General features: G+C 41.0%; 4 protein-coding genes across 4 annotated transcripts; 2 read left to right on the top strand and 2 right to left on the bottom strand.

The window, feature by feature from the left end:
- Window positions 1-49,899: 49,899 nt before the first annotated feature.
- Window positions 49,900-132,043, bottom strand: EIF3H (eukaryotic translation initiation factor 3 subunit H). The gene is made up of 8 exons (XM_087706762.1): window positions 131,879-132,043; window positions 121,781-121,937; window positions 74,555-74,722; window positions 71,399-71,498; window positions 61,369-61,518; window positions 57,902-58,022; window positions 55,272-55,404; window positions 49,900-50,184 (listed from the first exon to the last, which is right to left on the bottom strand). The coding sequence occupies exons 1-8, from the start codon at window positions 131,993-131,995 to the stop codon at window positions 50,087-50,089; spliced, it is 1,044 nt and encodes a 347-aa protein (XP_087562888.1). The 5' UTR covers window positions 131,996-132,043; the 3' UTR covers window positions 49,900-50,086.
- Window positions 132,044-133,508: 1,465 nt separating this feature from the next.
- UTP23 (UTP23 small subunit processome component) lies at window positions 133,509-140,258 on the top strand. The gene is made up of 3 exons (XM_087706761.1): window positions 133,509-133,786; window positions 138,707-138,881; window positions 139,778-140,258. The coding sequence occupies exons 1-3, from the start codon at window positions 133,599-133,601 to the stop codon at window positions 140,156-140,158; spliced, it is 744 nt and encodes a 247-aa protein (XP_087562887.1). The 5' UTR covers window positions 133,509-133,598; the 3' UTR covers window positions 140,159-140,258.
- Window positions 140,259-144,047: 3,789 nt separating this feature from the next.
- On the bottom strand, window positions 144,048-168,090 carry RAD21 (RAD21 cohesin complex component). The gene is made up of 14 exons (XM_087706760.1): window positions 167,941-168,090; window positions 161,372-161,538; window positions 159,835-159,964; window positions 159,331-159,430; window positions 158,716-158,822; window positions 156,840-157,040; window positions 155,833-155,958; window positions 154,485-154,607; window positions 152,367-152,590; window positions 151,542-151,686; window positions 151,188-151,339; window positions 149,971-150,120; window positions 146,832-146,915; window positions 144,048-145,859 (listed from the first exon to the last, which is right to left on the bottom strand). Exons 2-14 carry the CDS (start codon window positions 161,513-161,515, stop codon window positions 145,668-145,670), a joined length of 1,878 nt encoding a protein of 625 aa, XP_087562886.1. The 5' UTR covers window positions 161,516-161,538; window positions 167,941-168,090; the 3' UTR covers window positions 144,048-145,667.
- Window positions 168,091-177,609: 9,519 nt separating this feature from the next.
- Window positions 177,610-180,280, top strand: AARD (alanine and arginine rich domain containing protein). The gene is made up of 2 exons (XM_087703847.1): window positions 177,610-177,831; window positions 179,778-180,280. Exons 1-2 carry the CDS (start codon window positions 177,610-177,612, stop codon window positions 179,916-179,918), a joined length of 363 nt encoding a protein of 120 aa, XP_087559973.1. The 3' UTR covers window positions 179,919-180,280.
- The last annotated feature ends 108,078 nt before the right edge of the window (window positions 180,281-288,358 follow it).

Here is a 288,358-nt window from a genome sequence, read left to right as displayed (position 1 = left end):
TTCCAAAGCCTGCGCTCTTACACTCCATAATACCTCAGCAACCTTAGTTAGACCAAATCTCATATCTGACAACTTCTGGAAAATGTGGTATTCCAGATTATCTATTTATCTGCCCCCATCAGGCATTATCAATAGCAGAGCAAGACAGTGGAGACAAACAGCAGATGCCAGGAACCGAGAAGTAATAATATTGATGGTTATTGCATTTGGACTGATGATAAGACACAAGCGTTTGTCAGATTTGTTTCTTCGGATACCAGAATAATTTATCTAGCCTCAGAAATGATACACCTCAACTATGATGTCATTTCTTTTTCCTCCACTGCAAGTATCAATGTGTCTCAAATCTATTTGACTCGCAATGTTTCTCTGAGTCTGAGATCTGGTGTACATGGGGAGAGGAAGTGCTCTGTCTTTGAATTGCAAATCCTGCTCCTCTAGGAATATGCATATTGCTACATAGGCAGAAGGTTCTTAGTAAGTATCCCCCTCTAGTTTCCCTTGGTCATGCCTCACGTGGACTGTGTTCATCCCAGTTTACTCATCCCAGTTTTTAAAAAAAACATTGATAAACTGGAGCAAGGGATGTGGTGGCTCAGTGGCTGCTGAGCTTGTCAATCAGAAATGCCGTCAGTTCAGCAGTTCGAATCCCTAGTGCCATGTAATGGAGTGGACCCCCATTATTTGTCTTCAGAAAGCACTGGCTCTTCGGCTTTGAAATGGAGATGAGTACCACCCCCTAGAGTCGGGAACGACTAGCACATATGTACAAGGGGAACATTTACCAGTGGTGGGTTCCTACCGGTTCAGACCGGTTCGGGCAAACCAATAATGGTTTGGTGGCCTGGGTCACTGGAACCAGCCACTCCCCTGAACCAGTTCTCTAAGTGGTGCCATAGGTGCTGCCATCTTGTTTTTAGCTTTTGCACATGGGCAGAACAATTTTTATTGTACTGTGCATGTGCGCGCAGCACACCCATGATCGAACCGGCAGTAATGCCTGCCAGAACCCACCCCTGACCTTTACTTTTACTCTTTAAACTGGTGCAAGTTAAAAGAAGGTCTACCAAGATCATGAAAGAATTCAAAATCAAGTCCTAGGGATGCTTAGCTTATAGAAGAGGAGGTTATGAGAGAAATGATAGCTATCTTTAGAAATCTAAAAGATGGTCACATTTTGGAGGGTTCAGACTTATTCTCACTTTCTCCAGAGAGTAAGACTAGATAGAATCAGTGAGATGAAATTTCAAGGATGTAGGTACGAGGAAGTACTTCCTGACCAAAAGAGCTATTAGTCAGAGGAATAGTAGAAACCACAGAGCAGTTTCTTTCCTTTCAGGGAGGTTTTCAAACAAATCCAGTATTCAAACCTACCAGGGCTGGTGTAGTGAATCTTCCAGTGTGCCGGGTATTGGACTTAATGACCTCATAGGTTACTTCCAATTCTACATTTCCATAATTTCTACTGGAAATAACAAAGAGATTTAGGCAGAAAATAAGATCCAGTTTTCCTCAACCTGATAGATGCCAATAAGATCTTAGTATGAGAGAACATAATGTTAATTAGAAATTTTGAGGGTGAATCAGGTTGGAAAAAGCTATTTTTTGTAAACCTACGAGAAATTTGGAGTTACAAATATCTGTGTAAACCCGGGTGGTCTTACAACTTCTCTGAAAACAGCTCCTGGTATTGATGTGCCCCACTAAAAAGAGAAAACTGTGGAATAGAATCATTCAATGTCTATGTTTGCACGGACGTGTGAGTACATATGTGTATATGTGTGTACCCACACACCCAAACAACATCTGAGCCATGGCTTATGACAAAAAGCCCACAGAAGACCATATGTGCACACAGTTTTAATTTAATATAATTTAATCAAGTTAAATATATATTTTTAGAAACAGACTGCCCAATCATTTGGGGACTTTTGACATTTCTCCTTCAAATTCCTTGGCAACACCATACCATCACAATTTACTTCATAAATCCTCATAATCTTTCCCAGGGACGAAATATCTAAGCCTCATGGAATACTGAATATGATAGTTTCAAGTATGACAGCCAATAACCCTTTTTGCCACAGAAAAGGAGGCGAGACAGCTCACATCTTTGGGGGGGGAAATTAAAAGGTGAGGGAAATTTAATAGAAATGTGAACTATATCCCTTTTGTTCTTCTTCGTGAAGATAACGTCAACACTTGGAATTGGACCTAGAAATCTACTAACACCCCATGAAATAATCTCAGCAGAAATAGTTAGATGGTACAGCACATTTCAGTAATCTGAGGACAAGATGATAAAGGCGTGAGTCACCGTCATAAGAGCTTTCTGTCGAAAGCATGCCACAGCTGGTGAAACCACCAAAGCTGGGCAAAGGCTTCCCCAACCACAGTTTCCATCTGCTGCTCAAGCAGAAGCAGCAGCTTCAAGAGAACTTCTAGCAGGAACGACTAGCACATATCTAGCAGGGATGGGCTTCAAAAATTTCAGCAATGGGTTCTCTGCGTGAGTGGGCATAACTATGGTGGGCGTGGCCTAGTCGATCTCCTGCACCATGGCCGTTTTTGCCTTCCCCAGGCCCCAGAGGCTTTCCTTGAGCCTCTAGGAGAGTGAAAACTTCCTCCCCCGGGCTCCGGAGGCCCTCCAGAGGCTTCCAGAAACTTCAAGGAGGCTCATTTTCCCCCCTCCCCGAGCCTCCTCATGGGCCCTGAACTTACATCACATCCAAAATGGGCTGTGTGGAGACTCCTGGGAGGGATGAGGTGGGAGGGGCAGGATTGGGTGGGCAGGGCCAACCAGGTATTGGATTTGGAGGTTCTCCAAACCAGCCATAACATTAGCTATGGGTTCTCCCGAACCCGTAGCAGCCCACCCCTTCTTCTAGGTCTTCAGCCTGCTCCTTCAGGGAAACTGCAGTACTTTTCAGTACCTATTGTTGGGCTGCACTGAAATATGCTACCTGTCTAGTCAAAAAACACAATGGGTATTATATGGGGCTGAGATGTGGGGGGTGGAATGAGAAGGTCATTATTCAAACTGAAAGTACTGCAGAACAGTTTTTAAGGAAGATTATAGCCTCCCATACGGCACTCTTTGCTGATCAGGATAGCAGTGGGGTTATCTCAAGTTCTGTGAGAATTCAGCTTCCATTCCTAGGGAAATTTAAGAACTAAGAAATCCCTCAAGATCATCACTGTTTTTTCTATTATATGAGTGGACATAATTGGAGCAAATTCTATTCTCCTATCCTACTATTATATTCCTTCCTCCACTGGAGAACTTAGCTTTTGCATTGGATTCCTAAAGAGATGTCAGTGTGGTCTATTCTTCTAAGTTATTGTCATGGTATGTCCGATATAAGAAACATTGACGTCTCTCCCAATATCTAGACAAGATCGCTAATTCTTTGTGAAGGAAATTTTTACATCTTTCTACTTCAGCTCACATCTGCTGCATACTTTGCAAATTGCCCAGTGCAATAATGCCTCTAAAGATAAAGGTAAAGTTCCCTGTCGCACATATGTGCTGGTCATTCCTGACTCTAGGGGGCGGTGCTCAAAGCCAAAGAGCCAGTGCTTTCCGAAGATGCATCTGTGGTCATGTGGCCAACATGACTAAACACCAAAGGTGCACAGAATGCTGTTACCTTCCCACCAAAGGAGGTTCCTATTTTTCTACTTGCATTTTTTCATGCTTTCGAACTGCTAGGTTGGCAGAAGTTTTCCCAGTGATTTCATGGATTGAGAGACTGCACAATCCTGAGATAGATGGGAGAATTTAGAAGAGCAAGCAACATTTTGGGACTGAGTTAAATGCATAATCATCTTAGAGTCATTGCATTCCCATAAGCACTTCAAGTCCAACCCCTCCGGAATTCCATTGGCTCTTATCTGGTCCCAATTTAGTATTGCATTTCAGTTGACCAGACTATTACGTATAATTTACCTGAATAAATTTATGCTGCACTCTAACTAGTGGTCCTGATTCTTTGTGTCTGATAGGGAAGGGAAAAGAGATTCAGAGTAAACGTACCCTAAAATCTTTTAGGATACATCAATTAGGTAAGGAAGTTATAGTTTTAGTTTGAAAAGATTCCATTAGATGTAAGCAATAAAGAATTGAACTTTATTGGATCTCACTGTCTCATCTCTGGACTTGGGTCTGATACTCATTTTGTCACTCCTTCTAGCCTTTTAATCATAATTCTGCCACTTTTCCAAGCCCAGTTAATAAATTTAAAGTTTTGCATTGATACTTGCTATTATTTTCCTTTAGATAGAGGAACAATATTATTCCAATCTTTAGGGACTTCACAAACATATTAAACAAATCACATGACCATTTCATAAGCCAATCACATCCATGTTTTAACATTTCTCCAATTACATCATCTATACTTGCATCCTGTTTATTTTCAATATTCTTACCAATTTCTTTTACTTCTTTTATTTTCTTGCTTGTCCATTTATTCCCAAAACCCATCTTTGGCACCATGAAAAAATATTTGCCTTATATTCAGAAGCTTGTATTATATCAGACTTTCATCATAAACAATCAAATCAATCATATTTTTATATTAATAGTCATTCCTTTTCCATGTGCATATATGATTAGACTTATGTTTAACCCAGATATCTGGGGAAAAAATAGACTTTTCTAAACATATATTCACCGGATAGTCACTATGATTCTGAAAATGAATTACTTTTCAGTTCCAATGCATTCATTCATGTCATCTAGAAGAATGATTTTTCTCTAGATTAAATTAATACGGAATGTAGCATACTTTTTCACAAATCTTGCTTATTTCTGTCCAATGGAAAGTAACATGTACTGTATCTACTCTGTTTTCCCCAAAATAAGTCATCCCCAGATAATAAGCCCAATTGGGCTTTTGAGCGCCTGCACTAAAATAATCCTTCCCCCCAAAATAAGCCCTCCCCAAAAATATTGCAACACAGCAGCAGCCATGTGGTGACCACACTCGGTGCCTCCTACACCTCAAAAATAATAAGACTCCCCCAAAAATAAAGCCAAGTGCTTATTTCGGGGGTCAAAAGACCCTGTCTTATTTTCAGAGAAGCATGGTATCAATAAACAATGGATTTCTACTTTCACACATGTTTACAACATGACACCAATTTACCTCTTTCTGACATACATTTTACGTCTTTTATTCATAATTAAACTCACATCTTCACCTCTATGCATTTACTCATGAATTCTGCTCTATAAAATAATCAGATTATCTTCATTTAGACCTATTGCATCCTTCTCCTTTCTCTTATTTTAACAGACACATAATCTTCCTATTTGCATTCCTTCATCCCTTCATTAATATCTTTGTGCATTATTGCAGTTACATTTAGGTCAGCATCTTCATATGCCATGGTCATTACCAGATGGTCATCCATTCCATATAGATATTAATATCTTATGGAGTATAATTTTCCATGTAGAGCATAACTTTTGAATCTCATTGTTCCCAGCCCAAACCATACAAATCCACATTCTAATATGCAACCTGTAATCTGCACATCTTAAATTTCATGCTAACCCTCTGATGCTTGGCCAAAGAAATGTTCCCTTTAGGCAACCAGGCCTTTATCTTTCACTTGAATGAATCTCACTCTCTTCATTCCTTCCTGCAAATAATATCCCCAATTTAAAGCGTTTCTGATTGCTATCAGGAACAATTGACAGTCTGTGTGCAATCTGTACTGTTAGTGAGGCTGCTGGCGTACAGAATTATCCCCATGGCATCTTCAGATTAAGAATAAGTAGAAGATGCTAATTTTTCTCAGATAAGATCAGTAAAGTCTACCCTTGCCCAGTAATGTTTCTATGATGGTTGTATGCCTACCTTCCTACTCTTTCCTAGAAATAAATTCCACCAGTCTCCAAAGGCATATTTATATTATGATCCCGTCCTAACCCAACTTGGTGCCCTCCATGTTGTCTGGACTTGAACTCTCATAATTACTAATTAGTATAAATGCTGCCCATGTTAGAAAGTCTAAGAATTGAAGTGTAGTATATCTTGCCAAGTTGGGGAACTCTGCATTAACTTGGTAAATTATCTCCTCAGTCACCAACACATATAGCCTATCATCCATCCATCCGTCCATCCATCATCTATCTATCATCTATATCAGTGGTCAGAACACTGCTGCTCGTAAGCCACATGTGGCTCTTTAGCCCCTTGAGTGTGGCTCTTCCACCACCGCTGTGCCACCTTGTCTTCCAGCCGTGGCCCCACTCCATGGAAAACATAGGCACGCGCTCGCCCGCACAATTACAGCCCGGAGCAGGACCAAAGCCCCTCTCCCAACTCTCATAATTACTAATTAGTATAAATGCTGTCTGTGTTAGAAATTCTAAGAATTTTAGAGGGAAGGGGTTCAGAGGGAAGCTTCTGCAGAAGCCCGGGCGAGTGAGAACAAGCTGTGCATGTGTGTCTATGTTTTCCATGGCATGGAGCAGCAGCGAGGCTCTGCGCGGCCGGCGATGACTCCGGAGGCCATCCAGGAAGACGAGGAACATGAGGGGGATCCTGCTCCCCCCCCACAGATGGCCTCCAGAGTCATCGCTGGCCGCACAGAGCCTCACCGCTGCTCCAAGAGGTATTTTGTGGACAGAGACAGACAGAGAGAGGCACAGAGAGAGAGAGAGAGAGAGAGAGAGAGAGAGAGGGAGGGAGAGAGAAGGAGGGAGGGAATCAGAGAGAGACTGATAGACACAGAGAGAGAAAGAAAGAGAGGAGGAGGGAGGGAGGGAGAGACAGAGACAGACAGAGACAGAGAGAGAGATACACACACACAGAGTGAATGATTAAGTGAGTGAGTTGGCCACACCCACCCGGTCACATGACCGCTGAGCCACTCCCACAAAACAGGCCACACCTTCTTTTGGCTCTCAAAAGAAATTTCAATTGTTGTACTGTTGATATTTGGCTCTGTTGACTAATGAGTTTGCTGACCACTGATCTATATAATCTATCCTATCTATATAATCTATCCTATCCTATCCTATCCTATCCTATCCTATCCTATCCTATCTATCTATCTATCTATCTATCTATCTATCTATCTATCTATCTATCTATCTATCTATCTCTATCAGCTCTGATTATCTATCTATCTATTTATCAATAGATAGATAGATAGATAGATAGATAGATAGATAGATAGATAGATAGATAGATAGATACATACATACATACATACATACATAGATACATACATAGATACATAGATATCATCTATCTATCTATATCATCTCTCTCTATTTGTGAGAGAGATAGCAATAGCAATAGCAATAGCAGTTAGACTAATATACCGCTTCATAGGGCTTTCAGCCCTCTCTAAGCGGTTTACAGAGTCAGCATATCGCCCCCACAGTCTTGGTCCTCATTTCACCCACCTCGGAAGGATGGAAGGCTGAGTAAACCTTGAGCCGGTGAGATTAGAACCGCTGAACTGCAGATAACAGTCAGCTGAAGTGGCCTGCAGTACTGCACCCTAACCACTGCGCCACCTCGGCTCTAAGATGTATGTATATCTACATATGTTATCTAGTTTGGTAATGAAACATCTGTATGAAAAACCATCAAGTTCAGAGAGCACCAAGACCTAAAGAGTTAGGACTGAATGGGAATTAGCTTTAAGTCTTCAGAGGAATAGTCCCCCTTTGGTTTTTTTTAAAAAAATATATATGTATATTTTAAGGCTAACAGAACAGTTTTCAGGTGCTTCCCTTATTGAGATGGCTTTATCAAGACTTCAAACTTTGTAAAAAGGATGCTTGGGTCCAAGGGGTGTCTACGCTTGTTGTAAATAATATGCCTCAGGAAATGTAATGAATGATGTTCTGCCTCAGAACATCTGACACACATTTGAGTGGTTCTACATTAACATTCTTTTGCCTTCCCTATTCATGGACCTTATCCATAAATTCCTAAGAAGCGTGGTGTTGTTGAGAATTTGGAGAGTAATGTCCACACATCTGGAGGGCAGTTGAGTTTAGGAAGTCTCTTTTTCTATGTCAGTCACTGTGGAAAAACTGATCTAAGATATTTTTTTTCTTTTAACCTGGCACCTCAACCGAGATTGGATCCCCTTCTTCCAACTCCAGATGTAGAAACAAAGTATGTTGGCACTTGAATCTTACCTGAAAGTAGGCAATTTCTTCATAATAGTTTTTAGCAGAAGCATAATAGTATTTTAACAGAAGCACAGAAAAAAATAGAACTTTTTTTGGGGGGGGAATATTACACCGCTTTACCACTTCCTAGCTAACCTAGCTAACTACAGTACAACGTGCTGCCCGTGAGAATTTCAGCAATGTTCTCTGTTCCAGGGAAAGATTTCTCTTTCATCAAGTCGGTAGAAAAAAAATAAATAACAGAAGAACTTCTATGCCAAAAACTAGTTAATGTTGGACCAGGACTAGAGAGATTCAGATTCCAATTCTGGCTAGTTCACGAAGCTCAGTGAGCCAATTTCTTTTCCAAATTTACCTCAGAGAGGTATATGGGTAAATGGAATGAGGGGAAGACTCACATTGACCAGATCAGGGAACCTTACTTCCAGGATAGAAGCAAAAAAAAAAGTTAATTGAGAGAAAGAGCAAAGTGTCCAGTTTTCAGATTTTTTTTTTTATTATTATTATTCTTGGTCACCTAAGAGAAATCCTTATTTGCCTATTTTACAAAGCAAAAGTTCTTTTCAGGTTGAGCTTGGCTCTTGGCAACCACGCTGGCTCATCCATGTTGTTTTCTTGGGAACAATGCAAAGTGCTACTGCCTTCTTTTGGGATGTTTTTCAAGTTCCCAGTCTAGCCAGCAGCCCTGGGATTTCCTGGTCCTCTTTGTTCCAAGTCTTCATTGAATCCAATCCTGCTGAATCTCAAAGCTCGTAGAGGACTGCGTACAAATTCATTCTGTGTCTATGTTTTCAATCTAATTTCATGCAACCTTCCACGGTCAAGGACACCATTGGAAGCAATTCGCAACTAAAACATAAAGTAAACATAATTAAGAACATAAAACAATTATCCATTGTAAATAAAGCAGTCACAGGACAGAACACTATCAGTCCTTTAGTCTGGTTAAAGGAGCTTTAAAAGGGGGCATAGAGCATAGTCACCCTCAGAAAGCCGCCTCTTGTAAATAGAGCATAGCCACCCACAGAAAGTCGCCTCTTCTTTCAGCCAACCTATAGATCTTATTAAGATACCTCTTTCGAGAGCAGTTTCTTAATCTGTTCTTGAGTCTAGGCATCGGCATAGAAGGAACAATGTTTAAGGGAGAATGTGTACAAATGAAGAATAAGCAAATAAAGCAACCAAAATAAGTTTGGATGTGCTTCATTAAACAAAAGAAAAATACTTTAGACAGCAATTTTCAAAGCATTGGGGGGGAAAGCAAATAGATTAGGATCAGAGATGGGCTGCTGGGGATTTGCAGGGGTTCAGGAGAAGCTCTAGCTACGATTCTGTGCATTCAGAGAACCCCCAAATCCCACTCCTGGCTGGCCTAGCCCAGCCTACCATGCCCTGCCCTTCCCAGGAGTCCCCATGTGGCCTGTTTTGGATGCAGGTAAGTTCAGGGCACACACGGAGGCTCAGGGAGGGTGAAAAACAGGCCTACCGGAAGTTTGGGAAGGCTGGAAATTGGCCTGTTTCCAGCCTCCATAGGGCCTCCAGAACTTGGGGAGGCCATTTTCGCCCTCCTGGAGGCTCGAAGAAAGCCTCCATAGCCCGGGGAGGGCAAAAACACCCCCTCCCCTGCCATGGTGCAGGAGGCCAACTAGGCCACGCCTACCAAGGCCACACCCACCCAGCAACCGGGCAAATAACCCATTGCTAAAAAATTTAAAGCCCACTCCTGATTAGAATGCAGGTTGTTTGAGAACAGTTTTTGAATATGAAGTCTTTGTATTTTCTGGTGAATTCCAGTTGAAATATGGCCAAAGGTGGTAGCAGGAGGTACTCATTTGGAAAGCAAAAATCACAATAAAACAATTAAAATGGTTTTACTTTAATTGGATTAAAATAATGCCTTTTTGCAAATCTAGCCTGTTAAGTTCCCTGCCAGTTTTCCGATCATAAAACAAACAGCTCTTTTTAATTTTCACCCGCTGTTAGAATAGCCTTTGGATTTGTTACGATGCCATCCTGAACCTACATTCCCTGTGTATGAAAGAAGAGGCCACTGTCCCCTTATCGGTCAATGGGAAGCTTGGCTTCCTTGTGAGGTCAAAATCACATGGAAGAATTCAGAAAGAAAAAAATAATAATTAAATAGCAATAGCAGTTAGCAATAGCAGTTAGACTTATATACCGCTTCATAGGGCTTTCAGCCCTCTCTAAGCGGTTTACAGAGTCAGCATATTGCCCCCAACAACAATCCGGGTCCTCATTTTACCCACCTCGGAAGGATGGAAGGCTGAGTCAACCCTGAGCCGGTGAGATTTGAACAGCCGAACTGCAGAACTGCAGACAGCTGAAGTAGCCTGCAGTGCTGCATTTAACCACTGCGCCACCTCGGCTCTTAAACTTAAAGAAAAGGTGGTGATGGGCAATGCATAAAATATATCTGGCAATGCAAGAGTATAAAATAGTTTTAATTGGTTTTCGTTTACCCAGGGCCAGAGAGATCCACAAGAATATCAAAAAAGTCAAGATGTCAGTCACAACTATGTATGTTGCATTAAAGGGAAGCTTTAATAAAATGATTAATCCTAGTTTTTTTTTAATTCCCTCCTATTGCCTAAGAGCAAGGTTTACATCAGAACTGTATTGTTGCTTATTTGGGGCTCATAGTGATGTACAAGCCCCAGCCACAATGGCTTGAACAAAATCAAACCAAATCCTAGTTTAGGATACTTGAATTGTACTCACTAAGCCATGATTTATTTAACTTGAATGTATTAGTGACAACTGGTCATTTGAAAACCTTCCAAGTCAAAAGTAAATCACATATGGGCTTAATCTGATACATGAAACCCTGCTAAATTTCTAAATGTGAAACATATTCAGAAATTTAAAGGAAGAATATTGGAAAAAATTTGCCTATGAACATCTTCCAGCCCCAATTCTTGGAGCAAAAGAAAAATTCTGCTACATCTTTTTTCTACAGAACCTTCTTGTCAGATGACATACCAGATGTGATAAATGAATTATACCATAGATGTCACTTGCATGATGATACTATGGTTCCTTTGAAGTCGCTGTGGCTTCCCAATAACTATGCATTTGACAGGCATCAAAGACAAGGACCACATGTGAGGATCTAATTAAACTGATTTATTATTACTCATGCCTATGCAAGGAATCTACTCAGCTAAACATTAGCACTATTTTGACTTTACATGATAAGGGCAGAATTCATTTAATCCATTTGTAGCTTCATAGGGATTCTAGACTAATCCCTCTTTTGACTCTGCCCTCAGGCTCTGGCACCTTTAGTTTCATATCAACATAGAAAAGTGATTGTAAGTAAAGGACAAGAGAAGCTTTGCAAATGAATAAGGCTAACAAAGGGGAGAACCAAAATCTATTCCTTGGAAATGAGACAGTGCGAGCATTCCTCCTAGGAAGAAGCTACTCACAAACTCTCTGTCATATAGATTTCCGTGCAAATATACAGCCGTCATATTGAACTCTTAATCTCAACAGACTTACTGCTAAACAAGGTAATCAATCTGCCTTCATACTGTGTGGATTTAGCCCATCATAGCACAAGCCGATATTGTGGGCATCACTACCAATCCTGAAGTTCTGATAAGCATGCAGTTGTGTTAAGGAACAAGGGCTGACTCGGAAGTAAAGGCACAAGTGGATGGTGAATAGCCCCTCCCATAGGGAATAAAATAGGAGCGAAAGAGGAGGGGTGTTTGCAGGAGACAATTAGTTCATTACTGCATTCTTGCCAAGTATTGTTGCGTCTGAAAAATATCAGCCACTCTCCAAGTCTGATAAAGGTGGGTAATTGTGAACTATCTTGAAAGACTGTGGGAGAGGAAAGACTTTGCTGGAGAGGAACTCACTGTAAATTAAATAAAAGGGGTTTATTGGGACGAGGACTCGGCTTCGTGCTGCTGGGGAAGCCTAGGTCAGAACAGAGGTTTCCAAATTTATTTGGGTCATGAAGGGCCATTTCTTCAGTGGTGGCCGCAAAAAGTCATTGAATCCCCATAAGAGTATTTTCCAATGAGTCAAACATTCAGCTAACTTTGCAGCCTTAGATACTACATTATAATAGATGTGCTCAGCTCGGCAGTATTGCTTAGAGGTTACAGTCATGCTCAGATATGCATAAGTGTAAATCCTGCCCCTCCCAGTTGGTCGATCATAGCTGCATGGAATATGAAACAGCCATGAAGAATCTTCAATGTCCTAATGGCACTGGTGTGGCGGGGAGTACAGAACAGAGAATAATGTCAACCGTGATGCAGAACATATGATCTGCCTGTGGAAAAAGGGGTTTCCTTCAAGGAGGTACAGCAGTAATGCGAAACATGTTCTTCCCCATCCTGATGGCTAATGAACTAACCACAAAAATACTGAGATTTTTGTTTCCCCTTCATTAATATTCTATTAGTTAAATGTACGCCAGAGACAGGCCGCTTTGGAAGATTCCTCTCAACATCCCTGCGGCCTCTTGAAATGAATGCAGTCCTAGAGATACCATAGCCAGTGGCAAGTATACATCTCACACGTACACAAGGTTCTGGCTTTGTATTGTATGCAAAAAGTTGCCATCGCTCCAGTGACAACTGAGTTAGACGGTCCAGAAGTGTTAATGCAACATCCTAAATGGACTTAAATGAGGTAGGCTAGGTCCTGAGAATTCAGCCATTGCCTTAGCATGCTATGTGAATTAGCTTTTTTATGTTTTGCCCTACGTTTATTTGTTTGACAATAGTGTAAAGACACGGCCTGTGTTTTGATAACAAAGGTGTCAGGGTTCCAAATAGTATCCAGAAGTAAATCAGAAGGCAAAGGGTTGCTCAGAGTTCCAATTTATAAAGAGAGCCATGTTGGCACATCTGGGAAAATCCGAATCTGAAAGCTTCCAGGTTTTCCACCTAGTTGAAAGTTCAAGATCTTGCCCCATACCTACAATTCCATCACATGGTCCAATCTCCCACTGCCATGCTGGCAGTTCCACCCACCCAGTTCCAGTCAGGTACAGAGGTGCAGAGACAAAAGGATGACCTTGGCTTTCTAGGAAGAATTTTGTTTTGGCTACACGGGTAGGTAACTCCCTACAATCCCCTCTCCCATTTTCCCACAATAGAAAAGGGACAGTAGAATAATAGAAAGAGTGGCAGGCCAAAGAAAGCTGCAGGCCTGACAAAGGATTTAGAGTATGATGAACCAACTAATATGAGAGAACCTTTCAGGTTCAGACTTGAATAATTTGGTGTTGATGTGTGTTCATTTCATAGCCTTGAAGGTATAAGAATTTGCACATGCCACGTAACCAAACTGGATCACATTTTATTTCATATAGTCAATAATCATACAACCAGCACTAAAAGTCTGTCAAGGGTATCCAGTCAGCAGTGAATATAGAAGCTGTCATTTCTCTAAGTAACATTAAAGCAGGCTAAAGGTAGAGCTCTATTGTAACAGGCAGGTATGCTCAGTAAGTAATTTGCCAGCATGAAAGGTATCTTATTTATATACTGCCACTTTGGGGGGGACTAAAATACATGAAGAGGTATGTTGAGTGTGACACTGTATCAGTCACAAGAGCTTCAACCGCTTTTTTGCAGATGCGTTACACTATTGACTCATGCTAAATTTGTGATCTATCAAGGCCAGTGGTGGGATTCAAATAATTTACCAACCAGTTCTCTGCCCTAATGACCAGCTGGGTAGGTGGGGCTCGGTGGTCATGTGATCATGTGGGCGAGGCCAAGTCAATGTCACTCAGGTCGATGGGCACTTCGCCTTAGTTGTTACAATGGTAATAAGGGTTAACTGGAGAGGCAGTTTCTGGAAGCAGGGCAATAAAGATGAGGCTAGAAACAACACCAGAATGTTTCCTTCCTGCCTTCCTTACAGGACTAGCCCTGTAAAGTGGGAAAAAACAAAATATTTCTTCCAACAACCGGTTCTCCGAACTGCTTAGAAAGTTACCAACTGATTCTCGTGAATAGGTGCGAACTGGCTGAATCCCACCACTGATCAAGGCACACAGGTCCTTTTAACATATACTGCTGTAAGTTTCATCCTTTCTTTCATCCTATGTTCATATTTCAATCTTTCCTAACCATATGTAAATATTTACATTTGTCCCTGTTGAAATTAATCTTGCTAATTTTTGCTCAGTAATTCAGCTTTCAAGATCCACCTGAATCTTGATAATGTGCTCTAAGCCTTTGATATGTCTCCCATCCGTGTGTCATCCGCACATTTATAATTCTATCTTCTAACTTCTCATCCAAGTTCTACCATTAACTTGCAGTAAGCCATTCAGTACTTCAGTCCAGTTTGACCCTGAGCCTCTGAAATTCACTCACTCCAAACAGTCGCTCAAAAGCAACGCCAAATTCATCAAATAGTAGCATTGTCCAATTCACATTTTGCCATCTCGTCAACTAAAACCTCATGGGAAATTTCTCCGAATGCTTTGCTGACATTAAGGAACACTATACTATATTCCCATAGTAAACTAAACTGGTCATTCTGTCAAAAAGATGAAAATAAAAGCAACCAAGTTGGTTTGGCACAATTCATTCCTGATAAATCCATACAAGCTGTTCCTGCCAAGCTGTGCATTCTTTTTTTTTTTAATGCTTACAAACTGACTGCTTAATAATCTGTTCCAGAGTTTTGCGCCCTGTACTAAATGTTAAGCTGACTAGATTACTATTTGAAAATAGGAACAATGTTTGCTCTTTTCTAGGCCTTTGGCACTGCCTATCCTCCACGATTTCTCAATGATCACGAAAGTTTCTCTGAAATCGCATTAGCAAGCTCCTCTAGATTCGTGATGGTGAACCTATGGCATAGTCCTCTCTACGGGCACACCAGCCATCACCCCAACCTAGCTCCACTGCGCATGTGCGCGCCTCTCCCACCAGCCAGCTGGTCTTTGGGTTTTGGCCACGCATTCACAGGGGGCACATGCACGGGGGGGCTCGCATTGCATTTGGGGGCCTCATGCAGCACCACCGCATCCCGTTTTGGCTTCCAGATTGGTGCAGGAAGCTTTCCAGGCCCAAAATGGGGCAGGGGGGGATGTCGCGTGAGCCCCCCCCCCGCATCCTGTTTTGGCCCTGGAAAGCCTCCTGCACCAACCTGGAAGCAAAAAATGGATGAGAGGCACATGCAGGGCAAGTGGGGGAGCAGACACACATTGCATTATGGGTGTGGGCACGTGGGCAGGCATGCACACTTTCGCCATGCAATGACAAAAAGGTTAGCCATGCAATTCATCTTGATTTGGAGGCTTCGACTTATTCATGACAGCAAGGTGCTCCCTGTCCATTTTCGTAATAACCATGGTTTAGAAGACTCTCCTTTCGTCATTCTTTAAAGATGTTTTGCTTCTCATCTAAGAAGCTTCTTCAGGTCTGACTGGACAGCGGGGAATGGAAGGTTTTATATTCCTTGCAAAACAGCTGGTCATTTGCATCCTTTTAGAGCAAGGGTGTCAAACTGACAGCCTACAGGCCGGTTTTCTCATGCAAAAGCCACACCCTCCCCAGCTCCACGAAGAGAAAAAAAATGTTGTGATGGCAATGTGACGGGGTAAGTTTGACACCCATGTTTTAGAGGGTCGTTGTTATGACTCAGCAGATGTCTGCTGTGAGTCTTTTCGGAATGCAAGATTAATGATGCAGCTGGGGCTCATTAGTGAGGCAGGTTTGGAGATAAAAGGATGGATGCTGCCACGCCCTAGTCGCAGGAGTCAACGTCATTCCTTCATACGTTCCTTCGTGCATGCCTTGGTTTATACAACATTGCTTGTTACACTTGGATAAGTGCTTTGGTGTTTCATGTAAACCTGATTTGTGGAGACTGTGGAAGAAGTGCATTGCTTGTAAGAGTTTTTGTTTTGCATTCTTGTCGGAGACTTGTATTTATGTTATTTCTGGGCTCAAAGCCAGTTTGAACTGAGAACTGATAAAGAAAGACTTCCTTTTAATTTGCCTGCCTGCGTTTGTTAAGGGCCATGAAGGGGGGACAGAACAGTCGTTGAGGCCACTTGGACATTTATCTGTGTCCTCAGGGCAGGGGTGGGTTGCTACCGGCATTACAGCCGGTTTGGCGTGCGTGTGTGCATTTACACTTAACAAAGTCTCTCCATGAGCAGAACGTTAGAAAAGGGAGGGGGGAGAATTACATTTCTGCAACGAAGATTGTTCTGCGCATGCGCAGAAGCAAAATCAAGATGGCGCCACCAAGAACAGAACTGGTTTGGGGGCGTGGGCAGCCGAGTTACTACCTACTCAGCTGAATCGGTCCAAACCGGTAGAAACCCATCTCTGCCTCAGGGTCACCTGGATAGTCCTAATGATTCCTGTAGTCTCCAATTTTTCTGGAAATCCATTCATATCTGCCTATTTTCCCTTCAATGACAATCCTGTAAGGTGGGTCAGGCTGAAAGACAGGCAGGCCCAAAGGCATACAAGTGATTTTCATGTGTGAGTAGAAGTCAGTCTCCTGGTTTCTAGCCTGGTGCCTTAGCCCCTCAAAAAAAGTCCTTTTTGTTGCTTTTAAGTTCTCCAAATTTCTTCTATACTTTAGCTCTTTGTGCTTTCCATTTGTATCAGCTCTATTCTTTCTGAAAATTGCATCCTTCTTTAATTTCACATATAATGCATTCCTCTTTTATGTATTAGCTTAGTTAAAATCTTCACATTCCTCACTGAAGGGTGTGCAAACATAGTTCCCTATTTTTCAAAAGTTCCCAAACCACACCTGATCTGCTTTTGATGTAAAGATTTCTATCCATTGAATTCTACTCAGTACTTATTCAAACTTCTTGAAACTGGATTTTCTGAAGTCTAGTGTTTGTACAGGACTATTTTCCAGTCTCTCTTTTTGTAGTATCTTGAAGAAGTTGTTATAGTTACTTTCTTCCATCTTTTATCTCTTCAACCAGCAGTTCTCTGTTAGTTACGATAAGATCTTGGAAAGTTGTTTCCACTATCTCTTCTTTAAATTTCTGGAAACTGAAACAGTCAGCAAGACCATCGAGGAATATTGAGGAAATGGCATCAAGGCTAAACTGATTTTTATCAGATGTCTGGATAGTTAAAGCCTTTGTTATTACTATGTTGTCCTGAAAGTTCTGTAATCTGGTACAGGGAAGCACCATATAGATCTTGGTGATCTTTAACACAACCCTACAACTATTTATTTGTTGTTTCATCTTGTGTTAGAACATAGAATAATAGGGTTGGAAGGTACTTTGGAGGTTTACTAATCTAACCTCTGCTTAAGCTGGAGACCCTGTACTATTCTGGACAAATAGCTATCCAACTCTTCTTAAAAACCTCCATCGAAGGAGCACCCAAAACCTCTTGAGGTAGACCGTTCCATTGATTAATTGTTTTCATTGTCAGGAAATTTCTCCTTAATTCTAGGTTGGATCTCTCTAGGTTCCATCTGTTATTTCTTCTTCTCCCAATGTTCTTAACTGGCCCCTTGAGCTCATATGGGTCTATTCAATGGTTGGACTATTATCATAGCCTCACTCCTATCCTATTTAATTGTAGATATCATGCCTAAATAGTCAATGTAAATGGCTGAACTGTGACTACTAAAATAAACAATGGGAGATCGATGGCTAGCCACAGAAGAGAGGTCATCCCTTAAATTGCCTCTGTTAGTTTGAAAAATTCCCAATATTTACACATCCTTTTCTTGGATCTCATTCACTTCCCTAGTCAAACAGGTGCTGTAGATTTTGCTTGACATGAAGTAAAAAAAAAATGAATGAGTTTAACAGTTATTTTTAAAGGTGTGTGTGTGTGTGTGTGTGTATTGAGAGATGCATGCGTGCACACACACACACACACACACACAGACTCTCACACATAGTGAGCAATTTCATGGTGGGGATGGAGAAAAAATATTCTCTCCTCCAGAGAATCAGGAGGTTGAATATTTCCATTCAAAACAAATGCATTTTAATGAAAAAAAAAACCTCTTATTTCCAACAAGCTCTTCAGCAATTTCACATTGGCGCCAGGCCACGTTTTCGCAAATCATCGTGAAATATTTTTTTAAAATGAAACCTGCTTGCAAGTTTTTTTTCTCCGAGAAAACCCAGTATTCTAGACTAATTCATCAGTATGAAAGGAAAATGAAATGCGGAAACGTAGCTTTGGTCAAGAGGGAAATAACAAAGGGCACAGAGGAAGGGAAAGGAAGAAATGGGACCACAGGCATTCCTCAGCTTATGACCACAATTGAGCTCAAAATTATGTTGCTAAGTGAGACATTTGTTGAGTGAATTTTGCCCCATTTGGTGACTTTTCTTGCCACGTTTGTTAAGTGAATCACTGCCATTGTTAAATTAGTAATATGGTGGCTAAGTGAATCTGGCTTCCTCATTGACTTTGCTTGTCAGAAGGTTGCAAAAGGTGATCACATGACCCCGGGACATGGCAACCTATATATGTGAATCAGTTGTCAAGCATCTGATATGAGGTTTGACGAGAGGTGTTAGATTTTAATGTAATTTGATTCCATATGTATACTGTCTTATTATTTTTTTCTCTTTAAAACTAGGATATGTTAAATATATTGATATGGAAGCAGAAATACACCGATGAGAGAAATAGTGGGAAGCAGAAGGGAGAAGAAAGATGGGAAGAGAGGGATAGGAGAGAGGGTAAGGGGGAAAGATGAGGATGATGATGATAAGGAGGAGTGGAATGTAGAGAGAGAAGGAGAAAGGAAGGGGAAGTAGAGTAGAAAATGATGATGGAGGGAAGATAGGAAGTAGGAGAGAGGTAGAAGAAAGCGGTGTATGGAGAGTAGAAGAGCTAATAATGGGTGTTAACTTTTTGGGGGGCGTTGATGACAAGAGGAACTGATGTAATCATTATTTAATACTATATGATACTGGCTATGTATAGTATACATGTGATTGTATGTTATGAAAATGGAAATAAAAATATGTTTAAAAAAAGAAAAAGAAAAGAAAAAAAGCATCTGAATCATGTGACCATGGGGATGCTGCAACAGTCCTAAGTGTGAAGAATGGTCATAAGTTCCTTTTTTCAGTGTTGTTATAACTTCGAACGGTCCCTAAATCAACTGTAGTAAGTCGAAGTCTACTTTTAATTCTTGAGGTGGTGTTATTCAAACTCTTGTTGCTTGAGCTTTTGTGGGAAGAACTGTTCATCTGGTTCAGTTCCAAGCCGGGAGAAAGACACTGGAAACATGGAGGCTGATTGGAAAGAAGGTTGAATGATGAACAGAACCATCAAGCACATGGTTCTGGTGCAGGTGACAAAATGGAGTTGAGAGTGAGGGTTTTATACCTTCTTTAAGCTTTGCACTTGAGCTTCCTGTTCCTGTGCAAGAACATGCATTCTATTGGCTGTTGTCAGATCCTCATGGGGCCATGTAGGGGTTATAGTTGGCTCTATAGGCAAAGTACAAAACCTAGGTGTTTGTCTGAGGTAAATTTGGTTGATGTTTGGACTGCTCTGAGGGTGATGCAATCATTCCTATTGTTCCTTAATGGCTTTTTCCTGTGTTGGATCTTGAGTGACGGCTGCTTCTAATTCTACCATTCTGCCTTTGTTTCATAATATCCTGTCCTGAATGGATTACCAAACCTGCATTTCTAAAAGCTGGCCTCAGGATCTGCTGGGGCTATTAAGGAAAGTGGGAGTTGCTTTCTGCCTCTTAAAAAATACACCATGTTTCTCCATTTCTCCCTTTGGAGAAATATAATAATCTGCCCTTTTTAATATTCCTCAAAATATTTCATTTTTCTAGGAAGTGGGTGGCTTCCCCCACTTTCAAAGGGTGCCCTCTCAGGATCGTATAATATGCATCTATTATCATATAGTAAAGTTTAATGAGTAAACAAACACATATCATATTTTTCAAAGTATAAAACAGATCTTTTTCTCTCAAAAAAGAGGCTGAAAATCTGTGTGCATCTTATACATTGAATACAGCATTTTGTGCCTCCCAAAACCCCACCTCTTCACCAAAATGGCCATGCATAGCGTTTAGGAGGCTTATAGAGTGCTCCTGGGGGCTGGGGAGGGCAGAAAAGAGCAAAAAACAGGCCTTTTTGCTCAATTTTGCTTCCCCCCATCCAGCCCCCGGGAGCACTCTATAAGCTTCCTAAAGGCTATGCATGCCTTTTTTTGACAAAAAACGGGCCCCTTTTCATGAAAAACAGGCCGTTTTTTGCTCGTTTTTGGCCCTCAACCCCAAGGAGCACTCTACAAGCCTCCTAAAGGCTATTGATGCCCTTTGGGGGGGGGGGAAATAGGCCCATTTTCCCCCAAAATGGGTCATTTTTGGGAGGTCTGCAAAACCTTTTTTTTATTTGCCTCTTTAAAATCTTGGTGCGTCTTATACTCCAGTGTGTCTTATACTCTGAAAAATACGGTACGTACATACATGTTTCCTTCTGGTACCAAACGTCATCCTACTCATGGTCTTAGTACATATGGTTCTACAGTGCTGTACAAGTAGAGTCGGATGAAGGAAATGTTGAGGCCTCTTTGACTCTGGTAATCATCTACTGGCATGAGAAGAAAGGGAACATCCAGGATTAATCCTTGGCATGAAGAGAATCACATCTGGAATGCAACAATCTAAATGTTAGCAGAGCACGAAGTACTGTGGACAAGATAGCTCTATCTGGGAAGAGAAGCAGCATGCACACAGCACTCAGAAGGCCTTGCATGGCCCTCTAGTGACAATCTTGCAAGCCGATTCTTTGTGGACTTTTATTGTGAGTAGTCCTTTATGTAGGGGCCTTCAGAGTGGCCTCTCTGACGGTTCTTAAACAATCATCAGTTCATCCTATCTTTGAAGTAGGACATTTAACATTTAAGGGATGAAGAGACTGCAACTCATCTTCGCAATCTTGCAACAAAGCTTTAAGGGAGTCTTGGTGACATTGTGTGATGTCCCCAGAAGGGTCACAGACAGACATAGTCCTTCCTTCGTCCTTCTTGGGAGCATCATTAAGAGACTAGGATAGAAGCAGTTTGGGATACTGCAAATTTGATCAGTTTCAGCAATGTGCTCTCAATTGCTGAAGTCACAAATAGTGTATTGGGAATATATGTGATACAGGACCGTGGGTGACAAGGAATTTGGTCCCTGTCAATTTTTTTGGATTTCAATTTCCATCAGCTTATATCAAAATGGACAAGGGCAAGGAATTATGAGCTTAGAAGTCCAAATATCTATAGGCGATCAGACAACCTATTTGTCATTTCCCTCCTCTGCTTTAAGGCATTACAAGACGTGTACCCAGACTACATGTCATTTAATGATGAAGAGCCATAAGAAAGAAGAATTAAGCCATGGATTTTTGGAAACAGGGATGAAGGGACCTGGGATCACTACAAGTACTCCTTACAAAAGCTCCCTATGAGGAGACCATAAACCAGTGGTCTAAGAACTAGGTCATCGCCAGCTAATGCTTTAACAGCCGATAGAGCAGACAAACCAGTTACTGATCAGTCTTTTGGGTTGTATATTTTATGCCTATTCATTTTCTTTTGTTTCCATGTATCTGTATAAATTAGCATATGCATTTTTCATGTACTGTCTCTCAAGAGATCCTATGGAATTCTGGTAAACTAACAAAGGGCAATGCAGATTTGATTAGAATCATTTTCAATATGCGCTTTTCCCTTTTGGCACATTCAAATGCATTTTAAAAAAAACTTTACCAAATAGGAAATTAAAAAGGGGTGATATTTGGGATCAGCTATTGCATTGGACCTGGGGCTATTTATAACAAACAAACATTAAATTGAATTATTTAAATTAAATAAATAAAACATAAAATAATCTCTGTATATCATACCTTGCAAGAAAAGAAAAGAAAAGAAAAAAGATTAAAGTCCTTGAACTGTGCCAGGGCACAGTTCCTTCTATCTATAAAAATAAAGACTTGGATTTGCTGTTTAGAGTTATGGAAGATATATCCCAACAGTATATCCAGTTACCTAGGAAGTTCTTTACTTCTGAAAAGAGATAAATAGGAATGTACTGTTAAAAGCTCATGTTTATAGCTTTGTGTCCACCACCATTTCAGCAACGAATACTTCAACCCAAAGAAGAAATGGATGCTTTTTTGTTCCAATATATCTCCGAGGATCAGTTCAACTGCTGCTTAAGTGTGTTAAGAATTGTAGCGCAAAAGCTCAACCAGTGCAACTAATAGCTTAAATTTCCTACTGTAACAGTGGTAACCTTCTCAAGTTCTTTTTCCTTCTGCTCGCCACACGACACCAGGTCTTTTCCTAGAAGAGAAATGAAAAGGGAACAGCAGCCACTTTCCATTGCCTCCCTTCCTTCCCCTTCCCCTTCATGTGTCAGAGAATGCTACGACTATCAAGCTCGATTGAAGCTTTGATGGATGGAAAGAAAAGATCATTTGGTACACACGGGCCCCCGAAACATGAGCTTCACAGAACATAAGGTTATTTTATCAGGAAATAAATCAAAGCTTTCTTTCACTGCTGGAGGGATGGATTCCTCCCCCCCCCCCTTAACTCATCTTTGCCATGATTAGGGTGTGTGTTCAGGCCACAGGAATTTGAGAAATCACCCAGCCTTTCCACCCATGCTTACCAGGCTCAGGATATGGTTGAAATAGTACCATATTCTCCAGAAGACTCCTTTTTCTTCCTTCTTATTTGGCCTGCTGGCGGTGTGCTTGTTTGGATGTTCCCTCATTTTTATAACCGGGGTGATTACAACTTTCTTTAAAAACTTAGAGCCAAGATATCCACGGTTTTCTTCCCAACACTCTGTGTTTCTAAAATGGGCACAACTAGCTTTCTGAGTTTATTTTGTCCCTGTTCCCCAGGGACCAATATATCATACAGAGTTGCCCAAAATTAGCCTTGTTTCTGCTTACTAACTGGTCTTGAGCTTACTATCTGTATTTACTAGGTCTGCTCATTATTATTGATTCCCTTGATTAATTTAATGAAGAGCATCCTATACGATGCTAGGGGGGGGGGAGACAAGATTTACAAAACCTTTGCCAGACCAATCCTCGAATACAGCTCGTCTGCCCAGAATCCACACAGTATATCAGACATTAATACAATCGAGCGGGTCCAGAGGTATTCCATGAGAAGAGTACTCCACTCCTCTACTCACAATAGAATATCTTATGCTTCTAGGCTTGAAATTTTGGGCTTGGACAACCTTGAACTACTCTACCTATGGTCTGATCTAAGCATAGTACACAAAATTGTCTGCTACAACATCCTACCTGTCAACGACTACTTCAGCTTCAACCGCAATAGTACACGGGCAAACAATAGATACAAACTCAAGGTAAATCACTCCAAACCTGATTGCAGAAAATACGACTTCAGCAACAGAATGGTCAACACCTGGAATGCTCTATCTCAGGGGTCTCCAACCTTGAAAACTTTACGACTTGTGGACTTCAACTCCCAGAATTCCTCAGCAAGCATGCGCTGGCTGAGGAATTCTGGGAGTTGAAGTCCACAAGTCGTAACGTTGCCAAGATTGGAGACCCCTGCGAGTCTATCTGACTCCATTGTTACTACCTCAATCCCCCATAGCTTCAACCTTAAACTGTCTACTGTGGACCTCACACCATTCCTAAGAGGTCCATAAAGGGGGCATGCAGCATGTCTTCCATCCCTGTCCTACTGTCCCCATTTATTTGTACTCATTTCATGTGCTCATGTCCATGTTTATGCCTGTTAGGTTGTACATGTTTCACAAACTAACTAACTAAATAAATAAATAAATAAAGATGGCCCTGCGGTTGAAGACACTGAGTTTGTCAGTTGGAAAGGCAGAAACTTTTTAACCACTCATCTTCAAGGCCATGAAGCCAAAATTCTGCTAGTGGTATTGCTAACATGGGCTGAGGAGGAAAACCTAAATTTTCTAAATCCTGGTGCAACTTTGTGTGTGTGTGTGTGTATGTGTGTGTGTGTGTGTGTGTTTGAGAGAGGGGGAAGGGAGGGAAAGAGGGAGGAAGGAGGGGGAGAGAGAAGAAAAAGAAAAAGAAAGAAGGAAACTTATTTAGCAAATAAGTTTAGAAAAACAAATGCTGTCGCTTTAAATCGGAACTGATCATGCCTGGCTGTGGAATTCTGGGAGTTGAAGTCCACAAGTCTAAAAAAAATGCTGCCTCACCAGCCATAAACCTCACCGCACGTCACTGGTGTGTACAGATAATCTTCACCTTATGACCAGTTGCTTAGTCACCATTTGAAGTTACAATTGACTCCAAAAATTTTAGACTGGATTTGAAGTTCCAACATCTTTCCTCCCCTCTTTGGTCACATAATTGCATTTTAGGTACTTACCCACTAACCCCCATTAACAGCCATTTGCAGCACCCAGCAGTCACATGATTGCGATTTGCAACATTTTTGCCAAAAAGGTTAGCTCCAGTTTCCGGAAAAAAAACATTTGATAGCAAACAATGGATTTGCTTAATAACAGCTGCATTTGCTTAATCACTATGTTTGATTAATGATAACCAGAAAAAATGTCCTAAAATTGGGTCAAGTCATGAGATGATCTGCTTTATAACCTGAATAATTTACAATATAATTGTGTGCTCATTTATGGCTGTAAGTGAATTACCCATAGTTTACTCCTTGTTGGCAGGAATGAAACTGTCTGAGAACTGACAGTACTAATGACCAGATGATTGCAAAGAAATATTATCCTTCCAACCCCTCCCAATCTTGTCAGAACTAATCCTTCCATCATCCTCACCATCCAGTCACAAATGGATGAAACTTCTTGGATATGAAGCAAAATGTTAAACTAATGCCACTCTATAAAGCCTTAGTAAGGCCACAGCTAGAATACTGCATTCAGGTCTGGTCACTACACTATAAAATATGTTGAGACTCTAGAAAAAGTGCAGAGAAGAGCAACATAGAAGGTTAGTGGACTGGAGGCTAAAACATAATGAAGAACGGTTACAGGGACTTGACATGGTTAGTCTAGTGAAGAGAAGGACCGGGGGAGACATGATAGCAGTCTTCCAATATTTGAGAGGCTATCACAGAGCGGATGGGGTCAACTTGTTTTCCAAAGTACCTTCCAGTGGCCATACAAGGAATAATGGATGGAAACTGACCAAGGAGAGATTCAATGTAGAAATAAGGAGAAATTTCCTGACAGTGAGATCAATCAACCAATGGAACAGCTTGCCTTCAGAAGTTGTGGGAGCTTCATAATTGGAGGCTTTCAAGAAGAGACTGGACTGCCATCTGTCACAAATGGTATAGGGTCTCCTTCTTGGGCAGGGGCTTGGTACTAGATGACTTACAAGGTCGCTTCCAACTCTGTTTTTCTATTATTCTGTCTTCTTCGTCTTTCTTAGGGAAAAAGCAGTCCAGTTGCCTTTTGAAAAAGCACCGTTGAGACAACATTGACCTGGATGACTGAGAATCTCCACAGACAACTATCTGAGAAGTACATTTGAAATCAGAACTCTGCTTGTTGGGACTAATGGATAGACCATTAGATAAGAATTTTGGAACATTTTTTATATACGATAACAGCTGTGACATTATTACATGCACAGAAATAGATATCTGAAATTCCAGTAGAGGGGCTGCTCGGTGACAATGACAGAATTAGCAGAGATAGCAAAATTGACTTTCCTGATACAGGAAAAAGACAATAACCTCTTTTCTTAGTGACTGAAAAGCCCTTAAGGACTTTTTCTGCTGCAGAAAGAAAAAAATTAACTTATGATTTATGTATTTGCTGATTACAAATGGTAACGTATGGAAAGAAGGAAATTAAGTTGTAATCTTGGAGAAAGAGGGTAAAACAAAAATGCTGTTAAGAAGACTTAAACCATTTATTGTCTTTACTTTTCAATTTTTTGCTCATTTATTATTTCTCATTTTCTTTACATTTCTTTTTCAAAAAAAATGTGCTGCTTTCATTCTTTTAAAAATTATTTTAATAAAAATCATATTTTAAAAAAGGAAGTACACAGGGCACTGATTTCGCACCAGCAGAAATTTCCTGACTGTGAGAACAATTAGTCAGTGGAATGGCTGGTCTTCAGAAGTTGTGGGTGCTCCATTACTGGAAGTTTTTAAGAAGAGATTCATAGGTCATTTTTTTAATGGTGGAGGGTCTCCTCGGTGATGGGATTCAGCCAGTTCGCACCTATTCAGGAGAACCACTTGTTAACTTTCTAAGCAGTTCTGAGAACCGGTTGTTGGAAGAAATCTCATTTTGTTTTGTTTTTTCCACTTTACAGGGCTAATCCTGTAAGGAAGGCAGGAAGGAAACATTCTGGTGTTGTTTCTAGCCTAATCTTTGTTGCCCTGCTTACAGAAACTGCCTCTCCGGTTAACCCTTCTTACTTTGTAAAGCTAAGGCGAAGCACCCATCGACCTGAGTGACATTGAGTTGGCTACGCCCATCCAGTCACATCACCACCTACTCAGCTGGTCATTAGGGCAGAGAACTGGTTGTTAAATTATTTGAATCCCACCACTGGGTCTCCTGCTTGAGCAGAGGGTTGGGTCAGAAGATGTCCAAGGTCCCTTCCAACTTTGTTATTCTGTTCTGCCCAGAGTTCTTCAACAGCAGCCCTGAGTAAAGCAAATTACAGAGACACCTTTGGTTTTTCTGCAATTTGCATCATTTACTTACCTCAAAATAGAATAGTGTGATGAGTATACAATAGCAATAGCAATAGGACTTAGACATATACTGCTTCATAGTGTTTTGCCTCTCTAAGTAATTTACAGAGTCAGCATATTACCTACAACAATCTGGGTCCTCATTTTACCAATCCCTGAAGGATGAAAAGCTGAATCAATCTTGAGCCAGTCAGGATTGAACTGCTGGCAATGGGCAGAGTTAGCCTGCAATACTGCATTCTAACCACTGCACCACCATGGTATGTACATGGGTATTACCTTTCCTAATCTTGGGATCCTGGTTAAATCCAGTACTCATGTCCAGTTAATACTGAGTGTACTTTAAAATGGGTTACGGTAATCAAAATGTATTCATGTTAAAAAGATTGTGGGGAATCCATTGCTAATCAGCCATAAGGTGAATTGTTCCGGTTGGTAGAACTAGGAAGATCATTCAATCTTCAATCATTGGAGCTACAGATGGTGTAGCAACAAGGAGATGCTCCTTATTGCTTGCACTGACAGAAGTCAATCTATTAACGGAAATGTAAATAGCAATTTTATTTTGTTTTCCTACTTACAAGAACATACATAAATTTACCACGGCATAGACAACCTCCTTTCATCTTGAGGTAACAAACCATGGAAAGAAAACACATGAAGACTGTTCACTTTGTTTTTCAAAACAGAGTTTCAATTAGCAGCAGCAGGAAGCAGAGAAGAGGCATAATGCAGCTATTCTGCGCATAATGCTCTGGAAAGAGTGTGTAACTGTCTCCGATTTAGAGTTTTCTCTCCAACACAGAGTTGTTTTTAATCTTCATGCTTGGGAATGCTAAGGAATTAAAAAAAATTAACAGATTTCTTTTTGTCTGCGTTGTATCTATGCACACAGCATTAGTTGAAACCCTGGAATAAATGTGGATGCTACACCTTCAAGAAAAGATACAGCTATTTATGGACTTTCCAGTATTCACTTTGAAGCCATTTCAAACCCATAAGATATAATTTACTTTAGGAGTGAAAAAAATGAAAGCAAATGACAGAACGAGTGGGAGAGAGGGGGAAAAACATACTCACAAACAAGACTAGAGTAATATGATTATATTTGATCACTGAAGCAAATGCCGAAGCCTGTTCTTTCTTAGACACCTCGGTAAATAATTATTCTGCATTTTAAGCTGCAATGCTCTAATGTCTCTGGAAACCCTAAAATAGATTTTGGTGAGCAGATGTCTTTTAGAGGGCTTTCTTTAAAACAAAATAAAACATGGACTTCATTGAGCATTAAGATTTGGAACAGTAGCCGTCTATCTCTGGGCTTTAAGTTATGCTTTAAAGTGCTCTGATTTCTTATGAAAAATTGAAGAGGTTTTCCAAGTCAATGTATTTTAAAGATTTTTTTCTTCACAACCAAGCTAAACATTGAATTAATTCAACATTAAGGTTTGGAACAATAGCTCTGTATCAGCCACCACAGCTCTAGCTTTTCTCCAATGTGTTTGGTCACAACTCATCCACAGCAATGTTTATGCGGTTTGGGAATTATGGGACTTGCAGGTCAAACTAATTGGACAACTAAAGCTGAGCAGCTAATGGAGACACATATCTTTTATCACTAGATGTTTAGGGTTTGATAGCCCAAATGTAACTATTTTGGAAGATGAATAGTATGAAGAAATAGTATCTTTCCAAAAATATATGAGATTTACTTGTCTGTTTCAGGTCACTAAAACTGCATAGATCTTTCATGAAAACGTTTTCCTCAGGCTAAATGGTGTATACTTTAAGTCTACTTTCCAATACAGAGTAAAATGTCTCAACTTTCCAAATCTATTCCAGGAAAAGCACCATCTATTTTAGCAAATGGCACACCAAGAATATTTTTCTTGTCAATTCTCATTCAATGTGATGAATGAAAATGTGTTTTGGAATTTCAGTGAAATTCCCATTAGCAGAACATGGTGTTCTTACATGTCTGTAGTTCCAAAATGGTCAAAGGAGATGTGAGAATATTCTATCTTTCTTTGCCCAAACACCTCTTATGGAAGTGTACAACATCCCTGGCTTCCACACTTCAATTAAATCCCAGAGGAATCCACTATGAGAAAAATCTCTGCATCGTTAGAAAGGTGGCCATTGACATAATGTCAATGATCTAAGACAGGGGTTGGCAACCTAACACTCAAAGGTCCTAACTGGAAGCCCCTGCATTCAATTCTGGAGCCAACTGGAAGACTGTTTCCCCACCATAGAGTCTCCTCCTAGCGTATTCTTTTCCCTCTCTGGCCAGAATTCCGGTTCCCCCACCATAGAGTCTTCTCCTAGCGTGGCATCCTTTTTCCTCTACTTGTCCTAACTGAAAGGCCTATCAATTGTGAAGCTGACTGTGACAGGGAGCCGCAGCAGAGGGATGAAAGAGCCACATGTGGCTCCAGAACTGCGGGCTGCTGACCCCTGCTTTAAAAAAAAGATACAATGAAAGAAAGAGAAATAATGGTCTCTCCTTGCCTTTTTTTCCCCTCCCACACAACTCAATGTATCTCCCACTAAAAAAAGCATGGTTACTTGTGTATTCCCCAAACCTGTTCAACACAATATTAATATTTGTGCCCCTTCCTGGCTATAATCTAGCAAAGTTTTGAAGAGACAACTTATTCTTGTTGTTAACATCTAGATCACCATATCATACACACCGTTCTCTGTAAAATATGTAATGTTGTTTTCTGTTTAGTTCTCTCTCTCTCTCCCCCCCCCCCTCTCTCTCTCTCACACACACACACATATATAGAATTCAGGCCTTTTCTTACTAAGCTATCATATATGAGTTGCAAGAATCCATACCATCACTAGATGACAGCAAAACAGTGTCAGTATCCTACCACTAATATCCAGTGGTTACTTGCAATTTTGGAGCCCAGATATACCATGGGAACTGTAGCCTTCAGATTCTGACCCAGATCTCATAAGAGATGTGGATATGTCTGAAAGAGCTGACATTTCTGGCTATGTAACATTAGAAGGTCCTGGAAATGACAAAGGTTTCTTACTAGAGTATCCAGGTAGAAGCCAATGAGTGATAGCAGTTCAGCTAATGGATGGGGAGAAACACAGTTTACCATTTCTATTAGCCAACGCGGGTTAAACTTGAGTAAAGTTGTAATCTACATATTTGGACATGGGATTGGGTAAAGGTGGCCCCTGGAAAGAGATATTATTGCTTTCAGAGTTACAGACATAGGCAGTGTTGAACAAATAGATTAAATAAATTAAATACTAGCTAATATACACTATATTTTTTTCCTGAAAAGATTTAAACCCAATCAGAGTCTGTGGTAAAAATGCCAAACCAGAGGAAGCTGCTGTAGAAAAACTGGGAGTTAAACTTCTTTTCCCATCTGCAGACAGTATAACAAATAATTCAATATCATACTAAACTTCCATATTTTTCTTAAATTCCTTAAGACTTAAAAAAAAAGTTCAAAAAAGAAAGGAGTGCTGTGGTTAGGAGGTTGTGTTGACAATCAGCAAGCCCACATTTGAGAGCCAAGGGATGCTGCATGATGGGGCAAGCTCCCATCCTTCACTCCAATTCTTGCTGACCCAGTCGTTCAAAAGCAGGGAACTGTGAGTAGATAGATGGGTATAACTTCAGTGGGCAGCTTAATGGTGACATCAGAGGTGGGTTCCTGACAGTTCGCACCAGTTCGGTAGAACCGGTTCGTCAAATCTACCGAACCGGTTAGAAGAGGTTCCACCAGTGGACCCGGAAAGCAGGCCACACCTACAGAAGAGGTTCCAAAAAAATTTGAAACCCACCACTGACACACACACACACAGACTCACACAGAGAGAGAAAGAGAAAGAAAGGAAGAAAGAAAAAAAAGAAAGAAAAAATGAGAGGGAGATGAAAGAAAAAAAGGAAAAAGGGACAGAGAAACAAAAGGAAGGAAGGAAAGAGAGAGAGAGAGAGAAAACACAAGGCCAGCAAGCCACTCCCACCAGGTCACATGGCCAGGAAGCCACTCCCACAAAGGAGGCCACACCCACAGAGTAGGTTCGAAACATTTTTGAAACCCACCACTGGGTCACTAGCTAATCCTTCGACCCAGAAGTGCCTCACTGCTTCTGGGAAAGCGAGCAAGAGAGTCCAAAAGTCAATCAAAACTGGCCTTTTCCACCAAGCCCCAGGAGCAAAGATAAGAGAAAACCATTACTGGTGTGGGCACGCATGCGCACGATTTCGGCCCGCAAGGACAAAAAGGTTAGCCATCACTGCTTTACATGATGCTAGTACAGAGTTATTGCAATTGTGCTAATGCATTTTGCTTTCCTCCTCCTATATACATTAATACCCACGACTACCTAAATAGGACGATTGCCAGTTATTTCCTAGCCATGCTAATTAAGCTAGTGGGGAGACAGATATATTCTGTTGCAAAAGCCTTGTTCTACTATTAGTGAATAAATAATGGATCTAATCATTTTTTGGCTCTGTTCATATAATACATAACCTGATTATGGAATCAACTCTTTTTCTGACTTTGCCCTGTACGCTGAACCAAAACTAATCAGCTGGGCTGGGTTCAATTCACAGAGCGTACAAATCCCTGAACAAACCAAAGGAACAAAACAAGCTTAAAGCGTTGCGTAAATGCCTCTTCTCAATCTTTCTGTGATTTGGTTAAGATGGCAACATTAATCTAACCCGGGCTATTTTACAATACAAACTGTCCCAGGTGTATGAAAGTTACCATAAGGAGTGGTACTTTTGCGCAATTTCTTTTTTTTAAAAAAAAAATCAAAACCACACAAATATTTCTCTTCCACATCAACTTGGGGTATTTAATCATTCTAAGCACTGTGTTTTATTCCCATTAGCTAGAAGCAAGGAAGTGTGAAGCAACCTGTGCCACTACTTTATGGCTCTGTATACATTGGCTGGCAAGTGGGAGGATTAAAACCTGACATGCTGGGAGGAATTAAGAAGTGCTAGTTTTCATAACTGCTATAATTTGTAAAGACCAAAAATGGAGGGGAGAAATCCTAGTGGAATCCATCTATTTCTTATACTCTTTCCAGCTGTACCTAATTTACCCTTGGTTATTTCTCTTTCCTGATCAAGGGCTATTCTCTTACACTGATTTTTTCCCCTTGCTCTGATCCCCCTGTTGAGCTGAGCTTTTAATAATTGCTTTAATATGCAACATTCCAAAGCAAGGGATCCAATAAGCAAGATGGCTCTTTTTATTCTCCCTCTCTTTGGTCTCCGAGTCCAGCTAGTATACACTGTGGTATATTTTATTGTAATGATGAACTGCTTTAAAAAAAAACAAAAACCAGAAACAAAAAACAAATGTTTAATCTTCATGCCTTCTTGCTTAAAAGAAAAAAAAAGGAAAATGGTTCATTATTTTTCACTAGCTTTTTTTTTCTGGCTTGCTAAAAGAATAAAATAGCTTTTCTGTTGATTAATTTGTTTGTTAGCTAGTCAAAGAGGAGAGGCTTTCTTTAGTTAGCTAACAAATTAATCCAACGAAGTTAGTTCTCATTTGCTTGAGCCTTTCCTGCTGCCGGGATGATTGTTTGTTTCTTTGTTTAGTTTGTCACTCATGTACAAGATAACAGGAATAAGAATAAAAATGAATAAGAACACAGGAAATGGGTACAAATAAACGGGGACAGTAGGATAGGGGCTTTAGGCACACAGGTACGCTTATGCACGCCCCTTCTCACCTCTTAGGAATCGGGTGAGGTCAGAGGTGGGTTGCTGTTGGTTTGGCCCAGATTGGGCGAACCAGTAGTAGTGGCAGCAGGGAGGCTCCGCCCATCTGCCCAGACGCTTCAGCCCAAACCGGTAGTAAACAATTTGGCAACCCGCCATTTGGTGAGGTCAACAGTAGACAGTTTAAGATAAAAGTTATGGGGCTTTGAGGATGTAACATTCCAGGCATTGACCACTCTGTTGCTGAAGTTGTATTTTCTGCAATTGAGTTTGGAGTGGTTTACCTTGAGTTTGCATCTATTGTTTGCTTGTATATATATTATTGCGGTTGAAGCTGAAGTAGTCATTGACAGGTAGGACATTGTAGCAGATAATTTTGTGTACTACGCTTAGGTCAAACCGTAAGCAGCATAGTTCTAGGTTGTCCAAGCCTAAAATTTCAAGCCTGGTGGTACAGAATACAGAATAACAGAGTTGGAAGGGACCTTGGAGGTCTTCTATAAGGTATTCTGTTGTGAGCAGAGGAGTGGAGGACTCTTCTTGTGAAATACCGCTGGACTCGCTCTATTGTATTGTATAGTGCGGATTCCAAACAGATGAGCTGTATTTGAGAATTGGTCTAAGAAAGGTTTTGTATGTCCTAGTTTGCAGTACAATATTACTGGAGAAGAAGCTTTGTAATATTCATGTGTAAAAGAGCAAATAGCTTATTCTCTTGAAATGTCTTCCTCTCCAATTTTTCTGCTCAAAGAAGACACTGTCTGCAGAACACTTAAGTTTTCCCCTCCCCTCTCATAGGGGAGAGATTGGAGAGAAAGAGATTTGAAAAGAGTTCTCTAAGCTGTTTATATACCATGCCCAAAGTTCTGGGCTCACAATTCAGTCACATTACTTTTTAATGTGAAACAACAAAAACTAGTGATTGGCTATTGCACCACAATGTGGTCAAAGTCTGATCGCATAATTCCAGTCCAAATAGAGGATCTTGTGACGGTAGCCAAGAATGCAATGAAAATGTTGGTTCAGTGTGTGATTGCACCAAAAAAGCACAAAAACCCTCTTATCTAGGGATTCTTAGAAAAAGGGAAAAACCTAACTATCGATAATGCATTCACAGAACATTGAGGTCAGTCTGTTTTATTGCAAAGAAAACACATTGTGATCGTTCTGTTTTCTTGCAAAGAATATTGCAGAGCAATTTCCATCAATCCTTTAAGTATAGCTAGTCCTCGACTTACAAAAGTTCATTTAGTGACCGTTCAAAGTTGCAAGAGCACTGAAAAAATTACTTATGACCCTTTTTCACAGTTACAAGCTTTGCAGCATCCCCATGGCCCTGTGATACAAATTCAGATGCTGGGCAACTGATATTCATATTTATGAGCGTGGCTGTGTCCCAAGGTCATGTGACACCACCACCCCCTTTTGTGACCTTCTGACAAGCAAAGTCAATGGGGAAGACAGGTTCACTTAACAACCAGGTTACTTAAACTTATCAACTGCAGTGATTCACTTAACAACTGGTTATAAAATGGAGCAATAGCAATAACAGTTAGTCTTATATACCGCTTCATAGGGCTTTCAGCCCTCTCTAAGCGGTTTACAGAGTCAGCATATCACCCCCACAGTCTGGGGCCTCATTTCACCCGCCTCGGAAGGATGGAAGGCTGAGTCAACCTTGAGCCGGTGAGATTTGAACCGCCGAACTGCAGATAGCAGTCAGCTGAAGTGGCCTGCAGTACTGCACCCTAACCACTGCGCCACCTCGGCTCTTTCAAACTCATTTAAAACACATTTAACAAATACCTCGCTTAACAGCAGAATGTTGGTCTCGGTTGTGGTCGTAAGTCGATGGCTTCCTGTAAATGAAATTATAATTAAAACATTCACTGGAGGGAAAGAAACCAACACTGCAAAATTCTACTGCCTGTCCTAGATAGCCAACCACAGCAAAATTGTTCCACCATCTGGCTTTAAGCAGAAAAAACAACAACACCCCACTTTCACCTGAATTAGCATTATAACATCACATGTTTTGGTTTTTTTTTAATGCAACGTCCTTTAAAAAAGAAAAATCTGCAAGAAAGGACAAAACACAAAGTGTCTCTACTTTCCCAGCTTGGACAGGGGTGTCCCCTTCAGCTTGAACTAACAAACAGAGAGCAATGTTGCTTCTGTCACTATGCCGCCCCACCCAATTGCCCATCAATGCCACAATGCCACCACCGGCCGAACGCCGACTTCCCGTCTCCTTTGGCCACAGGTATGTTTCACCACCGTCTGGCTGGCTGGCTGCTATTTATTCCGAGCTGTTCTAAAATTGTCCCGTTGAGATTGTAAGCCAAATCCGCTGCCAGACCCCCTTTTGCTTTATTAAAAGTAACAGCTCGGCCTGATTGAAAAATTACCAGCCGTTTTGGGAAGCCCGCTGAAACCTTTACAGGAGGGGGAAATGATCGCATAGGCGAGCCGTTGTTCCTTTTAAAAGCCTCGATTTTTTTAAGACACCCTGCATGATTCGAGAGCACTTCCTCCTTCTAGAAATCCAGCAGGAATACAGGTGGCCTCTGTTCGCTATCTCTTGTCTGCTGTGAATTTAAACATTCATTTCTGACCAGGCTTAAATGTTACCAAGAACGCCAGTTTATGTCTAGACTATTTTAATCAGCTAAATGTCATCGTAAGGCATATGCTGCTCTTGATGGCTTACATACCCCCAGCTCTGCTCATGAAGTGTAAGAAGCAGGATTTTTGTATTGTGGTTTAAAAAAAGAAAGAAAGAAAAAGAGCTAGTGTTTGCCTAGCCGTGAAAATGGTGCTTTTGCCCTGTGATATCAAATATGTAAGCAGGATTGGGAAGCTCCTTTGTAACGGCTGGCAATCAGCCCAAATTGGAAATGATTCAACCTGTCCCAGTTTTGACTCTGGGGCTCACTCAGGCTATACAAGTGCATAAAGACATAAGGAGCTCTCGGCTAGAGCAGATGGGAGAATTATGTTCAGTTCGACAACTTGTCTCCCAAAAGGGCTAACTAGAAGTTCCAGAAGTCCTGTCTGCCACTGCTATTATTCCCCTGCGCCTGGAAAATATACAGGCATGGCTCCCTTGATACACCAAAGTAGCATATAGCAATTAGAGGTAACCTTTGATAGCTTCTTGTTCCATGGATTTATCTCATCTTTTAAAGCCATTGCAAATTCCGTTTAGACCAACATCTGCCTTATCACAAAGGTGCTTTTTTCAAGAGGCCACTAGACTTCCTGGTTTTTCTTTAAAGATGTTTCACTTCTCATCCAAGAAGCTTCTTCAGCTGTCCTTGGATGAGAAGTGAAACGTCTTCAAAGGTTTTAAATATGTTGTGAGGGAAAGAAGCAGGAGCCATGGAATCAGAGAGTAAGATGTTTATTGCGAGATGACAGCGATTCAAAACGTCCCTGCAACTGTCAGGGTATTTATACTCAAGCCCAAAGCAACTGTCAAATGACCAGCCAATCAGAGAGCTGGTAACAGGGAACATTTGCATATATAACACTCCTTCCCCCCAGTTATTTGCATACTCAACACTCCTCTAACATTTGCATATATAACAAAAGGAAAACCAGAAAGTCCAGGGGCCTCTTGAAAAAGCACCTTTGGGAAAACCATGACCTGGATGACTGAGAATCTCCATAGACATCTGCCTTATCATTTCTCAAAAGCCATCTTCTATTAGACTAGTTTATTGTTAGGGTATTTGAGAGTTTATTTCAATTGATCTTGTTAGTGATTTAACCTTACTTTATGGTAGCACGGTGGTTAGAATGCAGTAGTGCTGTTGTGGCCCACCAGCAGCCAGCAGAGCTGGCAGCAGATTCAGACAGTGAGGAGATTGGGGAGGAACATGGGCCAGTCCTGGAGTCTGGGGAAGGTTCTGATGAGGGCTCTGTATCAGAGGCAGAGAGGGAGCCAGGGCTGTCTGACAGTTATCAGCTGCCTTCAGAGTCAGACATCAGTGAAGCAGACAAAGAGCTGGAGCCTGTTCCCAGTGTGCACATGCGCAGAGTTGCCAGACAAGGGAACAGCTAAAGAACAGGGGTCAACTTTGGAGTAAAGCCACCGGTGGACGATGAATGCCCCCTACCATAGGGAATAAAAGAGAAGAGAAAGGGGTGTGGAGTTTGCAGGAGACAATTAGTTTGCTTAATGGGATCGTGATTCTCCGAGGCTCCTTGCCAAGTTTTGCAGATATCAGCCTGGCACATTCTAGCCAGGGGTGGGTTGGTGCCAGTATTACTGCTGGTTTGGACCGCAAGAAATTTTGTGCACATGCACATTTGCACCTAAAAAGATCTGTGCATGCATACAATGTCAGAAAAGGGGAAAAATTACATTTCCGCAATGAAGATTATTCTGCACATGCGCAGAACCAAAAATCAAGATGGTGCCGCCGCTGATAGAACCAGTTCAGGGGTGTGGCAGGCAGAGTTACCACCTACTCAGCCGAACCAGTCTGAATCTGTAAGAACCCACCTCTGGTTCTAGCTTATGTGCTGAGTACCAAACAGACAATGAGTAATGTGGCATAATTTTCACATCAAAATGCATTGAATACCAAATTTGATGAGTTTCAAAGCAGTTGAGTACCAAGGTTCCACTGTACTTTGTCCTGTCATTTGTAGTCAATCTGCGCAATATTCTTGCAGCAGCTAACCAGATGGTTTATTCTCAAAGGTGCTTTTTCAAGAGGCAACTGGACTTTCTGGTTTTCTTTGAAGATGTTTTGCTTCTCATCCAAGAAGTTTCTTCACGTCTGCCTGGATGGGGGGGTCATGCAAATGACCAGCTATTTGCAAGGAATATAAATCCTTCCATTCCTCACCGTTTGATAAAAACGCCGTTGGTCTGATCGAAATTGCTGATTTTGTTTATATTGGATGATTCGTGCCTCATATCTTTCAATTTTTCTAGCTGTTGCTGTTATCTGCTGTTTTACAATCTCTACAGCTTCATTGATGTTTCTTGTATCTAATCTATATCTTCTGATTAGCCGATCTATGATTTTGTTGTTTTTAAGCCGTTGCTCATGCATGTTCTTTAAGTTACTAGCATCTGCCCTTAATTTTTTGATTTTTTGTTCTAAACGGATTTTCCACTTTGGCTTTGTTGCTTTTTCTGTTGTGTGACTAGGTACTTTAATTTTAATGCCTAGTTCATTAGTGACTGTTACAGCTGCGCTGTACATTAACTGGTTTGTTTCCAAGATGGATCCCGGTTCAATTGTTGAAAACACTGCATTAACCATTTTCATGATAGGGGCCAAAATTTTCTTAGGCACAGTTTTTAGTGATGGTAAACGTTGCCTTTCCTCATTAAGCAGAAAATGCTCCATGATCTTATCCTTCAATTCTTTTTGTTTTTGAGTTAGTTCATCAGTTGGTTCAGTGATAACTGGTTCTAGTGGTGGTGATGTTATTTCCTCCCCGAGAGCTTCTTCTGGGAGTTCTACTATAATGTCTTTAGTTGTGTCTTGAATATCAGTTATTTCCGCTTGTGATATTGTTTTTGGGGTTTTGCAATTTGCCTGAATTTCCTCATGTTCAACTTCACTAAACACTTTATTCCGTATAATAAATCGCCTTTGATCTGCTAGTCGTTGTTCACTAACTTTTGAATCTGGATATTGTTGTTTCCATAATTCATACATTCGCTTTAAATAGCCTCTTTTTTCTGGCTCTGAGTTGTAGTAACAGGCCATTATGGCACGGTTTTCATCTGCACTATATTTTTGTCATTTTGTTGGCTGGTCCACTTGTAGCCCACTTGTTGACGGATGTCCAGGGACCCCAACATCTGCCGCGGCCCTTGTTAACCCGCGCGATGACCGATGCGGTATGGAATTCTTATTTGTTTTTTTCACCATATTGTATGGGTTGGCGGGGGGTTTTTTACGGGACCAGATGCCAACCTGACCCCAACCCTCCTCCTTTCTCATCCGGGCTTGGGACCGGCAACGGCGGAGTAGTAGTAGTAGTTGTTGTTGTTGTTATTATTATTATTATTACATTTATTTTTCACACATCTCATGATTTGATTGTTGGAGAACATAAACATTTCTAACAATAATAGTGGTTTTTGTTGCACATCTTTCCATTGGAAGCCTCTCTAATTTCTCCTCTTCTTCCTGTTCTTGATATTGGTATACTTTGGAATGTCACAATAACATTACAATAATTACAATATTTTTTGAGGATGGGATGATTGAAAACGTTTGGTTGCCCATCTTCCTAATTTAAAGATTTAAGAAGATTCTCTCCTGCGACTTTTCCTAGGTTTTTTTTTCTTAAGTATGGGATGCTTAACTATAATCTTTTTTCTTGTATGACAAACATAAAGATAACAAACCCAGGTTTCTGTGCCTATGTGCCTTTGGATTGATAGAAGCTAGAATTCAACACAAGTGAAGGTTACAGATAAGGGAAAGCTGCATCAAACCATAATTTATTTGACATACAGTAATAAGAATGAATCAAGGGATGCGGTGGCTCAGTGGCTAAGATGCTGAGCATGTCAATCAGAAAGGTCGGCAGTTTGGCAGTTTGAATCTCTAGCGCTGCATAATGGAGTGAGTTCCCATTACTTGTCGCAGCTTCTGCCAACCTAGCAGTTCGAAAGCATGTAAAAATACAAGTAGAAAAATAGGAACCATCTTTGGTGGGAAGGTAACAGCATTCCATGTGCCTTTGATGTTTAATCATGCCACATGACCACGGAGACGTCTTCGGACAGCACTGGCTCTTCAGCTTTGAAACGGAGATGAGCCTAGAGTCAGGAACAACTAGCACATATGTGAGAGGGAACCTTTACCTTTGCCTAATAAGAACAACCAAACAACCTCAACCAGCCTCAAGATGATGCATTCTGCTTCCCTCTCTTTTTCTAACGGCACTAATAGGAATTAGTGATTGTGGTTTCCATTTTATATCTACAGCCCTATATGATATCATCCAAAACCAATAAAATATGGTTTTGCTAGAAACAAGCCAACATCAAATCATGAGATCAGAAGCTGGCGTGGTAAAAGTAACATACCATCAATATGCGGACGATACACAGTTGTATCTGTCCGCCCCGTGCCAACTCAATGAAGCGATGGACGTGATGAGCCAGGGTCTTGAGGCTGTTAGAGACTGGATGGGGGTTAACAAGCTTGTGCTCAATCCAGAAAAGACCAAGTGGCTGTTGTGCTTCCCTCCCACGAATTGGCCAAGTGTTCCATCTCTCAGGCTGGGGGGTCAAATTCTACGCCCCTCAGATAGGGTTCGCAACTTGGGAGTCCTCCTGGATCCTCAGCTGACTTTTGAACACCATTTGTCAGCTGTAACCAGGGGGGCATTTGCCCAGGTTCGCCTGGTGCACCAGTTGCGTCCCTACCTGAACCGGGAGGCCCTCACAACAGTCACTCGTGCCCTTGTGACCTCTAGGCTGGAGTACTGCAATGTGCTCTACATGGGGCTGCCCTTGAAGAGTATTCAGCGACTTCAGCTGGTCCAGAATGCAGCCGCGCGAGCGATCGTGGGTGCACCCCGATTCACCCACGTAACACCTATCCTCCACGAGCTGCACTGGCTGCCTGTTGATCTCTGGGTGCGCTTCAAGGTGCTACTTGTCACCTACAAAGCCCTTCATGGTATTGGATCTGGGTACTTGAGAGACCGCCTACTGCCAATTACCTCCACTCGACCGATAAGATCGCATAGATTAGGCCTCCTCCGAATTCCATTAGCCAGCCAGTGTAGACTGGCAACTACCCGGAGGAGAGCCTTCTCAGTGGCTGCTCCGACCCTCTGGAACGAACTCCCCATGGAGATCTGGACCCTCACCACCCTCCAGACCTTCCGCGCCGCACTTAAAATCTGGCTATCCCGGCTGGCCTGGGGTTAAAGACTCTAACCCCTACTCGAATTGTATGACTGTTGAGTTCTTAAATGGTGTAGTGCTTTTATGTTGTAAATTGTTTGTCCTTCCCCACCCCCTTTTTGAACTGTGAGCCGCCCTGAGTCCCCCCAGGGAAAAGGGCGGCATACAAATAAAGTAAAGTGAAGTAAAGTGAAGGGAAGTGAAACATAGATGGCATTAAACACTGTTCAAAAACTGAACAATTTGCAGAAATGTATGGGTTTTTAAAAGGGGGGTCATCGCAAAACACTGTCAAATTACCCACTAAGACTGTATTACTATTATTCTTCTCTTCCTTCCTAGTTCCTATCTCTTCCCACTTATGACTATAACCATGTTGCTTGTATCCTTAAAATTTATATTGTTTTTTTTCTTATATAATTTGATTGCTTATTAGTAACCTATGACTATCAATAAGTGTTGTATCTTATGATACTTGGTCAATGTATTCTATTTTATTTTTCTTTATGTACACTGAGAGCACATGCACCAAAGACAAATTCCTTGTGTGTCTAATCACACTTGGCCAATAAAGAATTCTATTCTATTCTATTCTATCTGAAATTTTACTTGGAAGTAAAAAGAGGAAGAGAAGAAAGGTTTCACAGAGATCCCAGTTTGATCTCCATTTGTGAGCCCAGGTCACAATATTCATCAATAAGACAAAACTTCAAAGTACTAAGAACAGAATCATTATAGTCCTTTCATTCCTTTTGCAAAGAAGTTGAATTTTGGCTAACATCATTTAGCTAAATATATCTACCCATAAACCTTGATAAGATTTTACATAATTTGTTCCTCTTCTTAAACAAATATAATACCATACGGTATTCTCATTTAAACGGAAGAATGTAAAGGCTGGAATTTCAGTCTTGACTCTGAAATTAGATGCCCTTATTAGTTTAAAACACCGCTAATATAATCTGCCACAAATGTTAAATATATATTTAAGAACTTATAAATCCCTCTGGTTTCCTGTTTCATAAGAATGAAATTTCTAATATTGCTAAAAGGAGCTAATTTTATGCACTAGAGTCCTCATTTTCTACTGCATCATTTGTATATCAGAAGTTAGTGTTCTTCAGAGATTGCAATGCAATATCCAAAGTTATATAACATTTAATATTTTAGTATTCTGTTTCCCTTGCAGCTGGTACTTTTTTGGCAGGATAGTAACAGTGGAGGGATAAACTAGTTGGCCTTACTAAGTACTGATGGAAAAATTGAATACAAAATACTTATGAACAGAGCATTATACTCTTTGCACATTCTATATTTAAATTAAACATAAAGATGGGATTAAAATATCTAATAATAATAATAATACATATAGTTTTATATTCCTAGGCTCTTCCAAGTACTTGCAGATACTTTGTTTGGTAGCACCAACCTTCTTCACCCCACAGGACATTTTACACTTTTTAAAAATGTGTGTGTCTGTGTCTGTGTCTGTGTCTCTGTGTGTAAAACATATGTATTTACATATTATCAACAAAAATACACAAGAGAATTTGTTGAGTTCAAAGCACAGAAGACTGCATTATTGCTACCTATACACAATAATCTAGTCAACTAATGGGCAAAGCTAAATTGGTGCTAGATAAGGGTCAACAGAATTCAGGAGGACTGGACATGCCACCTTACACCTCACCTGCTCTTTTCTTACACATTTGCTTTTGTAAATAATAAAAAATTATGGATTTATCTCCTCAGAACTTTCTTATCAAAGCACGTGTTCCGGTAAATCAGTACGTTGTAATATGTTATGTCTCTTTGACATATCATGATTAGACAAAACCCCATCCAATGGTCATTTGGTTAGAGTGCTCACATGTTCCAAAAATTCCAAATATGGTACCCATTTTTCCAAATATATACAATTTTGCAAGACCTTTTTCCTAACATGAGTTTTCTTCTTCTTCTTTACTTTCTCAAAGATGCACACTATTGTCCATTAGATCTACTCTAATGGACAATATTTCTGTAATATATTTTCTTTCTATAGACTGTTTTGCTGCAGATAATTTTCAGTATTTTGAGTCCGTTTTTCAAAATTGTACCTAACAGGTACTTGTTATTTTATTTTATTTTATCACAAACAAATTTATTTTTTTAATTACAAACTATTTTGCAGAATCAGGAAAGTACGTTCAGTTATTCCATATTTCTATATCTTTGCATTCTGTTTGAGATGTAACAGGATATCCTTGCATGTTCACAGTAATATATAAACCATATAACAGCCCAGTTTTATCCCGGTTTGTTTTTAAAAGACAAAAAAATCCCATGCAGTCATATACATTTTGGTGTACATTTCTCCTAAAGAGTCCATTTGATGCACATACTTTATCCAGTATGTGAATTTTGGTACGGAATTTTGATTTTAAATTCTTTACATAATTCGTAAAATGCTGGATTTCATGGCATCGATGGATTCTGATTTATATAAGAAACCCAAGACTTACAAACTAGGAAAATCTCCCTTCATTACCTCCTCAGTTTCTTAGCATCACAACAAAAGCTGATAACACTTCACAACTTCATATCTGGCGTGTTTTGCACGATGTTCAGCTGAGCTGGCCATTAGAGTTGTTTGAGGTTCAATTGTTTCTTGTCCCAAGGGATAAATTCTCATCTCTTGCACTGCATGTAGGACTTTAATTGTGCACATCCTATTAGAGATAATGGAACTTATGCACCTAAAAGTCCTCTGTGTGAAATGAGTCTAATAAATCCAGGGTTACAACCTCATTAAAGACTGATGACTTGCTTCATGGGGAGAGGGCCTTCAGCCTCCATGATCTGGTAATTCATGATTCCATTTGTGCCTAAGCTAGAATTCTTCACTAATAAGTATGTGTGTGTTTTCCCCTCCCTTCTCAATTCTCACCAAATGCGGTCAATCTTATCTCATCGTAGCTTGACCAGCTAACATAAATGGCTTCCATTAGTTCAGCCCCCAATTTGCAGTACCAGGGCTGAAAGACAGCTGAGCATCAAGCATCACCAACTTCTAATTTCCCCTTTGAAATGAGCGGGAAGCCACCAAATCGTTAAAATACAATTGACAGAGGAGTATCATTCTCCTGCTTCTTCTCCCCTCCCTCTTAATCTAAGTACTATTAATTACAACCCTTGAAAAGGTTCGGCATTTCACTACATTGCAGAGAAGTTGAAATACACCACCATCTTCTTGCGGAAGGAATGGATTAAAGTCATCACTTGGACTATTGCAATGATGGCGAACCTTTTCGGCACCAAGTGCCCAAACTGGAATATGTGTGCATGTGCCGAGGTGGCGCAGTGGGTAGAGTGCAGTACTGCAGGCCACTGCAGGCCACTTCAGCTGACTGTTATCTGCAGTTCAGCGGTTCAAATCTCACCGGCTGAAGGTTGACTCAACCTTCCATCCTTCCGAGGTGGGTAAAATGAGGACCCAGATTGTGGGGGCGATATGCTGACTCTGTAAACCGCTTAGAGAGGGCTGAAAACCCTATGAAGTGGTATATAAGTCTAACTGCTATTGCTATTGCATGCGTGCACGCCAGAGCACCAGAAACCCAAAGCCCAGCTGGCTGGCCCATGCATGCCTGCTTTTGGGGCATTTGGGGCTGTTTTTCCGGCTGGCCTATTTTTTGTGTGTCTTTCAGACCATTTTCCGGTGCACCTGCACCCGCAAAGATCAGTGGGCCAGTGTGCATGTGTGCGCTGGAGACCAGATGAGCAGCTGGTGATGGTGCGCATGCCCACAGAAAGGGCTGTGCATGCCACCTCTGGCACACGTGCCGTAGGTTCTCCATCATGGAACTATTGCATCTAATTTGGATTGCCACAATATAAAAATAGATGTTGATACTTTGGAAAAAGCACAGAGAAGAGCAACAAAGATGAGTAAGGGGCTGGAGTTTAAAACGTATGATGAATGATTGAGGGAACTAGGTATATTTAGTCTAACGAAGAGAAGAACCAAGGTTGACATGATAGCAGCGTTCCAATATTTGAGGGGCTTCCACAAAGAGGGAGTCAACCTATTTATCAAAGTAATGGAAGGCAGGGAAAGAAACAATAGGTGGTATCTCGCCCAATAGTAATAACTATGAGAGAGATCTTGGATGGGCAATTGTTTAAATATGAGCCAGTGGTGTGCTGCCACTTCCAAAAAAGCCAATACAGTTCTATTCTGCATAAACAGAAGGATAGAATCAGGATCACGTGAAGTATTAATCCCACTTCATAATGCCTTGGTAAGGCCACACTTGGAATACTACATCCAGTTTTGGTTGCCACGATATAAAAAAGATGTTGAGACTCTAGAAAGAGTGCAAAGAAGAGCAACAAAGATGATTAGGGGACTGGAGACTAAAACACATGAAGAACGGTTGCAGGAACTGGGTATGTCTAGTTTAATGAAAAGAAGGACTAGGGGAGACATGATAGCAGTGTTCCTATATCTCCGGGGCTGCTACAAAGAAGAGGGAGTCAAGCTATTCTCCAATATATATTTCAGAAAAAAAAAAGATGAAGATCAAGATTTATGGCTACCTGGCATAGTACCAGTCAAAATAGAAAACCTTAGCAGAAGACACCGAGCAATAAAGTGATTTTTTTAAGGCTGGCCAAGCAATTACCGAAGTTAAATGTGGAAAAAATAATCCAATAGGTTCTTTGTGATGGTGTTAAAGGCGCATGATTGTGTCAAGTAAAACAAACAAAAGATTAAAACATAGTGGTTGACTAAAACAATGTGAAAGGATGTTAGTTTGCAATTTGCCATCTAAAGGCAAATGTTTGAACTAAATAAAGATGTGTATTTTGATATTTCAACAGGCTTCACTTCCAAGTTCCTTATTAATGCACAACCACTCAAACTCCATCTGATGCATTAGACCTTCAAATTAAAGTTTCCCTCCCAAAAAGAAATGTGGGTCTGTTAATGTTGGACTGAAGTGCTTAAGGTTTCCAGAAATCAATGGGTGAGATTTCTTTTCTCAAACATCTATAAAGCCGACAAGAATGAAATTAATTGCCCTAACACCGAAAACCAAGTTAGTACTTTCACCTTTGGAAAGACTAGGCATGCCTACCCTTCCATTCTCACTTGTCTGCAGCCACATGGCTAGGCAACCCAGTGTTCTTGGTATTTGGCAACTCTATAAGTATTGGCATAACAGGAGTGGTATGGTGGCCTAGAGGTGGAGCTCTTGCCTCACAATCAGGAGGCTGTGAGTTCGATCCCAGGTAGAGGCAGATATTTCTCTCTCTGGGCACACTGAGAATATACTGTATCTGCTGAACAAAACTCCACATTGGTGTATAGGAAGTTAGTACCTATTCCTCTCCTAGGAAAATGAGATACTTTAGGAAATATTAAAAGGACAGAATATTTCCCCTAAAAAGGAGTCAGAAACTCATCCCACTCCCACCTTTGTCAATTAAGGCCTGAGCCAGTCTATTCTGCATAACAAAGATATATCTCTTTCAGGCAGAGCCATAATAGGAATCCCAAAGCCCTTTCATTACATCATCGGCCAGCAAGGCTAAACAAGCCTGGGACTCAGGACAGCCTACAGATTTGCCCCTGCATGACCTCATGAGAGTCTGACAACCAATCAGAATACACGCTCAAATTCAAGAGCCCAGCGAGGGCATAAAACCAGGGCATTCTCAGCAGCTCTTCCCTTGCGTCCCAGCCTCTCGAGCCATATGATCCTGTTGATCAATAAACCTTTCCAAGAAACTTCCATTAATTCAGTGTCTTTTTCCCCACTTGGAACTGAACCCAGAAGGATATTTCTTCCAACAGGCGACAGGAAGGGTATCCAGCCATTAAAACAGGGGTGAAATCCAGCAGGTTCTGGAGAACCGGTAACAGAAATTTTGAGTAGTTCAGAGAAATGGTACATGCCACTTCTGGCTGGCCCGAGTGGGATGGGAATGGGGATTTTGCAATATCCTTCCCCTGGAGTGGGGAGGGAATGGGGATTTTGCAATATCCTTCCCCTGGAGTGGGGGGGGAATGGGGATTTTGCAGTATCCTTCCCCTGGAGTGGGGAGGGAATGGGGATTTTGCAGTATCCTTCCCCTGGAGTGGAGTGGGAATGGGGATTTTGCAATATCCTTCCCCTGGAGTGGGGAGAGAATGGGGATTTTGCAGTATCCTTTCCCTGGAGTGGGGTGGGAATGGGGATTTTGCAATATCCTTCCCCTGGAGTGGGGAGGGAATGGGGATTTTGCAGTATCCTTCCCCTGGAGTGGAGTGGGAATGGGGATTTTGCAATATCCTTCCCCTGGAGTGGCGAGGGAATGGGGATTTTGCAGTATCCTTCCCCTGGAGTGGGGTGGGAATGGGGATTTTGCAATATCCTTCCCCTGGAGTTGAGTGGGAATGGGGATTTTGCAATATCCTTCCCCTGGAGTGGGGTGGGAATGGGGATTTTGCAATATCCTTCCCCTGGAGTGGGGAGGGAATGGAGATTTTGCAATATCCTTCCCCTGGAGTAGGGAGGGAATTGGGATTTTGCAGTATCCTTCCCCTGGAGCGGGGTGGGAATGGGGATTTTGCAGTATCCTTCCCCTGCCATGCCCACAGAAACGGTAGTAAAAAAAGTTGAATTTCACCACTGCATTAAAACACTCTGCTAGCTTCAGTCAGTTGCCCAGACTTTATCCCGCAAGGGATTATGGATCGTTAAATGAAGATGATAAATATTGGCATAATACATTTCAGGTGCTATGCATTTGTAGAAGGCAGGCAGTTTGCTATACAATCCCTAAAAATAGAGTATGGGGATTTCATTGACACTTACCAGTCAATGCATAACGTGCCAACTATACACCCAAAGACCACATGCATTTTAACTATCTTCCTGCTACGCTAAATAAATTACAATGAGGTGGATGGGAAGCTTATTAATGTTACGTAGCTGTAATAACATTAAGAACCTCATGTAAGGCATGCATAATACCAAAATTCAGCCCAGGAGACACTATCTTTGCTCATATGTGGACTGCAAGACTTTTGAAGTTAGAGCAGGACGCATGCTAATTTCAAATTAATGTCTGTGTGATATATCAATAGTCCTCAACTTATAATTGGTCGCTAGTGATTGTGCGGTGACAACCAACCCTCTAATCTGGCTCCAAAGTTCTGATAGCCAACCAACCATCCCCAGTCACATGACCTAATTTTGGGCACTTGGTAACCACATTTACGGATGATTGCGGCATCCCATGGTGACCTAACCATGGCTTTATGACTTTTCCCCCCAGCTTTTGGCAAAAGCGTCTTATGGCAAACAAAAGGTTTGTTCAACAACTGCAGCATTCAGTTAATGACTGCCAGGAAAAAGATAGTAAAAGCCACATGGGTGACTTGCTTTATGACTGTCATAATGTACAACTGTAATGGGCAAACTCTGTTAGAGCTATTGAGGTCTACCCATATAATGGTTCCTTGCAATTGGGTCTCAGAAGCAAAAGATCTTTTAAAGTCAAAACAAAACCTCTCCATTCAGACCCTCGAGCAGTTTTGCTCCCACAATACATGTTTTTATTCCTTGCTAGATAAAAAGCAAGGGAGTACAAGATTTCAGACTTCTGCTTATTGTATAATGTGGTACTTGAACTGGTGCTACAGGAGATACACCATGTTCAAGAGTTTTAAGTAGAGATTATAGGAGCCATTCACAAAAGAGCATCGTGCGCTTGCAAACATCAAGGCTGGGTATACTTGCCAAATGCCTGAGGTTTGCAAACCATCTGCATATTCATTTACATAGTGTGACCAATGTCTAAAGTAGAGGCTGAGGAGAAAGAGAGGCAAATGTTTCCATCCTGATAACTGTATTCCACACACTTGTAATTTCATCTTAAAAACTTCCCCCTCTCCTCAACAACCTCTCCTTTCAGCCAAACTGTGGTCACCCCTTGGATAATTTTCATGTTTTCAGCTAAACGTAATTCTCTTAATTCCCCAGTTTAAAGGCATCTGTCCTCCTAGAAAATACAGGTAGTCCCCGACTTACAACTATTGGTTTAGGGACCGTTCAAACTTACAATGGCCCTGAAAAGGGAAGTAGGCAGCGGTGGTATTCAGCCGGTTCGGACTGCTTCGCCCAAACTGGTAGAGGAAATTGCGGGTGGGCTTGCCCACCTGCCCTGGCTCTATGCTGTCCTATTAAGGCACATTTTTAAGGCTGAGTGCATGCATAAGCAGTGTTCAAGATGCCAGCGGATGGACGCATGGGTGGAAGGGGGCGCACCTGTGGTAACAAAATATGAAACCCACTGCTGGAAGTATGATTGTTTTTCATACCACCATTGCAGCATCCCCATGGTCACATGATCAAACATTGTACAATTGGCCACTGACATGTGTTTATGACGGTTGAAGTGTCTCGGGGTTTCGTGATCACCTTTTGTAACCTTCTGACAAGCACAGTCAACGGGGAAGCCAGATTCGCTTAACAACCCTGTGGGACTAATTTCACAATGGCAGTGATTCGTTTAACAACTGTGGCAAGAAAGGTTGTAAAATGGGGCAAAATTTACTTAAGAACAGTATCGCTTAGCAATGGAAATTTTGGACTCAACTGGGGTCATAGGCTGAGGACTACCTGTGATGCAATGGGAGACCATTCTTTCTGGAACTTTTGCTGAAGTGTTTATGAGCAAGTTAGATACGCCCTGTCTAGTCCATTCATTTTTGCTAATTTGTCACCTGAATCATTTGGGAAGATTTTGCCCAAGGAAAGATTCTCAGATGTTCAAATACATCTTTTGCCATTTATCTGATTCATTTTTTAAAAAAAAAAGTTTTAGGAGAGAGCTGGCAAAAGTGCTAAGCGTAAATCTCCATATTTATTCACAACCTCCCATCTCGGAAGAAACTCAAACATGATCAGAATGATAATGTAACTGCAGAATCTCCTGACTGGAACTATTCATTATCAAAGCAGCCAGTCACCTTTGAAACATTGTCATGGTTTGAAAATAATTTTAAACTATACAAGAGACAGAAAGACTCAATTGGGCAATCTTCCTTGGTAGTACAATGGTTTTGTCCCTGCCCACTGCTATGGGAAAATATAATTTCAACCAGCCATTTAAGGACAAACTTTCGATGGATTTTTAAAAGGCAACTTGAGAAATGTGATTTAGTCTCAACGGATTAATTCTTTGAAGAGGCTCCGCATTGTGTGTATTTAAAAACAAAATCTGTGTGGAGAAGCCTTTTTCTCCCCTCATTTGAAATGGCAATTTAAGGTCTTATGAAGGAGTGATCTGTTCTATCAAACACTCATATGCAAGTTGGCATTTGAAAATAACAATCTAGAGATAGCTATCTGGAAGTCAATAAACACACGCTAAAAAGTTTTCCATCTTTTATTATACTTTTTTGCCCCCCTGTTAGAAGAAGAAGAAGAATTCTACTCAAAACACACAAGAGTTTAATTCACGGTTCATTTTACAATGTGGAATGAAAGTAAAAATGTGCTTCGATTCCAAGTATCTGCACTCTTGGTAGGCAAGGAAAAAAAAGCACTTTATTTTCCTCCTTAATTGTTGTGTTCTTGAAGTGACTGAGCCAAGAAAAGCTTGCCCAGATTCTGAGCTGTGAATTCCTTGATGTTCCGGCTGTAACTATTAATTTGACCTACGAAGAAAAGAGATGGGGAGAGAGAGAGAAAAAAAAAATACTTTAATGCAAAATCAAATATTTTAATATAAAACTTCCCATCTAAACAACATAGTTTCTGATTCCATTTTCTTCACGTTGATCAGAGCTCATACAATACACCATGAGTAAACTGTATATAACTTGTCAGAGTGTGCACAGCTTTACTATGTGTGTGAACCCAGGAGCAATAACAGCAAACAGAGGTTTGTAAGAAATAGTGATTTGATCTACAAAAGAATATATACTATACATACATACTTGTTGTGGCCCAGCAGGAGCCGTTGGAGCTGCCACCAGACTCCGACAGCAAGGGGCCCTATGAGTCAGCCCTGGAGGACCCTGGACAGGGTTCCGACTCTGAGCAGGGCACAGAGAGACTGGTTGGCCACCAGGTGGCGCCTGAGCCTTGGATCAGTGGAGAGGAGACAAGGGAAAGTAATCCAGAAACCAACAGTGAGTTGTTCCGGGATGCACGCCGTCGAAGAGCTACTCGGCGTCAAGAACAATTACGTAATTACAGGGGGCAATTACACTCAGCTGATGGTCATTAGGCTGATGGCTCCAGACTATAAAAAAGACTGCTTGTGCCACTCCCTTCTTGCAGAAGTCAATGCTTTAACTAAAGAGAAACTAACTTGGCAGGCTGGATTGCTGCCAGTTTTTCTGAATTGCTGTCAAGGTTTGTCGGACTTGCTGCCAAGGTCCTTATCTGTTTGTTTACTTGGCTTTCAGCCAACGAGAGTCTGGTCTTGCTATTAAAGGACATTCTCATTAAGCGTGTCTCGGCTTTTGTTACTGGACGGAGGACGGGGTCAGAACACATACTATAGGCAGAAGTCAATCAATCAGTAAATTACAGAAGGGAAGAACACACAGCGAGAGAGAGAGACACCCCAACAGGGCCTCTTGTTATTCTTGTATTTTTCAGAGTATAAGACACACCTTCCCTCCCCCCTCCTAAAAGAGCGTGGAAATGTTGGTGTGTCTTATACACCGAATACAGCCATTTTTGGCCTCCTGAAGCCCTACCCCCGCATCCCATTTTTTGTGAAAAATGGGCAAAAAATGGGCCGTTTTTTGCAAAAACTGGGGTGTTTTGCTTTCCCCCTCACCTCAGAAGCACTCTGCAGGCTTCAGCAGGGCTGGGGGAAGGGAAAATGCTCCCATTTTGGTGAAAAACGGGCAAAAAATGGGCCACTTTTCACCAAAATGGGGGTGGTTTTGCCTTCCCCCACCCCCCCAAAGCGCTCTGCAGGCTTCAGCAGTGCTGGGGGAAGGGGAAAATGCCCCCGTTTTGATGAAAAATAGGGGCATGTTTGCCTTCCCCCCGCCCTGAGAGCCGGGGAGGACAAAAACCTATTTTTTCTTACTTACCTCTTCGAATCTTGGTGCGTCTTATAGTCCGAAAAATACAGTATATAGGTTCTTAAAGGAATAACAGCCAAAACCCTTGCCAATTCATTCCCATTATTACATCATTGCATCAACTGATCAGTTTTTAAATCACTACCCTGACATAACTGAACTAATTCATATTTGTTCAATTTGATAATATGACTGATTCACAAACAGTTCATATTGCTAACAAAACAGCCAGGTTACCACAAGTTCCAGCTACCCAATCCCTAATTAACAGAACCTAGTGCAGTGTTTCTCAACCTCAACATTCGCTGGCTGGGGAATTCTGGAAGTTGAAGTCCAGACATCTTCAAGTTGCCAAGGTTGAGAAACACTGACCTAGTGAGTTGTATGAACCTAGCCATTTTGTTACCCTTTGGCACTAAAATATATAAACTGAAGCATTTTTACTCAAAAAAAGGCTTAGTTTTTTTAAGCAACCCTCCAAATGTTGCTAGCGAATTTTAAACCATTATGGGACAGAATGAGGAAATTATTAAAGAAAGAGTAATCATCCAGGCAAGATGAGTTTGAGCCATGCTTAGGTTATCTTCGACTTACAACCACAATTGTGATGGAATTTTCACAACTAAGCAAGTGAATCGCACCCAATTTTATGATCTTTTTTTATCATGGCTGTTAAGCGGATCATGTGGTGATCCTTCCCTCATTCACTTTGTTTGTGAGAAGCGGGCTGGGAAGGCTGCGGACAGCAATCACATGACTCCAGGATGGTGCAGCCATCATAAATATATGCCGGTTGTCAAGATCCCAAATTTTAATCTGTGGGGATGTTGTGAATGTCAGAAGTTTGAGACTGGCCATACAGTAAATAGTTTTTTTTTCCAGTGCCATTATAACTTCAAATTGTTGCTAAATAAACGATAGTAAGTTGAGGACAAATTGTAAATCCATTTTACTTTTGGCCCCCAGGTAAGTGCAGGGATGCCTACTAAGCGCAAAAAGGGGCACAGGGTGTATGCAGCACAGCCCCCCCCCAGCCAGCTTTTGCTCCCACGAGGCTGCAGGGAAGCGTACTAGGCCCAAAATTTGGTGCAAGGAGGGGGGTGCATTGTCCTCCATGGCCCATTTTTGCTCCTGGGGGCGTGTAAGAGGCCAAGTGCTACCTGTCACACCCCCTGACCATGCCCACCCAGCCAGTCATTAGGGCAGAGAACTGGTTAAATTATTTGAATCCCACCATTGGCCCCCACCAAGGACAGTTTCTCAGGCTCCCCAAAGTTACAAAATCCTACTTCAGTGTGACACTAGTTTGCAGGTTGTCAGGACAAAGATGTTGAAATATAGGATCCTTCAACAGTCTTTCCACTGCCCAATCGCTTATATAGTCTTTCCTTCTTCCCACCTCTAAGTAGCTAATAAGCATTTGTGAATCAGGCAAAATCTGACTCGAGTTCTTGATGAGATTTAAAAAATGGACCCAATTACCAACAGCTTTCCCCAAATTGGTTTGAAAAAGGCCTTATCTGAACAAATATGGAGCGATCTTTTTCATTCTTCTGATTAAATTGGGAAAGTTGGTTTGATTTTGCATTCTGAACGATACAAAAATAAAATTAGGTTTACTCATGCAGGCCACGGATTATATCAGCACAAAATTTAGTGAATTCCTTTTTAGTTTTAGGAACTTGCATATTGCATACAGCTTATATGACTCAAACTAAATTTTAGAAGTTTTTTCAGAAATCCACTTCTGAAATTTTATGACAGATAAATCCTATAAAGTGGAATAACTTAATAAATAAGTGAAATAACTGGAAAAAGAGGACTAAAATAGGAATAGAAACAGTACTACGGTACTGATTGTATATACACACACTCTCTTCTGCTCTGTCTCTAACAATGCTGCTTTGCTCAGCCAGCTGAAATTTTATGGGTCATGTTTTTGTTAGCTACCTCATGTTATTAGCAATTTTTCAAGTCAGCCGTCTGTGAAGGGTTTGTCTGAAGTGCTACACAAATCAAAAAAGTGTCACCTTGCCCCAGCCCCCTCTTTTTGTACATAGTTTACGCTTATAATTTATTTCCTCTACTAATCAGGAAGAGCAAAAAGAGAAAGCCAGATTATCAAAATTAAAATTGCTTAGCGGACCAATACATTTTCATTTCCACGTTCCACTTCAAAAAGTTTTTAAAACGCCTCCGAGACAAAACCAGCTACATTTCAGCTTTGATCCACAGCTTAATTCTGCATGAATTAAAAAAAAAGTGAAGGCTTTTAGTTCCCCCCCCCCCCGACTTCTAAAAAGAAAATAAATTGGCGGAGGGCTGTTGAAATATAAATCAATTGTCCTTTCTCCTAACTGAAGTATAATACATTAAAGCAGAAATTAATGGAAACATAATTGAAAAAAACGAAAAAAAGTTTAACTGGGGGTTTCCCTTTCAAAAAATACTTGGTAGCCAGAGAACGATCAGAATTCAAGACATACCTATTTGCAGATAGCCAAGGAGGCTAATATTTATACAGTTCCACATATTTTATAGCATCCTATCCATTTAAAAAGGAGCCTGTCGATCAGAAAGGTGGGCAGTTCAGAGGTTCGAATCCCTTGTGCTGTGTAAAGGAGTGAGCTCTTGTTATCTGTCCCAGCTTCTGCCAACCTAGCAACTCGAAAGCATGTAAAAGTGCAAGTAGAAAAACAGGGACCGCTTTTGGTGGGAAGGTAACAGTGTTCTGTGCGTCTTCGGCATTGAGTCATGCCGGCTACATGACCATGCAGATGTCTTCGGACAGCGCTGGCTCTTTAGCTTCGAAACGGAGATGAGCACTACCCCCTAGAGTTGGGAACGATTAGCATATATGTGCTAGGGGAACCTTTACCTTTATCCATCTAAAATGATTTGAAGAGCTCCGTTTTCAGGGAATGTTAAATTATATTTGAAATTTTGTAATCCACACATAATCTTCGGCTCCTAAATTACCCTGGCACAAGGAACCAAAAACAGGAACACCAGGATTTTTTTTAACCATGCTTTATCACAAAAACATTTCTCTAGTCCAGCCTTCTCTCAACATGGTGCCTTCCCAATACATTAAACTATAATTTCCAGAATTCCCAGCTAGCAGGTTAATTGGGAATTTGGTGGGTGTTAGATTGGACAAAATCATTGTCAATACTTCCTTTTCACTGTGTCTTAACTTCATAGTGTATATTCCTTTTTGCTTTTGTGCTTTTTCCATAGTTCCAGGAAAAAAAGGGCAGGAAATCTGAATTTGCCACTTATGAAGATTTTATAGTTCTGGGACACAGATTGAAGATACAGGATGTAGTCAATTCGCAGAAATAAAGATCTAGATCTCCCAGATTCTTCAAGAAGCTGTTTGCATGTTGCTTGTGTTGGGGTATAAATGAAATAACATAGATACACAACAAATCCAACTTTAGGACCAACACTTAATACCAACCTGAATCCAAACAGCAAGATTTTGCTGTTCAACATTATGCCTGATTTAAAGTACTTCCTTAAAATACCTGAAGGTGAAGTTCAAAGCAGCAGCAAAACCTTAAAATACCTAAAAATGAAGTTTAAAAGTCACAGCGAAACCAGAACAGGGTCATCCATTTTACTTGCTTCCACATCACGCTGAAAACAAGCAGCAGAGATATAAAAAGTGATGGATTTTCCCCCTAGATCATTACCTGCAATCAAAAGGGAGTCCATCCTGGGAGGAGGCTGTGGCGGCTTGAAGAGTTTGTTCAAGTCTTCCTCAGGAAGGGGAGGTTCTCCTCTACTCTGGCGCTGTAGGTTTTCTTGCTGACGTCTCTGCTGGTACTAAAGACACACAAGAGCTCAATCCTTTGATCCAAAGGCCATTCCTTGGAAATCATCTGAATCACGGGTAACCAACCTTTCGGACTTCAGGGATCACTAAATTCATGATTTTAAAACCCGCGGATCACTAATATCATCTGCCTAATGACCAGCTGGGTGGGCGTGGCTAGTGGTCATGTGACTGGGTGGGCGTGGCCAATTCGATGTCACTCACTTGGAGGGGTGCCTCGGCGGCCTCTACTTGCCCCTCCCCTCCCAGCCACTCCTCACCTGACTGCCCAGGCTGCTTAGGGCCCCAACAGGAAGCAGTTGATGGAGCTAAGCAGCCACCATGAGAAAGAACTGGCAAAACAGCTGGCTCAGTTCAAATTGGATCGGACCAAGAAGGAGGCTCAGCAGAAGCACCTCACCGAGGACTACGAGCATAGGTTTTCCAAGCAGAGGGAAGACCTGCGGGAGTACAAGGCCAGGTACCAGGTCCTGGAGGCTCAGCAGGCTGAGATGGTCAGCCGGTTCCAGGCAAGACCCTAATAGGCCAGTCTATTTGCCAGTTCGGAGACTTGCAAATAGGCTGGCCCCGCCCCCACTGCCTCCCAGCTGATCTTCTTTTGTTGCCCTGAACAGGAGAATGGAGCTGAAAAGCAGGTTAGTGGGGTGGGGAGGGAATGAGGATTTTGCAGTATCCTTCCCCTGCCACACCCACCAAGCCATGCCACATGTACCAAGCCACACCCACAGAACCAGTAGTGAAAAATTTGAATCCCACCACTGTTTAGACTGTCATTTAGACGGTCAATAAGAGAAGACTGCATTTAACCTCTTTATTTCAGGCCTACAAGGGTCCTGAGTTCAACAAAGGCAATATTATATTTTATATACCACATCTGGATTTCAAAATGCAGAGTTATATTCCTTAGGAAGGCAAAATATACTTTAATCCACCCATCTCCTTTTAATACTGTGCAACCTAAAGCCACTATTACAAGCCCTACTGTGACCCACAGATCTTTAATTGCTCATAGAAAAATGGACGGGCTCAGACTTAAAAGGGGAGAATGTGGGAAGATTCCAAACCTTAAACTGAATGCCTGGCAAATAATTTCTTCTTAAGAGAAACTGACATAGTTTGAAAAACTACTTGGAAGGAGAAATCGTGAAAATTATAGCCTGTCTTCTAAAGTGGGCTTAGCATAGTATGTGATGCAATCCTAATCACTTGGCATCACATCCTGCCTACTGCAGCTCTCTCCTCCATCAAAATGTTGTCACTTTTGAGCGTTTAATAGAAAACTGTCCACTCTTACTCTTCATTAAGCTCCCCAAAATCTTCACATCTTAATAGCCATAGGGACTAAATATGTGATTTGTACAAGGTGTGTAAGTAAATCAGTCAAAGGCCTCATGATGTAGTCACACATTAATGCTTGGAAAGTAGATGGGTTAGCTTAGCTTACTTGTGCAAACCTCACCTATTATCTTAAGTTTGTGACATGATGGAGCTATGACGTTAGCAGAAACTATGTTAAGACAATTTCAACGATTGATTTACTATTTCAGCTTTTTATGTACAAAATCAGAAAGGGTACAAGGAGAAAAAGAAGAGCAGAGTAGGTAGGTCATAACATTAATTTAAAATGAACGCAGCTTCACTTTCAATACCGTTTGAGATTAGTAAAAGAAAGAAAGCAGTCTGCAAATATTCTCAATATTCTCATTTTTAAGAGGGAGTTACGTATTATTATGAGGTATGGAGACAGGCAAAAGAGCAGATTTTATTCTCTGTCTTGCCTGTCCCCCCCTTAAATGGCAAACATTTAAAGCTTCAGCAGTACAGATTTTGTTACACTTCTGGCTGGTGAATAAAGAAATGTCTGGTGACATTTTGCTGCTTGATAGCAGAACACAAAATGCATCCAGATTTAGAAAATATGAGGGAATAAGAGCATAAACCTTTGTATGTCAGAGAGAATGAAAAGTGGAAAGAAATGGGAAGGTGACAGGGAGAAGTGGAGAAGGAAAGAGAACAAGAAGGGAGAAAAGACATCCATAAAATGTATTTTTATATTTCATATCAAACAGGAAATCCCCCCCCCCAAATTGCTTGTGCTTGTATTCAACTGTAGAGCTAAATAAAATGAGCAGGGCCAGCAATAGTGCATGAAACCCAACCACAGCCATTAGAAGTTGAGCAAGAACTACTAGGTAACCTTCCCTGATTTCCCTTCGAGTCAGTTTTTCCATCTTTAAAATCGTTTCATAAATTTGTCTCTGCAGATTTATACCAATAAGTCAAGGATCACACAGCAGGAAAGCCCATGTTCTCCATGTAATAAATGCCCAAAACAGAAAAAGCGGCTTTCTAAACTGGCTTGTATATTTAGGCAATGTAATTTTTTTTAAAAATGTTCCTGCCAATTTGAATCTCACTATCAAAATCCCATCATGAACTGATTCACTATCAAACATTTCGACAGGTGGCCTGTCGCAAAAATCTTACTTGGTGCTTTTGCTGTTGCTGCTTGCTGGTATTCCTTAGGTAGGTGTTGTATTTTACAATATCTTGACTCATTTCATCCACTCGGTCCATCAATAGTTGTAGGGTTTTGCTAAGATGGTTGCTGAAACAGACAAGGACATACTCTGATGAAGACATGGAACTAAGTCTGTAAAAAGACAATGGTGTACGCTGATCAAATTGAGCTGAATCTGCCTTATGAACCCACAATCTGTCTCTATTTTCTTCACTGAGCTGGTACCTATTGTCTATATATCTCTTGTTGTAATGAGTAGGAGTTGAGAATGAAAGTTTCATGTCACTAAAATGGTCAATCTCCATTCTAGCTAATACAGTACACCAATTATTAGTTTCAGAAACCGGTACAAACACCACTACCTTATTCATGTTATGAAGACCTGTCTCTAATATAACACATCTCAGACTATTGTCCATATATGTCCAAAGGCAATGTTCATACTAGACAATCTGTGTCTCACTGGATCATTGTTTTAGAGATACTTCCTTATGTCTAGTGGTTAAGGCACCAGGCTAGAAACTGGGAGACTGTGAATTCTAGTTCCACCTTAGGCATGAAAAATGGCTGGGTGACCTTGACCAGTCACTCTCAGCCCACCCCATCTCAGAGAGTGGTTGTTGTGGGGAAAATGGGAGAAGGAAAGAATATTAAGAATAGTCACAGCTTTGAATTATTATATAAAAATATCAAAGGCAGGATATAAATAAAAAGAACAATAACAGGTGGGGAAAAAACAGTGGGAGCAGGAAAAGCTTTCTGCCACCTGCCCCATTGAGTTCCCCTCCATCTCTCCTATTTGAAAATAGTTATTTAGCAGGGGAATGATGAAACTAAATGAACAAAATGTTTCAAAACCCCAAAAACTTAATCCAAGATTCTATTTTGTATCAGCATAACTGTTTTATATTATTTCAGTTTGTGCGTCCACTAGGACTTGGAAGATTGAAAAAAAAATAAAACAAGCAGAAAATGATACATTAGATGTTGAAAATTTAAGAACCAGCCTGAAAAAAAATTTTTTTTTGATAAACTGAAGAACATGATTATCTGTCCTGCTGAAAACATTATAGAAATTATTATCTTCATGTTGACTTTATTCTAGGTTAAGGTTGCTGAACTGGGAGCTGAAAGGTTTTGGGCAGTGAAAATGAGAAAAATACACAAAATAACCCCCCCCAAAATGAGCAAAAAAACAGCCCATTTTTCGCTCTTTTCTGCCCTCCCCAGTCCCCAGGAGTACTCTGCAAGGCTCCTAAAGGCTATGCAGGGCCATTTTGGTGAAAGGAGGGGGGGGGAGTGTTCAGGAGCCAAAAAAATCTGTATTCAGTGTATAAGATGCACCCAGATTTTCAGCCTCTTTTTTTGAGGGAAAAAAGGTGTGTCATACTCTGAAAAATACGGTAGTTTTTTTTTTTTAAATAAAGTGTCAAAGGGAACATTGTGCAGCATTACAGGCCTTTCTGAAGGAAGTCTTCTTAGAACAAAATAGAGTGGGTGCTAATAAAAGGAGAATGTTTGTAGCTCGGGGTTGAAATGAGGAGTCCATGGTGTTTCTTCTCTGAGCTTGGTTGATTTTTTTGCAGGCGTTTCATCACCCAAAGTACATAACATCATCAGCATTGATGATGTTACCTAGTTTGAGTAAGGAGACGTCTTCAAGAAAACAGCCAAGATCAGAGAGCAATAAGGATACTTGAGTACCACAAGAAGAGAAAGTTTTTCCGGTTAGGGCAGCTATGATTTGGAAAAAAAATTCTTCTGAGACAGACTTTTTCCAGTACCGATTCATTTATATTTGCAATTCAGTATATTAGATTTCACAGACAAATTGGGACTTACTTTTGTGGAATGTTTTTAATATGTCTGTTTCTTATGTTACTTATAATTTCAATTGATTGTGCTCTTTTTAAAATATAAGCAACTGAAGAGAACACGTGTTATTGGACAAATTCAAAATACCAATAAACAGGAGATATATATTGGAATGGTGTCCCAAATCATCCAGATGTTAAGTTAGATTGATCTGACATTGTAACTTATGCATGATTAAATCTAGAAATAATCTATGATTATTGACTGATAATTTGAAGAAGTATTAGCTAAGAATTTACAAGCACAGCCATTACTGTTCTAGAATGGAACTTAAGGCAAGCAACATGTTTATAATATTGGGGTCTCTTGTGAGTGTTAATTATATAATATTCCTTCTGTAAAACAGTCTTCCTCACACTAGTGTCCATTATATCTATTGGATTTTCTCATAAACTACAGTTAGCACAGCCAATGGCAGGCTGTTTGAGTGAATATCTAATTGGAAGTCCATCATATTTGGACACATAAAGTTGTAGAAAGTTGCCAAAGGATATTCTTCACATCTTGTTTTAGGAATATCAAAAAAGGCAAGAAAAGTATTCCCAGTGAAAAGATCTCTTATACAGAAATTGATCTGAAAGCCTGAGATCTAAAAAAAAAAAGCATTTTAACCATTCTCCTACCGAAGTGGTAGGACAAACATTGAAGCAATCTGGGTCAATCTGAAGAAAAATAAATATGTTGAAAAGAATAGGCACAATTAATAAAAATGGAAAATAGAGAAACCGCAGGCTAAGATGTAGGTTGAATCATTTTGTGCATAATTCTTTCAGATACAAAGGCCGTCTTGAACTTGAAAATCCTAAGTGATGCCCTACCCGTATCTTTTAAATCAAACTGAAGTCAAACTGGCGTCTGCCAATATGCTATCCTCTGGAAGAGTTAGATGACAATTCCCTCTGTGATTTATATGAAACTGATGGAAAACATAGTCCAAATGCTTCTCTTTTTGCAATAACCTGGTGAAATTCTCCAAGCATCTAGCCCTGTGATGGAGAACGTATGGCATGCATGCCAGAGGTGATATGCAGCACCCTATCTGTGTGAATGCGAGCCGTTGCCCCAGCTCAGCTGTGCATGCATGCGTGTGCCTCCTGCCAGCCAAGTGGTCTTCAGGTCTCTGCTCCGCATGCATGTGGGGCGCATGAGGGGGGCACATATGCATGTAGGTGATGTGCACATTTGTGGGGGCAGGGCACATGTGTAGGGCCACAAAGGGGCATGGCGCATGCAGGGCACACGTGCATGCTGGGAGAAAGGCATATATAGGGGGATGCACATAGGTGGGGAGGGCAGGGCGCATGCGGGTGCCTGCACATACATGCATGGGGCTTGCCAGGGATTGCGCACATGCACAGGGTGCACATATGGGGGCCGCTCGCACATGCACGGGGCGTTGGGAAAAGGTTAGCCATCACTGATCTAGCTATATTTTCCGTCAATTTCTTACTAATTGAAAATGATGACATTTCTAAATTGATTGTCTTCTCATTTCTGCAATGATTTCAACTGAAGTCTAGAAGCACAGGCTGCATTTTGATTTCAAATCAGCACGTACTTGCTTGCGAGACTGAGCAACTCATGTCTGTTTACAACGGCTGACTTCTTTTCCAGCTCCCAAAGAAGAACATTGATCAGGTAGGAGTTCTTGATGTTAATGGGGACTTCCTCAAACATGTTTTCAAAGGCAATTCCTGCTTTTTTCAACCTGAAATGAAAAGCACACATATATTTCTTACAGCTACATCAGAAACAAGCAAATTTCTCAGCTTCTCATTGCAGAGACTACATTGCTCCATTCTTCCAATTGTGGAGGATAAATTTTTGGAAGGCATGGGAGACAAAGAGCCTGGAGGGAAATCTGATTTATTCCACAAACTTGTAATATTTTTATGGGAAAACAGAATAAACAGACTTGGGTTACCAATTTGAAGAGTCAAGAAGCAATTATCATATCAAGATCTAGAGAACTTTGGGGTTCCTTTTAAACTGAGGTTCTCTTACAAAAATATAATATTGGCGGACAAGCAACATGTCTGTCACTAAGTCATCCTAACAATATACAGAAACATTGGTGTCCTTGGCATGCTGGAGGTGACAGTCACTGTCAATATGGTCAATGGTAAATTAGAGGTATTTTGGGATAGTAGTTAAGACCTTAGGCTAGAAACTGGGGGGACTGTGAATTTTAGTTCGGCCTTAGGCCAGTCCTTGAGCAAGTCCCTCTCTCTCAGCCCCAAGAAGGAGGCAATGGAAAACCACTTCCAAAAAACTTTGCAAATAAAACTGCAGGAACCAGTCGAGGCAGGAGTGATTGAGTGAGTGAGTGTGTCTGTCATCTATCTATCTATCATCTATCTATCTATCTATCTATCTATCTATCTATCTATCTATCTATCTATCTATCTATCTATCTATCTATCTATCTATCTATCTATCATCTATCTATCTATCATCTATCTATCATATATATATATATCATCTGTCTTGTCTGTCTGTCTATCATCTATCCATCCATCCATCCATCCATCCATCCATCTATCATCTATCTATCTACCTACCTACCTACCTACCTACCTACCTACCTACCTACCTACCTACCTACCTACCTACCTACCATCATCTATTGTGTGTGTGTGTCCTCGAAAATAAGACCCTGTCTTTTTTTGGCCACCAAAAAAGGCACCAGGTCTTATTTTGGGGGGAATGTCGTCCACTGACTCACCTCACTTGCGTGTGTCGCCCCCCCCCCACACCTCTTTTTCCCTATCAGAGGCCTTCAGGAACTTCTTCGTCCAGCAAGGCTTTCCTGAAGGTCTCTGCAGCCGATTGCACAGCTCCGGATCGATCTGTACCTCTGTTATCGGCTACAGAGACCTTCAGGAAAGCCTTGCCTGCTGCAGCAAAAGAAATGGGCCGAGGTGTGCAAGGCCTGGCTGCAACTATCTAAAGTAAGTAGCAGGGCAGCTCCATCCCCACATCCCCATCCTAGCTGAATTTTTACCTATGCACCCTGTGGTGGGCGGGGTCTTAATTAGGGCTTATTTTGAGGATATGGCTTATATTGGGCACACATGTACAAATCAAGCTAGGACTTTACCTTCTGAGTAGGTAATATTTTTGGGGAAACACAGTTTATGTATGCGCACACAGAACCCTCATGCCTTAAAAATTCCACCACAGTGGTGCTGCCTTCATTTCTGAACTCCTTCAGTAAAGAACTCCACTATTGCCAAATACATCATTGGTTTGCTTCTGTACAAAAAAAGTATCAACCTACAGACACACAGAGATACACAAACACAGACACAGACACACACGCACGCCTTTCAGAGCATGAATTTGAACTTGGCCTTTCTCCAGGCAAGTTTGCTAAGCCAGTTACTTTTAAATAATTATTTATGAATTAGAAAGTGCATTGGGAAAATACTACAACAATATTTTTTGGGAAGTCCTACGTGCTTCAAATCAGCATATAAAAAATAGAGGCATAATCCTGGCAGTTGTCCTTTGACAAAAGAATATTGGCTAGATTCATGCAACATTCTAGCCATTAAAGTAACCCATACTGGCTGGGTTCAATGGCATGGTAAACTATAAATTACTGTTTACAAACCATAATGACTGGACATGCTAAATCAAAACCAGGCAACCATATTATGATGTCATCTGTTCTGGGAATTAGATCAATACAGAATGGGATTCTTGGATTTTCAACGTCGGTACACTGCAGAGTACCTAACGGTCCTTCATTGTTTCTTTTTACCATGTTTTCATGTATAATTTAAATCAATAGGCGAGTTTTAAAGGCTTCCATGCATTCCATGAGCCAAGGTGGCGCAGTGGTTAAATGCAGCACTGCAGGCTACTGCTAGATCAGCAGGTCAGCGGTTCAAATCTCACCGGCTCAGGGTTGACTCAGCCTTCCATCCTTCCGAAGTGGGTAAAATGAGGACCCAGATTGTTGGGGGCAATATGCTGACTCTCTGTAAACCGCTTAGAGAGGCCTGAAAGGCCTATGAAGCGGTATATAAGTCTACTGCTATTGCTATTGCTATCTGTTCTTCGTAGCCACAATCCAATTAAAAAACTCAAGTTCTATGGATTGGGGGGGGGGGGCAGCAGAGTATAGAATAGAATAGCAGAGTTGGAAGGGACCTTGTTGGTCTTCTAGTCCAACCCCCTTCTTAGGCAGGAAACCCTATACCACTTCAGACAAAGGGTTATCCAACATCTTCTTTAAAACGTCCAGTGTTGGAGCATTCACAACTTCTGGAGGCAAGTTATTCCACTGATTAATTGTTGTAATTGTCAGAAAATTTCTCCTTAGTTCTAAGTTGCTTCCCTCCTTGATTAGTTTCCACCCATTGCTTCTTGTTCTACCCTCAGGTGCCTTGGAGAATAGTTTGACTCCCTCTTTTCTGTGGCAGCTCCTGAGATATTGGAACACTGCTATCATATCTCCCCTAGTCCTTCTCTTCATTAAGCTAGAATTAAATTAGGCATGCTAGAGTATTTAAGTTGTTCTCAGCCCCCTTGAAGAAAATAACTATTTGCAGTACAGAGAGAGAGAGAGGAGGGAGGGAGGGAGGGAGAGAGAGAGATAGAGGGAGAGAGAGACAGAGAGAGGGTGGGTGGGTGGGAGGGAGGGAGGGAGAGAGAGAGAGAAAGAGAGAGAGAGAAAGAGAGAGAGAGAGAGAGGGAGGGAGGGAGAGAGAGAGGGAGGGAGGGAGAGGGAGAGGGAGAGAGAGAAATATGCGGGTACTGAAAAGTCCTGTTGGGCATCTAGTTGCATAATTCTAACTTTAATTCTTCCACTAGAGAAGAGCAAGGAAACCTTTCTGTGAAACCAGACTTCTCCAGGCTGATGTCCTCCAGAAATGTTAGGACTTAACCTTGGGAAATAGGCTGTTAATAGACTCAGCAACCATATTGACTAGATTTTCTAGAATCAACCATATTTGGAGACGTTGAGCCTGAGACGTTGTAGACAGTGATAATGCAGAAGGACAGAAAAATCACAGTTTCCGATAGGTGCCTACCAGGGGTGGTATTCAGCAGGTTCTGACCAGAACCGGTAGCAGAAATTTTGAGTAGTTTGGAGAACCGGTAAACACCACCGCTGATTGGCCCCGCCCCATGTATTCTCTGTCTTCGAGTCCCATCTGATCAGGAGGGAATGGAGATTTTACAGTATCCTTCCCCTGCCATGCCTACCAAGCCATGTCCACCAAGCCATGCCCATAGAACTGGTAATTTTAAAAAAATGAATCCTACCGCTAGTGCCTACAGCAATGTTTCTCAACCTTGGGGACTTGAAGTCCTTAGTTTTAAAAGGAAATCCAATTATTGTCCTTGCTGCTCCCTATCTAAATATGTTTTCCCTTCTCAAATACTAGCTGATGAATTTTGCAGCTTTTCAAAAGATGGAACCAACACTTCCTTCTCCAAATTGTGACATAAATATTTACATAGCACCCTGTCCACCTCCAAACCCAACAGACTGTCCCCTTCTTTCCTAGTCTGAGCATTACCCAAGGATTTCTTTTTATTTTTAAACAAAATTGAAAAGCTAAAGACTTAAGAAAAAAAAAAGCAAACGGCAAAAGAGAAAAGAAAGGATCATTTGGAGAAAGCTTCTCTCTTTTTGTCTGCAATTTTAGAAAGAAACCATGCCATTGACAATTTATTTTTCCCCAAACTTTCTCAATATTGCTACAAAAAAATGTTATAGGAAAAACCACTGATGAAAATCCTAGAAAATAGCTTGTGAAATCCAGAATTTATTTGCTAGCAGGTCGAAAGCATCCAATGCAAATAGATAAATAGTTACTGCTTGGGCAGGAAACATTACTGTGTTCCATACAAAGGTGGTATTCACTTATCTTCCCTACTGGTTCACAAATGTGAGTGCACGTGCCACCTCCACGCATGCCCTCAGCCATCCGTGCATGCGCTTTTGGCGAAAGAGGGACCTAAAATGGATGCCATAGAGCTGGGGCAGGTGGGCGGGGCCACTCGCAATTTCTGCTACCGGTTTGGGTGAACTGATCCAAAATGATAGAATACCACCACTGGTTCCCTATTTTCATGCTGTTCTCATGATGTTGTAAATGTCTCTCAGAGAACTGGAGTTGAGCACTGCCCCCTTAAGTCAGTAACAATTGGACGGGGGAACCCTGGTGGCTTAATTAATCCTATCCATCTCCTCCCATCCATCTAAAAGGGACGCAGGGGCTCAGTGGCTAAGACGTTGAACCTGTCGATCAGAAGGTTGACAGTTCAGCAGTTCGAATCCCTAGCGCCGTGTAACAGAGTGAGCTCCCGTTACTTGTCCCAGCTTCTGCCAACCTAGCAGTTTGAAAGCATGTAAAAATGCAAGTAGAAAAATAAGAATCACCTTTGGTGGGAAGGTAACAGCGTTCTGTGCGCCTTCGGCATTTAGTCATGCCAGCCACATGACCACAGAGACATCTTCAGACAGCGCTGGCTCTTCGGCTTTTAAATGGAGATGAGCACCACCCCCTAGAGTCAGGAATGACTAGCACATATGTGCGAGGGGAACCTTTACCTTTAAAACTTTATATCTATGTCACTAATCAAATATACTCCAATGAATACCTAATTTTTTTCTCTAGCTACCACTTGTAATGTGAAGGATATCAACATCTTCTAGAGATGGAGATGTCATAATTTTGATATCTTACTTCAACTTTATCCTTCAACTGGACATTCAAAAAACAAGCTATTAACCTAGTTATGTGAACCATACATTCTGGCGTTCTAAAGTTCTCTTTAATGATTTGATACTTGTGGTTATAAAACACAGGAAGAAATGTAGAATGTGTCCAGCTAATCTTGTCCCTTAGACACAAGTGTGTCTGCTATGATTGACATCAACCTGAATGCAAAGAAGGCTGGTTTAACTAAATGCATTCTTAGAAGCTTTTCACATCTTCATTGCCCATAGTATCATATATTATTTTTTTCAGAAGGAAACTCCAGAGTCTATTGCAGTTCCAAACGAACAGATAGCCATTGACTATCATTTTACAAGAATGTGACTCTTAACTATGAGTACTGGCTCATAAACCTTGATTTTATCCAGACTGCCAAGGGTCACTAAAAAGGAGAGGAGAGGCCTCTGTGGGACAAGCCTGAGGGAGAGAAGGGGAAAGGAGAAGATGAATGGAGCCAGCCTGAGGGAGAGAAGGGGATAAGATAGGAGAAGCTTCCGTGGAGAAAGTCTGAGGGAGAGAAGGTGAGAGGAGAGGAGCCCAATCATATAGTTTCATAGTGGAGCATGGGTATCTAGCTAGTGTAAAATAAACACAATCTGGTATCTCTGTAAATCTCATGAAATGTCAGTATTCTTCACCTTCTCTTGGAGGGAGATACATCAATTGCTCATACATCTTGAGGACAGGACAATCTTTTTTCTTTTCTTTTTTTGGAGGGGGTGGTCCAAGATCCTTTTAAACAATGAGGACCTGTCACATTATACAATCTTAAAACATTTTTTCTTATACTAAATATATTCAATGTTTTCTAGGTCCCCTGGATCTCCTCTGTTCTTATTCTTGAGTCATGAAAGTGACCAATCTATATAATAAGGTGCCCTTGGTTGACTAGAGATGATCGGAGGAGGAACAGTGCTTTGGGCTCAAGCAATTTAGGGGGAAAATTCCATCATTGCTCTGGACTAGAGTTCAATTCAATTTTGTTAATGTTCATGTCAAAAGCTGTGTCCTGGCAAATCAAGATGAAACACACTTTAAAAGACATTCAGAGGAAAATCCCACTAGTTCTGATACAACAGATTTACAGAGCTGTGGCTCTAAAGCACATTTTAAAAGGTCAATCAATATTTGCCCAAAATGTAGCCTTAAGATAGTTTTGTTCTGCAGCTAGAACAAGTGTGGCAATTCTTGTCATTTAAAAGACACTTGGTGTTTTTTTTTTGCTCTGGTACCCACAGAAACAATTTGCTGAAAATGGAAGGCAATTCATGTAGTCTTCATTTTGAAGACTACATAAGAGATTAGGCTATGGAACAGTAGTTTCAGTATTTTCAAAATCAGAGACTAGATTTACACACCCAGCTAAGCATACTATTGTTCGTTTGGGGTATTATGCTAACTTGTTCATGGTGGTTTTCAAAATAGGATTTACAATTTAATTCAGAGGTGCACTACCTCAGGTGAAAGCATGCAGCCTTTACAGTTCTCTAAAACATGTTCTAAAATTGTAACCAATAATGTCATATAAACAGGAAACGCTAAGCTAGGGAATAATTGTATTATACAAGTCTCAACCCTCAATGACTTCAAGACACCCTTTCATGCAATTATACTGTCAGGCCTGCAGTCATATTCCTTTTAGGATCTTTGGCATGCCACACTTTCTATTATTTTACTATGCTGTTTCATTAGTGGGGTAATTGGGAGGGGGAATAGTAAGGAGTAGAATGTGCTGTTGTCAAAATAAAACATTCCTTTATGGAAGCCCAAGGTCATTCTTTGTCTCCGTACCTCTCCACCTGACTGGAACTAGATGGGTGGAAATGCCACCATGGCAGTGGAAGATTGGACCATGTGATGGACTTGTGGGTGTGGGGCAAGATCCTGAACTTTCAACTGGGTGGAAAAGCCAGGAAGCTTTCAGATTCAGGTTTTCCACAGATGTGCCAACATGTCTCTCTTAATAAATTGGAAGTTTGAGGAAAGTTCTGCCTTGGACTCTGATTTAATTTTGGATGATATTTGGAACACTGACATATACAATATCCTAGGTAGCAGCAGATATTTCTTTCTCTGGGCACAAAGAAAAAATATATGCTGTGAGCTCTGCATAGGCGTCAGAAAGGGCATCCAGCCAGTAAATGCTCAGCTCCATTCAGTCGCCCAAACTCCACCCCGATGCAAGGGATTATAGGGTCATTAAAAGAAAAAAATATACAGTAGTAATTTGTCTTCACTTCCATATTTTACACTCTTAAAATTTTCCTGAAACTCTACCATCCCACTATTGACTAGATGTGACTTACCTTCTGAAGAAGCCCGAACAAAATCAGCCTGATGCGGCTATCATACTACCTACATTTAATTTCAATAAAAGATTAAAAAAATCAAAGAGCCAGTTTGGTGTGGTGGTGAAGGCATTGGGCTATAAACCAAGATATAGGCATGAAGCCATCTGGGTGATCTTGGGCCAGTCATTCTGTCTGAGCCCGAAGCAAATGGCAAACCATTTCTAAAATTCTGAAAAAATCAAGAAAACTGTAGGAACTAGTCAAAAAAAATCCTGATTCAAAAGGCACAAAAACCAAAACCTCACAAAATAAATGAGATGTGTTGCTTTAGTGCTTTCTGAAGTTAGCCCATAGAAAACCGTTTTAAAAAAACCGATTTTCACCTTCAGACCAGAGCAGAGTATAAACCTCTTCTTTAGTGTGATGTATGACCCTAGACCAGCAATGGTGAACTTTTTTTGGCTCGCGTGCTGTAAGTGGGGGGAGCGCAGGGGGGGGCATGTGCGGGCGTGCCGCACCCATAAGGCAATGCGCTACCCCAGTGCGCATGCGTGCACCACAGATGCTCCCCCCCATTTTTTGCATGCTTTTTTTGCCCCCCCACCCAGGCTCCAGAGGCTTTATAGGAGCCTGGGGAGGGCGAAAACAGCCTCCCCCACCCGCCGGAAGCCCTCCGGAGGCTTCAGGGACCTTCAGGAGGCTTCCCTGAAGCCTCTGGAGCAGTCAAAATGACCCTCCGAGCAAAGTGGAAGTTCCTTCCCGAACTTCCGGTTTGCCCATAGGACCGTTTTTTTGCGCGTTGGAGGCTTCAGGGAAGTTCATGAAGCCTCCTAAGGGCCTCGGGGGGGGGGGAGGGAGGCAGAGGAGGCTATATTTGCCCTCCCCAGGCTCCTATAAAGCCTCTGGAGTTTGGGGAGGGCGAAAAATTGCTTTTAAAAAGGGTGAACTTAGCTGGGCAGCACGCACATGCGTGCTGGCCAGCTGACAGGGCAGTGCCTCGCGTGCCCTGACAAATGGCTCCGCCTGCTACCTGTAGCACGCGTGCCATAGGTTTGCCATCACTACCCTAAACCATTGTGTTGTATTCAATAATTTTAAGCACATTGTGTAAATTAGGCCATAGATACTCAAGGTTACAACCTAGATTGTGGTCTTCAAACTCCTACCTAGGTCTTGTTAGTTTTGTTAAAAATTAGTCTAGGGACCATTATATGAAAGGGAATACTTAGAAGTAAAACAGCTCCTTTTAGGATCAATGGGAAAGCCATGGAATATAAGATTACTGTGGCGAGATTGTTATATATGTAAAGTTGGAAAGATTTGACACTCTCCAGAATGGAGGAATGGTTGGTGAACTTGACAACTTTTCCTGAAAATGATAAGTTGACTTCACTGATTACAGAAAATATATTATCTAAATTTATTGATGATTAGAAGCCTCTTGTGTACTTTTGGCATGAAAAAAAAAAGAATAAACTTATTAATTGTGGTTTTGATAATTAGATGGGATAGATTATAAAAAGAAGAGCAAAGTTAAAGGTTCCCCTCACACATATGTGCTAGTTGTTCCTGACTCTAGGGGGTGGTGCTCATCTCCATTTCAAAGCTGAAGAGCCAGCACTGTCTGAAGATGACTCCGTGGTCATGTGGTCGGCATGACTAAATGCTGAAGGCACATGGAATGCTGTTACTTTCCCACAAAAGGTGGTCCCTATTTTTCTACTTGCATTTTTACATGCTTTCAAACTGCTAGGTTGGGAGAAGCTGGGACAAGTAATGAGAGCTCACTCCGTTATGTGGCGCTAGGAATTCGAACCACCGAACTGCGTACCTTTCTGATCAACAAGTTCAGCGTCTTAGCTACTGAGCTACCGCGCCCCAAAAAGAAGAGTAATATGATAAAACAGAGAGAGAGAGGTTAAAATATATTTGTACTTATAAATGCTGTGAAGAATATCAGAAGCCACTTTATATCTAAAAGTTTTAATTACACACACACACACACACACACACACACACACACACACACACACAAAGTAAAACAACTAAAACCAGGATTCTTGATCTTCACATTTTTATGTGAAGAACTGAAGTCTTGCATTTTCCGTCTGTTCTGCTCAATTTCATTTGCCTTAAGTGCTTGCCCTGTGTCTGGAATGATAGGAGTATCAAATCTTTTCTTGGTGAAGCAAATTTTGCTACTTTACACTATCAGTTGTGAAGGCTCTCAATACTTGCAGTGGACTGGGAAAGAACATATACCATATCTATGTAGCAGTGATTGAAATTCATTTTTTTTACTACCAGTTCTGTGGGCGTGGCTTAGTGGGTATGGTAGGGGAAGGTTACTGCAAAATCTCCATTCTCACCCCACTCTGGGGCCAGCCAGAGATGGTATTTGCCGGTTCTCTGAACTACTCAAAATTTCTCCTATCGGTTCTCCAGAACCTGCTGAATCTCACCCCTGCTATGTAGGTTTTACAGAGTTTTACCACAAATGATTTTATGTCTACAGTCCATCTGCCACCCACATCCAGAACTTCCTCTTTGCACTTACGCTTCTGGAGAAAAATCCTTCTCTTTGCAAATATCCATCAATTTAGGTGTCAGACGATATGCTTTTAGGGAGAGATAGCCCTGACCAGTTTTTATAGGATCTGAGAGAAAACAAAAAGGAAAACAATGAAATTTCATCTGAGCAATTTATATTGGACAATTTTTTGTGTGCCTTTTAATTATCAGGAAAAAAAGTCAGTATTTGTTTTGATCCGTCTATGAAACCAGTTTGTGGAGTAACAAAACACAAATTGCATGTATTATTAGTTAGTGGCATTATTAAAACTTATTTTTTTATGGCTGAATATCAAAATATTTTGCAATGATCAAAACAGATTCTCTCTAAAAGAACATCTTAATGATTTAATTTCAAAATAACATACAATAGTGGAAATTTAATCCCATTTCTATAATTTAATTCCGTTTCTATAAAGAGATTAGTAATAAATTTATCAGCCATTTAGAATGGTACGAATGTAACAGTTTAGCCAACAGGGGAATTCTGGGAGTTGAAATCCACATATCTTAAGACTGGGAAGCCCTGGTCTAGAATTTAATCCCCATAGACCACAAAAAGGATGAGGAACACCATGGCTCGCACAGTTAGGATGCGGGATTGACAACCCATGTTCAAAGCCCCAGTGCTGTCATGGGATGGAGTAAGCTCCATCCTTTGCTCCATCTCCTGCTGGGGACATGAAAGGAGCCCCCAACTGGACGTATTCCAGGCAATGAGATGTCAACCTGCTAATCCTTTCAACCTGGAAGTGCCTCGGCGCTTCCAACATGAGAACAATGCAACAAAAAGGACAGGAGACAACCGAGAAATAAGCATATATTTGGGAAGACAATTCCACAGAATGGGGGGGATTAAAGTTTAGCTTCTTAAATTCCTGTCCTGCCCTTTAGTCTGAGGTTGAATGGTACCGTATTTTTCTGTGTATAAGACCAGTGGTGGGTTCCTATCTGTTCAGCCGAACTGGTAGTGGTTTGGCGGCCTGGGTCTGCAGCCCCCAAACCGGTTCTCCAGGTGGCGCCATAGGCACTGCTATCTTGTTTTTTTGCTTCTACACGTAACTATTTTTATTGTACAATGCATGGGCACGTGGCGCAGCTACGAGCGAACCGGCGGTAGTGACTGCCAGAACCCACCCCTTTATAAGACACTACTTTTTCTTTAAAATATTTACTTGAAAATGGAGGGGAAGGCAGAGGAGAAGGCCACATATGCCAGATGAGTCTCTATCTTATATGCCGCTCTATCATTCCTCTCTATTGTAGTTGTTTCCTGTATCACATTGCCACTCTAGGTTCCTGTGATGCATTTCTGGTTCTTGTTGTCTTACTCACTCTAGGAAGATGGTTTCTGCACAGTGATGGCTGGTAGTGTGTTTACTACAAGCTACATGAAACATAGAGACGTCTTATACATGGGGGCGTCTTACACCCAGAAAAAACAGTAAATATCTGAGTGAGAGTTCTCTTAAAACAACCAGTTCCATGATTTCAGAATCTCAGATGTGGGGCAATTTTAAAGGCAGAAGCAGCAAAACGGATTTGCTTCTGAAAGGCTTCCTGTTCCTATTCTTATTTTTAAAACAAGAAAAAAGAGACAAAGAAATTGCCCATTTTGCTGCTGTATTTCATAGGTGCAATCTTAAAACTGCTGTAAAACCACATGCAGTCCCCTAGCTACCACTTTCTGGACTAGAGTTTCAAAATGTGACAGTCAATATTTTAAATAGTTCCAGAAACAAATTAGGAATCGACACAGAAAGGGAAAGGGGAAAGCGGGAATCAAATTTCTAAAATAATACTAGAAAAATGAGTTTTACCAATTGTTATTTTATTTTATTTTTATCTTCCCCAATGCAAATAATCCAGACTCAGGGTCCACACACTCATTGTGGCATTACCTCTTACCACATTTAAGACTCACTTGATGAAGCACAGTATTCACTCAGTATTTCTTTTTTAAAAACAACAACACACATTTATGTAGGTAAATGTTTCCAGTTGCCTTGTTTTTTTTAACGTGTGCATACTTTACACGTTGATAAACTATCACGAAAGATGGAAAAAGTTATGCATTTTAAAAAGAAAAACCTATGTAGTCTCTAGGACAAAGGTGATGAGATAACAGCTGAGACAAACTTGCCAAAGAACATTTTTTTTAAAAAATAATAATAAAAAATATATATTTGTTTTTGGTTGTCTAAAACCAAACCCGGGGGGGAAAAAAAAAACCTTTACCGATCAGTGTGATAAAATGAAAACCCAAATAGAGTGAAACAAGTGGAAAACTCATCAGGACCTGATGATGCAATATTTCAAGCCAGAATAAGTATATACTTTAACAACTTGTTCTTTACTGTAATCCAATTGTTAACATACTGAAACAATTTAGGGGCAGCTTGTAAGATTGATCGCATTCATTAGTATTTTTTCTGACAGACACTCAGGACGTTACATTTACTTCTCAGCTGGAAACTATATGTGAGCTTGCCAGATATGGCAAAACTGTGAGTGTTCAGGGAGGGGACAGCTATAAAGCTGTTAAATTGCCTACGGTTCTGATACAGCGCAGAACATCTGGCTTGGAGAGCTGAGGAAACGCCGTTAGAAAAAAAAATCAGCAGAAAAGAGGGTGGGGGGAAAAATCTTCGTGGAACGAAACAGTTCAGGTTTTGTATGCTTCTATCAGATGCATAAAAATTGGGAAGGGGAGGGGGGGAAGAGAGAAGAGAAATACTTGGCAATCTGCTTTAGGATTGGTCAGTCTTATGCGGAGCCAGACGTTCCAGCAAGCTGGGCTTGTTAAGACATCTGGTGTAGTTCCACTAGCCCCTTCCACTAGGGATGGGAATTGGGAGGAATAAAAATGAAGCAGCTCCTCTGGCATTCCAAAACATACACATCAGGGCTCTGATAGCAAGAAAAATAAACAAAAAGAAGGAAACTCTGTCTAGACTTTGCTGCTTGCTGAGGCTGCTGCAGACACAGAGTTGGTATTTACTTGCCAAAGGTCTGCCAAGGCAGCTCTTGAGGCAGGGAGCTCATAGGCGATGTATATAATAATATTGAGGGATCGGGGTGTTGGTTGGTGGTGGTGGTGGTGGTGATGGAAAGAATCATACAGAAAGCCAAATATGCTCACCGTAAATGAGAACGACAGATTCCTCGATGGCGTGCTGGTAACTGAACTGGGAATCCAGGAGAGCACGGGTAACAAAGGAGCCGTAGTACGTGGACTGATACCAGCCGACATGGAGATGGTCAATATTGACATGGCGAAGACTACGCATCATTTCCATTTGATATTGAACTGGAGAGGAGAGAGAAAGAGAGGGACAATTAAGCATTTTGTAGAATAAGTTTACATCTGAATCTCAGCCATTTCTGAAGGATGCCCTAGTAGTGAAACAAGGCTAGGAGAATCTGCTCTCCTATTTGGAACTGTGGAACCCTCTTGAGGTTTCAAAGGGCAGACACATGAAGCAGAGACCTTCTAGTCATTCTTGAATTCTTTGAAGGCAAAACCTTTCCAGATGTTCAAGTGGCTCTCAGGATGTCTACTTGGCTTAATTTGGAGAGACAATCACGATAGATTCTAGTTTTAAAACTTGTGATTCTAAAAAGGAGGGATTAGGGAAGCAGGCAAAACATTACCTGCAGGAGGTCCCAGGTTCTCTGGTATGTTCAGGTAAAGGCAACAGGTAAAGAGAAACAATGTCTACTTGTTTCAGGAAAGTCCATTGCCAGAGTTGATGGGAAGATTATTATACAACCTTTGAATAAGGCAGTTACTCCCATTGCCTGAAGAACTGGAAGGTTGGGCTGGTCCATTCAACTGTTCAAATATGACTTTTCCACCAATACTATTACCGAGCTAAATATTCCCTATTCTGCATCTGTACATCCGTTATTTCTCAGTGAACTTAGTAACTATTTCTTTTAAATACTATACCAATTCTCTAAACTATCAAGGCTGGTTAAGATTGCCTTGAGTGTAATATTAATCTTCTAAGGCATTTGCCTCATCCAATTATGTGTCATCTGCAAATTCAATAAGTATCCCCTTCATCTTTTCATTCAAATCTCTTGTAAAACGTTGAACAGTGCAAGAACCAGAATTGAATTGTTTGCCCCTCAATAATTTGTTTTAGTCTGAACTATTTGTACTGACACTTTGAATATAAATATGATTTTAAATCCAGCTAAGTAACTATTAGGTTCTCATGCTATCCAACCGTGTAACTAGCTTGTTAATCAGAATGCCAGAAAGTACTTTTGTCAAATGCTTTGCTTTGTTTTCAGAATGGTTACTGATCAATTGCTTTGCAGTCTCTCTCACATTTCTTAAATATTGATGCCAAAATCATTTGTCAATAGTTCCCTGGATCCTTTCTCCTCCCTATTATTGATTTTTAACAAACATAACATCCTCTCCTCCAGTAACATGGGACTTGACTTGTTCTCCGGGGTTTCACAAAGTTAGTATGTAAAAATCCAGCCACACTATACACACCGTTACTTCAACTTAAAATCATAAAGTCTAATATATGACATGCTCCTAGTGTTCCTAGTATATTGACTTTTTTTTTTCCTTTTGGGTATGTGTATGTTATTAGAATGTTAAATTTGGCTAAATCTTTTCTTTTGGTTACGTGTCAAGTACAGCTGATCTTCCTGTGTTGTTCTGCCCTCTCTGAAACAAAACTGAGGTAGATATATCAACAATTTTATGAAAGGATTATGGTTAGCAGAATTTGTCTCTCAAAGATGTTGGGAGTCCCTCAACACTACAATTTCATGTCTCTCTTAACCATTTACAATATAAAATTGTAAGATCTACAGCGAGGTTCTGTAAAACATAACCCACATTTTCACTGTTTTCATCCTTCCTCATTAGTTTGCAGCTGTTTTAGCCTAGCCCAATCTGTCCTGGTTCCTCCAGAAAAAAAAAAGATTAATTCTTATTTTTTTCCCCCAAGACAACATTTATCACTTGGTCTTTGCAACAGCAGGGCCCCCCCCCGATCTGCCACTTTAAATCAGTCTTTCCCAACAACCGTTAATAAAACAACTGATTATTTAGGAAATCACATTTGGATACAGCTACTGATTGCAGTTATAATTCCTTCCAAAGTGAAATTGTGCTTAAATGACCTCTATTATTGCTCATGCTTACTGCCCATTTCAAACTACTATAATGCAGATAACATGTAATTATAGTATGCTTTCTAAAGTGAACAAAAGAAGCTTGCTGTATTGCACAAAAGGCCTATTTAGTTGGGGCTACTGTGTCCTAGATTGGGCAGAAAGATGCATTTGGTAGCTTGCTACTTATTACAAGAGTTGTTCATACCAGTGGTGGGTTTCAAATTTTTTTAGAACCTCTTCTGTAGATATGGCCTGCTTTGTGGGAGTGGCTTGCTGGCCATGTGAATGGGTGGGCATGGCCAACTTGCAAAATGTGGTGAAACTCACTTAACAATGCTATTGCTTAGCAACCAAAATGCTGTCTCAGAAACTCTGGCATTTGAAGCACGCAAATCTTAAAGCTGTCAAGTTACAAGACCCTTGCACCCCTAACCCTTTAGAAAAAAAAAACCCAGGGGTGTTCAAACTTGACAGCTTTAAGACTTGTGGACTTCAACTCCCAGAATTCCTCTTCCAGTCATGTTGGCTCAGGAACTCTGGCATTTGAAGCCTGCAAGCCTTAAAGCTGTCAAGTTACAAGACCCTTGCACCCCTAACCCTTTAGAAAAAAAATCCAGCGGTGTTCAAACTTGACAGCTTTAAGACTTGTGGACTTCAACTCCCAGAATTCCTCCTCCAGTCATGTTGGCTCAGGAACTCTGGCATTTGAAGCCTGCAAGTCTTAAAGCTGTCAAGTTACAAGACCCTTGCACCCCTAACCCTTTAGGAAAAAAAAAACCAGGGGTGTTCAAACTTGACAGCTTTAAGACTTGTGGACTTCAACTCCCAGAATTCCTCCTCTCGCTCTTCATCTTGATGATGTGCGGATGGGCGTGGGGAGGGAGCTGGAACCGGTTCTAAATGGCACTGTAGATTTGTCTTCTATAGAAGAGGTTAGAACTGGCAGGAACCCACCCCTGGTTCATACATACATATTACCTAAATACATCTTGCAATAAACCTGTATGATAGCACTGCATTAAACTTTTATGTTCTTTGGGGGAGAAAGAGGATCTCAGTTTCAAAATAGGTGTCAGGCCTGGAAGCCATCTTCTGCATTGGGCCTTCAGGCCCGCCACACTTTATGTTGTGTGGAAATGGGAGGGACATTATATGTATGCTATTTTTCTCCTCAGAACTGGGAGGGATTTCCCGTCTGGCGGAGTCTCCGTCTCCTCAGGCTGGGAGACGGAGTATGGGAGATACATAGTCTAGTATGGGAGATATATAGTATGGGAGTTACAGCATACAGTCTAGATAACATTTCTTTCTCAGAGAGTCAAGGACATCTTGCCCTACATCTGGAGTGGTGTGACTGGGAGGCATCTATCTCTAGTTTTGGACAGTGCCTGATTGGACCATGTGATGGACTTGTGGGTGCTGGGCAGGGACTTGAACTTTCAATTGGGTGGGGAAAACCTGGAAGCTTTCAGATTTGGGTTTTCCCAGATGTGCCAATATGACATCTCTAATAAAATGGAACTTTGAGGAAACTCAAGTCTTGGAATCTTCTTTCGTTAGGGGTGTTACTTGGAACCCTGACAATAGGTTCCTTATACTACTGAGAAAATTTATTTCAAAACAATATGCAGACCATCAATCTGATTTATCTTTAAAGGACTGAAATAATGTGAAGAAGTAACAACAAATGGACCAATGCTACTGTATATGGAAAAAGATTTGAGGGATCCTTGGTGCTCTCTGAGCTTGTTGTTCTCTTGCAGATATTTCATTGCCTAACAGCACTGATGATGTTACCTAGTTTGGGTAATGTAACGTCTGCAAGCTCAGAGAGCACCAAGGACCCTCGTGTTTCAACCTCGAGCTACAAATATTCTCCTTTACTGAAAAAGGATTTGAACCTTAACTATTTTCCCAATGCTATATTTCTACTTTTTCCCAACCCGGATGCTGACTTAAAACTCAGGATAGTTGGTAAGTATCTTGATCCATGTTCTATGGCATCCTTATAAAAAGCAGCAGGGTGGGAAGAAAAAAAAAATGTGTGATCTTCTCCTTCAGGCAAATTTGTTGGCTTTACATTCGACAACATGCCTTGAATGGAATGGAGCAAATTTCATTATTCTGACTCAGTTCTTTCTCCAATGGTTTCTGAGTCTTCTTTCAAAGTGGAATGTCCTTTTATCATTTAAATAAATAAGTTTATAGCAGAAACAAGAATGTGTGGCACAGGCCATCAGCTTCTTGCTGACATAAACAAGATCCAGACACAGAATGGAGACAATTAATACATTTTTATATAATCTTTGCATACACATATACACACGTAAGCTTCCAAAAAGCTAATTGAATTATTGTTAACTATTTCCAGAGTACAAATCAATACAATATTTTTTGTGTTGTAAAATATGCAGAAAGTTAACTGCATTTGTAGGCTTATAATGAAAGAAAACGTTTACAAAGCAGCATGGAGAACTAGAAAGTTCTTTTACACTATTGATTTAATTTATATTTTACATACAGTATTTCACAAGAGAGCCAGTTTGTTCTAATGGTTAAGGTACCAAGCTAGAAAGCAGGAGATTGTGAATTCTAGTTCCACCTTGGGCATGAAATCTATCTGGGTGACTTTGGGCCAACCAATGAACCAATACTTGTAAAAGTATTTGTAAAAAAAGGGGGGAGGACGACCCTGCACATAGAGTGGTATCTTGGTACTCATTCTAAATAGGTTCTAGGAGGCACAATGAGTACCAAAAATGTTAAGTACCAAACATTTTTTCCCCAGAAGGAATAATGTAGTGAGTCACAAGGCAGTCAACATCGACAGGTTCTAGCTTATGCGTTGAGTATTAAACAAACGATGAGTACTGGGGCAAAATTTTCACACCAAAATGTGTTGAATATCAAATTCAATAAGTTTCAAAGCATTTGAATACTAAGATACCACTGGACGGGAAAACTTTAGGAAGAAAAAAAAAGAAGGCATTTAACAAAATAATAAAACTGGAAGGGGAAATCAAGGGTGGTTTTTTGTTAGCTGTTTAATTCATTTTGAGAGTGGCCTGCAGACCCACATTTTCTCCAGATTTGATCCTTCAATTTTAGAATTTACAAGCTAAGAGCAGAGAAGGATACCTAATTCTGACATTACAATAAATAAGGGAATTGGATCAAGCCATGGGATAATATAGCACTCCCTCACTGGTATACAGATTAAAAATTTCTGGGAACATGGAAGTAGTGGGGCTCCTATCTCTTGGGATTTTTCAAAGGAAAAGTTGATATTCTGTGTACAAGTGAAATATACATAACAGGTATTTCAATCCTAATTTAATTTGCGACTGTGGTTGAACAGAAAGTTTGATATAAATCAAGTAAATAAATAAGCAAATATATTACTGTTTTGCTTCACCAGTTGAAAAAACACAATTTATAATATCATTTGGCACATTTAGAGTACTATTCCTCAAAAGCAAAACTTGGGTTAGTGGAATTTACTTATATGTAAAGTCCCACAGCTGCAGCCTTAAAAGTTTAATACACCACTATACATACGGTATATGCCTACTTACAAAATAGGCTTCACTGAGTTCAGAAAAATGCATTCCACTGGTATATAAGGAGAACCATGAAAAATGGTTCATTCCCTATACGTTTAGATTATTGTTCCAATTATCCTGGCTACAAACCATACCAAATACAATAACCATATTTTTGGAGTATAAGATGCACCAGAGTATAAGACGCACCTTAGCTTCAGCATACAGGTTTGCTGGGTTTGAGCGCTCGTGCACGGACTTTTATCCCCAAGTTGGGGATAAAAACAGCTTCTAAAGCACAGCTGATCGTTTAAGAGAGAAGCAGGCAAAGCATGGAAGATCGCTTCATTCGTTAGCGACTCATTAGGGCTGAAAAACAGCTTTTAAAGCACAGCTGATCATCGGAAGGAGAAGCAATGACAAAAGCAGCCAAAGTATGGAAGATCGCTTCACTCGTTAGCGACTCATTAGGACTGAAAAAAAGCTTTGAAAAAGCTACATTCAAAGTATAAGACGCACCCAAATTTTCAGCCTCTTTTGGGGGGGTGTCTTATACTCCAAACATACGGTAACTATCTCTTATAAGAATTTGTTCTTATAAAAATGGGGAGAAGGGAGGAGGATATGTTTTGAAAATTTTCAAACGGCCATAGTTTACTTGGCTATTTATTTTAGTCAAAGGATGTGGTAATGGTAAGAAATATATATTTTTTTATCCATGGCTTAGCCTCTCAGCACCTCACAGATGATTAATATGCCTCTGAGACACCACAGGCTAACAGATATTTTAGAAGGCTAGTGTTCTGAATGTGCCAGATTTCAAATTCCTAACTAGTGCTATAGTATTCTGGGCAATTTGTCAAACTGAGGTCCACACATTTTTATTCGGGTTACCCGGAAATTATCACCAGAGCTTCAAACTTAGAAGAAAGGCCGTCTTTCTTTTTGTGTCAAGCTTCTAGATACCTTTAAAATCCCGTACAACTGTCCTAACACATTGCTTCCTCCAGGTCTGTTATTATATTTGTGTTACAATTTTAACAGAGGTGGGGCCCGATGGCTTAGCAGTTAAAGATACTGACATGCATCTAAAAATGCCGCTGGCATGCTGACAGCCTGGGTTTGAAAACTGAGTGCTGTGTGATGGGCCGAGTTCCCTTTATTTGCCTTTGTTTCTGCCCACCTAGCAGCTCAAAAGCATGCAAATGCAAGTAGATAAATAAGTATCACTTTGGTGGGAAAGGAACAGCGCTCCATGTGCCTCAGTATATTATCACACTGACCACATGACTATACAAATATCTTCAGACATCGCTGACCCTGTCAGCTAAAAAACGGAGATGAGCACCGTCCCATGGAGTTGGATATGACTGGAAAGGAGAAATTTTTACCTTTTAATGCAGGAGGAGGAGAAAGAAGGGAAGGAGGAAGAGAAAGAGAGGAAGGGTCTCTTTAGAGAGAAGGTCAGAAATCTTTTTGCATGCCATCTATGTATAGATTACAAACCTTGATTATATCTAGTTGTGAATGCATCTAAGATTATTCTCCTTCATGGTGGTCTTGATGCAATCCACCAATCCATTTTTTTGAATTTGCTATGTTAGCCAAATAGGTGAGAAATAATATTCTGGCTAGAACAAGAGAAAAAACCCATGGTGTGTTCTGTTTATGGCTTTTATTTGGAATCACATTCATGGCTAACCATTTACGGTTGGCCTGTCATCCAAACACTAATTAAGACAGGCCTTAATACTTTTTATTTATTAGGGAACAATAACAATCATTTGGGTAAACAATCATTTGGGTAACATATGAACTGATCAGACTAGTTCCATTTTTCTCAGTTTCTACACATGGTCCCATTTTTCTGTGTTCATCTCTCATTTTCTTCCAATCCTCATAAAAAAGAGGCATTTAGCATTTGTAACCACAAATTACGCATTTCTAAATATATTTTATCTCAAAGTACACATTTCTAAGCATATTTTACTCTAAATGTGTATTTTGTACACTCTTTAGTAGATTTTCCATGCCAAAAATTGCATCACAAAATTTGGAGACGCATAAAATCCAAACGATTATTGAGTTCCCATCCATAGATTTGTCTAAGGGTGCAGATGAGCTTGGCTTGATTTGAATTGTGGATTGGATTAAATCCTCAAGCATCCCTATTTATCACAGAACTATGACTGGCTGCGGTTTAATAACACTACATCTCATGATAAAGATAAAGCTACCACTATTATTTTCAAAATAATAGACAAATGAAGCATACTACGTATTTCATAGTATAGTTTTTTTATGGGGGTATTTTTAGCTCTATGTGTGTTTTAAAATGTGCCAGAGCACCGTCCTGCAGGAATTAACTCCATCCTATTGATATCAACAGCAACAAAATTAAGCAAAGCAGCGACTCTCCTACAATCTGCCAAAATAATAGGACAGCTTCTAATTATTATACCTTTTCAAGGAACTTTTTTCTAAAATGACCACAAGTTGTTAAGCTTGCAACATTACTCCAACTTCGGACAGAAAAATATTTTTATATATAAATAACTCTAAAAAAAATAATCGCTTACTACTTCTCTCCCCCCCCCCCAAAAAATAAAGCTAAAACCTGGTTTGCCAACTCTATTATCCTGCCTCCACTAAGTTTGTTCAGAATTGCAGGCTACTATCTTCAACAACAACTTGCAAATATTCCACATCAAATTACAAAATGTTATAACCAAAATGGGAATAAAGAGACACATTTCGTTTAGAACACTTGATAAGATTTTAATACATAACTGGAAACATGCATCCCATAATCTCCTGGGAACCCGTAAGATCTGACTTCTAAACACGGGTTATGAGATGGCAGCTTACCAGATCTACTTGAAATGGTAGCTATACATATTCCACAAAAAGCCAAAAGCCACTGAGACTTCTATCCAGAAAAAAACATAACATTTTGGAGGAGCGCAAGATTTATCTGCCTTAATTTAATTTGCCAAATATTGACAAAAGCACATGTTTTGCTACCTTTGATCATTAATACTGCAAAGCAAGCTTTCACTTTAGCCTGTTCAAACAAAATCCTTTACTTAAACTGAGAGTGATTCTTCCTGTTATGGAAGACCGTCAACAGTTTAATACTCCCAGAAAGTAAAAATGAAATTGATCCAGAAGACAGCAAGGATGTTGCTTCTGTCTTTCAAGCATAGAAATTTGCAACAGAGTTAAGAGAAGAACTATGTCCACACAGACTTGGCACTCACCTGAAGATTAGAAAACAAGAAAAACATCAAGCTGCGGTACAATGCATTTGTTATCTCAAGAAACACCCTTGATATTGTTGTCTAAATAGCTTAGGACACCTGTTAAAAAAAATCAAAATGTGACCCTGATTTCAACATGCCAAATGTTATCAATCACTCCTGGATAGGAATTCATGATGATGATGTGACATTCAGTTGGTTGTTGTCAGTTGCGAAGTCGTGTCCAACCCATTGTGACCCCATGGACAATGTTCCTCCAGGCCTTCCTGCTCTCTACCATCCTCTGGAGTCCATTTAAGCTCACGCCTACTGCTTCAGTGACTCCATCCAGCCACCTCATTCTCTGTTGTCCCCTTCTTCTTTTGCCCTCAATCTTTCCCAGCATTTAGGCTCTTCTCCAGTGAATCCTTCCTTCTCATTAGGTAGTGAAAGTTTTTGAGTTTCATCTTCAAGTTCTGGCCTTCTAAAGAGCAGTCAGGGTTGATCTCTTCTAGGACTGACCGGTTTGATCATCTTGCACCCCCAGGGACTTGCAGGAGTCTTCTCCAGCACCTTAGTTCAAAGGCGCTCAGCCTTCCTTATGGTCCAACCTTCACAGCCATACATTGCAACTGGGAAAACCATAGCCTTGACTATACACACTTTTGTTGGCAGGGTGATGTCTCTGCTTTTTAGTATGCTGTCTAAATCTGCCATAGCTTTTCACCCCAGGAGCAAGTGTCTTTTAATTTCTTGGCTGTACTCCCCATCTGCGGTGATCTTAGAGCCCAGGAAAATAAAATCTGTCGCTACCTCCATTTCTTCCCCATCTATTTGCCAGGAATTGAAAGGGCTGGTTGCCATGATCTTAGTTTTCTTAATGTTGAGTTTCAAGCCAACTTTTGCACTTTTCTTCTTCACTCGCATCAATACTATCATTCAGTTTGTATTAATCCTTAATGACTGCACAGATTCTTTTTTCTCCCAGGAAGATCTATCCACAACTTGGTCTTTCAGATGTTCCAACGAGACATCTCAAGAATTCTGAGAGCTGGAGTTCACAAGTCTTAAACTTGCCAAAGTTGGACAGCCCTTCATTGGCAAGTCTAAGGCTTATTGCTCAACATTCTTCTTTCATCTTTACACTGAACCCCAATGGTTGTGAATTAAGGGATACCTATACTATACACAAGTATATGTGGACATAATTCACCTCTTCGGTTTGTTGTAAAGTCCTATGCTTCAAAGACAAAAGCAACATCATTGCAGTCTCTTAGCTGTGCCTTTTTTGAGCTGTCATTTGGATCAATTTCATGACTGCACTAGCCTTTTGCAGTTCAAGTCCCATAAGAGCACCATGCCCACTCTCAAGCCGTAAATCTGGCCAGTATTATTTCACAGCACCATCTATTTCCCAAGTAGTGATGAGTCTGATTTGAGTGTTGTGGAAGAGCCTGAAAAACCCTGAGCTCAATTTCCCTGCTGAGCTTTGAATTTTTCTCTGCTTGCCCTCATGCACTGACTATACTATGTTAAAAGAGTGGTTGTGTGAACAGCAGGGAATAGTCCAATGAAAGATACTCTGAACTCTTTTGAAAAAGGAGTGGAATATGATGAGAAGCCAATTTGGGCATGCCTACCTCGGCTTAATGAATAGAGAGTTAGGTGCAAACTCTTTGCCTGATCTTAGTCTTTCCCTTTTTCCTTCTCAGATATTGTACATGACAAGCAGTTCAGAGAAATTTTAAATCAGCGAAGAACATGTAAGACATTTTCAGTTAACCGGTTTTCTTTAGAAGAGGTGAGTTATTAAGCTGAAAATAGGTACATCCAGACCAGTGACACTGTTTCCACAGCAGGCTCAATTGGTGATGGGGTTTCCATGTACAATGGAAACATCAAGAAAGTAAATCTATGTCCTGGAGATTTAACAAGTCCTAAATTGCTCAATTATGAAGAGGGATAACTTTACCATGTTGGTCATATTATAGAAACATCTAAACCTGAACTTACTGCCAAACCCAGACAACAGAGGATACATGTCCCAAAAATCAATTGGCTGCTGGTGCCTCTTACTGTCTGCTTAGCTGATGGGACAATGGCTAGTAATGTCAGGAAGCCTGATTCAAGAATTCATAGGATAATAAGCACTTCCTAGAAGTGGGTGGGGATTCCATATTCCCTCAAATCGTAGCTCTTATCTCTAGCAGTGTGAGGATGACTTGCTGTGCCACCAGTAAGTCAGCCCTGATGGTGCAGGGGTTAAATTGCAGTATTGAAGGTAAACTCTGCCCACAGCCTGGAGTTCGATCCTGATGGAGCTCAAGGTTGAGTCAGCCAATGTTCCCTCTAATTTTTTTTCAGGGTGAGCGGAAAAGTATAGTGTTTGAGCGGCACAGTTTCATGCCTGAGCACCTAAGAGAGCAACAGTTTGAACTTCTGTCTCGTCTGCTGGACATTTGCGCAACATTCCAAGCGCCAAGCACCAATTGTGAGCGAGGTTTCAGCCTGATGAATGCCAGGCATGAAAATGTGCTACTCAAACACTATACTTTTCTGCTCACCCTGAAAAAAAAAAGACTTCTGCTCAGCTTTTAGATCATTAGACTGGCTAGAGAGAGACATGGCACCAACAGGTCCTGGGTCCTGGCATTTTGCAGGCAACCTGTCCTCTCACATTCCTTTGGAATGCAACCCATCACATTTGAATTAGATTTTGCCAATTATCCTATTAAAAGATAATCCTATTATTCTAAAATATGACTAACTCGATATTAAAAATGTAAATATTTAATGCTGATAAATAATAGCAGTAATTGTTATTTAGTATGATTAAAATCAGTATTGATATATCAATATATCTATCAAAATTGACAATAAACACTAAAATAACAATACAAATATATAATGTGGAATATAAATGTAATAAATATAATATATAAATACAACATAAATGTAATAAAATAATTTATCATGAAACTCTCCCCCTTTAAAGTAATAAGATCAATTAAATAGTCTAGCAAGTTTGGACAATATGCTATATGTTATGTTACTTAAGAATATATATGCCTCAGAATCAGATACAACACCCACATCATTTCCAACTGAGTCAATAAAATGATATGCCATGCCAAAACTATTTTAAATAAAGATATGAAATTAATCAAGTATTGCATTTATTTTTCAAAATGAATGTAGAATTTTTATTATTATTTAAGTTTTGTACCCTATCTTTTCTAACTAACGTTAACTTTAAAAAGATCTTACATCAGACTACAATACAAGTAATTAAATGAAGACTAAAATAAGTGTTTTGGCATATTGAGCTTTTTATATTTCTTTCTAATATTGCTCCATAGTTAAGAACTTCCTCCTCAGCTTACTTACGCATTAACTGTTTGTTGCTTTTATGGCTTATTCATTCACTGCTCCATCTTCAGTTTTTTTCACAGGGGGCAGGGCTTCCTTCCTTCCTTCCTTCCTTCCTTCCTTCCTTCCTTCCTTCCTTCCTTCCTTCCTTCCTTCCTTCCTTCCTTCCTTCCTTCCTTCCTTCTCTCCCTCCCTCCACTCCTTTGGCCACCAATTTCGATCCAACTCTCTCTCTCTCTCTCTCTCTCTCACACACACACACACACACACACACACACACACAGACAGACACGTGTTCTTTGGGGGGGTTGAATTACTCCGCCTCACTGCGCAAAGTCAGCTCAGCATGTGTTCGGCCCCTGCTTACGCTGAATCAAATCTGCAGCCGGCGGGACCATTTCAAAGCCGCCAGTCCTCTTGCTCCTTCTCCTTCACCGGCAAAGCAGCGGCGGTGGTGCCTCCCTCTCCGCTCGGAGCACCTCAGCTGGGCTCTGGGTTATCCCTGCCATCGCCTCCACCTCCGCCGCTTTCCTACTAGCTCCCGCGGCCTCAAAAGCATGGCAGAGGAGGAAGGGGGAGGGATAATGCGGGGGCCAGCTCAGGTGCTCCGTGTGGAGAGAGAGGCACCACTGCGGGAGCTTTGCTGGTGAAGGAGAAGAAGCAAGAGGACTGGCGGCTCATCAAAACAAGTCTGGGGAGGTCCTTTGCAGGCGGCCAGTTCTAGCTGCCTGCAAAGGACTTCCCCACGTTTGCTTTGGTAGAAAGCTCTGCGCGGCAGTTAGAAAGCTCTGCGCAGAGGTTTCTAGCGACGTGCGCGGCCGCGCACGCGCGCACCTTAGAGGGAACAGTGGAGTCAGCCTTCCATCCTTTTGAGGTCAGTAAAATGAGGATCCAGATTGTTGGGGACAATATACAAATAATGTTTCTACATTGTAACCTTCTCTCCCTCCCTTCCCGCCCAGGAAAGTGCTGTAAAGCGCTATGGGCAGGGGTGAAATCCAGCAGGTTCTAACGGGTTCTGGAGAACCGGTAGTGGAAATTGTGAGTAGTTTGAAGACCCGGCAAATACCACCTCTGGCTAGCTCCAGAGTGGGGTGGGAATGGAGATTTTGCAGCATCCTTCCCCTGCCACACCCACGAAGCCACGGCCACAGAACCGGTAGTAAAAACAAATCGAATATCACCACTGGCTATGGGGTAGTATATTAGTTAAGGGGGAACAGGGTTATGGTGTTATCATGATACTCTCTCAACAGAGAAAGTGATCTCTTTGCTATCACTGAATACAGAATAATTACAATAGTTAGCTGAATAAATAAAAGAAATTTAGGTTTCAGAAATCAGATCATTCTGATTTATGATATGTGCAGATAGTATCAGAAAAGGTTAGGCCAAAAGTTGCCAAAATGCATCAATAGAGCAGAGGGGGGACTAGATGGTAGTATAAAATAAAAGCTACCAAGAAAATCCATCAGGGACAAAACTGAAGTGAGTGAGTGTAAGGAGGACACTTTTTGTTTGTGTAACATTCAACATATTTTTTTGTAATAATACTTATTTTTCAAAATCAATTTATACCACTACTCACCGGACAGGCTTATAATATGATAAATAGGGTCAATCTTTTATGTGTGTTGGGCACACAAAGGGAAGCTTTTTGCTTATCTGCAAGTATCAGTGTGCCTTGTATTCTCTTTTCCTCCCACACCACTTAACATGAGTAGCAAAGTAGGATGCTAACCTAAATAAAAATTAAACATCTGGCATAACATAATCTAGAACATTAAAACTGCTTCTGCATTTAATTTCTCTGCTTGGTGGCTGCAAAGGTTGTTCGCAACTCAAAACATATTTCTCAGTTTCAAGAGGTTGGAGCCAAGGGAGATTAAGGCAGAGGCAAATAAGAGGTGCAAAGAGCCGAGGTGGCGCAGTGGTTAGGGTGCAGTACTGCAGGCCACTTCAGCTGACTCTTATCTGCAGTTCAGCGGTTCAAATCTCACCGGCTCAAGGTTGACTCAGCCTTCCATCCTTCCGAAGTGGGTGAAATGAGGATCCAGACTGTGGGGACAATGTATGCTGACTCTGTAAACCGCTTAGAGAGGGCTGAAAGCCCTATGAAGCGGTATATAAGTCTAACTGCTATTGCTATTGCTATTCCTAACTATGAAGATTCGAATAGGCAAAGTCTTCTCAAATAAATCTTTGCCGTTGCTCTGATGAACCAGAATAAAACATAGCTCACATTCTAAAGTGCACCCAAAATCAAATCAAGTCGCCATTATAAATGATTTTGTATATATAAATGGGTGTGTGGGTGTTCCAGCATAACTCTGGAACACCTCAAGCAATTTCAATCTAACTTGGAACATAGGAGACTTACTCTCTGGAGAAAAATATTGTGGGGGTAAGACACTCCTAACACCCCTCAGAGTAGTTTCCATAGTTTCGCCATCACAGGTCTACATGATGTACTTAGGAAGAGGAAGTACAATCCTCTTGTACATTGAATAAAGGGAAATATGAGTACGCTTCAATTCTACAGTTCAGTCAATGGTACAAAGTCAATGCACTTAGCCAGCAGACAAAATCCCTGCCAACACAACGAAACTGGATTATTCCTATTACAATTCACATTCAATTGATGTTCATTTTAACTGCATTTTTTTCCCCCTGGAAATGGTTTGGGCAAGAAATATGTTGAGAAATATGTTCGCAATTGTACTGGATGGCTGAGCCTGCAAAGTACAGGTAGTCCTTATGAGTTATCTCCACAACTGAGCCCAAAATTTATGTTGCTAAGTGAGACGTTTGTTAAGTTAGTTTTGCCCCCTTTTGTGACTTTGCTTGCCACAATTGTTAAGTGAATCACTGCACTTATTAAGATAGCAACACGGTTGTTAAGTGAATCTGGCTTCCCCATCGACTTTGCTTGTCAGGAGGTCACAAAAGGTGATCACATGACCCCAGGACACTGCAACCATCATAAATATGGGTTATTTGCCAAGCATCTGAATTCTGATCACATGACCTTGAGGATGTTGGAAGTATGAAAAAACGATCGCAAGTTACCTTTTTCAGTGCCACTGTAACTTGAATGATCACTAAATGAACTGTTTAAGTCAAGGAGAAGCTGGACGTTCCACACCTATCTCCAGGTCTCTGCTTCTGCCTCCTATTTTCATCCTACAGCCACTATCTCTCTTCCAGAGATTCTTTGCTTGGTAGCCATCCATCCAGCTTGGTATGCAAGAGTGATAGGGCTCTCATAACCAATGACACTTTTCTGGCAATTAAAAGCTCAACATACAGAAAGAAGAAATCTAACTACCCACCTACCTACATCTTGGTCTTGTAGCATGCAGACATAGCAACTAGAGCAGGGCTGTCAAACTCGTGGTCCGCGGCCAGATGCTGGCCACACCCACACCCGGTTTAGCAAAGGGGAGGGGGGGAAAGTCACAATATATCACATGTCGCCGTGGGTTTGACACCCCTAATCTAGAGGATTCAGCTCCTCTTTCCATTTGGGTACAAAGTTTTCATGGAGTTTTTCCTCTGTTTTTTTTTAATCTCCCGTCAGATAGAATAGTGAAGTTAATTTCATTCTGTACAAGAAGCTGCACATTTCACTCTCTGGGGAGGGTGCATTAGGATCGATGTGCAGTCTAGCAAGGAGGTTACATCCATAATGATAATCTACAGACTCACAAAACCTGAATTTTCAGAATTGTTTATGTTGAGGAAAGAACTATAATCCTTGCTTTCGGATTAATTTTAAGAATGGACTAAAATAATTTTAAAAAGCCAACTCACATATCCATATGCCTATGATATAATTTCATCCTTGATATTAGAAACTAAGAAAAGATTTTTTTTTAATGGAAACTAAATATTTAGTGTCAGACAGGTAGAAAAGCATTCAAGGTCATTTTACATGCACATGGGATTTACAAGACATCAATATAATATTTCTTTTTCATTTTCGGTCTAAAACCCAAACACACACACTGCACCAAAAACATATCAAATTCTCAGTTCCTGAAGCAAGATAATATCTAAAGTGATTCCTTGATCCACTTCCTACTAATATAACCAAGCTATCTATAATTTTAAGATTTTTTTTCCTTGTTGTGTACCATGTCCAAATCCCTCTTAAAACCTCAAATGGAATCATACACACGCTTTCTCTGGTATGCCTTTTAGACATAAACATGTTTCAGTTTTGTAAAATTATCTGCTACTTCCCCTCGAGTCAAATCAAGGGCTACCAGCCTATTTTTTCCTAGCACATTTCTTCTCAAGAGACTACAAGCCACCATTTTTCAGAACTCTGGCATATTGGCTTTCTCAGTAATAAATTAGACATCGTTAGCAATTCAGCTACTTTTACTTCTTTTGTTCTTTATTAAGTTGGATCAATGCCATCTGGTTCTACTGATTTATTACCAGTTTACCTTCATTTTCACCTGTAAGGCCTCCTATATCAACCAGTCTGGACACCTGAACTTCTGCTTATATTCCTAGAAAAACAACCCAAGAAACCACCCAGGGATGGAATCCAATTATGGCTGATTACCTCAAGAGCCATTCCTTCCCAGCTTCAATTTCACCAGGTGCAATGAGAAGACCAAAAGACTCTTTAAAGCCTGCTTCCCAAACAAAGAACATTTTACTTGATGCTGAAATAAATTGCCCCAAAATAAATTTGGCGTAAATAGAAACCTGTAATAAGAGGAATGAAAATCTGCATGTTTAATCTGGGCCTAAGGAAAAGGTAATGTAATTTGCAATACTGTGAGCAGTAAAACATATATCTCTTTCTTACCACTACTACTTTTTCAACCCCAATATCTGGTGTATTTATTTTCAGATGTATTACTTGTGATTCAGAGACCTCCTCCCCAGAGGTTGGTTTCTACCGGTTCGCCTTGGATCGGGCAAATCGGTAGTGGCAGTATTAGGAGGCTCCGCCCACCTGCCCAGATGCTTCTGCACATGCGCAGAAGCATCGCATGCACGCATGAACGAACTGGCAGTGTAATAAATTGAAACCCACCACTGTTCCTCCCCCAATAGCCCTGCACCAAATATGGCCTAAGGGGTTCACCAAAGTCTTCCCCTCCTACAGCTGAAAAAGGATAAGAAAGGAAAAAAAGATTTTTTTTCTTGGCCTCTGCTTGCTACTCAGTGATGGCATGAAGGAAGACAGTCCCTTTCTTCATATGCCAAAGGAAGTCTAGAAGCAATTGCTCCTTTCTTATCTCAGAGGGCTGTCTGTCTTGATTCGGAAGACATTTTCTTCCCCAGCCTTTGAATGACAATTGACTGAGGTATGACAGAGAAGAGGCCCACGGAAAAAGGCAAGGTCTTTTATTTATAGCAATGTCATGACATTGCTGACAGAGGGAGGCGCAAAGGACACCTAGCTGTTGGCATGCTGACCTCCCTCAAGTCCTATTGTTTTTGAACCAGGCTGTAGGAGATGATCAGGCTGAGCCTGAAGGAGGGATCAAATGTGTCATCGGTCTCAAGTCCCTTCATGCCCACAAGAGATCTAAGTCCAGCCCACCTTGAGTTCTTTTGACTCTTACCTACCGCCAATTTGCTTTGACTGTTAGTAGTTCAGATTCTTGTACAGAGTTTAAGCCAGGGATGTCACACTCAATTTCATTGAGGGCTGCATCAGCATTGTGTTTGACTTTGGGGGACTGGGGTGAGTTTGGTCAGGTTGGGCATGGCCAGCTCGATGTCACTCATGTCGGGGACCCTTGTGGTGGCCTGAGCGCTCTGCCAGCAAAAATGGGCTTTCGAGCTCGGTTTTTGTCTGTGATGGCCTCCTATAATCCTCTGCCAGTGGCCTTCCCAAGGTCTGTTTTTGCTGGTAGAAGCACCGCGGGCCAGTGTTTTGCTATTCCCAGCGCCTAAGGAAATTAGACCACAGGCCAGATCTAAGTACCCTCTGGGACGAATCCAACCCCCGGGCCTTGAGTTTGACACTTCTGGTTTAAGCTGTTGCTATATATTCATTTGAACTACCTGGACTCCTGATTTCCTGTGTTTAACGCAGATGTCTCAAAGCTCCACAGATCAGTATCTCTTTTCTGTCACTTTTTACCAAGAAGCCTTTAGGGCTGTCTATCACCATCAAATATGTATAACTGCCAAAGTAAAGCACCTGCTGCCATTATTTCTTATATTTTAAAAATATTTTTGAGTAGATTAAGGCCTACCATAGGAACCATTTAAAAGGTTATTAGCTTCTGTCACAAGTCTCTTTTCCATGCAGTAGTTTTATTTAACAATCCAAGAGAATAGAATTTAACAACCCAGGAAGTAGAATCCAAAAGGCCTGGGGAATATCTAAGTGGAGAAGCTGCTAAGTCCCATTTTATTGTGGCGTACTGCTTTTCAAAACTGAGGGGGTGTCCTTATCATTCTCCTCTTCTATTAACATTTAAATGTGCCCACAGAAATCAGGAGCAGATAATTCTTTACTCAATGTGGTATCCAAGGCATTAAATTTAATAAAATGACCTCAATAAAAGTTAATCAGAAGTGTTTAAATGTATCGGCAATAAAACAAATTTTATGGCTAGCAGAGTCAGTTATCTTCTGTGACAAATTAACTGAGCACTCAAAATGAGATGCATCAGTACCATTTTAGTAATGAAAAATGAATGTGAGTCAAACATAACAGAAGGGACCAACTCATTACTTCCCAAATAGAAACCTCATTTGGACAGGGAAGATATCTGTCTATTTTGATGGTCTTTCATGGCTTAGGAGTCTGCTTAATTCTCCTAGGGAATGGCACTTTGCCCCTGAATCGGGAATAATAATAATAATAATAATACTCTGATTTCTCTTCCCAAATCCTAGTTTTAAACATATGCTGTTGCAGTACATTTCACAGATTTGGAAGGTCAGCCCCAGTCTTTGGAAGATCATCACCCTCAGCTCCAAGTAGAACAGAAACTAGAAAAACAGTAGTGAAAAAAACCTCCATGTCTCTCCAGCTCCAAAGAAAAGACCAGACTCTGCCAAATTTGGCCTTGCACTTCCTAAGGTCTTTGAATGTTTCAAAAATCCAGAAGCTAACCTATGTATGCAATTTTTCCATTCTAGCGTTGATTCCAACTCAGTTCTAGTACTCAAAGCACATCTGGTCTCATTTTTTTTTTCATTCTAACGTGTCATTTGTGCCAGTCTATGAGTGCCTATGTTTAAGGGTTATTTTGTAAAAAAGAAAAAAAAGAAGAAGAGGAGGAGGAGGAGGAGGAGGAGGAGGAGGAGGAAGAGGAGGAGGAAGAGGAGGAGGAAGAAGAAGACAAACTTTACCATATCTTATTTAACATAAAAACTGGCTTCCTCATGAACATCTCTCATTTATGATTATACAAAATCTCTTGTATGGGTGTGAGAGTTGGACACTAAGAATAACTGATCAAAGAAGAATCAATGCCTTTGAACTGTGGTGCTGGTGTAAATTATTGTATACTATGGAGAGCCAGATCAACCAAGAGAAAGGTTCTAAATTGTATAAGCAACCAACAGCAATCAACAAGAGGTTTTGAATTGTATAAAACTAGAAACGTCATGAGAAGCCAAAATCACAAGACTGTCTGATTTACTTTGTCCATGTCATGCATGCAAAATTCATTGCAGAAGTCATTGATATATAAAATTATAACTGTTTACTGTTAAAATGATGTATCATACTGGTTTTTTTTTACTTTATTACATTTTTTCTTTTTAAAGCACTTTCTCTTTGACAATGTATTAATTTTGTTTTTGTTTTTCTATTATTATTTTAAAAGCAATAAAAATATTGCTAATGTTGACATTCATTGCAAGTACCATATTTTTCGGAGTATAAGATGCACCGGAGTATAAGACGCACCAAGGTTTTGAAGAGGCAATTTTTTTTAAAAAAAAAAGTAGGTAGGTAGATAGAGGGATAGAGAGGGAGAGAGAAATACAGTAAGTAGGTAGAGGGAGAGAGTAGGTAGGTGGATAGAGAGAGAAATACAGTAGGTAGGGAGGGAGAGAGAGAGAGTAGGTAGGTAGGTAGGTAGGGAGAGAGGGAGAGGGAGAGGGAGAGGGAGAGGGAGAGGGAGGGAGGGAGGGAGGGAGGGAGAGAGAGAGAGAGAGAGAGAGAGAGAGAGAGAGAGAGAGAGAGAGAAGGTAGGTAGATAGGTAGATGTTTCCAGGTGTATTTATCCATGTGCTGGAGAAGGAAATCGCTGACAACCTGCAGCACCTTGTTTCTGCTGGCACAGCATTTGATCACTGTAATTCTCATCAATCACTCTAGCTAAAGAGCATTTGGAAAGGAGGAAAAAAGTTTTTGCACTCTGCAAACCTACCAAAAACGGCCCGTTTTTCATGGAAACGGGACCTTTTTTTAAATAAAAGGAATGAATAGTTTCGGGGGGCTTGCAGAGTGCTCTTGGGGGAACAAAACAAGCAAAAAAACGGCACATTTTTTGCAAAAATGGGGCTGTTTTTTGTCAAAAAAAAATTGCATGCATAGCCTTACAGAGACTTATAGAGTGCTGCTGGGGGCTGGGGGGGCAAAAAACAGCTTATTCTTTGTTCATTTCTGCCCTCCCCATCCCCCAGCTGCTCTCTGAAAGCCTCCATAAGGGTATGCATGGACATTTTTGTGAAGAGGCACGGCTTTGGGAGGCAAAAAAATGCTGTATTCGATGTATAAGATGCACCCAGATTTTTAGCCTCTTTTTTGAGGAAAAAAGGTGGGTCTTATACTCCAAAAATATGGTACCTGAAGTTAATTCAGTCATCATTTCCAAAGTCAACCATATTGATCAGATACTAATGATGCCCTTATTCCAAGGAGTTATGACGTATATCACCTGCCCATGTTATCTCTTCATAAATACAGGTAAATACTAGGAGAATAGACTCTTCAACGGCAGGCTGGAATTTCATGGGTCTTCAGAAATCACCAAAGGCCAATATCTATAAATTCCAGCTATGAGGGCTAAGAGATGGTGTGAGAATGGTAGTCCAACAATATACCGAGGTAGGTTGTGGTAGGAATATTGTGGAGCAATATAGATTCCTACCACACTCTATATTAAGCCTAGGAAAACACCCTAGTAACTTGAAGGATAACTGATGTAAATAACAACCACAGCAACTGGGTAGTTCCAGTGATTCAGCTAGAATGTTCTGAAGCTTTTTCTCAGGATGCAGTAAGTCACAATAGAGATTGTTTAGGTTTCGCCTTATCGCAATGTATGGAACAATCATGGTTAAGTCAGATCACAAGTTCTTTATAAGTTTTTCCTTCTTTGAAAATCCTGGACCAGATATAATCCACCCACCCACCTGCTAATTACAAATTCCATTAACAAAGAGACAGCTTTGTATCTTTGAGAACCCTTCATTTAGAAAAGGATTTTCATTGGCAAGTTAACTGCATATCACATTGTGCTAAAAACAGATTATAAGAGAAAAACCACACAGCCCCAAATGAAAAACTAGTCACTTGAATACCCAACCTGATGATTATCCTTGGCAGCCTGATCTGCAACACTGCAGGACAAGAAACAAAGACAACTCATTTCAGGAAGGATGGTCAAATGAAATGATTTAACCCAAATATTAACCCATTTTCTCAATTTTTCAAGATGTTTAAGAAACTTTCCATTAATTTCTCCTTACCCTAGTCCTCATTTTTTATAGCAATTCTAAATTAAAAGTTAAAACTTAATTGTGAATAGGCTACACACTCCAACTGCAATGCGCCCAACGGTGGGTTTCACTTTTTTTTTTACCACTGGTTTGCCATGATTCATGGGCCCACGTGCTCCTTCTACGCTTGCACCTAGCCTTCTGTGCATGTGCTTTACTCACGTTTGCCTGTCGCGCATGTGCCTGGCCTCAAAAATGTGCCTAAATAGGACAGCATAGAGCCAGGGCGGTGGCAGGCGGTCCGAACAAGCTGAATACCACCTCTGGATGTGCCAATGTTCCCCTTTGCTCATCTTAGATTAGAAACTCAAGCAAAAGAGTTGGTATATCATATATTTTTAAAATATTGGGAAAACTGAGGATTAGTTATTACTCAGCTTGAATTGTTCCAGTAAAATTGCAATGAATATATTTTCTTTGTGTTAGGAATGCTCATGAGTTTTCCATTAGCACCTCCCAAATGAGAACACAGCCAATATCACAGACACATAAGAAGAGCGAAGGTCTGTTTCACAAAATGATTATTTTTCCATGGTTAAAAAAAAACCCCAACCAAGTGCTCAAATGTATTCCTTATTAGGAGACTATTTACAGCTTATATCTTCAAAAATACTCACTATAGTGCAATTTTATGGCAAGGCTCCTGTCATAAACTCTGCTGATGAAATCTATTGCTCAAGCTCAGTTTTGTATGTTCTTTATGGTCATTCTCACATCAGACATGTTGAAGTAGCCCAACTTCACAATAAGAAAGCAAGCATGACTTCCTTGATTAGCACACTCTAGAAAATACCTGGGCAACTGTACCTGGATCATAGTGTGTACCAATCTAGTCAGGAGCAAAGCAGATCCTAGGACAAAGGGTTCTCTCCATACTTATTCTTAAAGCATAACATGTGTTAATTGGTCTGCACATGCTGGCTTCAATGAGAAGATCCGTACACTTTTAAAAATGGATCAGATAAATAAATGAAGAACAGGCCTATCAACAGCTATTTCTTTTGAGGATTTGCATCAGGTTGGAACCACCATACTTTGAAACGCCAGGTGTGGGGGATGAATAGTATGAGAGGGGTAAGTCTGCTTCCTGCTTGCAAGCACCCAGAGATAATCCAGTTGCCGAGAGTGTAAGAAACAAAATGCTGGAAAAGATGGAGCATGGACTGATCCATCAAAGCTGTTGTTAACCTCCCACTCCCCATCTTTCAAAAATAGAGGGGAGTGTGCCTTTGAACTTGCATGCATCACCTACAAGTACCAAACTTTTTTTTACAAGAAAATCATTACCAAAAACAATCTGTAACCTGTAAAAGGCCTACAGTGTTCTTGATGTTGATTAATTACAATACCCAGCAACCTCATCCAGTCCCTTGAGGAATACTGGAAGACTGTCTGAAGACAGAATGTGTCTCAAGCCAAGCTCCATGTCATCAAGGGCTTTAAAGGCAACATCTAGCATCTTGAATTACATCTGGAAGCCAAAATGGCAACCAGTGCAGCTCATGAAACAGATGGACATGTGCACATATACTGAAACATGCCCATCACTGCCCATACTACTAAATTCCGGACCATTTGTTACTTCCAAGGATTGTCTTCAAAGGAAGTCCATGCAGAGCACAGAGTATAATACAGTAGTCCAGTGATGGCGAACCTTGTAGGCACCATGCCCAAAGTGCACATGCGTGCCCAAACTGCAAGGTGTGGGTGCATACACGTGCACAGCCCATGCATGCGTGCATGGTCCATGAATGCACAGCAGAGACCAGCTGGCCAGCGGGTGGTGTACATGCATGCGTGGCAGAGACCCAAAACAGAGCTGGGGCGACGGTGTGTGCCCATAGAGAGGGCTCTGCATGCCACCTGTGGTACACGTGCTATAGGTTCCCCACCACTGCAGTAGTCCAACCACAAGGTGATAAAGGTTTGAATAACTATCCAAAAAGCCCTCTAGTCAAGGAACTGGTTTAACTCATGCATCAGATGTACACATGCACAGACTGTCTTGGCCACTGCTGTCACTTGCTCTTCCAGCAAGAGCTGTGAGGTCCAGGAGAATCCCAGATTGCACATCAGACTTGTATACAGAAGTGCAAGCTTACTAAGGACTAAATATAGAATATCCCCCCAAGCCAGTGCAGCAAACAAACAAGCAATGCTATTTGGTCTTCTCAAGATTAGGCTTAAGTTTGGTCTTCCCCATCCAGGCCTACAAAAGCCTCCAGGCCAAGCCTTCGAGAGTGCCACATGGCTGACCAGGGTCAACCAGGTGTAAGTGAGCACCATCATCATACTACTACCAGACCCAAACTGGCAAATGTTCTTGCCCATCAGTTTCATGTGGCTGCGAGGACAGAAACATTGAGCTCTGTGGCACTCCACAAGTGAAGTGCTAATTTTGCAACATAAAAAGAGCATTGAATTCAAATGGGCAAGCCACTAACCTACTAAAGGTACACATGTCACCCATGAGCAGGAAATAACAAGAACTTCTAGTATTGGTGGAAATGTGCAAGAAATGTCATATCTTCTCAACCTCGGTGCCAGAGATGTGCACAACTTTCCAGGATGAAAGCTGAAGTTGCCTTTTGAACAGTTGCACATTTGAAATTGCATTCCAAAACAAATACAGCTAGAAGAAGAAGAAAAAAAAATACTTGATTTCATTTATGATGAAATTACATTAATTAGGTGAAAGGATTATTTGCTGGGTTTTGCATTAATAATTTCTGTGTATTCGAAATTAGAAATCGATATCCAGGTTCAGGGGCTCCTCGGGGGGGGGGGATGCAGTGCTCAGAAATGCTTTGTGGCCCTGGGTTTACGAGCTCTGAGTCAATGCCCCACATCATGTATGTTACTATAAAATCTGGCCACTTGGTTTATTTTGGGGTTAGCTCCACTGCTGATCTTGCCCTTCGTCAGAACATAGGCTGACTTTAAAACATTACTTTTTCCTCTTGTGGGCCTCTGTTGAATTATATTAAGCGAAGATCTAAATCACAAGAATGACAAGGAATTGTAGTAGTTTAACACAAACAAGCCTTGAAATAATATTGTGATCAAAGCAGAAGGCAGCTTAATAAAACCCAGGTGGTTCTGGCTTATCATATATGGTCCTCATTACTTCAATTGCTCCGTTTAATAGATTGCCTGGTGTCAGCAGGAGGAGGTCTCTGCTATTAATTCCTCCAGTTATAACCCTACATGTGTTTTTCTGAAGCTCTTTGATAAATCAGCTTTGTCCAGGAAAAATGTAAAGGGGGGAAAAATCTATTTTAGAAGTCAAACCTTTTGCCACTGCTGGCAAAACCACAGAAACCACTGAGAGTTTGCTTTATTCACTATTAACATAGGACTATACTAGTTTCTTAGCAGCTTCCAGATGATTCAAACTTACCAGTGTTTTGTGTGGGTTGGTGTATTTCTCTCCCCACATACCCCCCCCCCAAAAGCCACACAAAAATAGGAACTTTGCTGCAAGACTTGTTCCATAAATTCCAGATAAAGGTGGTGTGTTGTATTCATATTTTTCCCTTTCGTTAACTTTTCAATTTTAGATAACCACCAAATTAATTTGGGGCTATAAAAATTGAAATCCACGGAAGCAAACTTTGATTTGTTTGCAGAAACTCTTTAAAAAATCACACTTCCCTATGCTTCTCATCAAAACAATCAATAGACATTTTGAAAGCTGCATAAATAATTCACATTAAAATACTACAGCAATCGCAGGTTTCGGTGAAAAGCAAACATGTCTGTCTCCATAAAATGGATGTGAACAAATCAACCCAGAGTTCTAATGCACAGGCGCAAATGACCAAGCTCAAATTGTCATATTTTGAACATATCAAAAAAAGACCCAGCTCTCTGTAGAGAGCCCTAAACTGAGAAAAATGTGAGAAAAGAGAAGAGGAACATCTCAGCAAGGTGAATAGACCAGAAGCACTGGAAAAATTGCTAAGAGTCAACATCAGCTTGATGGCTCATAATCAAGTAATCAAACAAATTTCTTCATAATATAGATGTAAATCAATGTGATTGTCTAATTATAAATGCATATATACTTATAAACATTACCCTGTTTCCCTGAAAATAAAACCTCCCCGGATAATTAGCCCAATCAGGCTTTTGTGTGCATGCACTAAAAATAAATTCTCCCCTGAAAATAAGACTTCCCTGAAAATATTGCAACACAGCAGCAGCCATGAGGTGACCACGCTCGCTGCTTCCTGCACCTCAAAAATAATAAGCCCTTCACGAAAATAAGGCCAAGCGCTTATTTTGGGGGTCAAAAGAAAATAAGACCCTGTCTTATTTTCAGGAAAACATGGTACATGCCGTACATCACTAGAAGCCTCACAATTGTGCCAATAGGATGGGGCCATTTTTCCTTACTTCCATCTTAGGATAGTACAATAGATGCAGGATCCAATCTGGGTCGGTCACCAGGACCAGAAGTTTAGTTTTCTGAGCTTTCGGACTCTTGCTGGAGCCCATCCTCAGGGAACATCTCTCTGGTAGTGTGTGGAATGTTGACTCCCATTACATTATCCTGGGACACGTATATTCACCTTCATTCATAGTATGGTAGGATTTTAGTATGGAGCTCCATAACCAATACCAGGTTTCAGCCATGTTCCACTCTACCAACCATTGTTTGACAATGACTCCAACCCCCCCCCCCCCCACTTTCTCTAATTCTGTATTATGCAGTGACAATACTCAGGACTTTTGGAGAAAACATGCAAGCTTCTGCCATTCAGGCCACTGTTATTTCAGCTTCACTCATCTCCCAATGCTTCTGGTACACAGAAAATTCAAATCAAATGTTTTCATTTCTTATTTCTGTTCTACAGAAACCTGTAATGATTTAAGGATGCAAGATTTGATGGAGAAGATCCTGGGATCTGGAGCCTTTGGGGACATTGCTTAGCTGCCAACATTCCTTGTAAACCACAATTTTATAAACTTGTCCCCAGCCCCCAGCAGCTAAGTGTAATCACCACTTTCAGGTCCCATAACCAGTGGATACCTTATGGGGCCTCCTTACTCCCCAAACAATATGGTGTGTTGGGGTTTTTTTTAAGTTCCAATACACCTTGAACTATTTTGCAGCATATAAAAAAGAAGCAGTGAGATAAAGTTTGAAGGGCTATCAAAAATCTGGAAGCTGAAAAACAAAATAAAATAGACTGCCAAGACATGTAAGTCAACTGATCCAATTACTCCCTTCGGGGATTTTGTGGTTTATTATTATTTTTTCCAATCATGCATGGCACTGCACCCACGGATGAACCATTTCCAAAGTCATCCAAATAACAAGGCTGCCATTTTCAAGTTTTTTCTTTTTTTGCGCTAACTGTTGTAAAAGAGCAGCTTTCAGTTTGGCTCGGAGTGTCAGGAGTGGCACCCAGCGTCCAAACAGACTATTTACAACACATCTACTTGCTTTGAACAATCCTCTCATTTTGTTTCAACTTCTCTCACTACATTGCCGCTAGAAACAAATCTATATGTCCCAGAAAGCAATATTATTTTTCAAGATTTTGCAAACTGGCCACTCTTTAGTCTTAGGTTTCCAGAACAAAATCCTCTTAGGAATTCTGCACACCTTTGAAAAACTACATGAAAACATTTTAGAAGTAAGATATATCCTTCTCCGATATGAATCCAGTCTCCTTTATAAACAGTGTACCATTCTTGCAATAGCATTTTTGAAAACAAAAAATTTACAGCATTAATAATTGATCCAAAACTCTCTTATAGTCAACATCCCAAGCATATTTATACAATTATGTTTCACACTTTAGCACACCCTGCTGCAAAATCACAGTTGGTAACAGCTGGCACCAGAGTCAGGAGGCCAAAACCTGCATGGAGATTTTAAAAAAATTCACTTGAATGGGCATTCATGCTAATAATTATATAAAAAGCATCCTACCAGTATCCCCAGGGTACATTAAATGACAGTTGAAAATGATACCAACTTTTTCTTTTAGAAAAAAGAAAGATAAATCTTAAGAGTTGTGATATTTAATATTTACACCTAAATATTAAATATCACAACTATAAGATAATCTATTTTAACATCAGCCTTTCCCAAATCTTACACTTCTATTATCTATCCACAAATTCCATAGGTTCACAACAGCTAAAGTAGAATGTTAAACAGGATGCTTTCGCCAAAATAGAATTTGAAATGACACAGCCTAATTGGGTCATGCACTAAAGATTCTACACTGATACTGAAGGGTTTAATTGAAATATTTTTTAAGAAGAAAACATTAATAAAGTAGATTTTCATTTTTAAAGCCTTTCTTTGGTCTGACCTCCTCTACAAATTTCTGCAGTAGGGCATAGTCATGTTAAAGCAGCAATCACACACAGAATCAGCATAGGCATGGATGAGATTTAAAAATAGCAAAATTTAAATAATAATAAGAGGGAACTAACTTTTCATTCCTTTGGACAGCAAAGTCACCAATTTCAAGAAGGCAGACCTCAGCAAAGAAATTACAACGGCTGATTTCAGCCCTCAATTACCTGAGTTAAAATTAATTAGAATTAATACTGTTTCTCATTCATTAAATGGGCAGCAATTAATGGACTTCATGACAAATGTTTGATATATACTAGAAGTGTTAGCTTAATAGCCACTAAGCTCCCTTTTCAGCTTGACAATTGGAAGGTTTGAACACGAGTAAAGAAAGAGAAAACAAACCTACTGCTTCTTTCCCTTATTCTTTTAATCAGAATAGAGCTGGAAGGGACCTTGGAGGTCTTCTAGTCCAACCCGCTGCTCAAGCAGGAGACCATACACCATTTCAGACAAGAGGTTGTCCAGTCTCTTCTTAAAGGCCTCCAGTGATGGAGCACCCACCCCTGAAGGCAAGCTGTTCCACTGGTTAATTGTTCTCACTGTTAGGAAGTTCTCCTTAATTCCAGGTTGTCTAAATACAACATGTGTGTTGGGGGAGGGGGGGTAGGAGGAATAAAGGAAAGCTCCATTCACAGTTATGTACAGTTAGTATAACTCTGTACATGGCCTGTGACCCTGTTTCAGACTATACAAGCTATACTCATATTCAAGCAAATTAAGTACACTTACCTTTAGAATCCCTAGCTAAGCCCCTTGCCTCTATCATGGTGTGTGTGTGCGTGTGTGTGTGTGTGAAAACATATACTCCTTTCTCCAGTCTACATTTCATGCATCTGTTGAATCAGACTGTGATTCAGAAATGCTTGTGTAATAAATAAATATGCTGGTCTTCCAGGTGCAATAAAACTCTCTCACTTCTGCAGCAACGGACTAACAAGGCCATACCCTTGGGTGTGCATGATTTACAGCACAACCTTAAGCATGTTTGCCTAGTGTTAAGTCCCGCTGTGCCATATGAGGTAACAATGCACAGAACCGAAACCCCACTTGCTGAGCAAAGCAGAATGTGTTGGAACTGTATTAACACAGGCCTTCGACAACTTGAAGGACAAGTGAGGGAAAACTATATTAAGGCAACTGAGAAAGAGATGCTCATGACAATGCAATTAAAATTGCCTCTACATACCCAGAGAGACAAAACCAAAACAAGAAACAAACGTGGTTCTTGGCAAGTAGAAATTTAGGAACCAAACTTAAGATTCCCCTGCCTCGGAGGTCACAGATAAATATTCTTTTTCTACTAGCATATTTTCATACTAGCCTATGTTAATAAAATCAAACTCAGACTTGGACAAAGAGTAAAGCTAGTTAGAATAAACCTGACAACATCAAAAATTGCATGCTTAAACCATTAGGGGATACTCAAAGCCTTATCGGCAAGCTGCCAGGTCAAGAATCATCTTGCCAATTTTACACTCTCTACGTAGGCTGCATTTGCCGGTATTTGATTAACCTCCAACGTTCTACTAACCACAATCAATACTGGCATTTACCTGCATTATCTGATTCTGTGTCTTATCCAAACACAGTCAACTACTGCCTCATTTATGTATAATGCATTTCTACTTGTTGGCCTTGCTTTAAACAATATCACTGACAACCTAAATGAATAGCTAAATGGAGTTGTGCAAGGATTTGCCAGGTCCTGCCAACTTTTGCAACAATAATAACACAACATTTCTGCCTTGGACACAATGAAACGTGGAAAGCGAAAAGAGAAGCAGAGAAGGTAGGTGGGTTTGTGTTTTTTTAAAAAACAGATTGCCAGTTCTTAACCATAACTAGCTATTTGGAATAAATTGCTAGAAGGCAGTTATTGCGGCATTTTGTAAGGTAGGTACTCACTGATAGAATAAAAGGGACTTACAGATATTATGTGATAGTTCATTTTACTTAGAACAAAAAAAGAAGAAAGAAAGCTATGAACCACATACACAATTCCCTCCTGTCCCAAAGAGCTTGTTCCAAAAAGAGTTGTATTTAAAAAAAAAAAAAAAACCACACAAAAGCATAAAAGTCTTTGGAGATCATGTCAAAGCTATTTCCTTGATTGCTACGCTTGGCTAATTAAGGTTTTCTTCTTTTCAACTAAATTTCCCCTTCCCTAAATCCTAGAGATGTGCACAGTTAGCTTTAACTGGTCTGTGCCTGGTCCAAAATACACATTTCAGATGTTTAGTTCTGGACACAGACCAAGATGGGGCCATTATATTTTCGATAGGGACTGAAACGTAACTGTTCTTGGTGGAAAAGTTGAGATGTCCTCGTTGGTGTTCAGCATCAGTGAGTTAGCCATCTTGCTTCTAGCAACTGGATGTTATCTTTGGAATTCTTCTGCCTGAGTCGCTGTCAGCCCGATAAGATGGACCAGAGTAAGAGACAAACGGCAGATGGTCTAAAACTTTTTATTGTTAGCAGTAATAGTTACACAATCTTCTGAGTCTGAATTGCCTCCCCCCCTTCCTCATTTATCTTTGTGTGAATTATGGAGGGGATGTTTACTCAAATTAGTTTCTTGGAATGAGTGCAAGTCACACTTGCCCAATCACATGACAGCAATATTTCAATATTTGAAGGGTTGCTGTAAAGAAGACTGGTGTCAACCTATTTTCCAAAGCACCTGCAGGCAGGACAAGAAGCGATGGATGGAAACTAATCAAGGAGAGAATCAACCTAGAACTAAGGAGAAATGTCCTGATAGTCAGAACAATTAATTAATGGAACTATTTGCCTCTAAAAGTTGTGGGTGCTCCACACTAGAGGTTTTTAAGAAGAGATTGGACAGCCAATTGTCTGAAATGGTAAAAGGTTTCCAAACTGAGCAGGGGGTTGGACTTCCAAGGTCCCTTCCAACTTTGTTATTCTGTTATTACCTTGGTGGTATTTTTCCTCCTGTCCTTCAAGACCATCTCCTATACCTGCACCTCGTAAGAGGGACTAATAATCATATCTTTATTGCACATGAGATTCATTCTGGATGTAACTGCCATTGGAAAAAGACTGAGTGCTAAGAGGGGCAATGGTAGATTTAATTAAATAGAAAGGCAAGCATTTATTTCTTTGTCTTGTCAATTCTTATGGCTCTGAGTGATGCACATCTACCAATAATGTAGGATTAGGAACCATCATGGTGTACGATACAACAAATATCTACTGGGAGCTCCTCCCCCCCGGCAACCCCAATAATTATAGGTGATGCTGAGCTTCAGGCAGATGGTCCATTCTCCTCTGTTAACAACCCCATGGACTGAGGACAGAAAGAGGATGAGAAGATACCCTCTCCTGAACCTGAAATCATGCCCCAGTGACAATGTTGACCCAGATGTGCCAGTAAAATGCATCCAACCCCCAGACTATGTATGTTCTAGGCCCAAGAGGAGCATGATATGGGGGCTACTTCAAACTTGCACCTGAAGACCTGTCAAGGCTATCTGCGACCACGGAAAATGGTGGGAGAAGGGCACCAAGCTCAGCGGGAGAAGGACACCAAGTGTAATTTCAATCTGAAGAGCTACTTTGGACATTAACTGTGTTCCTTCCAAGATAGCCATTGTTGTGGATATGTAGCAAGGCATCTGCTCTTGAGGACAGAAAATGAATGAGTGGTGGCTGAAGCAGATATTAAACAACAGGGTGATCCAAAGGCATGATCCAATTGTGATGCACCTATTACGTAGATCACAATTCAGCATTATACAGGCTTCTGCATTCTAAGGAATTTTCCATCTGGTGCCTGTGACTAACATGAATCCTTCATGAATCACTTTCTCTGGTGCCTTCCCTATAATATGAGGGAAAGAAATGCCCAATAAAAACAGCAGGCGTTGACTTTTACACATACTTCCCCTCAGCTAAGGGACTGTATGAGCTTTTAATTTCTCCCTCACCACGTAGTGATAAAGCTGAGGTAAAAATGAGGGAGGGGAGGATAGCCGCCACTGCAAGCCCAGTACTTTGCATAGTGAAGTCAGTTTGGTGCAGTGATTAAGGCACCAGGCTAGAGACAGGAAGACAGTGAGTTCAAATCCTAATTTAGTCAAGACCTGGGTGACCTTAGAGCAGTCCCTCTTTCTCCTAGCCCAACCCATCTCACAGGGTTGTTGTTGTGGGGAAAATAGGAGGTGAAAAGGAGAATTAGGTATGTGGTGACGTCTTGAGTCATTTCTAAAAATAGTAAAGGTGGAAGATTAGATAGGTAGATGATAGATAGATAGATAGATAGATAGATAGATAGATAGATAGATAGATAGATAGATAGATAGATAGATAGATAGATAGATAGATAGATAGATAGATAGGTAGGTAGATAGATAGGGATGGATGGATGGATGATGATGGAAGATAGATAGATAATAGATGATGGATGGATGGATGGATGAATGGATGGATGGATGGATGGATGGATGGATGGACGATAGAGGTAGATAGGTAGGTAGGTAGGTAGGTAGGTAGGTAGGTAGGTAGGTAGGTAGGTAGGTAGATAGATAGATAGATAGATAGATAGATAGATAGATAGATAGATAGATAGATAGATAGATAGATAAGATAAGATAAGATAAGATAAGATAAGATAAGATAAGATAAGATAAGATAAGATAAGATTAGATTAGACAGACAAAAACTGCTAGGTGGGCGGCCAAATCAAAATGTAAAGGACAACGTGTCAAGCAAATAAAGATGGGAGGGTGTGACAAATCTGCGGGTTAGCCTTTGAATTCTGGGTAAAGGGAAGGATGGATCATGTCCCTGGTTGTCTGCAAGGTTAAGAGTAGCCAGAACAAACAAATTTCGAAGAGTTTAAGAAGAGGAACACATTAACCCTTTTAACAGACTGACTGGGAGTAATTTAATATTTTCTGCCAGGACATGCCATGCCTTTAGGGGAGATAATCACTGCTCCTTTCCATCAGGACACTTATGACCTCTGAGCATATGCTTGCCCTAAAGCAAGGATATGCCCAGAAAGAAGGCAGGGGTTAGGTCTACCTGATGGGGATTGAAAAAAAATCTGGCCACTCCTTAAATGTCTGGTAACAATATTTTCTGTATCTCTTTGCTGCTATCTATAGAGATTTTCTCCCAAAGCTGCTTCTGGATCCTACTGTTTCCCATGACCATACTCAAACATTTTTTTTTCAGCCAAACTGCAGGCAGACAGAAGTGGACCTTCTAGCACACAAAGTTTTATTTTCAGTTTGAAACAAAGTACATTTTTTGCTTTATGCACACCAATACAAAATCCTAAAAAACTTATATTACTCATTAGCGTCTAATTTCAAAAGCGCCATCTTCTGTCACTTTTAAATAAAATAACCACACCAGAGACCAATACCTGTACATTTTTTCCATCTATTTTTTTGTACAATCTAAATGCTTTTCATTTGTGGGCATTTGGTATACTCTATTTCACTTGCCATAAACTTTATAATATTTAAAGATAGGTTGCATGAGATCCAGCTGATCGGTAGTTAACTAATTTTGTTGCAGAGACCCAAGTAGAAACTGAACCCTTGGACAATTCTTTATGGTCACCATATAATTTTTATTCCTAAATCCAAATGTGATTTTATTGTGTCTATTCTTTGAGAGTCCCTTTATGATGTCTTTGAAGATATTTAAATGCACTAAATAAATCAGTCTTTAGGCTAACTGTTCAACCTGAATGTCTGATTATAACTCCCAGAATAAGGACACTACCAGCCTTTGGCCATGCTGACTGCACTTGTAGATGTTAAGTAAACTAATTATGAAAAAGTTGGCTTCAGCACTCACATTATTGCATATAATAAAGTTCTTGTTTATCAAAATCTATTATCCTGATACTTTTAGAAGCACACATGAAGATACAACTGCAATAAACTTGGAAGGTTTCACATACACAAAAAAAGGAGAATGTGTGTATATTAATAGGAAGCTTACAGAGCTAAGAATTTTGCCTTGAACCTAAGTAAAATGATTTTACTTTAAAAAAAAATTGATGTCAAGAAATCAACAAGCAGAAAATATTTTGATGGATATTCAGACTTTCTACCTAGCCACTCATGCAACTTCTTCCTTGCTAGTCTTACATTTATTACATTTTTAAAATCTTGGACTTCCTCCAAGAAGGTAAATAAAAAAGGTAAATAAAGATCTGGATCAATTCATTGAAATAGCTAAATTTGATGTGACAGTCAAACTATAGGAGTGAAAGAAAAGATACAGAGGTGTGGGGAGAAAGAATTTAAAGAAAACAACAACAAGAGATTAACTTTTTATCAGATAGCTTGGGAGCATCTGTAACAATAAAGGAAAATTCACTTACCAAGTGAGGCAGTACAGAACATTAAGTCTAATAAAACTGCTTGGCACTCCAAGAAAGCATTTCAAGCAAGCACAAAAGCAATATCAAATCAAACCAAAAACAATGAGCTGTTTTAAATAAATGGAGAAAAGATGGAACATTTTCAGCAACAAACACAATTAGTTAACTTAGACTTGGTCCAACTTATTTCCAAGTAAATTTATGCTAAACTGGTATAAAATTAGTTTCAACTTCTTTAAACTTATTTGATATTACAATTACTTTTTGTCAGTCATGAAATGGAGATTTGTTCTAAACAATGGCCATTTAGAATTCATTGCTATCTTTGTTATATACCTTATTTTTTTCTACTAAGTTTACTGTTGAAGTAAGAAACCCATCTATAACAACAGCACCAAAAATCTTTGGGACTTCAAATTTTGAAAATTATATTCTAATGATGCTACATTTCTTTTATATTAACAAAAAGAATTTCACTTAAAACCCACATATTTCATACAAATTTTAAACACTTGGTATACATGTTAATTTTGAAAAAACAATTACTTTATGAAAGAAAACAATTAAACTTTATCTTACAGCATTATATAAAAACCAAGGCACTTAAACTGTGTTTTTTAGAATGAAAGTAATATTTTAATGTGCCTAATTTTTAAATAAATATCAACTATATAAAAATTCACAACATAGCCACAGCTCAAATACGAACGAAGTTAAAAGTAAAGCTCTTAATTCTACTTTTCAAATATCAGATTTTAGCTTTATTCAACATACTTCAATTTAAAAGTTTTCTCAGCTGTCCAGGCTAAAAGGATTTTAATGTATATAATCTTTGGTTAAGGCTTTTTCCACAACTTATCAGAATAACTAACAAATGGAACATTCAGCACATTTATTACCACAAATATTTAAACTTTAGTTCAACGCACTTTAACAAATTAGTATTTTTTTTAAAAATCATCATACGTATATAGAATACCTACATCTGATTCCTGCCTACATCATTTTTGAAAAAGAAAAGTTAAATTTTCCGCTCTTGTTCTTTTTTTTTTCCTCGGGGAAACATCTTTTTTCAATTTAGTAGTTAAAAAAATAAAAATTAATAGCACATTATTTTCCCCACACAAACAACAGCCATTAAGAGTTGGTGATGGTTTGAATTAACATTTTACGCCAAAGGAAATAAAAAGATTGTTAAATACCTGCTTGTCTCATAAGTTATAAAATGTGTGCATTTTCTGTTTTGCCCTTTCTGTACAATATATCAATCATAGAGTATACCACTGTCTTTCGTGTAATCATGAGTAACGGAAAGGTAGTTACTTAGTTGGGACACATGGGCCACTATGGGAAAACTTAACAGACTATTATTAGAGCAAAAAAAAGCATATATTACAATGAAGATGAAGAAAAGAGATCAAAAATAAGATTGGCAGAAGCAAATAACCATTTGCAGGGCAACAATAATTTTTAGTCTTTCTTCTCAAATCAATCAAGAGGGATACTTGTTCACTTGCCTAAAACTAACGTCACAATATTTTAGCAGCCCCATTAAAAAGAGACAGCATAACATTCCATGATTCTTCTCAATTACCTAAAGAAAGAAAATGGCAAAGTGATACCCATAATTCACAATTATTTTAGGTATATCCAGTAGCCTAAATTCGTAATAGAGAAATTCTTTTTTCCCTCTTTCAAGACTCAGGATGTTCTTTAGCATATAACAGAACAATAAAATTAACAGAAATCAGTTGTAATACTAATAACAGAAATAAGTATATCATATAAATAATTTTTCTCTTACTTTAAACAAAGTATTACAGAATGGACTTGTATAATGAAATGTGACCTGGAAATTAAATACTTGTAAAAAATAGGACACATTGAGAGGGGGAAAAAACAGAAGAAAAGAAAAACTGAATCATGAAAAATTAAACTGAGCACAGCAAGTAACTCTTGACTAAAAAAAAATTATGCGGGTCACATATAAAACTTTAAATCAAGAAAAATTATATGTTTCTTCTCATGCAAACTTTTAAAGACAGCATTCATAAATAGGCTAACAATGTAAAAAGATTAATTAGGATAATTTTATGTATTACAGCTGTTAAAGATGAGTCCTAAAAGAGTTTAATTATATACATAATGTACCCACATCCCATGATGTTTGCATTAAAGCATTTTAAAAAAACTGGATTTTTTTTATGCCATGTCAAATTGCTTTTATACCCTCCTCAAGAGCAAACAGTTATTGAGCTTAGAAACAATGGTGAAGGGGGGGAAAAAGGAGGACAAAATTCTGAAGCTTGCCTCCCTGACTGCAATATTTTCAATCCATAGGATATGAACAAACTGCATTTAAAAGTGTTCCTTTCTAAATAGACACAATGTCTTACTTTAAGATTTTGGGTTATGAAGAGATTTTTGCTACAGTTTAAACACCATTTACATATTTTGGCAATATCCAGAAACAAACTTCGGGAAAACACATGCAGTTTAAGAAGGAGAAACTGAAAACCTAACAATGTTTCCAACACAGTCTAAAAATAAAGGAAAATTAGCTAGCATGTTGTAGACAATACTGAGGATTAAATGTTAAAAGATAACTTTGAAGTTATTTCAGAGATACTATTTCATAATATAATGTAATGCTTCTGTTGGTCCCTTCATAACTTGAATTGGTTTTGTTTTTTTCCATAGTGAATAACTTGATGGAATTACTACTGTTTATCCCCAAATGTTATTATAGAGGTAGCAAGGCTGACATCAGGAAGGCAAAGGGAGAAATCAAACCTAATGAATTATTTGAAATATATTTATAATTTATTACTTGCTTTAAAGGAAGTATATGGGCATTAAAAAGATCCAAACAAGGTTTTCTGAATGATTCAGAAGCTCCGCAACTTCTCCGTTATAAAAACTGATATGTAATAAGATATAAATCAGCAATCAAGAAATGGGAGTAATGGCAGAAATGTCCCTGTGAAGTCCTACTAGGGTTAAAATTGCAAGATTAGAACTTGAAAATGAGTTAATCCAATTTTCCAAGCCAACTTGACATACTAAATAAAAAAGACAACTTGAACCACACACTTATGCATGGAAATAGCTTTTTCCAAGGAGAACTGGAAATCAAAGTCAACTGACTGAAATGTCAACTTTCAACCAATTCTCTCCTGAATCATCAAAACGGTTTTTCAGACAAATTTATACTGGTCTTTGTCTACAGGCTTTAAACCATTCGTCCTTTGTCTAAATATTAGTGGGGGAAACGATTGTTTTGAAGCACGGCTTCCATCTCGCTGAAAAGAGAATATCTCCTTGCATTTGATACTGAAATCAGCAGAAATACATCCTAATCAATAAGGCTCATTTCATTTAAAACTAGAGGAATCTGATTGAAGGGCCTGACAATAAATTGTTGGACTGAAGTTAATACAATGGGCTTATTATACTATTTACTGAAGGTGATAACATAAAACATGTCTGAACTTTAACAAATGAAAATAGCTTCCTCTTCCTTCCCGATGCCTTATATCATGGTTAACAGCACAAATGAAAAGTAATTGCTTTTAAGCTGCCTAACAATGCCCCCTAATGGATATTTCAATAACTATCTCACTTTAAAAAATAATAATGCTATACCCAATCTCTGTGTTTATTATAATTCTGCTACAGTCTTGCTTAATTACCTGAAACAGATTTATTTTGTACCTCATCAAGTAAAAGGTGTGCAGCAGATGAGCCCAATTCATAGAAGTAAATCTAATGGACGTACATGAGAAAATAATCCCACTTGAAACCTTTTCCAGCCTGAAGGAACAACTAAACTAGCAAATTAAATGAGAATTTATTCCAGATTTATTGTCTATTCTTTTTGAAGTAATTCAGAGAAGGTAAACATATGCATTTTTAAAAAGTTCACAGTGAGAAATGAATCGTTGTTCCTTAAGGACTGCAACTGAGTTCTTTACTTGTAGAGACTGAAGTAGAAGAAAAAGAACCAAGTACCGGTAAGTTCTTTCTTCTTCTTATATTCAGGTTTATCTTCTTATATTCAGGTTGATCATTATTAGATCAAAGGAAAGGAACATTTACATGCTACTTAATATCATGTTAGTTATGTAAGTCAGTGGTTCCCAAACTTGGCAACTTTAAGACTTGTGGACTTCAACTCCCAGAATTTTCCAGCCAGCTCTGCTGGGAGTTGAAGTCCACAAGTCTTAAAGTTGCCAAGTTTGGGAACCACTGATGTAAGTAGTCCCTATGGCCTATTGAGGAGCAAGATGTCTTGATCTTGAGGAGTCCTTTCATACCATTTCCAGAATATTTCATCCCCGTAACTGGCTTCAGGTGTGCTGAAATGGTCTCAAATCTGCAACATCCCTGTTCATCTTGCCTATTATTATTTGGCATTCCAATTGTTTGCAATACCGTCTCCTTGACCTTTTAAAAAAAATAGATGACATCTTTATCATGTTAGGCATTTGCCTCATCAGTAAGTTACGGTCACTTCTCCAACAATTCCTTCTCTTCCCAATTCATGCGGAGCCAAGAAGACGACAGAGTATCATCGTCTGTTTAAGCAATCCTGCACAACAACAGATGTGAAAATGAATGTGACCCATCAATCACTCCCGAGAAGAGGCACAAAGAACCAGCAACAAGGCATCAAAATTACAGTGGCGTAGCAAATATGCTTGTTCAGAAAAGCCTGTCTGCAGGATCTATTAAGTGCCATTTTTGTTTGCGAGCTAGGGGACAAGTTCTAAAAAGGCTGGGGTCAACCCTGCAGCCATCTTGGAAGGTCTTCAGGGTTGCCACAGCCAGACTGGATAGAACTGTGGGAAAGGGAGGAGAGAGTAGATAGCTGCGGAAATACATAGCCAAAATAACATTCTTCTGGGAGCCAAGGATCCTCTCACCAGCACCTGTCGGGCCATGGATGGGAGTTACCTGGCCTTAGGACTGTGACCTGATTGTGGCATGTGAGGGTTGTATGTAATGAGGAGAAGACCTTTGGGTTCTGAATCAGGTGGGGAAAACTCAGGGAGCTTCAGAGTCGGGTTTTCATCAACCGTGCTAATATGACATGCCTAATCAATCTATGCTTTGAAGAAGCCCCTGGCCTTGGAATTTTGATTTCATCTGGGCTTTTACTTGGAACCTTGACAGTTGGAAGTTCTCATACAGTGAATAGAATAGAATAACAGAGTTGGAAGGGACCTTAGAGGTCTTCTAGTCCAACCCCCTGCCTAGGCAGGAAACCCTATACCGTTTCAGACAAATAGTTATCCAACGTCTTCTTGAAAACTTCCAGTGTTGGAGCATTCACAACTTCTGGAGGCAAGTTGTTCCACTGATTAATTGTTCTAACTGTCAGGAAATTTCTCCTTACTTCTAAGTTGCTTCTCTCCTTGATTAGTTTTCACCCATTGCTTCTTGTCCTACCCTCAGGTGTTTTGGAGAACAGCTTGACTCCCTCTTCTTTGTGGCAACCCTTGAGATATCAGAACACTGCTATCATGTCTCCCCTAGTCCTTCTTTTCATTGAACTAGACATGCCCAGTTCCTGCAACCGTTCTTCATATGTTTTAGCCTCCAGTCCCCTAAATCACCTTTGGTGCTCTTCTCTGCACTCTTCCAAAGTCTCCACATATTTTTTACATTGTGGCGACCAAAACTGAATGCACTATTAACACTTCATGGATCTTGATTCTATCCCTCTGTTTATGCAGCCTAGAACTGTGTTGGCTTTTTTGGCAGCTGCTGCACACTGCTGGCTCATATTTGAATGGTTGTCCACTAGGATTTCAAGATCCCCCTCATACTTATTATTATTGAGCAAGGTACCATATATACTGTACCCTGTGCATTTTGTTTTTCTTGCCTAAATGTAGAACCTTATTCAAATTGTGCTCAATTCTTTTCTAGAACAATGTGAGAGAATGGATGGGCACACATCAAAATGCCTCTCCGAACTCACAAATAAGAACAAAGGTTAGGGCAGATAATAGACTGCCTTTGATTGTGGGAGCTACACTCTATTATCATGGCTAAGTAACTGTTGAGAGGCCTGTCTTCCGTGAATAAAGTATCTCTTGTACAGAACATGAATATGCACAGCATTTACAAGGTAGTAGTTATTCAATGCCAGGAGCTGCTAAATGCACCACTGATCTTTGAAATCAACATTTCACCACTTATCTGACACAGCAATTCCATGTATATCTACTTACAAGGAAGTACTATCTACAGTGGGGCTGATTCTCAAATGAATTGTGTAAGATGTTGCCTGAACTTACAAATGAAGTGGCATTTTTGGTGTGGAGGGACTGAAATGATGATACTTTGTTCTTTGCTCCATCAATCTAACTCTTTTGGTTGGAACTGTAATTCCAAGAACTGTAGCTTGTCTGGGAATTGAAGGTTGTATTGCAATCTGGTGGGAAATTCATCACTGAATCAATAACAGCACAACACAAAGCATTTACTGACATAATTTTGCAAATTGAAATTTATATCCCATGATCTTTGCTGCTGCTTATTGCATTCCCCTTTCCGGGATATGGCAGAAACTTCATTTTATGAGCTCGTTTTTTACACTGTCATATTGCTTGTTTGGGGATTATTATTTTAATTGTGATTTTGGCAGAGATTTCAGCTTCCTACCTAAAGAGGATTAAGAATATATATATGTATATCCATCCTCATGAATCATCCATCACCTCTTTAATACTTTAGTATAACCAAGAAGCACAGTTGTTGCAGCTTCTGTTCATGTATACATATCTAGGTCTATTGATATCACCTCATCTATTATTGCTTAAAAAAACGGGTAAGCATGAGACCCATGCCAGGGATTAAAAGATACCTCACTGATCATTGTTTGATTTATGTAATTTATTCAAAGGTCTTGTTTTAAGATACTGCAGAAGGATAACGAATGGTGGATAGATTCAGTCCTAACAATTAATTCACGATGCCAGCCAGAAAATTCACAAATCATCCTTGGTAGAAAGCTAAGTTGAATCCTGAAGTGCCCCCATTCTACAATGGACAATGGATGACATCAACAAAGAGGCATCCCTCAGATTCTTTTTGCCTTTTCATCACTACCTCAGTGATTTTTAGAAATACCACGTTGTTATTAAGCTCATTTTAATTCAATCCACTTGTCTGGAAGGTCTCTCGGTTTCCTCTCATTTCCAGCTATGGAAATGTATAAAAGGAGTAACATAAATCTAACAATTTTTTTAAAATCCTTTCATCCAGAGTTATTATCCATTTGTTTGGAGCTTATAACTGTCTCTGGGTTCCAAACTATTTAAAAATAGTTTTTTAAAAAAAAGTACAAGTATCACAGAATTCCAAGAATTGCCTGGGATTGGTTTGGCTCTTTAGCCTGCACTTTTAATCCTATCCAGCATGTTCCCTCTTCCATTCTGGTTTGTAGCCTTCACTTCCATAGTTGGTTTCCTTCTTTCCCTTTTGCTGGATGAAACGTTACTTCGTGGGATGAAAGCTCTGATGGTGAAGCAATGACACACATGACACATAGTGACACATCATGCCTTTTTTCCTGACATGTGGGGCTTATAGAATAGAATAGAATAGAATAACAGCATTGGAAGGGACCTTGGAGGTCTTCTAGTCCAACCGCCTGCTTAGGCAGGAAACCCTATACTCATGATGGCCAACCTTTGGCACATGTGCCAGAGGTGGCATGCAGCACCTTCTCTGTGGGCACATGAGCTGTCTCCCCAATCCAGCTTGCCGTCTATGTGCATGCGCCTCCTGCCAGCCAAGTGATGTTTGGGTCTCTGCCACTCATGCGCAGAGCGGGTGCACACATGCATGGGGGGGGTGTGCACATGTGTGGGACCTACGCATGCATTGTATTTTGGGGGTTTGGGTTCACTTTGGGCACTCAGTCCAGAAAAGGTTAGCCATCTCTGCCCTATACCGTTTCAGACAAATGGTTGGCCAATCTCTTCTTAAAAACTTCCAGTGTTGGAACATTCACAACTTCTGGAGGCAAGTTGTTCCATTGATTAATTGTTCTAACTGTCAGGAAATTCCTCCTCAGTTCTAGGTTACTTCTCTCCTTCATTAGTTTCCACCCATTGCTTCTTGTCCTGCCCTCAGGTGCCTTGGAGAATTGTTTGACTCCCTCTTATTTGTGGCAACCCCTGAGATATTGGAACACTGCTATCATGTCTCCCCTAGTCCTTCTTTTCATTAAACTAGACATACCCAGTCCTGCAAACGTTCTTCATATGTTTTAATCTACAGTCCCCTAATCATCTGTGTTGCTCTTCTCTGAACTTTTATGCAGCTTTATTCCTCTCTAGCATTCATCTCGATTGTTCAGTGATGCATTTCCTGCCTCACTAGGCTTTACCTCTATCTGCTCTTATGAGGCACTTCCTGTTGGATATGTATAGTTATATTCTCGGTGGCTTGTACAGTGTTTTAACTGCATTTTGATTAAACAATACACGCTGCAGAGACCCAAAAATCAGCTGGCCAGCAGGAGGCATGCACACATGCACGGTGGAGCTCAGCTGGGGCAATGGCTCGCATGCCAGCAGAGAGGGCTCTGTGTGCCACCTCTGGTACATGTGCCATAGATTCGCCATCATGGCCATATATGTAAGCAAGCACATGCGGCAAAACCAGAAGGAAGATGAAATAAGTACTGCAAAGATAGGTAAATAAATGTATGATCTCATTCTAGATCACTCATGAGTGCTTTCAGACAAAGCAGTTTCTTCCTTTTTGAACAAAAGAAAAATATGACTATGACATCTTTAAAGGACTAGAGTTTTCAACTGCTTTTGATAAAAGTTGAAGGGCTCCTTTTACTCAAATAGATGTGCTATCACAATTTTGACTCATGTTGTTGCTGGCAATCTTATTTATGCTGCAAAATTGCAGTGTGGATACTGCCATTAGGTGGATGTCATTCTGGATTACAGCTGAGCAAGGAGACTGAGTTTAAGCGGCATACAAATGTAATTTACAGGGATTACTATTTAAATATATTCTGAAAATAGATGTGTCAACTACAACTTTTTCCCACTGATTTCCCACTGCTCACAAGACAGTCACAGGACTTTTTTTTCCAGGAAGAGAAAATCTGGAAATGTAATTTTTTCTAGGACTCTTCTAAAGTATTGAATTCAGAAGTATTCCTTTAATAATCATGTCAAGCTGGCTTTGTTGACCTGGACTGCATTGCCAGAATATGATGAGATGTTTCGTGTCAATAATCATTTCTAAAAGATATTTAGTTTTGACGCCACAGTGCCTAAAATAAATTACCAAACGGCAGAGGATTTCCCTTATACACATTGATCTCCATTTAGGTTCGAACTTTACAATTCTTTCTTTAAAGGGCAGCCTGAGTAGCACAAACGTGGAATTTCAATTATCAAATTAGCACTGTAAAGAATATGTTACCCACAAGCAATCAGGTCCACCACTGCTGATGTTTTGAAGAGTTATGGGAGAGAGAGAGGAAGGAGAGATTTGCAAATCTCAGCAGAACTTGGCAGGATTCTGAGAGGTTTATTGAGCTTCTCTGCCATTGATCTCTTCTAGCAATTGCTGGCCTTTCAATCTTCTGCAGCAGAGCTCATGTTAGGCTGAATCCTAGAATCTTCCTACTTTATATTGCCAAAGCAAAGTTAACACACCCCTTACTTGGTCATTATCCCCTTTTCTTTGCTCGTCCTCCACTCAGCCAATTTTTTTCGAGATGGGGGGGTGGGGTGGGAAATATTTCTGCCAGAGATCCAAGTGGATCACTTCTAGAAAGCTGGTGATATGTATCCAGCCCCACGGTAACTATGAATGTTGTTGTATTTTAAATTGTTGTTTGTCTTATTTATCCCCTTTCCCCTTTTTACTGTAAGCCGCCTGGAGTCCTCCAGGAGTGGGCGGCATACAAGACTAATAAACTCAACTCAACTGCGCCCCTACCTGAACCGGGAGGCTCTCACAACAGTCACTCGTGCCCTTGTGACCTCTAGGCTGGAGTACTGCAATGTGCTCTACATGGGGCTGCCCTTGAAGAGTATTCGGCGACTTCAGCTAGTCCAGAATGTGGCCGCGCAAGCGATCGTGGGTGCACCTCGTTTCACCCACATAACACCTATCCTCCGCGAGCTGCACTGGCTACCTGTCGATCTCCGGGTACGCTTCAAGGTGCTACTTGTCACCTACAAAGCCCTTCATGGTAGTGGATCTGGGTACTTGAGAGACCGCCTACTGCCAATTACCTCCACTCGACCAATTAGATCCCATAGATTAGGCCTCCTCCGAGTTCCATCAGCCGGTCAATGTCGACTGGCAACCATGCAGAGAGCCTTCTCGGTGGCAGCTCTGACCCTATGGAACGAACTCCCCGTGGAGATTCGTACCCTCACCACCCTCCAGACCTTCCGCATAGCCCTTAAAACCTGGCTGTCCCGACAGGCCTGGGGCTAAAGACCTCAACCCCACCCGAATTGTATGAATGTTGTGCTTTTAACGATGTACTGTCTTATGTGTTTAATCTGTTTGTCCTCCCTTCCTTCTGAACTGTGAGCTGCCCTGAGTCCCCCCAGGGAAAAGGGCGGCATATAAATAAACTACCTAAACCTAAACTCAACTCAAAACTTAAAAGCTGCTAGCAATCCTAGGAGTTAATAACACCAGCAGCAAATTTGCCAGTGTCATGACCCATCCTTCTATATGTGATATTTTGTAACTCTGATGCTGGGACTCGGTTTCTGAAAATGGGTGCTAAGCAAGCAGTTGGTTTCTCACCTAAAGCAATGAAGTAAGATGACTGCTGAGAGAAGTTGTAAGGGGAGATCTCAAAGGGGAAAAAAACTGTTTAGAAAGAACCAAAACAACAGAACAATGACCCAAGAAAATTACCAGATTCTTCTTCGTGTTTTATTCTCAGACCTGCCAAGAAACTCAGTCGCAATACAGGTAATCCTCGAGTCACGGCAGTTCACTTAGTGACTGTTTGAAGTTACAACATACTCCAGGGGTTGATTTCGGCAGTCACTACTGCCTCTTTGCTTGTGGTTGCGCCATGCCTGAGTTTGATGCGCGCTGCACGCACTTGCGTAATGCAATAAAAATGCACAAAAACAAAATGGCGCCACCCTTCGGGACATGGCAAGTTTGGGTCGCTGCTGGTTCCAGCGCCCCAGGCCGCCAAAATCACTACCGGTTCAGCCAAACCGGTCCGAACCGATAGGATCCCACCACTGACGTACCGCCTTGCATGATCTCGCACTACTTTAGACCTCTGTTCTCTGCATATTGAGGCATGGACAAGATCTGCAACAAAAAGCTTTGCAAATGGAGGGAAGGCCTTCCCTCTATTTGCCGTTTCCTTGACGAAATCTTCGGGGGCGAGACCTTCCAGGGAGGGGGAAGAATGAAATATGTCAGTGAGTTGGGGGAAGCCTTGCATAGTTGGATCCCCATGCTTTTCCCCATTCTGAGACACCATGTGCACCTAATGAGCTGTGCAGTCAATTAGCAAATGCATGGGCGAAGACAGGGAGTTTTCATGTTCATTTAATGCAGGGGTGTCAAACTCAAGGCCCAGGGGCTGGATCTGGCCCACGGGATGCTTAGATCTGCCCCGTGGGACTGATCTGGAAACAGCGAACGACTGGCTCATGGGCCTGGCCCTCCCAAACTCCATTTTCGCTGGCAGAGGGTTGCAGGAGGCCGTCGCAGACAAAAATGGAGCTCGGGACTCTGTTTTCGCTGGCAGAGCGCTCAGGCCACCACAGGCCTCCCCAATACGAGTGATGTCAAGCTGGCCACGCCCACCCCGGCCTTCCGAGGTCAAACACCATCCCTGATCCAGCCCTCAATAAAATTGAGTTTGACACCCCTGATTTAATGTGATTCACTTCAAGGAATCCTCGGGTTACAAATCTAATTGGCAAGCTCCATTACATTCGTAACTTGAGGATTACCTGTACAGAATGAATTAGCTTAAAATGGGCTCCAAGAATTCACTGAACATTTACATTCTTGGAATAGGGAATCACAATGATTATCTGTATATAAACAGACTTATCAGATCCAACTCCAGTATAGGTAGAGTTCAGCAACAACATTTCAGGGAGAAAGAGATATAGGTAAATGTGCCATTGGCCATGAGACCTGGGATTGACAAGACAAGAAACTGTTTACTATTTTTGTACATAAAGGTAAAGGTTGCCCCGCACATGCGTGCTAGTCATTTCCGGCTCTAGGGGGCAGTGCTCATCTCCATTTCTAACCCAAAGAGCCAGTGCTGTCCGAAGACATCTCTGTGGTCATGTGGCTGGCATGACTAAATGCCAAAGGCACACGGAACGCTGTTACCTTCCCACCAAAGTGGTCCCTATTTTTCTACTTGCATTTCTACATGCTTTTGAACTGTTAAGATTGGCAGAAGCTGGGACAAGTAACAGGAGTTCACTCACTTACGTGGCACTAGAGATTCGAACCACTGGACTGCTGACCTTCTGATCGACGATCTCCGCGTCTTAGCCACTGAGCTACACTATTTTGGACATAGGTTATCCTAAATGATTACCTTCATCAAAGTCAGCATCGTCTTCTGTGTGCTGAGGGAATGGGAAGCAGTTGGTGATTTCAAGTCTATCATCCACTACCAAGCCTAGCAGCACGCCCTGAACCACTTCATTGCCTTGGCCTTCCTCGTGATAATGCTTGATGATCTTCAGCACCACCTGAAAAAGAAATGTTAAATTAGGACAATTTCATTTGAGATGGGAGTCCCAGTTCATCTATAGTAACAAGTCTGTTTTCCAACAACTGTTTAAAAAAAACCCTTGCTTTAGTTATGAATTGAATGTTACATTCTGTTCTGACCCAGCCTTCACAAGTAGTGATAAGATATTTACTCATGAATAAAACAACCAGTTTTTATAACAGGGCAATAACAGTTTTTTATTCAAATGTAAAAATCAAATGTAATTAGTCCCAACAAACCTGGATTTTACCAAGAAATCCAAGTTGCTTGATGTATGCTAGAAATGAAAGGATGTCTGCGACAACTAGCCACTCCCAAACCCCTCCTATTTATTTCCCAGCCAAGGAGAGGCTGACTATCGTCTACGTTTACCTCCCTCTGAGAGCCAGCTTACTGATTTCCTTTGTTCTCCTCTCTTTTCCTCTCTGCGCATGCGCGCATCTGGGATAGGCTCTATCTGTTCCTCCCCTCACTCAGCTCAAGCCCCGAAGACAACTGCCTCTACATCTGGGGGAGGATGGAAGGTCCAAACTCTGCCTCTGTTGCTGTTTCCTTATCAGAGCCTTCCCAAGACTTCAAAGCTGGCCCAGGGTCTCCCTCCTCCTCCTCCTCCACATCTGACTCTGCAGCTAGCTGTGCTGGCATCCGACGGGCCACAACATATTCTTCCAAGATTGGTCATGTAGCATAACATATTTAGATGACTAATAAAACAAGACAAGTGTTTAAGGATCACAGAAATGTTTCTATGGCATCAGATGAATTTATCTCTGCATATATGTATTCTGGGGAAGAAATGGTGGACTGTGGATAGTTCAGTGAAAATCAGAAATGACAACAATGGCAGCATGAAGAGCCAGCAAGTAGATCAGTTCTTCAATAATTCCTCTCTGGACAAGGAGATAACTTGAGATCACCCACAAATGTTCTACACAGCTGCTTCTCATGAGGACATCACAAGATAGTTGTCTCTGTTGATTTACAACTCTAGAAGACAAGGGAATAACTACCTTGCTGAAACCATGGATGGCGCCATTGAAAGGATACTAAGTTTGTAAGTTTCTAATCCCTTTTGAAAATTGCTTGTTAACTGTTCTTAGCTATTAGGAACCTTTGGCTAAACAGGTTTACAGCATCAGGTGAGTTTTCTTCAATCCTTACTGAATGAAGGTTTTAGTACATTTTTCTTTCTTTTCTATTGTTTTTTCTATCCATTTACTGCAGCTTCTCTTTATTTTTTACCTTTTATTAGAATAAAAATAAGTTTTTACTATTGTAATTATAATATTTAAGAATACAATTTTTTTAAAAAAATCTAAAAATGTGGGAACTGGAAGTAAATCTGTTGCTAAATATTCCTACTCAAGATCTAAGTGATGCCTAGGGGGTTATGGTTTTCCATTTTTCATCCATTCAAAACAATCAAAAAGCATTCTGTATTCAAACTGCATCCATTCACCTGATGGCTTTTAACAGGTTTCCTTTAGATTTTTCTTTCTGCAGTTTTTCACAAGCAACAATTTGAATTTGTCATTTTGTACATTTAGAGTAGTCAACCTGGTACAATGCAATCAACATCATCCAGTGGAACTAGTACAAGGGTTAGCAACCCACGGCTCTGGAGCCACATGTGGCTCTTTCATCCCTCTGCTGCAGCTCCCTGTTGTTCAAAATATGCGTCACAACTGCCAATGTGTGACTCCCGTTGGGACGTGATTTATTGAGCTTTTCACACACACACACACACACACACCCCGGAAGGCCAACTATGGCTAAAGCAACGAAAAACTTCAGAAGAAAACAGAAATAGTCAGGCACGGGAAGGGGTCCAAATGGCTTTTGAGTGTTTAAGGTTGCCGACCCCTGAACTAGTAGATAAGAGACAGCAAATATTCCAGCACTTCTAAAATTGATATTAAGAGCAACTCTACTATCAGTTCACTTACTAACATCTATGGGGAGATTATTATTTTTTTACACACAAATGTTATTTGGGGGCATGGTCTATATAGGTTAACATGTTAAAAATATTAACATGTTATATCTAAATGGAATTTAGGCTCAGAAAGACCCAAAATCATCAAGGATGGGGAAAGCATTCCAAAATAACCCAATCACAAAGTTTTTGCTCCAGCAATTCAGAGACAAAGTTTCTGCTTGACTAATCATAAAGAAGCTGTTTCATTCAGCTCTTCTAGATTTTAAGAGGCAAAGATGACATTTTTTTAATCTTTAAGATGAGAAAATGAGCAATGTCACCATCCCAGTGTAAGAGTAATCCTTACAGAAACTGTGAAGACCCTTTACAGAAATGTTTCTGGAACATGCGCCCTGGGAAATTAGTTCTTTGAGCTGCTACAAAAATGAGTATTCAGTATCATTATCTACACAGTCGTCAAAATGAACAAGCTAATAGCAGCTTTGTCCAAAGTGATTCTACCAGATGGAAGCCACCAGAGATTTCTGCAATCACAGAATCACCGAACTGGAAAGAGCTACCAAGTCTTCAAACCCAATGCTCTCTAATCCGTGCTACCCCCCAAGCAGCTATTCAGATTAATACACACATTGGAGATGACTTTCAGGCTCTGTCTGAATGCATCCAGTCAGCGATGGAGGCTTGCTCACCTTTCTAGGCACCGTATTTTTCAGAATATAAGACGCACCTTTTTCCCTCAAAAAAGAGGCTGAAAATCTGGGTGCGTCTTACACACTGAATACAGTATTTTTGGCCTCCTGAAACCCCGTGCCTTCACCAAAATGGCCATGCATAGCCTTTAGGAGGCTTCCAGAGTGCTCCTGGGAGCTGGGGGGGGGGGCAAAGATGAGAGAAAAATAGGCCTTTTTGCCCCCCCCCCCCCCCAGCCAGCCCAGGAGCACTGTACAAGCCTACTAAAGTCTATGCATGCTCTTTTTTGACCAAAAATGGGCCCGTTTTCATGAAAAAAAAGGGCTGTTTTGGGGAGGTCTGAAGAGTGCAAAAACTTTTTTTTTACTTTGCCTCTTCAAAATCTTGGTGTGTCTTATATTCCAAAAAATACAGTAACCGGTTCCACCAATTACAATTGTCACTTACAGTCCCAATCATTCTCAGCAACATATTTAGTGGAAGGCTGATTCGAAACAGTGGAATTAAGAACTTCCAGATGAACTAGGAAACCTGTTTTATTTGCTTTTTTCTGTGTTACTTTGAACCCAGCTGTTGCAGCCTGCCAGTGGCCAGCAGAGCTGGTGGCAGACTCAGACAGTGAGGAGGTTGGGGAGGAACATGGGCCAGTCCTAGAGTCTGAGGAGGGCTCTGATGAGTGCTCTGTGATGGGAGGCAGAGATGGGGCCAGGGCCGTCCGACAGTTATCAGCTGCCTTTGAAGTCAGAGATCAATGGGGTAGAAGAACAGCTGGAGCCTGTTGTCACTCTGCATTTGTGCCAGGAGAAGGGAACAGTTAAGGAACAAGGCCAACTCGGGAGTAAAGGCACAGGTAGATGGTGAATTGCTCCTCCCATAGGGAATAAAGAGGAGCGAAAGGGGAGTGAATTTGCTCATTTAATTAGTGTGAACATTTGTTCGTGACTCAGAGACTCCTTGCCAAGTATTTTCTTGTACAGCCTTGCATTTGGAAGATATTGGCCTGGCAGCTCTCCAAGCCTGATGAGGTCTGTGGTTGTAAATTCATCCTTGAAAGCCTGTTTGCCAGGACTTTGATGGATGTGAATGAGAGGAATTCACATTAGCTTAATAAAAAGGGGTTTTGTCAGGACAAGGAGTCTGCTTCGTGACTTTGTGAAGCCTAGGTCAGAATTCAGAATGTGTACTTCTTTGCATTACTGTTTAAAATATCTAACAAATATTTACTGTACTAGGATATTTCTAACTACTAGGCTGAATATGCAATTATCCCACTCCACCATTTTAACCTTAAGCATGTGTCTTGAATTAAGATGACAAATAGGTCCTTATCAGAGACAACTCTACCATATTTTCCACATGGTAGTTCAGATAAACTTACCAGTAGCATTGAACTACCAAGTCTAATAGTTTCACCACCAGATCAGAACTCTTTAGGGCAAAATATGACAATAAGTACCTCTCTTGGAACAGGGGCTCTCCATCATAAAGTAAAGGTAAAGGTTCCCTTCACACATATGTGCTAGTTGTTCCAGACTCTAGGGGGCGGTGCTCATCTCTGTTTCAAAGCCGAAGAGCCAATGCTGTCCGAAGACGTCTCCGTAGTCATGTGGCCAGTATGACTAAACACCGAAGGCGCACAGAACACTGTTACCTTCCCTATTTTTCTACTTGCATTTTTATATGCTTTCGAACTGCTAGGTTGGCAGCAGCTGGGACAAGTAAAGGGAGCTCCTCTTTTATGCAGCGCTAGGGATTTGAACCGCTGAACTGCCGACCTTTCTGATAGTCAACCTTAGTGTCTTAGCCACTGAGCCACTACGTCCCCTTTCCATCATAAAGTAAATTTGCATAAATCTGGAAGAAAAGTATATACAGCAAAAGCTCTTTTTTTTCCACAAAGCTGAGAAATGCATACAACTCACTTTGGCAACCTAGTTTTCAAAAAGTCTCTACATGTAGCTTTTGATTTACAATCGCAATTGAGCCCAGTTGAGTCTCTCTTGCTAAGTGAGACAGTTTTAAATGAATTTTGCCCCATTTTACGATCTTTTGTGCCACAATTGTTAAGTAAATCACTGCAGTCGTTAAGTTAGTAACACAGTTGTTAATTGAATCTGGCTTTAGCATTGACTTTGCTCGTCAGAAGGTCGCACAAGGTGATCACATAACCTCAGGATATTGCAACTGTCATTAATACATGCCAGTTGCCAAGGATCTGAATTTTGATCACATGACCAATGAGCTTTTGGGGGGGGGAAGAAACTGGAATTCTTCAATTGGACTACAAATCCCAGAATTCCTGAGAAAGGCTTTAGGAATTCTGGGAGTTGAAGTTTATTTATCTTAAACTTCCCAAGGTTGAAAAAAGTCTGAGTTAAAGTATAACTGATATCCAAAACTGGAAAGATAGAGCAGTTTATATCACCCAGGAGATATAAGCATTAGTACTGGTATCTCTTCAAGCCACCAAACTTCTGTTTTATCATCTAAGAAAGATACACACAATACTTCAGGAATAACAAAATATTAGAATTTCAGCCATCAGTAGCTGCAATCTCTTATACTCCTGGAATGCCAGATTCTGTATTCATGAGTGATTGCTACTTGCCCATTAAAAAATGACTCTCCAGGTTTCCAGCAGCTCCATGTGTAACAATTACAAAAAGACAGCTAAGTGTGGTAGCAGTTAAAGCAGTTAACCTTACCATCCTTCAACAAGCCATTTTTCAAATGGACTCTAGCTGAATTTTTAATGTCATTTTAAATTTAGAGAAATGAGCCTGAACAGGGAATAATAAATCTGATAAATATATCTGATCTTCAGAAATTATTGGTCTGAAGAGGGGGAAGAAAGTAACTATATCTGAAGCATCTACTTTAGGAATCTTAAATGTGAGTATCCCATCTTCATAACTAGCATTTTTCAAAACCTGGGAAATACATTTAAGACATTAGCTATGCTATTTTTCTTTAAACCTAGCAACAGCTTAAATTCTGAAATAGCTGCCAAAATATTATATTACGACAAAGCAGCTTGTCTTTTTAATTTCTGTGTTCAACTCTCTTCCCTATATGGTCCTAAACCAGGATTCCCCACTCTAGATGTCTTCTAAATCAGTGGTACCCAACCTTTCTAACTCCACAGACTGGCAGTGTTGGCATCATCAGGATGGGGATGGTTTTATGCACAACCTAGATCCCATGCGTGTGCAAATGAAGATTCATGCACTCGCCCACCACTTGCACAGCCCACTTCACAATGGGCCATGGGCCAGTACTGGTCCAGGGCACAAGGATTGGAGATTCCTGCTCTAAATATGTAAATTTTCCACCACAAAAGGATTTATTTTCTTTTATTAACTCAAGCAAAACATAAATGCAGAAAGAACATACATCTTAAGATTTAATTCACGTACAACACAAAATCAGTGTTTCAGTGATACATGAATACGATGCAGTAATTTATCTAAAATATTTATAGGCTATTTTTAGAGTTTATTAGCAGCTTCCAATATATGCAATGCAATGCTTTAAAGTAATGCATCACAAAAGTACAGTTAAATAGACAAGTATGATGAGCTACAATAAAAGGGTGATTAAGTTTACAATCAAATCAATCATTATAACCTACAATCATATTCCATATAATAATCCAAGAAGATTCGTATCCAATATAAGGCAAATGTAGACAAATGTAAAGACAAGGATAGAGAAAACTCGAACAGCATTCTTCAAAATGAAAAAGGTTTGCAGTTATGACATAAGCCTAAGACTGACAATCAGGCTTGTCAGATGTTACATCTTTTCTATCCTGCTCTATGGAGTAGAGAGTTTGGTCTCTGACAGAAAACCACTTGAAGAAACTACAAGCATTTGAAATGTGGATTCATAGACGGCTGTTACGTATAAGCTGGGCTGACAAAATCACAAATGAAGAGGTGATAAGGCACCTGGAAAATCGTCAAAGCCATTAAAAAGCGGAAGTTATACTATTTTGGACATGTGATGCGACACCCAGAAAAATACGTCATACTTCACTTAATCCTCTAGGGAAAGATTGAAGGCAAATCAGGTCCAGGAAGTTCATGGCTTCAAAACCTAATGGACTGGTTTGGACAAAACTCAGCAGCATTTTTTCATGCAGCTGTTGACAAAAATAGGATTGCCAACGTGATCACCAACGTCCGATGATGGATATGGCACAAGGAGAAGAAGAAAAAGAGGACAAATGGGTCTTTACAGCCTGCTGAATTGCCTTCAAAGTTGCAGCAATGTGCATGCCAGCTATGGCTCTTTGAACACTAATGACCACAGCATCTTCATAGCACAATCCAGCTATCACTGATGTGATTCAAAATCTGTTCTCAGTATTTCTGGGTTTTTTTTTAGCACAATGATAGCTTGATATTCTAGAAAGTGCTCATGTCAGTAGAGGGGAAATAATGTAGAAAAACATATGGAGATCTCATCCTGAAAGATTCTGTCTGTTATGCCCAGGCCACTAAAAACTGTTCATCATTGACCAGGGAGCATTACTTCATCAGTCTAATCAGTGCAGGTAGTCCTTGGCTTCCGACTGCTTGTTTAGTGACCATTCAAAGCAATGGTGGGATTCAAATTTTTTTACTACCAGTTCTGTAGGCGTGGCTTGGTGGGCGTGGCAAGGGGAAGAATACTGTAAAATCCTCATTCCCTCCCGATCAGCTGGGACTCGAGAGACAGAGAATAGATATGGGTGGGGCCAGTCAGAGGTGGTATTTACCGGTTCTCTGAACTACTCAAAATTTCCACTACCGGTTTTCCAGAACTGGTCAGAACTTGCTGAATACTACCTCTGAATCAAAGGTATGATGGACCCTTAAAAAGGAACATGACACAGATTCAGCATTGTGATAAATGGGCCCCACGCTGCAATCACATGGGCCTGGAAGCTAAATTGTGTGAAGAACAGTCAAGGACTGGGTATGTTTAGCTTAATGAAGAGAAGACTTTCCAAGACTTGCCACAGGGAAAAGGACAATGATTTATACTCCATAGAACGTGAAGTTAGGACAAGAAGCAATAGGTGAAAACTTGTCAGAGGGAGATCCAAACTGCAAATGAAGAGGAATTTCCTGATAGTGAAAACTATCAAGCAACAGCTTAATGGAACAGCTTTTTACAGTTTGCCGCCAGGCATTGATTGGTGCTCTGTCACTGGAGGTTTTCAAGAAAATATTTGACATCCATTTAAGCTATGGTGGAGCAGTGGTTAGAATGCAGTATTGCCAACAGTTTGGCAGTTCCAGTCTCACCGGCTCAAGGTTGATTCAGCCTTCCAAAGTCAGTAAAATGAGGACCCAGATTTTTTGAAGCAATATGCTGAATCTGTAAACCATTTTGAGAGGGCTGTAAAGCACTGTTAAGTGGTATGTAAGTCTAAGTGTTACTGTCATTTGCAGAGATGGTATGAGGACACCTGTCTTGGGCAGAGGATTAGACTAGAAGACCTCCAAGGTCTCTTCCAACCGAATGATTCTAAAACTCTATAGAATTCTTTTGCCTGACTTCCTAAGAAAATGTTTTATTCTTCTTTGCTGAGTAAACTATAACTGAGTTCACACAACGCTTGCCAATGGCTGAGGTATTCTGTTAAGTTGAAATCCGCCCACCTTAAACTCACCAAGGGCTGAGAAACACTGTTCTATGTTAAATGTCTATGAAGATTTTCATTCAACCAGGTCATGGTTGTCCCAAAGGTGCTTTTTCAAGAGGCAACTGGACTTTCTGGTTCTTCTTTGAAAACATTTCCCTTCTCATCCAAGAAGCTTCTAAAGATAAAGCTCTAGGTGGCCTCAACAACTCGCTAAAAGAATGTGTTGTAGACTGGAGATAGATGATGTTGCATCCCTCTCCCTCTGTTGAGAGAGGGCTGTTCAATTTTGACATAGATGGCTTTTTGACCCCTCTTTCAAACCAGAGGTCCCTTCTATCTAAAATGTGGACTTTGCTGTCTGCATGAAGCCTAATCCTTTCACTCCCCACCATCCAGTCAGAGCTGAAGAAGTTTCTTGGATGAGAAGCAAAACGCCTTCCATGAAAAACCAGAAAGTCCAGTTGCCTCTTGAAAAAGCACCTTTGGGACAACCATGACCTGGATTGTTAAGTCTATCCCCATTAGGAGACTAGAATTCTGCAGCAGAAGTTAGTAACGAATAAGCCGCTGAATAGTCACTCACAGCCACCGAAGGTGAAACAAATAGTAGCTTTACTTGCGTAACAAAAATAAGATAAGTCTCCAAAACCAGACTATAAGCAGTCTTGAAGTATATACACAGTCTATTTACAATACGTTGAAGTTACAGTTGCTCAACTCACAATTCACCATGTAGACAGGTACTTTGTGATTTTTTTTCTTGCTGTTTATCTTCAATTCGTGCATCTCCAGATATTGCAATGTCAATGAACCATACTTTTTTCTTTTCAACTATTGTTATGTCAGGTGTGTTGTGGGCCAAATGCCTGTCAGTCTAAATTCTGAAGTCCTACAAGATCTTGACTTTTTCATTCTCTAAAACCTTCTGAACCTGATGTTCCCAGTGGTTTTTGCTGTACTCAAATCCAAACTTTTGGCACAATTTCCAGTGAATGATCTTAGCAATGCGGTCATGGCGTTGTAGGTAGTCAGTTTGTGAAATTTTGCTGCAACCACTGATCAAGTGGTCGACTGTCTCATCTTTCTCATTACAGAGGCGACATTTGCTGTTGGTGGTAATATGTTGAATTTTTGCCTTCATGCATTATTATTATTATTATTATTATTATTATTATTATTATTATTATTATTATTATTATTATTATTATTATTACTATTTACTTTATTCATCAAACATGAAACCCATCCAATTGAACATTCAAAAATGCATTACAAATACCACTGACTGGTGCTAATGGTTGATACGGTTTGCTGCCAGCATCCTAGGTATCAACCAAGTACCTTCTTAAAATATAAGATGTTCCGAGGAGTGCAGTTTTTGCAGTTCCGCTGGTGTTATTGCAGGAAGCTGTAATTTGTTGATGTATCTTGTAAAATTATTATTGTTGTTGTTATTATTATTATTTCATCTCCCCCCCCCACTCGCTCTCTCTCAAGGAACCTCGTGTAAAGAAGGGCTCTGCTGCCTTTCCACCCGAGGGCAAAGGCAAATGGGGCTACCCAAGCAGGATGCTGAAGTGGATGGCTGAAACCAAACAAAAAACCACCCCGAATAGCCCATCCCCGTCCCTGCCAGGTTTCCCCTTTCGCTTACCAGCCCGTCGATCTGCACTTGCTTCACCGCCGAGTCCCCCGGGCTCGATTTGCCTTTGGCTTTCCCGCTAACGACCGCGGAAGCTACGGGTCCGCTTCCTTCCTTACGAGACGCCATGGCGAAAAGAAGCAGCGAGCACACCGTATCCGGGAAGGGAAGAAGTGGAGGGGGGGACGTTGCGCCGGAAAGGATCTTCCGGGTGACGGACTGGAAACACGATCCCGGAATATAAGGTTCCGCTTGGCAGAAGCCCGAAACTCAGTTTAAACCGATTTTTGGATAGGAGAGACCGTGCTGATTTCCCAGTAAAAGACGCGATAGAGTAGGGGTCTCCGAAGTTTGCCACTTTAAGACTTCCCCCCCCCTGGCCGGCTGGGGAATTCTGGGAGTTGAAGTCCACAACTCTTAAAGTGGCCAACTTTGGAGACCCCTGCGATAGAGGATAGGATTGCGCCTCACAAATCGGTAATGTTATTAAATGCAGGATGCGAGAAAATCTGCCTGTGTGGGTCACTGAGTGTGGAAAATCACTTACTGGCACTCCAATCAATCGATTTGGAGTATATTTCGTTTACCCGATTCTGGCAATTGACGACAATTATCCAAGAAAATTATATCCCCCCGAAGATCCAGAAAATTCCAACCCTTAAAAACTTTGAAGAGAAGGTGATGGGGTCAGATTGTCAGTAGAGTTTGACACACAGCGGTGCTTTGATTTTTAGATTTGAGGGCCTTGGCTTTATACTGTAATGTTTAATTATTTTCTGTTTTTATGTGTGGTATTGTAAGTTTCACAGAGTCACAAGGATTGTGCTGGGCAGCTGTCTACATTAGATGGATGGACGGATTGACGGACGGATGGTCAGACAGATAGACAGACATGATAGAGAGGTAGATTAGATAGATAGATAGATAGATAGATAGATAGATAGATAGATAGATAGATAGATAGATAGATAGATAGATAGATAATAGATGATGGATGGACGGATGATAGAGAGGTAGATATGATTGATTGATTGACAGACAAAGACAGGACAGACAGTTCATTTAACCAGCAGTCCACTGGGCCCACCAGCCTTTTAAAAGTGATTATGAAGTGAAAAACTTCAAGGGACAATCCTTTAAATCCCCCACCCACCCCCAACTTCGTCCTTCTCCATATATTGAGATTGCAAGTCCCCGAATTCTCTTCCAGCATGGTTATAATTATTTTATTCGTTTTGGAAATGCACAAGATTTTCTTTTGCTGCAAGAGGGGAGGCCGCTGCTCTTCAGAAATGAATCTAACGCTTGCCAATGTCAGAGCCGAATTAATAGCCCAGTTTTAGATAATGTATCTGATCCCAAATGTACAACAGAATGAATAACGCCAAATACTAAAAATACGAAAATAATAATTGCTCTGCTTTTACTACCAACAAAGGTATACTCTTAAAACTTTATTTTGAATGTAGAATGCATGGCGGATTTTTTTTTTAAATGAGCACTTTACAACTTTCTGCGCCCAACAGCTTCGATCCGAATTTTTTGCAGCCTGGTTCTTAACTGTTGTCAGAACTATTCCCCACGTGTTTCAGGCAGGAAGACACTGCGCATGCGTCAGCGTGGTCTCTCCTTCCGTTGAACGAACTTGCCAAACTTCCGGTAGAGGGAGAGGGACGGTTTTGCCTGCTTTAGTGAGGTCTTCTCGTATGTTTACGCTCCTTGGGCTCCCGTTATGAAGATCACCCGGCAGAAGCACGCCAAGAAGAACATGGGCTTCTACAAGTACAATTTTGGTTTCCGGGAGCCTTTCCAGGTGCTGCTGGACGGCACCTTTTGTCAGGCGGCGCTGCGCAACAAGATCCAGATACGCGAGCAGTTGCCGGGTTACCTGGCCGGAGCCACGCAACTCTGCACGACGCGGTGAGGGAAGTGGGGGGGATGGGGCGGGGAGAGTTTGAGGGGAGAAACGCGCCTCGATTGGCTGCTAGGGACAAGTGACAGGAACGCGAGACGTGATTGCGAAACTGCGCACGCGCGCTCGTTTCCTTGGATGGCCGGCAGGATCGCGCGAGCTCTCCCAACCAGCGTGGCCTGGGATTGGCTGATAGGAGAGTTCTGCGCGACGGGGGGGGGGCGGGACGGTGGTTGCCGGCCAACGGTTAATGACGCGGAGGGGGGCCACTCGCAGAAGTCCCTGTGAGGCAGTGAAACGAGCATGCGCTGATTCAACAGCAGTCCCGCTTGGGGAGGCTGGTTTGGGTTACAGGTAGGCTTCAACTTAGAACTCCCCAAGCAAGAGCCTTCTCTAGATTTAAAACTCTTGAGATCATGTAGTGCTGTCATTCTAACTCTATTAATCGAAGCCACATGGGTACACATGTAGTCCTCAATTTATAGGTTCGTTTAACGACAGTTCAAAGTTATAACTCTAAAAAAGGGACTTATGAACATTTTTCACACTTAACGACCGTTGTAGCATCCCCATGGTCACCTGTTTTACATTCGGATGCTTGACAATGGACTCATATGACAGTCACAGTGTCCCAAGGTCACAGGAACCACTTTTGCAACCTTTTGACAAACAAAGACAATGGGGAAGCCAGATTTGCTTAACAACCCGGTTACTAACTTAACTGCAGTGACTCACTTAACAACTGGCAAGCAAGGTCGTAAAATGGGAGCAAAATTCACTTAGCAGCAGAAATTTTGGAGTCAGTTGTGATCGTAAATCAAGGACTACCTATACAGGGAAAGGAGAAGAATAATTGAAGAAGAGGAAAAATCAGATAGAAAAGGAGATTATATTATATTCCATCCATGTTGGAAATTAAGAGTAAAAAAAAGTTCTTAGGCCTATATAGATGAAATTACTTTTTCCAGCACCTGAAAAAATGATTTTTACTTGCAATATTTTTCCAACAAATCTTTATGTTCAAAAACTTATGCTAGGAGTAATGTATAATGGATAACAATGTGCTCTTCATTTCCCATAGAAATGTATGATGACTTGTAATCTACTCATCGTAGTTTTGAAGGGAATGTTTTGAAGCCAGTTGCTGAAATCAGGAAATAAAAACAACCTAATTCTAGGCTATCAAATCTGTTGGTACTCTGTTTCCCCAAAAATAAGCCCTCCCTGAAAATATTACAACGCAGCAGCCACGAGGTGACCGCGCTCACTGCCTCCTGCACCTTAAACATAATAAGACCTACCCGAAAATAAGGCAAATTGCTTATTTTGGGGGTCAAAAGAAAATAAGACCCTGTCTTATTTTTGGGGAAACACAGTAGATGAGGGAAAGAAAGAAGCAGCCAATATATAAGGTCACAGTACTGAAAGTTTGAATGACTATTGTGAAAAATTCCCAAGACACTCAAAAAAACCCAGACAACATTTCATTTTAAAGCTTTGTCTGCCTGTTCTTTTACCAGGTGTTGGGTAGCCCTAATGTTAATGGACAGATAATAGATGTTAATAACAAAGGTGCCTATATGTTGGGGACAAGTGTCAAGCAAGCATGTGGAAGCAGAATCAGGATGCAAGTTGTGCAAAACAATGGGACTTGCCTCTTGATGCTCCTTCCATCTTCCTGCCTGTTTTGACACGTACCCACCCTCACCATCACATGGAAGTTTCTGGTCAATTATTTATTTATTTTTATTTTATTTGTAGTTTATTTATAGGCCGCCCTTTTCCCTGAGGGGACTCAGGGCGGCTTACAATCAAAAAAAGGAAGGGGAGTGTAGGACAATACAAAAAAGAAATGTGCACAAAGTAAATTAGACAATAAAACTCAACATTCACTCAACATTCGGGAGGGGCGAAATAAGATTATCCCCAGGCCTGACGGGTTAGCCAGTTCTTGAGGGCTGTACGGAAGGCCTGGACGGTGGTGAGGGTACGAATCTCCACGGGGAGATTGTTCCATAGTGTCGGAGCCACAACAGAGAAGGCTCTCCTCCGAGTAGTCGCCAGTCGGCACTGACTGGCGGATGGAATACGGAGGAGGCCAACTCTATGCGATCTGATGGGACGCAGGGAGGTAATTGGCAGAAGGCGGTCTCTCAAATAGCCAGATCCACTACCATGGAGCGCTTTATAGGTGGTGAGTAAGACCTTGAAGTGCACCCGGAGACCAACAGGTAGCCAGTGCAGCTCACGGAGGATCGGTGTTATGTGGGCGAACCGTGGTGCGCCCACGATCACTCGCGCGGCCGCATTCTGGACTAGCTGAAGTCTTCGGATGCTCTTCAAGGGCAGCCCCATGTAGAGCACATTACAGTATTCCAGCCTAGAGATCACAAGGGCTCGAGTGACTGTTGTGAGGGCCTCCCGATTCAGGTAGGGCCGCAACTGGCGCACCAGGCGAACCTGGGCAAATGCCCCCCTGGTCACAGCTGAGAGATGGTGGTCAAAAGTTAGCTGTGAATCCAGGAGGACTCCCAAGTTGCGGGCCCTTTCTGAGGGGTTTAAATTTTGTCCCCCCAGCCTGAGTGATGGTATGGTGGTCAAATTTTTGGGAGGGAAACACAACAGCCACTCGGTCTTGTCTGGGTTGAGTATCAGCTTGTTCGCTCTCATCCAGTCTTTAACGGCTTCCAGTCCCCGGTTCATCACGTCCACCGCTTCATTGAGTTGGCACGGGGCGGACAGATACAACTGTGTATCGTCCGCATATTGGTGATATTTTATCCTGTGCCTTCGGATGATCTCGCCCAGCGGTTTCATGTAAATGTTGAATAGTAGGGGGGATAGGACCGACCCCTGCGGCACCCCATAGGTTAGGGGCCTCAGGGACGATCTCTGCCCCCCCACTAACACCGACTGCGACCTGTCCGAGAGATAGGAGGAGAACCACTGCAAGACAGTGCCGCCCACCCCTATCTCCCGCAGTCGTCGCAGAAGGATACCATGGTCGATGGTATCGAAAGCCGCTGAGAGGTCCAGGAGAACTAGGATGGAAGCATGGCCTCCATCCCTAGCTCTCCAGAGATCATCAGTCAATGCGACCAAAGCGGTTTCTGTGCTGTAACCGGGTCTGAAGCCAGACTGGAAGGGGTCAAGATAGTTAGCTTCCTCCAAGGTACGCTGAAGCTGGAGAGCCACCACTTTCTCAACAACCTTCCCTACAAAGGGAAGGTTGGAGACTGGACGATAGTTATTAAGAATAGCTGGATCCAGAGACGGCTTCTTCAGGAGGGGTCTCACCACCGCTGTCTTAAGCGCGGTGGGAAAGTACCCCTCCCGAAGAGAAGCGGTAACAACTGCCTGGATCCAGCCTCGTGTCACCTCACTGCTGTTGGCAACGGGTCCAGTATGCAGGTGGAGGCACTCACAGCTCGCATAGCCTTGTCCACATCCCCAGAGGCAACTTCCTGAAACTCAACCCAGAGATGGTTTGCCAAGTTTTCTCCTTGTGTCTCGGCTGGATCTACTGGGGTGGAGTCCAGGTCCGCTCGAAACCGGGCAACTTTGTCCGCCAAGAACTGGACATATTCCTCAGCCTTACCCTGTAAGGAGTCCCCCGTCTCCCTCCTATTTAGGAGGGAGCGGGTTATCCTAAACAGGGCAGCTGGGCGGGACTCGGCGGACGCTACCAAGGAGGCAATGTATGTTCTTTTTGTTGTTCTTAGGGTCCGAATATACTCCTTGGTGCATGCTGTCAAAAGTGCCCGTTTCGACTCGGACCTATCGGACCTCCACGAGTGCTCTAGGCGTCTCCTCCGGCGCTTTACCTCCCGGAGCTCCTCAGTAAACCAAGGAGGCCTCCGGGGGCTGCTGACCCGGAGGGGCCGTAGCGGCGCAATCCGGTCGAGAGACTCCGAAGCTGCCGAGTGCCAGGCAGCGACGAGGGTCTCCGCCGAACTGTGGGCGAGGGTATCAGGAATAACCCCAAGCTCCGTCTGGAACCTAACAGGATCCATCAGTCGCTTGGGGCGGAACCAGCTGGTCGGTTCCTCCTCCCTACGGTGGAGGTTTGGCCTCCGGAAGTCTAGCCTCAGTAGGTATCTCTTACTGTCGCATCCTACTTTGTGGGGAATACTGGGAGTGAATGATATTTTGAATATTTTTATCGTATATACGTATATCCCACCATTTAGGGGCTCAAGGTGGTGTACAAACACTCCCTGCTACCATTTTCCCCAGAGCAAAATCCTTTGTTCTTACAATAACCATCTTATGAAATACTTTGGACTGAAAAAGGGTGACTTACCCAAAGTTACACAGTGATCTGTAGATAGTATCATTTTATGTTACTATGCTACATACTATGTAACACTTTAATTTCATATCAATTACTTGATGTCCACTGAACTTGAGCAACTTGTAAATTCAAATAAAAGTGTTTGTTGATAAATATTCTTTCTTTAAATATTTACATGCGACTCAAATCAAATTCTAGGTAGTTCATAGTCCAAGAATAAAAAAACATGTATAAACAATAAAATAAACCAAAAAGAGATGAAATAGATCACATAATGAAATCATATTTGATTTTTTTTTTCATTTCTTAATGCCTTTCAGTTCATACATATATATTTAATTTCCTGGGAATATATTTAACTTCCTCCATGTATATTTCAAGAAATTTCATTCCATCTTAAGAAATAAAGGCAATCATTGCTTAGCCTTGCAGTTGTGGCATCCCCACAATCATGTGATCATGATTTGAATGTTTATCTGGAATTAGTTGGATTCTACCTTAATTCCAAAAAGACATTGGTACCTACCATTTATGAGTAGATTTGATTATAGATGTAGAATTTTGATATAAATAAGCTTGTTAAAAATACAAAATAAAGTTTGTGTTTCTTTTTCTTACCATATTTCCCTTTTAGATGTGTGTTAAAAGAATTGGAATGTTTGGGGAAACAGTTGTATGGTGCAAAACTAATTGCACAGAGATCTCAACTTCGCAACTGCTCTCATTTCAAGAATCCAGTGAGTGGTTCAGACTGCCTATTGTCCATGATTGAGGATGGTAACCCACACCATTATTTCATAGCTACACAGGTAAATTTATTACACTTGAACATATTTGAATAAAATATCCTACCTGTGACCTGAATTAAAAATATTCATTTACTTCTACATAACTTTGAATAACTGTGTCATTAGACTTTGTTCAGATTTCAAGAAAAAACCCTCTTGCTGCAGTGAATTCATTACTTTCCAACTACTTATCTTTCATTGTTAATTTGCTGTCCTACTTGTGTTACATTTACATATAGTGATAGCTATTTTACAGCTGTTATACTTACAATATTAGGTTAATTATATTTCAAAAAGTTTAATTACATTTTAGCAAATCATGGGCTGAGGGGATATAATTAGGTTTTTTAAATTTTTCTGTGAAGTGTATTGTGTAGTTTGCATTCACCTGCCCTCTGGAACGAGCTCCCCGTGGAGATTCGGACTATCACCACCCTTCAGGCTTTCTTCAGCTGACTGCAGTTCAGCAGTTTGGCTGTTCAAATCCCACCAGGCTCAAGGTTGACTCAGCCTTCCATCCTTCCGAGGTGGGTAAAATGAGGACCCAGATTGTTGTTGGGGGCAATATGCTGACTCTGTAAACCGCTTAGAGAGGGCTGAAAGCCCTATGAAGCGGTATATAAGCCTAACTATTGCTATTTCCGCAAAGCCCTTAAAACCTGGCTGTTCCGACAGGCCTGGGGCTGATGAGTTCCCTGCCCCTGCTCGAATTGTGTGGTTGTTGACTGTTTTTAAATTGTTGTAGTTGTTTGTTCGTTGTCTTTCCTCCATGTTTGTATTCCCCCCCCCCCCTTACTTTGGTTTGTGAGCCGCCCTGAGTCCCTCTGGGAATAGGGTGGCATAGAAATGCAATAAATCAAATCAAATCAAATCTTGTAACAGGCTCTTTTTTGTGTGTTTTACTTTTTAAAAAATAGGACCAGCACCTATCCACAAAAATAAAGAAAAGGCCTGGAATCCCTCTGCTATTTATAATTCAGAATACAATGGTTCTGGACAAGCCTTCCGCCAAATCTTTGGCTTCAATACAAGCAATGCACACAAACCAGCTTATTCCGGAGCACCATAAGCAGACCATTACATTTCTGAAAGAGAAAGAAGGTCTTGTGAAAACGTCAGAACCCAAAAAAAGAAAGCGGAAAAGGGCTGCTGGGCCAAATCCTCTCAGCTGTCTGAAGAAAAAGAGAAAAACTGAAGAATCCCAACAGTCTTCCACATCTAAGAAAAAGAGGAAACAGAAGCGCAGTAAAAAGAAATCGGACACTATGACTGCAGCTGTCCCAGATATGAAAGCATAACATTATTCTGAATAGTTGATGTGCATATCCATTTTGCGGACTTTGGATATGTAGTTAATGCTTCTTTGAAAAATAAATCATATTTTGTTTTCTAAAAAAATATATAGTTTACCATGTATGTCAGGTTGGTGGCACGAGTGAACTCTTCACAATTTTTTTGTCATCTCATTTCAAAGAAATTGTGTACATCTTTTGAAGTGACAGCTGAAATATATAAGAACATGCTTTCTATAAAGCGGCTATAAGGTTAAGATGTTTGGTACTTATCAAAACAGAAGGCATTGTGAGGACGGCAAAATAATCCTTATATGAAGATGCTACCCAGGTTAAATTCAGGATAGGGATGTGCGACTAAGACTGCAATCAGGCAGGATTGAGTTCAGGGATAAGGAACAGCGTTCTAGCCAGCTCTTTTTCTATCACCACCATTCTTGTCACACACACACGCGCACACACACATCGGATTTCAGGAGCAGCTGCTTTGAATTGGTGGTTTCTTCAAACGAGAGCAGTAAAAACTACATTATTCCACCTTTGATTTACTTTGCATTAATCAGGAAATCCAGCCATATTTGTTATGTTTCTTATGCAATGAAATGCAGTTACTTTTAAGATCTAGGAAAGAAATCCTTGTTTTAAGCATACAAGAGGCTAGACAGATGTCCCTTTATGCTTTGAATCCCAAATTTCTCCCTTCAAATTTCCCTGGACTAAAAGAGCTTAATAATGTGCTTTCTTCAGTTAGAGTAGATTTTCATATGTCTGATAGAATATTATTTTAATTTGTATTGATTCTTGGGTGTGGAGAATACATTATATGTCTTGGGAGTTTTTTCGAAGTACGGTGCAAAGCTCATTACCATGTAACCATTCGGTGATCCGGTTTTCCATGTTTCAATGCTAAAAATTAATGAGGTCAGTCTAAGCAAATGCATATTTGAAAAAGATCCTAACTAGAATCATAATGCCTATCTAAAAATGTTAACATTCCCTCAGTAGGAATATCATGTAGAATACTGTTAACAAGAGCTGAAAAAAAATGAACAGTTCGTTTTTGACAATTTAGAATCAAGCCAGCTTTAATTAAATTAAGCTACAGTAATTTAACGGATAGGTCACTGTTCTCCAGATGTTTTAGAATTCAGCTTCCATCAGTTCCAGCCAGCATGGTCAATGACAAGGAAATACGGAAAGTTTGGTCTAATGTATTTGACCAAATACCAAATTCTTGACATTTGAAACATCTGGAACCTGCCAGGTTCCTGCTCTAGGTTATAAGTGGATATAGAAAATCTACATGCCTTTGTTAAAATGCCAGGTTTTTGAGATGTAAAAAAAAAAAAAAATCAGCGAAAAAAATCACTTCAGAATTTTTTCCACTTTCATAAAACATTTCAGCTATACAATTCAATTGAAAAACAAACTGAAAATGTTTACTGGGGGGGGGGGGGCGGAGAGTAATGTAGCTGCATAAATCTTCATATCCTCTTAGACTGATCAAGCCTGTTCAGCTGTTCTAGTAGGAATTTTCTGACATTTACTCAGTTGCCTCTTATAGCAAAAGCCATGTTCAACAGAGAGCTTACAAAGCATCAAAGGAATCTCACTATTGAAAGATATCAGGATAAGGGTCCAAAAAAAATTCCAAGGCATCGGATATACCATGGAATAAAGTGAAGACAGTCATAAACAAATGGAAAAAAATACGGCCACGGTGACATTGCTAAGAACCGGATGTCCCTCCAAAATTGATGAAAAAAAACAGGAAACTGGTCCAAGAGTCTTTCAGAGTCCTACAGAAACATTAAAGGAGCTGCAGGAAGTTCTGGCATGTACTGGTTGTGTACTACATCTGACAATGTCTCATATTTTTTATATGTCTGGCTTTTTGTATGCCTAGCTATATAGGACAGCTAGATAGAAACCTTTTCTTATAAAGATGAACATCCAAGCCTGGCTACATTTTGCAAAAACCTACATCGTCTGACAAAAGCATGTGGGAAAATGTTGTCTAATGAAGCCAACTTTAAACTCTGGCCGTAATTCGAGAAAGTACACTTAACACACATCACCAAAAGTTCACCAACAGTGAAACTTGGTGATAGCAGCATTATCTTTTGGGGATATCTTTCTTTAGCCGGAACTGGAGTTTCAATCAAGGTGAGAATTATGAAGTTCCAAATATCAGTCAATTTTGGCACAAAGCCTTCAGGCCTCTGCTAAACTACTGAACTATTTCAGCTCTGGACAGGACAACTCAAAGCCGTGTTCAAATCACCAAAAAATTGGCTTCTTTTGAAGACCAAAGTTTTGGAATGAATCTGGACCTGAATCCAATTGAAAATCTTGGGGTGACCTGAAGAGGACTCTGAACAGGAGATGCCCTCCCAATCTGACAGATTTGGATCGCTTTTGCAAGAGCAAGAATTCCCAAGGCAAGATGGGCCATGCTGATAGGCTCCTACCCACAAAGGCTGAAATAAAGCTATCCTGCTATATGTGCAAATTAACACATTGTGCTTTTAATATACTGTATTTTTCAGAGTATAAGATGCACTGGAGTATAAGACCCACCCAGGTTTTGAAGAGGCAATTTTTTAAAAAAGTAGATAGGGATAGAGGAAGAAAAAAAGAGAAATACAGTAGGTAGGTAGGGAGAGAGAGAGAGAGTAGTTAGGTATGTAGGTAGGTAAAGGGATAGAGAAATAGAAAAATACAGGAGGGAGAGTGTAGATAGGTAGGTAGAGGGATAGAGACAAATGGAGAAATACAGTAGATGGGTAGGGGGTGAGAGAGAGTAGGTAGGTTGGTAGGTAGAGGGATAGAGAAAAATAGAGAGAAATTCAGTAGATCGATAGGGAGAAATACAGTAGTTAGGTAGGGATAAAGAGAGGGTAGGTACGTAGGTAGATGTTTCCAGGTATATTTATCCATGTGCTGGAGAAGGAAATAGCTGACAACTTGTAGCACCTAAAACTTTGTTTCTGTTTGGACAGCACTTGATCAATGTAATTCTCATCAAACTAAACAGCTTTCCGAAAGGGGAGAAGAGGCATTCTGCAAACCTCCCCAAAACAGGCTTGGTTTTTTTTCAAAGAAAGAGGCATGAATAGCCTTGGGTGGGGGGGGTGGGGCGCTGCAGAGTGCTCCTGGGGATGGGGGCCCCCAAAACAAGCAAAAAAACAGCCCCGTTTTTTGCAAAAGCGGGCCTTTTTGTCAAAAAAATTGCATGCATAGCCTTATGGAGGCTTATAGAGTGCTGCTGGGGGCTGGGGGGGAAACAAGCTGGGTTTTTTTGCTCATTTCTGTTCTCCCAAGCCCCCAGCTCCCTGAAAGCCTCCATAAGGATGATGCACGGCCATTTTGGTGAAGGGGTGGGGCTTCAGGAGGCAAAAAAATGCTGTATTCGGTGTATAAGACGCACGGATTTTCAGCCTCTTTTTAGAGAGAAAAAGGTGTGTCTTATACTCCCAAAAATACGGTACCTCAAATCTCTGATTTCTTACCATGGCTGTAGTTTAGTAAATCTTAATTTAACTTATAGGTTATTATCCTTGTATAAGCAAATTCTTTGTTCTATTTCCATTATAATCTGAAGTGGAGTATTTGTGGACTTCCAGTTTTTGGGCTACATTGCATATGATTCCCAGTCAACATGATTTAGGGAACTGTAGATTAGGAACATCAGGAAACATGTAGGCTCCCCATTTCTGATACCTTTGCTTGAATTTTCCATCTGCTAAGGTTCATTTGTCTAGTTGTATTGTGTTGCTTCTAGCATATACGCCTTGATAGCTTAGATTTTCAGAACCCTTTTAACTGGTTCTTAGCTAATATGGAGACTACTTCTCACAATATAGCCAAATACTAGAGATACTGGCACTATATAATGGCTTAACACAATTTTTATTAGAAAAGTTATACATAACAGCAACTATTTTCAAGAATATTAACCTTGAAAAGCAACAAAAATGGACTAACAATCTTTAACAAGAAACTAATGACCTTCTCTATAATCAAACATTCAAGTTATCTACAATGTTTCTTTGTACAAAGGGGGGAAATCATGGTTGTACAGGCACATCATGTCAAAAATAAAGTTGCAGTAGCTATTTTATACAATTATCTTGTCTCAAGGGTTATTAAAACATCGCAAATTTTAAAACATTCACATAATTTTACACTTGGGCATATACTGAATCTCAGTCCCAAACATTTAATCATTTCACAAAGTGCCAACATTTAAAATCAGAACCTTTAATATTTTTTAAAATTTTTTGCTAAGAAATGTTAACATCTATCCATCCACATTCACATGATTTCTGATTTGGCCTGATTCTAGTAATAATAATAATAAAGTCTTTATTTTAAAAAAAATAGTAAAAAACCAAACGGGGAGTTGTTTGAAAAGCTATTCAGTGTCCATTATTGGAAAACACCCCATTACAAAAGCTGTAAAGGTAGCCAGGTCTATTAATACTTATTACACAACAAGATTACTTTTAATAAATGCAAGTTTACCTGCTTCTAAAATATACATCTGAAGCCTGTTGTCTTTTTAGGGCCAATGCTGTCCCACATAATTATTAGTTAATTTATACAAATTTATTTTGCTCAAACTCTTGAGACCCACCTAGTTATCAGCTTCCAAAAACCAAATTACTTATAATCTACATGTATGACATTTCATGTACATACAATCCTCTAAGAAAGGTAAACGTTTGAAGAGGTTTAATCTGAAATGAGGAAAAGCTTAATCAAACTACCCTGCCCCATAGCTATGTGATGCCAGAGGTGGACCACTCTGAAAAGGAACGTAACATCTACTACCAGAAATGTTTTGCACATGAAGCAAGCCCCAATTTTTTTAAAAAGCAGTTTTTTTCTCTATGGGTTCCCATTTGCATTTAAGTCCTAGAGCTGCTTCAATTATTCTATAGAAAACATGGCACAGCAAGGACTCCTGCCTACTAGGCACTGACATTCACCATGGCAGCTCCAAAAAGCACCATTTGGTAGTAGGAAGATGACCAACACTGATGCTAAGAGCGGGCAGGCAAAAATAACTCATACAGGGAAGAAAGCTCAGAATGTTAGGTCAATTTGGCAAATCAGTCATGAAATAAAAAGTTGGCCACTATTGGGTCTTCTGGAGTTGATTAAAATAATATCCTGGTTTATTAAGATATTGAAAAAAATCATTGGTCATAGTTAAGATGCATCATTATTGCACAAATCTGCTTTGAATTGGGATTTTTTGTTTTAAAAAAACACTCTTCATGAAGATCCTTGAGTACTTTCTCATCTCTGCGATTGGAATTCAAGTCATCCAGTGCAGAAAGGTTACTAGAAATGCAGAAGTGGTAAAAGATAATAGAAACCCCTCCCCAGACAGAAAAAATCAATTACTGTACATTGACAATGAAACCTACATTTCTTCCCTTATGGGCCCTGCACATGGGGAAATGTGTGAGCATTAATGACGCTAACTATACAGTAAGCCAACCATTCAAATAATATGGAATCTGGGACCAGGAGTTGCAATGATATCACTATATGGCTCTTCCTGTGTCAGCTCGATAGCTTGTTGCTTTTTCAGTACCAAAAAACTGTAGAATTTTGCTGCTGCTTGTTTGCGGTTTGTATTCCGACACAACTCAAGCAAACTGATAGATTTTGCTCCAGTCTTGGCAAGGGCTCTCTGAAAATACAAAAAAATAGTTAACCATTATAATTTCCGACTCTCAATCTAAATGTTTGTTAATGCCAAGCAACCACAAGAGAACTTATAAAATGTTCATTACTGGAAGAGCTCCTATACCCAGTTACAGCCTGAAAAGCTTAGATCAGGGGTGTCCAACCTTGGCTATTTAAGACCTGTGGACTTCAACTCCTCAATCAACATAGATGGCTGGGGAATTCTGGGAATGGAAGGCCAGAAGTCTTAAAGTTGCCAAATTTGGGCACCCCTGTCTTCGATCTTCAGGAGATGAAGATAATCCAACATTTAAGAGATTGTGAAAGCCTTTACTGAATTAAGAAAAACACACTAGAACCAAACACACAACTCTCAAATTAGGATAAACAATACTACTTCCACGTGAGAGGGATTCACAAGCCTCAATACAGAAAAATATAAGAAAGTGCTCACTGGAGTCTTAATGAGTAAGGATGTGTAGCCATGACTTTTTAAGAAGACACCAACACAATACTAAATCTCCCCATAAGCTCCTGAAACATCTTTCCACACTAGATCGAAGTAGCTGCCAATCATTGTTGCGAAGTATCTGGGCAGTCTGAATGGACTGATTTTAAAATGTCTAAAATCAGAGGGATTTGTGTTCCTGACTCAATTTAGGGATTACTTCTCCATATTAAATTTCCTACAATAATTGCTTCAGGGGACAAATAAGTAAATGTGTTTTTTTTAATTGTCTAATTATTGATGTATCTGCCTCAGAACTGGTCCTTCAGGGTTTCAGACTAGTTTTTCTAACTATATCCAGAGTTCCATGTGTGCAAAACAGAGCCCCAGTGAGGGTTAATGTCTCTGTGTTTTGTTTGTGGGCTGCCTGAAAGCATCTAGTTAGCCACAGAAGAAAAATATAAATTAATTGGCGGACAAATTATGTTCAAAAATATCACTCGCATATTATCAAAAATGAACTAATACCTGAAGACCATGGAGCATCTGTTGTGTTCTCTTGTTCCATCGTCGTTCCTCCTGATCCTGATCACCTCCGGTACCATCTTCCTCCTGAAATGAATTGCATTGAAAAACAGACTCAGAGAATATAATTAAATTTTTATCCTAAAAAATGCTCAATCTTAAAAAAAAAAAAAAAATTCCCCCAGGAAGCTACATAAGGACACTACAAAAGTAGCAGCTTTGTGGTTCTTATGTCCACCTAACCTATTCATTATATATAATTGGCTGGCCACTGTGGGAAGCTGAAGGGTTTTTAAATAAAACTCTCCCAAATTGAGTGAGAGCAGCAATTAGTAACTGCAACTACAAGGTCTTCACATTTTCATTCAAAAATTATGAATTTAATATAAATCAGTTTTATTCAGCTTAGATACCATCTGGACAACTAAAAAATCAATTGCCAGAATTCCTGAATAAGTGTGCCTTGGTTAGATTTCTGGGTGTTGGAAGTCCATATGCCCAGGCTCAGGAAAAATGATACAGGTTGTCAATACCAAATTGTTTAGACAGAGCCAATGGAGAAAGTTGTGAAATCCTGGATATAGGTTAGATTAATGAGTAGCAGATAACACACTCCTGAACTTAACTGCAAACTCAAAGGTGTAAATCAGTCTTTCATGGTGGACAAAACACCATGACAGTACAGAAACAGAGAAAGGGCTATTAGAAAAATATTAGCTAACAAGGTATTTACAGAGAAGTGCCCACAACTATGACATTTTAAACACTTCTTATAAATGCAGTTGAACAAATTTTGAAATGTTATTATCTTGTACATTTACAAAAGCAATATGGAAAAATAACATCAATGTACAAGACCATTTTCATGAAATTTTAAAGTCTAATGAAAAAATAAATTAGTGCAATATTTTGTAATCAAAAAGTATGTAGAAACTCTGAATTATTGCAGAGTATTCAACAGTGACTCAGTCTCCTTCCTTCCTCCCTTCCATCCATCCATTACTACATTCTGGACCATTCTGAAGCTTCTTAGTGGGTCTCAAAGGCAGCCTCACATAGTGTTCACTGCAGTAGTTGAACCATAAGGTCACTAGCACAATACCTAGCACAATACTAATGAAGAAGAAAAATAACATCTCCCAAAAGAAACCAGCATGGCTGCATAAAGAACTCTCTGAAAAATTGAAAGGCAAAAAAGAGAAGTATAAAAAGTGGAAAGAGGGGGACATAACTAAGGCAAAATATCAGCAAATAGCCCGAACAGGTAAAGATGAAGTAAGGAACGCTAACAATGAAGAAAGGCTTGCCACAAAAATAAGAAATAACAAAAAAAGCTTTTTCCAACATGTTAAAAACAAGAAAAAAATAAGGAAACAATTGGTCCATTGCTGGGAGAAAGTAGCAAGGTGACAAGCAACGGGGAGAAAGCAGAACTATTTAACTCATGTTTTGCATCTGTCTTTACACAAAGGGATAAAACAGTCCAACCTATCAAAAACAGCACCACAAAAATCAGATTAGGAACACAAGTTGAAATAGGAAGAAAATGGTAAGTGAGCACCTGTCTACCCTAGATGAGTTCAAATCACCAGGACCGGATGGATTATACTCCAGGTTTCTGAAGGAACTGACAGACGAGATCTCAGAACCACTGAACTATATCTTTCAGAGATATAGCACCGGAGAACTGCCAGAGGACTGGAAAAGAGCTGATGTGGTTCCCATTTTCAAAAAAGGAAAAAAATAGATCCAGGAAACTACAAACCTATCAACCTGACCTCAATACCAGGAAAGATTCTGGAAAACATAATCAAGCAACGAAATAGCGAACACCTAGGGGCAAACAAAGTAATAGCCAAAAGCCAACATGGGTTTGTCAAAAACAGATCATGCCAGACTAATCTTATTGCATTCTTTGACACAGTGACAAAATTAGTGGACCAGAGGAATGCCGTCAATATAGTTTACTTGGACTTCAGTAAGGTATTTGATAAGGTAGACCATAATCTACTACTAGATAAAGTAGAAGAATGTGGATTAGATAGCACCACCACCAGATGGGTTCGTAACTGGCTGACCAACCACACTCAGCGTGTAGTCCTCAATGGAACATGGAGGGAAGTATGCAGTGGAATACCCCAAGACTCTGTTTTGGGCCCAGTACTCTTCAACATCTTCATCAATGATTTGGATGAGGGAATAAATGGGGAACTCATCAAATTTGAAGATGACGCCAAGCTGGCAGGAATAGCCAACACTTCAGAAGATAGGCTTAAGATATAGAAGGATCTTGACAAACTTGAACATTGGGCACTTTCTAATAAAATGAAATTCAATGGTGAAAAGAGTAAGATTCTACATTTAGGCAAGAAAAATGAAATGCACAGGTACAGTATAGTTGGTATCTTGCTCAATAGTAGTAACTGTGAGAGGGATCTTGGAGTCCTAGTGGACAACCACTTAAATATGAGCCAGCAGTGTGCAGCAGCTGCCAGAAAAGCCAACACAGTTCTAGGCAACATAAACAGAGGGATAGAATCAAGATCACGTGAAGTGTTAATACCACTTTATAATGCCTTGGTAAGGCCACACTTGAAATACTGCATTCAGTTTTGGTCGCCACAATGTAGAAAAGATGTGGAGACTCTAGAAAGAGTGCAAAGAAGAGCAACAAAGATGATTAAGGGACTGGAGATTAAAACACATGAAGAACGGTTGCAGGAACTGGGTATGTCTAGTTTAATGAAAAGAAGGACGAGGGGAGACATGATAGCAGTGTTCTGATATCTCAGGGGTTGCCACAAAGAAGAGGGAGTCAAACTATTCTCCAAAGCACCCAAGTGTAGAACAAGAAGCAATGGGTGGAAACTAATCAAGGAGAGAAGCAACTTAGAACTGAGGAGAAATTTCCTGACAGAACAATTAATCAGTGGAACAGCTTGCCTCCAGAAGTTATGAATGCCCCATCACTGGAAGTTTTTTAAGATGATGTTGGATAGCCATTTGTCTGAAATGGTAGAAGGTTTCCTGCCTAGGCAGGGGGTTGGACTAGAAGACCTCCAAGGTCCCTTCTAACTCTGCTATTGTATTGTATTGTATTGTATTATTAAGAAATTACTGACTGCTATAGATCAATACTTACCTCCTCCTCCTCTTCCTCCTCCTTTTCCTTCTCTTTTTCTTTGTCTTTTTCAGGCAAAAGCTCTAGTTCTGGAATTAGCTGACATATATTCTGAGGTTCTTCTGGAGGCAATTCCACTGGGGGCATTTCTATCTGTTGTAATGGTTGAGGCTGATGAGAGAAACATTCGAGTTTAATGATTAAAACCAGACTTAGTAACATCTTATTTAAAAACATCGTTTTTCAAAATCCTTACATATAACCTATTTCTTTTATATTAATATCTAGATATATCCATTTAGTAAAATCTGTTCTAGAATTTTGCTTGCATCCCATCCAATGTTCAATTTCATTGGGGAAGAAAATTTGATATTGCCAAGGAGAGCATGTTCAAAGACAGCACTTACTTAAAATAAATTAAACAGAATAGATTAAACCCACTGATATACCCCAATATTTAATTAGAACCACTGAACAAGGCACTATAAAGTGATCATGGTTTTTTTTTTCATTTATAGGGAATATTAATAAATGAAAGGATAAGCAATAACCAGTGAAATTGCTGAAAGGTCATCTACTTGTGCAAATTTACACTACTGGAAATTGGATAAATGACCCCAAATAGACCTGTTACTTCCTTATGACATTTGGTATTGCTTTGAAGTCATTACAGAGATAAGCATTATACTTTTGTTGTTGTCAGTTGCGAAGTCATGTCCGACCCATCATGACCCCATGGACAACGTTCCTCCAGGCCTTCCTGTCCTCTACCATCCTCTGGAGTCCGTTTAAGCTCACACCTACTGTTTCAGTGACTCCATCCAGCCACCTCATTCTCTGCTGTCCCCTTCTTCTTTTGCCCTCAATCGTTCCCAGCTTTGGGCTCTTCTCCAGTAAATCCTTCCTTCTCATTAGATAGTGAAAGTTTTTGAGTTTCATCTTCAGGATCTGGCCTTCTAAAGAGTAGTCAGCGTTGATCTCCTCCAGACTGACCAGTTTGATTGCCTTGCAGTCTAAGGGACTCGCAGGAGTTTTCTCCAGCACCATAGTTCAAAGGCCTCAATTCTTTGGCGCTCAGCCTTTTTTATGGTCCAACTTTCACAGCCATACATTGCAAATGGGAAAACCATAGCCTTCACTATACACACTTTTGTTGGCAGTCTCTGCTTTTTAGTATGCTGCATTATACTTTTTTGTTCAGCAATGTATCTATATTTAAAATACATTCTTTTACTCACAGGGAGCACAGGTTCTGGTTCCAATTGTACAGCCTTTCGCTTTACACCTGTCTGAGGTGGAGGTGGTGGCATGACCGATTCATCTAAATTGGTCCTACTGCCTTCCATCATAGATTCCTGCAGGCGACTCGGCTCTTCTAAAATGGGTTCATCTATTGCAAAATAAACATGGACAAGTTAGTATTTTTCTCAATGTTGACAGTCCTTTCTATTCTTTACAAAATAACAAATTCTTCTTTAAACCCAGAAGGTAGTAATGCACATGAAGCAAATATACATTTTGCACATTAAGTTGCACAGCTTTTTAAACGCATTTACTGAACAGTCAAAAACCAAGCGATTAAAGACACAAACCAATAACATTGCGTTGTTGCTCTTCTCGAGGTACTTCTGGATTCTCAAAATCTTTAAGGAACTCATCCAGATTATCAGCTTCCCCACCTTTCCTCCTCTTTCTAAGATCTTCTGGTACAAGAGGTGTAAGACAGCGAGTAAAAAGCTTCAAATTAAAAAAAAAAATAGATTATATTTTTAGTTGACACTGCTTCATTATCTAGTTCAGACAGTTCAAGGTTAGTCTAGCATCAGACTGTGTCTATCTACATACCAAAATAGATAGTATAGTAGGCTCATATGTACCAACTATGAAGTTAATTACTATAAATTGATTAAAGATGCCGCACTTTAGGGACCTTAGGAGCACTGAGGTTTGGAATAGCTTTTTATTAGCTGTGCTAGTCTTTTGGTATGGCTTTCCAGGAAGCACCCAACTGACACTTAGGAGAACATTTCAGCCTTCAACCTAGTTTGAGTATAGTTCAGTCTAATTAATTTTATTCTGTGTTTTCATTAATTTATGGATTTTTCATTTCTATCCCTTTGTTTATATTTTGTTGTATATATTGCTTACCTCTCTCTTTCATCTAAACTGGTAACAGTACAAAGAGATTTCACATTCTACAAATGTGAAGGACAATGCCTCATTTGCACAATTTATTAGAAAATGTAATAGTTTCTGACAGCCTGTCCTAACTGATGCAGACCAAACCTTCTTATATTCTTGGGGGAGTTCTAGGAGTTGCTGTTTTGACATATCTTAGGTGACTGAACTGGTAAAGGATGGTTTAAGATTTGCAATAACTATTCATCATAATTTTTCCAAAATTTAGTTCAACTCACCTTCAGCAGCCTGTTATTCCAAAGAGGTTGAGCAGGAAGAGAGAAAAGTTTTTCAACACCTCCAGTCTCTTTCCACATCATTAATTTCTTAGTAGGAGGTGCCAAATCCAGTGTGGTGACAATGTCAGAATAATCACTTAATTGGGCTCTGATGGTCTTGCTGTCCAATTCTTTCACACTGTCTACAATCAGCTTTCTCTTCCTCTTTGCTTTGGTTTCTTTAACTATTTAGGAGAAAATGTATTAGACACTGGATATTACAACAATGTGCCTATTGATAATTAAATTACACTATTATTTTAGTTTATTTTACAAGGAACACTTTCAAAATCTGTTTAAAATATTTTTACTTAAGAATGATTGTGTTATAATATTCAGAAAAGAATATACTGCCACAATTCTGGTAACATGAGATATTTGTTAGAAGCTTCAGTGAATCCAGTAAAAAACTACACGCTCAAACTGTTTTTCGATTTATTTTTTCTTACTAAAATTATATATAAAAAATCTAGAACTACATCCTTGGGAATGAGAGTAGATGCTTATAGTTAGTGATGGCGAACCTTTTCAGCACTGAGTGCCCAAACCAGAACATGCGTGCACACGCACCAGAGCACCGGAAACCGGAAGATCAGCTAGCCACACGTACTTGTTTCTTGACTATTTTGGCTATGATTTCCTGTATATTGGGCACTGTCAGGGAAGGCCCAGGCAGATCTGGATGGAGCCCCGCAGCTGTAGGGATAAACGTGGCCTCCACAGGTCTGCGGTTCCAAACTGAACATCATGCAAGAGAGGCCCCTGCAGATCAGGACTTGACCCCCAAAGGCCCGATGTATTTATTGGAAACAGAGAGCTGAAAGCACCAGGGTTTCTTCCAACCTAACAGGAGAGGCGTGGACAGATTTATTGCTACTGGCCTATGACACCTGATCACCCCCATTTGAGGATGAAGAGGAGTGCCTACGAGGTGTTTTCTTGGAGCTTTGGCACTCAGGTGTTTGATCATTGCCCTTGTCAGAACGTGAGGCTGATCTTGAGGGCGTTTTCCCTTTAGGCTGGGTATTGTCCTTGTCAGAGGTCTTGTGCCCCTTGGGATTTGCCCCAGCCCAGGAGGTGGAGGCCTCTACCGTAATTAAGAGCCCCTGGGTCAAAGTCCCCTCAGCGCTAGGAAGATTAGCTGTTGCGTCCCCCATTTTAGAACAGTCACTTGCCAGACAAAATGGCGGTTTTGTGCCCTTTTTAACTGAGACAAAATGGCGGCTTGCTCCCCCTTCAACTGACTCTAGTGGCCCACAACTCATTGACAGTCTCTGGGGCTAAGCACAGCAGGGAGGAAGGCCTTGGTCACTTCATGCGCTCACCTCCTCCCTCTCAACACAATCTTGCTGTCCTGGTTCGCCTCTCCAAAGCCTCAGATAGCGCTGCCGACGAGGCTGACCAAGCCAAGTCAGAAGACCAGCGCTGCAGCTGTACGGCTCTGCCCCCATCAGGAGACGAACCGGCTGGCTTTGAAGCCATGCAGCGGCGTTTAACAGGCGCGATTCTCTAGGTCGGCCAGCTGCTTTGAAATGGCGCGGCAGTGCAGCCGCACCTCTCTCTCGCACAGATTGATAAGCTCCAGCAGCCAGAGAACCAACACCAGCGTGTAGTGAGGAAAGCCGGCCACTACGTGGCAACCTCTAAAGAGCGCTGCGCTCTCTCCCGCCCTGTCAGAGATTCTGGGGCAAGCAGATGGCCCAAAGGGCGAGCTATGGGTCCAGGCCTCTCGCTCCAGCCCTGGCTGACAGCTAACAGTTCTAGTCCTGACACAAGTAATAAATGCAAGACAAATAATTCTTCAAACCAGTCAAATTGTCAATTTCCTCAGGAGATATGTGATGACACGACCATCCTTGAAGTGGACTGAGTCGAAAAGATGGGTAAGGCTAGCAACAAGGGGTGTGTCTTAATTAGCTTTAATCAGACTCAGTTCAATCAGAAGACGGACGAGGTCAACCTGTATATGGATGCTATCTCCATCTCTATTGAGAAGCTTAAGATTTTCCTGTGGTGTAAACAAAAGGCAATAGCAGTGACAATAGTATGCATACCACATAGAAAAAAATTAAAATTTACCAGTGATATCAATGGGCTCTAAAGCAAATGCTTCTTCTTCATTTGGAACCAGTGTTGTCTGATCAGTCATGGTTGGCAAGGGTTCCACTGGATCTGCAGAGTCTGGGCTATCTGGTCCTCCCACTGTGAATTAGAGAATGAAGTAAGTTTTTGAAAGCATTTTGGAGCCACAATATAAAATACAAGTCAAAGCCTCCAAAATTATCTTCCATGGGCTAGAGTCCCTCTCTGGGTCCTTCCTGGATAACATGAGCTATGTTGGCACAAAGGTTAGAATGCAGTACTGCAGGCTACTTCTGCTGACTGTCTGCAATTTGACAGTTCGAATCTCTCTAGGCTCAAGGTTGACTCAGCCTCCCATCCTTCCAAAGTCGATAAAATGAGGACCAATTGCTGTGGACAATATGCTGATGCTATAAACAGCTTAGACAGGGCTGTGAAGCTGTATAGAAGTCTAAAGGCTATTGCCTCATTCTGTGCCAGCTGAGAGAATGCTTATTTGTCATTGGCTTGCTTCAATGGTTCCACCCCCACCCCCTTTTGATAAAGGTTAGGAGTGGGTACATAAATACCTAGAGTCAATTACATTTGTTTTTTCCAAGGCTCTCTATAGGCATTTTTATCCTAACATATTAATATGAACCAGAACCTAACCAATCCAGGCGGTAACAGGTTAACTTTTCTATACAACTACACACTGTATCCTCATTTTTTAGTTATTCCTTACAGTCTGATGTTTTTTACTCATTTATTATTCCATTGTACACAATTCAAATTGAATTTGTACATTTTTCTTTGGGACTTGTAAAAACTGCTCCTTTTTAATATATGCAAGTATTCCTGATTGCTTCAATATTTTCTTCCTTTGATTCATAATGGGCTACTGGTCCTATCTCTACATACAGTATATGGGAAGATTTAATTATAAGGAAAATGGATGAAATCTCCCAACCATTTCTATTCTGATGCCACATCCTTCACCATACTAAAATGTTCTCACAATGTGCAGGGGATGGGCGATAATAGGATGAACTATAACTGGGGCTAAGATGGTGACCAAGGAAAGGTGAGCAACTGGCAAGCACCATTTTCCACTGATGAAATATTGATCATAAAAAACAGGTAGGATGAGAAAAAAAAAGAGTAAAGCTAATCCCTGACTCTGAAAGTACCAACTTTTAATTGCTGTCTTGATTATGTCTTGCCCATAAGATAGTCCCTTAACAATTACTGGCACAATATTAATGATATAGAAAATGTTAGTCTGTCAACCATGCCATTCCATCCATGAAATGCTATCGTTGACAGAGCACTTTCGAAAATGAAATACAACTGTTTAAATATTCACTTGAGGCATTATCATCATCATCCAAATCATCATGGGGAGGTTGCTCCGGCAACATTACTCCCACTTCTGAAAGCGCAGGTGGGTCATCAAATATTCCTTCTTCAGTGTTGCTGAGAAGTTTGTCAACTGAAATAACAAATCAAGAAGGTAAGGCTAGAAGCATAAATCTTGAATCAAAATATAAGACTGTCCTTGCTACAACAGCATTAAAAGACAGTACTTTTTCAACAGACTATCTACAACCATGAACTTCTTGGTGCTCTCTGAGCTTATTTGTAGACATTACATTACGCAACTAGATAACATCAGAGCAAAGGTGTGTGGAGTTTGCCGCCTATTTATACATAGTAGGCTTGTCCTATTAGGTTTGGTGGAAGTGTGATTTCTCCCTTGATGGTTCTGTGTGAAAAAGGCTCTATTTATTTGAAAGATGTCATTTAATCAAAAATATTTTCGTTCATATTCATTGCAGAAGAATGAAGACATATCAAAGAGGATGATTTTTCCCCAATGAAATAAAGAAACATTTACATATAAACATATAAACATTTACATTGATGAGTAGGTGTTCTGTTATGAGAAATTAATATTGAAAGAAGTTTAAATGGCTGTATAAGAGCATATCCCTGCCAATCTTATATGGAGACCTGGGAAGATCAGGGGAAACATAAAAAGTCCTCCTCCTTACAGATAGTTCTCACTTACTAATGGTAATTGGGACTGCAAACTCCATCGCTTAGTAACACTGTATAATATGTCAACTTATGACAACAGTTCCAATAGTCCCACTTGCCATAGTTCCCTTTATGGATATATCTTTTAAAAAGCTATGTTGCCCCATGAGAAAAATAAACCTACATCTTTAAACTTTTTTTACTAAATTCACAGCCATTATTGTAGTTAGTCAATGACTAATATCAACCTATATCTGTTTGCTTAACAATGGTTCAAATTAACCATGACCTTGGAAGTGGTACTTTATCGCAAGATACAAATTGATTACATACCCAGGATTCCACCATCATTTCCTTCTCCAAAATCATCCTTGTACTGGTCTTCATATTCCAAGTGATTAGATTTTTCATTAAGATGACTGGTGCTCTGCTCTGGCTCCAGCAGAAGGTTTGAAGTACTAGAGCTTACCAACATGTCATCTGGAAAAGCACTACCTTCTCTCATCATTTCACGATCATCCATGCCAAAGTCTCCTTTAAAATTAATGGGAAAAAAGAGACAGGGATCTTCAATTACCTGTTCTATATTATTTTTAACTGCAACATTATGTTGCTCTAATTTTTAATTTGTGCAAAGAGTATTTTTATGAATTGCAACATTCAATCCTTAAGATACTATCTTCTTCAGTTCATTTTGTTATTACTCATGTTTCATATTCTTTATTCCAGTTTCACGAATGTAGTAGTCTTATACAATATATAAATTATTCATATTCCTTGACACTGAATTTTTTTCTCCAACCCATGCTTATGAAATAATAGCTAACTACTTCAAATGTACAATCATCAGAACACTGTTATTGCCATTAGAATGTATATGCATATTTGGAAGATGTGCAAGTTTTTGTTTACATACAAAAGATTAACATTGTGAATTTATCACTTTAGATTCTGATTAAACTTTATTGCAGAGGTTCTGCAATAAGCTCATTGACTATTAATTCCTTAAAACAGATGCGGAATAATGAAAATTGTCCATGCTTGGTGAGCCACTATATTTATGGATTGTTTTAAAAACAAGAGATGGATCATTAAACACATTAACAAGACCCTGGCCACTGATTTTTATTATATGTTCTTGCTTTGGGAAATTTTCAATTAAAAATAGAGAATGAATGTTTTAATATATTACTTTCATATAATTACATTGACTGTAAAGATACACAAACAAATTGATCAAATGAATACAGTATGCAGTTTCTGCTGGAATAAACACTTCAACTTAATAGATCACTACGTAGCAGACTTCAAATCTGATGGGAGTAAATTTTCATTTGGGCATTCCCCAGCATGTGAAATTGTCTCTCTGTCTGTCTGTCTTAAAGTTTGCAAGGCAGTTTTATCTTAACTTTATGACAAATATGTTTAACACTATTTACATAATGTATAAATATGCAAATCCATTCATATTGATTTACATATTTGTATAACAACACCATTACACAATTGAAGTATATTTATGCTAATGGCATATTTTGCCTCATATGCATAATGTCATTACTCAAAGGTCATAAATTGTTGCAATGTTATTTTTTTGTATTTAATGGACATTCAGGAATAACCAATGATGCTCCCAGAAATGGGCCATTAAATGAACTTTCACTGTGAAGTTTAATTGTTCAAGATCCTCAGCACTCTGTAAGCATTCCTCAAACCCAAGGAGAAAAAAAAAGCTATGGTTATTTATGATTTATTAAAATACCAGGGTATTATATTTATTTGTACAGCTAGTCTTTGTATTAAGAGCATAATGAAGCCTGGTCATAAAGCTTTTATAGCTTTTCTGTGAAGGTTGTAAAGCAACCACTGCAATCATTAAGCAAACCCATGGTTCACTATCAACCAGTTTTGTAGAAAACTGGAAGTAAATTTGATCACATGAAGTGGGGCGCTGCAAATGGCCGTAAATGTGGCCCAGCTACCAAGCACTCAAAGTAGGGTATGTGAACGTGCAACAATCTCCCCTAATCATTGGAACTTCAAATTCAGGTTTAGATACCCCTCAGAAAAGTCTGTGTAACTCTGGCCAATCACTAAATGACTGATCGTAAGTCAAGGATTACCTATACATCATAACATCTATATCAACTGATTTTGTGAAAATTCAAGAAATTAAGCATAAATCCTATTTAAAACATGCATGCTTTACCAAAGTCATTTTCCTGAAGTATGCTGATGTTTCCCACTTCTTCTCGCATTGTAATTTCTTCCACTCTGCTTTGGTTCAAACTGAATTGTTGAGCCACATCGATATCACTTTCAAAAGACATAAAGTTTTTTAATTAGAAACTATTCTAGAAGACAACCAGATATTAATCTTCAGTTAAATAAAGTCACTTTAGTAAATCAATGAAACAAGTAATACTTTTCCGGCAGGCCTTCTGATTGGGTGTTTTGTTTTCTTTCTTTTTAACTTCGTGTGTCCTATTGTTTTTAAGTCTTTTTCTTTTTAATTTCTTTTTATTCTGTAAGCCACCCGGAGTCCTTCGGGATTGGGCGGCATAGAAATCAAATAAACTCAACTCAACTCAATACTGCTTAATATTTTAAAATCCACACAGATTACAAAACTCAAAATGTTATTTATCATACAGGTGTGTTATTACAGCATATCTTTCAAAAGAGTAGAAACAACCTTTTTTATAACCAGTAGAATGGAAATTCCTTCCCTGTTTGTTTTCTCCTCCAATACAGCAATAATAGGGATATAAGTAATCTACAAATATCTCAATAATTATCTTACAATCAGAAAACAAGTGCTTACTCTAAATCTGGCAATGGTTGATCAAAATCATGAAATTCTTCAGGCAAAGTGATAGCGTTGTAAGCAGCTTCTCTATTTTCCTCAGGCAAATCAACCACACCTAAAAAAAAATTATACGCTCTTAAGGTGACATTTTTAAAGAAAATATCTTGGCATATTTTCGCAGACAATAAACTATTCAACAAAGTAGAATAGGATTCAGTCATTATACACAGACTGTTCTTGGTAATAAAACTGATTTTAAAGATTACAAATGGAACACCCTGACTTTACATGGCAATATTAACCTGGATTCAAAGAAACCATGGAAGCACCAGTATTCCAAAATAATTGTCAATGCCCAGTTAAATCCAATCATACTACAAGTCATTATAACAGTCAGAATAATCTAGGGGAAAAACACATGGTACATATTCTATTATATTTAAAAGATTGTATTCTAAAGTAAATTGTACTGTTCATGAACTAGTAACAGCTAGATAAAAACAAATATGCATCAAATACCTGGACGGAAAGCCATCTTAATCTTAATGAATGCCTCATTACAATCTGCAAGGAGGTATTTAGCTTTCCTGTGATAGATTCTAACAACTCCCAATAAAAGGTGTCCTGAAGTTCGAAGTGCCATCTTCACCTGAAAAATCATTTATAATTAATTGTAATTAAGAAACAAATAGAAATGCAATTCCTTAAACGCTCACATCCTATTTAAAGTTTTAAATTAAAACACATAATTTATTTTATTGCCATTCAGTTTATCAAATAAGGAGCACTTTGCAATGTCAAACATATTGTACTATCAAACCTATGAAATGACTTAAATATTAAATGATTTATGGTCATTTGAAATGTTATCTTAGTTATCTTAGTCTATCAATATTATTTTGTCTTTCTTTTTCATATACAATTCAAAGAGGCCAGTATTGCTAATATTCCTGCCTATTCTGCCCACAAAAAACACCTGGGAGAGACAGGGACCAGCCCACAGTCATCCTGCCAGTTTTCATGTCCAAGGGACACCTAGAACTCTCTCTTGGTTGCTAGGTCAGCACCTTAACCACTATGGTAAACCAGCTTTCTAAATATAAATATATTTAAATATTTAAAGAGCTTCCCATCTCTTTAAATCATTTAAATATATCATTGACTCTGGGCAGCATACAGTTTAAAACCACCATAGTAGTATATACCCCAGGATGACTTTCAGTCAAGATTCAAGCCTGGTCATAGCACAGAGACTGTACTGACCATGTTTTTGGTAAACTTTGGCAAGCATTTTTATATAATACTTATGCAAATTTACTGGTTGTTTCAGAAACTTTTAACCCATGCAAATAAATCAATACTGGTAATCTGCTTCACAGAAAAATAAAGTTAAACAAAACTGCATCAAATAAAAAGTTAAGAAAACTTTATGTGGGTGGTGGGGAGGGAAGATGGGTGTCTCTTTTTCTTGCTTATTAATTTTAGTGTAGTCTAAAAGTACAAACTTTATACAATCAGCCCAATCATTTACTGAAGACTTCAGAAAATAGTAAGATGACTTATAATAACTACTATTAAAGAAGTCAGTTTCTACTATTCTAGAACATGCTTTATTTAGTGCAAATTGTTAACACCATATGTGATACAATATGGAGCTTTATTCTCAGAGTCTAAATATAAAACAAACTTTTTTATTAAAAAAAAGCAATGATAAAAAAAAAATTAAAAGCAAAACAAGTTCCAGTGTCCTGCTTTAAGTATGTTTGTTAAATTCTGCATGGGAAAACAAAACAACTAACCACGATAACTAAATGGTACTTATTGTAGGTGCAATGCAATTTCTCAATGTAGGAAGGAGATAAACAGGAATAAGCTCTCTCATTCATATCTTAGTCCAAACACTCAGATATAGCCATTTGTTTACAATACCAAACTAAACCCTGGATTTATATATTGATAATACTAACAAAATAATTCAGTAATGCCCCATTTGGATAAATCTCTGCTTTTATACCAATTTTTCATATACCACAAAATATAATCATAAAAATAATACCTTAGGTGAGATGATGCTCTCTACGCTACTTTCCAAATTGCATTCAAACACATGTGCTTTGGTTAGTTTTTTATCCCAATGGGCCGCCAGCCATATTTTAGCTAGCGGCCCTCGTTTGCTCAGGACAAAGTGAGCATAAAACATTGTGCCAACACTCTATGCAGGACCTGTAGGAAAAAAAAGATGTGTTAAACATAATGTCACAGAGATACACAGTAATTCCAGTAAAATAGTGTATACATAATATAAAGGTAAAGGTTCCCACGCAAATGTGTGCTAGCCGTTCTTGACTCTAGTGGGGCGGTGATCATCTCTGTTTCAAAGCCAAAGAGCCAGCGCTGTCCAAAGATGTCTAGGTCATCAGGTGGCCGGCATGACTAAACACCGAAGGCGCACAGAGCACTGTTACTTTCCCACCAAAGGTGGTTCCTAGCTTTTGAACTGCTAGGCTGGCAGAAGCTGAGACAAGTAACAGGAGCTCACTGCATTAAGCGGCACTAAGAATTCAAACCACCAATCTTTCTGATTGACAAGTTGTGTCTTAGCCACCACGTCCCATACCTATACATAATATAGGTAGGTATTAAATGCATGCTCAGGTTTGGCTTATGGTCATCCACCCACAGCCCTTGCAAACAGCCACACTCAAATCATTTTCAAGTGAACACTGAGGTACAACCTGTTCTTTAGAACACATGGAGACCCAATTAATCTAAAATAACAGCAAACCTTTACTGGGATACAACGTATTTATCACACACACATATACTCATCCACACTTAGCCATGTCCTTCTCAACTAGGCTGCCAGCCACTGACAAGGGGAATAGAAGCCACCAAGTCTGGATCCAAAGGCTTCAGGACCCCTTTTATCCCTCAAAGTCCTTAGAATATATTAAGAGAGCCACTCTGACCATGCAAAGGGAATCACTAAAAATAATATGCCCACTCCACATGAGCATACTAATCTGGATAATTTTAGAAGACATTATATTTTGAATTTAGAAAGAGATGCAGAATGTGACTAACAGGTCCAACTCATAAGCAGAACAGCAGCTTCATTAACCTCAAGGTAAAGATTCCAAATGGCCTTCAAGGTCAGCTATATGTACTATAAATTATAATTATCCAATTGATTGTCCAACAAGAATGTGACTACCATTATTGTGTCCCTTCCTATGAATGTTTTCCACCTGCTCTTCTAGAAAAAAGCCATAAGTCAGAGATATCCTAAACTGCAGATCTGTTCTTTGTGAAGAAACATAATCCTATTGAGAAACAAGATTGGTTTTGCTTCTCAAAGAACAGCCACTTCACCTTGTTTCTATGCTTGTTTCTCCCCACTTATCCTCTAACAATCTTCAAATACCATATCAGAATGTCCACATCTCCTAACTGAATCTGAATTTATAGCCATGTCTTATCATCTTCTCACTCATCTTCTGCCAGCATTGGTATAGCCATCTCTTCTTCCTGATTCATCTTTCAATACACCAAAAATCCACTTGGGATTGAAAGCAATCCTATCTGGTATATTTGTCCCTCAATATTACAAAGGCAGACTAGGAATCTGATGGAACTATTCCTCCAAATCTATGAGCACTAGACGATCCATCAATTAATTGGTGCATCTTCCCTGGGAAGATTGTTGGCACAGATCAATTTCATACAAGGAAAAGAGGAGACTGATTAAAATGTCCCTGACTGTCTCTTATCTGCTTCAAGACAAAAACCAGATCTAAAGTGTACTTGCAACATGTGCCCCACCTGTGTTAGGCTTACATAGTATATTCATTTCACATCATTGTACTTTCTACTTTGCTGCACCTCTCCAGAAATTCTCCCTCCCCCATTCTGGCTTCTAAGACATGAAACTGGCAGACAATCTCTTTAGTGCCACTTCCGTTCAACTTCACACAATACTTGTTACCAAATATGAGACTGAAATGGAACCACATTGCCACTAAGTTTGGACCTTCAGTGACTGATTCCATTCATCCATCATGGCCAATGCCACGATCATTCTTTTCCCATTCCCTCTGAAGTATTATAGCGCATACGCCACCAAATTCTTTTCAATCTCCCATAAATAATCACCTTCTCATTGGATTCTGTGTATTATTTCTACCATCTTAATATTAACAAATCAAAATGGTATTAACTGTTTAATACAGGATTAACATTTATTATGATTATTATTCCGTTTCCATGGGAGCTTAAGGAAGGTCTAATGGGCATTGCTTGGCTCTTAAAGCACCAAGCTGACTCAATGGTGTCCAGTAATGATATCTCACATCTCAGATTCGTTGTTTTGTGATCATGCTATAGGTCTTTGATCATTTTGAAACTGTTTTAAACATAACTCTTTTAAGTAAAAAATATTTCCAAAATGGTTAAAATAGTTGAGCACAGAACTGACTCATATGTGTTAGATGCTCTACTGACAATATTTGTATTTTTTAAAATGCTAAAATGCTAAATTAGCATTACTTACTTAAAGTGATTTCACAGTAATAGTAGCATAGTGTTGAAAGAGAATTTGATGAGTTCTGAACTGAGAATTTTCAACAGGTAAACTAAGTGAGTTTAGAATTGTGAAGCATGAAAAGAACAAAACATTCATTTCTAAGGGGTCTCTCTCCTGGCTTTCCAAAGATATTTAAGTAGTGAATCAGATCAGATAATGGGTATAAAAATATCAGCAAAGCTGGAGATGTGCATGTTACAGTACAAAATCACGCTTTCTGCATAAGCAGTGAAAGCAGCAGAGAACTTACATTACTACCTCCACTGCATCTGCAAATATCTATACTTAACAGAGCTCCTTCAATACTTAACAGAGCTCCTTCAAATCATCCTTAGATTAGCTATTAAGAAATATTAGCTGTTACAGAAAGGTTTTCAGACCTCAGAGACTGTTTTGAAAAATTTGCAAAGCACTAAGAAATTCTAAACCATTTTCTTCCTAATAGTTTAAATGGTAACAGTTCAGTGATAAACCATTTTTAAACCATTTTTCTTGTTGTAAATATTCCTAAACATTTGGGACAGCACTGTGGTCTTCTCCTATTTGCAAGTATCTTCCAAAGAATATTTAAAAATTGCAAATTGCTCTTCTTGTCATTCTGATAGTTACTCAAAGGTACTATCCTGACTTCAGTACTAGTTAGTATCTATCTGAAACCAACAGATGGAATCATGAAAGGGAGGGGGGGATGTCACTCACATCTGCTTATCTGTTATGGAATAAGGAAAGACAGGTAGTCAACTTATGACCACAATTGAGTCCAAAATGTCTTTTGCTAAATGAAACGTTTATTAGATGGGTTTTGCTCTATTGTACAACTTTTCTTGCCACAGTTGTTAATAGAACTACTGTAGATGGTAGATTAGTAACACGGTTGGTAAGTGAAAATGGTTTCCCGATTCACTTTGCTTATCAGAAGCTTGCAAAGAGAGATCATCTGGACACTGCACATCATAAATGCAAGTTGGTTGCCAAGTATCTGAATTTTGATCCTGTTAACAGCTGCAACAGCCGTAAGTATGAAAAATGGTCATAAGTCACGTTTTTCAATGATGATGTAACTTTGAACAGTCATTAAATGAACTGTTGTAAGTTGAGGACTTACCTATACAAAGTTTAAATTGTCAATGAATCCTAGTAAGATGGCAACAAGTTAGGCCAATGTCTTACAGGTTTGGCAATTGATAGTACACATGAAAAACCCTAGTTTTTGGTAAGACATCATTGTGGTTTTTACAGCATCTCATATACTGATTCCACAGAAGTATGAACTGATAGAATTTAGCCTTTGTTACCTGAAAAGGGTTTTCACTTATACATGGGTAGTATTCATGAACATTGGATGTACCTTTATAATTCCAACAAAATACTAAAATGGAATTAATCCCTGGAGTATTTCTGAAATTGTTGGCAGAAATAAAGCAATAGAGCACCATGTTTCACTGGGCAAAGAAATTGTTTCTTAAAAGAATGGCTTCTAATTATTTATTCTGCTTGCATTCCTCTACATAAGGTAGAATACATACACAGAAAAGAAAGGTGAGCCTGCCTACATATAGTCAAACAGTTGCCTGAATTTCTTTAATTATTCTCTCCACAATTAATATATGCTGAAACCCAAGAGGTTCTTTAAAGAAATTCATGAATGCTGACCAAATTAATTTTCTTTGGAATACTATGTGTAATACTGGGCTCAGAAGTCCCCAGATAATATACAATGTATGTAAAATTCAGCCTAACTGGTAAGTGTTTATAATTTCATTATTTTCTACCTTTAGAGTAAGAGGTTTGTCAATGAAGTTATCAATTACTTTTCCTCCTACACTGTAAAAGTGGGGTTCACCTCTCTAGTTTGTGGACCTTTCTTCCTTGAAGGGTGTTCGTGAACACTTCTTCTTCCTTGAAGGTGATCATGAACCCTTCTTCCTTGAAGACATAGTCATAGATAATTTTGTTAGTATTAGTACCAACTTTTGAACAGTGTAGAAGTCAAAGCAGGTTCCTAGCCAGCTTATCTGCTGCAATTTATGCATTCGATTGAGATACCCTTGGAAATAGTCTGGACACTATAATGGATATGACTACTGCAGCTAGACTATTGACTTGAATGCATACAGCATTTGCTCTACATTTGTGCTAAAGATCCACCTCTATAACTATATTCCTACAAAGCCAAATGACTGCAAAGGCTTAAGCAGACAGGTTATATTTAAGAATACTTCACTTCACTTATTTGTAATTTGCCTTCCCTCCAGAAACTCAAGCCAGTAAACAGGACTCACTCTTTTTTCATCTCTAAAAGCAGTCACCTTGCCAGGGGATGCGACCAAACAGAAACTAGGGGCTATGGATGAAGTTGAACTTTGGTTTCCCCAGTGCAAATCCACCACCTTAATCACTGTATCATATTGGCTCATTAAATGTCTCTTAATAATTTGGGGGAATCATCCTGTTCTCTAAACCAAAACATGCACATTTTTTTATTTGGCAAAGACAATAAAGAGGCCTTTCTCTAGGGCCATAACTGTCTTGTTAAATGCCTGTCTCCACTGCAGCAGTTGGTACCTTTCATTTTATACTTCCTCAGTCATTAAACTCCTTGTAAAATTTGTCCTTTTCAAGTCTACTTATACCATTTTTATCCCTAGCGTCTTTTGTCTCTACAAAATCATGGAGCGAGGGCTCAACTTTTCCGAACGCAAAGTGACACAAGAACAACTTGATATGACTCCACTACACCCTGAGGCTTTCTCTGACAGTTTCTCTCTCCACACAAACCCATGCCTTAAGAAACTGGGCTTCAAGGCTCAGTTTTACTGAGCCAGGCCCCAGTATTACAATTTCCAGAGCAGCACCCCAAACCAAAGTCAAAGGAGTCTTAGCCCTCCTTTGAATGCTCTACCTGTAAAGATTAAGAATGTAAAAGTAAATTAAGAGTGACGTAACTATAATAATGGCATATTGTATAAAATATGTACACAAAAGGAAAGGAAGAATAATGTAAATAACTTGTATGTACATGAGACATACTGATACAGGATTGTTGTAAAGATTGAAATTGTGATGTAAAATGAAGAAATTTGTAAAAAGTATTTGGGGAAAAAAAGAATGCTCTACCTCCCTCAAACCACGAGTCAATCTTTTTTTTTTTTTACAAGGGGAATAAAGTCGCCTAACTGAAACAAGGGAAAATAACCCACCCACTCCCCCAGCTCAATTTCGTCTTGCAACCTTGAGACACAACTGGAGAGCTTTTCCGCACCATCCCGAGGGATCATTCACACATGGCAATAACTGACAACAGCAGCACGAGCCGGGAAAGGCTCCTTCATCGCGCACGGGATTCCCCCCAGACTCTCGCTTTTTTTTTTTTTTTTTTTTAAAGCCTGCCGTCGCGGGAAAACAATGAATTTCCTGGGGCAAAAAGAATAACTGGGAGAAACGTTTCAAAACGTACAGCCCTATTTCACAAGTTCTCTGTTTTTTGGAGGGTGGGGGTTGTTTCATTCCAGTTCGCTTCTGAGGAAGAGTTAAAGCTTAAGGATAGGGCAGCCTTTTGATGATGATGATGATAATTCTTTATTGTCCGTGCACAACGTGTACAATGAGGTTGGTTGAGCTCCCTCAGTGCACCCCCCCCAACACAATACAACTCACAAGGAAGACCAAAAGAAGAAGAAATATCCCCAACTCAATAAATCATATTAAGAAACCCATCACACCAGTATGAACACGTTACACGTTGTTATTCCCGAAAGGAGCAACGGCCAGGCAAAATCCCGGAACCGAGAGGCTTAAAAAAACCATCAGAGAGCAAGGAAAAGGCCGGCTTCCAAAGCGGGGGACCTCCGTCCCAACTCCGGTCAAAAATCGTTAACGAATGGTTCTTCCCTCAGCCTTTTCGCAGTGACCGGGAGCCCGGGGGGGTGGGTGAACAATTAGATCCAGGTTGCGGCCTAGCCTCGCTCCGGCTGCTACGGAAGCCTCCCCCCGCTCTCTTCCCCCTCACTCACCCCCCACCCTTCGGCCCTTCCTGCTCTCACCTCGAGTCCTGCGTGGCTGCCTGAGGAACCGGGCTCCAAGCGCCTCGGAGAACCGCCGAGGCCGCTACCGCCCGCCCGCGGATTCCCCCACCCCCCTTTTGCCTCTGAGCCACTCAAACAAACAAGATGGCGGCCGCTCCTCTTCCTGCCGCCCAAACCAGCCGTTCAAAATTCGGCAGGATGTTTACCGTTTAAAAAAAAAAAAAGGAAGAGGAGACAGATGGGCCGCGGTGCGCCTGCGCCAACGTCGGGGCGTCCACGTTCTCCTGGCTCAAAGAAGGGAGGGGAGGAGAAGCCACGCACCAGGCGAAGGCGGCACGCAGCGGTCGCAGGATCGATCCTGGCCAATGGGACGGAAGAGAAGATGCTTTCGGCATCGTATTGGCTGAGGATATGGAGCAGGAGCCGTCAGTCATGGGAGGGACCATCGTTATCATAAAGCGGCACGCGAGCGGGCGAGAATAGAAACTCCTGTAATGTTTCTAACTGCTTGCCCGGGGGCAGGGGAAGATTGCTGGATATTCGCAAATATAGGATATTTTTGGGCTGTTACTTTGTTCAGTGTTCCTTGGAAACAAGAAAAGGAACACGGGATTTTGCATTAGAAAAATATCTTGCATTAAGCAAATATTTCCTTACGGGCGTGCAGCTTGGCAGGAGGCTAACAAAGCAACTGCACAAGTCGAATGAAATTGTCAGACATATTTGTACAGGATTGCAATTTTGCTTGTGGATTTAAAAAGTTGAGGCTTTTGTTATTTCTTAAACTTCAACTGCGAAATCTGCAGCTAAAGTAAATAATTAAGTGCTTATGATGAATGATATTAATTCCTATTGTGAGGTGTTTGGGCTGTTTTTCCCAGTTGGTTGCTTCATTCTCTGTTTTTTCTTTCTGAATCGAGGCTAATTTAGGATAGACACCGCCATAAAGTTTAATGGAGATTTTCAATCATCAGGTCATGGTTGTACAGAGGTGTTTTTTCCAGTTCCTTAATTAATTTCAGTACCAAACTTAATTTCATAAGCATTTTGAATGCCAACTGATGAATCTTCTGATTGCAAACCTTTATTGATCCACAAGCACTCAATATCCTAATGGGAATACATCTTACAATAGATTACAATTAATATATAATATTTTTTAACATGGGATTTGTTTTACAAATGGTTAGGCAATAAAGGTAGAAATTAGAAGTTGGAAGAATGTCACCATATACAAGTAAATATTGTTACTATTGTTGATATGTATAAGTAAATTGACTCAGATAATACACTGTTTATTAAGCATTCATTTATGTTAAAGAAAAACGTACGAATAAAATTTATTTAAAAAAATATTTCAAAATAAAGACAAATCCAGTTTTTTTCATCCTGGTGCCCTTAAGATGTTGTAGGATTACAATACCTACCATGGCAAATGATGGACATTATAATCCAATACAGCTGGAAGATTCTGGGTGGAGAGGCAGGTGTGATCCAATCTTCTCTTTGTCTAGCCTTTTTTTTTTAAAGAGCCATTCAGTAGGAGCTGTTTACACAAGTTTCTGACTTCCTTTTCCCTCTCGCACCCAGCAAAAGCAAAATAAACCCACCACCAGCTGCAAGAAGAAAAAAAGGACCCATCCCACCATAATAGAGATTTTTTTGAAGAGGTCCTACAATTTGTTCCCTTCTTTTCTTCCAGTTTATAGTCTGGTACATTATCTTCAGTTCATTTCCACAACAAAAAAAACCTTGCACCCTTGTCTTGTAAGGTTTGACCTTTCATTCCTAGCCTTAGTTATTTGCATAATAATTGAGCTTGTTGTGCTGGTCAACTTTTATATTAATTCCAGATTATCGTGAGTGCCCTTGAAAATGGGAAAAAGTATGACCAGTTGCTAGAGTTTTCTTTTATGGCCTTGTAACTTGTAAACCACAAGGCATGGTGGGGGAATTACAATTTGGTCTATCTTAAAACACGGAGAGGAGACAGAGCCTGCATGTAATCTTATTTACCTGTTTTTGCAAATAACACACAAAACGATTAATAAGTAGAAGACAATTACATAACCCCTCAATTTATAATGGTTCAGAGAGAAAAGAGAAAAATATCTTTAAAAAAAACAAAATGAAGTTTTGTGGATGAGTGTTCAAATAACAAGCAAAAGAGATAAAAGGCACCCAGAAGGGAAAGTTTAGTAGACAAAAAAAAATATCAAAAAGAGATACAAGATTCCAAGAGAGATAAAAGACTGACCAAAAAATCAATAAATAATGGAATTTTAGAAAGATTGACAGATGATGGATAATGAGAAAATATATTAATAAAATGGGAAAATGCCATAACCCCAATAAATTCAGATTAGTAATTTACGATTGGGTAATTTAAGATTGGTAGTTTAAGATTGGGTAATCTAACTGTATTATTAATACTAACAGTGTGTTAAATATATTGTGGATTTAAAATACTTTTAGTATTAGAAATGGTGATTAGAAGTGGTGGCGACTTTTGAGATACACTCCCGTGATGGATTGTATATTGTTAATAATTGGTGTTATTAGTAATCCCACACGTTTGGAATATTGAAACGGTGGTGGAATAATGAGTGATTTTTAAAATATTGAATGATGATATTTGGTAAGGGATAACTGCGATTTCTCCGCGGGTGGTTCATGAAGCCAATGAGGAAAGAAGACTCGGACACGAATTTCCTTCGGGATGAAACCGACCCAGAACGAAGTCTGGGGGCTTCTTTTATTGATCATACACAAGGGAGGGGTGGATTCACATAGCCAATGGGGACCAATCACGATTGTGCAAGTTTACAGTATATGGTAACTCATTTACTCTCATGTAGACTCGAAGAACACTCATAGTCAATAAACCTTTTATCATCATGCAAACATCCAATGCTTAATTAATGTTTGAGAGTTAAACAGTTGTAACCCCTGATTTAATCAACGCTTAGTTACAAGTCTGTGGTTGCTGATCTGCTTAGTGTTAAGGGTACTGATTTAATCAACGCTTGGAGTTGGACAGTTTGTCTTACTGATCTAATCATATGGCCAATTATTGCTTTTAGTTTACTGATTTAATCATATGGTTAATTATTGCTTCTGTTCTATACGTGTTACAGTATGGCAGATGCATACCTGCACGTATATCGCAACATCTCCTCCTTTTGTTTTAAATTTTGAGGAGTCGGAAGGGAGTATCGTTTTTCTCTGGGTCTTCATCAGAGAATGCTGTCAGTAGGGCTTTGTGTTGCGAATCAAAGATTGCTGTGTTAATGTTTTTGCCCTGTGTCATACTTTCTACTGTGGATTGAATGATTCGGATCACTGGGATTAAACAGGGTAAAAGGAGAAACCCTAGGAGCGCCATGCCTGCCATGAAGGCGGCTTGTTTCCAATTGCAAAAAATTCCTCCCAGAAAGCCTGCATCATCCATTAATCCTGTCCATTTTTGCACGGGTACGTGTACCAATTTCTGCAACTGAGATTGGCCACTACCTTGCCAGTTTCATCAATTTGAAAACAGCAATTTGTAAAATTAAATTTCCCACATACTCCCCCTTCCTTTTGTTTTTTCTTCAAAACATGTGAGTGGAATGCACATGTGTTTAGCTTTCAGCCATGAAGGTCTAGCAACGAGGGTACAAATTTCTGGAAAGAAATTTACAGTATCCAATTTTCCATGCCAATTAGTTTCAGATATCACTTTATATGAGCTTCCAGACAGGTTTTAAACAAGCAGAAATTCACAGCCTTGCTTTCCCTTTAAGGTATAGGCTGCCCATTTTAAAAGGGATGGTTCTTCAACCTGCCCTGGCTTTTATTTTAGTGAGGCCAAATTGAGTTTAGCTAATGTGCAAAAACTGTGTGTGGAAGAGATAGTTTCAATCTAATTCTGAATAGGCTCTTCTCTCTCTCTCTCTCTCTCTGTGTGTGTGTGTGTGTGTGTGTGTGTGTGCGTGCGTAGCTGCTTCTACAATACAGAAAATACAGACATTTTTGACAAACTTTCCCTCCCACTAGACATAAATCCAAGGTGTTCAGAATTGCTGTGCTATCATTCTCAAAATACAATTCTTACATGAATACATTAAACTGATTACAATATAAATGAGAAAAGAAAGAAACCTAACAATGAATTTCTGTGAAGAAAGCAAAGAAAGAGAACTTTAGGATCAATTTTCACCCTCCCCTATAGTCTTCTGGGGATAAAAGAAAGTCTTTTGGTCTTTACTTCTCCATCTCAGAGTCCATTCTTTCATATCTGCTGGATGGCATTAAGCTTAGCTTGCTGATAAGAGTGGTCAGTCAGGTAGAGTCTGTCCCAGGCTTGGGTAAGTTTTTTCTCCTCATGTCAGGTTTTATCAGAATGCAATCACCAGCAGCCAATTCAAGAGTTAGCAGTCCTTTGTGTCTTAGGTGAAGAAAAAGAGAGGCCAAATATACAGTTCTATACAGACACAGTCCCATGTTGTGGAATCTCACCCATTCTGTCCAAATGTGGAAATCCAAACATTATTCCAGAAGGCAGACAATGTAAATGATGTAAATTTCATGGAACAGGACATTCCCACTGCTTCTATGATTGAAACACTTTTGCAGTAAGATGAGTAAATTTTCAAAAGAGACAACAACTTGTGTTGCAAACAAACAAACAAAATATCATAAGGTAGAGTACCTTGACTCACAAGCTTTTAAAATTGCACTCAGGTGTAAAAGAGAAAGGGAAGAAAAATAGCTTTAAAAAAAATGCAATTAAAAAAAGAGGTACTTTGAGGCAACACTCCAAAATATTAGATTCCATTCAGATGGAAGCAAATTCTCATTAAGTATGTTAGAACATTTACAAATGTAAGCAAAATATCTCAAAATCATTTCTGTTTATAGGTTTAATTAAGCATTTTAAACCTCAAAAATTTCCAGAAGGAAAAGAGAAAAACCAAAATGCATTCAGAGCAGAAAAGGAAATGTAATTGCATAACTTTTAAAGGTGAAGGAGCAAGTCACCCATTTACTCCAAATTTCTCAGAAGAGAGAGGAAATAAAAATTGGTTAAAATGAGCAAAAAACTTCAGCCACCCTTCAATGACCCAAAAGGAATGAGGGAAAGAAGGGGGGGTAATGCACAGAGGCATTCACAAGTATCTCTAGGGGCATTTCATACACACGTTCATTGTAAAAATGAGCAGACACACTCTCTCCCCATTTCTCCTGCTTCCCTCCAAAGAATGACTGGGGGGGGGGAAGAGGGGGGGGTTTCACGCAGGCAATCACAGGTCTTTGGATCTCTTCAGTTATCACTTTCGGGGACATATACATTCATACTGCAATCATGCTTGCTCATGCCAACCAATCATTATAATTATTTCAGGAAGCTTTTTCACAAGCCACCAAGCTTCATTTTATTTATTAGAGGATCTCACCCTCCTTTCAGGTTTGGAAATGATAACACACAAGCATACACACACATACCATTAAACAATCTTGCAACTTACTATTTCTTTATATGAAAGGAATTAAAGTACATTCATACCAACTTTTACTATTCAACATACATTTGCACTGCAACCAGACTGCTTGTGTAAATTAATTTCACACACAAAAATATCCCATTTCATTCATTCTTTCATACAAAGCAGTTATTACAATTATTTCAGGGAGCTGTACATAAGCCAATGAGCTCCACTTTCTATTATTAAGAGATCTCAACTTCCCTCCAGGTCTGAAAATGATTACAAACACACATGCACACATACCATGAAACAACACTTTCAGGCCTGGGGGAGGTTCTGCCACTTTAAATCTTCAAATGTCTTTATTTAGCTAGCTGATCAAACTTCAATTCAATTCTACATGTTATTAGATGCACACCTAAGAATTTTTTTTTAACAGACATCACATCAAAGTAATCAAGTCCAATTACCTAGGTCTTCCCATTCAGTCAGGCTTTAATCGCTTTGGGGAAGAAACTCAGTTAGAATTTCTCTTCAGTTCATCTGATGGTGGCCAGAAAATCAGCAAACTTGTTACAAAATCTAAATGAAAACTGTCTTCTAGGGGCCAGGTTTCGAGTAGGTTGGCCAGATAAATGTGCAGAGGGTTTTTACTCAGGGTGAAGGCAAACCTTTAGTAGGAATTTCCTTCATCTTATACATGCACACACAAGGCAACACTCTCCTCCTCCCCCAAAAGAAAAAATCTTTACTCACCTGAAGAGTAAATCTTCCAGGCCTGAAAAACATGAAAACAAGGTCCCCTCCCCCACAGAAAAGGCATTGTTGGGGGATTAAGGGTAAGGGAGGGGCTTGGGGAGGGTAGAAAGCTTGCAGGCAGAGTTAAAAAAAAGGTAAAATCATCAGTTACTAAACAGATAAACTGGTAACATTTATGGGGATATCACAGATGCAAAATGGGGTCTGGATTCACATGCTTCAGGAAGGAAATAAACAGGTAAAATCATTTAAACACACGATAGAAGCAAGGATGAAACTTTTCCTGTAAATGAACTTAGAACATTTCCTGGGTTGTTACTTTAAGGCAAAGGGAAGGAAGGAAGGAAAAAAAACACTTCTCTGTACTCTTTTGGGGGGGGGACAAACTGAGCGAAGGCAATTTCTGCCAGTTTAGACCTTGAGGGTGCACAAAGACTTAGGCACACATTTACACAAGAACAAGGAGAAAATAAGAAGGGAAAAAACAGAACTCTCAGGTTTTCACATCCTACATCCCCAGCACAAATCTGTTAAATTAGGGAAGGCACAAATCTTAAACAAACCACATAGAAGACAAAGAGACAAAGAGACAGGAGGAAAAAAAGAAACCTCAACATTTTTCCCTTTTCTTTTAAGTACCTTTATGTAGCCAAATTAGTTTTCCTGTATTATCACAGAACAACAGAAACAACAACAAAAATTTAAACTTTAGAGAATTAAAATTTAAAGGTACTCACCTTCTTTCCAGGCAGCCTTTGAACTCAAACTCAAAACCCCTTTAAAACCTAGATCCAATGGTTAAGGCCAAGATAAAGTCCACCCTCAGACTCAATGGGGTCTGTGCCGGCATGGGAGGCTTACCTGGGCCATATCCATTTGTTAGGCTAGCTTGGAGTCCCATCTGTGGGTCGCCAATTGTTGAGAGAAATGTCCTTCTGGGTTCAGCTCCAAGTGGGGAAGAAGACACTGGAGACATGGAGGCTGCTTGGAAAGATGGTTTACTGTTGGACAGGGCCACATGGCTTGAGCCCTGACCAGAAAAGGTGATCACATGTTTCAATGTTGATGGAGAAGAAGAGAGAAGGGAAGAGGAAGGGGCTTGCTAGGCCTTTTTGATAAGTAAACGCCATGTTGTTAAAACGCCCGGAGGGGCTCGGGGTTCCTCATGGAAGTAGGTGCCCAATTTTATCCATAAGGAGAGCTTTAAAGACCCCTTTTTCCGGGTAGATTGGACAATGATTTTAGACATCAGTCAATAAGTCAATTAAATACTTTTGAGGGGAAAACGGGAAGCGACTTGCCCATCGCTTGAATAATTACACTAGAAAATTTAGATATCCCGAAGCTCATGAAGGTGCGCTTCCTGTTCTTTCGAGAAACCCGATCCCATACTCACGAATTGAGAGGGTGCTCCGTTCGCAGACGGCCGGCCCTGGGTGCGAGGCTTTTCCCGGCCGAGGGTGAGATGAGACGGGCAGCATGGATCATCACGTCGGGGGTCACCAGATGCGATTTCTCCGCGGGTGGTTCATGAAGCCAATGAGGAAAGAAGACTCGGACACGAATTTCCTTCGGGATGAAACCGACCCAGAACGAAGTCTGGGGGCTTCTTTTATTGATCATACACAAGGGAGGGGTGGATTCACATAGCCAATGGGGACCAATCACGATTGTGCAAGTTTACAGTATATGGTAACTCATTTACTCTCATGTAGACTCGAAGAACACTCATAGTCAATAAACCTTTTATCATCATGCAAACATCCAATGCTTAATTAATGTTTGAGAGTTAAACAGTTGTAACCCCTGATTTAATCAACGCTTAGTTACAAGTCTGTGGTTGCTGATCTGCTTAGTGTTAAGGGTACTGATTTAATCAACGCTTGGAGTTGGACAGTTTGTCTTACTGATCTAATCATATGGCCAATTATTGCTTTTAGTTTACTGATTTAATCATATGGTTAATTATTGCTTCTGTTCTATACGTGTTACAGTATGGCAGATGCATACCTGCACGTATATCGCAACAGATAACAAACACATTGTGCAAAGAAATGTTATTTATGTTTAAATGAATTAATGGGAAAATGTAAAAGGAATATGAAATGGGACTAGTATTATTGAAGTTGGAAGATTAGAACTCAACATACTATTTGTATTATTATTGTTAACGTTGTTTAAAAAAGACTTGACCCAGTCAATGTACTGTCCATAAAATATGTATGTTTATATTGGGGGGGGGGAATTAAAAAAATAAAATGGGCAAAAGTATAACCAGTTCCTATAGTTTTCTTTTATGGTCTTGTAACTTGTAAACTGCAGGGCATGGTGGGGAAATTACAATTTGATCTATTTTAAAACATGAACAGGAGACAGGGCACACATCTAATCTTGTTTACCTCTTTTGGCAAATACTGTAGGAGCCAGCTCAAAAATGTACATTTTTCTCTTAATTCACTTTCTTTAACAAGCATTATGCTTAGTCACTCCATCACATTGGCTTGGTACGTGCATGAATCTGGATTAAGGAAAGTGATGACAAATTAGGTCCAGACTTCAAGACACCATTGACTTTGTGGCATAAAGTAGTCTGCACTCACATCTGTGATATCTGAGCATGCTTCTGAATTGAAGTGATTTCTAACTTGCCAAAGATAAGGTCACTAGCAAAAGTGCCAAGATATGTACAATATTTTTAATACTGAATGCCATTGATTTGGAAATTAAGAGCACGTGGTTTACAAATGAACTTAGATGGAAATGTTTCACTATAAGGAAACTCGGATTTCTAGGTCTCAGAACTCAGAATTTATTTATTTTTTTCTGGGCGTTCAAAGACCAAGATGTTGAAAATTAGTTTTGGGCAACCAATGTTGTATTTACTGGTATATGGATTTTCCTTGGGGAAGGAAAATCCAGGTTTGATTTGAGAACTATCTGGCTATGTTATGACTGCAGTTATGGTAAAGTATGCAAATGAGCTGGCTGAAAGGCAAGATGGAAATGAGACTAATCCATCCAAGAAGAATAAATTGTATCATTGCACTGCAGGAATGAAAAGGCCTAGATTGTGCCTTCCAATGCAGCCTGAGTGAAAGAGGTGGGGAGGGAGGGAGGGAGAGAGAGAAGGAAAGAAGGAAAAGAAAAGGAAAGAAAGAAAGAAAGAAAGAAAGAAAGAAAGAAAGAAAGAAAGAAAGAAAGAAAGAAAGAGTGATTGATTCCCAGAGGGGGAAATTTTGCTCTTTACCCCAGTCTACCTCCCACTTCTCTCCCACTTTCTTTGGAATGATATACAGGGAGGGGAGGGGAGGATGGGCTCTCTGCACACAAGAGCCAGAGCGGCTCGGCTCAAGGCTAGGAAACAATAAGCACAAGGGAGAGTGTGGGAGGGAGGCTGGCAGAGAACTTTTCTTGAAGCTTGGTTGCCTCTCGCCACTTCTCTCCATCCCATCCTTGCTCAATGAAGTCAGAAGAGAATGAAGATACGTTCTCCAGCTTTTTGCTGGAGGACATAAAGCAGAGGCTGCTCCAAGCTTTCCAAGGGCAGACTACAGGGGTAGCAATTACTCCTGTGTTGTTTAAACCTGTTGAAGATGTGGGCCGTGGCAGAAGTGCTGTGCCCACTCAGGACCTGCACTGGGGCCACATGGAGAAAGGCATAGCCTGGCTTCGCATAGAATTGGTGAGTGATATATGAGCAAGAAAGAGATGATTAGACACCCTCCCTTAGGAATATGAATGGGTGACATGTAATCCCAGAGGTGTCCATTATACTTGTTTTGTTGTTACAAACTTTTGAACCTTTTCTTGTATAAATCATATATGGGGGTGAAATTCAGCAGGTTCTGACACGTTCTGAAGAACTGGTAGCGGAAATTTTGAGTAGTTTGGAGAACTGGCGAATACCACCTCTGGCTGGCCCCAGAGTCGGGTGGGAATGGAGATTTTGCAGTATCCTTCCCCTGGAGTGGGGAGGGAATGAAGATTTTACAGTATCCTTCCCCTGGAGTGGGGTCGGAATGGAGATTTTGCAGTATCCTTCCCCCAGGAGTGCGGTGGGAATGGGGATTTTTCAGTATCCTTCCCCTGGAGTGGTGTGAAAATGGAGATTTTGCAGTATCCTTCCCCTCCTATGCCCACCAAGTTTTTTTTTAATCCTATCTAGCTCCATGACAGACCATGTTTTCAGTTCTTCTTGAAATATCACCCAGCTTCCTAACAAGAAGTTTAATCTTTTGTTCAGGCTTGAATCAAAGCACTTTCAAATGTCTCTTTTTAAATGTCAGAATAAAAGCAGATTGTGGCATATTTTTCTTGTGTTTCATTCTTCATTCTCAGAGATTGGTTTGGTTTCAGAATATTCCAGCTAGTATGCTAGAGTTCCATGAATGAAGCAAAGACAGTTCTATAACCATCAGAGTTATTTCATCATTTTGCTAGTTGGTCGCCAATGGTTCTCAGACACCTTTGAAGTCAAAGGTGTTCGAAATCTGGATCATTTCTGTTAGTTAGCCATTGATAAAACAAATTATTTTTAACATGGGATCTGTTTTACCAATGGCTAACTAACAGAAACAGAGGTTAGAAACTAAAAATATTAAAAAGATAATTTTAAAAATTGTACTGAAAAATTTGCAAGATGGGTAAACTAATTGCATTATTACTTTGTGATTAATATTGATATGTTTATTATGATTATTATGATTACTGTAGTATCTGTACTTAAACCTAACTGTGCCCAGACAACACGCTCTTCAGGTAGATATGGAACTTTTTATTTACCAATAAAACAGTTTTTTCAAAAAAAAAATCTGGATCAGAACCACTTGAGATGCATAACTATTATTATTTACTTAGCAGGCAGCAATGTTACATTAGCTAGGAGACTATAGTATTAATACAAAGAACGTGTTTGGCTGCTAACGATTGGCAATCATTCTGTTCATGTTCACATGCTATCTAGAGTGCACCAGTGATGGGTTTCTATTATTTTTACTACCGGTTTGCTGATGCGCACATTTGTGATGCTTCTGCGCATGCACAGAAACGTCCTGGCAGATGGGCGGAGCCTCCCGCTGCCGTTATTACCAGTTCGCCCAATCCAGGCCGAACCTGCAGCAACCCACCTCTGGAGTGCACCATACGGGGCGGACTAGCTCCACACAAGATTTGATGGCATTCTGCAATATTATCCAGGGCGCAGTGGTTAGAATGCAGTACTGCAGGCTACTTCTGTTGATTGCCGGCTGCTAGCAGTTCACCAGTTTGATTCTCACTGACTCCAAGTTGACTCAGCCTTCCATCCTTCCGAGGTCGGTAAAATGAGGACCCGGATGGTTGGGGGCAATAGGCTGACTCTGTTAATCACTTAGAGAGGGCTATGAAGCACTGTGAAGCACTCCCTTTACATGTGGTGGCTGAAACAATTTATTCTGGTTTATTGTGCTGTGTGAAAAATACATTCTGTGCTTGCCTGAATGTTCTTCTTTGATGTATGTTTGTTTACAAATGTTGCAGGACCTAAATTTTGAGCAGATACAGCAGCAAGGCTGATTTCTGCTTCTAATTAAGCCGTTCTGGATGGTGATCATCTGTTGAAAGCAGTTACTGTCTTCTGTTTCTTTGTAGCTTGAGATGAAGTTCCAGAACCGGAAACTTGCCAGAACTCTGCTGGATTTAAATATGGAAATTCAGAGGCTGAAGAATGAAATTGATATGTCAGCAGCTCTAGAATCAAAAGATCTAAGCTCCTTTGGAAATTCAGACTAATAAACTGCATTAAGAGACCAAATCCATACTCCGAAATGCATCTATTTACTGATTCAGAAAAAAATAATTGAAGATTGGATTGCACATTTAAGTTCAGTTTCATAATAATATGTTCCTTGAAAATTAATAGGATTTCTTCTTAACTCAGTTGGGGAAGTGATACATACAAAATAATTTGATGTCTCCCCAGGAGTTTCAGAGGAAAGAAAGGTGAAGAGTTTGCATCATCTTTCAAATGTGGTCATTGCTTTTAGAATGACCCAAAGAGCCACCCCAAAATTTGATCCTAGGAAAGATGGGAGGATAACTTAGAAAGCTGTTAAAAATAATAGCAACGATATTATTTGACTTATTTGCAGTAAATAAATTATACCTGTTTCAGAAGATGGCTTGTATCGGTGATCAATTGACAAGCATGTCACCCAGGCATGTATTCATGAAAGCAAATTTATCCTCAGTATAACGTATTTGTAGCTATACACTTGCCTTGCAACCAGTGGTAGGATTCAGCCGGTTCAGACCAGTTCAGGCGAACCGGTAGTTCCATTAATCAGTTGGCCCCGTCCATCCACCCCTGCTCTATTCCGTCCTATATTTCCTTTGTTTGAAGCCCAGCTGATCGGCGATCTGTGTCTCAGTTGTTGAAGCAAAAGGTAAGATTTAGTGCTGATTTCAATGTGCACACACGAAACGAACCAGTTGTTACATTGGTTGAATCCCATCACTGCCTGCAACTTCAGGAAAGGGCAGTTATAATTAGAAATATGGCAAAAAAGCAGGAAGTACTGTAATTGTAAATCAAATTGGTGAGAGATGAGTTGCCACAACTGGCTTTTTCCTTCTAAAAACCTGCAAGCAAATTCATCACTGATTGCCTACTATTTCATTGCAACCTCAAGCTCAATATTCTCTCTAAACTCCATCTGTTAAAGACAAAGGATTACCAAAGTTCATTTCTGCACAGGAGAGAAAGAGGGAGGGGGAGGGAGGGGGAGAGAGAGAGAGGGAGGGAGGGAGGGAGGGAGGGAGGGAGGGAGGGAGGGAGGGAGGGAGAGAGAGAGAGAGAGAGAGAGAGAGAGAGAGAGAGAGAGAGAGAGAGAGAGAGAGAGAGAGATGGTGTAGGAAGAGGAGTTTTAAAATGAGAAGAAATTTCTAGCCTGAAAGCTAGGCTGAAGATTAGGGATGTTCAACCATGTTCCAGGCCAAAGGAGAATTGAGCAGCAGTGGGCAAGAAGAGGGGAAGCAAAAGGGAGAGAGAGATGTAATTACTCCTTTAAAAAATAATAATTTGACAGCTTGTCAATCTAAAATACAGGTAGTCCTCCACTTACGACCACAACTGAGGCCAAGCGTCTGTCGCTAAGCAAGACAGTTTACCTCGTTAGTTTTCCTGCAGACATTTCACTACCAACCTAGGTAACATCATCAGCACTCATAATCTAATCTCCATTTAAACATATTCCATGAAGGGGAAGAGATCTTCGAATCAAGTGCTTTTCTTTTTTGTTTTTAAATAGTGTATTGCTTGCAAAAAAGGCAATTTGCTAAAGTCTTCTCTGCATCCTTTTACACTAATGGACTGAATGATTTTGGTATCCAGCCTTTGATTCATGTTGTCCCAGTGGATATTTATTTTACTCAGAAACTTCAACAAAAAGGAAGCCAGAAGGCAAATGGTTCCATTCATCACATGCAAAACATTGAAATATGTCTGCAGATAAACTTTTTAAATTAAAATAGCTCGCGCTCTCACCCTCTGGCAGGTAGCAGAAATAATAAGGGTGAGAAACGACAGCTTTTCACCAGCAAGCTGCTGGCATCCTAAATGCTACGGATTCCAGACATTGTTAAATCTGAGGGAAAACTAGCACACAGTGCTGTCACTAACCCTTGGATAATATGTAAATGGTATTTTCTTCACCATAATCAAAATCAAAAATGATTATGAGGCCAGCGAGGCTTGTGGTTATCAGTACATACCCTGACATACCCTGGAAGTGTAAAATCTTACTGCTTTTAATAACGTTGGACATATTTCAGAAACCAGGCAGTGCTAATGCATCCAGATGTGATACAGCTTGCAAAGCTCACTCGAGTGGCTGCTTTGCATTCTAATGTAGTCTTAAGTATTTTGTGTCTGCAGACTTCTCCAGCAAGTGAATGGGCTGCCTTCCAGAGGCCCAGTATGGCCCTTCTGCAGCTCATCTGATGCTGATTAAATTGTACAGCCGCATCTACCGCAATTGGAAAGCTCAGGAAAACCCTCTTGCCAGAGGTTCACTTGTTCTTTTGAAAACAGTCGGATTTAAACTCTACTTTTACCTTTAAATGATTTTAGAAGAACATCTGCGTCAGACAGCACTACAGGGCAGTGGGTTCCGGCAGCCGCTACTGCCAGTTCGCTCAGGGACACGCCGCACGCTCTTGATGCACACTGTGCGTACATGTGCAGTACAGCACACTGCACGTGCTTGATGCACGCTGTGCGTACATCAGGGGTGGGTTTCAACCGGTTCGCGGCAGTCCCTGCGAACCGGTTGGTCGCCGAACCCAAAAGTAAGTAACTTCTGGAAACGGCGAAGGGCGCGCCCGCCCGCCCGCAGTCCTTACCCGGTTTTGACGAGTTCTGCGCTTCCACGCATGCGCAGGATGCATACAGCGCCTGCGCAATCGTCCAGGAGCAGCTGGAGCATCGCGCAGACGCTAGTACGCATGCATGCACCGCGCGCGTGCACGAGGACGCCGCCGGCCCCGTTCCAACCGAACCAGTTGGAACGGGGCGAGAAACCCACCCCTGGCGTACATGTGCAGTACAATGAAAATTGCTCTGCACACCCGCAGAATCCAAAAACAAGATGGCGCTGCCAATGGTGTCGCCGGGAGAACTGGTTTGGGGGCATGACAGGCCTGGGTCACTGCTGGTTCCAGTGACCCAGGCCGCCAAGATACTAGCGGTTCAGCCAAACCAGTAGGAACCCACCACTGCTACAGGACCATTCTTCTGTTCAGCATGTGAATATACAAGAATTATGGCTGAATGCCTCACTTCTACTAAATACACAATGTAATTCTTAATTCTGCTATGGGTATACCTCAGGGGTGGGTTTCTCGCCCCGTTCCAACCGGTTCGGTTGGAACGGGGCCAGCGGCGTCCTCGTGCACGCACGCAGCACATGCATGCGTACTAGCGTCTGTGCGACGCTCCAGCTGCTCCTGGAGGATCGCGCAGGTGCTGTATGCGTCCTGCGCATGCGTGGAAGCGCAGAACTCGTCAAAACTGGGTAAGGAACGTGGGCGGGCGGGTGGGCCCTTCGCCGTTCCCAGAAGTTACTTACTTCCGGGTTTGCCGACCAACCGGTTCACGGGGACCGCCGCAAACCGGTTGAAACCCACGCCTGGTATACCTAAGAGGTAATCTCGTGGAAGGTGGAAAAGATATAGACCTGATCTTCACTCACTTGAGGACATAATTAAACTCCTATCAATTTTCAATAAGTTAAAATTAAACTTGGGGGGTGTTAGATGGGACAGGATGGATAAGGGTATTGAAGCAGTGGTGGGACTCAAAAATGTTTACTACTGGTTCTTTGGGCTTGGCATGGTGGGTGTGGCTTGGTGGGCGTGGCAGGGGAAAGATACTGCAAAATCCCCATTCCCTCCCCACTCCAGGCGAAGGTTATTGCAAAATCCCCATTCCCTCCCCATTCCAGGAGAAAGATACTGTAAAATCCCCATTCCCTCCCCACTCCAGGGGAAGGTTACTGCAAAATCCCCATTCCCTCTGGATCAGCTGGGACTGGGAAGGCAGAGAATAGATGGGGATGGTGCCAGTCAGAGGTGGCATTTACCGGTTCTCTGAACTACTCAAAATTTCCACTACCAGTTCTCCAGAACTGGTCAGAACCTGCTGTGTCAAAGGGTGGAAAAAAAGGAAATTTCCAAATACACATACACATTTATTCCCTATTTTGAGGTCATATGTAATATATACAGTACCCTCAGCTTAATAAACTACAGGGTAGTCCTTATGAGCACAATTGAGCCCAACTTTTCTGTTATTAAGTGAGACATTTGTTGAGTTTTGCCCCATTTTGCAACCTTTCTTGCCACAGTTGTTGAGTGAATCACTGCAGTTGATAAGTTAGAAATCCGGTTGTAAAGTGAATCTGGCTTCCCGATTGACTTTGCTTGTCAGAAGGTCACAAAAGGTGATTGCAGGACCTTGGGACATAGCAACAGTCATAAATACGAACCAGTTCCCAAGGATTGAAATTTTGATCACATGATCATAAGGACGCTGCAAAAATCCCAACTTTGAAAAACAGTCACAAGTCACGTTTTGCACTGCTGCTGTAACTTTGAATGGTCACTAAATCAACTGTTGTAAGTCAAGGACTACCTCAGGGGTGGGTTTCAACCGGTTCGCGGCGGTCCCTGCGAACCGGTTGGTTGCCAAACCCGGAAGTAAGTAACTTCCGGGAACGGCGAAGGGCGCGCCCGCCCACCCGCGGTCCTTACCCGGTTTTGACTAGTTCTGCGCTTCTACGCATGCGCAGGAGGCATACAGCACCTGCGCGATCGTCCAGGAGCAGCTGGAGCATCACGCAGACGCTAGTACGCATGCGTGCACCGCACACGTGCACGAGGACGCCGCCGGCCCCGTTCCAACTGAACCGGACTACCTGTATACATAATAGTGGAATTTATTTATTCCTCCCTTTAAAAAAAAAAACACCCAAATTGTTTTGCACACAATCTGTATATCTCTCTGACATTTTGCAAAATTTTGTCAGGACACCTGAAGGATAAATGTCATTTTCATATAAATTGCCCAATAAACAGCAGGGGGAAGCAAATCTCTTTTTAATACCTTCAAATTGGAGCTGTTGGTCCTGTACACAAACTTTTGATTTCCTTCATTTGAACTTGCCAGGTTCGACCTGTTATAGGCAGATTCTTTTTCTAGCATATATTTTCTAACATAAAAATTATTTGCATGCAGACGCACAGACTCATACCCACAGAAGAGTCCTAATTCTTATTGGTCTGCATTAATCAGGCTCCATCAAAAGCAGCTATAAATGCCATCCAGGTATGAAACAAAAAAGTTACAATTGTTTGTTCATTCTTCCGTGATCATCAATGGGGAGGCAGTAAGGTTTGTATATTCAAGTTGGTAATCTGCTTTTGGGTGAAACACGTTTGCTAGGATTAAATTTGCTGGATTTGAAATGGGTGGATGTATACATACATTTCAGTAAATTCAGTAAATAAAGTAAAAGTTAAATTAAATTAAAGGCAGGTTTCAAAGCCTTGGCACATCACTAGTTCTTGGTCCTTGCAAAAGTTTGCTATGTGCTGTTTTGGTAATTTTCAACGGTCTCTGGGAACAGCAAGGTTGTGAAATAATATTTACAATAGGCAGAAAAGGAACTATTTTTGGTGCCTTTGTTAACCCTTTCCCAAAGATTAGAATGTTAAGCAAAATAGTAATAATTGAATGAATAGATCTATTTAAAATCAAATTATTTTGAATTAGTATTTCGAATAGTAGGCATAATTTTTTTAAATTTGAGGACAACTCAGAATTCGCAAGAATGAGGTAGAAATATATAATTCTCTTTCTGTAGAGTTATGAAAGTGAAGCCAAACTTTATGCAGCTAGGTCTGTTGTTATGCAGGCTATTAGCTTAAAAAAAATAACACTCCCTGCTGGAGATTTCTTTGGATAAAAACTTGATGAAATGACTTGCATCAATGGTTTGCAGTGCTCGGCACGTTCAACATAAATAATTCAAGGAATTCACTAATAAGACAGACAAAATAAAATCTCTCTTTCATTCTCCGTTTCTGTGTTGATGTTATGTACTAGTTGTTTTTCTAAAGGAATGGAATCTGAATCTTAAATGAGCAAACACAAAGAATCCTCAAATTAATGCAAGTCTTAAATATTGATTTCAGACCCAGGCACAGTACATATCAATGAATAGCTTTAACACAGCTCTACAAGAGAGGTCGTCCTTGACCTACAAGAGTTTGTTCAGTGACCATCCAAAGTTCTAATGGCCCTAAAAACAATCATTTACAACCATGCATAGGAACTTGCGCAGGGGTGGGTACCGGCTGCTGCCGGTTCGCTCAGGGACGCGCTGCGCGTGCACACACACTTGATGCGTGCATGCGCAGCACTAAAAAAAGCTCCCCCTCTTTTTCTTCCTCCTCTTCCAGCTCCCCCTCTTCCTCCTCCTCTTCTTTTTCCTCCTCCTCTTCTTAGTCCTCCTCCTCCTTCTCCTCCTCTTCTTCCTGCTCCTCTTCCTCTTCTTCTTCTTCTTCCTCCTCCTTTTCTTCTTCTTCTTCTTCCTCCTCCTCCTCTTCTTCCTCTTCCACCTTCTCTTCTTCTTCTTTCCCCATCTTCTTCCTCCTCCTCCTCTTCCTCCTCCTCCTCCTCTTCTTCTTCCTCTTCTTCTTTCTCCTCTTCTTAGTCCTCCTCCGCCTCTTCTTCTTCCTCCTCCTCCTCTTCTTCCTGCTCCTCTTCCTCCTCTTCTTCTTCTTCCTCCTCCTTTTCTTCTTCTTCTTCCTCCTCCTCCTCTTCTTCCTCTTCCACCTTCTCTTCTTCTTCCCCCATCTTCTTCCTCCTCCTCCTCTTCCTCCTCCTCCTCTTCTTCTTCCTCTTCTTCTTCCTCCTCTTCTTAGTCCTCCTCCGCCTCTTCTTCTTCCTCCTCCTCCTCTTCTTCCTGCTCCTCTTCCTGCTCCTCTTCTTCTTCCTCCTCCTCTTCTTCTTCCTCCTTCTCTTCCTCCTCCTCCACCTCTTTTTCCTCCTCTTCTTCCTCCTCCTCTTCTTAGTCCTCCTCTGCCTCCTCTTCTTCTTCCTCCTCCTCTTGTTCCTGCTCCTCTTCCTTCTTCTTCTTCTTCCTCCTTTTCTTCTTCCTCCCCCTCTCTTCTTCCTCCTCCTCTTCCTCCTCAAATAACAGTCCAGTTGCCTTTTGAAAATAAAGCACCTTTGAGACAACTATGACCTGGATGACTGAGAATCTCCATAGACATGCAACAGTAGCCCAGATGCTGATTGCACAGTCTTGGATGAGAAAGAATTCCTGTCTTGGGAACCTATGAATCATTGACCAGTTCTCTAATTTCCCCTAACTCATTTCCATGGCTAGGTTTCTAATGCTGGAAGGGACTTACCAGTGTTTGATTTCTGCCTAATGAGGGTCAATAATTTGAATTCTACTTTGAATCCTGCAAGTTGAGACAAAGATACTATTTAGTCATAAATGTATGCTGTTTTCTTTTTAGTTACGTTTTGTTCTTAAAGAAATTTATAAAAAACCATTCTGCATTTATATAGAGAAATTGGGGGGGGGGAGTTACAGCCATTTCATTAGCTAGTTTCTTAGCACAGTTGACTGAAAAAAGATTTCTCTCTCTCAAAACATAATGAAACTAACTCAACAAGTAGTGCCCCTTCGATTTGATGAGATTTACTTCCAGGAAAGGGTGTGTTGCATTCCAGCTTTAACTGAATTTCTTCGGGAAGATCTATAAACCAGGATGCTTATTATCCAGTGACATAAAACATTCAAGCAAGAACCTGCTTTCTTTCATGTGACAGAATTGCCACAAAGCAAATACGTACCCACATAATCCCTAGAGGGAAATGGAATCCTGCCAAAAGGTATAAATCACATTAAAGCTGATTTTTCCAACATAGGATCCCCAAATATTTGCCTAAACACTCCTCCTCCCCACTTGGGACCAACTCTGTTGCTCAGTAGAGTAAACTGCCCATATAGTTCGTGGACAGAGAAAGCCGAAGAAGAGTTGTAGTCAGATCTTGTTCTACGTTTCTTTTCTGTCTTCTCTCTGACTCATTCCTGCCAGTTTGCAATTTAAAACCCAGGGCAGACAATCTCTAAATCAGATAAATAAATATCTGTGTGGATGGTTTTGTTAGAGGGATTATTTGTCCAGGCACATGGGGTTTCCTTCTTTTCGATGCTTATTCTTTTTATTGTTCTTCTGTACAAGTAAGCCAACCAGGATCATTTACAGATCATTAAATCTCTAGATTTAAAACACATAAATAAGGTGTGTGTGTGTGTGTGTGTTTCTGATTGGGGGTTGTAAAGGGCAAGGATGTCTGCAGGAAATATTTAAAATGTTAAGTTGGGGTCCAAGCTGAAGAAATCAGGCTGTTTTTATGTGTGTCCTGTGTGCCTCCATCTTGGCTCCTGCTATGGCAATAATGACAGGGGTGGGCTTCAAAACTTTTAGTAAGGTGTTCTCTGCCAGGTTGATGGATGGGCATGGTGGGTGTGGCCTAGTCAGCCTCCTGCACCATGGGAGGCATTTTTGCCCTCCCCAGGCTCCAGAGGTTTTTCTCGAGCCTCCGGGAGGGCGAAAACACTTCCCCAGGTTCTGGAGGACCTCTGGGGGCTGGAAACGGGCCCATTTCTGGCCTTCCCAAACTTCTGGTAGGCTTGTTTTTTGCCCTCCCTGAGCCTCCACGCGCAACCTGCACTTACCTGCATCCAAAACGGGCCACATGGGGACTCCTGGGAAGGGCGGGGTGGAGTGGGCGAGGCCAGCCAGGAGTGGGATTTTGGAGTTCTCTGAACTGCACAGAATCTTAGCTAGATGTTCTCCTGAACGCCTGCAAAGCCCCAGCAGCTCACCCCTGAGAAATGCTGGCCTTTCTGGATTCGACATGTCAAAAATTCAGAAAATGTCTAGCTTGACTCTGCTGGTAGGTAAGAAGTAAATAAATACATAATTGTAAATATTTTGCTATTTGTCTTTATCTCTGAAAAAAATGCCTACTTGAGGCAATTCCATGTCGCATGAAGCCTAAAAACTTTGCACAATGCTCTCAGATGACATTATAACCTCCCAAAAGTGTGAGAAACTGTTCTCGCCTGCTTTTTGGAGGCTGTAGAAGCCCTCTTGCATGACTTCCAGAGGATCCAGAGACCACACCATATTATTGTGCTGCCTCTGGAACTTCCAAAAATGGTGAAAGGACATTCTTGTGTGCTTTTAGGGGGTTTTAGAGGCCACACAAGAGCATTATTCTTGTGTGGCCGAGGTGGCGCAGTGGTTAGGGTGCAGTACTGCAGGCCACTTCAGCTGACTGTTATCTGCAGTTCGGCTGTTCAAATCTCACCGGCTCAAGGTTGACTCAGCCTTCCATCCTTCCGAGGTGGGTGAAATGAGGACCCGGATTGTTGTTGGGGGCGATATGCTGACTCTGTAAACCGCTTAGAGAGGGCTGAAAGCCCTATGAAGCGGTATATAAGTCTAACTGCTATTATTCTTGCATGACTTCCAGAGCTCCAAAAGCCACATGGGACCACACCACATTCTTATGCACCCTTGGTTGACTCCAAAAATTGTGCAAGAATGTTCTTATGACATTTTGGGGGGTTCCTGAGGTGGTGTGAGATCAGGGCTGCTTGTATGCCTTTCAAAGAGTCCAGAACTGCATGTGAATATGCCACATTCTCATGTTACTTCTAGTCGTGTCGTCAAAAATGACATGGTATGTCACATGTAACAGGTATGTCATTGATTCACCATCCCCAGACTAAGTAGACTGAGAGCTACAGAGGAAAGGCTGATGATTCAAAAGAATTTAAAGCATCTCTCAACTATGGGTGGCACCATTTTTTCATTTGTGGAAAGAGTTGTGTATGTAGGAAACTGTATTCCTAACTTTTATTGATTGAAGGGCTGAATTTTGGCATTTTGGGTTGGAAAAAAATGTGGAAAGGGGTGTCTGACCTACAGATCATTCTGGAACAATCTGTTGAATATTTTTTTAGTAACATCCAATTATCCATGGCAATTAATGCACACCTTGAAATATTTTATTTGGCAGTCCAGGTTCATGTCAGATTTTGATTAAGTCTGTTTTTAAATAATAAGTAAAACTCAACTACCTAAATTTCAATTCAGAGAGTCACCTAGGAAGAAAAAAGATTTAGAAACAAATAACTAGAATTATACTGCTTTGGTTTTTTTAATAGTTGCCATATTTACAATCCTTCATAAGCCTTACAGCAATAACCTAGTAAATATATTCTAGCTGTCACACATATAATCACATTCGCTGCACAGTTGAAGCACTACATTTTTGAAATAATGAACCTGCTTGTTTTAAAAATTAATAGCCTCAGGATCATTTAACTTTGACATTCCCAAGAATGAAATCTTCATAAGAAATCCTTTTGCTTGTATCACTTTTCCCCAAGTTTCAAATCTATTGGTTTAATCATTCTCAGAATTAGCTAGGAACTCTGAAAGTTATATGGCAGTACCCCAGAAAATTTTGGCATAGGTCCAGGATGAGCAGCACACTCTGCGATGCTACATCCTCAGATCTGTTCACTAGCTAAGCCAATTTATTTCCAGCTTAGCTATCATGCAACACAAATTTTGCAAATTTAGTTTTCCTGCTGAAAAGCTAGAAGCCCACAGAGTTTGGAGAGCTATGCATAGTTTATTCCCCTTTTCGTAGGGATCCATAAATAGATCACTGATAAAAGGGAAATTCTGCATGGCTCTTTAAGTCACTTCTTTGCTGCTCTCAAATGTAGAGATGGCTTTAAAAATTCGATATTGCGAGAACTTGACAAAACAGCCAGGATAGATGCCAGTTTCTCAGCTTTGGGAACTTTAAGATGGGTGGACTTCAACTCCCAGGATTCCCCAGCCAACATGCACTACACTGACCTACACCAGGGATCTCCAACAGTGGTGGGTTTCTACTGGTTCACACCAGTTCTCCTGAACCGGTATCTCTGCCGTCAAGCAGAGAGTGAACTGAATTGAAAGTGTGAACTGGGATTGAAAGTGAGCCTGCTTGCCCACCCCTGGGTTATACTTACTTTTATTTTAGCTTCTGAAGCCCAGCTGATCCCCAGCTGTTTTCCTTGCTTTCCGAGCCAGTTTCTTTCAATTGCGCACGTGCACACAATGCGAAGTGCACACTCAGAGAACCAGTAGCAATGCCAGTAGGAACCGACCATTGATCTCCAACCTTGGCAACTTTAAGCTTGGAGGACTTCAATTCCGGGAGGTTTAGAAACGAAATGATCAATGTAGTTTCAAGTTGATACAGACTTGAAGCAACAGTGAGCACAGCCAATATTGTTTCATCAGCATTATTGGGCACTAGAGTAGTGAAGGCAATGCCTTTTCAATTATTCTTTCTGAGAGCAGTGTAAAATAGAAGTTTTGCCCAAGGGTCCATTTAAATGTGGCAGACTAAGGCACCTTGCAGCCATGGTGGCTGCGATACCATTTGTCTAACTTTGAGCCAATAGTGAACTCCAAAGTTATATCAAGGTTAAGTCAGCTTTACCAAATTATTCTGGATCTTTGAAGGGAAACGAAGGCAGTAAAAGAAGTTCTGAGAGGACAGGGCATCTTTCTTCAAACCTGTGTTGCTTGTTGCCAGCTTCCTGACTTCCAAAGAACTCTAAAGAAGGAGGGAACGTCATCTTACCTTTTCTGTTTCTGAACAACACAGTATTGGAAAGAAGTACTATTACACTGCTGTTTGTTTTTTTGGGGGAAAGGGAACTCTAAAGTTCATTAGTGGCTAAGACGCTGAGCTTGTCGATCAGAAAGGTCGGTAGTTCTGTGGTTCGAATCCCTAGCGGCGCGAAACGGAGTGAGCTCCCATTACTTGTCCCAGCTTCTGCCAATCTAGCAGTTTGAAAGCATGTAAAAAATGCAAGTAGAAAAATAGGGACCACCTTTTGGTGGGAAGGTAACAGTGTTCCGTACACCTTCGCTGTTTTGTCATGCCGGCCACATGACCATGGACACATCTTCGGACAGCGCTGGCTCTTTGGCTTTGAAATGGAAATGAGCACCACCCCCTAGATTCAAGAACAACTAGCACATATGTGCAAGGGGAACCTTTACCTATGCCCCAGTATTGGCCATGCTGGTTGTGCTTGATCAAAAACATCAAAAAATGTTCCCCACTCCCTTTCTTCTGTTCAGTCTGGGAGCTATGTAGTTTAGAGAAGGCTACATCAATTTCAAGAATGAGCCCTATGGCTCTTTAAAAGTCTTAGTAGTTGGAAGCAAAGTTTATAAACGTTGTGCTTTCTGACTTTTGCTGGATTGCATCTTTGGGAAGATACAATATATATATTTCATTTAGTGCCTTCATTGTCCTTTTATTGCTTACATCCTGAGCGTAGATTATTGGAACATTGCCAGTATAGTGGGGGGAAGGTTATCACATTTCAGGATGAATAATCCCTCTGACATGAAAAATGAGATCAGAAGGCTACCTAAACTAATTAGAGGGTATTACAGCCTTCATTGCCAACTGATTCTCAGTTGCTTTGCTGCAGCTTTATAAGAAGAAATTTAAAGCCCTTGCTTTATATCATCTGTATCAGTCATCCTTCTTGTCCCCTTCCCTTCCTTTTTTTAAAGGAGGCTTCACAGCATTCTCCTTAATTTCCAGCAGAATGAATTCTGCCATTTATAACACTCAAAGATAATTATGCTGTCTTCATGATGAATGATATCATCCTGGACCTGGCAGTAAAAGTGAATTTACTAATGCCAATAAATTTTTGAACCATATTACTCATTCAGCCTTCCATTTCTTTTAAAGATTGTCATTCTACACAGGCGACAAAGAGTTGCTATTCATTAGCTCTGGTAGTGCAGTGGTTAGAATGCAGCATGGCAGGCAAACTCTGCCCACAGCCTGGAGTTCGAGCCTGACAAGGCTCAAGTTTGACCATCCTTCCAAGGTCTGTAAAATTGGTGGGAGGAGCAATATGATGACATTGTAAACTACTCAGAGAGCGCTGTAAAGCTATTGCTATTCCTGTAATATTTTTTGCTTTTCTGTTCTGTTTTTGAGGGGAGGCCAGGGTTGACACTGGATATGTCCCTGCAATTTTCTTGACAAAATTTCAGATGTAGTTTGCCTTTGCTGGCTTCCTAGGTGTGAGAGAGAATGCCTGGCCCAAGATAACCCAGATGGCTTTGTGCCAAAGGCAGGACTGGAACTCAGGATCTCCAAGTTTCTAGCCTGGTGCCTCAACCACTACACTAAACTGACTCTTCTTAGAGGCAGGCTAAAAATGCATATGTGCCCTGATACAGTCTAAGACGATGCCAGTGTTAGATTCTGAGTCATTTCTGTGTGCATTGTGAAGTGAAGCACTTAGGCAGAACTTTAAGGAGGAATCCTGATCCCCATCCTGAAAAATTATCAAAGCCATGGCTGCTTCCCATTTGAATGGGAATGCTTCCTGCCTTCAATGTGGAATTCCTCCTCTAAGATGTTTGCAAATTCTAATATGCTGATGCTATGCTGCTACTTTGTTCCGTAGAAGTTTAGAATGTGCTGTATTACTTGCCTAAAAGCAGGCATTGCATTAAGCAAGAAAAGATTGGACAACCATTTGTCCAGAATGTATAAGATTCCCTGCCTTGGGCAAGTAATTGGACTAGAAGACCTCCAAGCTCCCTTCCAGCCCTAGGAATCTATGATTCTATATGGACGTTACATTTGAATAAGTGATATTTGGAAGGACATTCTCAGAAATGGGTGAGATGAAGTCAACAGCCAATATGGGGTGGTGCTGAACTCGGCAACCAGGTGCGAATGTAACTTCAGCTTTACAAAATCCTCTTTATTTTTATTTTTATTTATTTGTCAAGCATGTATAAGATAACAAATATAACATGATCATGAATACATGAAATGGATACAAATAAATGAGGTTGTTAGGACAGGGACGCTAGGCGCTTTGATGTGCTTATGCATGCCCCTTACAGACCTCTTAAGAATGGGGTGAGGTCAACAGTAGACAGTCTAAGGTTAAAGTTCTGGGGGTTTGGGGAAGAAACCACAGAGTAAAGTAGAGCATTCCAGGCATTGACCACTCTGTTGCTGCGTGGCACGACAAAACCGTGCTCGTCAAAATAGCGGTGATAAAACCGCATTGCTAAAGCCGCGACGTCATCACTGCGCGTCATCACCGCCACGACAACAGCGCGGTGGCAGAAGGGCGCTTTAAAACAGCGCGGTGGCAGAAAGCCGATTTAAATTAAGGTAAGGGTTAGGATTAGGTTTAGGGGTTTGCTTTAGGGTTAGGTTTAGGGTTAGGTTTAGGGTTAGGGTTAGGGTTAGGGTTAGGGTTAGGTTAGGGTTAGGTTTAGGGTTAGGTTCAGGGTTAGGTTCAGGGTTAGGGTTAGGGTTAGGGTTAGGGTTAGGGTTAGGTTTAGGGTGCTGAGTGCTTCGGAAGGCGGGGATTTGCCCTCCGCGATTATGCCATCGCGGTAGGGTTGCGTTTTTCCTTAGCGCTTCGGATGGCGTGGATTTGCCCTCCGCACTTATGTCGGCTAGGATAAGGGCTTTGCAGTTTTGTGGTGGAACCCTGTTGCTGAAGTTGTATTTTCTGCAATCAAGTTTGGAGCGGTTTACCTTGAGTTTGTATCTATTGTGTGCTCGTGTATTGTTGTGGTTGAAGCTGAAGTAGTCATTGACAGGTAGGACATTGTAGCAGATAATTTTATGTACTACACTTAGACCAAAGGCGGTGTAGTTCTAAATTGTCTAAGCCCACAATTTCAAGCCTGGTTGCATAAAGTATTCTGTTGCGAGCAGAGGAAAAAAGTTAACTTGAAAAGCTAAGTTAATCATTATCTGTCAGCCCAACTTAACAAAGGGTTCTTCCTACAAGGAACACAGTGGAAGTGGAAACGTTGTGTCTATTATCTTGAACTTCTGGTTTGTGGTGAAAATGAAGTGCATCTATCGTTGTGGTTGTTATTGTTTTTATGATGTGATCACTAGGTGGAACAAAGCGGGAGAAGAAGACTTTGTGAGTATCTTTTCATTTTTAAAAAATCCCCTGTTTTCCCAAAGTCAACTGCGAAGGAGTTCAATGCCAGTATTCCATTCCAAATGGCATCATTTCACATTTTTCTTTAATAAACACAAAGAGAAAAAGAGAAGCAAGCAGAAACCAAAACAATGACAAGTATAATATAGATCAAATACAGCTCAGTTTTTAAATGCTGCCCTAAATCTGAACTATGTGGAATAATATTGATTAATCTTTTCACAATAAAGACCCAGAAAAGAAAAGAAATATAGCATCCATCTATCATTGTAAATCTGAAGTAATCCTTTTTGCTGTACCGTATGCTCAATAAATTCATAGTTGATAAATTCCTGATTTGTCATATATAATTCAACTGTACTCCTGCCTTGAAATCAAGTTATTCTTCCCAAAACCATGTTCCACTCACAATGGAATTTGAGCAGCTGCAGCTGACGTTCTCACTGTGAAGCTTCAACTTTAGCACTTGTCAAATAAATATAAAGACCTTAATTTCAAGCTGTCCGTGAGTTATCACAGCAATTGGGACCTGGTACACTGAGTGACATAGTTGTACAACATAACGGTGTCCCTTAGCAGGATTAATTTGGCAGTTCCTGTTGCTGTCGTTAAACAAGGACTGCCTGTTGTTAAGGGAGGATCTCACATGATCATGACTTAAGATCTATGGAGATTCTCAGTCACTCAGGCCATGGCTTTCCCAAAGGTGCTGTTTTCAAGAGGCAACTGGACTTTCTGGTTTTTCTTTGAAGACATTTCACTTCTCATCCAAGAAGTTTCTTCAGCTCTTTTATAATGTTTTCAAAGAAAAATCAGAACTTCCAGTTGCCTCTTGAAAACAGCACCTTTGGGACAACTATGACTGACTGACTGACTGACTGACTTGTTTGTTTGTTTGTTTGTTTATTTATTTATTTATTTATTTATTTATTTATTACCAATCTTGCTCCAAGGCAATTTTTTCAACTTTTTGCCAGCTTTTCCATAGACTTTGCAGGAAGCCTGCAAGAAATGTTCTCATCACGTGACCATGAGGATACTACATTGACCAGAACTCTGAGGACCCATTATGAGCCCCCCTCATTCATTGCTGTCATAACATTGAACAGGTACTGAATCAATAGTCACAATGTGAGGACTACCTGTCTGACAAAGTAGAGGTAGGCCTTGACCTATGATCACCTTTGAACTCAAAATTTCCATTGCTGAGCAAGAGAGTTGTTGAGTTAATTTTGTCCCATTTTCCAAACTTTCTTGCCATAGTTGTTAAGTGAGTCACTGCAGTGGTTAAGTTAATAACTCGGTTGTTAAGTGAATCTGGCTTCCCCATTGACTTTGCTTGTCAGAAGGTCACAAGACACTGTAAACATCATAAATAGATCCCAATTGTCAAGCGTCTGAATTTGGCAATGGGGATACTGCGGTAGGAAGTTAGCGCCCACCCCTCTCCTAGAAAAATGAAATATTTTAGGAAATATTAAAAGGGCAGAATATTTCCCCTAAAAGGGAGGGAGAAACTCAGCTGCCCCCCTCCCCTTTATCAATGAGCCATTAAGGCTGGGCCAGTCTATTATTCTACATAACAAAGATCTACCTCCTTCAGGCAGAGTCATAACAGGAATTGCCCAAAGCCCTTTCATTACATCATCACCCAGCAAGAGCCAACCAAGCCTGGGACTCACGACAGCCGACAGAGTTGCCCCTGCATGGCCCCATGGGAGTCTGACAACCAATCAGAATACAAGCTCAAATTCAAAAGCCCAGAGAGGGCATAAAACCAAGACACTCTCAACATCTCTTCCTTTTTTTACCTTCACCCAACATCTTCAAGGCATGAGATCCTGTCCACCATTAAAACCTTCTTTCCAAGCAACTTCCATGAATCAGTGTTGTTGTTTTTTCCACTTGGAACTGAACCCAGAAGGATATTTCTTCCAACACTGCAATGGTCGTAAGTGTGAAAACTATTATAAGTAACTTTTTTTCAGTGCCGTTGTAACTTCAAATGGCCACTAAGCAAATGGTTGTAAGTCAAGGACTACCTGTATATCTGAGCATCTCCAGCTTCCTAACCAATAAAACTCAAGCTTCGTTTCCTGGGGAATAGCGTATTCCCATTCAGATGTATCCAATTTTGGACATTATTCATTCCAAGCAAATATTAAATATTAGGGGAGAAGAAAAAGGACTTCTTTATTTTGTTTCTGTCTATTGACAGAAGTGAATCTCTTGAAATGCACATTGCCAGGAACATGTTTCTGTCATGGCCCTTTTTGTAAGCAAGTGCTGCCATCTTCTGTTGAAATAAAAAGAGATCACTGCATCATGTCCTTACAGTTTCAGCCAGAAAAGGCAAGTGAGTCAGAAAATCCATCCTCAAATATCCTCATTCATCTGATCATTTAGGACTTTGGACCAAGTCTCTGTCTTCCTCTTTGCCTACTTTCAAATTCACTTCACTCAGGAGAGACCAGTCACCAGTTTCACTTAGTTTGCAAATAGACATTTATATTGCCTCCTCATATTTTTCTTTTAATAGACATCTGTATCTTGCCTGTGTTTTATTTTGTATGAGATATTTTTATGCTGCTCACTAAACTCGGAATAGTTTACCTATTTTACCCATAACTTCCCATGGTCCCCAGCATTTGACTCAGGGGTGGGTTTCAATTTTTTTTACTACTGGTTCTGTGGGCGTGGCTAGGTGGGGGGCATGTGACTGAGTGGGTGTGGCCAACCCACATGCCCCCGCCCCCTAGTCACACCAACAGAACCGGCAAAAATTTCTGTTTTGCCAGCTGATTGGGAGAAAATGAGGATTTTGCAGTATCCTTCCCCTGGAGTGGGGTGGGAATGGAGATTTTACAGCATCCTTCCCCTGCCATGCCCACCAAGTCATGCCATGGCCACCAAGCCACACCCACCAAGCCACGCCCACCAAGCCACGCCCACCAAGCCATGCCCACCAAGCCACACCCACAGAACCGGTAGTAAAAAAAATTCAATCCCATAACTTCAGGGATGTATTGTGATAACGCATCTAAGGCAATGTGTGAAGATGCACAGTTAAAGAAAAATTTGGAATCAGTTTTAATTTATTTATCATCAGTCTTAGATGCTCATTTATTTCCTCTGAGATTTATGAGAGACTTATTATTTGTGTGCTATTCTGGCTCATGTCTGCCCTATGTCAAGTTTCAGTTGTATTTTCATTAGTCAGAGCTGAAACCCAATGATGATAAATAATTACAATGGTTGATATTGGGACTGTGAAAACAAAACACAGAGAGAAACAATAATCATGGATTGCATTTAATAGATGTTAAGTAAAAGAGCTGAACTTTGGGGTAATTAGTGCTGTAACAGCTACTCACTGCTGAATCCTTCATGCTGTCTGAGCTTGGTTGCTTTCTTGCAAATGTTTTATTACCTGAGTTGGTAACATCATCAGTTACTCAGGACTGGTCGGAACACCTAATTATATTTGACACTGATGATATTACTTAGTTGGGTAATTAAATGTCTGCAAGAAAACAACCAAACTCAGAGAGTACCAAGGACTCCACAGTTCAACTTGAGCTACATAAATTATCTTCTATTTGTAGCAATAACAATAGCACTTAGACTTATATATCACTTTGTGATGCTTTATGAGTACTCTCTGGACAGTTTACAATGTCAGCATATTGTCCCCAACAATCGGGGTCCTCATTTTACTGATGGCTGAGTCAAACTTGAACCCGTCAGGATCAAACTCCAGGCTGTGGGATATAGTATATATAGTATATAATACATATATTCATTACTTTATTGCTCTGATATGCAGGCTGGGGAATTCTGGAAGTTGAAGTCCACAAGTCTTAAAGTTCCCAAGTTTGGACACCCCTGCCGTAGACTGTCAGGAGTTCATGGTGTTCAGTATTTGTAGATTTCCCTGGCATTGTACACTATAATATAAATAAATAATTTACTGTTCTCCCTAGGAAACTTCGCATAATTTCCGTGTGCGCTAAAAACGTAGGAAGATGCCTTAAGCTCAATTACACGTTAATCTGATTACCCCTTTATCATTTGCTCATCTTTCCATAATGTATTTCCTAACTGTCATGAAGACCACAGAATCTACCACTGAGCTGCAACTGGCTAGTGTCCAGGGAGGGCACCTCGAGATTTCAAAATGCTGATTTCAAACCATTTCCAAAGAACTTAAGTGAATAATACTCACTGACAACATCCATATGCATCCATAACCGAACACATGGTTTTAATCCCCCCCCATTCAAAATCATAAGACTGAAATGGAGATGGAGAAGATGGAAAAATGTTTTTTTTTTCTTTTTGCTATAGCAGAGTTGTTGTTATGCTTTTTCATAGTCAGAGGAATCCTAAAACCTGTCAAATAAAATAATCTGAAATACAGAAATATACGGGGGAAAACTCTGTGGGTTTTAAAAATAATTATTGTTTGGTTTTAAAAAGATGCTCAGTAAATTAATGTCAGAACGATGATCTCTGACTCTTTTATCTCTGCTACATATGGCACAGTTTTCTTTTCCTTTTTGGCCTCATTTTATTTGTTCCTCTGAACTTTAAATTGTCGTTTTTTCCAAAGGGAGGGGACATTTTTCACTACTAGCCCCCCTTCTTCACTCTCTGTCTCTGCAGGATGTAGCTTGGATGATAGACATCTCTTGCAATTTTCAATATTACTCCTTGGTTTCATGTATCCGGGTGGTATCTTAATTCTGCTGCCTTTTCAAGTACATGCAAGACAGCAAATGCCACGTTCCTTTAGTATTGGCTCCACCACTCAGTATCAAAACTGATTCTGCTATATGCATATATGGTTTCACTTGTTTCTCAATTAGCATACCTGTTGTGTTCAACAGCCCTGCTTCATGGTATTGGACCTGGGTACTTGAGAGACCGCCTGCTGCCAATTACCTCCCAAAGCCCCGTCAGATCTCACAGAGTCGGCCTCCTCCAGGTTCCATCCACCAGCCAATGCCATCTGGCTACTACCCGGGGGAGGGCCTTCTCTGTAGCAGCTCCGGCCCTTTGGAATGAACTCCCCGCAGAGATTCGGACCCTCACCTCTCTCCAGGCTTTCCGGAAAGCCGTCAAAACCTGGCTGTGCCGGCAGGCCTGGGGTTGATGAGTTCCCCTCCCCTCTCGACTGGTATGGCTGTGTGATTTTTGTGTATTTTAATTATGTGTACTGTTGTTTATGTTCCCTCTCCCCCCTGAGTTGTTCGCCGCCCTGAGTCCCTCCTGGAGAAGGGTGGCATACAAATAAACCAAATACAATACAATACAAAACAACAAATCTTAATAGAATAGAATAGAGCAAGAGTTGGAAGGGCCCTCGGAGGTCTTCTAGTCCAACCCCCTGCTGAGGCAGGAAATCCTACACCACTTCAAACAAATGGTTGTCCAATCTCTTCTTTAAAACTTCCAGTGTTGGAGCATTTACAACTTCTGGAGGCAAGTTGTTCTACTGATTAATTGTTCAAATGGTCAGGAAATTTCTCCTCAGTTCTAGGTTGCTTCTCTCCTTGATTAGTTTCCATCCATTGCTTCTTGTTCTACCCTCAGGTGCTTTGTAGAATAGTTTGACTCCCTCTTCTTTGTGGTAGCCTTTGAGATATTGGAACACTGCTATCTTGTCACCCCTAGTTCTTCTTTTCATAAGACTAGACATATCCAGTTCCTGCAACCTTTTTTTATATGTTTTATCCTCGAATCCCTAATCATCTTTGTTGCTCTTCTCTGCCCTCTTTCTAGAGTCTCAACATTTTTTATATTGTGGCAACCAAAACTGGATGCAGTATTCCAAGTGTGGCCTTACCAAGGCATTATAAAGTGGTATTAACACTTCACATTATCTTGATTCTATCTCACTGTTTATGCAGCCTAGAACTGTGTTGGCTTTTTTGGCAGCTGCTGCACACTACTGGCTCATATTTAAATGGTTGTCTGCTAGGACTCCAAGATCCCTCTCACAGTTACTGCTATTGAGCAAGGTACATCCTATACTGTACCTATGCATTTCATTTTTCTTGCTTAAATGTAGAACCTTACTATTTTCAACATTGAATTTCATTTTATAGCGCCCAATGTTCAAGTTTGTCAAGATCCTTCTGTATCTTAAGCCTATAATAAGAGAGGGAAAAATTGCCAGCCTTTATCTAGCCAGTAGCAACTTTCCTTATGAAGATCAGTGAAGGTGTCTTCTCTCTGATCTGCCCACCTCTGTCTAAGGGCCATTTCAGCTACACCGCACTGGAGATCTCATCCCAACCACTCTGGATTCCAGCACATTAAAATCAGAATCTAGCAGCCTTAATTTTTGTCAACCAGTTACATAAGGACAACTTTAGGAGATAATTAATCAGTAAGTGATCATTAAATTGTTATCACATCTTTGGCTAGGCTAGGAATCCCTCCAGAGCAATATTCATTCTATTTAGGAAAGAGTATGCTTAAAAATACTGCATTATTTTGATGAATTTGAATGACAAATTCAGTAACGTAAGTTACATCTATCCGACATTGTCTATATTCAGGGGAATGAAATAGTACACAATTGAATTTTCACCTGGATATTTGTTAGCATAGTTGAGCAGGATGGTGACCTAGTGGTGAAGATGCTCGCTTCCCATTCAGAAGGTTGAGAGTTCAATCCTAGGGTGCAAAGAAAAATATCTGCTGTGAACTCCGTGTGGTGACAGGAAGGGTATCCAGCCAGTAAATAATCAGCTCCATCCAGTCGCCCTGAATCTATCCCAAATTAAGGGATTGCAAGGAAAATTCCTGTAAAAAGGGAGGACTTTTTATTTGTTAGCTTAGCTAGAGAGAAAAAAGTGGAATGGTTCAATATTTACAATTGTCTGTTTTTGTTGTAGTAAGAAGAGGATCTTTTCCCATAACTACTTCTATTGAGATATGGTGCTGCAAAAATTGACTCAATGCTTCTTGTCCATTCACCTTGAGAAAGTTGTTGAAAGTGACTCTATGTGAGCTTCAGGGTATCTGGAAAAGGTGATCTTTTCTGTAGCAGCCCCCAATTTATAGAATGTGCTTCCTCCGAGGGTCAAATGGCCAAGTTGCTTTATGAAGAAGTTTATCTACCAAATTTTCAACTGTACCACTGAGCTTTCATTTTAATATGTATATTTTTATGGAATTAGAACATTTTTGAATATTGCCCTCTCTGGGTTTCTTTGAAGAGCAAATGTGTAAATATTGACAAGTTTTAAAGCCCAAGTATATGAAACAGGGAATTTTGTTAGGGAACAGCTTCGAGACATATTTGGTTAATCACAAGTGAAAAGTTAAGTTTTGAACTATGGGAAATTAATGTGATGGAATAACCCAGATTTGAGGATAGTGAGGAAAATTTTCTATTGGAATTACATGATTTATCAATCTTAAATTGGTTGATTAATAAATATTGTTTCAAATATGACAAAAGGTTATGCTCTGAATATGATTTTCTCTAAAATCCACTGGGAAATATATATAATTGACACAACTACTAATTATACCCTGTGGTCCACATATTTTTGCAGCCTCAGAGATTCCTGCAGTTTTAAGATTCTTAAAGGATGGAACATTTCATGTAGAAATCAACAATTCAAATTTATAATAAATTAAAATAAACATTATAGCATTAGTTACATATCGGAACTGTGAAATGAAGAATTTGGAATACACTATATCGAAAAATTCATTTTTTTTAAAAAAAAAAATCCTTTTTATGATTTAAAAGTGAAATACATTCCTTATTAAATGTAATTTTTGTCTAATAGACCTTTCAAAGAATGTTTAGAAAGGATTAGCCATCAAGGACTTTTGGGGCTAGTTATAAAAAGTATGAGGTACTTCAACTCTTCCATAACTTTGTTTTTCTTTCAGCTCATAGCATATCTTAGTACAGATGTAAATGTGATGTTAAACTATATTCCTAAAATGTAAAATTTGTCATTTTATGAAAAGTTTTGGCGCTACTGAGTCTGAGGCTCAGCAGAGGATAATCTTACATAAATGGAAAGAAACATATTTTCCTGATACTGTGGAATGGATTCAAAATATGAGTCTGTTATCTATTTTTGAAAAGTCTTTATATTCTAAAAATAAGATGAAGCAGTATGTTTCCATATGGTCTACATTTAATGATGGGCTTAAGAATTGAATTAATTCTATAGTGATATAAGTGGATATTATGTAGAATTTTTTTATTTTTACTTTTTTTTTCTTTTTTGCTATGTATCTTTACAATTGAGTGTAGATTTGTATAAATACCTCTGGGGTTTTATTTTTCTGTTGGTGTTATGAACTGTTTGCATTTTACATAGATGGAAGGATGGATATGTGGATGATAGATAGATAGATAGATAGATAGATAGATAGATAGATAGATAGATGGATGGATGGATGGATGGATGGATGGATGGATGGATGGATGGATGGATGGATGGATGGATGACTCTTCCTACAGCCTTTTGTCATGCTCTTATCTTTGAATATCACTGAACTGACATACATATTAAACCACATATTTGAACTTCATACTTTTTAAAAATGATAGTTCATATTTCATGTTTCCCCATAGAGCAGTTCAGGGGTGGATTCTGGCCGGCACTACTGCCGGTTTGCTTGTGTGCACACTTTGCACATGTGTGCGCACTTGATGCATGCTGTGCAATTAAAATTGTTTAGCATATGAGCAGAACAGAAAAACAAGATGGTGGTGCCGATCAGAGAACCAGTTTGGGGGCATAGCAGGCCTGGGTCTCTGCCATTTCCAGCAATCTAGGCCGCCAAACCACTACCAGTTTGGCCAAACTGGTCTGAACTGGTAGGAACCTACCACTGGAGCAGTTCTGTGGAATCTGGACTCTTAACCTCTGTCTTAAACTTAATCGGGCTTTGATTATGTTTACTGATGGTTCAATGTGAATTGATATATATCCTGCTGTCCTCACCACCTATTCAGCCTGACTCAAAATGAAATTCAGGCCATTTAAAAGGCACCAGGTTGGTGAAGGCTGATCTAATTCAAAGGCAACAGCGGATGGAATGGTTGCAGGATGGGCCTAAGAAATTTTGCAACTTATAGTGAACAGCAGATGCTGCCATGTTCCCACAAATAAAATTGTGTCTCTAAGACCAGCCATATTAGTTTTGGCATTCGAGGCAAAATTCGATGATGATTGAAAAACACATTATACAACAATTAATGATAATAATTGTGGCTGTTGTTCAAGAAACAGACTTCTAAAGATTTCTATTGCAGGATATTTTTATTGCGCAACACATTTGTTGGGGGGAAGCTGCTATGATCATTGAAGGGGGTAACTGAAATTTGAATCTCTTAAAACGAATATTACATTCTTGCCAATTAGTGACAGTAATTGCCAGTTGTATCCAATTTTTGTCAGCTGCATAATTTATCCCAGAGGGCCTTTAAGAACAAAGTTAAAGAGATAGTAAGATATCACAAAGGGGGGGAAATCTATCCATCCATCTGTCTTTTCTTTTTTGTAATCTTGTAATGTTGTTTACTTGCTTTTATGTTGTCCTTTCTCTGAAAAAATGCCAACTCCTCACATATTTCCCTTCTCAATGCACAGCTTACTCTTCAGAACTCCTTTATTTTTCTTTCCCTTTGTTTGTTTGAGCTTGAGAAATTCATTTTGCCTTTTGTTCAGTTTTCCAGAAAAACGTATTTAAAGCAAGGACAGGCTTAATCTGCCTAACGCATGACATTATTTAGCACTTTAAAAAGAAGACAAGCTCCTTTCCTAGCAAAGTCAGCATTCCCTTGAGTCATCCTCAACACCCAGTGATCACATCAATGTTGTTTTCTTGGCAGGGATAACAAGTGGTTTCCATTGTTTTCTTCAACGATATTTTTTTCCCCATTTTTCTGATCTAGTTTACAGCTCTGAGCGCCAACTCTGAAGTGAACGTGGCTGAAGCCATCTCTGCTGCCTCATAGTTGCCACAAAGCCTGAGAGGGGGAAGGGAAGCGGTGGAAAGTAGATAGACTGACTAACAAACAAAACACAAAGTTTTCCTGTGGGAACCAAGGTCACCATAACAGTGTCTTTTGAAGGAGGAGCCTGCCAGCTGTATTTATTGGACAATGTGACTGGTGACACCTGGGAGGAGGGATTTTCACTCTTTTAATTAGGTAAAAACCGTGGGAACTTTCAGAGTTGGTTTTCAGCGGCTGTGCCGATATGATGTATCCAATAAACATGTTCTTTGGGGAATCTACCTGCCTCAGAGTTCTGGTTTCAGTGGGGAGGTGTTACTCAGAATGCTGACACTGAGGTTTCATGGAAGTCTCCCAATCAAGTATTATCCAAATTCAACCCTGCTTAGCTTTTTCAAGGACTGTTAAAGTGTTTCCACCTGACGTGACATTCAATGTTTATCTCAAGTACAAATAGGACTATTATAATCTTAGCAGGCTTCCCAATTGTTTCTGTTTCTTCCCCAGCCCGTTTTCTCTTCTTTTAGTTTAACTAAATGCTCCTGGTGTGCCACAAGGACCAAATGCTATCTTCAGCTCAAAGCTGTTTGAGCAACCATGCTCTACAACAGGGATGGGCAATTATGATCCCTACATGACTTGTGAACTTCAAATCAGGAATTTGGCTGGCTCAGGAACTCTGGGAGTTGAAGTCCACAGGTCATAAAGGAGCCATACCTGTAGTCAGTGGTGGGTTTCAAAATTTTTTAGAACCTCTTCTGTAGGTGTGGCCTGCTTTGTGGGAGGGGCTTGCCGACCATGTGACCAGGTGGGAGTGGCTTGCCAGCCATGTGACTGGGTGTGGCCAACTAGTAAAATGTGGTGAAACTCACTTAACAATGCTCTTGCTTAGCAACCAAAATGTTGGCTCAGAAACTCTGGCATTTGAAGCAAGCAAGTCTTAAAGGTGTCAAGTTACAAGACCCTTGCAACCCCCTAACCCTTTAGAAAAAAAACCTCCAGGGGTGTTCAAACGTGACAGCTTTAAGACTTGTGGACTTCAACTCCCTGAATTCCTCCTCTCGCTCTTCATCTTGATGATGTGCGGACGGGCAGGGGGAGGGAGCTGGAACCGGTTCTAAACGGCACTGTAGATTTGTGGAACCTCTTCTATAGAAGAGGTTAGAACTGGCAGGAACTCACCCCTGCCTGTAGTTGCCTATCCCTGTTCTACAAGATCCTCAAACAACACACAGCCATTGCTTTATTTCAGAGAGAAAAAGAGAGAGTTTCCAAACTTAATCTAGAGCCTTGGTATCAAACTCGCTGCATCATGTTGCCGTCACACGACATTTTTGTGATGTTTCTCCCCTTCGCGGAGCTGGGGTGGGAGTGGCCTGTGCATGATGCATCTGGCCCGCAGGCCACCATTTTGATACCCCTGACCTAGAGATATGTGTTTCTTGGTGATCTCTAACCCAAACAGGATTAGGTGACATCACTTGATGTGAGCTACTTCAGGAAACCATGTTAAATACTAGTCTGGAAGTGGCTACCTGCGGCACTTTACAAATATTGCTAATTTTCACTCCCAGCGGTCTTAAGAAGCATGGCTGCAGGCTAAGGATAGGTACTTCAGCAACATCAGTGGCTGCCACAAAGAAGAGGGACTCAACTCAAGCTATTTTCCAAAGCACTGAGGGTGGGACAAGAAGCCATGGATGGAAACTAATCAAGGAGAGAAGCAATCTAGAACTAAGGAGAAATTTCCTGGCACTTAGAACAATTAAATCAGTGGAACAACTTGCCTGCAGAATTTGTAAATGCTCCAACACTGGACATTTTAAAGAAGAGATAGGACAACTATTTGTCTGAAATGGTATAGGGCAGAGGTCTTCAAACTTGGCAACTTTAAGACTTGTGGATTTCAATTCCCAGAATTCTGGAAGTTGAAGACTACAAGGTTTAAAGTTGCCAAGTTTGGGAACCTAAGCAGGAGGTTGGACTATAAGACCTCCAAGGTCCATTCCAACTCTGTTATTCTATTCATCTGGCATGTTTTCGGTTGCTCAACCCATAATCTACTGAAAGCATTTTGTACATTCATTCATTCATTCATTCATTCATTCATTCATTCATTATTTATTTATTTATTTATTTATTTATTTATTTATTTATTTATTTGTTTATTTATTTGTTGGTCTTGTATGCCGCCCACTTTATTTATTTATTTATTTATTTATTTATTTATTTATTTATTTATTTATTTATTTATTTATTTATTTATTTATTTATTTATTTATTTATTTATTGGTCTTGTATGTCGCCCACTTTATTTATTTATTTATTTATTTATTCATTCATTCATTCATTCATTCATTCATTCATTTATTCATTTATTCATTTATTCATTTATTCATTTATTCATTTATTCATTTATTCATTTATTCATTTATTCATTTATTCATTTATTCATTTATTGGTCTTGTATGCCGCCCACTCCCGAAGGACTCCGGGCGGCTTACAATAAACAGAGGAAGGGGATAAATAGACAGACAGACAAACAACAGTTTAAAATACGCAACATTCATAGTTACAGTGGGGCTGGCTATTTCAACAGCCCCCCAGCCTGCCAGAGCAGCCAAATCTTAGTGGCTTTGTGGAAGGCCGGGAGAGTAGTATCTCCACAGGGAGCTCGTTCCAGAGGGCTGGAGCTGCAACAGAGAAGGCTCTCCCCCGGGGAGTTGCCAGCCGGCATTGGCTGGCAGATGGAATCCAGAGGAGGTCTAGTCTGTGCGATCTGATCGGTCTATGGGAGGTAATTGGCAGGAGGTGGTCTCTCAGGTACATGTAGTCCTCAGCTTATGTCTATTCATTTAACAATGATTCAAAGTTACAACCACCTTGCAAAAAGCAACTGGTGTGCATCTATGACCGGTTGCAATGTCCTTTGGTGATGTGATCATGATTTGGAAACTGTTTTCCCAATTTTCATTGAGGAAGCTGAATTCACTTAACGATGGTGTGGTTTGCTTAACAACTACTGTAAAAATTGTTGTAAAATTGGATCTGACTCCATTTGCAAGCACAATGACTCAGTCCCAATTGTGGTTATAAATTGAGGACTACCTATAAAGTAAAAACAACCTTCTTTAAAGGCATGGATGGATGGAGATAGTACCAAAGACAAAATCTTGTAGAAATGTTTTACTAATAAAAAAAACCTTTTGAGTGCTGTTGATTTCAAACATGCGACTAGATACTGTTATTGATCGTGAAGTCATCAGTAGCAAACAGGGTGGATTCTTTTCTTACTTTTAAAGGGATTGGACTTTTTAAAAAAATATAGAAGCAGAAGGTAACTGTAATGCGAAAGTATCAACTCTGTGTAGGAAAGCAATTGGAAATCCATAAACGAGAGAACAGATGAAAACTGCCTGGATGCAGCTTATAAAACATCAATATAATTTTGTGCTTCTCTGGGGTACATTTTAATTATTTCCAAAGAAGTAAAATATATATACATCCATGCCGTTATTTAGAAATAGGTGATCAGTTAATTTTAATAAAAACAAAATATTATGCCACCCCATGTTCTTTTCTTCCTTCCAAGCCATGCAATGCTTTTTTTGTATGCAATTTATTTATTCCACTGCAAATGTTTCAGTAAGCCCATAGTCAGTGGTAGAATTCAAATAATTTAATAACCAGTTCTCTGCCCTACTGACCAGCTGGATAGGTGGGGTGTGGTGGTCATGTGACTGGGTCGGCATGGCCAACTCAGTGTCGCTCACATTGATAGGCACTTCACCTTAGCTGTTACAATATAATAAGGGTTAACTGGAGAAGCAGTTTCTGTAAGCAGGGCAATAAAGATTAGGCTAGAACCATGATGGTTAACCTATGGCAGAGCCATTTTTGAGGGCACACAAGGCATTGCACACAGACGCGGACGGACCTACAGGGCCCACAAGAAGTCAGAAAACAAGAGAGGAGGAGCCAGCGTTGCGACGTTACATCGTGCGGACTCAACAGTCCGAGTCTGCCGATGACACTTTTGCCCCTGAACGGCCCAGCAGGACCTAAACCGTCCCGAAGAGATGGTGACTGAAAAGACAAAACCTTGGTGGTCGCAGGGACACCGCAAAGTCCCTGATCGATCCAAGTGAAGCGCTTCCAACCGGCGGCAAACAGGAAGCCCCCAGGCTGACATAGTCGGAGACGGAAAGAAAGAAAGAAGTGAAAGTGTTCCATCTGGTGAGGTTTTTTTTTTTTACTTTTAGAAGATTGCCCTAAGAAATCTTTTTTTAAAGCTAAATTAGTCCTTTAAGTAAGAATAAAGCGGCAAATTTAATCCCTACTGGAGTGCCTTAAAAAGTTTTTTGCTCTTGCTTTTAATGATGTTTTGTGGATTGAAGTGATTGCAATGTTTCCTGTTTCTTCGCTTGAGGTGAATGGACTGATTTTTTTTCCTCTATTCTTTTTACTACTTTAATATATTTTTTTTGCTTAAACTAAAACTTTTTTTATCTTAACAAATTTCTCCTTCTATTTGTTATAAAATTATATTAAAGATACTTAAGGAAAAAGTGCTAAAAATAGTTGAATATGCCACTTGGAAGCCTAAGACTGAAGGTTTTTTTGAAACAATGTATCCTTTGTTCATTCCTATTTGTCCTCACTAACTTTGTAATGGAAGGGTTTGGAACTTGTTTTTAAAACCTGATAAAGACTCAAGGACACGAATAGCGTATTGCTGGTGCTCTTGGAAAATATTTTGGCAAGAGAAGGAAAAGGAAAGAAAAAGATAAGAACCCTTCTACTTTGAAAACCAGAAAAGAACGTCTGCTCAAGATTTAAAATAAAAATAGATATATTCTTTTAAAAAAAATTTGACAGGCTAGAGTGGCAGCAATTATCAAATTCCTCTTTTTCTTTACATTTCTTTTTACTTTGAAAAATGGATCAATATTCAGATGAAGAAAACTTAATAATCCAAAACATTCTGGCTGGACTTCAAAATATCTTAGAAGGACTTGAGAGATTTGATAAGAAATGGGACAGACTATGGGGTATCACAGAAAAAGATGATGGGGTTGGCACCCCAGAAATTAAAGAAGAGAATGAAAATACAGAAAACAAAGTTAAGACGTTAGATGAACTTACTAATGAAGTAAACGTGAGTGAAAGTGGAAAGAAGGAAAGCTGGAAAAGTGACTTTGATAATTTGGTGCTTCATTCCAAATTCCAAGATGCAGGAGAAAAAGGAAGAATGAAAAGGATGGAGTTAATAAGACAAATCTATCCAGAAATAAGTTTGACAACCAAAGTTAAGCTTATGTTAATAACAATTCAAGGGCAACGAAACTACACGAGAGATCTTTAAAGCTATAAATTTTAAAGATTGACGGAGGGACGACGCGCAGCCAGGATTTCAACTAACAGAACTCTTTATTCAGGTGACGGCGATTCAAGGAACGGAAACTCGCGCCAAGGTATTTATATTCTTGTTTAACCAATCACTGGCCGGGGACGCGACAGCAACTGCTGACGTCAGTCCCTCGGCCAATCAACAATAACAGTGCGTCGGCAACACCCTCTGGAGCTCTCAGCCAATCAGAGAGCTCAGAGGGTGTTACTGACAGTCAGAATAAATAACCAATATTTAACACCCCTTTCCCCCAGTTCTGCGCATGCCCGAAACGGAGCATGCGTAGTCCTTAAGATATGCTGGGCGGCGCCGGACCCGCCCAGATCTTCTCATTGCAGGAGAAGTCGTCGGCGGAGGAGGACCTCCTCGTAGTAGCTCCTCCCCGAAGGGAGTGTAGCTCCGAGGCACGCCCTTTCGGGAAGGCCCAGAAGGCGGGCTCAACTGCAACGGTAGGTGTAGCCGTGGGGGCGCGTCACTTGTCGTGGGGGGAATTCTCTGTGCGTCCTCGGATTGAGTTGTTGGATTGGCGTCCCCTTGGGCGGCGCTTGGGTAAGCAGGGCCTGGTGTGGCGAAGGCCCTCGGTTGCGGACTGCCGGATTGAGGACGCTGTTGTTGAAACCGGAGGGGGCCTGGTGTGGCAAAGGCCCATGGATGTGGTCTCTCGGATTGAGGGGTTTGTGCTTGGTGCAGGTTGAGGCCTGGAGTGGCGAAGGCTTCACATTGCAACCCCGGGGCTGCGGTGTTGTCGCTCAGGGGTTCGCGGCCACCAGCCTGCGACGGGAGACGCCTCCTCAATTGATCCAGGTGGCGTCTCCATTGGGTTCCATCATCCAATTGGACCCTGAAAGAACATGGGCCAGTCAGGGCAACGATAGCACCCGGCACCCATTTTGGTTCCCCCGTAAACGACCGAGCCCACACTGGATCTCCTAGCTTAAAGGACCGGGGAGGGAGGACCCCCAGATTGCTCGGCTGATCCCCTGAATAGAGCGGGTGAAGCCTATCCAGGGGAGTCCGCAGGCGCCTGCCCATCAAGAGCTCCGCGGGGCTTTTGTTGGTAGTTGGGCAGGGGGTGGAATGTTGGCTTAGCAGGTAAGCCGCCACCCTCGCCTGCCAGTCGCCCCGGTCCATGCGGCTCAGTGCCTCCTTAGCTGAGCGGACCGCCCGTTCCGCCCGGCCATTGCTGGCCGGGTGGTACGGGGCTATGGGCGCATGCCGGATCCCCTGCTCGGCCAAGAACTCCTGGAAGGTGGTGGATGTGAACTGGGGCCCATTGTCCGACACCACCACGTCCGGCAACCCGTGGGTTGCGAACATCCTCCGCAGGGCCCTGACCGTACTCTCGGCTGTGGTGGAGCCCATGAGGACTAGCTCCACCCATCGAGAGTAGGCGTCCACCACTACCAGGAAGTTTTGGCCGTGGAAGGGACCGGCGAAATCGATGTGGAGACGAGACCATGGGCCTCTCGGAGCCTCCCACTCACGAGCAGGCCCGGCTGGGGGGTTGGGTCTGGATAATTGACAGGTCGTGCAGCGGCCCACATGGGCCGCTATTTCTGTGTCCAGCAAGGGCCACCAGACATAGCTACGGGCCAATGCCTTCATTCGTGCTATGCCCGGGTGGTCCTTGTGGAGCAGATCCAGAACCAGTGGCCGGAGTGCGGTGGGGATCAGCACCCGATCCCCCCAGATGAGACAACCCCCGTGGAGGGAGATCTCAGCCTGGCGATTTTTAAAGGGCTGGAAGCCCTCTGCCACTTTGTCTGCTGGCCATCCCCTTAGAACCCAGGAAGAGACCTGGGACAAGATCGGATCGGCCTTTGTGTGAGCCGCCACGTCCGCGGCAGAGAGTGGGAACCCGGAGGCGGCAATGGAGAGGACTGAGAGAGAGGGAACGGGGGCGGTGTCCGTCTCCGGAAGTGGGCAACGGCTGAGGGCATCTGCATGCCCTAGCTGTTTGCCTGGACGGTACAGCAACGTATAAGAATACGCTGCGAGGAACTCCGTCCAGCGAGTCATGCGGGGGGATAGAATGGAGGGGGTCGGCTTGTCCCCCGCCAAAAGCCCAAGGAGTGGCTTATGGTCGGTGACAAGGGTAAAGTGCCGACCATAGAGGTAATCGTGGAACCTCTTAATCCCGGACACTGCAGCCAGAGCCTCCTTGTCGATCTGGCTGTAATTGCGCTCCGCCGAGGAGAGTGTCCGAGAATAAAAGGCCACAGGGGCTTCTGAGCCATTAGGGAGGATATGGCTCAGGACAGCCCCTACTCCAAATGGGGAGGCGTCACACGCCAACGTCAGAGGCAACCCATCATGATATTGAATGAGGACTGCCGATGACGTCAGCGTCTCTTTGACAGCCGCGAACGCATGCGCTTCGCGGCTTCCCCAGTGCCAGGCCGCGGATCGGTCGAGCAACCGATGCAGCGGCTCGGCTAGTGACGCCTTGTGAGGAATAAAGGGGGCGTAAAAATTGAGCAGCCCTAGGAACGCCTGTAGCTCCGCCCTGGAGGTGGGAGCAGGGGCGTTCCTAATGGCGGCAATCTTAGAGGGTGTAGGGTGAATGCCTTGGGCATCTATTAAGAAGCCCAAGAATTCTACCTTTGGGACAGCAAATGAGCATTTGCTGCTTTTTAATTTTAATCCCGCGCCCCTGAAACGACAGAGGACCTTCCTTAATACTTCGATGAGTTCTGAGCGGCTTGTAGCAGCGATCAGAACGTCATCGAAATATGGCACTACCCCCGGAAGTCCATGGAGCAGGCGCTCCATGAGACTTTGGAAGATCCCCGGGGCCACGGATACGCCGAATTGTAGGCGGCGACAACGAAAAGCCCCACGATGAGTGACGATGGTCTGGGCAGCCGCCGCATCGTCATCCACCGGGAGCTGTTGATAGGCTTGCGCCATATCCAGTTTGGCAAATATGCAACCCTGCCCCAGGGAATGGAGCAGGTGTTGCACAACAGGGACTGGATAGGGGTTTGCCTGAAGGGCCAAGTTGATCGTCGACTTGTAGTCGGCGCAGATTCTCACCGAGCCATCCGGCTTGACCGGAAGAACTATGGGTGTCTCCCATGGAGCATGATCGACTGGCTCGATGACACCCTGCGCCAATAATTTGTCAAGTTCGGCGTCAACCTTGGCCCTTAAGGCAAAAGGCACCCTGCGGGCTTTCAGCCTAATAGGAGCAATCTGAGGATCTACGGCGCTGTTGCTGCTTGGTCCTCTCAGAAGTTTGGAAGAAGGCAGGGGCCGGCAAGGAGGCTCGGCACACTTGGGCGAGGTGCCCCTGCCTCTGACAGCGGCGGCAGATCGCATTTTTGAATTGGCACGTTTGGCGGTCGTGGCGGCCTCCGCAGCTAAGGCAAGGCACCCTGGCGTTTTGCGGTGCGGCTGTGGATTGAGCAGGTGGCTTCCGCCGTGGTTGTGCGCGGACTTGATCGATGTTGTCTTGCTCCCGGTCCTCACAAGGGATTATATCATCATAGTCAATGTCATGCACTTGTGAGGCCGGTGCCGGGTTAGTTGACAGCTGTAGCCGCTCCAAATCGGCGGTCGATTGCTCCGAGAGCTCAGCTGCTCTGGCGATCTCGACTGCTTGGAGCAGCGTAATGTCATGGTGGCGGAACATGCGGCTTCTTAAGTGTACATCCCGCACACCGCACACAAACTGCTCGACTAGGTTTTCTTCTAGGTTCGAAAAATCGCACTGGGCCGCCACAGTGCGCAGGGCTTCCAAAAATTGACTGATCGTCTCCCCCGGCTTCTGTACCCGCCTCCTGAATGCGAAACTGCGGGCAATTTTGGATGGCGTTGGGGCATAGTGCCCCTTTAATTTGGCCATCAAGTTGTCCCAGCCCAATTTGTATGCGGGTCTGGGAGCAGCCATGGCTCTGGCTGAGGCAAACATTGAGGGTTCGCAGCATGATAAGAAAAAGCTGCACTTCTCCTCATCCGTTTGAGCCTGATTTTTAGTTGCAATTAAATACGTTTCAAAGCGCTCCATGAATCCTTCCCAGGATTCGCCGGCGGAGCCGAAGGGAGCGAAAGGCGGCAATGAATTCATACTGGCTAAACTGACTTGTGAGGAGCGGATGGACTGAAGTCGTGACAGGAAAATTTTTCCTCAGCGTTCGGTGCTGGCGCGGACAGCGACTTACAGCAGCTAGCTGGAATAAACTCTCTGTCTTTAAACCTAGGCTTGCGTGGAATCGCCGGATCCCACCTTCGTCGCCAGTTTTAAAGATTGACGGAGGGACGACGCGCAGCCAGGATTTCAACTAACAGAACTCTTTATTCAGGTGACGGCGATTCAAGGAACGGAAACTCGCGCCAAGGTATTTATATTCTTGTTTAACCAATCACTGGCCGGGGACGCGACAGCAACTGCTGACGTCAGTCCCTCGGCCAATCAACAATAACAGTGCGTCGGCAACACCCTCTGGAGCTCTCAGCCAATCAGAGAGCTCAGAGGGTGTTACTGACAGTCAGAATAAATAACCAATATTTAACAATAAAGTGCAGAGAGAAGCCTTAAATGCTGAAAAGGTCCTGAAAAGAGAATTGACACGACGGCTGGTGAGAGAGAAAAGACCATTTTGCTACTGGAAAGACACTGGTTAATAATGCTAGTTGATGATAAAAAGTTAGCTAATTATTGATGATTAATAAGTAGAGATTTTAGTACTTTGTAAACTGTTCTAGATTATTATTAAATATTTATTCGTTAACATATAATTTACTATGATACTAATAGTGAAATGATAACCTTAAATAGGATAATTAACCGGGCCATAAATTGTAATTTGGGATCTGGCAAAAAGATGTACAAATCTTATAAATTTTTGTTTAGATCTTGTTATGAAGGTATAGATAATTTGGGTCAGAGGAGAGGAGACGTGCTATAAATAAGGAAATGCTAATGTATACTTTTGGTGATTATTAAGTAGAAATGTTAACATCTCTTAGATTGTTTTAGATTTTTAATGTTTATCTTGTTAACACGTAATTAACTAATCTGGGACTAAGGGAAAAGACCTATAAATTTTATTACTAAATCTTTGTTTAAAGATGATTATACAGGTATAATCTTGTCTGGGCCGGTGGAGAGGGGAAGTGAGATAAATAGTAAATAATTTTTAGTTAACTACAATAATAACAAAGAAATGTTAATGGATAATATTTAATGATACATACAGGTGTGTTATACCAGTAAAAGTTAAATGACAGAAGTGTTAATCTGTGAGATTGGGGTACGGCGGAAGGAGAGGGAATGTTGGATATTCTCCTAACTGATTCTCTTTTAGAATATGATATAAAGATGTAAAATTATGGCAGATTCATTGAGATTGTGGAAGTATGCCAGTAGGTGGTTGGGTCTCCAAATATAAATGATTTTAGGAGGGGGGGAGATGTCTAAGTAACTCTAATTAAATGAAAATTGTGGTACAATGATAGTAAAATACATAAATTCTAAAATTTCATTCAACCTGAATGAAATATATGTAATGATTGTGGAAGAACACATGAAATGTACCTGTAACCAATGTTCACACTTTCTACAAGATGTAATGAAAGATGATTCTTTTTTTATGTGTTTTTTGTTTAATAAAAACAATAAAAAAAAATTTAAAAAAGGAGTCAGAAAACAGGCCATTTCCAGCTTCCGGATAGCCTCTGGGGGACGGGGAGGCTGTTTTCACGTTCCCATGGCTCATAGAAAACCTCTGGAGCCTGGGGAGGGTGTAAAATGGACCTACTGGGCCCATTGGAAGTTGGAAAATGGATTGTTTTCACCCTCCCCAAGCTCCAAGAAAGCCATGCGCCGGGGGGGGGGATAACACACACAAGCGCTGGGGGCACAGCACAGCGGGGCATTAAATTATGGGGGATGGGCATGTGAGAGCGTGTGATAGCTGGCGTGTGTATGCTTTTGGCACCCAAGGTGAAAAAGTTTCGCCATCACTGGGCTAGAAATAACACCAGAATGTTTCCTTTCTGCCTTCCTTACAGGATTAGCCCTGTTAAGTGGAAAAAAACAAAAGGAGATTTCTTCCAACAACCGGTTCTCTGAACTGCTTAGAAAGTTAACAACCGGTTCTCCCGAATAGGTGCGAATTGGCTGAATCCCCACCACTGCCCATAGTCAATCAAAAAAGAAAATGAAGGAAGAAAAATAATCACAAACGCAGCAGCCAAATGACAAACCGCATGCCAACTTCAGTGAAATGTTGTGTAGGTGATTTCTACATCCGCTTTTAAAACACCAGGTTTAGAGGCATTCTCCAGAAACATTAATTGTGAATTTGAGAATACATGTGTTGGCTGTGGTATCCATTACTTCTGCCCAGAAATCAGCAAGTAGGATAAGGTTTGAATCTATTCCACAGGTAAAATGCAGAGTTCTATGCTACAAAATCATGTTGCGTTTTCTGGAAAAGCTAGGGGGGGGGGGAATCACTACTGAAAGGCTAGCATTGTTTTTGTTCAAGGTGAAGAATGCCTGGAGGGAGAAACATATAAATGACAACTGACACCTTTGGCATCTTGAGAATGCCACTACCTAAAATGTACCCAATCTAGTGAGTACGTTGCAACTGGTACCTAACTTTCCAGTTCAATCTGAAAATAGCCTTTCATTTTTTCTTGCCGTCTGTTCGTTTCAAACAATCTCACAAAGGTTGAATAGCTCCATTTTAAAATTAGATGTGATGTAGAGGTCGGATTCGGATCTGAAAGACCTATAATTTTTTGAGCGTCTTCTTTAAGACGTAACTTGTAACCAACTCTGTGTGCTGGGTATGTGGGTGTGCTTGAGGTGTGGGTCTGTATCAATGGTGGGATTCAATGTGGTTGCTACTGGTTCTGTGGGTATGGCTTGGTGGGCATGGATGACTTGATGGGCGTGGCTTGGTGGGCATGACAGGGGAAGGATACTGTAAAATCTCTATTCCCACCACACTCCAGGGGAAGGTTGCTGCAAAATCCCCGATTAGCTGGGACTCTGGAAGCAAAGAATAGATGGGGGTGGGGCCAGTCAGAGGTGGTATTTACGGGTTCTCCGAACTACTCAAAATTTCCACTACAGGTTCTCCAGAACTGGTCAGAACCTGCTGAATACGGTTCCACCACAAAACCGCGGACGACAAAATCGCGCTCGACGAAAGCGCGCATTTGACGTCATCACAGCGTGACGCAAACATCGCGCTGTGATTGAAAAATTTAAAAATAAAGCGAAAACCTTACCCTAACCCCCCCAAACCTAACCCTAAACCTAACCCTAAACCTAACCCTTAACCTAAGCCTAAATCTAACCCTAAACCTAACCCTTAACCTAACGCTAAACCTAACGCTAACCTTTAACGTAACGCTAAACGTAACCCTAACGCTCTAAACCTAACCCTAACCCTTAACCTAACCCTAACCCTAACCCTAACCCTAAACCTAACCTTTACCTTTATGTGAATCGGCTTGCTTTAATTTTATTTTTATTTCAATTTTTAATTTTTTTCGTCGCGCTGTGATGACGTCAAATGTGCGCTTTCCTCGATCGCGCTTTTGTGGACCGCGGTTTTGACGGGTCACGGCTGAATACGACCCCTAGTCTGTATGTTTATGTGTGCATTTGTATGTCTCTCTCCCTATGTCTCTGTATTTGTGTCTGTGTGTATGCTGCCCACTCTGTTAAACATTCTAGATATCCTACAGAAATACAGATAATACAATTGAAATGTAGTTAAAAAAAACCTTAGTCCTTGACGAGTAGTCCTCGACTTATAACATTTCCTTTAATGACTGCTCAAAGTTACAACATCACTGAAAAAAGTGATTCTTTTCACACTCACAACTGTTACAGTATCCCCATAGTCACATGATCAAAATTCCAATACTTGGCAACTGAGTCATATTTATGTTGGTTGCAGGTCATGTGATCATCTTTTGTGACCTTCTGACAAACAAAGACAGTGGGGAAGCCAGATTCACTTAACAACCATATTACTAATTTAACAAATGTAGCGATTCACTTAACACCAGTGTTGGAGCATTCACAACTTCTGGAGGCAAGTCGTTCCACTGGTTAATTGTTCTAACTGTCAGGAAATTTCTCCTCAGTTCTAAGTTGCTTCTCTCCTTGATTAGTTTCCACCCATTGCTTCTTGTTCTACCCTCAGGTGCCTTGGAGAATAGTTTGACTCCCTCTTCTTTGTGGAAAGCCCTGAAATATTGGAACACTGCTATCTTGTCACCCCTAGTGCTTCTTTTCATCAAACTAGACATACCCAATTCCAGCCACTGTTCTTTCTTCAGAAGCCAGAAACAGAAAGTGGCTGAATTAAGCAAACCAGGTTTGTGTCCAATTGGTAATATTCAGCTAAGAAAACAATTGCTTTAGCGGTGAGAAAAGGACAAGATAAAATGTTGAGACTCAGCTATTCTTGTATCCCTAATTTATGCTCCATCGGCTTTCCCTTCATCTGTTGGGTTGTTAAATTGCTGCGTAGCTCACTAGAATAACTGCTCAGCATTGATTATCTTTTTGTCTTACAACAGTGGCTCGTTACATAAATTGTGTGTGCGTCTGCGTGGAGCAGGGGGAGGCAATTAAAAAAACATCATGTTGCTGTTTTGTTCATTTTCAGTAGTTAATGATTCCACCGACTTCTTTTTAAACATTTTGCTCAATATTTTATTACTTATTGAAATTGTGTCAGTGTTGTAAATTAGTCTGTGTGTGCTCTTTTGCTGTGCATGTTCTAAAAGACTTTAATTTGCACGCTAAGATAATGGAAGAGTGCTGGTATTAAACAGCTTCCACTTATTCTAAAGGATTATTGGCTGCAGACTAGAATGATGGATGCTAGCTCCCCAACTTGCAACAATGTTGACCCTTCTGGGGGATCAATCGTGCCCAATTTCAGGATATTAGGTTTGCAGTTTAGGTTTTGTTTTGTTTGCAAAGGAAACATTCAATTTGAAAGGATTCCTACCCTCAAAACAGGAAATGGAAAGTTTTACCATCTACCATTTATCATCTCTCTTTCTGTCTCTCTCTGTCTCTCTGTCTCTGTCTCTGTTTCTCTATCTCTCTCTTACACACACATATATGAGAGTATGTATGTATATATGCAGGGGTGGGTTTCTCGCCCCGTTCCAACCGGTTCGGTTGGAACGGGGCCGGCGGCGTCCTCATGCACGCGCGCAGTGCACGCATGCGTACTAGCATCTGTGCGATGCTCCAGCTGCTCCTGGAGGATCGCGCAGGCGCTGTATGCGTCCTGCACATGCGTGGAAGTGCAGAACTCGTCAAAACCAGGTAAGGAGCGCGGGTGGGTGAGTGGGCCCTTCGCCGTTCCTGGAAGTTACTTACTTCCGGGTTCGCTGACCAACCAGTTCGTGGGGACCGCCGCGAACCGGTTGAAACCCACCCCTGTATATGTGTGTGTGTGTGTGTGTGTGTGTGTGTGTGTGTGTGTATCAAATTATCCTAAAAATGGGTCTATCACACATGCAATGGCTAAATTGATTAATAGTGTATAAAGGCAGATATCTCTTTATTGATTTTAACACTCTGACAATGTTAGTAGAGGCTAATGAAAGCTAAGTGAGCAATATATTTTAAAATTCTGGAGATCGCAATGTATATATAGTATCTTGGCGATGTTTCAATGAGGTCACACTCGTCATCTTCAGACTGGTGCCTTTGGCTTCGTGTTTGTGCGGGCAAATACTAATGCCAAGATACTGTCAATCTTACATGGGAAAAGACCCGAATACGCCAAGACCTGCATACTTCACGGATGTAGGTATGCTGGTCTTTTGTATTTGGGTCTTTTCCCATGTAAGATTGAGGCTGATGTTTTCGGCTTCGTGCTTGTGCGAGTAAAGCATGGTCGGAGCCGCCATCTCTATAAATCTTGGTGGGGGTGTGTGGAGCACTGGCTTTGTTGCTGTAAGTGGGTTGATTGGGTGTGTAGTTGCATCCTGATTGGTAGATGGAGTTGATGTTTGTAGATTGGTCGGCTGTTTCGTATCATCCTGTGTGGCAGAGGTGCTAGCTGTGTGTCTGTTGCTCTTTTGTGTTGTAACGACCTGGGTGGTGGGTGGGGCTCATTTGTTGACTAGGGCTGGTTTCCAGATGTCTGGTAGGCGGGAGGTATCATCACGTTTATTCATGTTGTGGGGCTGTTTTTCTATTTCGATGGCTTCCATAATTATTCTTTTGTTGAAGTGTTCAGTTTTGGAGATGAATTTGATTTCTTCAAAATCAATTTCATGTTTGATTGATTTTGATTTTGAAGGAACCAAATTACTGTTTTCATGGTAGATTTTCATGGGTGTAGGTATGCTGGTCTTGTTGTATTCAGGTCTTTTCCCATGTAAGATTGAGATTGTCTTGGCAACGTTTCAGCGAGGTCTCACTCGCCATCTTCAGGCTGGGTTTTAAGCCCAAAACCCAAATTTCAGAGACATACAGTCATAAGTTTTGCCTTTAGAAAATATTAGGAAAAGGGAACTGGTTCTCTCCTCTCTTCTCTTTGCTTGCAGTTTTTATGAAAAGCACATATATTCTTTAAAATGAATGAATGAATCAGTGGTGAGTTTCCATTTTTTACTGCAGGTTTGCTCATGCGTGCACAATGAGGTGGGTGGGCAGAGCCTCCTACCCTGCTACTACTGGTTCATTTGAACCAGGAGCAACCCACTTCTGGAATGAATGAATGAAGCAAGCAAGCAAGCAAGATAGCAGAAGGGCACTCCTGCACTTAAGTGGCTTCTCTTTGGTGTCTTCTCAACAATGTAGAAGAGAATACTGATTTAAATGGATTTTTAGTTTGATTCAATCAAGAATATATTGAAAAAAAGAGTAATAGTAGTAAAAAAAAATAACAGGAGAGAAGCATCAATAAAGAACCACTGTTAGCTGAAGACACTCTTGAGTGCAAAAATCTAATAAACTAACACATAACCTTTATAAACACGGTCAGGGATTCTAAAACATGTCTCCAGCATATATTCGTAAAAAATCTACGAGGTCTTTTGTTTTCTCTGAGCTTGGTGGTTTTCTTGCAGACATTTCATTACCAAACTAGGTAACATACTCAGTGTCATCATCTAGCTAAGTAATGAAACATCTGCAAGAAAACAAATAAGCTTAGAGAGCACCAAGGATTCCTCTGTTCAACCCTGAGCTACAAATATTCTCTTCTAAAGTTTATTCTGTAAGGGCAACAATAAGCCATCTCTGAACCTGGGAATATGTTGCAATTAAAAGGTGTGCTTTTAAGGTAGTGTTTAATCACTGGGAGTGGGGAGTAAGGATTAGAAATGGTATTTTATAACTATTTCTCCTTATGGCACCTCTGATGAAGTTTTGCAGTCTAACTTATAAAGTTTCAAGTGCAATGAAAGATAATTAATCTCCATGATACAGTTTTCTAACTGTAAGTTCTCTTGTACAAAATATGAGCTATTGATCTCAAGAGATTTTAATTTAGATTAGCTTCTGGCTTTTGCAGTGGGGGGGGAGGGAGCAGAGTAATAACCCAAGTCTCCTCTTAGAAAGCATGTTCTCAATGACTTATCAAGAAGTTTAAAATACCTTCTTGTTGGCATTACTTTTTGTCATTATAATTGTTTTAGTAGCATTATTTAGGGAGCTGATCTTTTGAGATAGTTCAGCTCACACCAATATTTCTCAACCTTGGCCAACATTTTTAAGATGTATGGAGTGCAATTCCAAAATTCTTAAGTTAATTCTTAAGTTGCTAAGTTGAGAAAAACTGACTTAGACTATTGTATGGCATGGTAGGGTAGGGTAGAGAGTCCTCAATTTACAATCATTCATTTACTGACTGTTCAAACACTGGGAGTTTTAAAGAAGAGATTGGACAACCATTTGTCTGAAATGGTATAAGGTTTCCTGTCTAAGCAGGGGTTGGGACTAGAAGACTTCCAAGGTCCCTTCCAACTCTGTTATTCTATTCTATCTCAGGTTGGAAGCTTGCAAAGGATGCCCTACAGATATTGCTCCAGGCCTTTCCATACTCAAAGGTCTGCAAACAAGAATGAATCAACAGGGTTGTCTCGAATGTATGTCATCACAGATACAACCAGGTCCTTTATAGAAAAGTGGATGGAAATGTATAAAAGGCCCATAACTTTGATGAGACAAAATGACAAATATCTACATACACATCTTGTATCTTCAATAGAAACTGGATGGAATCATCTGTCTCTACACCACGGTTATTCAATCTTCTTCTGATTTTTATGGACTATAAATTAATCCAGTTCTCTGTCCACAATGAAAAACACCAAATTCATCTGGATGGAGTGGAAACCAATAAAACGTACCAGGAAATTGGCACAGATACAAACAGAAACCCTTTTTCTAACCAAATGTAAATAAGAAGACATCAATCCTAAAGTTTAAAAACGTCCTATGCCAACCCCCAGTCTTCAGCCCAGTATTGGTCTGCGGCCCATTGGGAACCAGACTCTGCAAGTGGTGGACGAACGTGTGAAGTTCCATTTGCACAAGCAGTGGGAGTGTGCAAAAAATCCTATCCCCTCTCCCTTCCCCACCATCACCGCTGCTACTGCCAGTCCACAAAGCCACAAAAGTTGGGGACCACTGCTATGCTCTATCTACTGTTCAGATTATGGCCAAAGAGTATGTTATGGTTAGTGTCAGGCCTGGAAGCCATCTTTGACATTGGGCCTTCAGGTCTGCCACATTTTCTGCTGTGGGAAAATAGGAGGGGGATTATACAGAGTGTGGATGATATATATCCATAATAACATTCTTTCTCGGAAATTCAAGGTCATCTGGTCCTGCAGCTGCGATGGGGTGACTGGGAGGCATCTCCTGTTTTGGATAGTACCTGATTGGATCATGTGATGGACATGTGGATGCTGGGCAGGGAATTGAATTTTCACCTGGGTGGGGAAAACCTGGAAGCTTTCAGATTTGGGTTTTTCCAGATGTGCCAATATGACATCTCTAATAAAATGGAACTTTGAGGAAACTCAAGCCTTGGAGTCTTCTTTCATTGGGGGTGTTAGTTGGAACCGTGACAGTTAGGTTATATAATAATCACTGAATTACAGCGACAACTGGGACCATAATCAGATGCCTACCTGAACCGGGAGGCTCTCACAACAGTCACTTGTGCCCTTGTGACCTCTAGGCTGGAGTACTGCAATGTGCTCTACATGGGGCTGCCCTTGAAGAGTATTCGGCGACTTCAGCTAGTCCAGAATGCGGCCGCGCGAGCGATCGTGGGTGCACCTCGTTTCACCCACACAACACCTATCCTCCGCGAGCTGCACTGGCTACCTGTCGATCTCCGGGTGCGCTTCAAGGTGCTACTTGTCACCCATAAAGCCCTACATGGTAGTGGATCTGGGTACTTGAGAGACCGCCTACTGCTGATCACCTCCACGCGACCTATTAGATCTCATCGATTAGGCCTCCTCCGAGTTCCATCTGCCGGTCAATGCCGACTGGCAACTACGCGGAGGAGAGCCTTCTCGGTGGCAGCTCTGACCCTATGGAACGATCTCCCCGTGGAGATTCGTACCCTCGCCACCCTCCAGACCTTCCGCACAGCCCTCAGAATCTAGCTATCCCGTCAGGCCTGGGGCTAAGACTGTAACCCGCCCTAATGGTATGAATGTTGTGTTTTTTAATTATGTATTGTCTTATATGTTAAAAGTTTGTCTCCCCCTCCCCCTTGGGTTGTGAGCCGCCCTGAGTCCCCCCAGGGAAAAGGGCGGCATATAAATAAACTTCAAACTCAAAAACTCAAACTCAAACTCAAAGCAAAATAGGTGTTAAGTTCTGATTTCTCCAGCCCAGCACAAGAGTTCCTTCCCTTTCAAGTGTGGATAAGAGAAGTAGTTCTCTGCTGGGATGGAGAAACGAATGGGCATCACGACAGTACGATGCATCACAACTTTGTTTTTCCAGGCCAGTGCAATTTTTCTCTTCCACACATGGAGCAAAGGGGAACTCCTGCATTGGTCTGGATAAATGAAATGGGGACCATAAAAATCCAAGCTTCATTTTTGTTGTCCAATAGAAGATTTCTGTCCCACCCTCTTCTCTCTCCCCCTGGCCCTACTCTTGGATGGGAGGGGAACTCCTTTTTTTGCTGTTTTGTTTTGACAACAGAAGCTTCATTGACCCATTGACTTTCTGGGGAAGCCAGCAGAGAAGATTGCAATGATAATCCCATAATCACATGGTGCTTGGCAACCGGTTATAAGTGCAAACAGGTTGCCAAGCATCCAGATCACACTCATATGCCTGGGTGGGAGGGACAGTCCAACATTTTATAAAAGCCAAAAGTGTTTTTCAGACTGTAAAGTATGCTTTCCAGGCCATGGTAACTTTGAATAGTCATTAGATGATTGGTTGTAAGTCAAGGACTTCCTTTACTGTCCCAAGAAACATCTAACTCAAAAACTCAGCATCTTTCCTAAGCAGAAGAAAATAATTTCCATTGGAACCATAATTGTACCAGGCATTTGATGAAGTGAACTGTAGCTCATGAAAGCTTATATCATTTATTAAAATATATGAACGCATCTGAAATGAAACCATCAAAACTCCTCTTTACATTCCATTAGAAATTGAAATAGAAATGCATTAACCAAGGATGGGTTCAGGAGAATGCATCAATCTCTGGTCAGGGTGGCTGTCCTGATGCTGAAGCCAACAGAAGGTGAATAAGTACACCCCAAACTCAGTTAAAAGCAAACATAGTTTATCCCAAGGACACATGTAACCTCCAAAAAGTAAAACCTTCTCAGAATTGCTGAGCTGGTGAATTACAACTGTAAAGAGACCAAAATGGGAAATTATTATGGAAAGTAATCATACTAATAGCATTTCATTAATTTAATTTAATTGTAATTAAATATGAATTGTCTCCGCTGGTAGCTGCAATTAACCTGCTGACCTTGCCTGGTGCAACAGCTAAGAGAATGAAAATTAGCTTGGATAGAAAACCGTCAGAGGAGTCTTTCTCAACTCTGGCAATTTTAAGATGTGTGGGCTGCAACTCCCAGAGTTCCCTAGCAGCAATGAATTATGGGAGTCTAAGTCCACAAGTTTGCTAAGGTTGAGAAACACTGCATGAGAGAATCAACCAACATCCTAGAGCAGGGGTGTCAAACTCGATTTCATTGAGGGCCGCATCAGGGTTTTGTTTAACCTTGGGGCAGTGGTGGGTTGCAGACGGTATGCCCCGGTACAGGCGCACCAGAGCCTGCCCAGAACACTGGGTACCGTTTCAGTACGGTGCTCTGGAGGGCCCACCTGCCCACTCTCCTTACCTGCCTTTAAAGTCTTCGGCGCAATCTACACACCAACAGCACGTACAGCACTGTGCAATGCTCCGCTAAGCAGCTGGAGTGTCATGGAGTCTTGCGGAGTCGTCGCTGGACAGTACGATGCATGCACACGCTACGCATGTCCACATGGACACCGCCGGGCCCATTCCAACTATACCGGTTGGAACGGGATCCGGAACCCACCACTGCCTTGGAGGTGGGACGTGAGGGTGGAGGGCATGGCCGGGGGTAGCCAGCTCGACATCACTCATGTCGGGGGCACCTGTGGTGGCCCAGGTGGGGCTGCGGGGATCCATTGTCTCCAGATTTCCTTCCTTCCTTCCCTCCCTCCCTCCTTCCTTCCCTCTTCATTCTCCTTTCTTCTTCCTTCCCCTCTTTCCTTTTTTTCTCTTCCTTGCTCTCTTCCCATCTTCCCTTATTTTCTTTATCTTTCCTCTTTCCTTTTCTCCTTTCCTGTCCCTTCTTGGATGCTCAAATGCAAAAGGTTAAACATATCTCCTTTTGTTTTGTTTTGCTTTTAGTTTATTTTGCTAGACCTCTGCCGGTGAAAATGGAGCTGGGGGGGGGGGGCAACCCGTAGTCTTCCCTAGCTCCATTTTTGCTGGCAGAAGCACTGCAGGCTGGTCCTTTGCTGTTTCCAGGGTGGTCCTGCGGGCCAGATCTAAGCATCCCACAGGCCAGATCTGACCTCCGGACCTTCAGTTTGACACCCCTGTCCTAGGGGAAGGCGGTGAATATACTCTATATTGTTGCCAAGAAAATTGCCCTGATGTGACCATATAGTCTCGAGAAATCACTCTTTATTCAAAGGTATTTTAAAATGTAAAATTAAATTAAGTTTTACTTCTTGTCCAGGTGCCACAGAGATATGGGGATGGGATAACATAATATTCAGACAAGATCAGAAAGTAAATGAGGTGTGTGTGTGTGTGTGTGTGTGTTTAAGTGATTCAATAGAGAAGATAAGCTTTTATTTTCCACCAGCTTAAACAAGATATCCCATAGAACTATAATGGTAGTTCCCAAGAGCCATCTGGAATATTAAGGTGGCATATTAGGTTAGGAAATGATTATTAGATAGATTATTTGCTTCTAATGATTTTGTTACAAAAGGATGTGGTGGCTCAGCTTAAAGACATTGAGCTGGCAGCTGGAAAGTTGACAGCCCAGATTTGAGGATCGAGTGACACACGATGGGATGAGCTCTCATTGCGTTCCCCAGCTCTTGTGAACCTAGTAGTTTGATCACATGCAAACGCAGGTAGATAAAGAAATACCACTTTGGTGGGAAGGTAACATCATTCCATGCACCTCTGTGTGTAGTCATGCCAGCCACGTGACCATGGAAGCATCTTGATACAATGCTGGCTCCCTCAGCTAAGAAATGGAATTGAGCACCACTCATTTACCTCTTGGAAGAAATGCCCATCTGGGTTCAGTTCCAAGTGGGGGGAGGAAAGACACTGGAAATATGGAGGCTGCTTGGAGGTTGAATGGTGGACAGGGTCACATGGCTTGAGCTCCTGAACAGAAGAGTGGGATCACATGCTTCCAGATGTTGCGTGAAGAGGAAAAAGAGGCAGAGATGCTGAAAGTCCCTGGTTTTATCCCCTCTCTGGCCTTTGATCTTGATCTTGTATTCTGATTGGTTGTCAGACTCCCATGGGTCCATGCAGAGGAAACTCGGTAGGCTGTGTTTTGAAGCCAAGTTTGGTTGAGCATTGCTTCTTCCCAGGTGCCCTGTGGTGACATGGGTAATGGGCTAATACTATCACGCCTTAACCCCATCACCCTGGAGCTGAAGGGGGAGATCTTTTTTATGTAGAATAGACTGATCCAGGTTTTTTTTAAATGGCCCGTTGACAAAGGTTGGGGGCTATTAAGAGTGAGTTTGCTTCCTGCCTAAAAACAGGTTTCTCAATTTCTGATCCAGGGCAATATAATATCCTGCCTTTTCAATATTTCCCAGGATATTTCATTTTTCTAGGAGAGGGGTGGGTTTAAACTTCCTACACACCTTTACCTTTAATGATTTTATAAATCCCAAATGCTTTGTTGTGTGCTACACAGCCTTAAAAGGAGGTTAAAGCAAAGTTCAGGGGAGACACAATGGACCACACAATCTATACTGTCTGCAAGTTCTTTTCATGTGCTTAAACACCTCCCATAAAATGTGTACATAATTCAGAATAAGTTGGAAAGGTTTTTTCCCCTCTTCTTACTCGAAAACCATTTATTTTATTTGATTGCTGCCCGTAAATAGCGTTACATGATGAGTGTTTATTGTTTTATGCAGTGATACAAGGGGAGTTGTCAGTTATTCAGCAGTCAATCTTTAACAAATGCTGTCTAGACTGGCCAAAAAAAAAAAGTTAATTGTATTATTTCCCAAAGGCTGCCATCTCTTAATCATGGATTTATCAGCACTTAGAAGTCCTCGCTGCCGCTTCCCTTCCATTTATTACTAAAATTACCATTGCAAATATTGACGTTTTCTGAAAAACGGGAAGAAGGGAATCTGATGCTAACAAACGCCTCATTAACTCACTACCTTCTGGAGCTGGCAGATTCTCTCCTGTTATTTGATGTTTGCTGCTCCTGCACAGTTTCTATCAATAGCTTCATGGAATTAAGAAGGATGAAGAAACGCCCTGAAGATATAGCTATGGCTAATCACAATTCTGCCACCTAACCTGCTGTCGGTCTTAAGTCATGACAAAAATAAGGATGAAACCAAAACATTGTTGGTCCATTTTCACTCAGTTTTGGAAGGCTTGAAGGATGGGACTGTCCTGTTTTATAGCTGTCTTCAGTCCACTCGCACAAAATCAAGGCAAAAATTTGCAGCTGAGAAATTGCATCAGATTTCAGCAGCATGACGACAAAAAAAAAAAGATGAGCATTGCAATATCTCAATGCAACCTCTTTGCCTTTTCATGTTTCCATGTAATCTCTCTGTTTTGGGTGCCGCACTGGATGAAGTCCAAAGTGTTGGTTGTCCACCCCCCACACACACACATTCAAAGCAACTTTTCTCAGGAAGCTCATGGGAAATCTTTCCTAAATTTATAAGAGACTAGCCGATAACCTGGCATTGCCCAGGTATTTATTTATAGGGGGAAAATGTCCCGACCAAACATAATTTCTAATGTTGGATTTTTCCCCTTACCAGAGGGAGCCCCCTTGTGGAGTACTGTGAAGCGGTTACCATGGCAACTCCACTGCGCTGTACAGTAGAAGCCAGTAAGGCACAACAGGCTGTATCTTAATAGAACACACATTCTGAGGGTTGTTAGGGGTGTCTTACCTCCACAGTATTTTTCTCCAGAGAGTAAGTCATCTGTGTACCAAGTTTAGTTGAAATTGCTCAAGGTTTCTAGAGTCATGCTGGAACATACACATACAACCATTTTTATATACATAGAAGAAGAAGATATAGCTAGATAGATTTAGCTGATGGTATCCATGAAACTCCATTAAAACAGACAAAGTACTAAATTAAGACAACCTGATTAATGGAAATTTGTAGAATGTCTCTCTTTAGAATCTTTCTATACATATCTATCTATTGATATCAAATCTGATTTTTATCTCATCATCATCAGTCATTACATTCATCCAATAATCTTGGCTGTTATTGTTTGATATTGCTCCTAAGAAATCTGTGATAAGGATTTGGGTTCCCTTCATTTCATGCACACAATACTTTGGTGTCCTTGCAGACAAAGAAAGCCAAATAGAAACATTTTAGCTATGGTAGCAAAATGTTTGAAAACTTTGACATTTTCTTGGGTTCACTTCATTAATTTTCTGCTCCATCTCTCTTCACAAGTTTTGAGAATTACTATTCAGGGAAACTTGAATCAATTACTTTCCAGTAATGCCCTCCAAAATTTCTTTCCATTTAATTTGATTTGCTGAACTGCAATAAATTTACTTCAAATATCCTGGAAGATTCTTTTTTCTGTCTACTTTTGTCTGGATCAATGACCATCAATATTACATATAAACATATTACAGAATATAGAGAGAGACTTGGAGAAGGTGACATCAATAATCTTTGGGTTGTCTCCATGATACACAACAAAGATGATGAAATTCTAAAATTGATTATTAGATGCATATATATTTATAGGAACCATTGAGTCATTGATTCATTTAATAATTATTTGGCCTACTTTTTTAAGTTGTTGCCATATATCTGCCTGACTCAAATAAAGAAATGCTTTCATTTCCACTTAGAATCTCTTTTCTCCCTGCAATATAGTTTAAATACTTTGTATTATGAATTGATAAATCCCATCTCACTTTCTTTAAGACATCAGGATCTGGATTTCACTTCTGGAATTTGTGCTTGTGAAGAAGAAAAAAAATGAAACTTTGACCTTGGTTTTGTTGATTAGAAAGATTTGGTCTTATAGGAATGGCTAGTTATATAATAATGTGTAAAAGCAAAAAGTTGACATTGGAATGTGTTTATCTTGTAATGTGCTAGGAGGAGTTGGAAGTCAATGCCTCCTTTTCTTTCTTTTTCTCTTTCCCTTTGTATCTCGCACCATCGTTTCCCCGCTTCCTTTCCATCCCTTAATTTCCTATTGTTACTTCTCTTCTCTTTATATAATAAAATAAAAATGAGAAATGAGAGGAAAAACAGATGTCAGGATCTCCTGAATCCAATCAAGGTGGTGATAACGACAATAGTGCAACTGAAGCGCCACACATTTTTATGTGTATCGCACAGGCAGGATATGGCTTGTAGGAAGTTTCCATTTGTTTTAAAACATAGGATAATAGGGTTGGAAGTGGGCTTGGAGGTTTTCTAGTCCAACCCATCCCTCTACTCAATGAGGAGACCGTTTACCCATGATGGTGAACCTATGGCACATGAGCCATATTTGCCGGCATGGCAGCCCTCAGCTCCAGCACACATGCGCTGGCCAGCTGATTTTCAGCCTTCCGGTGGGCCAGGGGGAGGCCATTTTTGCCTGCCCCAGGTTTCAGGAAAGCCTCCGGAGCCTGGAGAAGGCAACCCCCCCATTGGGGGGTGCATGCACAGGGGGTTGTCTGTGCATGCACGGGGGTTGTGCACAAATGCTCAGGTGGGAGGTTGTGCATGCATGCGCAGGTTGGTGGGCATGTGTGCGTGCACAATAGCATGCACGCACACAATTTTGGCACACCTTTAGAAAAAGGTTACCCACCACTGCCCTATACCATTCTGTCCAGTTTCTTCTAGAAAACCTCCAGTGATGGAGCGCCCTCAATTTCTGGAGGGAAGCCATCACTCATTAATTGTTCTCATTGTCAGGAAATGTCTCCTTACTTCTAAACTGGATCTCACTTTAATAATCTTCCATCCATTATTTCTTGTCTAACCCTTAGGCACCTTTCTCCTCTCTGACAGCCCCTCAGATATTGAAAGCCCCTTAGGTATTATGTCATCCTAGTCCTTCTCTTCATTAGATTAGACCTACCTAGTTTCCTTAATCGTTCATCAAATGGCTTAGCTTCCAGACCCCTTATCATCTCTATTGCTCGTCTCTGCACTCTTTCTAGGGTCTCAACGTCTTGTTAATTCCCTTTCCATTCCTTGAAAAGTTCTGTTGATTTCTACTCAGTTTCTACAATTATGGATTTTAAAACAGGTACCCAGAGATACAGCATTCCTTTCCCAAACATTCTCCCAGATCTGCTCACTTCAGGTTCCAAAATTCTCAACAACAGCCATGCTTATAAGAAATACTGATATTTGAAGTCTACACATCTAATGAGTTGGTTTAAGAAAGTACCTTCTTCCAAGCCTGTTTTCTTTCAGATCAGCCTTTCTGAACACAAAACTTTTTTGTAAGCACACTTCTTTTAATGTCCATATCAGTTGCCATAATGTCCATATCAGTTGCAATGAGCGCTATGATGGAATAATTCTTTAACAGCGTGTCTTACTTGTGAAGCTGATATTCTATGAAAAAACCCTTATGTATTTTTTAGACTACCTTTTATTATCAGTTACTAGCTGGATACCTGTGCTTCACTCCGATCGGGCTTGATACATTGACACTTAAAGCTTGAAAATTAATGTAGAATATGTAACTCCTTAGCAACAGAGCATGCTAATATAAAGCAACTGGCAGTTGGAACAGAGTTCTTTTCAGGTGGGGAGGGGGAGTAAAATGTCTAAACTCTCAACTCACAGGCCAGATGAGTCACGCGCTGGCCATGCCCATATAAGCTGATATTCTATGAAAAACCCCTTGTGTGTGTGTCTCTCTGTGTGTGTGTGTGTATGTGTACACACACACACACACACACACATATATGAAGTATTATCCTAATATTGACTATTTTTGTTTATTAATAATATTTATTATTTTTGATATTTTACTATTTAAAGAGGCTTTTCTCAGCAAAGTATTGCAATGCTCATATTCTGTGTACAATGACAGAGGTATGGTTTGCGAAAATTACAGTTATCTTAAAAAGTCAACCAAATCAAAGGATTCAACAGCTGGTTTTGAGATAACAATATCTTCTATTTCTGTTTGCTTATCTCCTGCCTTTATTAGTTTTATAAATAACTCAAGGCAACACATGCGCACATGCACAGGTGATTTGGGCTAAGAGAGAAGTTGACTTTCATGCATAAGGCTGGACTAGAACTCACAGTCTCCTGGTGATTGACTCAAAGTCACTAGGCCAGCTTTCAAGAAGGTGTAGAAAGTTAGCACCTATCCCTCTCCTAGAAGAATGAAATATTTTGGGAAATATTATAAAAGGCAGAATATTATATTTCCCTAAAAGAGAAACATGCTCTTGGAAAGCAGCCCCCACCTTTCTTAATAGCAGGATTGGACCAGCCTATCTACAAGACAAAAGGCCCTCAGCTCCACGGTGATGGGATTATCCTTCAGGCCAAAGTCATTCAGCCACAATAGGAACTGCATTGCATCAGCCCAAGTTTCAACCAAACTTGACTCAGAAACCTACAAAGTTAGCTATGACCCCTGAATAACCTCATGGGAGTCTGACAGCAAACAATAGAATACATGTCCTTGCCACAGGAACAGGAAGCTCAAAGGAAAGGCCCAAGAGAGGGTATAAATAACACTCACTCTCCACTCCATGGGGTCATCTGCACCAGGACCTCAAACCCGTCTGGTCCTGTCATCAATAAACCATCTTTCCAATCAGCCTCCATGTTTCCAGTGTTTTTCTCCCCACTTGGAGCTGAACCAGATGACATTTCTTCCAACAAAGGGTCTAGAACTTACTATCTGTACATGATCTTCAGGCTTTCAAGGAGCATTTCTGCATTTCACAGAGCTGATCCAGCTGTGGATTAGTAAAATAAACCTTAAACTGACCTGCAAACCATCCTTTATACCAGGGGTCACCAACTTTTCGGACCTAAGGGACCACTAAATCCAAAATTTTAAATCCCATGGACCACTAATATGATCTGCCTAATGATCTGCTGGGTGGACATGGTTAGGTGGTCATGTGACTGGGTGGGCATGGCCAACTCAATGTTACTCACATTGAGGGACACCTCGTACCCACCCCTCTCCTCCCAGCCACTCATTGCCTCCCTGCCTGGGCTCCTTAGACCCCCAAAAGGAAGCAGTTGTTGGAGCTAAGCAGCCACCATGAGAAAGAGTTGGCCAAACAGTTCAGATTAGATCTCACCTAGAAGGAGTCTCAGCAGAAGCACCTCACTGACGACTATGAGTATAGGCTTTCCAAGCAGAGGGAAGACCTGTGGGAGTGCAAGGCCAGGTACTGGCACCTGGAGGCTCAGCAGGCTGAGATGGTCAACCAGTTCCAGGCCATGATGCAGTCCCACTGGAACAAGGCCCTCCGGCTCTTTGCCACCAGTGACACTTCCCTCCATCCTTCACCCAAAGCCCGGCACCAGGAGGCTGAAGCAGACCCCAAGTCAGAATATCTGCCCCCCCTCCAACCCACACAAAAAATATAGAAGGAGGAGACTCTCTGTAGCAGCACAAACGTTCATTGCATGTATCTGACCCAGGGGATGTAGTTTGAGGAACCCTGATTTAGTGAAATATAAAAAATGCAAATAATTTTTTGCGGCCCACCAAAAGTTTCTCACAGACCACCAGTTGGTGACCGCTGCTTTATATACTGTGAAGATCTAGACATCTGGATTATTGATAGAGGATTTGGAAACCTTTGAATCGTTCAAGGATCCTCCATTTCTTCCAACACAACTAATAAAACTGATTTAACCTCCTACTAAACTCCAGTGGCTAATGATAAATCTCCTTTTTAAATGGTGTTTACTGAAAGAACAGCTTTCCATACTGAATCCAAGTAAAAACTTCAGTAGCGTCTTTCTTTTTTGCACAGTGTCTACAATGGACTTTCTCTCATTTGTTCTTGTTTTGTTTTTATGATATTACTGTTGTTAAGAGTCAGCCGAGAAATTAAGTCTGTGATTGTATTGCTAACAAGCATCTCTAATATGCTTTTCCATTTCTTTTGGGACAGAAGCTTGTTAGCAAGAACACACATATTCTGGCAAAAGGGGTGGGGGGAGACAAAAATTATCCGAAGTAAGCAAATTATGGCTGGAAAGGGAGTTTGTTTCATTTCCAGCATCTAATGAGCAGTTGCAAAATATATTAATGATGTGCACTCTTCTGTTTCAATTGCAAGAGATATTTCTAGCCTCTGGTTACTTAAGGGAAGCATTTTAGCAATGGATGTGGGGAATTAATGTGCTAAAAGCAAGATAATAACCAATACACATTATCCTATCTTAGCCCAGGTCAGTGCATAAACTTCTCCCACACGTCAAACAAGAATGTATTTTATATTTTATCTTGAATATTTTAAAAAGAGAAAAGCAACCTAGATGGTGAACACATAGGCAGAGGGCATCCCACTTCAAAGTTTCCTATAACTGTTGCCACTGCATAAATTTCACCTAAATGGAACCATACATATGTGTAAGGAAATATATATAGTTATATAAATATCTAGGGCAGGTGGCAGCACTTAGCTAATCCCATTGGTTAACTGCAAAAAGAAAAACTAAAGAAGATTGGACCTTAGTACCTGGATGGGGATCACCACCAATGCTATAGTCTAGACCAGAAAGTTGGGAAAAAAATTAGAGGACAAAATATTCCCAAATTTGAGCTAAGAAAACTAGCTGAATGTGCCCCTGAGGACCCCAAAAGTGGATGAATTCAAGGAAGATTTATTTATTTATTTAATCATTCATTCATTCTTGGTGACTTAACACCAAGCGATATTGTACATTGAGTCAATATGACTCTATCATCTATCTATCTACCATATATTTCAGATTATAAGATGCATCTTTCTCCCCCCAAAAAGAGGGTGAAAATTTGGGTGCATCTTATACACTGAATACAGCATTTTTGGCCTCCTGAAACCCCACCCCTTTGCAAAAATGGCCATGCATACCCTCTAGGAGGCTCCCAGAGTGCTCCTGGGGTCTGGGGAGGGCAAAAATGGGCTGTTTTTTGCTTGTTTTTGGACCCCCAGCCCCCAGGAGCACTCTACAAGCCTCCTAAAGGCTATGCATGGCCCTTTTTGACAAAAAAACAGGTCCATTTTCATGAAAATTAGGCTGTTTTGGGGACATCTGCAAAGTGCAAAAACTTTTTTTTAATTTGCCTCTTCAAAATCTTGGTGCGTCTTATACTCCAGTGCATCTATACTCTGAAAAATATGATATCTATCTATCTATCTATCTATCTATCTATCTATCTATCTATCTATCTATCTATCTATCATCTATCTATCATCTATCATCTATCATCTATCATCTATCATCTATCATCTATCATCTATCATCTATCATCTATCATCTATCATCTATCATCTATCTATCTATCTATCTATCTATCTATCTATCTATCTATCTATCTATCTATCATCTATCTATCATCTATCATCTATCATCTATCATCTATCATCTATCATCTATCATCTATCATCTATCATCTATCATCTATCATCTATCATCTATCTATCTATCTATCTATCTATCTATCTATCTATCTATCTATCTATCTATCATCTATACCTACCTACCTATTTATCTACCTCTCCTTCAAGTTGGGATTAACTCTGGCTATCTTCAAGGATTCACCCATGAAGTATGTACAAATATGATCTTCTCCAATTTTTACTTTATAAAACAGAAGAAAACCACATTAAATATGTGGCTGATAAGGATTTGTGGATTTTTCTAAACAATGGGGCTCAGCATAACATAAGAGATAAACTCACTTTGTACATTGGACTAACATGGACTAATTGGATGGTGAATGCTGGATTCTGGATTGTGATCTGAGGTACATAAAGAATTGGAAACATGGAAATTGGCAATAGTTATAATCAAAGCCTCACTTATATTTAGCTAGGAGGACAGCTGTTAAAGGAAACTGAAAAGCCAGATAGATGAACAACCAGAGAGACTAGGCCAGTCAATCAAAATGTTCCTATCTAATTCATCAAGAAGAGGCATCCAACCAATAATCCTTTCTGCCCAAAGGGCTGCGGTGGTGTAGTGGTTAGAGTGCAGCACTGCAGGTTACTTCTGCTGATCACGGCTGTCAGCAGTTTGGCAATTCGAATCTCACTAGGCTCAAGGTTGACTCAAACCTTCCATCCTTAAGATGAGGTAAAACGAGGACCCAGATTATTGGGAGCAATATGCTTACCCTGTAAACCACTCAGAGAGGGCTGCAAAGCACTGTGAAGCGGTATATAAGTCTAAGTGCTATTGCTATTGATATCTCATGGTCAGTTTGAATGGGCAGAGTCTTTTAAAACAAGACAACATTGCTTAGTCAAACCAAACATGCAACAAGTTAAATTCTCTCTTTCCATAATAACCTTTGAGAAGTAGATAAATAGAAAGTGTGTGCAAGATGCCAGCTCCCTCCTTCCTTCACCCGTTTCTGATAATCATATCTATGACTAGTAATTATTCTCTGTGGATTTATTTCAGTGGTAGGTTTCAAAAATTTTTGGAACCTCTTCTGTAGGTGTGGCCTGCTTTCCGGGTCCACTGGTGGAACCTCTTCTAACCGGTTCGGTAGATTTGACAAACCGGTTCCACCGAATAGGTGCGAACTGGTAGGAACCCACCTCTGATTTATTTATTCCCCTTCTACATGTATTTACACCTGTGTGTAGTAAATGTCCCACTTTTTCAAAGTTTGAACAAATACCTGAATTTCTCTCACCAGTCTCATTGAATGAGTGGTTTCTCCCTATTATCATATATATATTCCCCTTTAGTATTTTGTTTCCAAGCTTTCAGCACAGAGGAACTAATTGCTTTTTTCCCCCAGGGGTGGGAGGCTCCCAGCTTATTTGAATCCAAGTTGATCATGACAAGGTGAGGCATTGAAATGTGACATAGCTACGTGCAAATAATTGTTTTCAGCAGGTGGGAAAGGAGTTTATTTTATGCATAATTATAACCGAACAGCATTTATGATTGCTGGAAAGATCATGTTCCCTTAATAAGGTTAAAATATAGGGATAATTGGATTAAAGGAATTGCACACAGAGAAAGTTTTACACCCCCTCTCTTTTCTAAAACCATCTGCTCCTTACTTCTCATCAGAATTGTCTAAAGTTTCTCCTGAACAACATGCGATGAACTTAGAGGAGCTACAGAATAAGGCACACATTGTTCAGATTCAGATATAAGTTGGTACAATTAAAGGCAGCTCTTTCTCTATCAAAAAATTTGTCCAGTTCATCCTACTTTGTACAGAAGCATTCCTATCCATTTAGAAAAGTGTGTGTGTGTTAAGAAACAGTAGAGGGGATAGCATGTGAACCAGTGGTGGTGAGATTCAAATTTTTTTACTACTGGTTCTGTGGGCGTGGCTTGGTGGACGAGGTGTGGCTTAGTGGGCATGACAGGGGAAGGTTACTTTAAAATCCCCATTCCCTCCCAATCAGCTGGGACTCAGGAGGCAGAGAATAAATGTGGGTGGGGCCAGTCACAGGTGGCATTTACTGGTTCTCTGAAGTACTCAAAATTTCCCCTAACGGTTCTCCAGAACCGGTCAGAACCTGTTGAATACTACCGTTATTGTGAGTTATTGCCTTTTTTAAACAAAGAAGCAACCAAACAAAAATTGTTTTAGGATCCACTTCAGAGGTGGGTTCCTACCATTTCGCACCTATTCGGTAGAACTGGTTCGTCAAATCTACCGAACCAGTTAGAAGAGGTTCCACCAGTGGACCCGGAAAGCAGGCCACACCTACAGAAGAGGTTCCAAAAAATTTTGAAACCCACCACTGGTCCTTAGATATGATTATTCTATACTATCATGCTCATATTTATAAAACTCAGTGCCTCTGTGAAAGGTAAGGATGACTACTGCATTTGTGGTGCAATCAGAACATTGCGTGTGTTGAAGTTGTTTTAATGCCGTTTACCAAAGATGCCTTTTAAAAAGCAAGTTTACATCATATTCTTATGCATGCCAGTGCTGTGTGTGAGGTAATTTAAGGTGGTTCTGACAAGTGTCACCGGCATCTTCATATCCGGTCACATGGGCGGTAAGCCACTCCCATCTAGTCACATGGGTGGCAAGCCACTCCCACAAAGGAGGCCACACCCACAGAGTAGGTTTGAACAATTTTTGAAACCCACCACTGATCCACTTCATTGAAAATATAACTCTACATAATCATCAAATTCATTCATGGTTTATTTAAAGTTTGTGGAATAAGACATTAATGGCTGGGCCGATTGGCTTTGGATTGCTGTGCTGTGTCAACAATGTATTCTCTGCCTATAATAGACTACAACAATTGTCTTTCTCCTTTATCACTCTCATCAAGTTTTTCTAGTATGATGAAATTAGAAAAAAGAACCCCAGAAAATTTCTGCAATCATATTCTTGTTATTCTGTTACTATTTTTCATCTTATTTTGCCCCATGAATATTAAAGTAGGAGAAGAAGACCAGGATTGACATAGTTGGAGGAGAATTGTGTTAATCCATGGTAGTAAACTATTAGGTGGAGTGGTGCGGTGGCTTAGAGGTGGCACTCTCGTCTCACAATCAGGTGGCTGTGAGTTCCATCCTAGGTAGAGGCAGATATTTCTCTCTGTGTGCACATGAGTGTATATCAGCTGAAAAAAGCTCCGCATTGGCAAGGGGAAGGGCATCCAGCCATTAAACACTCTGCTAGCTCCATTCAGTTGCCCAGACTCCACACCACAAGGGATTGTGGGGTTGTCAAAAGATGATGATGATAGCAAAATATTAGCAATAACACTTAGACTTATATATTGCTCGATAGAGCTTTACAGTCCTCTCTAAGTAGTTTACAGAGTCAGCCTATTGCCCCCAGCAATCTGGCTCCTCATTTTACCAACCTCGGAAGGATGAAAGGCTGAGTCAACCTTGAGCTGGTCAGGATTGAACTCCTGGCTGTGGGCAGAGTTAGCCTGCAATACTGCATTCTAACCACTGTATCACCACATCTCTATATCAGAAAGAATCCAGTTGTATGTTTTTTTTTTAATTTAACACATTCTATTAAAAGTTTTTATGAGCTGCAGAAAAGGTGCTGGCACATTCCTTCTGTAGAGAAATATAATAAACAAATACGTGACTAAATGTATATGATACATATCCTTTCTTGATTGGAGAGTTATTTCCAGATCCCAAACCTTCTGTTCTAAAGCTTCTGAACCAAATGGTTATTTAGAGATATAGCCAGAGTGATGCCACATTTCCCCCTCAGTAAATCTGGTAATTTAAAATGGTGGAACTGGGTTAAAGCCACAACTTGAAAAATAGCTTGCCACGTTTTTCATTTCAGCATAATGGCATGTGACTTCCATTGTAAGGCAAATAGCATTTTTAATTTGTTACTCAATGCACACCAACTAATCTAAATTACAATCTTTCTGAACTGATGCCTTAATTTCAGTTTAGGGCACTGGAATTATATCCAACCAATCAGTCATTAATCTCTGCTCTAGATAAGCCAAGATAAAGCAAATGCATGTAAAGAATGCAATCTTTCTACTTTCTGGTGGCATCATGCATAAAAGGATGAATTAAATCAGTTAAAGTGGCTTTATTGTCATGTGGGTTTTTCCTACCCTGTTTCCCCAAAATAAAACCTCCCTGGATAATCAGGCTTTTGAGCTCATGCACTAAAATAAGCCCTCCCCGAAAATAAGCCATCCCCGAAAATATTGCAACACAGCAGCAAGCACGAGATGACCATGCTTGCCACCTCCTGCACTTCAAAAATAATAAGACCACCCCGAAAATAAGGCCATGTGCTTATTTCGGGGGTCAAAAGAAAATAAGACCCTATCTTATTTTCAGGAAAATACTGTACTATTTTAATCCAAACGTATAAAATAGTCCTTAACTTATGACCACAATTGAACTCAAAATTTCTGTTGTTAATTGAGTTTTGCCCCATTTTATAACTTTTCTTGGCACAGTTGTTACGTGAATCACTGCAATTGTTAAGTTAGTCACATGGTTATTAAGTGAATCTGGCTTCCCCATTGATTTTGCTTGTTAGAAAGCTGCAAAAGGTGATCATATAAACCTGCAGTCATAGGTCATTTCCCCCCCAATGCATTGTAACTTCGAATTGTCACTAAATGAACTGTTGTAAGTTGAGGACCACCTGTATTGCATTTGTTTAAAAGTACACTTTAGTGGGAATAAAAGACACATCCACCTTCACATTGAGATCAGTTCCTGGTAACTACATGTGTAATTTTTGAAACTACAGTAAAGTTTACCATCATTTTTTTTAAGGATGCTTTTGTCAACTTTGTAATCTAGTTCACAGTTCCAGATTCCCCGAAAATCTCACATTCAACATGGTCAGTCCTGCCTAGCTTCCAAGTGTAAGGAACTTGCTAATCCTTCAGTGGGGCTATTCAGAAGTAAAATGTGGAAAAGATTCACTCATCATTTAGGTAAGGTAAAGGTAAAGATTTATCCTGTTTAGTTATGTCCATCTATAGTCATGATGGTGAACCCATGGCACGCATACCATAGGGGGCACGCGGAGCCATATTTGCTGGAATGCCAGCCATCAGTTCAGGCATGCATGCATGTACAGGCCAGCTGATTTTTCACCCTTCCAGAGGGCTAGGGGAAAACCTCCGGAATCTCCAGAGGGCAAAAAATGTGTCTTAGCGCCTCCGAAAGACTCTACAAAGTCCAGCTGCTCAGTGGAGCGTTGCACAGGTGTTGTATGCACTATGCACGGAAATGCAGAAGACTTAAAAGGCCATTAAGGAGCTCGGGCGGGGAGTGGGCCCTACGGAGCACCGTACCAGAACGGTATCCGGTGCTCTGGGCTGGCTCCAGTACACCCGTACCGGGGCGTACCACCTGCAACCCACCACTGGCACACATGCACACTTTCGGCATGTGAGGACAAAAAGGTTAGCCATCACTGCCTTAGATTGAGGCCCTATCAGATCATTGCCAAAAGGGATCTGCCTTCCTGCCTGCTTTAGCTAGCTATCAGACAGCCAACAAATTGTTAAATTACCAGCAGAAGTATCCTAAAACTTTATTTCCTAAAGCTCCGAGGGCTGCAGATTGGCTGAGCAGATAGCAAGGAAACCATTATTTTCTCTTGGCTTCCAAAAGCTGGTATAAATGTTGACCTGCAGTTGAGATATTGAGTGGGTCAGAACATGCTTTTAATTTGACAGGGATCTAGTATCAAAGGTCTAGGGATCCTCCAACGATGGTCAAGATTTTTGCAGTCCAGTTTGGAAGACGCAGCGAAAATTCAGCGGAGAGTGTTACATCCAAACACAGTTTTAGCGCTGCTTAGCTCACCCCCTCTACATCTCTTGTGGGGTGGGGAGGTGAAAGTCTGAGCTGCAGGGTTTCCCAGCTTGGGAAAATGCTGGGCTTAAAAGCTGGCAAGGGGATGAGAGGAAGAATCTAACCTATCTATCCCAAAGCCATGGGATTTCATCCTTAATATATTCTTGCTGTATTATTCTGCCAAGGAAAAAAGATGTATGAGGGATTTTCTGCCTCAGGTACTAAATAACTTGGCTCGGATACTTTCACTTGGCTGGGGTAGGAAAGTCTATTTTCTGCTCTGCTTCGGCTGGAAAACTTCTTGGATCAGCTGTCGTGCTTGCCCAGCTGTTGCTTCTGTGTTTGGGGCTGGCCAGAAATCCGATTCCAGCTCATTGCATTTGTTTGCTTTACTACTATGGAGATGGGGTGTCGAGTGGGGAAGTTCTCTCCAATTGTTTAACTGATACTCCATCTACTTTACAGTCTCAATACATAGCCATTCTCTGAGTAAAGTGTGTGGGCTGCGTTTGAGAATAATGCCTTGATTTTGTTTATGAAGCAGATGCCACTTTTATTATGTGTTATCTCAATTTTCCTCCCATTTCCTCCCATCAGAGATTACCCCCAAGAGTAATCTATGATAACAAAAGCTACAAATCACGTGTTGGAAGAAAGCTATGTTAATCTAGGGTAGCGAAGAAATCATAGCGCCTCGTAGTGGCTTTTCTGCCTAGCAAATTTTACCAGAAGGTATATATTTTTGCAATTCTATTATTTTTTAAAAAGTGTTTTATTAAACACACAATAAAACATTGGAGACATTGTAACCGCCCTGGCAATGTCTTTGCCATAAGCACTAAAATATAAAGTTAAATGTCTTAACCACCTTCCTTATTTACATTTGGTCTGTTCAGTATTTACCAATATAAAGACATCTTACTTCCATCCATATTCCTTTGATCTTGTCTTATACATTTTCACTCTGTTATAGTTACATACATAATTCTAATTTTCCATTCTATAGTCGTTTCTTATTTTGGGTACTTCTTTTCTATTCCACCCATTGATAAAATTTATCCTAGATTTTGTAGTATTCTGTTTCATTTTTATCCTTCAATTCCCACATCAGCCTATCCATTTCAGTGCAAGTCAGATTTTCCTAATCACTTCCTCTTCTTGTGGAATTTCCTTGTTTTTCCAGTGATGAAAGAAATGTCCTTCTGGGTTCGGCTCCAAGTGGGGAAAAAGACACTGGAGACATGGAGACTGCTTGGAAAGATGGTTTATTGGTGGACAGGACCACATGGCTTGAGCCCTGAACAGAAAAGGTGGTCAATTGCTTCAATGTTGGTGGAGAAGAAGAGAAGGGCCGAGGGAGGGGCTTGCTAGGCTTTTTATAGCCTGTTCAGTCCCACCTCTCTGTTTCCTGTTCCTGTGTAAGAAATGTATTCTGATTGGTTGTCAGACTCCCATGGGGCCATGCAGGGGCAACTCTCTAGGCTGTGCTCTGAATCCAGGTTTGGTTGAGCTCTCAGATGCCATGTGGTGAGTTGGGTAAAGTTCCTTAATCCCATCCCCCTACAGCTGAAGTGGAGAAGTCTTTATTATGTAAAGTAGACTAGTGTGGCCTTCTTAATGGCCCATTGATAAAGTGGGGATTGGCAGGAAGCTACAGGGAGCTATTCTGTCTTTTAAAACATGTTTCTTTCTTTTCACATCCAGAGAAATATTCTGCCTTTTCAATATTTCCTAGGATATTTCATTTTTCTGGGAGAGGGCTGGGTGATAACTTCCTACACCAGTTTTGGGCAAACACCATTCTTGCTGCCATTATAATATGTATTCTTAAATAGATTACCCCCTTGATATATTTGTCATTTATAACTCCCAAAAGAAATAATTTTGGCTTAAATTCTATTTCCTCTTTGGTTAGCTCTATCAGCCACATTTGAATTTTCCGCCACTATTCTTTTGCTTTTTTCACACGGCCACCACATATGGTAGTACGTGCCTGATTTATGATTGCATTTCCAATGATTTGGTGATAAATATCTAAACGTGTTTACTAATCTCGCTGGCGGACGATGCCACCTATAAAATATTTTATATGCAACTCTAGGCAGCCACCTTTTAGTAAAATGTATGACTCACAGAAGGTGAGGAGTAGGACAACTCGCCGTAGCTAACTCACTCCAGGAGAATTCGACAATTCAATTTCATTATTTAAAATAATTAAAACATTGTTTTATTTTCATTCATATTTCATTTTGTCACCCCTGTTGGATCCTTTCTTTAATGATTCTATTCATCTATTTCTTCAATATTAGTCTAATTCTTGTCCCATGGCATGTTGACCATAGCAAGTTCGCCCTGGCCAGTTGGCCACGGCGAGTTGTTGTAGACCCCCAAAAGTGCTACCAGACCCCCACAATTCATCCCATGTTGCAAGTCCTTTGTAAGATGCAAATTATCTTCTGAAGCCCTTGTTAGGAATATAATCTAACGGTTGGGTTGGCAATATATCAATCATGTAACAATGCTATACCTGTTTCTTTAAATCATACTGTAAAATGAGATTGGTTGCTGTTTCCTCAATCGGCCATAAGAAGGAGCCAGAATGACTGTTAGCTCTCTGTTTTGTTAGATGCTGGGCTGATCTGATCTGACTGTCTTATCTGTGTATGACTTGGACTGTTTGATGGACTCTGATAACCTCTATTTCCACGAAAGTAAAAACCTATTTAAACTGCAGTGTCTCTGTATGCTGGTTTGTGTCTTCTCCAACACGACTCTCACAACGCTTCTTTGAACGCACTCACTCTTCCAACAGGGAGCTTACCTAGCAGCCCTCATTGCACTTTGTGTGTATGTGTGTCTGTGTGTTTGTGTGTGTGCGTGAATCCTCTCTAAGCGTATGCAAGGCTGAAGCAACTGCATCTACCAGCTGCAGCATATGTTTTAATTTCTTTAGTGAAAAGCATTTTTCACCCTAGAATTTGATTTCTGTTCATGTTTTCTTTGTCCCTAAAAGTGGTGTAAGGTTTCCTGCTTAAGCAGGGGGTTGAAGTAGAAGACCTTCAAGGTCCCTTCCAACTCGGTTATTCTATTCTATTCTATTCTATTCTATTCTATTCTATTCTATTCTATTCTATTCTATTCTATTCTATTCTATTCTATTCTATCCTATCCTATCCTACCCTACCCTACCCTACCCTACCCTACCCTACCCTACCCTACCCTACCCTACCCTACCCTACTCTACTCTACTCTACTCTACTCTACTCCGAGGTGGCGCAGTGGTTAGGGTACAGTACTGCAGGCCACTTCAGCTGACTGTTATCTGCAGTTCAGCGGTTCTAATCTCACCGGCTCAAGGTTGACTCAGCCTTCCATCCTTCCGAGGTGGGTGAAATGAGGACCCAGGCTGTGGGGGTGATATGCTGACTCTGTAAACCGCTTAGAGAGGGCTGAAAGCCCTATGAAGCGGTATATAAGTCTAACTGCTATTGCTATTTCTATTGCTACTCTACTCTACTCTACTCCATCAAAGCTTTTCAAGGCTTTACCGAGACTCTTTTGTAAATCCAGTAGGAAAAAAATATCCAGGTTGATTTCTTGTTTGTCATTTGTACTTCCTTTCTAAATTTTAATACCTTTTCTATATCTAGTAAAGTGTTCTTTTGTAAGTCATTCTCTTCACCGGTCAGTTTTCTCAAAAAAGGTAAAATGGTTCAAAACTCACTTAACAACAGCCTTGCTTAGCAACAGAAATGTGGGGCTCAATCATGGTTGCAAGTTGAGGATTACCTCTAGCAAGTGGCTTGATCCCAAGAGTCAGAAGGTGGGACACCACAAGAGTTGCTATAATTTAGAAAACAGATCATCTGCTAAGCGTAGAAAGTCATAGTCATTCAAAACAAAAGACCCTCTTTGCAGCAGTTTCCAATAATATGGAACAGAATTAGAAAGAAGGTGACCCAACTCCTTAAAATATGTGAGGATGAGACTGCAGGGTTGGGACAAGTGCCACCAGATATCTCATCATGCAAATGATGCTTTTTCCCCAGACAAATAAGGAAAAAATGAATAAATATCAGACCTACTTAGCTAGTGAGCTACAATTTCTGTAAGACAGAAGTAAAATATATTTTTGTCATTCGATTCTCTTAACTGAATTTAGTAAGTGTCTCCCTCTGTGTGTTAATTTCCCCAACCCCCCTTCCTTTTTTTTTTTTTAGTCAAAGCAGGTACAAAAGATAAATATAGAGATGTAACAGATTGGCTGAATTGAGGCTATCTAGAACAGGTGTCCCTTGTGGACATGAAGATCTGATTGATTGAATTGGCTTTGAAAAAATTATTCTGCCACAGGTTAAGAACCCTTTTCAATTATGAGGTGAGCAGGCAGCCGAAAAAGAGAGCAAAAAAAACCAAACAAACCGTTCCCGGTGACTGATGGGACCCATTCGGCACTATTCTGGGTTCTTCTCATTTTAGAGCCATGCACACAGCAATGTCAATCTCCATTTCTCAAATAGAAAAATCTCAGCAGGTGCTGTCTATTTCAAATCATTGCCCTTTCCACTGCAGCCTTCTTCTCCTTCTCGGGGAAAAAAAAGTTGTGTAGAACTCATTTAAAAGCAAAATATTGTTAGGTAAAGGTTCCCCTCGCACATATGTGGTAGTCATTCCTGAACTCTAGGGGGTGGTGCTCATCTCCGATTCAAAGCCAAAGAGCCAGCGCTGTCCGAAAATGTCTTCGTGGTCATGTGGCTGGTATGACTAAATGCCGAAAGTGCACAGAACACTGTTACCTTCCCACCAAAGGTGATCCTATTTTTCTACTTGCATTTTTACATGCTTTTGAACTGCTAGGTCGGCAGAAGTTGGGACAAGTAACGGGAGCTCACTCCATTATATGGTGCTAGGGATTCGAACCACCAAACTGCCGACCTTTCTGATCAACAAGTTCAGCATCTTAGCCTCTGAGCCACCGTGTCCTCTTAACAAACTGTTAGGAGTATTTTATAGACAAGTAGCAATGAAGGCAAAGGTGGAACAATTAGGTATAAAACTACAGGTGACCTGGTTTTTTTAAAAAAAGACAAGATGGTAGCCATAGAAGCATGCTCTTACAATGCAGTGGTACAAATTATACCAATTGTGAACTTATTTGAAGGTCCACACCTCCCCCTTTTCAAATTCAGAAAACAAGGTGTTTGTAGAATTCCTTGAAAGAAATTCAGAGATGAGGTTCGGAGTAGCAGAATAAAGTTTCTTTTATTATCAAAAATCAAGTTTAGTAGAAAAAGAGGGTTTGCAAAGTGTGGTGGAACTCAACCAAGCACTCACAAGAGTCACAAGGAAGGGCCACACCCCTTACAGAAGCGTAACAGCAATTATACCCTCCCTAACTCCTCCTATACCTACGTCAGCTATACCTGACGTGGCAGGTTACAAACCTATCAAACAACACAATTGCCCTAACTTTACCATATATGGATATTCTTGGTTCACCTGAATGTGGGTGGTCTCTGCTTAGTTTCAAGCACGTACTCATGTTTCTTGCACATGCTCAGTAAGCCTGCTGTTGAATAAGAAAATTTTAAACTTTCTGGAACTTCCCCATTCAAAGGGAAATAATTTGGTCCCAGACATGTAGGATGTAGCCTCTATTGAATCCAAAATTAAATGTCTCTGTTAATGGGATGCATAAAATGTTTTGAATTCACCCACCATTTCTACCCATGTTGTTTCAACCTTATCAGTGGAGTTCTGATTCAATTATGACTATTCTGGGAGGGATCAAACTTGAAGCTATCCCATTTCAAGCTTATATAACTTCTTGAATGGTTAGGACATCTTTGGGGCTTCTAACGTCAAAAGCAATCTATTTAGAATGTGAAGGAACTGTCTAAAAGCAACATTTTGATCCTAAAACGTTTTGAATTCAAAATGTTTGCCTCCTAACTATTTCTCTAGAGATTTGCAACTATCTGTGGAATAGAAAGATTAACAGAGTTGGAAGGGATTTTGTAGCAGTGGTGAAATTCATTTTTTTACTACCGGTTCTGTGGGTATGGCTTTGTTGGCATGGCAGGGGAAGGATACTGCAAAATCCCCATTCCCTCCCCACTCCAGGGGAAGGATACTGCAAAATCTCCATTCCCACCCCACTCCTGGGGAAAGGATATTGCAAAATCTCCATTCCCTCCCCACTCCTGGGGAAAGGATATTGCAAAATCTCCATTCCCTCCCCACTCCTGGGGAAAGGATATTGCAAAATCTCCATTCCCACCCCACTCCTGGGGAAAGGATATTGCAAAATCTCCATTCCCTCCCCACTCCTGGGGAAAGGATATTGCAAAATCTCCATTCCCACCCCCACTCCTGGGGAAAGGATATTGCAAAATCTCCATTCCCACCCCACTCTGGGGCCAGCCAGAGGTGGTATTTGCCGGTTCTCCAAACTACTCAAAATTTCCACTAGCGGTTCTCCAAAACCTGTCAGAACCTGTTGAATTTCACTCCTGCTTTGTAAGGTCATCTAGTCCAACCCAAGCAGGAGACCCTACACCATTTCTGACAGATGGCAGTCCAGTCTCTTCTTGAAAGCTTCCAGTGATGAAGGTCCCACAACTTCTAATGTCAAGCTGTTCCAGGACACATCTTTTTTTTAAAAAAAACCAAAACATGATGAATAAAAATGAAAGTGGATTCATCAGTCATATGTTTCCTCAATCTTAAAATCTTCTTTGAGTTCAATTCCTGGAGACCACAATGAAACATCTATGCAGTTATCCTGACAAATATATCAAAGTGGTTTTCAATTTTTACAGGATGAAATTTCACCTTCTCAGACTATACTGTAGCCAGAGAGTTCTTTAGTAGTCTCCTAATCAAATTCTAATCTGGACTAACCATATTTAGCTTCCACAGTTGTCCAATTCATTGTCACTTGCTAATTCTGCCTTTTCACTTTCTTCGGTTATATAGGATACATGATTATGTTATAAGCAAAGGTCTTAACAAAATAACAAGCGTACCACCTTTTAGGTAACAGTCTCCAGTTGATCTGGACAATCCCAACTGATCTGATATTACTTATTTAGATACTGGAATAATGAGCAACAATGAAAGAAAAACAAAAGAATGCTGTTTTTTAAAAAAATAATTAAAAGAATTCTTTCAAACTAATGATCACATTCAACATAATTGCTTCACTAAGGAGATTTGCTAGCCCTCCTCTGCTGCATTTTTGAAATAACTTTATTTTCCATTGTTGCTTCGGATTATTTTCTATATGCCGTCAATATGTAGATTTGCATTTGTGAATTTGTACAGCTTTTGAAGACATTTCAAGATGTATTTGTGATGGGTTGCTTTGTTTTTATTGCAAGCCGTTTCTAAGGACTTCTGGCCAAGAAAACAAGTTACAAAAATAAATGGTTAAGATAAAAAATAAAATATATTAGCAATGGAAAAGCACAGCTCTGCTTCTCCTTCCTTCAACTGTTTATATTGCTAATCTCAGAAACCTTTTTAGTCCTGCTTGGCTAAGAAAGAGGCTTGCCGTTTATACTCAGCACATGTTTTCCCACAAGACATAGAAAGTGGCCAATTTAGAATGTATTGGAATAAAAGGGGGGTCGAGATTATAATGGGTTTTCTATATATGAGAAATGTTTTTTAGGTGAATAACACATTTGGGCAACTATTCCTTAAACATAGACTAATTACTAGATCATGGAATGTTCTCACTGTCCTGATTTCCTTCAGAGATAGGAACAAAATTCTGGATGTGCCATTTTTTTCAAAGATCACTTGCAAATCCACAGTGCCCAAGACTGACCCAAACATTTTACTTCTTTATGTATAAATCTACAATCCTAGTCCTTCTTTTCATTAAACTAGACAAACCCAATTCCAGCAACTGTTCTTCACATGTTTTAGCCTCCAGTCCCCTAATCATCTTTGTTGCTCTTCTCTGCACTCTTTCTAGAGTCTCAGCATCTTTTTTTACATCGTGGCAACCAAAACTGGATGCAGTATTCCAAGTGTGGCCTTACCAAGGCATTATAAAGTGGTATTAACACTTCACGTGTTCTTGATTCTATCCCTCTGTTTATGCAGCCTAGAATTGTGTTGGCTTTTTTGGCAGCTGCTGCACACAGCTGGCTCTTATTTAAATGGTTATCCACTAGGACTCCAAGATCCCTCTCACAGTTACTACTATTGAGCAAGGTACCACCTATATTGTACCTGTGCATTTTGTTTTTCTTGCCTAAATGTAGAACTTTACTTATTTTTGAGAGGGAAGAGAACGGTTCTTATGAGCTTTAAAGTTTAAATGAGTGCAAACTTCAAAGTTCTATGGGTACTCTAAAATTTGCTTCTTTGGAAACCCATTTTGCTCATGGCTGTTGACAGAATGATGGAACCATCCATCCCTCTATCCACCCATCCATCTATCCATCAGCAATATATAGTACCTCATAATGACAGAGTAGCAAGGTCACAGCAGAACGGAAGTTTATATATGATGGAGGGTTCTACAAACTCAATCTCAGTTCATGTATGATAAATCAAAAATGAAAAGCAACTGAAAGAAAATATTGTCCCTCCGGGCATCCATTTATGATCGAATGACATAAAATATAGATGGTGTCCTTGTTCTAACAGGAAGATCCTTTCACTCCCATACAGTTATTTAAAGTGGAGGTCACTCTTGATACATTGCATTTAGCCTTTAAGTTTGGTAGGTTAAAATTGATATTGCTTCCCAGAGTTGCGTTGCTTTCTTCCCGAAAAGCATTCTGGTAAAGTGGAAGAGGTGTCCTTGTTGTTAAAAAGCTCCCAGAACATTCAAGTAACCTCTGTCGAGTGTGTGGGATGCTGACTATTTTTCTCTCTCCTAATTGCTGCTTCTCTGAGCACAAGGAAAAACACAGCTGCTAACCAGAAGGATGCAATAGCTGTCACTTTCCAACCAAGAAAGGAAGGTGAATTGGAGAAGAAAGAAAATAGAAGCTGTAGAGTTGTCGACTGGAACAGATGTCAAATGTAATTCTTTTCCCTGTAAATATTTTCTTCATGCTAGGTTTTATATAGCATTTGATATCAAGGCTCCCTGGCTTCATGGACCATCTCCAATTTTCCACAGGGAGAAAGAATAGAGGTCAGAAGCAGTGATTTTACATCTGGAAATTCTGAAGTTCTTCTGCAGAAATATATATTTAACATATTTGTATCATACATACATTCAGCGCCAATCTAAAACGAGGGCCATCCTACTTTCAGTTGTTTAATTGCAGCAGAACAATCTGGACACAATCACTGCAAGCAAGATGAGATGAATTTAATTCTTCCCCCAGAGTCTACCTACTTGTTGGTTTGTTAATACAGCTGCAGGTATATGGTTTGTTTTTCTGAAAAGGCAGCTGGAATAAGGATTAGATTCTTGCTCTGTTCATGATCCAGATTCAGAGCACTCCCAGTATTCTAGAGGAGGGAGGAGGAGGAGGAGGAGGAACAGAATAACAGAGTTGGAAGGGACCTTGGAGGTTTTCTAGTCCATCTCCCTGCTCGAGCAGAAGACCCTATGCCATTTCAGAAAAATGTCTGTCCAATCTTTTCTTAAAAACCTCTAATGATGGAGCAGCAGGAGTGAAATTCAGCAGATTCTGACAGGTTCTGGAGAACCGGTAGAGGAAATTTTCGGTAGTTTGGAGAACCGGCAAATACCACCTCTGGCTGGCCCCAGAGTAGGGTAGGAATGGGGATTTTGCAGTATCCTTCCCCTGGAGTGGGGAGGGAATGGAGATTTTGCAGTATCCTTTCCCTGGAGTGGGGAGGGTTGTAGTAGTAGTTGTAGTTTATTCAATTTGTATGCCACCGTATTCCCGAAAGACTCAGGGCGGCTAACAACCAAAGAGGGAAAGGGATACAGATAGGAAAATAAAAGACAGACAAATTAAAATACAACAACAGTCGCAACATTCAAGTGGGGCTGGAAATTCATCAGCCCCAGGCCTGCTGGAACAACCAGGTCTTAGTGGCTTTGCAGAAAGCCGAAAGGGTGGTGAGGGTCCGGATCTCAATGGGGAGATCGTTCCAGAGGGCCGGAGCAGCTACAGAGAAGGCTCTCCCCCGGGGAGTTGCCAGCCGACACTGGCTGGCAGATGGAATTCGGAGGAGGCCTAGTCTGTGGGATCTGATAGGTCTTAGGGAGGTAATTGGCAGGAGGCGGTCTCTCAAGTACCCAGGTCCAATACCATGCAGGGCTTTAAAAGTAACGACTAGCACCTTGAAGCGTGTCCAGAACCCAATGGACAGCCAGTGCAGATCACGGAGGATAGGTGTAACATGAGTGTACCGGGGTGCACCCTAAATCGCTCGCGTGGCTGCATTCTGGACAAGCTGAAGTCTCTGAATACTCTTCAAGGGCAGCCCCATGTAGAGCGTATTACAGTAGTCCAGTCGTGAGGTCACAAGGGTGTGAGTGACTATTTGGAGGGCCTCCTGGTCCAGGTAGGGTCGCAATTGGTGCACCAGGCGAACCTGGGCAAATGCCCCCCTGGTCACAGCCGACAGATGATGTTCTAAAGTCAGCTGTGGGTCCAGGAGGACTCCCAAATTGCGAACCCTGTCTGAAAGGCGTATAATTTCATCCCCCAGCCTGAGAGATGGAGTAAATGGCCAATCTTTGGGAGGGAGCATCAATAGCCACTCAGTCTTGTCGGGATTGAGTGCACAGCTGTGTATCGTCGGCATATTGGTGGTATTTTATCCCGTGCCGACATATGATCTCACCCAGCGGCTTCATGTAGATATTAAATAGGAGGGGGGACAGGACCGAACCCTGGGGCGCCCCATAGGGATTGGGGATTTTGCAGTATCCTTCCCCTGGAGTGGGGAGGGAATGGGGATTTTGCAGTATCCTTCCCCTGGAGTGGGGAGGGAATGGGGATTTTGCAGTATCCTTCCCCTGCCATGCCCACCAAGCCACACCCACAGAAACAGTAGTAAAAAAAAATGAATTTCACCACTGTGGGGCATCCACAACTTCTGAATGTAAGCCGCTCCATTGATTGACTGTCTCACTGTCAGGAAATTTGTCCTTAATTCTAGATGTCCATGGAGATTTTCAGCCATCCAGATCATGGTTGTCTCAAAGGTGCTTTTTCAAAAGGCAACTGGACTATGCTTTATCTTTGAGGAAGACATTTCATTACTCATCCAAGAAACTTCTTCAGTTCTGACTGTATGATGGGACGGGAATGGAAGGACCAATCAGAACTAATCCTTCTATGCCCACCCCCACCCCCCACATCCAGTCAGTACAGAAGAAGCTTCTTGGATCAGAAGCAACATGTCTTCCTCAAGAGAAAAAAAACCGGTTGCCTTTTGACAAAGAACCTTTGCGAGTCTTTATTTCCAGGTTGCTTCGCTCCTTGAATAGTTTCCATTTGTTGCTGTTTGTACTACATTAAGGATAATAGGTTGACTCCCTCTTCTTTGTGGTAACCCCTGAGATATTGGAAAACTGCTATCATATCTCCCCATGTCCTTCTTTTCATTAAACTAGACATACCCAGTTCCTGCAACCATTCTTTATTTGTTATAGCCTACAGCTGTGATAATGAATCTATGGCACGTGTGGAACGTGGAGCCATTTCTGAGGGCACACGAGGTGTTGCCCTGTCAGCTCCAGAGCGCATGTGCATGCTGGCCAGCTGATTTTTGGCCGTTTTTCGCCCTTCGGAGGCTTCAGGGAAGCCTCCTAAAGCCTCCACAGGGAGAAAAACGGCCCAATAGTCAACCTGGAAGTCAGAAAATGGGCCATTTCTGGCCTCCAGGGGGCCTCCAGGGGGGCAGAAGAGGCCATTTTTTGCCCTCCCCAGGCTCCTAGAAAGCCTCCGGAGTCTGGGGAGGGTGAAAAACGGACCTACCGGACCCACCGAAATGACCTATTTCTGGCCTCTAAAGGGCCTCCGGGGGACAGGGGAGGCTGTTTTTGCCCTCTCCAGGCTCCTAGAAAACCTCTGGAGTCTGGGGAGGGTGAAAAACGACCTACCAGGCCCACCGGAAGTTGGAAAATGGGCCGTTTCTGGCCTCCAGAAGGCTTCGTGGCTTGGTGGGCGTGGCATGGCTTGGTGGGTGTGGCTTGATGGGCATGGCAGGGAAAGGATATTGTAAAATCTCCATTCCCTCTCCACTTTAGGGGAAAGATACTGTAAAATCTCCATTCCCTCCTGATCCTCTGGGATTCGGGAGGCAGAGAATAAATGGGGGTGGGGCCAGTCAGTCAGTGGTATTTACCAGTTCTCTGAACTACTCAAAATTTTCGCTACCGGTTCTCCAGAACTGAATACCATCTCTGTATGTATCTCTATTCACTATTCACTATTTGCGTCTTGTTCCTTTTTTCCTCTTTTTTCCTTCTTAGTTAAAAAGCAATATTAATACATTAAAAAATATTCACGGCTGTGTCTCCTCTGCTATCTTTGGACATTGAGAAAGATAAAGGTGGACTGCTAAAAGGGGCCTCAACTTACCAGCAGAACATAGCTCAAAAAAAAGAAAAGAAATAGAATGCTCATTTTGAGTGCAATTGCACAAGGTTTTTGTCAATTGCAGCCTGTGCAGTGGAAAAACAAAGTATTTTTTAAAGCAAATTAAAGAAAGCCCCATCACTGTTTTGGCACAAAGGCAGCAAAACTGCAAGAGGCAAGAGGCAGCATTATTACCATTTCTTTAAACAAGATGAAATAAAATAAAAGTTTGGTATAATGATCGTGTGTGGGCGTGAAGAATCGAGGGACAGCCGTGGCCATTAAATCTGGACGTGGACAAAGTCACTGAACCAGTCAATATTCACTGTCCCTTTACTCCACTCCTGGCACACTGAAAAGAATTCAAAGCATATGACCTAATTAGCTTGTGCATCCCTTTGGTACTTGTGTATAGATATATAGATGCTTTAATGGAGCATGCCTGCCATCTAGAGGATCCAAAAAAAAATTTCAAAGTTATACATTAGACCTACAATTATATATTGCAGAATTGTAGTCTACCAAGCTAATCTTTATTTTCCATGATATTCAATTCTTTCCTTCCCTGCCCACTATGGTCTTCTGGCATCCCAACCCCTCATTTTCCCCAGCATCCCTTGGCCACCAAATTCACACTTGTTCCCTTCTAAATTCTATTTCCTCCCCCCCCCAATCACTTTATCTTTTGAAGTCCACAAAGTATACAAGTTCCCCACTCTTTCATTACATACATTGGGATAGTACCCAGGATGGGATGGTTATTGAAGTTAGTCATAAGAAGGTACCAATTCTGGTAGCTCCTCATTTCTTAAGATTATTAAAAGTAAATTAGATATTCTAGAACGGGGGCTGGATGCATCATGCACTGGCCACGCCCATGCCCGGTTTAGTGAGGGGGGGGAGTCATGATATGTCATGTGAGGACATTGTGAGGACGTGAGTTTGACACCCCTGTTCTAGAACGTCTCATGTAAGTACCTGGATCTTTCTAGATTGTCTATATAGAGTAACATCTTTGGCGATGGCTCAGTTCACCAGAAGAAAGAGGTCAAAAGCTAAATACAATCATTCCCTCAAATGAGATTTTTCCACTTACTGGTTTCCAAACTGCAATAGAACATTATGTAAAGTGATGAGGGTTATCAGATGTGGACCACAAAAATCTGGATAACAGGGCATATCTCTTTGCTGCCTTCTTGTGCTTGAAAAGCCAGAGATAGATAGATAGATGATAGATAGATAGATAAATAGATAGATAGATAGATAGATAGATAGATAGATAGATAGATAGATGATAGATGTGTGTGTGTGTGTGTGTGTGTGTGTGTGTGTGTGTGTGTGTGTGTGTGTGTGTGTATGGATGGATGGATGGATGTTTAGTTAGTTAGTTAGTTAGTTGGATAGATGGATGGATGGATGGATGGATGGATGGTTGGTTGGTTGGTTAGTTAGTTGGATAGATAGATGAATGGATGGATGGATAGTTAGTTAGTTAGTTACTTAGTTAGTTAGTTGGATAGATGGATGGATGGTCAGCCAATTAGTTAGTTACTTACTTACTTACTTAGTTAGTTAGTTAGTTAGTTAGTTAGTTGGATAGATGGATGGATGGATGGATAGTTAGTTAGTTGGATAGATGGATGGATGAATGGATGGATGGATAGTCAGCCAGTTAGTTAGTTAGTTAGTTAGTTAGTTAGTTAGTTAGTTAGTTAGTTGAATAGATGGATGGATGGAGGGATGGATGGATGGAGGGATGGAGGGATGGAGGGATGGATTATTTAAATAGGTGAGAGAGGGAGAGAGAGGGAGAGAGAGGGAGAGAGAGGGAGAGAAGGAGAGAGAAGGAGGGTTAGGGGGAGGGAGGGAGGGAGAGAGAGATATATATATTCTCTTGCAAGTCAGGGCAATGTGCAAAATTTGAAATTTAAAACAATGCAATACACACAATACAAAAAGAAACACCCAGAGAAAGCCCCCTTCACACAGACCAAACAGCTCATAAGGACTGGGAATTATGACTGGCCTTATGAATTCATCTAAAAAAGAACAGGCAGCTTCTATGAAAGACAGATGGTCCCTCAAAGGGTATTCTAACTGATACCCAGCACCTTGAATTGAACCATGAAAGTTATTGGTGGCCAGTGCAGTTCACAGAGCAGAGGTACGACATGGGCATAGAGTGATACACCTAGAATGGTTGCTCTATTTACACTAGCAAGAGCTTCTGAGTGGACTTCAAGGACAGTTGGTGAGGTTGCTGATGAGGTGGAAGTTATGGAAATTATGATAGAATTTGATAAGAGATCCATTTCCACGGGACCAACTGTTTTATGCTTGTCTTACTTGACTCATATAAAGTGCCACCACGTTGGTGTTGATTCTTAGCAATCACATAGTGGTTTTTCAGAAGTGGTTTGCCTTTGCATCCTTCCTAGGGCCAAGAGAAAATAACTGGTCCAAGGTCACCCAAGGCACGATTAGAATTCATAGTATCCCAATTGCTGGTCTGATATTTTAATCACTACACTAAGTTGTATGATGGAGAGTAAGGTCCATCTCCAGTAAAGGTTCCCCTGCACATGTGTACTAGTCGTTTCTGGCTCTAGGGCAGTGGTCTCCAACCTTGGCGACTTTAAGACTTGTGGACTTCAACTCCCAGAGTTCCTCAGCCAGTTTGCTGGCTGAGGAACTCTGGGAGTTGAAGTCCACAAGTCTTAAAGTCGCCAAGGTTGGAGACCACTGTTCTAGGGTACTCATCTCTGTTTCTAAGGTGAGAGCCAGTGCTGTCCAAAGATGTCTCCCTGGTTATGTGGTCGGCATGACTAAACACCAAAGGCACACAGAGCACTGTTACCTTCCCACCAAAGTGGTCCCCATTTTCCTACTTGCATTTTTTATGTGCTTTCGAACTGCTAGGTTTCAAACTTGCAGAAGCTGGTACAATAATGGGAGCTCACCCCGTTACATGGCGCTAGGGATTCGAACCACTGAACTGCTGATCACCTGATCGACAAGCTCAGCATCTTAACCACTGAGCCACCACCTCCCCACTGATGGTGAGTATCTTAAGGCAAATATCTGCCTCTCTCAACTATCCATTTATTTCACAATTCCAAAGCACAGTCATACACAAAAATGTAAAAAAAAAAAAAGTCATACAATTAAAAGAAATTGTCCAGATGGCAAGTAGGAACATTGGTTCTGGTTTAACACACAGTGGGATAGTATTGTTTTAATAGCTTTACAAACATAGTACTGTTTTAATAGCTTTACACAGTGTAGGGACTACTTCAAGCTCTAGAGGCAAGGAGTTCCAAGGTACAGAGGCTACAACAGGCATGGTCTGCCATCTGCTCCAGGTTCCCTGACTGACTTAAAGAGGGTCCCCGAGCAAGCCATTTTAGAAGATTCATACAACTTTCATACTGGATAAGCAGATTCAATCTTGTCAAGGCAATATCAGGCATAAAGGACCAGGACCATACCTTAAATTTAAGATATATTCAAGCCTATACACAAGCCTGTAGTTGACAAAAATTCAATCCTAAATGGGTGCCAGATAAGAGCCAACAGAATTCAAGAGGATTCATTTGTGGCAACGTAAGGACTCCAAGCTAATGACATGTTTAAATCCCCCCTCCCAGTGCTACCTGCTCTTTTCCTACATGTAGTGGCTGATGGAACCTAACATTACACCAGAGCAGGTTCTACGGATCACCACCAGGACTTTGAACTGGGTCAAGAAACCCGTTGATAACCACAGCAGTGACTTTCATAGTGATGCTATTCTTTTAATGACTATTTCATTGTCTGCAATGGCAGGGGAATTTGCTAATTGCTTCTACCTGCTGATTAAAAGAATTGTAACTAAAACAATAACATTTTCCATACCTTATAGCAGACAAAGGCTTTCTCCACATCTTTCTCTAATTGTTTCAATAAATCTTTGAAGCATGTTCTGAAACAAAACAAAAAGCCTGCTTTTGTTGTTTGACAGGATTATTTCCTTGACACAGATTTCAAAATAGAAATGGACCGCCGTTTGCTGTCCTGCTTTTTCAGATATAATTTCTTAGGTACAAGATGCTAATAGATTTTTTTTCAGTAATAGTTGCATTTGATTGATACAAAGTCTTGAGGGAATGGAACATTGCTTCCAGCAAAAATCTTCTTTTTCCCCACAAAATCCTTTCTCGTATCTTCTCATTGTCTCTCCCCACTTATCTATCCAAAGCTTAATGTCACCCAGACTATAGGAAGGGAAGAGGAAGATGGAATTACCATCGTTTAAGTTTATGGACCCAAGGTGACCATAAAGCCAAGGTTATTGTAATGATTAAACACATAATTATTTGACAGGGAGAATAAAGGAAAAACTACCGGAAATGTTATGTATCTTAAATCTTCAGTTTTTAAATTCACCTTGCTCATGTCCTATCATGGAGTGCCAGAGTTTCAATGCTTTTGATGTTTTGATAAATACAAATGAAAGTTTTTAAAAAGGGGTAAACTTTTAAAAACATACTAAAAAGCAGAGACATCACCCTGCCAATAAAAGTGCGTATAGTAAAGGCTATGGTTCTTCCAGTTGCAATGTATGGCTGTGAAGGTTGGATCATAAGAAAGGCTGAGCGCCAAAGAATTGAGGGCTTTGAACTATGATGCTGGAGGAGATGCCCGCAAGTCCCTTGGATTGCAAGGTGATCAAACTGGTAAGTCGTAGAGGAGATCAACCCTGACTGCTCTTTAGAAGGCCAGATCCTGAAGAGGAATCTCACATACTTTAACCTCCTAATGAGAAGGAAGGATTCACTGGAGAAGAGCTTAATGCTGGGAAAGATTGAGGGCAAAAGAAGAAGGGGACGGCAGAGAATGAGGTGGCTGGATGGAGTCACCAAAGCAGTAAGCGTGAGCTTAAATGGTGGATGGTAGAGGACAGGAAGGCCTGGAGGAACATTGTCCATGGGGTCGAGATGGGTTGGACATGACTTAACAACTAACAACAACAACAAACATTTCCCACACTTTTGCCAAGATGCTTATAGTGGCATATGAAGCACTTAATCCTAGGAGATAATTTGATAGGTAGAAGGTGAAACAGAAAACATTCCTCAAGAAGAGGATAAGATAAATGTGTTGATGCAGAGATTGGACAGTCAAGGTTAAGAATGGTTTAATTTGGATTCCTGCAGCATAAGCAGAGGGTTAGGCTCAGTCAACTAAATAGCATCTCCTAATTTTATGATTCCATGTTACTGAAAACAGATTTCCTTCCCACTTAATGTCTGATAAATTTTTGGCCTGTACTTTGTTCAAGTATTTGTCACTTTCCAGATAATTACAACAGTCAGTTATGTCTGATATCTTTTTTCCAAAGAAAAAGAAAGAAAGAAACTAAAGTAGAGATTTATAGAAAGCTTTAACCTGCTAAAACATAGTATAGATGTATGTTGGGAAATTACTATAATTAAAACAGAAATGAAAGACATCTCCCCATGGTAGACATCCAGTGATGGAGAATTTAAGGGTCTTGCTCAATCTTCCGATTGCTCTTTATCTAAGTCCCCTTTAGACAGCCACTCTAAAAGAGCAGGGATGGGAATTTGGAAACCGTAGGAATTCAGATGGATGATTTATGCTGTTTTTCTTCTGCATGCAATCGTCTGCAAGCTACAATCTATAATCATCTCCTTTCTGAAAAAGGAGACTTGAAGACTCTGGCAAAAGCTCTCCATCACTTCTCTTCTTCTTCTGGGCCACACATATCTGGATGACCACAGATGTTAGAAAAAGGTTGGGAGTTTTTCCACGTTTACTTGGTTTGATATCATGGCCCTCCAGATTTGACAGCCCAGATTTGGTAGCCTTACCTTCCTTGCAATCTTGGTAAAGAATAGGTTTTTAGAAATTGGGGGGAACGGTGTATCAGAAAGGGAATACAGCTAGCTATAGCCAAACTCATTGCTTTATTCTGCCTCCCTCTCAATGCAGCCCATCTTCTGCTCCATGGCTATTCTTTGACCAAAGTCCATATCCATGATTTTTCACAACATAATAAATGTACAATAGGTTAGTAATCTTATGCATGCTTACTTATAACTTGGTTCTGCTGGAATTGAGTCCAATAGGGCCAGGTTACTTGCAGGATGTCTTGTCTCCATGTCCCTCTGCTATATTTTTGATTCTTTCCAGAGGCCAGTTCTGACCAGTTCTGGTGAACCGGTAGCAGAAATTTTGAGTAGTTTGGAGAACTGGCAAATACCACCTCTGGCTGGTTCTACCCTCATCTATTTGCTGCCTCCCGAGTCCCAGCTGATCGGCTGGTCTTCTTCTGTTGCCCTGCACAGGAGAACAGAGCTGGAAAGCAGGCTAGTAGGGTGGGAAGGGAAGGGAGATTTTACAATATCCTTGCCCTGGAGTGGGGTGGAAATGGAGATTTTACAGTATCCTTCCCCTGGGGTGGGGTGGGGTAGGGAGAGAATGAGGATTTTACAGTATCCTTCCCCTGCCATGCCCACCAAGCAACACCCATCAAGCAACACCATGCCCACAGAACCGGTAGTAAAAAAAATTGAATCCCACCGCTGGTTGTTTCCCTAAAATAATGCCATCCAGTATGATCCAAGGATCATGTCTTCTCTCACACTGGACCTGCCCTATGGAGCACCATTCCTACCAAATTCAGATGGCCTGGGTTTTTTCTACCTCTACAGGGTCCTAATGACCGGATTATTCTCCAAACCTTGAGTTAGATCTACATGGAAAGCTAGTACTTTCAAGATCAGTCTCTCAATCTCAAACCTAAATTTGTTTAAGAATCAGAGTAGACCTGGAAGGACTTTGGAGGTCTTCTAGTCCAACCCCTGCTCAAGCAGGAGATCCTATACCATTTCAGACAAGTGACTGTCCAGTCTCTTCTTAAAAACTACCCACAACGACTAAAATCAAGTTGTTTGACTGGTTAATTGTCCTCACAGTTAGGAAGTTACTCCTTAATTCCAGATTTGCTTCTCTTCTTGATTAGAATAGAAGAGAATACAGAATAGAGAGTTGGAAGGGACCTTGGAGGTCTTCTAGTCCAGCCCTCTGCCTAGGCAGGAAACCCTATACCATTTCAGACAAATGACTATCCATCTTCTTAAAGACTTCCAGTGTTGGGGCATTCACAATTTCTGGAGGCAAGTTGTTCCACTGATTAATTGTTCTAACTGTCAGGAAATTTCTCCTTACTTCTAAGTTGCTTCTCTCCTTGATTAATTTCCACCCATTGCTTCTTGTCCTGCCCTCAGGTGATTGGGAGAATAGTTTGACTCCCTCTTCTTTCTGGCAAACCCTGAAATATTGGAACACTGCAATCATGTCTCCCGTAGTCCTGGATTAATTTCCATTCATTGTTTCTGGTCCTGCCCTCTGATGCTTTTGAAAATAAATTGATCTCCTCCTCTTTGTGGCAGTCTCTCAAATACTGGAATGCTACTATCATGTCAGCCCTAGTCTTTCTTTTCTCTATATTAGCCAAACCCAAATCCTGCAACCCTTCTTCATATGTTTTAGACTTCAGGCCTTTAATCATCTTAGTTGCTCTTCTCTGCACTTTTTCCAAAGTCTGAACATCTTTTTTGTAATGTGGTGACCAAAACTGGATGCAGCATTCCAGGTGTGATCTTACTAAGGTTTTATAAAGCAGTACTAATACTTCACATGATTTTGATTCTATGCCTCTGTTTATACAACCAAGGATTGTATTAGCTTTTTTTTTGGTGCTGCCGCACACTTCTGACTCATGTTTAAGTGATCATCCACTAGGTCTCACTCACAGTTAATATTTTTGAGCCAGGTTTTGCCACATCTGTACTTGTATCTTTGGTTTTTTCCTGCCAAGTGTAAAACTTTGCTTTTCTCCACATTGAATTTTATTTTGTTGGATAGGGTCCATTGTTCATGTCTGTCATGATCTTTTTGGATCCTGAGCAGAGGTGGGTTCCTGCTGGTTAGGACCGGTTCAGCCGAACCGGTAGTAATTTGTTGGCCTGGGTCATTGGAACCGGCAGCATCCCATGCCTGTCATGCCCCTGAACCGGTTCTCCTCCAGCGGCGCCATCTTGATTTTCGGTTCTGTGCATGAGTAGAACAATTTTCACTGCAGAGATGTATTTTTTTCCCTTTTCTAACATTTTATGCATGCACAGACCTTTTTAGATGCAAATCAGGGGTGGGTTCCGGATCCCATTGCAACTGGTATGCTGCAATGGGGCCGGGCGCCCACCACGTGTACACATGCAGCACGTGTGCAGGGCACGCTTGCGTATCTACCACCCACGACACTCCAACTGCTCAGCGGAGCATCGCACAGGCACCGTACGGTCCATGCGCATACCCAAATGCCCTGATCAGCTCAAATAGAGGTAAGGAGAGCAGGTGGGCAGGTGAGCTCTCCGGACCACCATACCGGAATAGTACTTGGTGCTCCCAGCTGGCACCGGTATGCCCTTACTGGGGCGTACTGGTAGTATCCTACCACTGATGCAAATGTGCACGTGCGCAGAGTTTTTGTGCAGCAGTAATGCTGGAACCAGCAGTAATGCTGGAACTCCCCCCCCCCCCAATCCTGAGCTTGTCTTCTGGGGCGTTGGCTATTCCTGCTATTGTGTAGTGAGCTTGGGTAGGTAAGAACCAGACCAGCATATCTGCAACAGCATTTATTGACTGAGGAACTGCAGGCAATTGTCTGTGATTTGTAGTCTAGGCCCACAGGGCCTTAACCAATCATAGAACTAGGAAAAAGCCCACCCAAATATAAACGTTCTGAATTTCTCTCCAAAACAGTTGGAGTCATCTAATGGTTAGTTTCACTTTAGCACAGTTAACACAACTATATACATTCAATACACGACACCTGCCAGCTTAGTGTCATCAGCAAATTTGTTTTCAGGAATACTTCTGGCCTTTGCGTAGACCTCAGATGCAATCCTATAAAAATGAGAATGATCGAGCCCCTTGCAGCCCACTGAGGTTTTTTTGGAAAATGTAGCCAATTACTCAGCAAATATATCACCCAGTAGTGGGTTCCTACCAGTTCAGATTAGTTCAGCTGAACTGGTAGTGGTTTGATGGCCTGGGTCGCTGGAACCAGCAACAACCCAGGCCTGCCACAACCCCAAGCTGGTTTTCTGGGTGGTGCCATAGATGCCACTATCTTGTTTTTTGTTTCTGCAAATACACAGAACAAGTTTAATTGCATTGCGCATGAGCGCATGCATGCACGGCCACAAGCAAACCCACAGTAGTCGCTGTTGAAACCCACCCCTGATATCACCCAGTTATTGAGGGACTGAGTGTCTAGAAGGGAGCTGAGGGAGCAACTTCCTTGAAAATGTTTTGTTTAACACAGAGGTTCTTTATGATATATTCATCATTCGATAGCCATTTTCACAATCTTTGCTATTCTGCAAAATTACGAATGGGACGATCTCTTTGTCTCTTGCTTGCTAATTAAAAAGAAATTATTTAGGAAAATAAAATGGAAGGGGAGTTTGGTATCTGCCAATGAAGCCTCCAGGACATGGATCTCAAACTCGCGGTATCACGTGACATTTCGCGATGTTTTTTCCCTTTGCGGAGCTGGGGTGGGCGTGGCCTGCGTTCATGATGCATCATTCCTCATGTAATCTCCTAAGTGAAAAAAGGAAAAGAGAAAGAACATCATATATCCATTGCTAAGCATTTCATGCCTCTGTTTAAGATAACAGTAAATTATTTTCATGTAAATTATTTTCATGTAAAGGATAGCACCTTGACTGTATAATAATTATTTTTAAGGAAATACTATTAAAAGTGACTCAGACTTTTCTGGCGCCTGGACAATTTCCACATTTCCAAACAAAAATTAATTGCAGGACTTCTGTGATTATTGATTTCTTTAAAACTTTCTTCCTAATTAGTCAAGAATGGAATCATAAGGAGAAATTTCCACTGCTGTTTTTGTTTTGTTTGTTGTCAGTTAATTTTATTTCACAAATAATATGGATGCTTCCTGTTCTCTGTAATAGATTGATTTTATAAGACTTCACAGAGTTTTATTGCCTTTTTATTGACTGGTTTTAAATATGATACATCATCATTTTAAACTTGTCTAGATTATTCTTCTTTTTAATAATTTATCTGCCATTTTCTGAATATTTTTCCGATTATTCACTCTTTATCCTTCTTGTTATAATTAGAGCCAAATGATAATTAGTTGGCACTTTTTTAAAAAAATGTAGGTTTTTCCTTCATCTAGATAAAAGTAATCTAAATTATGCAAATGAGGAAAAACTTCATTCCATCTTCAATTGCTCCCTGGTGATTATCCTAATTGGAAATGCTAGCTCTGTGAGATGGGGGAAGGGATCTTGAGGGATCTATAGTTACTGTATAATTAGGTAACTCTTCAAGTAATGTCATGTTGGTTCTCCTTTAAAGAAGGTTATGCAACTTCTGGAGCTGCTTTGCTTAGAACAAAGTAATTAAAGTACAACTCCTTATCTTCTTAGAAGACTTCTAAGCAAATTTAATGGTCATGGACTAGAATAGAAGAGTTCTCCCTGCTCCAAGGAAGATTAATGGAGAAGCGGTAAAAGGGATTAAAGAAAGGGATTAATAGAGAACTGGCCAAGTTTGGGGACAGCAAAATGAACATTCTTATCTATATATACATAAAAATGTGAGTTTGTGTGTGTGCGCGCGTGCACACACACGGACATAACTCTGCAGTTTCAACCAAACTTGGTACACAGATGACTTACCCTCTGGAGAAAAATATTGTGGGGGTTAAAACACCCCTAAAACCCGTGGAAGTGTGTGTCATGTTAAGATACAGCCTGTTGTGCCTTAAAATGGATTCTACTGTACTGCCATAAAATGGCTTCTACTGTGCAGCGCAGTGGAGTTGCCATGGTAACGGCTTCACAGTACTCCACAAGGGGGCTCCCTCTGGTAAGGTAAGGGGGAAAATCCAACATCCAACATCCAAATCCAACAGAAATTATGCTGGGTCCAGATATTTTCCCCTTATAAAAAAATGCCCGGGCAACACCGGGTTATTGGCTAGTCCCTGATAAAAGCTCTTCTCATTGAAAATTCAGGAAGACAGTCTTTCTCCAATAAGCATCTCAATTTAATTTAGGTTTGATCTCATTTATGTTGGTGCTCAGCATCTAAGATTGCTATTAGAAGATAGGGCATTACGTTTCATAGAAGGCAGAAGAAAATCAGCAGAGAAAGTCCACTTTTTCCCTCTGTCATTCTCCAGAAACCTACTCTGGCCTTACCAGTTATAACACTATAGTGTCACTTTTCATTCTAATACCTGATTGTTTAACTCCTAGGCCTTCTTGTAAACAAAACAGACAAGCCAATCAGTTAAGGTTTCCCAAAATCTATTGATTGGGAACTTTGCCTGCAGGAAAGAACATCTGGGAATGAAGCAATCATTTTGCAATTTGCATGAGAAAGGTTCCATTCACACAACCGGATTATCTGTATACAAACACCACACATTAAGCTTCTTTCATTTTAACTTTGGCTTCTTGTGTGTGTGTGTGTGTGTGTGGCTGGATACTGTGTGAAAATGGATTACCATATTTTTCAGATTATAAAACCCACCGGAATATAAAGATGCACCAAGGTTTTGAAGAGGCAAATTTTTTAAAAAAAGCTTTTGCACTCTGCAAACCTCTCAAAAACGGTCTGTTTTTCGCAAAAACGGGCCAATTTTTTCCTCACAAAAAAGCATGAATAGCCTTTAGGGGGCTTGCAGAGTGCTCCTGGGGAGTGAGGGTCCCCACAAAACAAGCAAAAATGCCCCATTTTTCATGAAAATGCATCTGGTTTTGGTCAAATAATTGCATGCATAGCCTTTAGGAGGCTTATAAAGTACTCCTAGGGGCTGGGGGGCAAAATTGAGCAAAAACTGGCCCATTTTCACTCATTTTTGTCTTCCCCAGCCCCCGGGAGCTCTCTGAAAGCCTCCTAAAGGCTCTGCATGGCCATTTTAGTGAAGGGGGGGGGATTGGGAGGAAAAAATGCTGTATTCAGTGTATAAGACACACCCAGATTTTCAGCCTCTTTTTTTGAGGGAAAAAGGTGCGTCTTATACTCCAAAAAATACAGTAATGTGTGGCATGAACAGAGACAAACAGGCAATGAGTTTTATTGAAGGCATCTCATGATTCTTGTAGTCCTGGATAATTATCTTTTCTTCCTTACTGCCACACCTCACATCAGTTTCACAATTACAAGGACCAAGTCCCGTGATGGCGAAACTATGGCACATGTGCCAGAGGTGGCACACAGAGCCCTCTCTGTGGGCAAGCATGCCATCGCCAGCTGCTCTTCCGGGTTCTGACACATGCCCCAAATTGTTTAATCCAACATAATTTGCATACTTTGGCTCTTATTGATTAAACAATGCCACCTGATAGAACCTGGGAAGTGAATGTCTTTTGCTGTAGTACAGTAACTGTATCTATCCAAAGAAAGGTTGACATTTGTCCTGTCCAAGTTTCATTCAAAAGGAGCCTTAAAACCCAGCCTTTCTCTCAGATCTTAAGAAGTGCTGTATGCTTGAGGTAATATTGGTTACCATAGGGGGAAATATTCTGCCCTTTTAATATTTCCTAAAATATTTCATTTTTCTAGGAGAGGGATGGGTGCTAACTTCCTACAATTTCTTCTGAATATCTTCTTCAGGATAATTCAATAGCTTTCTTGTATTGTCTTTCTAATATTGTTAACTGCCCAGAGTTACTGTGAGTCACTGTGAGGCTGGGCAGTCTTACAAATGAGATATATAATAAATTAGAAATGTCAAGGATATGATGTACTGCTGATACTGCGGATTGTTCTTTACCATGTGGTACTATTATTTGGAAGTAGAGGCTTCTGTAGAGAAGCATCAAAATACAATCACACTGTGATCTACTGTGTTGCGTGCACTGTTGTCATTCTACCAACATAAAATAGAATAAGCTGCGTGAGATGGAAGTGTGCAAATCGTTGGAGCTGTTCCCACTGCAGAGGTGTTAGAAAGGAATAGCCCAGATGGCTGGCTTCTATTAATCACAGCTGCATTTTTTAATCTGCCACTGAGCTATTAATCAGTTCATCACACCAATTAATCGATTAATGCGCTCACTTCTAATTAAACTTAACAGCAGTTTTCACATCCCTAATTTCAATTACACTGCCCTTATGTCTCCTGACTGCTCGTAAATTAACCAGTTTGCTCGTAGGGCAAATAAATGAAACAGATAAGTGAGGAGCATCTGGCTTCATGGCAGCTACTGCCTTGGGGGAGAGGGGGAGAGAGAGGGGAGAGAGGGGGGGGACAGAGAGATGTGCGCAGGACTGATTTAGGGGGGGAAGGGAGGGAAGGAAAAGTGAGAAGGTTTGGGATTCCTGCAAGATGCTTTGGGATTCCTGCAAGATTATCAGATGCAAGGAATACTAAGTCTCCTATTCCTTTGGTGGCATCTCATTGCATAAAGCCTACAGCAGTTCCATGCTACTGCATGAACACCTTCATTACTGGGCTCCATCTTCCACTGAACGAAACAACAATTTCCCCCTTCTCTCTTCCCTACCTCCTGGGGATTGGGAGGGTGGAAAAATAGCATCCATATTTCTTTTTTTCCCTTTCCTTCATTCTTCCTTTGCTACTTGTACATTTTCTAGCAAGGGGGGGAAATACACTGTCCATGACATGAAAGGAAAAGCAAATCCACCCCTTGGGATGACTGAGAAGGATGGGGAAATGGTGTTTTGGTGTTGGAAGAAAAGGAAATTTTCCAAAAGGCCAAATAAAGCAAAGGTTGTTCCATCTGCTCTGCAGTAAGTGCCATCTAAGCTTTCCAGGACACATGAGATCAAGGAACATTGACTTCAGACTACTACAGTGCTTGTGTGAAGAATCTGCATGAGAAATATTAACTCGTTTATGGAATCGCTTCAGTCTGGGACCAATGACATTTCCTCAGGTGGTCTAAGTTAAGACACTGGAAGACTCATAGCAGAAACTCTGGTGGCAAGAAAAGCGGTGACAGGTTTCTACTGAGCATGGCCAGAAGTCTTTGCCTTTTTGGAGCTGATGGAGCAGAATACATCTGACTGAACAGAGGGAGGAATCATTGGAGACTTTCCTGCTTAAGGAAGAAAGTGCTTAGAAACACATGTCCAAGCTTGGATACTTATCTGTCATGTCCTGAGTTTAATTCACATATGCAGCTGAATAATTCCATCAGGTTGATGTGGTGAAGGCGGTATGGAAACAGGTAGATAAGCAGGTAGTAGGCAGGCAGGCAGACAGGCAGGCAGGTAGATAGATATGTATGCAGGTAGATAGATAGACAGGCAGGCAGATAGGCAGATACATAGACAGGCAGGCAGGCAGGTAGATAGGTAGGTAGGCAGGTAGGTAGGAAGATAGATAGGCAGGCAGCCATGTAGATAGACAGATACATAGATAGATAGGTACATAGGCAGGTAGATTGATAGGCAGGTAGCTAAGTAGGCAGGTAGATAGATAGGCAGGCAGCCAGGTAGATAGGCAGATACATAGGCAGCCAGCCAGGTAGATAGGCAGGTAGATAGGCAGGCAGGCAGGCAAATAGGCAGGGAGGTAGATAGACAGATACCTAGATAGATAGGCAGGGATGTAGATAGATAGGCAGATAAACAGGCAGGCATACAGAATCATCACACAGCTTTATCTTGTTCTTCTAATTCATGCTAAGAACTGCAACCCCAATAGGGTTGGGCATTACAAAACATTTAGAGCTTAGGCTATAATTACATTTTAATTTACAATTAATGTCTGCATTGTTAGGATTGCAAGGTTTTAAATTAAACACATGTTCGTATTCATCAAATTTCAGTGGAAAACATTTATTATTCAGTAAAAGGATTTTTTATTCTCTGAGTAGTTTACAGAGTAAAAAAAAAACAAACCCAAAAAATCAACATCCTCTCCCAAATGCAATTCTTTCCCCTCCATTAAAATAATACCAAAGTATTATTTCTCTTTCTGGCCACCAAGTTAATATCAGATGAGCAGTCAAAGGTTGACTGGAAAAGAAGCCTTTTGGGGTGCAAGGAAAATTTTTCAGCTCTGCTCTTTTGCATGGATGCTCCAGAATTTAGTGAAATATGAGAATTAAGATTAATACTTTCAGTTATTTTGTCCCTTCATTCTCCCCCTCCTTCCAACAGAAAAGTGTACCACAGAAAACAGATAATTTTGCTGTTAGGTGCAGGGCCAGAAATGGCTTGACTTTTTCTGAATTAAGATATAACCAGGGATGGGCTGCTGCGGGTTTCCCCGGGTTCGGGAGAACCCATAGCTAACATTATGGCTGGTTGAGGGAACCTCCAAATCCCACCCCTGGCTGGCCCCTCCCCTCTCCTCCCAGGAGTCTCCACACGGTCTGTTTTGGATGGCAAGTAACTGAAGCACCCACACGGAAGCTCAGAGAGGGCCCTCCAGAGCCCAGGGAGGCAGTTTTTGCCCTCCCAAAGGCTCAAGGAAAGCCTCTGGAGCCCAGGGAAGGCAGAAATCCCACCCTAGGCCCACCCAGAACCCGTTGCTGAAATTTTTGAAGCCCACCCCTGGATATAACATAGTTTACAAGCCACAATGGATTCCCATTCTACCACTGTGTGATGGAATGAGCACCTATCACAGGCTAAAACATACAAGGAACGGGTTCAGAAATTGTGCATGTCTAGTTTAATGAAAAGAAAGATGAGGGGTGACATGATAGCAGTGTCACAATGTCTAAGTGGCTGCCACAAGGAAGAGAAGGTTAATCCATTCTGCAAAGTATCTGGAGGCAGGACAAGAAGCAAATGGATGGAAACTAATCAGGGAGAGAAGCAACCTAGAACTAAGGAGAAATTTCCTGGCAATTGATCAGTTGCCTCAAGAAGTTGTAAATGCTCCAACACTGGACCTTTTAAAGAAAAGATTGGTCAACCATTTGTCTGTAGGGTTTCCTGCTTGAATTGGGGGGGGGGGGTTGAACTAGAAGAACTGCAAGTCTAGAAGTTCCTTCCAACTCTGTTATTCTGCTATTCTGTCTCAGCTCTTGCCAAGCTAGCAGTTTGAAAGCACGTAACTGCAAGTAGATAAATAGGTACCACTTTGGAGGGAAGGTGCTCCATTTTTGCCACACGCTCTGTGCTGCGGCGTGATGTCAGGCTGGCCACATGACCGCAGGAACATCTTTGGACAGCAATGACTCAATGGCCTAGAAACAGAGATAAGTAAAGTCAGCTACAATAGGGGAGTAAAACCTACAGGGCTTCCTTCTGTTTCCCCTTTCCTTTCCAAGCCACAATGGCAGGTTAGCGTAACCTGATCACCCATAGATGAACTGCCTTGAAGGATAATTTGAAAGGAACCCAATGGAAAAACTAAACCAATTCTACATGTATTATTTGTTTGTGGGTTTAAAGGCAAAGAAAACATGTCACAATTTCTATGCAAGCCCAGAGGCCGCTTGTTCAGAGAAGAACTTCAGTTTTAAAGAACAAAACGGTTACGTGCTTCCTATCTGCAAATGTTTCCTGCTCTAGATTTTTGTACTTTCCTTCAGGGATCTATTATAAAATACATTCTTGCAGCTTTTTTTTTTCCTGGCTGCTTTTGTGATCATAGGAGTCTTCTTTGGTCTGCCGGCAAAGTAGATTACAGGAAGCAACGATACCAAGGGCAATTGGAAAAGAAAAACGAAAGGGCACACTGGAGCTTGGCTATACAAATAAGATCATTTCGACTTTATGTTTTTATTCGGCCGAAGAGAACATTTTTAATAATGCAGATCGTTGCCCAGCAGGGTAGCTGGCAAATAAAATGTGGAGGAACATAATGTGCCTCTTGATAACAAGGTATTTCGGAATACTGATTTTATGCGCTAAAGAGGGCGCTGCAAAGGCATTTCCACATCCTAGTGGCATTTTTATCTTGGACTATGCTCCATCAGTACGTACAATATCTCGGGGTCAACAAACCCTCTCCTATTTTTCCATCACTGCAACATAACATTGGATGTTACTAATATCATGTGTGGCTCCATGAAAGAACGAATTTCTAAGAAGGGAAGTAGTGTGCATTGCGAAGATAGAGACTTGGAATAACTTAACTTTATTGTAACTTTAAAAGGTAAAGGTTCCCCCGCACATGCGTGCTAGTTGTTTCCAGCTCTAGGGGGCAGTGCTCATATCCTTTTCAAAGCTGAACAGACAGCACGTCCAAAGACGTCTCTGTGGTCATGTGGCCAGCATGACTAAATGCCAAAGGTGCACAGAATACTGTTAACCTTCCCACCAAAGGTGGTCCTTATTTTTCTACTAGCATTTTTTTTTGCATGCTTTTGAACTGTTAAGTTGGCAGGTTAGCTGGGACAAGTAACAGGAGCTCACTCTGTTACGCTCCGCTAGGGATTCGAACTGCTGAACTGACCTTCTGATCGACAAGCTCAGTGTCTTAGCCACTGAGCCACTTTAAATGTACACTAATCAGCATACATTAAAATGAAATTTCATTGCACACAGATCTCAAAGGGTCAGCAGCACCTGCAACATACACTATATAAATATGACATAATAAATAAATAAATATTATTCATATACCCACTTATATTAGAAAATACATAGTCTAGTTCAGATGTATATGCATACATGGCGAGAAAAATGAATCTTGTGAATTTACAAGACAGATGGCATAAGGAACAAATCTATTCCAGAATCTAGTAGTCCTTCTATAGATACAATGAAACTTCCTCCCAGAGGGGAGCAACAGAAACAGACCATAAAGTGGGCATATGGGGTCTCTAACAATGCTTCAAGCTCTAAGCACACAGTGCTTATAAGCAGTATTCTGAACAACAGGAAGCGAGCTTCCTATAATCTTCTCAGCTGTCCTGACCACTCTCTGTATAGACTTTCTATCTGAGGCACTGCTGCCACCAAACCAAACACTGATGCAGTTTGTTAAAGCACTCTCAATAGTGTCTCTGTCATAAATGGTCAGGACGGAAGGAGAAACATGTGCTGTCCTCATCCGATGCAGGAAATGCAGATGCTGCTTTGCCTGCTTCATTAAGGATGACGTGTGGAGAGACCAGTTCAGGCTGTTAGTTATCTGCACCTCCAGATACTTAATACTGTTGATGCACCTCTACAGCTGCATCCTTGATACTGAGTGCAGTATGACATTCATGATAGTCAGCCATTTTCTCTTAGTCACCATGCATGCGCAGGACCTTCTGTACATGCACAGAGCATCAAACAGGGATGTGATGATGTCCTGGCAGATGGGCAGAGCCCATTACCAAGTGCGCCTGCAAAGGTACCATATTTTTTGGAGTATAAAATGCACCTTTTCCTCCCAAAAAAGAGGGTGAAAATTTGGGTGCATCTTATACACTGAATACAGCATTTTTGGCCTCCCAAAACCCCACCCCCTTTACAAAAATGGCTGTGCATAGCCTTTAGGAGGCTTCCAGAGTCCCCCTGGGAAGGGCAAAAATGAGAGAAAATGGGGCACCTTTTGTTCGTTTCTGCCCCTCCAGCCCCCAGGAGCACTCTATAAGCTTCTTAAAGGTTATGCATGTCCTTTTTTTTTCTTTTTTTTTTACAAAAAATGGGCCCGTTTTGAAAAAAAGATTGGCCATTTTTTGCTCGTTTATGCCCACCCCCGTCTCCAGGAGCACTCTACAAGCCTTCTAAAGTCTATACATGCCCTTTTTCTTGACAAAAAAACACTCCCGTGTTTGTGAGGTCTGCATAGTGGAAAAACTTTTTTTTTAATTTGTCTCTTCAAAATCTTGGTGCGTCCTATACTCCGGTGTGTCTTATACTCTGAAAAATAAGGTATTTTATTTTGACTACACAACCCTAGCTATCTGTAATCTCCTTTCCGTATCCCTTGTTCCAGTGTAGCAACGCTAAAGCTCCAAGATGGCTTCACCCAGGTCAGCTTCAGGGTTGACAAGGATTGTCATCACAGTAACATTGTGAATTTATGGCAAAAAATATATGCAGGGTTACATGTTATCTAGAGAATAAAGAGGTAAAGGAGATGGAATAAATTGGCTGCATAACTTTCAGTTGGAAGTCTTTTGAAATGCTTGCATTAGTACAAAATGATCTGTAATGGCTGGAAATATCTTTTATCTCTTAATGCCAGCGTATTAGACTTTTGTTCTGGCTTTCATTTGCAAGTAGATATTTAAGGGAAATAGGATAAGTCAGGAGCACGGTTTCCCACCTGCATATATTTATAGATATGATTTGAAATCTTGCCTTTCCTCCAGGAATTTAAGGCAACATACTAATGTGTCCTCTTTTTTCTAGTTGGCTAATACAGGTAGCACTCAACTTACAATCATTTGTTCAATGGTTGATCAAAGTTGCATTGGCACTGAAAAAATGTGACTTGCGACCAGTACTTAGCAATAGCACTTAAACTTATAGTTATGACTGTTGCAATATCCCCACAGTCACGTGATGAGACTTTGGGGGTTTGACAACCAGAATGTAATTATGATGTCAAGGTTCCGAATAATGAAGCCAACCAATCGAGCAACCCTGGAGACTTTTGGCTTTCTCCAAGAACTGTTTTATTGAGTGCATCATTTCGGCACGTTTGAAATGCAAAACCAACTCTGGCTATTTTCCGCGCTTTCAGTATAATTAAAGAACAGACAGCTCCCTCCCTCCTTGTCACAGGTCACACTGTCCAATTAGGTGTTCTGGTGTCTCCTTGGTAACTTTCTCAAGTCCCTGTCAGCACCTGTTGGGATGACCTTAGCAATAGCAATAGCAGTTAGACTTATATACCGCTTCATAGGGCTTCCAGCCCTCTCTAAGTGGTTTACAGAGTCAGCATATTGCCCCCAACAACAATTCGGGTTCTCATTTTACCCACCTCGGAAGGATGGAAGGCTGAGTCAACCCTGAGCCGGTGAGATTTGAACAGCCGAACTGCAGAACTGCAGTCAGCTGAAGTAGCCTGCAGTGCTGCATTTAACCACTGCGCCACCTCGGCATGGGACCTTGATTCCCATGAGCTGTTGATGTGTGGTCTGACAGTCCATAGCTCCTCCCCCTCCCCAAAGTGTGTCAAGCTGAGAAACAGAGAAAATGGCTGCCACAGGCCCAATCCGTTTCGAAGTTGACAGGCGATAGCTGCAATATCCTGGGGACCTGGGATTATAATCTGCAATCTTCGTAGGGACAAGAAAGTCTATGGGGGAGAGGGACTCAGCTTGGAATTAGGAAAGTTTGTGAAAAGAATTGCCGAGGCAGAAAGTTGCAGCCGCAAAGAGCAATAACAACGGTGGGACACTACTGCCTACCAACAAGAAAGTTACACCTGTAGAGGGACACGTTAGAAGGATGTTCACTAAGGCACGTAGATATATACATTTGGGTAACCCCTAGCTTATTATCATAGTAAAACACCCTCCCCCTTTTGATTAGAAAACTTATTAACATAAATATGCAATGTATGAAGGAGAAGAAACCAATCAGAAATGTGTTAAGGAACCAATGATTGATTTTTAGGGTATTAATTAACTTCTTTAATCATAGCTGTAAAAAAAATTGTATTTGTGCATTGTTCAGGGTCTTGACTCCTTTAACTGCTGAGACCCTGTTGCTGGATATAAGATAACTTCTTCCAATAAAAGAAGCTGAAAATATCAGTCCTTGTGTCTGGTGGTCTTTATTGGCTTTGGCACCAGTCTAGCCCTCATTTTGAGAACAACAGAGGAAGCCAAATTCACTTAACAAACATGTGATTCACTTAGCAATTGTAGGATTCACTTAACTTTGGCAAAAAGATCATGAAATGAGGCATGATTCACTTAACAAATGCCTTGCTTAGCAACAGGAATTTTGTACTCAGCTGAGGTCATAAGTCAAAGACAACCTGTCCCAGAGTCATCTAGTAAGTTGAAAGTGGATTTGAAACTGGGTTACTGGAGTCTTGCCCCAACAGTTTAACCACTACACCACACTAGTTATTCCAAAGTGAGCCAGTTTATTCTATTAATTTTCTAATTGTGGTGCAACTTAGACCTGCCGTAAAAAATTTAAAATTGGCTATCCTGATTCAGATCTATCCAACAGCTTTCTTCACTTCCAATAATAAGCTATGGTGGCGCAGTGGTTAGAAAGCAGTACTGCATTCTGCTGACTGCCGATTGCCATCAATTCGGCAGTTCGAGTCTCACTGGTTCAAGGTTGACTCAGCCTTCCATTCTTCCGTGGTCAGTAAAATGAGAACCCAGGTTGTTGGGGGCAATATGCGGACTCTGTAAACCACTTAGAGAGGGCTGTAAAAGCACTGTGAAGCGGTATATATCATATTTGTCAGAGTATAAGATGCTCCAAAGTATAAGATGCACCTAACTTTTGGGGAGGAAAACAAGAAAAAAAATCTGCCTCTGCCTCCCAGCAATTTGCCTCCTTGCAGCAAACAGCCCGTTTCAGTTTCAGCACAGCCTGAATAGCAGAAGCAGCTGATTGTTGGCCATCTCAACAATCAGCTGTTTCAGGCTGTAGGGATTGCATTGCCTATTGCTGCCTCCATGCACCCCATTTTCTTCCCATTCCAGGTGGCGGGGATCGGAATGGGTGGAAAATGGGGCCCCCAGAAGCTGAAAACGGGGCACGCAGAGGGCGAAAATGGGATGTAGAGGCTGAAAATGGGAATAGGCTATGGCAATCCCTGCAGCCTGAAACAGCTGATCGTTGGGAGGCCAATCCAACCGACAATCAGCTGCCTGTGTAAATCAGGTTGTGCTGAAGCTGAAATTGAAACAGGCTGTTTGCTATTTGCTGCAAGGAGGCAAATTGCTGGGAGGCAGAGGCCAAAGTGTGGGCGCCGGTAGGTGGGCAGGGCTACATTCAATGTATAAGACGCACCCAAAGTTTCACCCTCTTTTAGAGTGGGAAATGCAGCTTATACTCCAAAAAGTAAGTGCTATTGCTATTATTATTCTTCCCTTTAATCACCAGGATTTTGTAAAGTAAATGACTTTTGAATTTAACACTTTGAATTTCATTTCCCCCCCTATGGGGTTAGCATAAACATGACATACAAATATCAGTTGAGATAAAAAAAAAACGGGTATCACCTTTCTCCATGAATTAACAAGCATTATTTCTCAGGAAGAAGTGAATTTCCCTAGCTATCTCAAGGTCAGATCTGATGTTCTTCTTTGTAGGAAGTTTCACTAGTTAAAAGCGAGAGGTTATTTTCCAGATTGTGATATTTATAACACCATCTTTGTCTTCCCTGACTACAGCAAGATGAGAAAATTTTTATTGCAACACACAATAATCAGTGCTCATAGGAAGACCTTTCTCTTCTTCTCACAGTAAGAGCATGACATTGGAGCATTTTTCATTTATCCAATGTTTTATGACTCAGGCGCCACATAAGTATTTCATAAGGAACACTTTTTAGACAATATTCATTTCTGAACCATAGAGCAAAGCTATATTTGCATAGGATGAAATCTAACCTATAATTCTCTCTGTGTGCAGTTGTCTACTATCCCGTTGTACATTGCAATTATACTTTTCAGCTCCGTATATATTTTACCAGTTTATATAATACAGAATTTGGGTTTTTTTCTAAGACCAGATTAAATGGGCAGCTGTCAAATGTACCGCACAGCAGATCCAATAGAGCCAGTGTTCCAATATCTCAGGGGTTGCTACAAAGAAGAGAGAGTCAAGCTGTTTTTTCAAAGCACCTGAAGGCAGGAGAATAATCAATGGATGGAAACTAATCAAGGAGACAGGCAATCTAGAACTAAGGAGGAATTTCCTGACAGTGAGAACAATTAATCAATGGAACAATTTGCCTCCAGAAGTTGTGGATGCTCCAATACTGGAAGTTTTTAAGAAGGGATTAGACAAACATTTGTCTGAAATGGTATTGGGTCTCCTGCTTGAGCAGGGGGATGGACTACAAGACCTCCAAGATCCCTTCCAACTCTGTTATTCTGTTATTCAGTTTGTTGTAATAATTAAGGCATCAGGCTAGAAACTGGGAGATTGTGAGTTCTAGTCCTGGTTTAGGCATAAAGTCAGCTAGATGACCTTGGGCCAGCCACTCCCTCTCCGCCTTGGAAAGGAGGCAATGGCAAACTACTTTTGTAAAACCTTGCAGGGACTTGTTCAGACAGTCTCTTAGAATCAGACACGGTTGAATGGAAAGAAAAAAAAAAGATTTCAAAAGATTGCTATCTCTCAAAGATATTGCGCATACAATGGTGTTGACTTTGAAACTGTGGACCATATTTTACTGCACTATATTATTTCCTACAAAAGTTTGCAGTAGAATATTGTCTGGACTGTTTTAAAATTGAAAGCAGGAAGAGATATTTCTAAATATGTTAAATTCTCACTCTCAAATAAAATTACAGCGGCGATAGCTGAATGTTTTAACTGTGGCTATAAAATTAATAAACTAATAAATCGAATGGGCTTAAATTTACCTGTCAGGCTGCATTATCTTATGCTAAACCTTTTGATTATATCTGTAGGTTGTTATTCAAGCCTTTGGCATTAAAAAATAAATTATACTGCAATGCATTACATTACTACCCCATTGACTTGCATGCAGAATATCTGCATCCTTCTTCTTTTTATAACCCATAGCTCACTTAAGGATTGTGTGTGTGTGTGTCTGTGTGTCTGTGTGTGTCTGTGTGTGTAAAGACATTAGAATCCCCTCTAACAGCCAGGCATCCTCTTAGATGCATACTTTTTTAAAAAAACAATTTGCACTTACCATTATACTATGCATGCTGCCACCTGTACTTCACCATGCAAGCAGTCCTCAACATACAACTGCAATGGCACTGCAACAAGTAAGTTACAACCAGTGGTGGGATTCCTCCAGTTTGTACCACTTCGGGAAAACCGGTTGTTAACTTCCTGAGTAGTTTGATGAACTGATGTTGGAAGAAATCATTAGGGCAAAGAACCAGTTAAATTATTTGAATCCCACCACTGGTTACAACTATTCTTGCACTTACAATTATTACAACGTTGTCACCTGGATCTCCAGCATGGGGTTCAATTTTGCAGCATGCTTGTTATCGGCTGCCATAGTAACAGAAAGAGGGGGCATGGTATTTGGTTTGGGAAAGTGAGCTGGTGAAGTGAAATCCCATGTGAACTGAAAGGGAGGTTTGGTCTCAAGAATTATTGCACTACTGAGCGGAGTTGTTTACACCCCATCAAGGCCAACCATCCTAGGACTCCAGGTGGGTGAAATACCTGAAGATGAGCTTCCCACAACCTCATACTGGACATTGATTGGACCCTCAGCACTGGACCCTGGGGGGAGGGGGGGAGAGATTTGGGCAAACTTTCAATCTATAACATTTGTGCATTTTGAATCAGATCTTGCCTTGCTTTCGCTGCTATCATTTCAAACTCGGTAAAAGTACCTCTTCTCTATCTCAATGGAGCTGCGGGTTTTCTTTCTTGGGTTTTGCATGGAGGCAGACCTGACAAGCATCTCCATGGGGATGTGATCAAAATTCAGGTCCTTGGAAACCAGTATGTATTTATGATGGCTGCAGCTTCTTTGGGTCAACTTCCCAGCTGGCTTCTGACAAGCAAGGTCAATGGGGGAAACCAGATTCACTTAACCACCGCATAATTTGCTTAACAACTGCAGTGGTTTGCTTAACGGGCAGGGCAAAAATTGTCATACAATTGGGGGTGCAATTCACTTAACAGATGCCTTGCTGCACAGTGGAGAGTCTGGTCCAAGTTATGGTTGTAAGCCGAGGACTACCTATATTTGGATCTTCCCTGCTTTGAAAAACCTACATCATAACTCTATCAACACTGACATTATTACATATCATTTGACCTGTAGAACTACTGCAGAGTAAGAAAAAGGAAGTACCTAGTAGGCAATAAATTGGCCACTTGTGGAATGTTATCTAGTATCAATGTTTTGAGAGCCAGTATGGTCTAGTGGTTAAGGCTCTAGGCTGGAAACCAGAAGACCATGGGTTCAAATCCCACATTAGCCATGAAAGCCAGCTGGATGACATTGGGCCAATCACTCTCTCTTACCCCAACCCACCACCACAGGATTGTTGTTGTGGTGAAAAGAGGAAAATGTAGGAGTACTAAATGTGTTTGCTGCCCTGAATTACCATATTTTTCAGAGTATAAGATGCACCTTCCCCCCCAAAAAAAAGAGGATGAAAAACTGGATGTGTCTTTTACACTGAATACAGCATTTTTACCCCCCAAAAACCCTGCCCACTTCCCAAAAATGGATGTGCAGAGGATTTGGGAGGCCTACAAAGTGATCTTGGGGGCTTGGGAGGACAAAAATGAGCAAAAATGTTTTGCCCCCCCCCATCCCCCAGAAGTACAAGCCTCCTAAAGGCTATGCATGCCCTTTTTGCCAAAAAATGGCCAAAATATTTTCACAAAAACAAAAATGGCCCAACGGGGGCTGAGGGGCAAAAACGGGCAAAAACAGACTGTTTTTTGCCAAAACTGGGCTGTTTTTTGCCCATTTTCTCCTCCCAGCCCCCAGGAGCACTCTACAAACCTCCAAAAGGCTATGTATGCCCTTGTTGGCAAAAATGGGCCATTCTTTGCTCATTTTTGCCCCCCCCCAACAGCCAGGAGCACTTTGTAGGCCTCTCAAACTCTCTGCATGTCCCGTTTTTCACAAAAAATGAGCTGTGCAAAGGGTTTGGGAGGTCTGCAGAGCGCACAAACTTTCTTTTTAATTTACCTCTTCAAAATCTTGGTGCGTCTTATACTCTGGTGCGTCTTATACTCTGGTGCATCTTATACCCTGAAAAATATGGTAATTGTAAAAATAATAACAATGGGATACAAATAAATAAACAGTATATCTTTGTCTCTCTAGCAAGTTTCCTACTATCTAGTGCCTATAGAAACAGCATGCAAGACAAGAAGGTTTCGTAGGATATTATAATAATGCTGATGGAACAGATATAAAACAGGGTCAGGTTAGCCTTTGTATAAATTGAACTATTTTCTCATTTGCTTCTGAATCTACGGGATTCTGCCATTTGTGTTCCTTCAAAGCCAGATTGGCCAATTAAGTCACCAATGACCCATGGACATTTAAGAGCAGCTGATAAAGGAGTTGAATGAAAATGATAATTGCATCAATTTATCCACACTTTATCCAGACTTTTAATATATCCAGGTAGACACACAATCTTTTTCTTTTACTCTCAGATTTTCAATGCAGTTTCTTAATCAAATTCAAAGCCCTCCATGTGTTCATTTCCATCTCCAGCGTTTTTCAATTTTCTCGTCTTCTATCTGAGGCGCTGCTGACTCAGAAGCCAAAGTCTCCCTTGCACTGCCCTTATAACCCATTCTGCTTTTATTACATTTGCCACCTTTACGGGTTATTTGATTTCACCCCAGACCTTTCCTTTTTTAGCCTGTTGCTCTATGTTCAGCTATAAGAAATATCAAATAAAAATATCCAACCATCCCAGAAAACATAGACAAAAGCAGGGGTGAAATGCTAGCGGTTTGGACTGGTTTGCACGAGCCAGTAGTAAAAAAATTACTACCGGTTCAGGTGAACCAGTGTTTCCGACGATCAGCTGTGGCACGTGATTTATATTAGCTAGAGAGCAGGATTTTCTGCTTTCTAGCTAATCTTAATTGCATGGCACAGCGGATCCCTCCCCAAACTGATCTACTTTCCGTATTTTTCGGAGTATAAGATGCACTTGAGTATAAGATGCACCAAGATTTTGAAGAGGCAAATTAAAAAGAAAAGTTTTTGCACTCTGCAGACATCCCAAAAATGACCCATGGGCCCTTTTTGTCAATCCTGGGGGACAAAAAGAAGCAAAAAATAGCCCATTTTCACTCATTTTTGCCCTCCCCAGCCCCCAGGAGCACTCTGGAAGTTTCCTAAAGGCTTTGCATGGCCATTTTTGCAAAGGATGTGGGGTTTCGGGAGGCCAAAAATGCTGTATTCAGTGTATAAGATGCACCCAGATTTTCACCCTCTTTTTTGGGAGGAAAAGGTGCATTTTATACTCCAAAAAATATGGTACCTTTGCAGGCGCACTTGGTAATGGGCTCTGCCCATCTGCCAGCACATCATCACATCCCTGTTTGAGGCTCTGTGTATGTGCAGAAGGTCCTGCGCATGCATGGAGGTGGCGCATGCAAGCTGAGCAAATGTGTGTGCATACGCACGCTCACATTTGTGAACTGGTAGCGAAGGTAAGTAGATTTCATCCCTGGACAAAAGTATCTAACAAAGTGGCAACACACTACCAAGAATGACCGGGGATTCAAAACAGATGATGTAGAAGCATTATTTGCATATTGTCCTCATTATAGCAATAGCAATAGCAGTTAGACTTATATACCGCTTCATAGGGCTTTCAGCCCTCTCTAAGCAGTTTACAGAGTCAGCATATTGCCCCCACAGTCTGGGTCCTCATTTCACCCACCTCAGAAGGATGGAAGGCTGAGTAAACCTTGAGCCGGTGAGATTAGAACCGCTGAACTGCAGATAACAGTCAGCTGAAGTGGCCTGCAGTACTGCACCCTAATCACTGCGCCACCTCGGCTCTTCTATTGCAAAGCGGCTGCTCATTTTACTGACCTTAGAAACATGGAAGGCTAAGTCAACCTTGAGCCGATCAGGATCAAACTTCAGGCTGTGGTCAGAGATTGCTTGCAATACTGCACTTTAACCCCTGTGCCACCAGGGCTCCTTCAACATATAAATGTGCATGTTGCTCTATGTATAAATTATTCAGGGGTCAACTCCAAGAAAGAGATAGGAAATTAGGATTTGATGGGATTCAATTACTGGGCACAAATAGTATTTCCAAATTCTCCACCAAATATGAAGACAGAAACATCAGGTGGGTGGTTCTTTAGCCTAAGGAATATTGAAGGAAGAGAGCCATATTAGTCTGGGGGGTGGGGGGAAATCAGGGGGAGTCTGATAGCATCTTTTCTGACTAACACATTTTATTACAGATGGCATCTGAGTTGACTTTTTCCCAAGGATGGAGCAATTCTTCAGCAATTTATCAAGGCTGGCATAATTCCCTCTTCAGCAGCCCTCAAGATGATGGACAGAAAGCTGCAAGTGGAAAGAAGACCAGATAATAGAAAAGATGTTCTTCACGCAGACCCCTTGACTCCTTTGTAATAAAGCAGGATTCAACACTCCTTCCATCTATGATCATCTTACCAAAATCCATCTTTCTTAACATTGATTTGTTAGAAGTCTATATTGCAGGATCCATGGTCCTCTGAGATTGGTTTTCTGCAAACAGCCAAGCTTAGACAGCACCAAGGATCCCACAGTTCAACCCTGGGCTACAAATACCTTCTTCTTTCCATCTATATTGCTTTTCCTCCAGGAGTTCAAGGTGGCATTCATAGCCTTCTCTTCTGCAATTTTCTCCACCATGGCAATGGTGGATCGTAGGATGGCAGGGAGAGATCACGACTAGCCCAAACTCACCAACTGTGAGGTGAGCTTTCATGGCCAAGGGTGGATTTGGATATTTTGGGGAAAATACAAGATAATTTCTTTACCTGGTATTCATTCAGCCTGATGCAACTGGCTTCTTGTGAAGACCAAATGCTAGGAAAAGAGAACATATCTCCTCTTAAGAATCCATAGACTAACTGAATTGGAAGGGACCTTGGAGATCTTCTAATCCAAACTCCGTCTCAAGCAGGACACCCTATGCCATTCCAGACAAATGGCTGTTCCAGTCTCTTCTTAAAGACCTCCAGTGATGGAGCACCCATGACTTCTGGAGGCAAGTCGTTCCATTGATTAATTGTTCTAACTGTCAGGAAATTTCTCCTTAGTTCTAAATTAGTTCTTTCCTTGATTAATTTCCATCCATTGCTTCTTGTCCTACCTTCAGTGCTTTGGAAAATAGCTTGAGTTGAGTCCCCTGCGTCTTCTCTGTGGCAGCTTTTTAAATATTGGAACACTGCTATTAAACAGATTAACAGAGTTGGAAGGAACCTTGTAGGTCATCTAGTCTAACCCCCCCACCCAAGCAGGAGACCCTACACCATTTCTGACAAATGGTACTTCAATCTCTTCTTGAAAGCCTCCAGTGATGAAGCTCCCACCACTTCTGAAGGCAACTTCTGTTCCATTGGTTGATTGCTCTCGCTGCCAGAAAATTTATCCTTATTTCCAGGTTGAATCTCTCCTTGTTCAGTTTCCATCCATTATTCCTTGTCTGGCCTTCAGGTGCTTTGGAAAATAGTTTGACCCCCTCCTCTCTATGGCAGCCCCTTGAATATTGGAACGCTGCTATCATGTCTCCCCTGGTCTTTCTCTTCACTAGGTGTCTTTTTCTCCCAATATATGGGAGATCCATCAACTCCCACAATGGACAGATGGAAATAATGATAAAACTTACTGAAAAGGGAAAACAAACTGTCCTAATACAGAAAAGCAATGCATCCAGCTTTGTTTCCATTTGGACACCATTTCTAGGTTTGGTAGTCAAAACAGCAAAAAAGAAAAAGAAAGAAACCTGAATTTTGGATTGTCATGATTAGCTTGTTATAGAGAAGGCTAGCAATTACATGAGAGTAAATAGTTGAGGCTGTAATTTTGCTTTTTAATTTACTGGACTGAAAAAAGTTGGAAGTTGCTGCTTTTAAAAAAACCTTTTCCCTTCCCATCTCTTGTCCCTCCCCACATTTCCCTTGTCTTTATTTTCATTGATATTTTGCATTAAAATAAACATCAATAAAACCTTTGAAACCTTTGAAAAAATGAGCTAGTTGATCTGGACTGTAAAAAGCTGGATCACTTCTAAATGGAAGGCTGGATTTTATAGATCCAGTAGTCCGTATATAACATTTGTGTCGTTCTAAAAAAAAAAAAAAGTAATTCTCAGTCCAGATGGAAAACCTCTTGAGAGCACCAGATTAGAAAAGGCTTGTTTAAAATCCATCTTAATTTTAGCCTGGTGGGGGTGGCTGGGATTATTTTGGGTTCCCCCCCTCCCCTTCTCTTTATCACTACAAACAGCAGATGGCACTAAGATCTTACAATTTTCACTGATCATTTCGAAAGGATGGGGTTGGTGAGGAGTGGAGGTGTAAGAATGGAGAGTCTTTCTACCGGTCAGTGGGATTCTATGCAAATATCTGGAAAATTATATATTGATCCTTCTCTAATGCTGAAGAATGCATAGTTGCATCTCACAAGTAAGCCCAAGTTAATTGGTTTTGGGAACATGTAAATTGCAGCTTTATATTAGGTTTTCTCACTACTGAATATTTCAGACAAATGTAGAATCGCTGCATAATGGATGGTTATAAAACACAACCAAAGATTAAAATACTGTTAAGGCTATTAACTTATTTTTTCCATCAGTGTCGCTTCAAAAATATAGTTTATTTGTTTTTCCAGAGTTTACCAATTTCATGTACTTCCTGCTGACAGTTTCTTGGTAATTGTTGTTTTCAGCAAATCTATGGCTTTACTGTTTTTCGATATTCTGATTCCAGGACCAATTTAATTTTTAAAATTTATTTGATTTCTAAAATGCGAGAGCTGGTCATGAACAAAAACCCGTTTGGATTAGCTAAAAATTGCCTCACCCTTCAATCGAGATCTGGGTGGCTAAGACGCTGAGTTTGTCGATCAGAAAGGTCAGCGGTTCGAATCCCTAGTGAGCTCCCGTTACTTGCCCCAGCTTCTGCCAACCTAGCAGTTCGGAAGCATGTAAAAATGGAAGTTGAAAAATAGGGACCATCTTTGGTGGGAAGGTAATAGTGTTCCATGTGCCTTCGGCTTTTAGTCATGCCGGCCACATGACCACAGAGACGTCTTTGGAGAGTGCTGGCTCTTTGGCTTTGAAACGGAAATGAACACCCCCTAGAGTCAGGAACAACTAGCACATATGTGTGAGAGGAACTTTTACCTTTACCTTTTAAGTACAGACATAGAAACTAATAAGTTTCTGTATAAAGTAACGGAACCCCTGCTGTGTAAATTAAGATTCTGTGTGTTCACATTTCATACTGAACCGTAACTTGATTTGTTGAATTTTCACCTAGCATCACACATGAAGTTTGACTCAAGATACTTTTAAACCCAGTGTGTTATAAAACCCCAACTGATTGTGTTTTATTTAATAAACCATGGCTAAAAAAACCATAGTTTTATGGAAATAGAAACCAGGTGCAAAACTAACACTGTAGTGCACAATTATTAAAAGCGTACTTCTTCATCAATTCAATTTACACATGTGTGGGTTTGCAGCTGGTCTCCACAGGTAGCAAACTGCTGTGGTAGTACCTATGTTGGCAGAATCAATGACGGAGCCCAGGTGAGAAATCTATTTTTGTATTGCCACGACTTCTCTCTCAGGTGCCCTTAGAAACAGCTTCAGCACAATCTCAAAGAGCAAATGCTACTTTGAGACTCTAGCTTTGATTTATTGTAGATCTGTAGTAGGTATCCATTGAAGCCCTGAAGTTCTAAAAAGATTACTGTCTTGATTTCCTTCGCATGTCTTCAAGCAGAGCTAGGAAAGGAAGGTAATGAGGATGTCTACATTAATCTTCAATGAATTCCCTGCTAGCATGTTGACCTCAAAGCAGCTTCCCCCCCCCACACCTTTTGTGTGACCTTCAAGAGTTGTTGGACTGAAACACCCATCATTCCTAACTATAGCATAGTGCTGTTATCATAGGTTATTGTTTTAGTCTACAGAAATTTAGAAGTCTATATAAGAAATTTAGTCCAGCAATATTTATACAACTCAAGCTTGGAAAAGGTTTGGTGAAGTGGAAAGAATGGATTCAGACACAGAATATTGCAGAATCTGTCCCACCTTCCCTTGGTTCCAAACAATAGAAAACTAGCACAGGACAGGAATGTTATCCTTCTCCTGAATGTCCAAAAGCTTTATTTGAAGAAGATCCTTTGATTTATTCTTACAAGTGTGTACACACACACACACACACACACACACACACACAGGGGAGGGGGAGGGGGGGAGGGAGGGAGGGGGAGAGAGAGAGAGAGAGAGAGAGAGAGAGAGAGAGAGAGAGAGAGAGAGCGCCAACGTGTCTTGACATGGAGTAGTGTTGATCAAGGGAAGGCAACCCTTCAGTAGCTGGAGGATGTACTGACAAATGCGCGCTCGACAAAAGCGCACCGACAAAACCACGGCGAGAAAACCGTGAGGTCGAAATTGTGCTGATGAATGCGCGCAGAAGCGCGCCAACAAAAGTGTGCCTTCAACAAACAACTAATAACAACCTAATAACCCTAACTCTAACCCTAACCCTAACGCTAACCCTAAACCTAACCCTAAACCTAACACTGAATCTAACCCTGAACCTAACCCTAACCCTAACCCTAACCCTAACCCTGAACCTAACCCTGAACCTAATCCTGAACCTAACCCTAAACCTAACACTGAATCTAACCCTGAACCTAATCCTGAACCTAACCCTGGACCTAACCCTGGACCTAACCCTGAACCTAACCCTGAACCTAACCTTGAACCTAACCCTGAACCTAACCCTAACCCTTATCTTAACTTAAATCGCGCTTTTGTGGGCGCGGTTACCCGTTAGGTTCAGGGTTAGGTTTAGGATTAGGTTTAGGGTTACCTAAACCTAATCCTAATCCTAAACCTAAACCTAACCCTGAACCTAACCCTAACCCTAACCCTAACCCTAAACCTAACGCTGGACCTAACCCTGAACCTAACCCTGAACCTAACCCTGAACCTAACCCTAACCCTAACCCTTACCTTAACTTAAATCGCGCTTTTGTGGGTGTGGTTTTGTCAGCGCGTTGTTGTGGGCGCGTTTATGACGTCATGGTTTTTCACCACGGTTTTGTCAGTGTGCTTTTGTTGTGCACACATTTGTCGGGTCACACTCAAATAAGCAAGCAAACAAAAATTAGTTGGCTCCTGGAAACAGGGTGATGACATTATGAGATTAGAAGAGTGACCACTTACAGCATACCAGCCATCTTTTTCCTGACTGATGTGAATTGGGGAAGAATATACATTTTTACAGATACTGTATATAAAGTCATTATAAGACTTAATCCCTCTATTTGCGTCCTCAAAATTAAAATCATGCTGCTGATGTTGCATGGGTTAGTGCCAATCTTTGGTGGCTGTACATTGGGGATTTTTTGGGAGGACTGCTTACAAACGTTGACCTATCATTTGTCCCCCTCTAGTCTTGAGACTCTGGCTGGCTGACCCCCTGGGGTATGTCATTCCCCTTTTTGGATAGGTGAACCATAGAACCATATATTTGGAAAACCCTTTGAAGCTCTTCCAGTCCAATCACTGCCCAAGGAAAAAATCCCCATACCATCCCAGACAAATGGCCAATCAGTCTTGATTTAAACATCTCTGTGACCCCAGGAGTCAGGCTGTTTCATTAATAGCCATCATGGGCAGGTAATTCCTCCTTAGTTTGGATTGGAGTGCCTTTGTAAAGCTTCCATCTGTTAGTTCTTCTGTTTTTTTTCTACTTCTCTCCCAACTATGGGGAATAAGTGCACATTTCCTTCTCAGCCTTTCAAGTATTTGAAAACTGCACCCATATCTCCAGGGGTGAGTTCCGGCAGGCACTACTGCCGGTTTGCACACACACACACTTGATGCACGCTGCGCACGCATGCACGGAGCAATTAGAATTGTTCTGCGCATGTACAGAACTGAAAAGCAAGATGGTGGCACCGGTGCCCAGGAACTGGTTTGGGGGCATGGCAGACCAGGGTCACTGCCAGTTCCAGTGACCCAGGCCACCAAACCACTACTGGTTCGGCTGAACCGGGCCGAACTGGTAGAAACCCACCACTGCATCTCTCCCGCTGAGCCTTCTGTTCTGTGCAAACATACCTAAATCCTTTCACCATTTGTCAAAGGATTTAGACTCCAAACATTTCAGGATGAGCTTTGTCACATATATTTTGCCCTCTTTCTAGTTTCCTAGCACCTCCTTGTATTTGCAACCATGAAAACGGCACAGTATTCCAAGGTCAGTTTGACCAATGCAGCATCGAGCACAATGATCATTTGCTGTGATTTGGGCACTTCACCTCTCTTGATGCCATCCAAGGCTACATGAGCTCTCTTGGCAGCTGTCACACACCGCTGGCCCAGTAGGGCAGAATCATAACCTTGGCACCGCTCCAGATTATTGTTAGGCAGTTTTGGGTATTCTGTATGCAAAAAAAAAAAATCAACAGCAAATTGGCATCAAGCCAGAAAAGAGTATTGCCTCACTGAGGCTT

Source organism: Thamnophis sirtalis, unplaced genomic scaffold (genome assembly GCF_051295495.1).
Source record: "Thamnophis sirtalis isolate CommonGarterSnake01/CBP01778 unplaced genomic scaffold, rThaSir2_p1.2 scaffold_2, whole genome shotgun sequence".
Classification (NCBI taxonomy): domain Eukaryota; kingdom Metazoa; phylum Chordata; class Lepidosauria; order Squamata; family Natricidae; genus Thamnophis; species Thamnophis sirtalis.
This window is presented reverse-complemented; position numbering and strand designations above follow the sequence as displayed.

Coding starts and splice junctions, on each gene's coding strand:
- EIF3H (XM_087706762.1), bottom strand. CDS start 131,995: ATGGCGTCTCGTAAGGAAGGAAGCGGACCCGTAGCTTCCGCGGTCGTT. Junction 71,499..74,554: donor ATCTGTCGTTCTCATTTACG/GTGAGCATATTT, acceptor GTTTTCTCTCAG/ATCCTATAAAAACTGGTCAG. Junction 50,185..55,271: donor GGACTCCCTTTTGATTGCAG/GTAATGATCTAG, acceptor TTTTCTTCGTAG/GTCAAATTAATAGTTACAGC.
- UTP23 (XM_087706761.1), top strand. CDS start 133,599: ATGAAGATCACCCGGCAGAAGCACGCCAAGAAGAACATGGGCTTCTAC. Junction 133,787..138,706: donor ACGCAACTCTGCACGACGCG/GTGAGGGAAGTG, acceptor TTTCCCTTTTAG/ATGTGTGTTAAAAGAATTGG. Junction 138,882..139,777: donor ATTATTTCATAGCTACACAG/GTAAATTTATTA, acceptor TTTAAAAAATAG/GACCAGCACCTATCCACAAA.
- RAD21 (XM_087706760.1), bottom strand. CDS start 161,515: ATGTTTTATGCTCACTTTGTCCTGAGCAAACGAGGGCCGCTAGCTAAA. Junction 150,121..151,187: donor AACCAGAACCTGTGCTCCCT/GTGAGTAAAAGA, acceptor TTCTCTCATCAG/CCTCAACCATTACAACAGAT. Junction 145,860..146,831: donor AGATGCTCCATGGTCTTCAG/GTATTAGTTCAT, acceptor TTGTATTTTCAG/AGAGCCCTTGCCAAGACTGG.
- AARD (XM_087703847.1), top strand. CDS start 177,610: ATGAAGTCAGAAGAGAATGAAGATACGTTCTCCAGCTTTTTGCTGGAG. Junction 177,832..179,777: donor CCTGGCTTCGCATAGAATTG/GTGAGTGATATA, acceptor GTTTCTTTGTAG/CTTGAGATGAAGTTCCAGAA.